This window comes from Peromyscus maniculatus, chromosome 2, assembly GCF_049852395.1.
Source record: "Peromyscus maniculatus bairdii isolate BWxNUB_F1_BW_parent chromosome 2, HU_Pman_BW_mat_3.1, whole genome shotgun sequence".
In the NCBI taxonomy this organism is placed as follows: Eukaryota; Metazoa; Chordata; class Mammalia; order Rodentia; family Cricetidae; genus Peromyscus; species Peromyscus maniculatus.
The window spans coordinates 136585161-136870824 of NC_134853.1; the positions used below are offsets into that span (position 1 = coordinate 136585161).

The 285664-nt window shown below is 47.3% G+C and overlaps 4 protein-coding genes, 1 non-coding gene and 1 pseudogene across 11 annotated transcripts; 2 read left to right on the forward strand and 4 right to left on the reverse strand.

Moving 5' to 3' along the window:
* Positions 1 to 17174: 17174 nt before the first annotated feature.
* Eri3 (ERI1 exoribonuclease family member 3) lies at positions 17175 to 151524 on the forward strand. Of its 5 annotated transcripts, none has more exons than XM_042271702.2 (9): positions 17175 to 17213; positions 19944 to 20019; positions 32694 to 32971; positions 51272 to 51388; positions 57423 to 57482; positions 61677 to 61768; positions 86122 to 86194; positions 123905 to 124004; positions 150996 to 151524. In XM_042271702.2, exons 3-9 carry the CDS (start codon positions 32717 to 32719, stop codon positions 151076 to 151078), a joined length of 780 nt encoding a protein of 259 aa, XP_042127636.1. In that variant the 5' UTR covers positions 17175 to 17213; positions 19944 to 20019; positions 32694 to 32716; the 3' UTR covers positions 151079 to 151524. The 5 variants fall into 5 exon arrangements, with proteins under 5 accessions (XP_042127636.1, XP_076421008.1, XP_042127633.1 ...); XM_042271699.2 differs by having other exon boundaries at positions 17210 to 17581; XM_042271700.2 differs by having other exon boundaries at positions 17212 to 17581; positions 32700 to 32971.
* A 326-nt stretch (positions 151525 to 151850) lies between these two features.
* Dmap1 (DNA methyltransferase 1 associated protein 1) lies at positions 151851 to 161197 on the reverse strand. Of its 2 annotated transcripts, none has more exons than XM_006997618.4 (11): positions 160930 to 161197; positions 160573 to 160722; positions 160020 to 160111; positions 159578 to 159773; positions 153815 to 153973; positions 153568 to 153735; positions 153162 to 153347; positions 152947 to 153018; positions 152598 to 152670; positions 152190 to 152485; positions 151851 to 151964 (listed from the first exon to the last, which is right to left on the reverse strand). In XM_006997618.4, exons 2-11 carry the CDS (start codon positions 160675 to 160677, stop codon positions 151905 to 151907), a joined length of 1407 nt encoding a protein of 468 aa, XP_006997680.1. In that variant the 5' UTR covers positions 160678 to 160722; positions 160930 to 161197; the 3' UTR covers positions 151851 to 151904. The 2 variants fall into 2 exon arrangements, with proteins under 2 accessions (XP_006997680.1, XP_076421007.1); XM_076564892.1 differs by having other exon boundaries at positions 160573 to 160682; positions 160930 to 161011.
* A 22995-nt stretch (positions 161198 to 184192) lies between these two features.
* Positions 184193 to 184304, reverse strand: LOC121827691 (U6 spliceosomal RNA). The gene has a single exon (XR_006070009.2). It is a non-coding gene; the product is annotated as a U6 spliceosomal RNA (small nuclear RNA).
* A 6887-nt stretch (positions 184305 to 191191) lies between these two features.
* Positions 191192 to 192275, reverse strand: LOC102917631 (serine hydrolase RBBP9 pseudogene; annotated as a pseudogene).
* Positions 192276 to 195809: 3534 nt separating this feature from the next.
* Positions 195810 to 198943, forward strand: Klf18 (KLF transcription factor 18). Its single transcript, XM_042272599.2, has 2 exons — positions 195810 to 197976; positions 198629 to 198943. The coding sequence occupies exons 1-2, from the start codon at positions 195900 to 195902 to the stop codon at positions 198871 to 198873; spliced, it is 2322 nt and encodes a 773-aa protein (XP_042128533.2). The 5' UTR covers positions 195810 to 195899; the 3' UTR covers positions 198874 to 198943.
* Positions 198944 to 213989: 15046 nt separating this feature from the next.
* On the reverse strand, positions 213990 to 225746 carry Klf17 (KLF transcription factor 17). 2 transcript variants are annotated; one of them, XM_042271706.2, is made up of 4 exons: positions 225613 to 225746; positions 218439 to 218629; positions 217804 to 217967; positions 213990 to 217272 (listed from the first exon to the last, which is right to left on the reverse strand). In XM_042271706.2, exons 1-4 carry the CDS (start codon positions 225655 to 225657, stop codon positions 216992 to 216994), a joined length of 681 nt encoding a protein of 226 aa, XP_042127640.2. In that variant the 5' UTR covers positions 225658 to 225746; the 3' UTR covers positions 213990 to 216991. The 2 variants fall into 2 exon arrangements, with proteins under 2 accessions (XP_042127640.2, XP_042127639.2); XM_042271705.2 differs by having other exon boundaries at positions 217804 to 218629.
* Between the last annotated feature and the right edge of the window lie 59918 nt (positions 225747 to 285664).

Here is a 285664-nt window from a genome sequence, read left to right on the forward strand (position 1 = left end):
TCCGCTCACACACTGGGGTTTTTGTACTCCTCTCCCTCACCTTCATACTCAACCTTCATCAGAGACAGTGTTGGTGTCAGAACCCTGCCTGGTTCACAGAAGGCTTTGAAAAGCATCAGCCATGGGCCAGCAAGATGGCTCAGCAGGTAGAGCGCTTGCTGCCAAGCCAGATGACCCGAATTTAATCCTTACCATCCACGTGGTGGATGGAGAGAAGCAGGCTGTCCTCGCGCGCTCCCCCCCTCCCCCGCAAATGTAAAACATCAGTTAGGCACCATTAGGAATGTCCCTATGCTTATTTTGTCCCTATCCATTCCCAGGACCAGGATGACCCTCCGCTCACCGGGGTTGGGAGGCTCCTTCCTTTGGCACCCTTCTTCTGCCTCAAGGAGGTCAAGGCCATGGGCGGCTCATTCAGCTACTCACCCCACCGTGCACTTCTGTCAGGTATTACTTCTACAGTGTCTTCATTACCTCCTAATTGGCCAGATCTCTTCTCTTTATTTCTCTTGTTAAAGACAAATTTAAAGAAACAAGTTCAGTAGCTCAGCCGTTTTCAGACCATCATTAATTTTCTGCCTTCTTATTTATTAATGGGGCAACTTCCTTGCTGGTGTCTTTTTGTTCCCTGGATATCTGTGTAAAACCCTGTCTTGCTCATGCAGCCCCTGGGACCAGTGCTAACTCACTCTGACTTTATGCTGCCCTCAGCGGCTCTGGACTCCTCCCAGCCCCGTCCTCCTGTCCCATGGCCCCCTGCTCTTAAAGCTCTTCTTGGTCAGGCTCTTCCATTCACAGCCTACAAAGGGAGTAGTAGAGAGCTCCTCATACACTCTTGGCCTAGCGACTTCCTTCTCCAGTACTCTCTCCTCCTTCTGGTGTCTTTAGTCTTAACATTTAGCTGACACGTGTAGTTTTATTCATTCCTTTAGACCTCAGGGAAACAGAGGCTCAGGATACAGCAATGATCCGCCTGAGGTCACTTTGACTAGAAGAGGGATATCCAGGATGTGAACCCCATTTTCCCTGGCCACAGCTTAGGCATTCCTCCATGCCAGCCCACCCCAGGTATTAGGATGGGGATACAGTTTTGAGATTTGCTATGTGGTCCTGCTAGCCTGGCACTCATTACCCTTCAGCCTTAACTTCTTGCCAAGTGCTAGGAACTTCTGGCATGGACCGCCTTGCCTGGCCACTAGGATGACTCTTGAGATGGAGGGGAACCAGGACCCATAAGAATGCCGAAGCACAGTGGGAATAGAAGTGACCTGGGGATTAGCAAGAGTGAGCAGCTAACTGTTGAGTGACCTTCAATGTCTGTACCCTGTGTCCCACACCCTTATCCTCCCAAGCCATTACTTAAAGGTCCATTTAATGGTGACATTACAGACATGTAAGGGCAGTTATCTTGGCACCCTTTCCAGGCCTCTGAAGGACCAGCCTGTGTACATGACTCCCTTTGATGCCTTCCTAATGCATTCTCAGTTGTTGCCTTTTGAGAATGGTTTCCCAGAAACCTCAGCCCTTTTCTCCAGGGGAGGGGGCTTGCCCTGCTACCACCCAGAGACCTCGTCACATAGGGATACAGGCATCAGTCGACACAGGCCTCTGAACCAACGGCTACTGACCGAGAGGCCGGTCTGGTCTGGTTATGCATGGACTACACTAAGCTTAGGGGGTGGGGCTTACCAGAGATACGCTTCTTACCCCTCAGTTCTGAGGAGACTCTTCAGAGATGAGAACGCAAACTTGTAGCTGCCTACACATTGCTGGGTGTAATGAGCCCAGTGATGTCCAGTCTGGGTACCAGTCTAACGCGGGGAAGCCTCAAGGACTCCACAGCTGTTCCTAGATGCCAAGCCTCTGCTCTTCTCACTGGAAATAAAAGCCGACATGCCTTATAAGGCTTGGAGAAAGAGAGAAGAGAGGGAGTCAGGGCAGAGTCATCCTGCCCAATATGGTCCCCGAGCCCCCTCCCGCAAGCAGTAGCCCTGATGTAAGTGGAAAGCTAAGGAGGAGTCCCTTGGGGCCAAGCCCTAGGAGCCGTGTTTTTACACTAAAAGACCTTGTTTCTTGTCTCGTCCTGGTCATAACCCTGCTTAATAGAGACATTAAGATGAATGATTGAAGCTGCCTCTCACTGCAGCCGGAAGGAGGGGCAGCCTGGGTGACCCTGGGCCGAGGGGGCACAGTGTGTGTGTGGGGGGGGATTAAGGTAGGAGGGGAAGCACCCCCCTCCCACACTGAGTCTCAGCCCTGGAAGGCTGAAACCTGCTCCCTAAGTGCTCCTACTGCTGCCTCTTCCAGAAGGTTCCTCTACCGAGCATCTCAGCCTCATGCCGCCTCCCAAGCATCAGGGGAGGGACCGTCAAGCAGGATATATGGTGGGTTATATAAGGGACAACATATATTTGACTTGAACAAGGTTTCCAAGGGCTTTGCTGTGCACAGATTTTCCTATTCATAAAACCAGTGTACAGCCAGCCGGTCATGGTGGCGCACACCTTTAATCCCGGTACTCAGGAGGCAGAGCCAGGCGGATGTCTGTAAATTGGAGGTCCACCTGGTCTACATGGGCATATTTCAGGCCATCTAGGGCTACATGGTGAGACCCTGTCACAAACAAACAACAACAGATAATCATAATTCAGTGTTCAGTTGTCTCAGAGTGTTCAGTACTACCTGTAAGTTGGGTGTGGTGGCCCATACTTGTGAGGAGGCCAAGGAGCAGGAAGGTCACGGGTTTAAGAACCATCTCAAAAAAAATTAAATTAAATCAAATTAAAATAAAACAAAAGTACTGTATGCCTGGTCGTATTTGATCCTCAAAACAGGCCCAAGTTACTGGCCCCGTTCCAGATGAGAAAACTGCAGGTTGGGGAAGTGAAGGCACTTGCCCAGGGCGGCCCCACTAGGAAGTCATGGAGTTGGGCTATGAACCCAGGCGGTCTGGTCTCAGAACCTGGGCTCATCGCGCGGTCACAGCTCACTGCCTCCAGGGTTACAGATTGACCTAGCCTGGAATTGGGAGGAGGGTAGGGGCAGACCGAGGTTCTGAGTCAGGGGATTGATTTAGAGGTCAGAGACAAGAGTTAGGGATAAACAGGCTCATCTCTGGATAGGGCTGCAGAGGCCACTGGACCCCAGGGAGCCTGGATGAGACAGGCCTCATTTAGCGTGTTTATGGCAGGCCTGGCGGAGGGCAGCCCAGGAAGAAGCCGCTCCTCGCGAGATGACACCAACGCTCTTGGGCAGGAAAATGTAGTTTCGTATCCCTCCCAGCCCTTACCTGGCACTTCACTGGCGGTGAAGTGTATTTAGTAAATGGCTTATGAGATAGAGATGCTAAATCAAACCAAAGCTCCACAGCAGCACTGGACCAGACTAAACAGAAAGGAAAAGGTCCCGTGCCCTTTGATGGGAGTGGACCTGAGCCACAGCACCATCTAAAGCAGCGGTTCTCAATCTGTGGGTCACCACCCCCTTGGGGTCGAATGACCCTTTAGCAGGTGCTCCTACCAGATATCCTGCATATCAGATACTTACATTAGGATTCAGAACAGTAGCAAAATTACAGTCATGGAGCAGCAATGAAATACTTTGATGGTGGGTGGTCGCCACAACACAAGGAATTGTATTCAAGGGTCACAGCATCAGGAAGGTTGAGAGCCACTGCCTGCTCCTCCAGGTGTGGGCGGAGGGGCACCCACACTGGCTTCACCAGGGAACTTGTTAGAAGCGCAGACTCACCGATCACAATTGGCATTTTAACAAAGTGATTGGAATGAATGCCCAGTCAAGTCTACCATAGGACTGACTTTTGGCTCTCCGGGGCTGTCACTCTCAAGACCAAATCCAAAAACTTTAAGGACGTTTTATGTGTCCAGGCAACGGGGGAGGTTGGAGGTAGGAGAATCACTTGTGCCCAGGAGTCGGGAACTGAAGACCAGCTTGGATCATAGAGCAAAACCCTAACTCAAAATTTTAGAAACTATAAAGAAGGCTTTATAAGACTCTAACTCTTGCCAACAGTTCGAATCCTGTCATCTCGTGCTCTGTCACACTCTCTGCTCCAGGTGTACTGCTCTTGTCAACCCCACGTTAGCCATATTTTTGCCTAATGCCTTTGCTTACATTATTTTATTTGTTTGTTAGTTTTCTGGCCCCACGCTTAGCCCACATTGGCCAGACCTCACTATGTATGTAGCTTCATACATAGATAGCTTCGGCGGGCCTCAGCTCATGGCCATCTTCCCGCGTTAGCCTCCTAAGTGCTGGGATGACCAGTGTGTACCACCAAACCTGGCTTTTACCTTCTCATGTTTTGCAGCACTGGGCATTGAACCCAAAGGCTTGAATGTGCTGATCGAGTGCTCTGGCTGTTATCCAGATCAACTGATGGGCACCCCCAGTTCCTTTAAATTTTTGTTTCCAGTCAGGGTCTCCCTAAGTTGAATAGACTGTGTTGAACTTGCTGTGTTGGCGAGGCTGGATTTGAACTTGTGATCCTCCTGCCTCAATCTCCCAAGTGCTGGGATTACAGGTATCCTCTGCTGCACTTAGCTCACGTTATTCTCCTTGCTTAGAATGCCCCAGCCTCTTCCCCCCTGTCTTCTCCCCTCACTGCTCTGGGAAATTCTGTTTCAACCCTTCAGAGAAGCTGGGTGGTGGCACACATCTGCACATGCCTTTAATCTCAGCACTTGAGAGGCTGAGGTGGGCAGAGCTCTGTGAGTTAGAGTTCGAGGCCAGCCTGGTCTACAGAGCATGTACCAGGAAAGCTAGGGTTACACAAAGAAACCCTGTCTTGAAAAACAAAACAAAACAAAAAAATGGACTTAGATACCATCTGCCCTGGAAAACCTTTCCAGGCTTCACTAGGTGCCTCAACTTAAAACCCTCAATATAACAGTTTTCCTTGTTACATTTAAACCTTGTGAAGGCAGGAACTGTGTCTGTTGTTCATGTCTTTGTCCTGTGCTTTCAAATAGCATAACATAAAGCAGATTAAAAAAAAAAAACATGCTTGTTGAATCTTGAAAAATTGCTTGGAATATCCACTTAGCTGGAGTTCCTGGAGGAGACATTTTAGGATGTCCTCCTAAAATCCTTCCTCTGGTCTCGCTGCTCAGAGGTAAGACCGCTGAGCAAGCTCCTGCCCTGTGGAATAGTGAACGCTGCTTGGGGTGGGACCGGCAGGTAGGCTTCCTGCAAGGGAAAGCACTCTCAGTGGAGAGACCACAGCCACTAAGGGCTCAGAGGCACAGCATGTGAAGTACCTTCGTGAACAATACCTAGTCCTTCAGCTAAAAGAGAAGTTAAAAGAAGCAAGGAGGAGCCTGCATGGTAACACAGTACTATAATCCCCTACTCAAGAGGCTGAGGCAGGAGGATCACAAGTTCAATGCCTGTCTAGGTTATGGAGAGTTCAAGGCTAGTTTAGGTAACTTAGTTAGACCCTATCTCAAAATGCCAAAACAAAACAAAAAAAAAAAAACAAACAAACAAAAAAAACAAAACAAAAGAAAAGTGAAAAGAGGAAAGAGGGTCAGAGTTCAGTGGTCCAGTGCTTGACTAGCATGAGTGACAGCCTGGATTTGATTCTTAGCACTGAAGAAAGAAATGAAAAGAAAATCGTCTGGAAGCACAGGTAAACTTGAATAGAGAGGACCTAACAGAAGGCGCTTGGAAATTGCCAAGGGTCCAGAGTATGGGTGAAGCCCCTCTACTCTGGGAGGCCAGGGGAAGGCACTACCAGCAAGAGGACCCATTCACTGCATCCTGAGGGACTGTGTGATGCCGTGAGGGTCTCAGTGAGTCTGGAGCTCATACTTGCCTAGCCGCATCCAGCGTGGAGACCTGGGCAGCAGCTCCTGACCCAAATGTCTATGTGAATCTATTTACGTGGGGCTACAATCCGCTCTGTATCTCAAGGCTGTTTTGTGAAGATCAGATGTGACAGTGTGTAACAAAGCTGTAACTGGCGGGTGTAGTCTAGCATGGCTGGAATGGGGTGAGTGACAACCCAATGGACACTGTGTTACAGAAGGCCAGCATAGCTTGAGAATCTGACATCTGATTGAAGACAGAGGAAGGGGGAGTTTGGCAGAGTGAGCCGCTTCTGGGATGGAGAGGGTTGGCTGAAGGAGGATCATATCTCTGGTTCAGTAGATGACTTTTTTTTCCCCCAGAGCTGAGGATCGAACCCAGGGCCTTGCGCTTGCTAGGCAAGCACTCTATCACTGAGCTAAATCCCCAACTCCCAGTAGATGACTCTTGAGTAAACATCCTATTCTGGCTATTCTGCTGGTAGTGGATGGGCACAATGAAGAGAAAAAGCATTGTTTGAGTAAGTAGAAAAAGCTCAAATAACATTGCTGTGGGTGCCATGTCGCCCTACTGAGTGGGAAGTGGAGGGAGTCATTCTCTCACTTCCCAGGAGGATGCCGTGCCCTCGTGGCAGTGTAAAGACTGAGCACACCAAGCACAAGTATTCAAGGTCAATTCTGCGATAGCCTAGGTGATAGACATCAGTGGCACACAGTAGCTTGGGCTGATGGACACAACTGAGGTTTGGAGGTGGGAGGACCTCACTAGGGATTGGTATTTCTCCAGGAGCAGGTGGGGGCCTAGAATTAGAAAGACTGTGAACATAAACTTACTAGTATTGTGAGCTAGCACAGCCTGGAAACATTTGCCCTGAAGATGAACTACAAGGGAGCCAGGGAATTGGACTTGGACATGAAACAGAGCGGTAGGAGGCTGCCATTCACGAATGGGTTTGGAAAGACAAGGGAGGTTGGCCTGGAGGAAGCATGAAGTTAGCATCTCTCTAAAGAGGCCAGGATGAACGCTGGAGTGTGACCAGTAAGGGGAAATCCCCGGTAGGTAGCTGGAGACAGCTGAACTTGAAGCCGAGACAGGAGGAAGTGAAAGTGGAAGCATGGTGACTGGTGACCACAGTCAAAGGAAAGCAATGATGGCTGCTCCATTCATTAAGTCCCTGCACCACGTTGACCGGCACTGTGGGAGATATTCCATTCACTAAGTCCCTGCACCACATTGACCGGCACTGTGGGAGATATTCCATTCACTAAGTCCCTACACCACGTTGATTGGTACTGTGAGAAGTACTTCCTTCACTCTATTGGTGATGCAGGCATTATCTCCATCTTCGAGCTGAGGAAGCAGGCTCAGGGGGGCTGTCCTTGTCTAGCTAGTCACCAACTATATACACACAGAGAATATGAAGAGGATGAAGACACAGGCCTTTTCCTTGAGGATCTCAGAATACTTGCCATTTATTTCAGAGAGAAACTTACACAAGAGGACATATAAACACAAGGTACCATGAGACCACAAAGAGGTTCTCAAAAGACACAGGATCGATAAGCATTGGAGCCAGGATTCAAGCCCGCATCGCTGTAGTGGCCAGGAGCCTTAGTCATAGTCATAGTTCTCAGGAAGGGCATGCTGGCAGGTGCTGTTCCAGAACAAGGAAAGAACACTGAGAACTGGGATGTGGCGTGGCAACTTAGCAGGGCCACAAACCTATAGGTGATGAATGCTGGTACTCTCAAGCTGATTGGGCCATGAAGACCCAGCCCTGGGACACAACTGATTCCACAGCCTAGAGACCAGTAAGTGGTTTGCGCTATGGTGTGGGTCACCAAGCCATGGGAGGTAGGAAAATCCAGGTTGCTCTTTAGGGATGGATTGAGAACAGAGAACAAAAATCAAATTGGGACTGAGAGACGAGGTCATGTCGAAAATGGCAGTGAGTTCATTTGAATGAAATCACAGGATCCATTGCTGATATCAGAACTTGCCTGTAGCAGGTTTTCTCTTGGGCCACCAACCAGCTCCCAAATCAGGACACGGAGACTTCTTATTAGTTATGAATGCTCGGCCTTATCTTATGCTGCTCCACTAGCTCTTATAACTTAAAGTAACCTGTTTCTCTTCATGTACATCTTGCCTCTGGGCTTTTTACCTTTCTTTCTCTCCGTATGTCCGGCTTTGTGTTTGGCTGACTGGAAACTGCCTGGCTGGCTGGCCCCAGGCGTCTCCCTCTCTTTCTCCCTCATTCTCGCCTCTCGTTCTGGAGCCTAGATTCCTTCTCCTTATTCTTTCTGCCCACGAGCCCCATCTATCCTCTCTACTGCCTAACTATTGGACATTCAGCTTTTCATTCGACCAATCAGGTACCTAGGCAGGCAAAGCAACACACCTTTACATTGTTAAACAAATACAGCATAAACAAATGTAACACACCTTTGTCTAGTTAAAGTAACATTCCAACATTTGCCTACTTTCTAGAATCTATGGTCTCCTGTGTGTGCATGTCTGGGGTTGTGTGTGTGTTTGTGCAGGTATGTGTGTGTGTTTGTGCAGGTATGTGCGTGTGTGTATGAAGGCCAGAGGTCAACACTGGGTGTCGTCTTCAATAGCATCTCCACATTACTTGTTGAGACAGGGTCTCTGACCAAACCTGGAGCCCATCAGTTTGATTGGATTAACTGACCAGCGAGTCCCAGCAACCTCCTGTCTCTGCCTCCTCAGCTCTAGGATAACAGTTGTGTACCACCAACCCCAGCTTTTTAGGTGGTTGCTGGCGACTGGAATGCGGGTCCTCAAATTGACACAGCGAGCATTTATTGAGCAAGCCATTTCTCCGGCTCCGTCATCTCCCTTTGTTTCAGTTTAGTCCAGGAGACGCTGGCAGGGCAGGATTCCTGTTTGGAAGTATCTCCTTTGCTTCCAAAACTTTGCTCTTTCCCTCCCTTGAATGCCAGATCTGAAAGGAGCTTGGGACCCCAATCTTTTCTAGGGGTCCTCTGCTTCCGACCGGTGACTTGGTAGCCCAGACATAGGATAGGTGGGGCATGGCTGTGAAAAGCATGACATTGGGGAGCCACATCTGTGGAGCATGCGCATCATGACTTCCTAGGTCAGTAGGGAAGGAGGGGGAGACCAGGGGAGCCACAACAAGGAGGCTAGGGCAGAGAGTGCATGGAGAATGGGCAGCTCAGGAAACAGAGTCTCCCTAGGCTGGTGGCTCCATTTGGCTTCCCATTTAAAGGGGGAGGCTTAGATAGCCAAGAAGAAAAGGACTAATAAGAAAAATATTAAACTGCAGTGTGTGTGTCCCCGGGGGCTTCCTGTTGCCATGACTGACCTCCTGGAGAGCGCCATTCGTTCCCAAGCATGGCAGCTTTATAGGCACTTGTAGGCCTGCAAAGAACACCAATTTGCTGCTGCAGTTTGTTTTGATAACTGAAACTTTCAATAAATCTATATTAAAATCAAAGAGAAAATTAACTGGGCCCCAGCGAGGGGCACAAAGATAAGGGAGCACATTACCACCCTGGCCTCCGCCACCCCACATCCATCTCTTAGTTCACATTCAGGTCACCAGGGAGATGAATGACTCAGGCTCGTGGGGAACAAGCCTGGGGAGAGCGGGGAGAAGAGGGGATGGCCAGGTTCAGGCCCCACTGACGATCCTGTCCAAGACCGCTGTCAGGGAAGAGGCAGTGGCAAGGGGGCGTGGTCAGAGCAGGACAAGGAGTTGGAGAAAGGGTGGGAGAGGCAAGAACAGTACTGACAGCCTGGACTGTCCATTTCCTGGACTTTTCAATGCCGCGAACTGTGCATCCTGGATTTAATTCTCACAACAGACATTAGTGCTAGCTCCACTCTGGAGATGAATATACGGAAACTTGGAGAGGTATTTGATTTGTCCAAGGTCAAAGCCACAGTCAGGACTCAGACCCTGGCTCTCTAGGAACCCATAGTCCTTATAAATGTACCGTGCTGTCCTGTGCAGATTATAGGGACTAGAGCAGTGGTTCTCAACCTTCCTAAGGCTGCGACCCTTTAATACCGTCCCTCGTGTTGTGGTGACCTCCAGCCATAAAATTATTTCGTTGCTCCTTCATAACTGTAATTTTGCTACTGCTATGAATCATAATGTAAATATCTGATGTGCAGGATATCTGATATGCAACCCCCAAAGGGGTCATGACCCACAGGTTGAGAACCACTTGGACTAGATGGCAGCAGATTTTACAGCCTCTGGATAAAAGTTCAGATCTGGCCTGGGTTCTCTTAGCTGTACCAAGTTGGGGGCTGCCATGCACTGCGCTTGGGGTCAGCATTTCCTACCCTTTCAATGGTTGGTTGAAGTCTATCGTGTGACTTTTCCTGAAGAGTCTATCTCTGTTCACCCCGGATATGGAGGGCAAGGACACCCCAAAGAAGCAATTCTATCCAAGTCCCGCTTGGTGCACCAATGAGCTTATCGGGTTACACACAAGAGCATGGATGCACGGTTAGCCTGGAGTAACACAGACGACTTGGACCGCTGCCTCACCAAATACCCTGCCTCAGCTTGGGTAACGACTTAGGAAAGCAATGTCACTCTAGTGCCCCTCGGGCAACTTAGGGGCAGCTACACAGCCAGGCTGGACTCTTCTCAACAATGGCTCCCCCCTCTTATAGCCCCGGGAAGGGGCAGACCCAGGCGAGACCTCCCCCATCTCTCCAGTGGGAATGTTAACAAGCCGGATCCTGTGAGTGCCTTGGGCAGGTGATCCCAGCAGCCGTGATTCAAGAAGCGAATAATCACAGGCAATCTGGAGGCAACGGCCACACAAAGTCTCAGCCTTGGTGGCCGCTTTGCTGCTGCCTTGTCCTGTCTTGGGGTCTTGTTTTCATTGGTCACTTTAGACTGCCTAGGATGTACCCAACTTTGTTCATCTGCCACCCCAGCTAAACCTCGACTCCAGGGCCTTGGCCACTTGTTAGTAGAGAGCCCATATGCCGTTCTTACCATGGCATCTGGCTATTTGACCTTCCTTTGGGAGTTAGGTTTGACACAGCTTTCCACTGTGCCCGCTGTGCCCACTGTGTTGGGGTTGCAGTGGCTTTAACCAGAGGCTTTAACACAGTTTTTAGTCTCAGAGGAGCCGCTGCTCTCCATGGTGTGAGATCTGCCATTCCATGTAGCTACTGGAACAGTGGAGACTACAACCTTTTTCTTTTTCCCTGTTTCTTTCTTTTTTTGGTTTTTAGAGACAGGGTTTCTCTGTATAGCCCTGGCTGTCCTGGAACTCACTCTGTAGACCAGGCTGGCCTCAAACTCAGAGATCTGCCTGCCTCTGCCTCTCAAGTGCTGGGATTAAGGGTATGTGCCATGACCACCCAGCTTTTTTTTCTCTGCTTCTAATGTGATCATTCTATATTATCCATTTTGGATACAATCTACTAAGAGAAACTGTTTTCTTTGCTACCCTGGCAAACTTGGTAATACACTACCTGGTGGTTTCATCCCTCCCTTCCATTACTTCTTTCTTCCTTACTCTCTCTTCCCTGGGCTAAGACTTCCCAGTTAAATCTAAGTATATAAGCTTCGTCACCTGCTCGACTCTATTTTCTAGGGCCTGGCTTGTGCTTCCTCCTCCTCTTCCTCCTCCTCCCTCCTCCCCCTTGTTCTTCTAAATGTGTATGGGTGTTTTGCCTGCATGCATGTTTGTACACCACAGATTGCTGGGAGCTGGGGATACATACACAAAATGGCAACAGTAAAAAAGTTTCTGAATGTGAAATGGCCAAAAAAAGTAATTCAAAATCCACTATGTGAAGAGTCCGAGGTGTTTCTGGACATGCCCATTCACGTTGTGTCGTAGGTCCCCACTGCAGCTGTGGCCTTAAACACACACTGTACAGCTTTGCACTGTGGGGGCTGTCACCCCACTCGACAGCAACCAACGCTGTGTGAACACCTTCAAGCTTCAAGCCTACTGTCTGTTGTGAACCGCAGTGTTCTTACGGCATGTGTAAAGTATGCTGCTCTTAAAGAAACAGGACGCTTTAATTATGGAAAAAAATCTTTTACTGTTTTCCTATCATCATTCCCTAGTCCATGGAAGTGTCAAAATAGTCTATCTTTGGATTGGATTGTGTTAGAATGTTTGAGTTTTCAAAATTGCTGTTTGAGTTGCTGACTTGAATTTTATGTGTATATAGAAAAAAAAATCACTAAAGTGAATTTTCAACGATCTCTGAAATGGTGCTAAGCATTATGTCCTGGTTGGCTTTTCTGTCAACCTGATACAAGCCAGATCATCTGGGAAAGGAACCTCAGTAGAGAAGATGCCTCCATCAGATGGCCTGTGGGAAAATCTTTGGGGGCATTTTCTTGGTTGATGGTTGATGTGGGAAGGCCCAGCCCACTGGGAATAGTGCCACTCTGGATTGGTGGTCCTGGGCTAATTAGGATTTCTATTGCTGTGAAAAGACACCATGACCACAGCAACTCTTATAAAGGAAAACATTTATTTAATTGGCTGGCTGACAAGTTTCAGAGGGTCAGTCTATTATCATCATGGTGAGACATGGTGGCATGCAGGCAGACACGGTACTGAAGAAGGAGCAGAGAGGCCTACATCTTGATCCGAAGGCAACAGTAGCAACTTGGTCACTGGGCATGACTTGAGCATATATGAGACCTCAAAGTCTGCCTCCACAGTGACATACTTCCTCCAACAAGACCACACCTACTCCAACAAAGGCCACATCTCCCAATAGTGTCCTATGGCTAAGCATCCAAATACATGAGATACAAGAGGTTTTTTTGTTGTTGTTGTTGTTTGTTTGTTTGTTTTTGTTTTTTAAGATAGGGTTTCTCTGTATAGCTTCGAGCCTGTCCTGGAACTCACTTTGTAGACCAGGCTGGCCTTGAACTCACAGAGATTTGCCTGGCTCTGCCTCCTGAGTGCTGGGATTAAAGCATACAGCACCACTGCCCAGCTTCAAATACATGGGTTTATGGGGGCTGTATCTATTCAAACCTCCACAGTAGTTGAGCAGGCCATGGTAAGCAGGTCAATAAGCAACATTTGTCCATGTTCTCTACTTCAGTTTCTACCTTGAGGTTCCTGTCTTGAGTTCCTTCCCTGAATTCCCTTCAGGATGGACTGTGATTAGGATATGTAAACCAAACAAATCATTTCCTCCCCAAGTTGCTTTTGGTCACAGTGTTTCATCACAGCAAGAGAAAGCAACTAGAACAACATATTTCTGCCATTTGTGCTGCATATTTATGCAGAAAGGAGTTCATAGCACTGGTGATTATAAAATCAAAATATCCATCAATCAAAAATGGTGAAGATGCTCTGTCCTGTAGTATCACATCTTCAGATTTAATTTAATCCCAGCACTTGGGAGGCAGAGGCAGGTCGATCTCTGTGAGTTTGAGGCCAGCCTGGTTTACAGAGCAACTTCTAAGACATCCAGAGATCTACAGAGAAACCATGTCTCAAAAAACTAAAAAACAAAACAAAAAAAAAATAAAAAAAATTCTTTGGGTAAAAATAAAAACAGCACCTATCTAATTAGTAGTATGCAAACTAGGTTTGTGGGGTTTTTTTTTTTTCTTTTTTGAGTTTTTTTTCAGACAGGTTCTCTCTAAAACGCCCTGACTGTCCTGGAACTGTGTAGACCAAGCCTAGAATTCATAGAGATTCTCCTGTCTCTGCCTCTCAAGTGCTGGGATTAAAGTCATGCACCATCAAGTCTGGCCTAGAAACTGTTTTTTGTTCTTAATAAAAGGTAAAATTATATATATAAAATTTTATTTATATAATAAAAATTTATTTTAAAATAAATTTTTGTATGGCTTATTTATCAGCAAATGTTGACTTGTATACCTATTTTCATTTTAGTTTTTCATTATTGGAGGTTGAATCTTGGACCTCACACATGTTAGGGAAATGATTTACCATTGAAGCCTCTTACTACTTTGTTATTTTGAGACAAAGTCCAGTCTGGCCTTGAACTAGCTCTGTAGCCTAGACAGGCCTTGAACTTTCAATTCTCCTGACTTCCACAGAGCTGGAATTACAGATTTCACCACCAGACATGGCTGTATACCTAGATACCCATGGTCATATAAAAATCCCTCCAGTGATGGGTGGTGGTGGCATATACCTTTAATCCCAGCACTTGGGAGCTCTGTGAGTTTGAGGCCAGCCTGGTCTACAGAGTGAGATCCAGGGCACCCAGGACTACACTGAAAAACAAAACAAAACAAAATCCCTCCAGGGAAAAGGGGTCATGAGTGGAAAAAGTTTAAGAAGCCCTGTTCTAGAGCTGTACTGAAGAACCAAGACTTGAGAGAGCCAAAGGCTGCACTGGGTAGCTTTGTAAAAACGCTAAATATAATACCAAGTCCTTACAGTGCTCTGTTATTTGAATATAGTTTCATGGTCTTTGTTCAAGGACAGTTCATGGCCTGGAGCTGCCCCGGAAGCTGTACATTTGAGTCCTAGAAGACCACAAAGAGTGGGTGGCAGTCAGAGGACATAGGGAAGGCTGTATGGAGGGTGCTGTTCAGGCTAAATCCTAAAACAAGGCCTCTGATCGATCAATCTCTCTCTCTCTCTCTCTCTCTCTCTCTCTCTCTCTCTCTCTCTCGATATTTTCTGTATCCTTTTTTAATTTCAGGGACTTGGTTTCCCCATCCTGCATTCTTGTCTGCTAAATTGGTGAATGGCCTTCCTTCCTTCCTTCCTTCCTTCCTTCCTTTCTTAAGACAGGGTCTCACTATGTAGCTCAGACTGTCTGGAACTTGCTATTTAGACCAGGCTGGCCTCAAACTCACAGAAATCCACCTGCTTCTGCCTCCCAAGTGCTAAGATTAAAGGTGTGTGTCCCCACTCCTGAAGAAACTCTTACCTTTCTCTTTCTGTGCCCTAGCTGGCTTGGAACTTACTATGAGGCCCAGGCTGCCCGTGAATTCAGGCACCTCGGGCCTCAGCCTATGTGCTGAGAGTGTACTACCACAGCTGGCTTTGCTTACTTTGTTCTTTTTGGGAAAAAAAAAAATGTGTGTGTGTGTGTGTGTGTGTGTGTGTGTGTGTGTGTGTGTGTGTGTGTTCTCTCCTTCAGTCATGCAAATCTTGGTGAATTGAACTCAAGTTGTCAGGTTTGGTGGTGGCAAGTGCCACAAGATACCCAAAACCCACTGAGCCCTCCCCCTGGCGCTACTTTATTCTTATAGCCAAGAAAAGTTTCTCTGCTTTGTTTTCAGGACAGGCCAGAGACAGGAAAGGCCATCTGTTCTGGATAGTTTTATTGCAACTTGTCACAAGCCAGAGTCATTTGGGAAGAGGGAAACTCAGCTGAGAAAACGCCCCCACCAGATTGGCCTGTGGTACATTTTCTTCATTGATTATTGGTAGAGGAGTGCCCAGCTCACCACGAGTGGTGCCGCCTCTAGGCTGGTGACCCTGGGAGCTGTTAGGAAGCAGGCTGAGCTTGGTGGTGGTGGCAATGGCACACACCTTTAATCCCAACACTTGGGAGGCAGAAGCAGGTGGATTTCTGTGAGTTTGAGGCCAGCCTGGTCTACAGAGCAAGGTCCAGGATTGTTAGGATTGTAGTCAGAATTGTTACACAGAGAAACTGTCTCGGAGAAAAAAAAAGAAAAGAAAAGAAAGAAAAGAAAGCAGGCTGAGCTCAAGCGACAAAGAGATGCCAGTAAGCAGTGCTCCTCTGTGACCTCTGCTTCAGCTCTCTCCAGGTTCTTTCCTTGAGTTCCTGCCCTGACTTCCTTCAATGATAAACTGTGGTGAATAAGTACAAGTGAAATCCACTCTTTCCTCCCCAAGTTGTGCTTTGGTCATGGTGTTTTGAAACCCAAAAGAAGACACCATCTAATGGCCTTGTATTTGTCTTACTTAATTTTTATGTTTGTTTGTATATATTTATTTGTTCATTATTGTCCATCCCTCCCTGTTCCCTCTCCAACAGAAAATCACCTTGAGGATACAGGTTTTGTATGTCTTATTGTTTAATCATCAGCAACAGACAGTGCCTCGTACTGAATTATGAACCATGTTGACCACTGGGCTAACCTAGGTTAATGTTTATGTAACAACAGAAGGAAGAAGCCCCGGTTTCAGTTCCAAGAATTGGGGGATAGGCAAGCATGCCTCCACTTTCCTGACTGGGATGAGTGATATCTGTCTCTGCTTCTGTTTGTTCCCTCATTTGTCACAAACATTTTATTACACAGCCGCTCTGTGCCTGACACCATACTGGGGCTATCTGATGCAGTATGAACAATATGGAAATAATACCTCTCTTAAATGAGTTTAAATTCCCGGGAGACAGAAGGCAAGGAGACGGCAATTGTAAAGCACTGTGATCAGTTCTGTAGGTTCACAAGAGAACCACCTAACCCATTATGTGAATGAGATTAAAGAAGGCATTCCTTGATACGGGGATTACAGGCATTTCCAGCTCAGGCAGGGACCATTATGTTAAGATCTCAGAGGTGGCAGGGTGCAGGACTGATACCAACGGTGGCAGACAGAGGAGCTTGGTAACTCAAGATGGCTCACAAGATGGATCTGACTGACTGAGAGGATGTCAAAATCATCAGTGGCTCGGTTCAGACCGAAGAAGCTGCTTTCCATTTCATAACGTGGTATAATGACTTCCCAGTGAAGCGTAGCTAAGATGGAGACACTCACCCATCGCTTTAGGCGTAAATTCTTCCCAGCTGCCTGGAGAGACCGGGGAAGTCCCCCTACAGTTGTGATCAGAATCCTTTTAACCCCGACATTTCCTCTGAGGGGGCCTGAACAAGCCAGTGGCTTCTTCCTTAGAGAGGCCCTTCAGAAATCTAAGCATTTTTTTTTCCCTTAGCCGAATTCACCTCTCTTCTTTCCAGATCTCCCTCAGGCCCCTATCAGAAAGTAATGATTACTTGTTGACGAATGAATCACAGAAGGTGTCGCCTGAAGAGAACATCCCCTAAGCCCATACTCACCGTGTGCTTACAGTGAACGTGGGGGAAAGAAGTAGAGAATCTGAGTTATTCTAAGCCTGACGAAGTTTTCGGTTTATTTTATTATTAGTATCATTTATTTATTTTTAAGAAAACCCCTTTCACTGTTCAGAAGTGACCCTCCCCTTCTCTTCTGAATACGTGTCTCCTCCAAACTACAAGTCCCACAAGGCCCAGCGCCAACGGTCACCATCTTGACACACCTTAGCGCGCATGTCGGCGGGAGAGAGAGCGTGTGGGGAGAAGAAGCCCCGCCTCACTGTAGTTCATTGGCTAAAGGCGCCAGCGGCGGGCTCAGCGGTTGGCTACTGCGCCCGCCCGTCCACCGCGTCGGTCGGGGTCAGAGTGCGCGGAGGTGAGTCGGTGTGTTGTGGACTCGTGGTGCTGGCTGCCGCTGTTGAGGCGGCCTGGAACGGGCTGTGGGGAGCGGGCGGAGCTGGCCCTGCTTCTGCCTGGTCAGCGCCGCAGGCGGCGCGGGCCGTGCCCGCTGCCGTCAACTGCCCCAAGCGCCTGCTGAGGCCGAGGGAGACGTCGGGGCCTGCACCTGGAGAGAGCCTGCCGCGCTGGCCCGGAGGAGGGGGCGTTGCCATGGCGACAGCCTCTCCGGCAGCTGACGGGGGGCGGGGGCGGCCCTGGGAAGGAGGGCTGGTCTCCTGGCCCCCTGCCCCTCCCCTTACGCTCCCTTGGACCTGGATGGGCCCGAGCTGGGGGCAACACCCTGGGGTGGGTGAGATTGAGAGGGGCCCCCCAGCTTGGGCCCTGGTTAAATGCATGCGGGGTGTGGGTCGTGGCGCGCACACTTAATGCAGCCGGGGATACTGGCCCGTGTGCTCACCCTGTGGATGCATGTTCCAACTCTTGGCGAAGGGGGGAGCTGGGGGTGGGGGAGGGGGTGGAGCTGGGCTTTGCAAGATAGAGCGGGTGAGTTGATGAAAGGCCCTGATTTGAGATGACTGAAGAAGAGAGATATATGACCAGAGAAAATAGAAACAGATTAAGGAATTAGTAGATATATAGAGTACCCCCTCTGCATCCCGGCACACGCACACAGCACACACGTTAGCACTTTACTTCCCTGTGAGTTACAAGCCGTGGGTAATAATGATGGCGGACAGAGTGAAGAAAGGGCCTTAACCCGGGTAGCTTTTTATATGCCTTTATTGCAAATGGCCCAGCAACAGGTGTTTTCTTAAAACAAAGAAACCATGACTTGGGTTGAGTTCTTGCAAAATGTCAACTGCTGGATGTTGACCTGGAAGATGCTGGGTATGGGGCCCCTCATCTGGAGATGAGGATTTTGCAATTGTCTCTGGCCATTTTTATGGCATTCATTTGCTAGTGCTTTTCATTGGTTTCCCAGTATAAGGGCAGCAAAACGTGAATCCCTTTGACTAAAGACCATACTCTATTTGACTAGAGTAGGTTGTGATTGGCTGAATGATTTTTGTCTGTAGAGTTTGTACCAGAAACTGGCTTCATCAAATTCAGCTTTATTGTGACTTTATCATGCACCGTAGACCTTGTTTTAGTGGGTTCGTTCTTGGACCTTAAGTATATTATACTTGAATCCCCTACCATTTAAAGGCCAATTTATAAACAGTGACTTGGAGTGTGACTCCACTAATGTGTGCCTGTGATCTTGGTTAGAAACCCACTTGGCTGACTGTCTGCAGGTGCTGAATGGGGGAAGGGAACTGCCGGGAAGTGATTGATAAGGTTTCCTTTATGGATTCTGTGGTGCTTCACTGGAGCTCAGAGCACTTTGGCAACTTAAGCACTCCAAATTAAAAGCTCATTAACAATTCCTGCCCAAAGATCCTGTAAATAATCAGCTAGCTAGGTCTTGGAGCTTGGCTAAGAGCTCTCCCTCCTACTTGAAATTTCCAAAAAGAAGTGCTTTCATTCCATTTCATTTTGGAAAGTTTACTCAGTGGTGGGATAAGTTGGGAATCAGGATAGAATAAAGTCTTATGTGTGGAATGGCAGACAGGAATAGATTGGTTCCAGTTGTAGATGTTTGTGCACAGGGCTTCACTATCCTAAAAGATCATGTCTGTGATTTCTGCTCCTTTAGAATATCTGAAGTAGGTGATAAATATGATAGATATTTCTTGATGCTTTTTTTTTTTTTTTTCTCGAGATAGGGTTTCTCTGTGTAGCTTTGCGCCTTTCCTGGAACTCACTTGGTAGTCCAGGCTGGACTCGAACAGAGATCCGCCTGGCTCTGCCTCCTGAGTGCTGGGATTAAAGGTGTGTGCCACCACTGCCCGGCACAGGGTTTTATGACTTTTGTAACTATTTGGTTTTTTTTTTTCGGAGCTGAGGACCAAACCCAGGGCCTTGCGCTTGCTAGGCAAGCACTCTACCACTGAGCTGAATCCCCAACCCCTCCTTGATGCTTTTAAAATATTGTTATTTTTTAGATGGTCTTGATGTGTAGCCCTGGCTGGCCTTTCTTGCATGTGCCATCCATGCTTGGCTCCCTTGATGTGTTGATTTGGGATTTGGTTGGCTTGACTTTCCTAGAATTTGAGGCAGACTTGGAAGTATTTTGAAAGTGTTTCCTGATCTGTATTTCCATTCCAGTTACCACCTATAAGTTTGTGGCAATGAACCCTTCTCTTCAGTCCTGGCTCATCCCCAGTTCTTGAATTCTGAATATTGCTAGCCTTGTGTCCTTGTCTGATAGGATTCTGAAGTTATCCAGTGAGCCACCAACCACTTCATGACCATCTTTCTTAGTTGAGGCTCAGATATTATGAGTATTTGGTATTTCTAGAAGATAAACTTCATTAGGGAGAACAATATATCAGAGAACATGAAATCCGTAATTCATATATATACAACACACTTATATATATATATATGTATATGTATATATATGTGTGTATATATATATATATATATGTATGTATGTATCTATCAGTTAATAGCATCTGAAAGGTCTTTAGGGTCATTGTCTTCTACAGAGATAGCCATATCCCAAAGTTTGAATTTATGAGTTTGAGCTAAGAGTGACCCTTAATGAGGATTTAAACCTTTGAATTGAAATATACCTGTTGCAGAGATGTGTGTTTGTCCACAGCATTGGGGCTTTCCAGCTCTCACAGACCCTTCAGCGACTCCAGCTGCCAGTCTTGGCATCTTCGAAGTAAGGAGAGGTGAGAATCCTGTTGCATGATCTCGTTTGGTGTCTGACTGTTTGGGTTGGGTGGGTATGTGAGATGGGGGCCGGTGCAGATTGCATTTTTCTGTAGCTTTTTCCAGTTCTGTCATGATTTGCTTTTTTTAAAATCTCCTTAATACTGGGGAATGAACCCAGGACCTTGCAACATGCTAGGCAAGCATGCCACCATTGAACAAAATTCCTAGTCTTCCCCCCCCCCCCTTTTTCTCTTTTTAAACTTATATTTGATCTTAACTAATTGACCAGACTGGCCTCGGACTTGTAATGCTCCTGCTTCAGACTCTACCTAGTAGCTGGGATTATAAGCATGGACTACCATGCCCAACCATGATTTCTTCAATAGACACCTCATGAGTACCTTGCCTTTAGGGTAATTGAGTAGAGCTAGAATAGCCCTATATTCTGAGAAATACTCATCTTAATTCAACAGTAAGACCACCTCACATATGGCTTTTGTGATATATTTTGGTTTGATATATTTGTGTCACCTTTGAGTGAATGGTCGCTAGTCTCCAAGGTGAACTTTTGATGATTGCTACCCAGGGGTTTGGGAGTCATTTGTTCAATAACTAAGGCCCAAACATTTTGCTAGATGCTGGGATACAGTAGTCAACAAGACTGTCCATGATATCCAAAAGCTTTCAGTTCCATAGGAGAGACCACTAGGAATGCAGCAATTATGATATACCCAATAAGTAAAGTAAGGGACCTAAGTTCTCTGGGACTACAGGAGTGACCTTACCCTGGATTTCTAGACTCTGGGGTGGCTTCCCAGAGGAATCAACCTCCTTCCCTAGAATTAAAGAAACACAGAGGGACCGAGTATCAGACCTTTGTTGAGTTTGAGGAAGTTCAGTGTAATTAAAAGGCTGGTGGGAAATGAAGCAGCAAAGGTGAGCAGAGGCTAGGGCCTTAGAAACTCTAGTTAGATGGTGTGAGGGGGAGCAGAAGGGGGGACATAAAAAAGACTAAAGGTTAGCAAGCTTTTCTAGAAAGGACAGGAGTAGATACTTAGGCTTTGTGACTCTTTTACAACTATACAGCTTGTAGTGAGCAGTTCAGCAGCCATGGATGGTGTGAAAGTGAACATGACTGTGTTCTAGTAAAACTTTATTTATAAAGGTGGCAGCTGGATTTGGCCCATGGACCATAGTTTGCTGATCTCTAGATCAGAACATTAAGAAGCCACTGAAAGATTGTAAAAAGCTCAGGGTGGTGGTATACTCCTGTAATCAGGAGGCTAAGTCAGGAGGATCACTGATTCAAGCCCAGCCTGTGCTACATATCAAAACAGAAAGAAAAAGGAAAAATATGAAGATTATAATTGTGAGGTTTATGTTGTAGAAAGCTTGTTTTGATATTAGTGTGAAGAATGGATTGAAGGGGCAGATAAAACTGGAAGCAGAGAGAACAGTAGAGAGTCTGGGGTAGCATATTCCCCTTATGTGGCAGTTTTGTGGTCCTTAAGGATCAAACTAAATATAATTGAAGTGTGTGTGTGTGTGTGTGTGTGTGTGTGTGTGTGTGTTAGTATTAATTCTCTTTACTAATTTTATGTCTGTCTAATGGCACTTAAAAGGTGTCTATCAGAGAATTTCTTGGAAATGCCAGCCAGCTAGTGTTTCACAGTTTGGGAAAGATAAAGGAAGAGAGTCAGCATACAGTGAATTAAAATGTTTTGAAAACTATCTTCTGTTGAAGGAAGTATGGCCTGAATGGAGCCCTTAAAGGGAATCTTCATTTTAGAGTTCCCAGCTTAATAGCTAGGAACTGTTTGAGTTGTATATATAGAAACTGACATGTGTTCCTAGACTTTCTAGGCAGTTGTCCTTATTCTGTATGTCCTACTTGGTCTCTTCTTTCCTTGCCTGTAGCAGACTGATAACCCATGCCTGATTTTGGAAATGTCTGTCAGATCAGGTGTGATGGTATGTCTCAGGCAGGTGGCCAATAAATTTGTTTGTTGAGTGTGAGAAGTTGACAGCCAGAATTCCACTCTGCTCCTTCCCTCTTTCTTCCTCTTCCTCTCTGAGCCCCAGTGTACTTCCAGCAATGGAGGGAAGCACAAATTTCTGAGAGTGGTGTTTCTGGGACCTTGGACAAGTCGACTTACCTCTTTTGAGTTTCACTTTGCTGTCTAAAATGGAGATTTGGGATTTAATAGCATTGTTTAAAGGCTTTGATGATGTAGAGGAAGCTCTTAGTAGTGTATTGATACTGGTTTGTTTCTTTTAATTTTTAGACAGGCTCCCAATGTGGCTGGTCTGAAACTCTCTACGTAGACCAGGCTAGCCTTGATCTCATAGAGATCTGTTTGCCTTCGCCTCCCAAGTGTCAGGACTAAAGGCGGGAGCTACTACTAATATTCTGCACAGAATCAGGAAATAGTTGGGTGATATGAGTTTTGGCTTCTTAAGCTTTGTGTCCACACAGTTTTCATTGTGTCCATATGGTAAAAGCTTAGTTAGCCTACAGGAGTCAGTTATAACTAAAGCAAGGCATGATTTTACACGGTGGAAAATTTGCACAGAGTAGGAGTTCTATAGTCCACACCATCAGTAGAGTGAATGGATTAAGCAGCTTCCCAAGATTTACCCATGTTACTAGCCTTCCTCCCTGTTTGGGGTCATTTATTAGTGTTGTCACATTACTGGCCCTGCATCTTTGTAAAGTGCCTCTTGAATGTTTTTGTTACTTTCCCCTCCCACTCAGGGAAATGAGTCATGAGTGGTCTGTTTTGGTTTTCTTGCTACCATGTGAGGAAACCCAGGCAAAAGAAGGTTGTATTGAGTTGCCTAAGATCACAGTGTAAGGTACTGTTGAAGCTAGTGCAGACTTGCCTCCAGATGAAATTGTGCTAGTTGACTGTTTTGATTTCTCTTCCCTTGAGTGAGAGATGCATAGTCGTTGTACAGTTGATGATGCCCCATCCATTCTGCTAGACTTTGTTTGAATCCTGCTTTATTTATTTGGTTCTGTTGGGTTTTAATTGATGATTTTGAGGACTAGATGTGTTGGGAAGCAGATTCCCTTTGGGTTGTTGTTTTTAGCTTCTTCCTCCTTTGGGGGACATTCCTTGGGGAACCTTGGGTTAGGAGGGATTGCTTTGATATGTTCAAAATTGTGCCTTGTGCCCCACAGCTACAGGTAAAATCAAAAGGCAGATAATTTATGGGAGTGTCAGAGCTGGCCGCTGGCACCTCAGAAGGCCATTAGTATGCCTGTTCAGACCCTCTGTGTCCTTGCGATTGATTCCTTTTTGCATGAGTCTGATTTGGGAAGCTGTAGATTTGTGGGCAGTGATTGGATGTGACAGTCCAAACACCGGACCCTAAATTAATCCTTTTAATAGTATTCCTACACCAAGGCAATATTCTCTCTCTCTCTCTCTCTCTCTCTCTCTCTCTCTCTCTCTCTCTCTCTCTCTCTCTCTTTCTCTTTGAGAAATGGCAGAAAGGGAAAGAAGGGATGGAAGGAAGCTGACTAGCTTTGTTTGGTGTGCTTTGGCTGTGCTATGTCTAGCATGTTCTACTTCTAGAGTAGTTGGCATCGTGGCTTTGGCATATTAATTCATTTAGCAAGTCTTTATTTTCTTAATTGTGCCTGATTATGTGCTGGGAGCAAAGAAATGAATAAAATGTAGTTGCTGCTTTTAAGAAACTCTGTTTTCAGATTTCTAAAACTCATGTGCCATTTAGATTAAAACTCGGTGCTCCTCTTTCAAGCTGTGTGAAAATTTGAAATGCATGAAAATGCCTAACAAGAAAACAGTTACAAAATGTGCTTTTTATGCACACACAATGCTTGTTCTTACATCCACATGTATGCAGAGCTCTGCTGCTGCCCTCCATCCTTCCTCATGGAGTCTTTGAAAATTGTTAGTAGCAGAAGAGACAGGTACTTAGTGTGTCACCATAGCATGAGAAGACACTGTCCTACTGGGCTACATGGAAGCCATTAACTTTATCATGGGGTATCAGAGAAATCTACAAAAAGGGCAGGATTTATCTGGGTTTCAAAGAAAGTGTTAATTTGCTGGTGAAAAATAGCTGTGCTTTCCAAAACAGAAGGAGCAGCATTTTTCAAGGCCCAGATTTGTAGAAGGAAATGCCACATTTGGGGACTTGAGCAAGAGCTAACTGGGCCTGTGCCTCTGCTTCCTTTGAGTTTCTCACTCTAAGATGAGAAGAACCACACCTCTGGAATTGTGTGTGTGTGTATGGAAGAGGCTTGGAGATCCTTGTACTGCACTGCAGTTATTTTAATCCAATATGCCCCTAACTATTGCTGCTGCATTGTGCTCAAGCTAAAGTGTATTTTATTTGTTACTTGTTTAGTTTTTTGAGACAGAGTTTCTCTGTGTAGCTCTGGCTGTCCTGGAGCTCACTCTGTAGACCAGGCTGGCCTTTAGAGATCCACCTGCCTCTGCCTACTGAGGGCTGGGATTAAAGGTGTGCACCACTACCACCCGACTAAAATGTATTTCTTAAAAATAAAATAGACACCTCTCTTTCTCTCTCTCTCCCTCTCTCTCTCTCTCTCTCCCTCTCTCCACACACGCACACACGCACAATTTAGATTTCATTATTGCTTAAGGTTAAGTTATTTTTACTTAAAAATCACACCTTACCTCAAAAGAAGAATTGAAGTTGGTATGAATTATTAGTCCTGTGAAATGGTGAAATCAGTCAAGTAGGGAAATGAGAGCCATTGAACATGGAAGAGGAAAGTAGAGCCCACAAGGAATTGGGTGCCCCGAGCCTCAGTTTCCTCATGTGTAAGAAAGGAATACAGTTACTGTTTTGCATGATTATTAGAGGATTAAGTGAGACAAAAAATGTAGCTTACTAGCACAGTGCCTGGCTTACAATAGGTTTTCAGAAATGGGCATTTTCCTTTCCTCATTCTCATGTGTTGACAATAGTAACTCCCTTTTTTTGAACATGTACTAGTATGGTTGACTTGAACCCAAAGATAGAAGTATCATTACCAAGAGTGGGTAGTAGAATTAGGACTTGAATAAAGGTTTGTCTAATACCAATATTTTAATAACTGTGCTGTCCTGACTCTGCTTCAGCATTAGCTTACCATCTAGAATGGAAGAGACTGGAAGGCTTTGAACAGCCTTGGATACTACTGTTGTAGATAGATATGCGCTTTGCAAGGGTGGGGCATGCTTAGAGGATGGCCATACTGTGGCTTCCTCATCTCTGGCTTTATCTTTGTTGTTTTAGGAAAGAAGGTTTGTCATTGAGAGGCATCTGATTTGTAGGACTTAGTAAAGAGACATTGTTCAGCTTTGGCCTCCAGAAAGAGTTTGCAAGTGGGCATGGCTGGTGGGTTAGCAAACAGCAGGCAGAGCTTAAAGAATTGCCTCTTGGGTTGCCTTGAGCTGCTGAGATGGCCTGATTGATGTCATCAGAATTTGTGTTCCTGACAGCGTTTGATGAGGACTTCAGCGTTGCTGGTGGCTTGGGGTTAGCATCTGTTTCTGATGTCAGAGAGCTCTGCTAGCCCTGTCTGGAAGCAACAGTGACTGTGGCTATAGGCCAAGGCAGAGAAGGGGGTGGAGAGGAGAGTGTTCCATTGAGTTCCATTGGAGTTCCTGCTCTTTCCTTCCCACTCTGGAGCTATCAGAAAGTTGAAATTGCAAGGAGTTTGAGGCTTGTTGTGTGTAGCCGTTAGCAAACTAGCCAGAATCCTGGGGCTCTTGCTTCTTCTGTGAGAGTGCAGACAAGCTTGAGTTTGAGGCCTGCTTCTTGCATTGGAGTGAGTAGTAGTCTGAAAGCCTGATGTTGGAGTCTTGGGTTTTGTTATTGCTCTTCTCTCCCCTTTTCCCTCCCTTCCTCCCTCCATTCTTTCCTTTGTTTGAGACAGGGTCTCACCGCATAGCTCTTTTGCTGACCTCCAGCTCACAGAGATATGCCTTCCTCTACCTCCTGCATGCTGAGATTAAAGGTCTGCACCACCATGCCGGGCTATTTCTCTTTCTCTTTTCTTTTCTTTTTTTTTCTTTTCTTTCCGAGACAGGGTTTCTCTGTGTAGCCCTGGCTGTCCTGGAACTCACTCTGTAGACCAGGCTGTCATTGAACTCACAGAGATCCATCTGCCTCTGCCTCCCAAATTCTGGGATTAAATGTGTGCTCCACCACCACCCGGCTCCATTTCTTTCTTGTCTAGTGAGTCTTGGGATACATTTCCTCTTTCTGGCTTCTCCCTGGCTGGCCGGCTTGTGTTTGTCTCTAAAGTTTTCTTCCTTTTTGACTGTGATTTTCGCAGGGTGCTCAGGCAGTAAAGGTGCATTCGATTGAATAGTATGACTTTTGTTTTGTTTTGTTTTTTTGAGACAGGGTTTCTCTGTGTAGCCCTGGTTGTCCTGGAACTCACTCTGTAGACCAGGCTGGCCTCAAACTCAGAGATCTGTCTGCCTTTGCCTCCTGAGTGCTGAGATTAAAGGTGTGCACCACCACCCTGAATAGTATGACTTTTGAAGGCATGAAGTTTATTTACATATTTCTTGGACTGTTTTTAGCTGCCTAAGTTAAAACCTGGAACCGAATAGGTTCCAGACAGGTATCTTTGTTGTTTCTATGACTGGGGTACTTGAGTATAATTGCTGAGTCATCCTAGGACAGGGTCTTTCTCCAAGGCTGGGAAGCTAAAGCATGGAGGTCCAGGCTTTTGAGTCAGGTGGACTTAACCCTGTGGAGTTTCTTTGGAATGTAGTTCTGTCTCTGGTTTTTAATGGTGTGCATTGGATCCAGGGATGGCATAGACCTGTGTTGTGTGCTCCTAGAGATTTCAAGTGTGTGTGGCTGAGGAGGTGGTGTGTCAGGAGACCACATGTTTCCTGATGGACTCCTCAGCTTGTCCTATCTGAAGCTCCCCCAGCCAGCGTGTGTGTGGATGTTGAAGGATGACCCCCTCCCTCCCTCCCTTCCCCTTTCCAGTAATGGAGGCTATAAAATGTCTATTTACCCAAGACACCAGAACGACTCCTCTGTGGTTCCACTAATCTGGTGATTTGGTGCTCCTTTGGTCTCTCAGGTAAATACAGATTGAGTCTTTTTATAAAGGCATATTATTTCCCTCATTAAATGTGTGTCTTGGCACATGTGTTATTTACCTGATAGACAGTAATGGCTGCAGAGGAACCATTGGGTCTGTTGTGTAAATACTCTGCACAGAGACCATCCTCCAGGGGCTGTGGCACAGGCCTGTCTCTCCAAATCGGGCTGGCCACAGGGCGGTCCCTATTTACCCCTCCCTGTCCCCACTGGGGAGCTGATCCCTTCATTTTGAGATGAAAGTCATTCGTTTTTTCTTTTGCTGTAGCCTGCTTACTACTTTATTTGCTATAAGGAAAGGATGTTTGAGAATAAATGTGAATAAATCTTGTTCTCTGATAAAAAATATGTTATGCAGAATACAGAGAATCATAAATTGTTTGAGTTCTCCTCAAACAGATAGCAAAGTCCCAGTTGATATTGGAGCTGTAGAGTTAAATTCTGTACACTTGTAACTAAAGTATAAAGACATCAATGGAAAAGAAATTCCCAAGCTGTTAGCACATGCAAGAGCAGGTGGGTTGCCATTGCAGGAATTATGGGGGTGTTTCTGAGAGTGCTGTGTAAGGCCAGAGTGACAGTTAAAAGGACACTGAGTGGTGTAGCTTTACCAGTGGCGTTGAGGGCCGAAATGTGATGCTGTGAGAGTTGTCTCCCCCCACCCCACTCTCTGGTCTCGCTGCTAGAGGAGGCTGTGTAGCCTCCTTCTGTAGGCACTGTGAGAAGATCTCTCCCTCGTATGCTTTTGTTTGGTTTTTCGAGAGGGTTTCTCTCTGTCGTTTTGGTGCCTGTCCTGGATCTTGCTCTGTAGACCAGGCTGGCCTCGAACTCACAGAGATCTGCCTGGCTCTGCCTCCCGAGTGCTAGTATTAAAGTCCTGTGCCCTGGCTCTATTTTTTTTTTTTTAAAAAAAATTACATTGCATGTGGATTTTATTTATTTAACTTACTGTGGGGATTGAACCCAGGGCCTCATGCATGGGTGGCAAATACTGTACCACAGAGCTACACTCTCAGCCTTATACCTGGCTTTTTTATTATTGATTTATTTGGTTTTTCAAGACAAGGTTTCTCTGTGTAGCCCTGACTGTCCTGGGATTCACTTTGTAGGCTAGGCTGGCCTGAACCGGCCTATACCTGGATTTTTAAAGTATTTAAAAAACAAAAGTTTGAAACAACCCAAATTTACATAAACATTGGAAGTGCAATATAAGATTTCTTTTCGGAACCCTTTGAGAATTAAGGTCCTGAACTGATGTCCTATTGTTAAGGATACTTGAGGTGTATTTTCTACAAGCAAGCCCTTTTCTTACCCAACTACAATCCAACTATCAAGGTCAGATATGTTATGTTAACCTCTGTCTAGTCCAGAATTCCATTCAAGTTTTGTTCTTTGTAGCAAAAGGGTGTGGTTGATAACTGGTTTGCATTTAGTTATCAAGTCTGTAGTCTCCTTTAGATTTTCCTCAGTACATTTTCCTTGACGATCATGACTTTGATACTTTTGAAGATTATGGGCTGGTTATTGTTTGGATTGTTCCTCTCTTATGGTTTGTCTGATACTTTCTTACAGTTAGGCTCATATTGTGCCTTTTCAGCAGGATATCAGAAATGATCCTTTGTTCTCTTTACATCTTGTCAAGTGGCATGTGATTTTGATTTATCCCATTATCGATGCCTTGTGTGTGTGTGTGTGTGTGTGTGTGTATGTGTGTGTGTGTGTGTGTGTGTGTGTGTGTGTGTGTGGTGACTAACCCTGGCTGACCTGGATCTGACTGTGTACAAAGTTGGTCTTGTATTCCTGTCTCGGCCTCCCAAGTGCTGGGATTAAAGGTTTGTGCCACCACATCTAGCAATGATGCTTATTTTTGACTGGTTGTGTAAGATGTTGTCTGCTCATCTTTTTCCATTATAAAATTACTTCTTATTGTAACTAATAAGGGTTCTGTGGAGAAATGCATTGATACCATGTTTATATTCCTCCATAGATTTTACTTGTGTTTATTAAATCTTTATGGACTCATGGTTTCTTGGCTTATTCATTGCATTATAATACATTTCCATCCCTCCTATTTGACCAGCAGGATCCCCTCAAGGCGGTTTTTGAGTCCCTTTGATATGTTTCTGTTATTCTTTGAGCATTCCCTTCCTTTCTTGTAGGATAGCTTAGGCTCATCTTGTAGTTTTCTTGCCGTTTCTCCAAGGAGCTCTGGTTCATTTAGTGGACGGTGATATTTGGAAGGCACCAGTGTGCTAGGTGTGCTTATTGCTGTTAACCCATCCTTAGTCAGTGCTAGAGTGTGAATTTCTATCTTTTTGTGTATGTATAATTATACTTTTGGTTTTTTGTTTGTTTTAAGATTTATTTATGTATTATGTATACAGAAGAGGGCGCCAGATCTCATTTCAGATGGTTGTGAGCCACCATGTGGTTGCTGGGAATTGAACTCAGGACCTCTGGAAGAGCAGTCAGTGCTCTTAACCTCTGAGCCATCTCTCCAGCCCACTTTTGTTTTGTTTTGTTGAGACAGGGTTTCTCTGTATAGTCCTGGCTGTCCTCAAACTCACAGAGATTCACCTGCCTCTGCTTCCCAAGTACTGGGATTAAAGGCATGTGCCACTGTCACTTGACTGTTATCTTACTTTTATACTTTTACTTATATCTACATTTATATATCCTTACACCACATCTATACCACCACTGCCTGGCTGTTATCATACTTTTATTTATATATCCATGTCCACCACATCTATACCAGAAATCATGAATTCAAATTCTTACTGTCAATTCCAAAACAATACCACAGGTTTTGTTTGTTTTTATAGTAGTGAGAAACCTGATTTCCATTATCCTTAATATATGCACTCTGCTTATCCATTTTGTGTGTAATTGTAATTTGTATATATTCTGTTGTTACTGGCCCTTTACCCCTCCCTTGGGAATGACTTTTTTTTTTCTTGTCTATGAATCTCATTAAGTTCCTTTTGGCATGAATGCCCTTGGCTCTGACATGATACAGTACACCTTGCCACCTCTGCATGGATGCCTGTCTCACCTGCCTTGGCCCTTATCTTTCATTTAGACCTCTCTGGTTCTCCCAACTCCAACTGATATTTCTTTATTGCATTTAACAGTTTTAAATTGAAATTGTTACAAAGGAAGAGGAAGAATTACCCTCTGTTCTTTGACTTCATCTGAATTTGGTTGTTAGGAGGGCAGTTTGGAACCCTGTTAGTGTTGACATGTGGAAGCCTGACCTCCTAAGATCTATTATTTTTACATATATGGGTGTTTTGCCTGCCTACATGTGTATCTGTGCCCCATGTGCATGCAGTGTCTGCGGAGACCAGAAGAGGGCATCCAATGCCCTGGGACTGGAGCAACAGATGATTGTGAGCCACCATGTGGATGCTGGGAATCAAACTCTGGAAGAGTAGCCTGTACTCAAGTGCTGAGCCATCTCTCCAGTCTTTTCTTAAGACTTCTTTCAAGTGGTCCTTCTTGATGTGGATGGAATCAAATGAGAAAACAAAGCCTGTAAGAAAGGAGGCCCTCTAGCTGTCAGTGTGTTGCCCAAGCAGGGGTGGGTAGGGCATGTATACTGTGCCCTTTGGGAGGCCTAGAGAATTATACGGATGTAGGAGATAACTGAGGGAAGAGCTGTAGTAATGATAGCAAACTACCACTTTCTGAGCCATAATGAGCTAGACACTGCTCTTGATGTTGTACCTCTGTCCTCATCCCATTCTCACTCTAGAAGTAGAAGCTGTTACTGTCATTTTACAGGCAGGGAATTGAAGAACAGAGTGCCTGCCCATGGTGCCATGGCTAGTACGTGCTAAAGTCAGAAGACATAAACAGGAAATCCTTGTTAGTCGAGACTGTTGCCTGTGGTATTGGCAGGCAGAGTCTGGTTGATTTCTATACTGTGTATACTATAGACACATTAAGAGTTTCGCAAGTCTTTCCACATGGCTCAGGTGGTTAGAAGAGGTCTAAGGTCCTGCAGGACTTGGCATCTAAACTAGAATGGGCAGTGGAGCCGTTATCACCCTGTCGCTTGTTTTCTCAGTACTGGTGAGTGAGTGAGAGAGTGGGGTTGTTTGGATTCTGGCTTTCAAAGGGACGCTGGTGCTTGTGCCTCTCCTAGAGATTCCATAGTGAAACTCAAGCTTGCCTTTGTCTCCCTGGACTAGGAGTTCTGAGGGAGGCTGTAAAGCAATAAAAACAAGCACCATGCTTGTGTAGGATCCAGGAAGACTCTTTTTTTAGTCTTCACGCAGTCCTCATGATAGCTCATGTTTAGATACAGAAACCGAGACCCCACACTAGCGTGCATCCTAATAGATATACAGGCAAGTGACTGTAGCTTTTCAGTGAGAGTCAGAAGAGAGCTAGGAAGAGAAGTCGTACTTGGCATTGTACTTTCTTGTTCAGTGGTAGTAACCTCATGGTACCCGAGTGTGCTCCACACTTACCAGGGGAGACAGTGGCTCCTTACAGCTAGTCAGAGGCAAGCCTTTGCTTCTCTTGGGATTTGGCGTCAGGAAGCATAAACCGATGGCAATTTGTGTATTAAATGGTAAGATTTCTTGTTTGAGAATTAAAGTGGAGGGGCTGTAATGTGGGGAAGGACGCGTTCCTATATTTCTGCCTTGTTTCCCTCTCTCAGATCAGGTTATTTGTGAGTAAAACTTAGGCTTTGATTTTTATATTTAGTTAGCCCTTAGAGGAGAGCAGCTATTGTGTGAATTTAAAGGGAAAATGTAAAGGAAAAATGATTCAGACTTTTTTTCCCTTGTACATGTTCCCTCAGAAAGTTTTACTAGACTTTTAGAAATGCTCCCATTACTGCCACATCTGGGTTTTCTCTTCCCCTTTCCTATTTAAAAGGCCTCACAGTCATCGTGGGCCTCTAGGAGAGAGTGAGGCCCAGGGCAGCAAATGAGGAGGCCTGAGACTGTTGCCAGCTGTGCTCTCCAGTTCTCCCGGGGTACTACTTACCAGTGTGGAGGTTGGGAATCATCAGAATGCGATGAGCAAAGCCCCCTGGGATTGGCTGTGTTGGCTTTCATACTTTGTTGCTGGGAGAAGGCAGAGGGTATGTGGAGCTGTCCAGTTACAGGTAGATGAGCCAGGGGCAAATGGTGCGTAAGAGAGCTGAGGAGCGTGTCCAGGAAAGTGAGTCCACTTCTAGGACTCACTGTGCACTTGCTCACCTCAGAGTGCTTTGGAATCCTTTAAAGTTAACTATTGCCACCTGAGAGGTGCCTGCAGAAGTCCTCTGTCTGCCTTCTTTTGAACTAGTGCTCCATTTACAACTGAAGCCATTTTTGTGTGTTGCTGAGAAAGGTCTGGGAGACAGAATTGTAGTAATAACACTGCAGGTGCCGGTATTAGGGTCTCAAACTGTAGTAACAAAAACACAGTTCAGAAAATGGGCCTGGAAACCGTGGGTGTGGCTCAGCTTGCATGGATATTCCTGATGACCCGGCCACAGTGGGAGGGGAGTAACCCAGGCTCTCTGTTTTTGTTTTGTTTGTTTTTTGTTTTCTTTTTCTTTTAACTTTCCTCCCCTAAGTTTTAGATGCCTCTGGATGCTCAATGCTAGCACCTTTACAGACTGGAGCAGCTCGATTTTCTTCGTATTTACTTTCAAGAGCAAGAAAAGTGCTGGGCTCCCACTTATTTTCTCCCTGTGGTGTTCCGGAGTTCTGTTCCATATCCACCAGAAAGCTGGCGGCCCACGGCTTTGGCGCATCAATGGCGGCAATGGTGCCCTTCCCTCCCCAGAGGTATCACTACTTTTTAGTGCTGGACTTTGAGGCCACGTGCGACAAGCCACAGATTCATCCTCAGGTAACTGTTGTTGTATCATTGCTTCAGAAAAGGTTGGGTGGGCAAAAGGGAGGGAGGAGAGTCTTGCTTCCTGGAACCCAGAGTTTTCTCCTGTCTACTGGCTTTTAGTTACTCTTTGAAATACTTGCCTTCCAAGGCAGGTTGGTTACAAGTGTGCAAGACTAAACTGTGAATGGAGAACTGGATACATTTTTTTCTCCGTAGTCTCAGCTTTTGGGAATCAAAATCTTTCCTAGCCTTCCTCTTCTCTTTGGGTTCTGTGGCCCCGTCTCCTGCCACTGATGTGTGGTCTTTTGAAAGAGTGCTGTGGTAGTCACTCCTGAGGTGACCTCCTGGTGTTAACACTTGTACACGGAGTCATAGATAACCCTGTCTATGTAGTATGGAATGAAAGACAGTGTGTAATTAAGGTCACAGGCTAGGTTAGAAGACACACTACAGTCTGTTTTGTTCCTTTGGATCTTTTGCTCTGGCAGAAGCCAGCTACCACACTATGAGGACACTCAAACAATTGCAGAGACGCACATGGATAGAAACTGAGGCTGGAATCCAACAGCCATCACTAGCTTGCCAGTAGTGAGCTATCCTGGAAGTGAATTTGCCAGTCCAGCACCCACCACATTCCTGACTCAATAGCTGTGACAGAGAACAATTGATTCTTGTCTGTTTGTCTTCCTCCCTTCCTTCCTTCCTTCCTTCCTTCCTTCCTTCCTTCCTTCCTTCCTTCCTTCCTTCCTTCCTCCCTCCCTCCCTCCCTCCCTCCCTCCCTCCCTCCCTCCCTCTCTCTCTCTCTCTCTCTCTCTCTCTCTCTCTCTGTCTCTTTCTTTCTCTCTTTCTTGTTTTTCAAAACAGGGTTTCTCTGTGTAGCTCTGGCTATCCTGGAACTTACTGTATAGACCAGGCCTCAAACTTGGAGATCCACCTGCCTCTGTCTCCTGAGTGCTGAGACTAAAGGTGTGTGCCACTACTACTGCCTGGCTTGATCAATTGATTCTTAATGCTTTAGGCCACACATTTTTTGTTTGCTTTTCCATTGTAAAGTATCTCACTGTGTTGTCTAGGGTGTCCTTGAACTTATTTTGTAGCCCAGGCTGGCTTTGAACTTGGTATCTTTTTGTCTCAGCCCACCAAGTGGTGGGATTACAGGTGTGTACTCCCATACCTGCTTTAGTATAATTTGTTATATAGCATTAGATAACCTGGACAGGTACCATTGCTAGTCTGTTGTAAAGGGAAATTTCTTTGCTTTTCTTTCTTAGTTACCAGCTGTACACAAAGACCTTTTATCTTTTAAGGCAGTGTTACCAGGAAGCTTAGATTAGCAGTAGAGAGGTACCTGTGCTGGGTGTGTGATGGAATGGTTGGATGCCAGTGTGATGATAGTTCATTGTAGTGTGGAGGCTCGGGTGTGGGGTGGAGGCTTGAGTGGGTGGCTCTTGGATGGCAGCTCCTCCTGCAGTGCTTAGGCTACAGTGTGTAATTTTGTGATATACAGCCCTGTTGCTTTGGTTAGAGTAGCTTTCATTAGGAGGCCAGAGGGGAGGAGACCTCACCATTGGGACTTGGGAGGCGGGACCACTGGGAACCACAGAAAGATAAACTTGCTTCATTTCTTATGGTCAGCTTTTTCTAGAGGGTTTTGTCTGTAGAATGGTAGGTGGTTTTGCCTATCGAAGACACTACACCCCTTTCCTTTCCTCTCCCCTCTGGATCATTGGAATCAGGCCAGCTTAGATTAGACAAGGACTGTGTCCTAAGGGAAGAAACTGTAGATGAAAGGGAATGTTGCTTAGGAGCTGCCCAACCTACACTTTATTTCTTTCTGCCTCCTGGTCCTACCAGTGAGCATAGGTGGTGGGCTGGGAATTCTGGTTGTGGAGTCTTCTGAGTTGAGACTCCAGGATCCACATTCTAATGCTTCATATTATTTCTCTTACAAATTTTCAGTCCCTGAGTAAGCCCTAGTGGAGCATGACTCTAACCCAGCACACCTCTACTGCATGTGATCCATCTCTCTCTTCGGACTCTGTAATTGCTTGGCACTTCCATCCTTGCATTTGCTGCTGCTTCCTAGGACATACATGCTTCTGGGTGTGGACTTCCCAGCCTTCCACTTGGATTATAAGCTCAGATAGTTACATAGTGCTGTTCACTTGTCCTGCAGAAGATCTTGCCAGCATTCTTCCAGGTGGAACCTGATTTATGTCTCAGCTGGCTTAGTCAGTGTCATCTTTTACCTCTCTTTCAAAGGGCATGTTCATCTGTCTGTCTGCCTACCTGTCTGTCTATCATCAAGCTGAAGATACTATAGTAGGGATTTAAATTACCTGTGCTACCAACTTGCTTCCCAGACTTAGGCTCGAAGGTTTTCTTTCCCTTTTTTTTTTCTTCCAGAAAGGGTTTCTCTGTGTAGCTCTGGCAGTCCTGGGACTCGATTTTTATAGACCAGGCTGGCCTCAAACTCAGAGATTTGCTTGCCTCTGCCTCCTGAATGCTGGGATTAAAGGTACACACCACAGCTGGTCTTGCATGGTTTTCATGACCCATACTGAGTTAGAGCTTGATGCTGTTTTCCAGGATCTGCATCTGAAAAGAAAAACTATCTCCAGAATCAATGAGCCCTAGTGCTGTGATTCCGGGGCACTTAAGGTGCATTATTAGCTGAGCATTAGCTGTTGCTTTAGAGGTCTTGGAGAGAGGCGGTATTGCTGTCTGGCTTATCTTTCAGAGGGGAATACGAATAATCTTGGAAATGATAGACCTGTTGGTTTACTGTGATTCCAGAGAAGATACTTGACCTGATCGTCAGATAATCAATCAGCAAACAGCTGGAAGAATGTGGGATTCTCAGTAATAACTTACATGGGTTTGTGAAGAAGAGCAAATCCTGTCAGATCAATCTAACTTCTTGCTGTGACATAGTGATGGATTTGAGTGGATCTAGGGAAAGTGATAAATGTAATGCAACTCAACCTCATTAGGCTTCTGCAAGGCTGCCATCAACAGGTGAGAAGGCACATTTAAGGCCACACATCCGTGTCCTCTGGACCAGTCCTTAGCTGACCCTCAAGAAAAAGGTGGGGAGCACAAGACCTGCTATTAATTACAACTTAAAGCTCCTTTTGGGAGGGAGGAGAGTCTTAAAGGTTTTTAGGTACCAATATCCTAATGGAATTCAGAGGAAACTTAGAAGATGACTGAAAGACAATTTCAATCCCAGATAGGATAGTACTTGTAGTGAGATTCTGTGGGTCAGGTTCTCATCAGAGGCCCTGCGGTCTCCGTATTCCAGTCAGTAAGGGAAGGGAGGAAACCGAAACAAAATGACCACAGGCAAAAAGCAAGCCTAGTAAGAAAGAAAATGAATGGAAGATAGTTCGGGCCACTGAATTCTTGTTCTTATTAAATGCAATAATATCTTACTTTACATTTTAAAAAGGACCCCCCCTCAAAAAAAAAAAAAAAAAGCCAAGTAAACCCACACAGATTGAAGTGGAAGGAAGAAAGCTTGAGATTTTAGTAGGAAGGACCTTCCAGAAGAAAGAGGGAAAGCATTCGAATACAATGTGCCTTCTTTCAGAGTGGTAGATATCTGTTCTGTGACAAGCTTTTTATGGGGAAACCCTGTGCGTTGCCTGGGCCCCACCTGAGCTACAAGGAGGGAGAACTGCCCCAGCTCCTCTCCAGTCTCCTGATTGGCTCTTTTGCTTGCAGTCTCTGCCCAACTGACTTCTAGATCTTTTAGACTTTAAATTTAGAGCATGCCATACCTTCCAGGTGTGTGAGACAGAGACAAGTTTTGGCCGAGGAAAGCCTTGTTGTTTGGAGGCTTGCTATGGAGCTCATTTCTCTCACTGGTCTCATTTCAAAAGTCTTGGAGTCAGCTTCCTGAGACTATCCTAAAGGAATGTCTCCGTGAGAAACTAACAGGTATAGGCTCTGTTGTACTTGGGTGCGTAACAATATTGGTTATAAATACAGTAAAACATCAGCTATTTTTCATCTGTTGTCATCCTTTTGCTGTTTATTTTTGCACTTTGTTCAGCTATGTGAAACTGGAGTGGTTGGCTTGCTAGCAGAAGGCTTGCATGTTCTGATTTTTGTGCTCATTTTATTTGTTTTACTTGTTTCTATTCAGATTAACATGATAGGTATTCATTTAACTTGAGATTTTTTTCATTGAGAAACATTTTTTTTCACTTAAATGTTAATTTAGATGATTTAAAGTATTTTAGAAGCTCTAAATTTCAGCAGTGTGGTTCCTTTCTGTCTTAGGGATTGTTTTCTGATACAGAAGTAGATTTTTATCTGTTTAAGGGCATGGTAGCTCCTTTGTCCTCACTAGCAGGAGTTTGCTTTGCTCATTTTGGTGTGGCTGTGCATGATGTGATAGTTGTTGTGACCCTGGGGCCCAGAGAGCAGCCTGAAAGCTTTGGTGGCTCTTTAATTGTACATCTTTAACCTCAGGGCAAGTTCTCTCACCACCTCAGTGTTCAGAGGAGACCAAAGCAAATGTAAGTGAGGAAAATGAGGTGTAGGCCACAGCTTGTAGGGAGGATGAAGTAACCTCAGCTGTCTGCATGGCTTGGGAGGGAGGGGTGGTCCAGCTCTCTGTGTGTGGGGAGTTGAAGTCCTGGCTGCCGCCTCCATCCTTCCCTTGGTCTTCTGGGTAGTCTTTCTCACTGCTCCAAACAGTCCTGCCTACTGTTTCCTTCTTATCTGTATTCAGGTGCCCATAATGTTAGGGGTTGAGGTTTTCTACGCTTTGGTCTTTGCCCGTTGCTGCTCCCCCCGCTGCCCCCCTTTCAGAAACCTTGGAGAGATTCCATCGGCATTGTGAGTTAGAATTATAACTAAAGGAGTTCTCTTCTATAGAAAATTGTGCAGATGCTGGGTTAATTTTGGAGGGCAGGGTGGGGGACAGGGTTGATAGTGACAGAAGACTAGACTAGGACTAATTAATACAGGAACAGCATTTGGAGGACTTCAGTGTGACCTAGAACTGGCACCATTACTGGGTTGTTTTTTTTTTGTTTTTGTTTTTTGTTTGTTTGTTTTGGTGAAAGATGTTTTGGAAAAGTTTACAAGAATTTGGTTATGATCATTTTGATTCCCTTTCTCCTCCCTTCAAGACTGAACGATGCCCCCCTCCCCCCAAGTATTGCTCTTTGCTCCATAACTGCCTTCTTGTTTTCTGTTTTTGGTTCCTGCAGTCTCTAAGTGGTTAGAAAGAAAGTACCCTATAGATAAAGACCCTCTCTCTTCCCCATTTCCTAGCAGGGCTCAGTTGTTAGATGTTGTTCCCTCTGTCTTCTGCTTCAGTCAGCCTCCTTTTTTTTTTTTCTGTACAAACAGGCGAAGACGCTGATGCTATTCTAAACTGGGAAATGAAATGCAAAACCGACGTTAATGTAACATTATGGTTGAGATTAAATGCACCAAAATCAGGAAATTCAAAGTTATGCTTCCCCCAGCAACTATAACTCAGCCTCATCTGGCGTGTGTAGTATTTTGTGTGAGTGTGGATGGTGTTATATGTTAAGACATTAAAGTTAACACCATAAGCAGAGCACAAAATGCTTGAGGGGGCTGAGTTATGACGACCATGTGAGCTGTAAGTGTTCTTGTGCAGGCTCCTGACTCCTAGAATAATTTTTTTCCCTGCCCATCAGACCAGTTATTGCCTTTCTTTTCAGTTATATCTCTGCTTTAACACATCTCCTTTTCCAGGGTCACTATGAGTGAATTCCACTATTGGTGGCCAGTAATTGTAGGGAGAATGGGGTGGTCCACTAGACCCTTTTGTCCTTTTGTCCCTGCTTCCATAAAAGTGGCACACACCCCACCCCCCTTACAGGGATGGGCCTCATCCTGACTCCCTGTGGCTCCTTACTAGTGCTCCCTGAATAGGAACAAGCTTCACTGTGTCTGTAACTCCATGTGAGAGCCAAGGGGCCCCTTTTTATTTAAAGCAGACCTAGCAATGCAGAAGTAAAATATACATTTCAGGAATGAAGCACTGGTGGATGGTGCTGCTGCTGCCTTGTGTGTTTGGCATAGCAGAGACAAGATCGAAGTGGGTTTATTTGCTCTATTCAGATTGCTTCTCTACCTTCCCCAGGGTTTATACCTTTAAGCTGCCATGATGTGTAGTTAGGCTGTGGAGTTGCCTGGGGGTGGAGCCAGGAATTTTCCTTGGGGAGCACTGGGTCATTGGTAACAAAATCACCACATAATTTAGTGCAAATCAGGAAACATCCCCCCTAGCCTCTTATTATCCTGGTGGTCTCCCCAGGGCTGAGACAGCTGTTGGAATGCAGGTTTGTTAGGCACTGGGCTAAGTTTGGTGGTAGGGAAGAGCTCCAAAGAATAGGAGCATTGATACATGCTGAATGAAATCAGGGTCTGTAAATAACAGTGACACTGAACTGCCTTTTAGAGTTTTTGTTGGATGTGACAAATCCAACTAAGTCAGAGAAGGAATGGGGAGGAGCTCATTTAACCACCTTGGAGGCAATGAAAAAGCTGCTCTTTGGATAGCAACTGCTGGAATAAGAACTAGTCCCTACCCTCAAGGAGCTCAGAGTCAAGGGGAGTGGGTGTATGGGTGACCGTACATACAGGCAGACAGTGTACTCACTGTCATTACAGAAAGCATGGTGTAGTGGGAACAAGGAACGGCTGGGAGCCATCTGCACACTCACAATGTGCAGGAGGGGCAAACAGGCTTCCTGTTAGGAGAAATTTAGGAGACCCGCAGCCGTGTAGGCCTGCGGCCTCACAACTGTTACAGCAGGGATTTAAAACAAAACAAGACAATCAGAGGGCTTTAACAGAGGAAAGTTGGGTGACTTGGCTTAGTTCTGGGGGTGGGGGGTGTCTGGTGTTTGGGCTAATTTGTCAGAATGTTAAAAATGAGTGAGAACAGGTGATAACTTTAAGTCCAATGAATAGTTCACTTTTGAGTTAGTTGGATTATTTGTATCAGTTACATATTATTTCTCACATTCAAGTTAGAAGATCCTATTGGGATGCTTGTAAGAGAGAATATGAAGTGTAGAAGAGGTCTAGGAATATGAACCAGTAAGGTCTGGACACAAAGGGTGAGGGTCGAAGTGTGGGAAAAGGATAAGAGTTTTTGTTGGATGTGACAATCAACTCAGTCAGCAAAGGAATGGTATGAGGTGGTAGGAGCTCCGGCTGAGGCTCGGAGGCATTGTTGGGGAGGCCAAGCTGTTAGCAAACGAAGGTAGCATTTGGGTGGGATGCCAGGTCTCAAGGGAAAGGCAGTCTCTGGAGACTGACAGGGCATCTTCTACTTAAAATTCTGGGAATTTGGATCTGGATCTGCTAGGACACACCTTAAACAGACCCGGGAGGTTTTGACACTTCAAACAGAAAAATGGCTGCTTGGTTAACATTGAGAGGAATGTAAAAGAAGGATTAATGAAGAGGCAGGGGAGCCAGGGTGACTAGAAGACCGGCAAGCACACGGAGAAAGGGTAGGGACGAGAATGTCAGCCAGGGGAATGTTGAGAATGAGCATGCATTTTCATCCCCTTGCTCTAACCTGTCATGTTTTTCTTCTCCCCTGTATTGATTACATTGCTTCTACAGACTCATCTCAGTGGTTTGACATGAGGAAACTGATACTAGGAGATGCTTTCTCCATCACTGTGTCTTGTTGGGAAAAGGATTCTGCATCATTTTGATTAAGATGCCATTGGGATGATTATTTTTTATCCTCTTATCCTGGGTGTTCACAATACTAAAAAGCCCCCACAGCATTACATTTACGTGATGAGTTCTGAGCTTCAGCTGTAAAAATTGAGTCATAGCCTAAAAGCTATGACAAGAGTGTTCCTAGATTGACATTAGGGCTTCCCTTCCCCCAAGGCTGGCAGCCTACAGCAAAATGACGACCAGGCCCTGAGAGACAAACACCAGGGACTCTGATAGTGAAGAAGAGTTACCCTGGAATAGTCTGCTGCTTGTGTCTGTCCCCAGATGATGGAGTCAGTCAGTGGAAGGTGTGCAGATTTCTGCTTAGCAGAACAGCAGCACCATCACATGGGTGGCTCTGCTTTTCTTCTGGGGCTGTGGTTCGTGTCTGGTCCTGGGGAACCATGCCAGCCAAGCGCTCATCTGAAGGCTAAATTGGGCCAGGGACTTTTATTTGGAAATACCCAGTTTGCTACAAGTAAAGAGTCTACAGTGTAAGATGAGCATAATAGCATAAAACTTTAATCCCAGCACTCAGGAGGCAGAGGCAGGAAGATCTCTCTGAGTTCAAGGCCAGCCAGGACAACTAGAGCGACATAGTGAGACCCCATCTCAAAGGAGTGAAATAAAAACAAAACAAAAAGCTCATAGTGCAGTGTGCATGGGGAGGTTGAAGCAGTTAGTTAGTAAATGAACAGAATGAGCAACTGCAGTCCGTGGGAACAAAAGAAAGGTGTTCCAAGGGTCCAAAAGTAGATGTAGAGAAAGTAGATGCGGTACATTACTTAAGAGGGGTGTTAGTGTCCGGGGTTAAGGTAGTAGTGTTAGAAATGAAGAGAGGTTACGTGTTACAGCCCTTAGGTGTGCTGACTAAGACACAAGCCTGAGAACCATGCTCTTTCATAGCTCCCAGCTCCATTGGATTCTAGTTCCCTCCGAGTCATAGTGCTAAGTGATTTGGTAAGGAACAGAGTATTCAATCTTAGGTGTCATAAATGGGGTTAACTGTGAGTTAAAGATCCACACCAAGGAGAACATACAAGGACAACAGCTGTAGACAAGCTGTCCGTCTGAGATGTATTTGAGGTGCTGTTTGTCATTGAACTAGAAGAGATAGCTAGTGATGATAACCGGCAAGAGAGCTGGGAATCCTGCTCCTCAAGAATCACTATAACACTTAGCACCCTGACTTGAGCTCATCCCTCCTTAGTCCAGGGACAAGTTTTGTTTATTCTCAGGTACTTCTCTGAGCACCAGTGGCATTGATAGGGCAACTGGTCAACTGAAAGGGATTGATGATGTAGATAGAGGCAGGCAAGGGTCTCATGAAATCACATGTGCCATTTGGGCAAGGTCTTTCACTGAGAAAGTAGTATAACTAGTGGTCTGAGAACCAGCAGCACCCCCATCACCCATGGGCTTGTTAGAAATAGTGTGTCAGGCCACACCAGAGCTAAGTAGATTCTGCAGTTTGACAGATCTTCAGACAATTCTGTCTGAGAAGTACCACTGTAGTCTGGACTAAAGGTTTTCAGACTTTAGTGAGGGTTGGAATCAGTTCAGTGGCTGCTGAAAGCCAGGATTGCTGGCCTCAACACCAGGGCTTTGGGCTCACAAATTTGTTTTGTTCTTCTAAATCGGTGGTTCTGAACCTGTGGGTTGCAACCCTTTGTGGTGGGCGTGTCAAATAACCCTTTTACAGGGGTCACCTAAGACCAATCAGAAACACAGATATTTCTGTTACGATTCATAACGGTAGCAAAATACATATATGAAGCAGCAATGAAATAATTTTATGGTTGGGGTCCCCACAACATGAGGAACTGTATTACAGGGTCCCAGCATTAGGAAGGTTGAGAACCCCTGCTCTGAATCATTTTGTTTCCCTTGAAGAAATAACAGAAAAACCCCACAACTCTAATGAAGCAAGGTGGAGAACAAAGCAAGGCTGAGAAGAGCACCCTGCTCTTGGGTACGAGACTGACTCTACCAGGCCCAGTGAAGTGCTCTTGATGATTTCTGTTTGTTTGTAGTGCTGGGACGTGAGTGCAGGGTCTCAGCCAGATGAGTGCTCTAGCACCAAGCTACATTGCTAACCCAGAAATGTGCATTTTCAACAAGTTCTCAAGGGATGGGAACTGTCTGAGGTACTAGGGAGGAATTCCTCCCAGCTTAGGGAGATGTAGCATCATCAGCTATCCAGGGAGAAAGGCTTCAGGGCATGATGGTGGGATGGATAGCAGGCTACATATTGTCTGCTAGTTGTCTCAGGTTTTAGGTCAGTTGTGCTAGCACAACTGCCACCCTGTCGTGTGTGGACAGAGGGCAAGGAACCCATGAGCACTCCTTAGGGATGAAGTCTCCTAGTAGACTTCAGTGGTGCCTGGGGCTGTAGATGGCATTTCTGAGCCACGCTGCCTGAGTGGGCCTGATTCTGTCTCAATTACCTATTGCCCTTCGTTTCTTCATCCCCAGCTATGGAGTCTTTAGGGCAGTTTATGATTGATTGGAAAAAGTGAGTCTTTGTGTAACCAAACTCTAATATATCTTGTAATTCTGAACAAGTTACGTGACTTTCCCCCAGTTTATCAGACTAACTGAACAGGATTTGGCTGCATGTGTCCAAGTCCCCAAGTGAGGACTCTGGGCCTCTAGAATGAAAAGAGCTGAGGTAGAGGCTGTTCTGAGCAAGGACACAGTAGCATGGTGGCTGAGAATGTAGGCTTCAGAACTGAACTGTCTGGATTTGAGTTTTGTTTCCACCACCTGTGAACAGTATGACCTGGGCTAAGTGACTCACACCCCTTCTCCTTCAGTTTTCAGTTGCCTTATTGGCAAAGTGCAGTTAGTCATAGTTCCGATTTTATAGGACCTGTGGGAGGTACGATGAACTAAAAATACACTAAGTGCTCCAGACAGGGCTTTAGCATGCAATGGCTGTACATGTCAGCACTTAGGAGAATGAATTCTAGTGTTCCTCCGACCCATGGCTGTATAGGAAGCTGTTGGAGTATAACAGGTGACTGGGAGGCCAGCCTTACTTCTCTGGTTCTGTGGAGAGTCTTCAGGCCTTCTGTCCAAGGAGTGGGTAGTGGCAGGGCTCTACCTAGAGAGATTTGCTATTCCCCTTACTGGAGTGTAAGTGGGAATTGGCACCCTGTTCCACTGCCGTGACAGACTTAAAACTACTTCAAGGGATTCCTTTACATAACCGAGATCTGTTTTTATGAATTACACGACAGATACATGTATGTATGTGTGTATGCAGATTCAAAGAAGTGTTGGGTAGTTTGCTGCCCTAACGGTCAGCTTCACAAGGTCCTGATACTTGACGTTACTGAGAGTATGTAAAAATATTCCAACTGAGGCTGTTTCCGAGTTGTGTGCATATGTAGAGAGACACAGGTGTGCGTACTCCAGGGTGAAGATATGGTTTTTAACACCTTTGATCTCCTTTACTTACTGATACTGTGGGTTCAATTTTGTTTTTTGATTTCAGATTTTAGTAAAGGCAAATTATAACTCAGTCTGTTCTCCCACTCCTTAAAGAATAGCAGTTTCTACTTTCTGCCTTGTTTCTACATTTGAATGGCTTTGGGGGGTCTGTGGAGATCGGTGGAGGGGGACATGTAGGTGAAAAATCAGCCTTTGAAAGCTCGGGGGTTTTTCCCCCTTCGTTGTCCTGAAACTTCGAGCATCAGCTCTCATCTGTCAAAGTGTAAATCAGCAATTAAAACCCAAACAGCCAAATGCCAAAGATGACCCGAAGCACAAAGCAACTGACAAACAAGTCCGGACAAATCGACGGGTAATTTATAAGCTTTGCCCTAAAATCTAATTATTTGGCAATTCGAATTTGCAGCCAGCCAGGGCTCGGCAATAAATTTAACCCGCCATAAATTATTTAGGAGCCGGCTGTGGTGTAAATCAAAACCACGAGTGTTTGTTTAAGAAATAAGCTCCTTGTGCATAAATGCCCCCCCCCCCAACTGTTAAGCAAATCATACCCAATGCAACCCTTGCTCCTCCCAGCCCTCTTCCCCTCTTCCCAGTGACCAGGAGGAGGCTTTTTTCCTCTTGAGAAAGGGTTGGTTACCTTTATTTTTTTTTTTTTTTTTTTTTTTTATTTTTTTTTTTTTGGTTTTTCGAGACAGGGTTTCTCTGTGTAGCTTTGCGCCTTTCCTGGAGCTCACTTGGTAGCCCAGGCTGGCCTCGAACTCACAGAGATCCGCCTGGCTCTGCCTCCCGAGTGCTGGGATTAAAGGCGTGCGCCACCACCGCCCGGCAGGGTTGGTTACCTTTATATCAGTTCAGATCCAAGCATTTGGCTAAGCCTCATGCTTGCTGTTCGTGGTTAGATGGCCTTTGGGTTTTTATCAGACCCTTCGGTACAGGGGATAGAAGGAAGGGATGTTAGTTTTCCTACAACAAACAACTACAACAGGGATAGATTCCGTTTCCTGTCTCTAAATTGAGGAAATGCCTGTTTGTTCTCAGATTAATTCCGGCAAGACATGAAAATGATCTTCTCAGTCCTTGATTTCAGATGGGACCGCAGAAGCATCAGCTGAGGCAGAGAAGAATCTGTGCTTTGGGGAAATGGGCTAGACTACTACTGTATTAACCCTTGCCATCAATTCCAGCAGTCAGCTGAGCCCTTTCCGCTTAATGTCTTTTGTTGTTGCCTTACTCTCTTCCGGTATAACCTAATCTCTACAGATAATTTAGTTGAAGGTAGTTTTCATACCCTAAAAACAAAACCTACAAATTTATTTCCTGTAATCTTCAAAAGTGGGCATGAACTTTCACTTGAAATGCATTCCAGTTTTGTCCTCAGTTTATTAAGGGAAACACTGGGGTTCTTAGTTGATCAGTTTTAAATCAAATGGTCTTAAAACCTGCGTTCCAGCTCGCTTACGTAGGTAAAAGCAAATGAATGTTTACTTGGTGCTTCCTTTTTGTTTTCTCTCCCTTCAGGGGAGAAATTGCAGCTAGTGTTTTACTGTGAGAGATAGTAAATAAATGCAGCAGCTGTAGAAACTTGGGGACTTTGGGAAATCCAAATTTGGAGGTGTTTGTCCGTAGTTGCCAGTTATGGCCAGTTTCCCACCACCATCAGCAGACCAGCTGAATTACTTTACTCTGCCCTCAGACAGCCGAATAGTGTAGGCACTTTGTGCATGGTGTAGGATAACTACCTGTTCGGTTTTGGCACTAGCAGTCCTGTGTTCTAGAAACCACTGGTCCCAGGCTAACTAGACGGTTTGGGTAAATCGGGGTTAAGGGATTGGTACCATTTGAGGAAGGAAACCATTTAGAGATGGAAGGATGGATGAATCCAGTAGACATTGCTTTGGAGTGCTCTGTGTCTGGCCTTGATCCTGGCTCCACCACCTACATTGTCACCTTAGGCAGATCACCTCCCAGATCCTGTGGAAAATCCCAGAAAGCAGAGTGTTTTCTGTTGAACAGACACCGGCTCTGTCTCCTCCTTGTTAGCCCCTTCCTGTCTGCACGAAACTGAAGTTAGGAAAGGGAGGACCAAGTGCCAGGGCCAGGGCCAGGTGCCAGAGATGCTGACTGAAGGCTCAGGCTCCGTCCCTTTCTGAGCTCAGCCTGGTGCCATCTCTCTGGCTACAGTGGAGGAGGCTCCTTAGGAACATTTCTCTAGGACTTCTGCCTGGGATGCTGCTGTTGGGATGTGGAGGAGAGTACTGAGTTCCCTACAGAGCAGCCAGTCATACTAGTCGCTTTCCCCCCTCCCTTTTGGAAGTCCCAGCTCCATCCCTTTCTAGCAGCATAGTTGCTAGTGACCATCATATCTCTGGGCCTTAATTTATTGTGAAGCAGCAATAGTAATGATCTCTTCTTAATAAGTTGTTTAAGCCGGGCGGTGGTGGCACACGCCTGTAATCCCTGCACTTGGGAGGCAGAGGCAGGCGGATCTCTTTGAGTTCGAGGCCAGCCTGGGCTACAGAGCGAGTCCAGGACAGGCACCAAAGCTACAGAGAAACCCTGTCTTGAAAAAAAACAAAAAAGTTGTTTAGAGGCTTGAGATCACTTCTGTTAGCACATAGCCGAGTATCTACCGTAGAGGAAACAAGAAGTAGAGGGAACAGGATGATTCCATTCTCCACATGGCAGAGAGTGTTGGAGACCATCTCCTTTGTTCCTTTCCCCAGAGTCTTGAGCATGCTAGAGAGAGGTCCACACTTCACTGATGTGCCTGTGCTTGGGCTCTGTCTGCTAAGTAATAGGTGCTTTAACAGTATTGGCTTGTGATCTGCTGATGGTGCTGATGACATGACCTTATCTCCTGGGATTAGTAAGCATAAAATAAGAAAATGAATGAAGAGGACAAAAGCCTAACACTTGGTATGTCCCTCCACTGTCCATTGTTTGCTCAGGTGTCGTTTGTTTCTACTTACTAACTAGTTCAAGTACTTCTCCAAGGCACAAATTACTTATCTCTTAAGTCCCACTCTGTCTAACACAGTAGCCCCCTAGTAGATTAACTGAATGTGAGTGGCATAGGAAAACAAAGGAATTATGGAGCTATTCTTAGGAGCCAGAAAGAGGGCTTATAAATACAGACTGGGGCTTCTTCCTCTAGGACAGAAGCACTCATCTGTCCCTGAAAGAAAAACAAAACAACTCTCTTCTTTCTGGGGGAATAATGAAGTTGGGCAGAGGCAAAGAAAGAGGGGCAGGGATAGTGTTGTATTATCTAAGAGCAGCTAGAGCTAGAAGCTGGCACTCAGGCACATCTTCACCAATCCTTGGGTTGGAATTGATACCATCTACTTGTAGTATTAGAGTAGTGTCTTTGACCATCATCAGTCAAGGAACTGTTTGGCCCAGCTTAGGCACATCTGCTGCATAGCTGGACCAGCTTGGTGCAGCCTAGGGCTCCTCTCCATGACTGGGCTGTTTGGGCTGGCTCTGGTGGGTGGACTTCCTGGACAGTATGGGAAGGAAAGAAGTATCTAAGTGTGGTCTGTTCTGATTCCCTCAGAGGGTCTTCTAAATTTTACTGTAATTATGTGCAAGTGTGTCTGGGTGTATACAGGTAAGTACAGGTGCCCTGATGGGTCAGAGGCTGTGGCTCCCCTGGAGTTAGTTATAGGTGGCTGTGAGCCACTTGACATGAGTGCTGGGAACTGAACTCGGGTTTTCTGCAGGAGTAGTATAAAACATTTTTTCTTTTTGTTCTTTAAGATTCTTGAGTCTTCTGTCACAAACTCCTCTGCATTTCGGTGGTTCAAAAGAATAGGTCATGTGCAGTCACGTTGTCACAGCTCTTGATGCTGTTGAGGAAAGACTCCAGAGTAGCCATGTTGTATATCTGGCTCTTAGGAATCCTCCTTGATTTTTGAGGAATAAGCCTGGCTGATGGGCCGATCTCATGTGTCCTGAGCATCTGAGGCATTTGCTTTCTTTCTTTCTTTTCCCCCATGGAGCTGAGACAGGTCTCAGGAGGGTGTCACTGAACTTGGTCACTAGCTCCATGTCCCTCTGCGTGAAGGAACCAGCAACAAGAGAGTTGGAATGCCGAGCTTCAGGGAGACTCGGCTGAGTTTTCAGAGCCTGCTGAGAAAGCTGATTCAGTTCTGGTCAGAGCAAGAGCTCCGCACATTGTGTTTTATAATACTAATGAAATTCCAGATCTGTAATAGCATTTCAGATATCTAAAACAAACCGGGTGCTTGTAAAAAAAAGTGGAAGGAGATCAACTTTAAGCCATACATTCTTGGTAATAGAGGCTTTCCCCCTATTTATGTTTGATAGATATTTTTGTTTCCAGAGGAATGTCAACTCCTAATTTCATAATGTATCACAGGCTTAAGAAAATTGAATTTAATAAAAGCCAAAGATGAATGGCATCCTTAAAGGTCCCAACACTTGTCTTTATTAGCAGGACAAACTGCAGGTCTCCAAACACTGTTTCTTTCCAAATGAAAGTTTAAATGAAAAGTACAGTTGTGTCGCAGGTTAAATCTCATTGCGGGCCTAGCTAACATTGTTAGTGAGGAGCTGGCTCGCTCTGTTTCCTTAGACACCAGGGCAGCCAAACTCACCAGGCTGTGGAGTTCTTTCCATTGGGGGAGTATTTCTCCTACTCAGTAGGAGAAGAAGAATATACTACGAATCCAGGGGTCACGAGGGGGCCTGACTCATGAGCCACAGCTCAGAGCTGACTTGGGAATCGTGGATATGAGAATTTTTAGGAACAGCAGTGTGTACAGTGTATGTGCATGTGCTCAACTTAGTTTCTGGGGCAAAACTCTCATCTGCTTGGCCTCCTGTGTAGTCCTTTGTGGGAACCAGGCCTCGCCAGTTGGAGAATGAGTCTCTCCTCCACTGGGAGGGGAAGTGCCTGTCCCCTGGCCTAAGCATCAGCTCAGCCCCTTGCCCTGCCCTGCAGCCATGAGCCTTTCCTGTGTCTGCTAGAAAGTTCGGTTTCGTCATCTCTGGGGTCAGCCCCGGAGGACCAGGCAAGCTTCCATCAGCTTCCCCATCTTTGGGCACTGCCCCAGCCTAGGGCAGTGAGTCACAGCCTGTGGGTGGTGACCCCTCAGGGGGTCAGATAACCATTTCGTAGGGGTCACCTAACACCATTGGAAAACACAACTATTTACATTACAGTTCATAACAGGAGCAAAATTACAGTTATGAAGTAGCATTGAAAATAATTTTATGGTTGGGGTCACCACAACATGAGGAACTGTATTGAAGGGTCACAGCCTTAGGAGGTTGAGAACCACTGGCCTAGGGGCTCCAGGCAGTCAGAGCCTTTAAATTTCTCTGATCTGAAATTTAACTGCCTTGATTTGTTTTTCAGCCTTACTGTTATGCTTTGGATTGAAACAAATACTTAAAAATAAAATAAGTCTAGCCGGGCGGAGGTGGCGCGCACCTTTAATCCCAGCACTTGGGAGGCAGAGCCAGGCGGATTTCTGTGAGTTCGAGGCCAGCCTGGACTACCAAGTGAGTTCCAGGAAAAAGGCGCAAAGCTACACAGAGAAACCCTGTCTCGAAACCCCCGCCCCCCAAAATAAAATAAAATAAAATAAGTCTAGCCCCAGGTGTGGTGGCCCATGCCTTTAATCCCAGCACTCAGGAGGGAGAGGCAGGTGAATCTGAGTTCAAGGCTAGCCTGGTCTACAGAGTGAGTTCCAAGACAGTCCAGGCTACACAGAAGCCCATAATATTAGTGGATATATTTCTCAAGGATGGCAGTTGTATCCCTTGGGGCGTGAAAGCAATCGACAACTTTCTGTCTTCCACCCACTGATTCCCTGAGTGGGATCAGTAGTCAGCAGTGGTGAGTTCTATATTGCTTCTCCAGGATCTCTCTGCAGAGAACGAGTTTGCCTTGGTTTTGATGATGCCAGAAGGATCTTCTCTGGAATGAGGGTTCTGGGGTAGGTATGCCCCTGGAGCTGATTGTTGGGGCCCTTGTGTGGGCAAAACTCCTTTTTGTCTCTGCAGTGGAGGCTGTTTTCACATGCTAATTTTACTTGGAAGATTTTGCTTTTATTTATTTTTTTTATTATTTCCTATTTGTCTTTTCCAGATGTTTTCAGGGCAGTTTTTTTTGTGTGTGTGTGGGTGGGTGTTGTAAACTAATTCCATTCATGTTTTAAAAATTTATGAAAGCGCTAATAAAAATGTCAAAGTGGTAAAAATGTTAGCTTTTCCTCTGCTTTGATTAAATTTTGCAAACTGTTTTTGAATATTAAAAAGCAATATATTTTTTTATTTTCTCCCCTTGGTTTCCCTCTTCTTTCTGGTACGCGTGCTCTCTCCTGCCCTCTCCCCCCTCTGGTGCATCCCTCCCTTTCCAGGAACGATGTATGAGGCGTGCTGCACAGCCAGCGTTCTGCAAGCCTGTTTGCACACCAGGACCTTGGTGCTGTGCATCTCTATTAAATAACGGAGACAAATTAATCTTAGAGACACCAAACAAATTGTCACTCCTCCTCCTTCTCTTCCATTACCTTCCGGCGCACTGGGAAGGGCTTGCTAAGCGGTTGGGCGGATAGGGCAGGCAAAGGGGAATGTGTGGAGCTGGAAGGAAAGGTGGGAGGCACTGGCCTCTATTAACTGGTGTTCTGTTTCCTCCTTCTCTCTGATATCCCCTATGGCTTTATTTGGGGGGGGCGTTGTTTGTTATCTTTTTTTTCCTTTCAAAAACTAGTGAAGACCCCACCCCCACCCCGCCCACACTGGCAGTGTTTAAGCTTCATACAAGGAAATCTGTGCCTGTGCTGGTGGCTGCTTGCTTACCTAGAGATCCAGACCTTTCAGGACAGCAGCCTGGGCAAGAGAGGGAAGGCCTTTCTTTCTCTTAGAGGTTCAACTGATGGGCTCCTGTCAGGGAAACTGGCAGGCAGAGTGCAGGCGCTACTGTCTTCCTTCCTAAAAACCATGGGGAGACTTGTTGACATCCCCTCTTCTAGTCTTGGGTTTGGGCTGCAGGAGGAATGAGCCATTTTTTCTCAGCCTGGCATAGTTATTTGAAATGGTTGATCATAAGAATGACTTACCTTCTCTTCTGTCTCTTTGGCATTCTAGGAAATCATTGAATTTCCCATCCTGAAGTTAAATGGCCGGACTATGGAAATCGAGTCTACCTTTCACATGTATGTCCAGCCTGTAGTCCACCCACAGCTTACCCCCTTCTGTACAGAGGTAAGAGCTGCTGGAAGAGGAGCTTTGGGATTGTTGGTTCATGCAGGCCACTTAGAGAAAACTAGATCTGATCAGTGGTTAAAGCAAGAGCGTAGCAATGGCTTCTTTAGTCTGTGACTGCTTGAGTACCTGTCCCCAGGAACAGCAGCAACACTGTTTGCCCTAGATTTTCCAACATTTCCCTTTCCTTCTTGCCCTCCATATTCCTAACAACTGTACACTTGGAGTCAGGTTCTGAGTAGCATGGGACTCAGGCTCGGTCCTGTTCCATTTTCAATAGTATAGTGCCGGCTGGGAAGAGGTGAAGATTTTGGCCATTTGGAGAGAATTGTTATGTTCAGGCTTTCATAGCTTCCTAAGATGCTGATGTTGCTCTGTCCTTCTACAAAGTAAAGCAGGACTCTCCCACCAAGGACAGAGAAGAAAGGCTGGCAAGGCTCAAGTGTTTTCATCTAGGCTCACACTGTACTTGGCTACCTTGTCTGCAGATTAGCAGACTCTGTTTTACAGACTGCAAAAATGGAGCTGAGGTTTTGATGGTTGCCTGAGGTTTAGAAGAGCTCTCAGCAGAGGCGAGGAGCTCCGGGAGGGCTGACTCCCAGAGGGTGTGGAGGGGCTTTCTGTGGCTATTCTCACTGTAGTGTGCCCTGCATGCCATGCGTGCTGTGCTGGGATCACTGGTCAGGCATGCATGGGAGCAAGGTGAGCCTTTGTGCCTTCATGCAAAGACCTACTTTCTACACATAAGTGAAATAGGAGAAAGAAGTCCTTGAAGGATTCCCAAACAATTTTTTATTGTTGTGGAAGAGACTGGGGGACGGCCTGCTAGATGCAGTGGGTGGTTTGGTGGGCCCTGAAGCTAACTAGCCCAGATATGGGGTCTCCAGAGCTGCTCCTGAACTCATAGTCAGTGTTTGCCATTTGGCCCAAGTAAGCCTTTTATGGCATGCACCCATCCATCCAGGTCTCCAGTCTCCCAAGCCTTTCATTCCAGCTCATGATGTTGAAGCTGTCCCTCATTTTCCCCCTTCCCCTGGAAATTGCCTCTCCCACTAGGGTGAGTGGCTAATTTGCCCTTTGCTCCCTTTTAGAAAGCCATCATTCAACAGTGGAAGGTTACACTAGCTACCACCTAAGACACCCAGTGGCCTGGAAGCCATGCCATGCCCTCTTCCCATCCAGGTACTAACCAGGCCAGCCTGGTTAGCTTAGCTTTGGGGAACAAATGGAATGGGGGCATTTAAACTAGTGTGGTCGTGTGGTCACACTGCCTGGTGTGGACCAGAGGCCCAGATCTTGGAGTGGTTGCTGCCTGCTCAGGAATGGCAGAATGCTTCTGGGGCTGGCCTTTGGCAAGGGTAGGTGCTCCAGAAAGTGGGGATGGGAGGCACCCAGGGAGCATCCTCCAGCACAGAGTTTCTGGTACAGCTTTGTGAGACTACAAGGAAAGCATGTTTCTTCTTCTTGACAGTTTTACCCAGGAACATCCACAGTTGGAGGGTGGTGGGAGTGGTGTTGGGATCTGGGCGGCACAGCTGTTCTGAAGACAAAGGTCTGGTTGTGAGGCATTGGGTTGAGAACTCGTGCTCTCCAAACTCCTAGCTCCTGCTCTGTCCCCACCTGCTGCGGTGTGCCCTATGCTTTCTTGTGCTCCAGGCCTGCTTAGGGTTGCGTCCTTCCTTGGTGCACAGCCTGGATTGTGCTTACCCCCAAATCACATTGATCAGATAGCTTATATTTTGATTATTTATCTGTTTTGCTACTCAGTGATGCGTTCCCAGAGTACAGATCCATTTCTGTCCCATTATGAGAGTTAGTACCATGTGTGCTCCATAAACAAGGGACTGTTGCCAAGGAGGTGTCTCTGTCTCCTCCAAAGCTACTATATTGTTGACTTGGTCTTTAAAAGAAAAAAATCTGTGTTTGGGAGGGAGTGCACACATGCTATGATGCACGTTGGGCAGAGGACAGCTTGTGGGAGTCAGTTCTCCTTTCACTGTGCCGCCTAGGAATTGAATTCAGGTCCTCAGGCTTGGTGGCAAATGCTCTTATTGGATGAGCCATCTTGGTGACCTCTGACTTATCCTTTTGAGTGAGTAAAGTCTCTGGAAAACCTCACATTACCTCAGTGTTGCCCTGAGCCCATATCAGCTGTAATTAGGTCTTGAAGAGAATTCTGGGTACAGGGTGAGGCCTCACCTGCCCTGGCAGTAAGCCACTGTTGAGATAGCAGTGGGTGGGTGGAGTTAACCTACCCGGAGACTCTCATTAATAAATGTGTGAGCAGTGCTCTCACACCTCTAGACTGGACCCAAGCAGCTCTTCTAGCATAGCTTCTTTCTCCAGTGCACAAGAAGTTCTTAAGAACCCTAGTGTGGTAAGGTGCATAGGCGTGTGCCTATCATCTCAGCACTCTGCAGTCAGAAGCAGGAGGATGAGGAGTTCACTGCTAGTCTGGACGACATGAGACTGTCTCAGATAAACCAATAGGGATGTATGATGACTCATGCCTGTAATCTTTGTACCTAGAGGCTAAGACAGGAGGCTGGGAGTTGGAGGGCAGTCTGGATTAACCTATTGAGTTCAAGGCTGAAATACCAAGGCCCAGGGCTAGGTAATGAGACCTGGTCTCAAAAAACACCCAAACAAAACTTCCAACCTGTATATGTGCATGTATGTGTGAGCACATGCTTGTATAGTGCTGGGCCACAGAGAAAAGGCTTTGGCCAGAACAGGTTTGTAGTTTCACAAATGCTTATGCTGCTTTGTGAAGAAAGTCTCAGCCTCCTGAGGTACCGCTTCATTTCATTGACAGCCATCCTGAGCATGGCTCTGGTGGAGATGGGGTGGCTGCTCCTCTCCTGTGGCCTCTGGAATCTGACCCAGCTTGTGAGCTCGCGCCCAGCAGCCGGGCTGCTGCAGTCCCTGGCCATGTACAGTCTTTTGTTGTTGTTGTCATGAAAAAAAAAAAAACCAACAGAGAAATGCCCATTTTGCTAAATGCCAGTAAAGGGCTTTGTCTTGCACCTGTACTTGGAAAGAGTGAGATTTATTGGTCTCTTTGTGTGAGGAGAAAGAGTGGGTCTGGTTATCAGATTGCACACCAGAGACAAGTGCTTATGTAATCAGCACACTGTCATGGTGTCGGAATACGATGGTGTCGGAGATAAACTGTGAAAGGGGAGCGCCTGGCCGCTGACATGCTGCTGGCACTGAGTTTCCTGGGCTGCTTCCTGGAGTTGCTACTGTTTCCGATGACGCCAGCTCATCCCTGGACAAAGCCCTCATGTAGGTACGGTCCTTGGGAACCAGCAGTGTGACCGACCAGTCATGTCCAGAGTCCCTGCCTGTGCTTTCCATCTGGAGAAGTGGGAGTTAATCTGTTAATTCCTTGGTGAAAGGAGCCAGAGAACACACATTAATGCTTCCTCTCACCTCTCCTACCTTAAGTGGTTAAGGCCTCTGAGCCCGTTTAGCCTGTGAGCCCTGGTTTTCAGCTTAACAAATACTTGGCTTTGCTCTAGTACCGTTCATTGTAAGGATAAGAAAGCCTTTTGCAAACATATGCTAATCTAAGCAGGGATGAGCTTAAAACTACAGTATGAAGGATTTAAGTTAGGCCTAAGATAGAACTTCCCAGGTGATTTTATGCAGTTGTCTCTCCCCCTCACCATTCACAGATTGGTAGTATATAAAGTTCGGGGACTAGCTGCCCCAGTTTTAGCCCTCTTCATCGAGTGTGCACTGGCAGCTGCTAAGAGGTGGTTCCTTTGGGTGATGAATCTAACCCTTCAAGAACTTTCTCAGTCCCTCAAGGGCTTGGAGACTTCCCTTAGGAGACTGTGTCTAGTTGAACTACTGTTCAAGCCTTTGTCTCTGAGACTGACTTCAATCCCAAATGAACTCACTGGTGAGCCACACTGGCTGGCCACCAGTGGAAACGCTTGCCCTCTAGAAAGCATGGCATCACAGTTGACCGACATGTGGGGAGAGGTGGGCCTGGCCTACAGTGAGGAGTCCTACAGCTTTCCAGCAGGACGCCTCTGTGGCCCCTAGTTTTCTTTTCGGTGACTTTTTTATTGTGTGTGTGTGGTGCTAAAGTTAAAAGCCAGGATTTGGAGTGTGCTCGGCAAGTACAGGTGTAGTGTGTTTCTTACCTACATCTGCTTTCCCCAGGGCCTAGGTTCTTGTCTGGGCCTTTGTCTGCACATGTAAGACTTTCTGAAGCCCTTCAGTGTTGAGCTGCTCTGAACTCCCCTGGGTGGAGCCAGAGAAGGGGGCCTGGCCATCCCTAGGGCTCATACTAGAAGGGAGAGTGAATGTGAGCCTTTCCCACCACAGCCCTGACCCTAACCCATCCCTCCAACCTGGAAGAATTTAGTGGGAACGAGCAAGGCTGGGGTGAGTAGCTGTAGTCCGTGGCTGTCAGTCTGTCTTCTGGAAGGTGGACCTGGAGTTGAGAGTCTCTCCTTGAGTCTTGGTCCCTCTGTGCCTGACAGAAAATGTAGGACAACTTCTTGTCTGCTCGGGGTGTGGTTCTGAGCTTGGGTAGGCTCTGGGTGCTAACCGGACTAGACACAGGAGGGCACTGTGGTGAAGAGGCCAATTCCAAGAGGGCAGAGCTTCCGTGTTCCTGTGCGGCCCCGCTTCTCTGGCACATAGTAGGTGCCAGAGAATGAAGAAGAGGAGTGCTCTGGTCTCAGATGTAAACCTCCCTCCCGTGCAGGGTCCCCCCCCCCCCCCAGGCTGTAGCAGGAGAGCAGTCTTTTCTTCTTTTGACTCAGGCCCTCCCTCTGCTGGGCAGTTCTTTGGTCTCCCAAGCAAGGAAAGGGTGTGGAGGTGCCAGCCGGGTGGGCATGCTGTGGGTTAAAGCCTTGCGAAACAACAGTGTAGTTAATCTTTCTAATTTATTTTCCTTTTAGACCATGGGAAGTCTGTAGGCAGCAGCTGTTACCCAATTAAAATACAGATTAATATAAAAACAGTTTCTGGAATATAAAATAGAGTGGCTGTGTCCTTACACTTCCTTAAAATACCACCTAATAATGACTTGATGAACTACAGAAACCCACCTAGAGGAACTCAGCATTCTTAAAATGAAAATTTCTTCCCTAAAAGGTGTGTATTACCATTCCATGTAAGTCACTGTGAGAAAATAACCTTCCCTCTTAGAGCCAGCACTTTCTGTGAGTTGGGTGTTTGGTAGTCATTAAATGTAATTATAGTTTAATTGGAGTTTTAAACCCCTTCCCCCACTTCAACAATAAAGTTGTTTCCAAGCAGCTCGACATAGTACTCTTTGTGAGAATAGCCAGGGACATGATAGCATTGTGAGTTCTAGCTAGTGTCTGGGACAGGGCCTCAGGCTTCAGATACCGATAGGAAGTCTGTGCTTGAGTGATATTTTACTCTAGAAATAGCAAAGCAAAACAAACTTGCTTAAAGCTAGGCCTGACCTGGGCATGGCCTATGCCTGGGAGTCAGTCCCTAGGCCAGAGTCTATCTGTCCTTCAGACTTTCTCGTCTGTCTCCCCGTTGCTCGTAGGTGGCCTTCCAGCTTGCCTAGGCGGTGTTGAGGACTGAGGTGTGCAGATTTCTGAGGAGGTTCACCAGGTTTGGGGAAGTGCTGGATTGACAGAAAGGGAAGGCTCAAACCCAAGTGTGCCAGACTCCACGGGAACTTCTGTGAAGCCGGAGTCTAATGTGCCTTAAGACTAATTTGTGGGAGCTTATTGAACGTGTTGAATACAAAAGACATGTAAAATTAAAAGAAAAAAATCCCCCAAAGAACAAACATGGAGCCTGCCCTGTTGTTAGCATGGGTGTGCAGGCCTGTCTCAGGCTACCTGCTGTTGAGGATGTTCATACCTCATCCTAGGATGTGATTCCCAAGCGCCTGGCCTGGCTCTGAGCTTGAAGCAGTGAGGCCCTAGCCCTCGCATTGGGAGGAGGAAGAGGGAACAGAATGGACTGTCCAGCATGAGTCCCTTGAAACTTGGTTTTCCACCCAAAGGCTGTTTTTCTTTTCTTACAGCTCACCGGGATTATTCAAGCCATGGTGGATGGCCAGCCAAGGCTGCAGCAAGTGCTGGAGGTAGGCTGAATGACCTTTAATTCCTGACCTCTGACCTCTTCCTGCTGCCTTTTCCCCCCTCCCCTCCAGAGAATGTAGCCGTATAATTTGACTATGATTATGGCTTGATTAGAATAACATTTGCTGTCACATCAGTGACATGCTGTTGAGAGTATTGAACCATTGATCTGTCATCTCCAGCTGTTCCCGTCAGGGTTACTGACAGGATGTCCAAGTGCTGCCAGGAGTCAGGCAGAGCCCCCTCCTTGCCTGGCCTGGGGACGGCCCTGTGCTGTCTGTCCGCCTGCGCTGGGTGGGCTGGGGCAGGGGAGCTGCTTTGCAGCCTTGCGGATTAGCCCCAGGGACTGGAGGTGTTTTTGTTTAGCTTTGGTGTTGGCTTCTTGTGGCATGTGAGCACTTCATTAACTCACCCAGAACTCCCATCGATGCCTTTTGTTTGCTGTCAGCTCCTCCAGGAGCTGCAGCCGGCTGCCAGGCCCACCGCAGCTTGCGGCAGGATGCTGCCGTGTGCCTGTCGGGTGCAGAGGCTGCACTGGGTAATGATTCCTAATCAGAATAATTACAACAATTGCCTATGTGAGGGAAATCAAATTAAAGACTTTAGAACTCTTGGCAGAGACCACACTTCTTAGATATTCTCCTCAGGGAACTGGGAAAGGTTAAGGCGCTGCTCCCTGTGCTCTGGCTTGCGGGAGTAAGGAAGAGGCTGTGCTTGGTCTCAGCCTCCCTCTCCTCTACCCCTCCAGCCTCAGGGTTTTCTAAGAAAAAAGGTTCCTTCCCAGCCCTGCTCTGGAGAGGAGGCAGACAAGAGCAAGCCTGTGGATTTCATTGGGTGCTTTGTTTGTAAGACTCATAAATCCAAAGCTTAGACCTTATCAGTGTGTAGGAGGAATAGCAAGGCATGTTGGCATGGGAAGTGGACAGCGAAGAAGTGGAATTGTGGGATCAAAAGGGAGGCATCCTGTCCTCTGGGGGAGCATTGTGGCCTGAACATCCTAGAACCATCGGGATAGAGCAGGTCTGAAAGGCAGACTCAGCTGACCTCAGTGGCAATGAGTGCTCTGTATCCCTGGAGTCTAGAGGTCCAGGCATGTCAGCCCAGTTTTGGCCATGGTGAGGGCATTTGCAATAGATGGCAGAAGGCAAGGAAGGGAACTTCTATTTGCCTCCCTTCCCTACTGTCCTGTAGAGAGGTGGTCCATGCTGGGACTGAGGGGTCCCCTCAGTATGCTTGCTCCTTGCCAACAGTATCCCCAACCAGCCTTGCTCTAAGAAGGGAGAATGGAGGACTGACCGCGTTCCCCAGGAATGTCTGTTGCTGGAGTCCTGGTAGAATGTTCTGGGTCAGCTCCAAACCAGGGTCATTCAAGTAATGGTTGAATTGAGGGGAGATGTGGTGTTCAAAAGACACCTTCCTGGAGTAGGGTGCTTAGGATGTTCTGAATGTCATCCACTCCTAGGACTTTGTAGGTGAGGAGGGAAGATGTCCAGCATCAATCTGAGTAGTTTCTGGAGAACAAGGACACCATATCAGTCCTGTTAGTCCTGAGTCAGTTACAGAACTAAAATGTCAATTTCTTGTCCCAATCAAAGCAGCCAGCAAGATGCTTACCCGACTCATTTATTCGGAGAAGAGCTCAGGCTGGCCTCACTCCCCTGCCGGGGATGGAGGGACTACTCAACACACAGTTGCCTTGTACCTCCTGTTGCTTTTCTTCATTTAGGCAGAACAAGGGAGGTCAGGCCTGAGTGTCTGGGCAGACTTACACTGAAAGATGCTCACTAAGTTTCTGCCACATGGTGGAGTGTAAATGCCTCTTATAAATGCCTCTTGGGACAAAGATGGTCATGCTGGCTGAGTCCTTCTGTCGGCCCTGTCCTGTCCTCCTCTCCTTTCCCACCGTGAATTGGGAGGTTAGCATCCTATCATGTGGGACACTTACTTGAGTGTATAGAGTCAGCCAGCTAACACAAGGTTTTAGGGATTTAGGATTCTCTGGGTTAATCTTATCTCTTCTCTTGAATGAAGTCTGTCTTTTCTTTAGATGACCTTGGGTAAAGATGTGATGGTGTGTGTCTGCACATGTGTGTACATGTGTATAAGGGATTAAGCCAGAGAGCTGAGAAGACAATCAGCAGTGGAATACCCAGCCTCACTGCTTAGGAGGTTCCTGGGCTGGGATTCGTAGGCATTGAAACAGACTATGAAGAGAGTTTAGAGACTGGGCTCTACACAGTTGAACCAGGGAGCAGTTCTGACACTCTGGGTACTAGCCTTCCGTGGAACTTGAGTGGATTCTTGGTCTTCTTTTTTTTTTTTGGTTTTTCGAGACAGGGTTTCTCTGTGTAGCTTTGCGCCTTTCCTGGAACTCACTTGGTAGCCCAGGCTGGCCTCGAACTCACAGAGATCCACCTGGCTCTGCCTCCCGAGTGCTGGGATTAAAGGCGTGCGCCACCACCGCCCGGCTGATTCTTGGTCTTCTTATGGGTGCCTCTAGCATCTCAGAAGTGCCAGGGGAGCTAGCTACACCTGCTAGATGGAGGAGTCTCCATCGCAGCCCACATGTGCTCTCCATGACTGCTGAGAACACAGCCCCTCTGCAGGCTGGTCTAACTGCATTTCCAGCCTTGTCTGTACTGTAGGCTTGGCTCACTAAACTCCTGTCTGTTAATATTCTAGTCATCAAGTATCTGTAGCTTAGGCTGGTTTTGAACTGTCTCTGTAGCTTAGACTGCCTCACACTTGTGATCCTCAACACCACAGCTTCCAAACTGCTGAGATTACAGATGTGTGCCATCATGCCTGGCAACACATTTGTTTGGAATTAAATCCAGGTCTGGGTTTGGGATTAGGACAGTGAATGAAGCAGATGAAGCAGCGCGTGCGCGCGCATGTGCGCGCGCGCGCGCGCGCGCGCGCACACACACACACACACACACACACACACATTCCCCTTGCATTCTTACAGTCTGCTAGGGAAGACAGACTTGAAGTCACTTCTTATACAGTCGTTCCACCATGCCTGTACTGTTGCCAGGAGTATTCTTCCTCTTGGTCCTGCAGCGGTCCAGTCACTTTTCCAACTCCCTTCCTCTTCTCTCAGCCTCCTGTCTATTGTAGGGGAGGCATTGACACATTATCACAGTTAATTCTCAGAACAACTCAGGAAGGATTGTCATCTTACCCCGTTTTATAGATGAAGGAAACTGAGGTACAGTGGTATTAAATGACTTTTAGATGACTTCCAGTCAACAACATAACCAGGATAAGGAAGAGCCAAGGATTGGAACCTAGATATGTGTTGCTTTCAATTCTGTGTTTCTAACTACTGTATGATAGAGACTTAAAAAATAATCCTCCCATGCAAGTAGAAGCCATGGTCTTATTGGCTGCACTCCCTCCCTGTGCCTGGGATCTTCTGAAAAATAGGCAATGCTTCATGAATTCTTTATGATAATTCTCTTGTTATATACCGATGCTTGTGTTTGTACTCCAGTGTGAGTGCAAACAGTAAAACCAGCTGAAGGCATGAAGAGAAGGACTTAGGAATGCTTTCTTTGCCTGTGCAGCATTTGAGCTCAATCTTCAAAATACTCTGCTGAATTTGAACCCTTGGCTAAGAAAAGGAGAAATGCAAAATAGAGCCTGTTTTCCAGCCCATCAGTGGGACCTCCTCTGAAGGGAAAGGGACTCCATCTTTGCTTGATGAATAGCTAGGTTCATAAACACAGTTAGTAAGCACTTACTGTAAGTGTGAACTAGCATGAGGGTGAACAAGACTATAGGTAAGGTACTGCTTGTGGCTTCTTACTGCCCTGTTCTTATGGCCCAGGATAGCCTGTGTTTGTGCTGGGCTGTGCCTTAGTATAACAGTCAAGGAAAGAGACAGTCAAGTCAGAGAAGGGTGTTTGGACTGTCAGTTGGGATCATGGGTAGGCTGTCATACATTGAAGGGTAGAGGGGCTCCCTCTTCCACCACACACAGACTGGTGATGTCTTCTCAAAGGGATCATCCTTTAAGAACGTCTGTGGTCCAGAGCCAGGCCAGGGCTCAGAGCACACAGCTCAGCGCAGCTGGGTGAGATTACCATTCCTTCTGCTCTGGTTACAAATGGCTTATCTGCATGTCACTGTTGGGGCCATTCATAGGCTCAGAAAAAGGACGATCTCATCTGTTCTTGTGTGCTTTCCAGAGGGTCGATGAGTGGATGGCGAAGGAAGGCCTCTTAGATCCCAACGTCAAGTCGATTTTTGTCACCTGCGGAGACTGGGACTTGAAAGTCATGTGAGTATGTAGAGGGCCTCTTTGCTGCAGGGCTTGGCATCTAAGGGACCAGGCATTGTCTTTTAGGGCTTAAATGTTCAAGCTTGCTGGGCAGCAGGGGTCCCTGGGTCTTTGAGAAAGGCTGGGAGCTGTGACTGCTAGGCGTCTCTAGAACAGGGCGGGGACCAGCTAGGGCTTTGACAAGTCTTGCTGCTCATGACAGCCCTTCTAATTGCTGGCCTGCATGTTACTGACCCAGGAAGAGCATTAAAAGAGGATTTGGGAGGGGGGGGGCATATATTTGGTTTTTCGAGATAGGGTTTCTGTGTGTAACAGGCCCAGGTGTCCTAGAACTCATTTTGTAGACCAGACTAACCTCGAACTCACAGAGATCCACCTGCCTCTGCCTTCCGAGTAGTGCGATTAAAGGTGTGTGAGGCTACCACCCAGCTGTTCTTCATTTTATTTAAAAAAAAAAAAATCTTTTAAACAGAATACATAGTATTTACTATTTGGAGTGCTATGAAATAAGAACTTATTCATCAGTACTGTGAAGTAGGTACTGTTCTTACTTCTGTTTTATAGTTAAAGAAATTAAGGCACAGAGAAGTTAAGTAACTTTTCCAGAACCACACAGCCAGCATTCAGAGGCAGCAGTTGGCTCCAGGGTCCTTTCCCTTAACTGTTACTGTGCTGCCCTATTATTTGCATTGTGAGACCTGGTTATCTAGCTGAGAGCCTGGTGGTCTGATTCGAGAGGGCTGCTTCTGGGAAGCTGCCCAAGTCACCCTCCTCTCTCTTCCTTTGTCCCCACTGCTTCTCCTTTGTCTTCTGATCCTGTTCTATCTGGTTGTGGAAGACAGGACAGGCTCCTCTGCTGGGCTGACACTTGTGCTTCTTGTCTGTCCTCATGGACACCTGGCTTCAGACAGCCCCTGGGGGACCAAAGGGGTGGGGGCACTGTTTGCTGAGGGTGGAGAGAATCAATATCACTGTGTTCTTTGTGACTAAAGCAGCAGCAGGCAGAGTCCTTTCTCTCTCTCTCCCCCCCCCCTTTTGTGTGTGTGTGTGGGGGGGGGGTTGTGGATGGGAGGGGGTTGGTAGGAGTGAGGTATAGTGACTGCAGTGGCTATTCCTGCCAAATCAGGTAATACATTCTCACCAGGGTCCCTTGTGTGTGTTTTAGACCCTGGTCATTGAGGTGAGCTTAGGCCCCCAGGTGGGTGTCACATCTGCTTTTGAACCTTAGCTGGATTTGTGGGGGAGTCAGGAAGAATGATCTGAAGAGCACACGGGCACACGGCACTCAAGTGAGTGTACATACAGTAGCTGCAGAGCACACGGGCACACGGCACTCAAGTGAGTGTACATACACTAGCTGCAGAGCACACGGCACACGGCACTCAAGTGAGTGTACATACACTAGCTGCACACCTCTAGGTCTGCGCCAGAATCTCTGTCCTCCCACATGACAGACGAATGGTGCGGACTGCATCTGGAAGTCTGGAAGCAGATCTGAATCAGAGGCATTGATGGAGATTTAAGAGGGCAAGGGTGTTCCCTTTTTGTTTTTTGTTTTTTGAGACAGGATCTTGTATATAATTAACCCAGGCTGGCCTTGAACTCACTGCATATGATGACTGCCGATCGTCTTGCCTCCACTTTTCAAGTACTGGGATTGTAGGTGTGTTCCACCACACCTGGTATTTGGGTGCTGGCTACTGAACCCAGCCAGGGCTTTGTGCGTGCAAACACCATACCAACTGAGCTATACCCCAGCCTAGGAAAGCTCTTCTCATTTGTGTATCTTATGTAGCTTTGAAGCCTAGAGAGTCTTATGTGGAGGCTCTGACCCAGGAGAAACCATTCAGATGGGGCAGGCTCAGGCTGATACCCCCAGATTCTGGGGGTCACATGGCCCAAATGGAAGATGCTTTGACCTGGTCCAGGGCCCCAGTTCCTCCAGGTAGCCTCTCCAGGCAGGGCTTCTCCTCTTGCTGTGTTTTCCTCCTGGTATCTTCATTGTCTCAGTGCTGGTGCTTCTGAATCTGCTGCTGTCATTTGTGAGGAGTATGTGCAAGCATGTGTGCAGACAACTTGATGTACATGGGACTCGAGACCTTGCTGCTGGGCCTCCTCAGTTTGGAGTTGTCCTGTGAGATGGAGAGGCAGGGTTCAGAGGGCGCTGTCCTTGGTCTAGCCTCTTCTGGCCTGCAGCACCAGTCCAGCCTTTGGGCCCTGTGCCGCCTGCCGTTCTGTGATGCCTGGATTGGGTTGCAGAATCCAAGTGTGTATGTCATTTGGTCCTAACCACTGTCTCTGATAGGAGGCGATGTCTCCCTTTTATAAACACAGCAAACAAATAAAGCAAAGCAGAGCACTTTGGGGCTCACAGAGGTAAAGACTCAACCAAATCGAAAGGAATTCTAAGACTTCACAGTTTGCACTTACTTGAGTTTGATGCTGGAGAAGGGTATGCCAGAGGCAGCAGCTGCTGGGTGGCAGGGTGGGGGAGGAGGGCCTTGTGACTGCCTTTTAGAAGCAGGACTCGGCGTAACTGCTGGGAAAGCTCTTAATTAAATGTGTAACAAAATAAAAGCAGCCAGAGAGAAAAGGTAAGCAGTGCAGCGTGACTGTGCACTGCTTATTTGTGTTCTGGAGCCTTGGTCGGGGCTGTCAGTGGCTCTCAGCAGAGCTGCCCTGTACTATGCGCCTGGCAAAGGCTGCTGCTGAGCCTGACAAGGCTGTGTGAAATTGACACTCATAACTTGTTAGTATGGGGCTGACTTCGTATTTTGACATCCATTTCCAGATTTAACTAAGTCGAAGGAATTCAGCCAATGTTTTCATTTCCCACTCTGGTTTCCGGAAGCCACGGCTCCTTCTCCTTGCTGTTGTTCCTCCAGCCCCCAAGGCTGCTTCACATCAATGTTGTTGGGAAAGGCCTGATTAGTGCAGCACTGAGAAATGCGAGCTGAAGTGGCGGTAAAAATCCCACCGGAGCAAAGAAATCTGCTCTTGTCCTGACAAAATCGTTTGTGTCCGCCTTTCTTCAGAGCTGGATGAGGTGTTGCTCTGGGTTTGTAGGGCTTGAGGCTGTAGCCACAGGTACTGTTATGGTGAGTTTTAGTTAGTGGGGGTGGATTTAATTTTCTTTTATACTTTCTTTGTTTTGTTTTGTTTTTGAGACAGGGTTTCTCTGGCTGTCCTAGAACTCACTCTGTAGACCAGGCTGGCCTCAAACTCAGAGATCCACCTGCCTCTACCTCCCGAGTGCTGGGATTAAAGGTGTGCGCCACCACCGCCTGGCTTCCATACTTCTTATAGAAAAGATATTTATTAGGGTTTAGTTTAACTCCCTGCCCTCCCCTGACTGACCTCTCCTCATTTTACCTGTTGTTCCTTGAAGCTCCCCCAAGGGGTTTCTTGTTCCTTTGCTTAGCCAGTTGGAGAATGTCCAACCTTGGGGTGGTGGAGAGGTAGCGTTTGTGGATGGTGAGGAGTGAGACCTGCACGGGCAGCCATTTGAAATAACTTGAGTTCTAGCCTCTGGCCTGTATCTCCAGGCTTACCAGCTGAACAGCATATGTTTGAGACGTAGACCAGAGGCTTCCTATGGAGGGCTTTTGATCTAAGAAAAGGGGCAAACGAGGTAGGGCAAGACTGGAGGCAGAGCTGGCTGGAGGGAGGCACAGGCCTCCGTGCCATTTGCAGAAAGGTCCATTTTGGATAATCAAGCACTATCCTGAGTTCAGGAGGGGCTGAGGTCTGTTTGGAGTTGGTTCAGGGGACCTTCCTGGAGACTCAGCTCACCTTTAGTACAGGAAGCTCTCCCGCTACATGTAAGTGCAGGGCTGGCATTGATTGGTCTTAGTTTCTCTCCGTGACTTCTAGGATGTCCATGCTATGCCCTGTGCCTGTACTCTATAGAGATGGACCTAGAGAACCGGAGGTTTTCAGAAAGTCTGCAGAGTGAGGGGCTTTGCTGACTGTGTGCTGCCCACTGCTGGTGTGGAGAGTGTGCACTGAGTGGCTGCAGTCAAGTTGAAGAGCAAGACTGCTGGTACCTGGAGTGAAGGGACCCAGTGATAGACCCATACAGTTAGAGAGCACTGTGGGCTAGGAGTTCTCTTGAGGGTGCTGGCGGTGGGTCAGGCTGGGTCCTCTAGGCTCATTCAGTAGAGCTAATCATGTCATCTTGACATGATAGTCTTTAACTGTGTCTTCTGAGTCTTTGGCTCCTCCTTACACACTTTTGCAGTTCACTCTTTCTTAGTTTTTTTCCCTAAGTTTGGTGTTTTTGTCCTTGAGACAGGATCTCTCTGTGTAGCCCAGGCTGTCCTGGAACTTACTATGTAGACCAGGCTGGTCTTGAACTCACAGTGATCTGCCTGTTTCTGCCCTCCCTCTATCCACCCAGTGCTGGGATTAAAGGTGTGCTCCACACGTGTTGGTGTTCCTAAAGTGTTAGTGTTGCTTTGATCCTGTCCTAGCTTTCATTTACCTTCGTTCTTGCTCTCATCAGAGTGGTCTGGGCTTTTGCTGGAGCTTCACCTGTCTGTGCACTGAGGTCTCCAGTCTTTTTTCCAAGAGAAATTAGAACCAATTATGATCCTGCTGGAGACAAGAGATCTGCTCCATCAGCTCCTTGAGTGCCAAGCCTTGTACACAGATGCCTCCTATCCCTCCACAGGCCAGAACTGTCTGTGTTCCCCCCAGCCCTCGCATGGTGCCATCACTCAGCTACCTTGTCAGAAACCTGAGAACCACCCTTGCCTTGCCACAGCCAGTGAGTCTGCAAATCCTGTTGCCCACACCTCCCAGAGGTTCCTCCGGGGGATCTGTTGTAGGCTCTGGCTCTGGTCAGGTCACACCTCTGCTTCACTGTACCCTCCAGGTCCAGTCCATACTGCTGGTACCTTCAAGGATCTTGCTTCCTTCCCTTAGTGCTCTACCTCCTCTCACTTTCATGTTTACTTATTTGTTTTACTGTTTACTGATGCCTTTACGACATTTTATTACAGCCACCTCTACTTGTCTGTTTCTTTCACTAGATTGTAAACACTTACAATGATCAGACAAAGCTTGATGTATAACAGTAGTTTGGTAAATAGTTGGGATTTTTTGTGTGTGTGTGTGGGGGGTGCTGGGGACTGTACCCAAGAACTCACACAGTTGGTCACTGAACTATGGCACCTAGCCCATTAGTTTGTTGAACAAAGGACAACTAAGTGGTCCTGTAGAATATCTGCCCTGGAAGGGTGCTGAGTGTTGGGTTGGGGAGAAGGAGCTTGTTCCTGGGCACAGTATGAAGTACTCTAAGAGGTCTGTGCCCCTGGGACTGCAGGCTGGGGCTCCTCAAAGAGTTAAAAGCAAAGAGTAAACACAGCCTTTGTTTATGAGCACGGCCTGTCTATCAGTGATCTTTTGTGCTGCTTACACATTTAACTCTGACCACAGTCCTATCAATTAAGTTATTTTGTGTGTACATGTGCCTGCAAGTGCACATGTGGGGGGTGTGCACTGCCATGGAGCCAGGAGTCGGAGGAGGACACTCAGGGGAATGAGTTCTCTCCTTCATGTGGATTCTGGCAGTCAAACTCAGTAAGGCATGGCAGCGAGAGCTGTTCTTGACTTGCTCAGCTATCTTACAATCCTGAAATACTTCTTTTTGTAACACTTTTTTTTTTTTTTTTTTTTTTTAATTTTAAAAATAAGTTGAGACACCGAGGCTCAGAGGGATAATTGTTCTGTCAAGGACACATAACCTGTGTGTTGGCAGAGCAGGGATTTGAGCCTAAGCTTCTGGCTCTAGAACCATGTGTTGAATCATGGTCATTGACCATCTGTTGCAGTCTTCATTTTTATGATCCACACTGTGTGATCTGGTAGGACATCCATCTTCCTTGTCCCTTGTTTGCCCTGAGGGTCAGAGCCTGGGCTGTGATCTTGCCTGGTGTTGGAGCTGTAGACTTTTATGTTCATTTTGGTGTGGGGGCGTAGCTGGCCAGCAGACGTGGAAAGGGGATGATTTGGGGATGCCAGAGAGCTTTCTTGCAAGGCCACAAATAAATGAATCCTTAGAACTGTGTTTTGTTTGTTTTGTTGTGTTGCTTTTAGTTTGAGACAGAGTCTCACTGTTGTAGGCCAAGATGGTCTTGAACTCACTGTCCTCCTGACTCAGCCTCTCAAATATTAGAATTGCAGGTGTGTGCCACTATACCTGAGTCCTCTGGTCTATTAGAAGGAGCCTGCTGTAGGCAATACCGTTTTTGGACACCTCATTCTGATGTTTATGTTTAGAAGCACTCATGGCATCTCATCATGCCACTGAGCTTATAAGCCTTGCCCCTTACCCATGAGAGTGCCAGTTAGTCCCCAGAACTGAGCTGTATCACCTTTGATTAGCAGCCTGCTGGGGAAATGGGCCTGAGTAACAACTCCCTGCCAGTCCTGACTTGTCTCTTTCCCTGTTACTTTTATCTGTCACTGCAAGCACTTGGGCTCCCCTCCTGAACTAATTAAGTTTGCATGTGTTTAGACACATTGCCAAATAGGGCTTAGCAAAGCGGAACTGAGTTACATCTCTTTCTGAGTAGGGAAGCAAGGGTATATGAACACTTGCTTCATGGACCAGCAAGAAGCATCATGGCTGACAGTCACCAAGTGTGTGTGCAGATGATGGACACCTGCCCTGGCTCTCCTAAGGTTACAGCAGGCCTTCAAAGCAGTCTTTGGATTAGCTCACAGGTGCATGTGAAGGCACACCTTCTAGAACTCTTAGTGAATTGCTATTCTAAGGGGATATAGTGGAAAGCACATGAATTCTGAAGCATGCTGTTTCTCCATGCACAAGCAAAATTGAAAGTCAAGTTTAGTGGGATCTTTATAAACAGTGGACAGGGCTGTGTGTTGTATAGCCTTAATCTACCTTGCTTCTAGATCCTACCAGTCAAGTACAAGCAGAGTACAGCATGGCCTTCTTTTAAAATGTGTGACAATCTTGTAAACAGTAACATCTCAAAGCCCAAATTTTTTGTCTTTTGCCTGGGAGGTCAGTTCTTCTGTGATCCTGTAAGATAGTACCAGGGAGAGGTGGGAGGAAGGAAAATAGAGTTACTGGGCCAGTAAGGTGACTCAACAGGTAAAGATAGATGTTTGCAGAGAACAGAGTTGCCCAGAATCTTCCCACACTGGAAATGGGATTCAGCCCAGTGGATCACCATAGTGAAATGATAGCTGTTGGCATGTTTTTATGACAAATTCATGCCTGCCTTTTTCTAGTATCAACTGGTCTGATGTCTGAGACGCCGTGTGGTACAATATACCTGAGTCCTATCCAGACAACAGTTAAGGGGCAAGCCATGTTGTAGACCCCTTTTGTGAAGTAAGGGATCTGTGTATTGCTTACTACAGAAGTCAGAAGAGCCAGCTGAAAGCCATAGGGTAGAGCCTCCATCCTTTTCATAGGGGGTAGTGGGTCAGCCTCCCAGCCATGACAAGGCTCTTGATAGGAAAGATTGTTCCGAGTCAGCACAGGCTTCCGAGCACATGAGACGTGTGGGGGCAGGGGAGAGGATGTCTCAGAGGTTGTAGAGGAATTCTGGACCTTGGAGTTGGAGTCGAAGCTCGGAGAGAATGGCATCCAGACCTTGTGCCCTCCTTTCAGTTTCCCTAGAGCACTCTCGTCAGCAGAGGTGCATTGGGTTAGCCTCAAGAAGGCAGCTTGAGTTGATGGGGTCATGTTTCAGCTGCAGCTAATCCAAGTCACTCGATATAAATCTCCCTGCTGCCTCTTCCTCCCTCCCATCCCCAACCCACAGACAGGGAAATGAATCCTGGCCCTCACCCTGAATACATCATGGCAGGCTTGCCTCTAATGAGAGAGGGCCATTCATTGTGGGGTGAAGCTCCCTGCAGAGCCCGGGATGCCATTAATTAAAGAAGAGCCACCTGAAGCCAGTCGTGCGGTGCAGCCTGCCACGCTCAGATGGAGTGGTGGTGGGGTAGCCTCGTTAGCCTGACAGCTCCTTGGGCTGAGAGTTCTTGGGCTTGGAGGAGTGAAGGGTGCTCCCCCCTCCCCCGGCCTGTGAGCACAGACACCCCTGGAGCTGGCCTACTCAGAAACATCTGAAGGTCCCTCCTGTGCGTCTGGGCCTAGAACCAGCGTTAAGGGGATTATCCATCTCTGAAATGTAGCCAGGGCAAGTCCTGGTTCCCAGTCTTTGCTCCTTCTGCACTCTTCATGATGTCCTAGAACTGCAGGTTCACTGGCCTCTTACCATGCCACCTTCCCTTGGAGCTTTCACTGGGGTCGTCAGTCTGCGTTGGAAGGAGTTCATGGGTGGAGGGGCTCTGGAGGAGAAGATCTGCTGTCTGGTCGGTCGACAGAGCCTCTGCTCTTCCTTGCTGGGTACTCTGGCTAGCGTGACAGTAAAACTCCTTTGGCAGCCTCATCTTCTCACCCCTGGGAAGGTGCAAGAGGCTTTAAATCACTGTAGGAATTATAGGAACCCCTGAATGGAAGTTTTGCCCAGTTAAAACTGGTAAAAGATAAAGATGTTTGCTTAATGACTGATCAGGCCGTGAGACGTTGAAAGCAATAGTGTCCTCATTGGCCTGCTGCAGAATGGGTGACTGAACGGTTTTTACTATTTAAAAGTGGTCCAGAAGCAAGTGTTGCTGCCCAAATTCTAGCCCTAGGATTTGACCCGTAGAGCTCCCAGGGACCATCTGTGAGAGCATCTTAGCACCTCCTTTGCTGGCAGCAGGATTGGACCCTCTGAGACCTCCCTCTTAGCCCAGAGTTGGACTAGCCCAGCAAGTCTATGCCTTGGAAAACAAATTGGGTCCTATGTCTGTGGCTCCAGATCAGACTCTTGAAGTCTGGCTTTATTCTCAGTGGCAAAGTCTGACAGATAGGGTGCTTTAGAGGCCTCGAAGCCATCTTGGACATGTCGGGGGCATGTGGTTCTCTCTGCCTGTCATCCTGAGCTCACCTGACATGGATTGCGACCTCCCTCCCAGCTACCACCCCTAGACCAAGCCTTGGGCCCTGCTCCTCTTTGTGTGGAACATTTTTAGTCTTCTTGAGTCTTGACATTTCACAGGCATGTGTGTTCTCTGTCAGAATGAAGGCTGGAGGGCTTGTCTCCTAAGAAGGAACAACTGCTGCTCCCAGAAAACATTAGTATTTTCTTTTGTGGGAAATATTAAAACCAGTGTCTTTTCTAAGGCTTCACCTATTATTTTTGTGACTCTTGAATATCAATTTTTGTTTTTGTTTTTGGTCTTAAACAAACAAACAAACATGATATGAGCCTACAGGCCCTTATGGTCCAGGCCTATAATCCCAGCCACTTAGGAGGTTAAGGTAAGGAAATCACAAGGTCAAGGCTTACCTGGGTGGACTACACAGCAGTTCAAGACCAACCTGGGCAACTTTGTGAAACCTCACGTCAAAATAAAGAGTAGCGTGCCTGAAAACCTAGGTTCAGTCCCTGGTATTCCACCCTCAAATCAAGGCATAAAATAGGTATAATATAGTATGTAAATATAAGCACGTGTCATTTATAACATGATAAGTTTGTATACAAGTATACACTTGTGTCACCATCATCCCAATTAAGACTCTTTTCCATCATCTCAGAAGGGCCCTGTGTGTCCCTCCCAGTCAGTCACGCCTACCCCTGCCACTAACCGTTGTTGTGACTTATATTACTCATGGTTAGTGTCACCTATTCTTGACGAGACCTCATAGAAATTAAGTCATACACATTTGTACACTTCTGTGTTTGACTTATTTTGTACAATGTAATGACAGTTTAATTCATGTGGTTGTATAGATCAGCTTGGCCTTTTTGTTGTTTAATATTTTATTGTTTTTGTAATACTGCACTTTTATTTTCTTTTTGTTGGAATATCTACCTTCTTTGGATATTTAGCATATGTTTGCTGAATGAGTACATGAATGTTCATTTTGGTATAGAAATATCTCTGCCTATCAGCTTGTTTCAATTCCCCACGTCCTTTAAAACCCATTTCCAGTCCTTTGGCCTTGTGACCTTCCTTCTCTATTCTGGAGCTCATTCTGGCTCATTTATTTCTGCTTACAGCAGATGAGTGTTAGGTGCCCACAGTGTGCCCTGCACTGTTTCAGGAATTAAGGGCACAGCGGTAAATAAGACATGAGAACTTCTCAAGTAGCCCGCCTTCATCGAGTTGCATTCTCCTGTATGTAACTGGCCTGCCCTCTGCCATTTAGACTGTCATGCCAAAACACTTTTGGTCCTGTCCAGGTTCTTCTGTCTAGTGGGGTTCTGCAGGACCTTGGTGGCAGCGGCTTTAACAGAGCTCTGGCTCTTGTGACCCTCTTCCTTGTCTGTTCATGATGCTAGAGGTGGCATTAGCTGCTGCCACCACCTCTGCTACCATTGCATGACATGAGTTGCTCAGGAGTGGCGCTTCCCTCCACCCTCCTGAAGCTTGATTCCCTCTCTGAGAGGAGGGAATTCATCTCCAACTGTCAGTGCCTAGAAAGGCTAGTGACCTCTGTTTTGTTAGTGCTTGCCAATCTGTCCTCTAATTCCCAGCCAGGGTAATGGAGACATTACCAGTTCTCCCTCGCAATCCTGAGCTGATCCAGGCCTGGGAAAGGCAGGTCAGCTTGCAGTTGCTCCTCAGAGGCTCTGGCTTAAGGAAGCTAGAAGGGCGTGGTACCTGAGCAGCTTTGCTCTTGAATGCAGTTGGTGGATTTGTAAAGGGAAGATTCTCAGCTGTCCTGTCTTTTCCTACCCCACCCATGCTGAAAGCGTAGCTGTATCAGTCTGGTCAGAATGAGTTTCTTTAGTAAGGCTTCTAAGAGCACCTGCAAAGGACAGACACAGCCGTGAGGCAGAAAAGTCAAGGAGCATGGAGTTCGGGAGCTGAAGGCCAGGGAGCCTTGTGTTTCAATGGGCATGGTGGCCTGTGTTTTGTAAAGGGGCTTAGCTTTGTAGAGAGTTGGGAAGGGCAGCTGTGAGTAGGTTGGATAAATTCTCAGTGTCCCTGGCTAAAGGGTGACACAGCTCAGACTTGATAGTTCTGTAAAACTGATTCTTCCAAAGCCTGCGAAGATGTTGGTTTGGGGAAGAAAGCCAACCCAGAGAATCCCGGGAGTCTGACAGGCCTTTTTCTCTGCGATTCTTTCTTGCAGGCAGCCTGAGGCAGCCTGTCTCTTTGTTAACAGAGTGACAGCAATGTGACACCATGGAAATAATTACTAACAAATCACGGTGCTGACTGCAAACAGCTCTCTGTCTTCAGAGGCGTGTCAGGGTGCATTAGAGCAGGACTGCAGGAGTGAGTGCCTCTCGGGCTCCCCGTCCTCCCCCACCCTGGCCTCGGGCTGCTCTGTCTCACTTCCATGTTCTTGGCCTCTGCCTCTCAGGCCAGCTAAGGGCCAGCTGGCTCTGCAGGTGGCTTGGGGCCGGTCTGGATTCCTTTGGGCAGGTAGCCAGGGCTCCATCTTTGCCAAGAGCACCGGGGAGTGATGAGAGGTGGAAGGATGTCCCATTTCTCTGATTTGCTCCGCTAGTCAAGACCTGCTTCCCCTGCGACTCATGAGGGTTTGAGGGTGGCGGTGCCTGCTCCAGCAGGACCCAGGGGCCAAGGGAAGCCTTGTGTCTGTGTTACTTCAGCACCCTTCCCCCACCTACCTGCTTTCTTCCTCAATTGCCATAGTCAATTTTGGGTAAGTCGACTTTGTCCATTCCCTCTTGGTTAGCAGAGTGATTGCTCTGACTGTCAGGGCTGTAAATAATGTTCCTGTTGTGTGTGGCTGGAGGCAGCGCAGCGCATCGCCTGGGAAAGGAGGGGAAGGAGGAGCTGCGATGCCTCGGCTCCCTTGCTCGCCCCCTCCTCTCTCATACAATATTTATCTAGGGATGGGAGTCAGATGCAGTGACCTCAGGGGTCACCCAGTTAAATAGCTTCTGAACCTCCCTGCATTCTAATTGCTGCAGTTGTCCTTTGCTCCGGAGACTTCTCCTCCCCATTGTCTGCTGAGGTGCACACTAATGGCTGTCCTCCCTGGCCCTGCTGGGAGGCACGGGAGGGGGCAGTGCTCAGTGCTACCTTCCTTTCCCTGGAGATAAAGGAATCCAGGGCCTGGTAACAAGTGGCTTTAGCCAGAAGGACACCATCTCTTGCTTCCTCTCTACCCCTTGCAAACCTGGCTGGAGGAGTTTCAGGTGGTGTACTTGGTGGTTGGAGCCAAGAACCTTCTTTCATTTCCAGTCCTGTAACCAGAACTGTGGGGCTCATGACTCCTTTCTAGGCTGACTGGCTAGGGGATAGACTCTTGACAGGGATGAGATTATTCTGTGCCTCCATGTTCCCACATACAGAATTTGAAAACATCTAGGAAGTGGTATTTCCTGTTGTAATATGCTGCATTTGGCTCAAAGATTGGTCAAATGCAGTCTGTTTGGTTCTTTGGATATCAATTTTAGATGATTGATCATAGGAGCAGGTGTGCCCCAATTGTTGATTTAAGAGTGGCATGTGTCAGCCGTATCCGTGTTCCTGTAAATGGCAATTCCTTCCACTGTAGTGCTTCTCTCCTAAGAAGACTGTAGGAGACTGCCATGGAAGGCCTGAAATTAGCCCATTGAAACCTATTCTAGGCCAAGGAAGTAGTTAGTGTGCTGAGGACTGTGGGGAGCACAGTCCGAACTAATGACGGGCGAAGTAGACTGAAAATACAGTAAAGAAGACGACAGACACAGTGAGAAGCACTGGAGGGGAGAATAGGCCCGAGTCTTCCCTAGTCCATAAGGTAGCCTGAGCTCTCTCTTGAAACCCCTGGGCCTAGAACTTCCTAGAGCGTGGTTTTAGACTCCCTAAGCTTGTTCCAGTGCTGTTGTGCCAGGAGCAGTACTCTGTACAGACTGAGTGCTTGCACATTTTGAAAGGATCGGGAGAGCTGGAATCAGGGCAGGGGACCAGCCAGAGGTTAAAAGCAACAGCTGTGTCCTTGTACACTTACATGAAGCAGAGGCTGGACTATTATTCCAGACCCTGAGTACCAGGAGGATGTCTCTCTTCAGAGCCTCCAGGGGGCATTGTAGGCCATACAACCATAGTCCAGGCATAGGGTCAAGATAGCCACAGGCCAGGTAGAAACTACACTAGGATGTGTGGGGTATCTTGGAGACAGCTTGAACTGCTAGGGAGCTCGTTGTTTACCTAGCCAAAAAGAAATCAGGCCATTAGCAAAGATACTGGCCAAAGTATCCTGGAAGCCTCCTGTCTGGTGCTCAGCCTCCTTCCCTACCCTACTCCCTGATACTCTGTATGGTAAGGATCTCGGTCCAGGTCTTGGTAGCAGCTCTAGCGCTTCCCACACAAGTGAGCACTGTGCCATGGGATGGACACTGGAGAGGTACTTACCTTATTGTTTGCCTAGACAGGCACTGGGAGGTCCAGGTGACAGGATTCCAGGGCATTTCCAGCTCCGGAGAGGTGTGTGTTACACTTTCCACAAGGTGTTTGCGGCAGTTACGTGCTTCCTGTGGGTTTGGAGGGAGAACTGGCAGTAGAGCCAGTCAGTCGGTGGGCTGTAAAAGCTGGCGCTAAAGGGCTGGAGAGATGGCGGCTCAGCACTGAAGAGCACTGCTGCTCTTCCAGAAGATTCGGTTTTGGTTCCCAGCACCCACTTGGTAGCTCACAGTCTCCTGTAACTAACTCTGTTCCTGGGTATCTGACATACATGCAAGCAAAAACACCCATACCCATAAAAAATATAAATTACTGGGCCTGAAGAAATGTCTTATTAGTTAAGAGTACTGACTGCTGGAGAGATGGCTCAGTGGTTGAGAGCACTGTTCTTCCAGAGGACCTGGGTTTAGTACCTCGCAACCACATGGTGGCTCACAACCTTCTATAACTCCAGTCCCAGGGCATCCTATGCTCCCTTCTGGCCTCCTCAGGCATTACATGCATGTGGTGCATATACATATATGCAGGCCAGACACTCAGACACATAAAATAATACATTCATCTTTTTAATAAAAAGAATGGGAATGGGAAATACTCTGCGTGTAGTTCCTTTAGAGTCTTCAAGCAATGGTTTGGCTCTAGGGATTTGAGGTTTGCTTTCCATGGGAGGACTAGCAGCCTGGCCTGAGGGGTATCCCAGTGCACCCGCCTGCATTCTGGTTCTGTTTGGGAACTCTCCCTAGCAGCATGTCTGGGAACAGTTCCAGCTCTGCTGCCAGACCCAGACGCAGGTGACGGCCTTTCGTCTGTACTGTAGGGAAACCAAGAGGAAATTAAATGTCATCTGCCCCCTGCACAGCAGGTTGTTGCCAGATCAGACACTGTTGATCAGAGTTGTGCAGAGGGCACCCGAGGGAAGGCTTCTGCTGCATCCACGTCCTCTGAGCTGTGGCGACTCCCAGGTGATGACCTGGCTCAGTCCCACAGCTTTCTCTTCCTGGCTGGGTTCACCCTGGCCTGGAGCCCAGCCTAGTGCTATATGGCAGCTGTGGACTATGCCGTGCCAGAGGGCCATGTACACCCGTGGGAAGGAGTGAGAAGGGCAGGGTCTGGCAGAAGACGAGGATACACAGGAGGCAGCAAATATACCTGAAGTCAAGTCATGGATCTCTTGTTTAGGATCTTGGGAAAGCCTCTGGAAGGTAAGCATCTCTCCGTCTCCTGGACAGAGAGAATTAGCTGCCTATGGAACAGGTGGAGTCTTCTCATCCCATCTTCCTCAGGTCCAGAAGGATGGTGTGTAACATGTTCCTCGGGGCCTCCTTGTGGAGTTAGCTACAGTTGCTGTGAAGTGGGACGGGCAGGAAGTTGGCCAGCCTGCCTCTTGCTGTCTGGGGCCCTTCCTTTCCTTGTCCTTCCAGTGGAGCAGCCCAAGGTCTCTGAGATAAGCCCGGGTGATGGTGGGAAGGCAAGGGTGAGACATGCCAGAGGCCACCCATCTAATGGGGCTTAGCTGGCTCCCTCCAGCCTCCCACTTGTATGTCCCTTCCTATTTTAGAGGACATCAGGATTTGCCCCAGGCTCTCCTCCTCTTGGAGTCCTGGGTGGTCCGTAGTTCTCAGTTCCTCAATAACATATATTAGCAAGGCCTTGGGAAAAGATGGTTTAGTCCTGACAGAGTTCTCCCAAGGAAACTCCCCACCCGTTGTCACCTCACCCCCACCCCCCAGCTGAATTCAGCATGGCTGCTGGTGGTGAAATTCATTAGTGTTCCCTGACAGCAGTGGCGACAGAGGCGCTCACTCTCTGCTCCCCACTCCCTCGCTCTCTCGCTGCTGCTGCTGCTTCACGCACACTGATATTTAAATCTGATGGGCTGCTTATAGACTTCTTGTACCATGACAAGTTTGGGGAGGGGGTTGGGGAGCAGGAGACAGACAAGGAGCCAGCTGTCATGCTGGTATTTCAAACAGTACTCTCTCCTGACCCTTTGCAGGCTCTAGCAAGTGTATCGTCTTTCTGAAGCCTGTGGTTGGAATTGTAACCTGCAGATATCCCAGAGGATGGGAGCAAGTGTGCAGGCGAAGTGGGCCAGTAAGTCAGCAGTGCGTTCTCCCAGGGCTGTGGGCTGGCAGAGGCCAGTGGAGGGGCAGTGCGCATGCTTGTTGAACAGGGACTTGAAGCTGATTCTCGGTCAAGTGCTGCAGGGTATTGCCCTCCATCACCAGGAACAAGGAGGTCCTTCCTCTATTGTGTTTCTGCTGTACTTGTCTTCCAGTTGGACCTGGAAGCCTCTGAATATAGGAACCTGGTTTGAGTAGCTGCTGAGTTGAGCATCCTGGGTCTCATCAGTGCTCATAAAACTGTGGTGGTTTTTGTGTCTGGAGTGGGCCCTTGGCTTTTCTACCTGGTATTTGTGTGCTTTGCTTTTAAACTTGAAAGAGGAGTCCTTGGCTTCCTCCTTTATCCATAACTCCTCCCTTCAGTCCATTTTTTGAAGCTATGGAGTGATTCTGAAACTTTCCCTTTGCCATTTACCCCCAGATCACTTTTCTAGTATCTTTCCTTACCTCGCCTCATCTGGCCCAGAAGCATCTCTAAATTGCAAGTTTGATGTCTGCTGACCTTCTATCCAAAACTCTCCTCTGAGCCCCTGGTTTCAAAGTCTGTCTCCCTTGACTGGCTCCTTTAATTCTCATAGAGTAGGAGGTAATGGAGGTGATGTCCTTGCTCAAGGACAATGGCCACTTGATCAAGTTGCCAATTAGTGCAACAGAACCCTAGAGCAGGATTGGGGTGGGGTATGGTGGTATGGTACACTGCCTGCCCATCGAGGGCCTCTCCAGCTCCAGGTCCCTCCATGGTGGAGGTCACTGAAGAGCAGGCCAGGCTCCTCTCTTGCCTCCTCAAGTCTAGTCAGTGTCAGCAGTGCAGCCATTCCCGACACAATAGACTGGGCTCTCTGTCAGAGAGGGGTTACTCTAAGACGTACTACACAGCTTCCATTGGAGGCTGGACCAAGAAGGTTTGCGGGGGTGGGGGTGGGGGTGGGAATGGATTCTTTTGTTGTTGTTTGGTTTGTTTGTTTTTCAAGACAGGATTTCTCTGTGTAGCCCTGGCTGTCCTGGAACTTGCTCTGTAGATCAGGTTGACCTTGAACTCAGAGATCTACCTGCCTCTGCCTCCCAAGTGCTGAGATAAAAGGTGTGCTCATAAGTCTGTTGTTGAGCTGTCAAGGACCACTTCTGATGTGATCAGCACCTGTAATCCTACAGTTCCCACTCTTTGCACATCCAGCACTCTCCTGCAACCTGTCCGATAGGCATCTAGCCCTCAGTTTTTGGCTAGCATGCCTTTCCCTTATTCCCTGTTCTTGCTGATTCCTGGCCCTGAGTGCTAGACCTGGTTGGGGCAGGCCCGTGTTGTCTTTTGACATAGCATGTCACGCAAGTGAGATGGAGAATAACTAGCTTTGGTAAGTAGGAGGCTTGAGCATTAATTTTTTATACATCAACAGTGGCCAAGTGAGTGAATTCAATTATGAGTCTGCTTTTTCTCCACTCTCCTCCCTATGATGTGGTGGTTCAGAGTTGAGACAAGGAACCTGTTGAAATGAGAAACCCCTATTTCCTAGCTTGACCCCCTTACTAATTCGGGTTAAATTGCTGTGCTATTGCAGTGGTGACACATTGTGTCTGCCTCTGTTTGTATAAGAGGATGCAGTGGGGGAGGAAGGACCAATTTGTGCAGAGATAAAAGGTGTCACAGGCAGATAACTAACGTCCCAGCCTCATGCCTGCTCTCATTGTTGCTCAATTTGCTCCGTCTGGAAGCCCAGCCTTCCCTCTTTCTTCCTTCCCTCCCCTTGGTCATATTTTACCTCTATGCCACAGTGTAATGATGCCCTGCGTAGTGGGGGAGGAGATAGGCACCTCTGGCTGACAGCCCTTCCTGATAACCAAATTCTAGCCCATCCATCACTAGCCACTCTCCTCAACTTGAGGAAAAGTGATCGTGAAAGGCGGGGCTGTTCATCACTTGAGCTCTGTTTATCTCCTATGCGTGGGGAATGGAAGCAGGAGAGACAAAGAGCCACGTCCCCAGCTAAGTGCTGCTCGGGTTGGTGTGGCTGGCATATGCTGGATGCAGACTTAGGTCGTGTAGACTGTGGCACCCTGACTAGGTGGTACACTAGACAGGGCTCCAGGGGTGTGGTGTCCTTCCTGGAGCTCAGCCTCTTCACTAACAGTAGCGTAGAGAATTGTGGCAGTTCTGAAATGTGGGACAGCTGGTGACAACACTCTGAGTGTTTGTATTGGAATGGGCAAATGAGGAAGCTGCGTGTACCTCAGAGGTGCCCCTTTGCAGGGTCTTTGCTCTGGCTTCTCTTGACCCCCTCCTTTCCAAAGCCGGGCCTCTGTGTCTTCATGGTCCACTGATGACTTCGAGACATTCCTTGTCTACATGTCACAGGAACACAGTGGTTTCTACAGATGAGTGATGTGTACACATGTCAGTGCTGTTGGCCATCAGGACTGACAATCCAAATCATTCTGAGATCCATGTGCCATGGCCTTTCCCATGAAACAGAACGGAGTAGATGATGACTCCAGCCTGCTGGTCCCTCTTCTATAAGGTCTTGAGTCTGCTCCCAAGGTGGGTTTATTGGTTAAAATTGGAAAAGAGCAAAACCTTTAAGGAATAATGTCCACAACCTCTTCCAGCACAGGTGCCTGCTCTCTGGCTGGACCTGCCTTTTGGTATCTGCCTGCCAGTCTGTCTGTCAAACCTCAGTGGTCTCCTCAACTCAGACCTAGAGGCACTCCCCCAAGCTCCGTTCACCAAATCTTCAAAGCTGAGTTCCTGCTTACAATGGTTCTACCTTGGTCATACCCATTAGCAAAGGGTGGGGTGTGGGGGCTCCCTTAATGAGCTACTCCCCTGCTTTGGCTGGCGCCAAGCTAGCCACACCTGTTTGCTATCAAGGCTGTCTGGGCCAAGCCGAACAGCTCAGTTGCAGGTGGTAGGCCTGAATGAGGGCTGGGGTGGGGAAGGTGGGGCTCCCTTTGCTTTGTTGTCTGTTTGTGGGGAGAGACATTTTCTTATGGTCCTACCCTCCCGTATTACCATCTTTCTAAGCAAAAGCTCTCGTTTTGTTATTTAAAAGTACCAGTAGGAAACTTAAGAAGTACCCCATCTTCTCTAATTTCCCCAGTTAGAGAACTTCTGGGGAAGTTAGGGAAGAGAAGAGCCTGGTGAGCATCTGATGATAGGGAGGGTTTGAAGTTCCGTTCTGGTGACTTGAAGGGCCAGTGTGATAAGAGTAAGACCACATGGTAAATGCCAAGGTAGAGGCCCTTTCTGGCTCTAGGCCCACAGCATTTGAAGAGTGATCATGTACCTTGCTTTAGAGCCCACAGGCAGGACTGGTGTGCACATGTGGGGGGTGGAGGGTGTCCTTAAAAGGGGCCCCTTGTATTCATGAAACTGAAGGAAGTTTTGATTTGGTGGGGGGAAAAATCCCATTCCTTTTTATGGCCTGGACATAATTGGGTCTTTTCTATTGGCCATCAGTGATGTCATTCCGACCCCTCATAAAGAAGGGGAAATCACACCTGTGGACTCGGTGCATAAAATTTCATTGGGCAACAGTAATAAGCATGACCAGATGATGTTTGGGCAGTTGGGGAGCTTTGTGCCCAGTGAATCCAGCTGCATGGGGACCTGGGCACCATAAACTTGCCTGCACGTTTATGCCCGCAGGCTAGTTCAGGGCCCACTGCCAGTGGCTCTTTTCCTTGGGATCTGTATCTGGTAGAAACTCGGTATTTGGACCCTTTGTGCCAGGAGCCTTTGCCCTTTTCTTTGCCAGACTAGTGGATCCATGTATCTACTGATAGCCACTAACCTTGGGCTCCTAAGACTGTTGAATAAACACGTGGCCTTGAGCAGTAACTACCATCCTACCCACCTCTACAAGGTTCCAAGCTTTGCCTTCTCAGGAATGAGTCAAGGTCTCCAGGAAAATATGTGCAGTTGGCACCCATGTATTTAGAAGCCTCAGAGTCCATTTCTAGTTCTGTTCTTGGCTTGTTGCATGATTGAGCAAATCCTTTTTCTTCGATGAATCTGTTTCCTCGTTTGTGTAGGGGATGGTGACCACTCTAACTGCCTTGTGTTCTCTATGCTGGGGTAGGATTGAATGATAAAGATGTTTAGCTGTCTTCCCATGAGACACCTGGAAGTTCAAGTTCCAGCTCTTGGTTCTGTCTTTCATGAAGTTGAGTCTGAGCCCTGCTATATTTGTACTGCTTATGCTGGGAGTCAGAGGAGCACTAGCAACCCTATTCCTCTCCTTGGATCTGCAAATTTCATGCATGGAGCTCCTGAATAAGATTGATGTTCCCCCTTCATACCTCAAACAGATATAGAGTACAGAGAGGCACTCAGGATTACTGTTGGGCTGTGGTGCTTTGAATGTAATTGGCCTCCATAATCTCATAAGGGGTGGTGCTGTTAGGAGGTGTGGCTTTGTTGGAGTGGGTATGGCCTTGTTGGAGGAAGTGTGTCACTGTGGGGTCAGACTTTGAGGTTTCCTATGCTCAGAATACCACCCAGTGTTTCAGTCGACTTCCTATTGCCTGAAAGATGTAGGACTCTTCAGCTACTCATGTAGCACCATGTCTGCCTGGACACCACCATGCGCCCCGCCTTGATGATAATAGACTGAACAAACCTCTGAAACTGCAAGTGAGCCCCCACAATTAAATGCTTTCCTTTATAAGAGTTGTCGGGCTGGAGTGATGGCTCAGAGGTTAAGAGCACTGACTGCTCTTCCAGAGGTCCTGAGTTCACTTCCCAGCAACCACATGGTGGCTCACAACCACCTGTAATGAGATCTGGTGCCCTCTTCTGGCCGGCAGTCATATATGCTGTATACATAATAAATAAATAAATCAAAAAAACAAAAACAAAAAACACTGTTTAAAAAAAAAAAGAGTTGTCATGGTCATGGTGTTTCTTCACAGCAATAAAAACCCTAATGAAGACGTGCGCTGTGTTCAGCTATGAATGACTGTTGAGACGATCTTTCTTTCCGGTCTGTTCTCACTGTGGCTCCTATGGAGAGGAGCAGGCGGGATTCCACTGGTCTAGACCCCTCCTAACTGGAGGTGATGTCTATAACTGTCATGTACCATTGAAATCCCACAGAAAAGGGACTCCCTGTTCTCCAGAGCTAGCCAGAACCAACAGGGCTCATGACATACCACCTAAAGTCATTAGAAGGTGGCTGGGGTTGGCTACAGGAAAATAAGACAGGGGCTGCTTCCCTTTTTTGATTAGGCCCCTGTGTTCCTCCTGCTTCAGGTGGCCTCTTTACAACCAGACCTCAGTGTGATTTCTCTGAAACAGTGAGCTTAGCAATCACTATGCAAAGGGTAAGGAACATCAAAGAAAAAGAAGGAAATGATATGGTTCAAATGGTCCAATTACAGTTTGCTTCTCAGGAGACTCCATTCCAGCTGCTCAAGCTACCTCTTACCCTTAGAAACCTTGTTTGATGGCATCGTGTCCTTGGTCCTTGGCACACCACTATTTGGGCACACCACCTCTGGGTGCCCCTTCACCAGCCAGAAATTCTCCTCCAGAAAGCTAGTTATAGGTAACGTTGCTGTGCCACCTGTGTTTGAAAGGAACCTGCTTCTCAGGAAAGACAGCCAGGTGTGGTGGCGCAGCCTTTAATCTCAGCACTCAGGAAGCAGAAGTATGCAGATCTCTGAGAGTTTGAGGCCAGCCTGGTCTACAGAGAGAATTCCAGGACAACCAGAGCTATGTAGAGAGACCCTGTCACAAAAGAAAAGAAAAACATAATGCATTTTGTAAAAGTGAATCCTTAGTTTAATTCCTGAAACTCAGAGGTCAAATTGCTGTTAGTATCTGTCAAATATTTGAAGGGTGATGAAGGAACAGCTGGATTTCCCTTCAGCTTTCTGAGGTGAACCTGTCATTTCAACTGGATTCTCACAGCCCAAGTTCCTAAGAACAGGACTCTGTGCTTGGTCCTCCGTTCCCTTGTCTCTAAGAACAGGACTCTGTGCTTGGTCCTCCGTTCCCTTGTCCCTAAGAACAGGACTCTGTGCTTGGTCCTCCGTTCCCTTGTCCCTAAGAACAGGAGTCTGTACTTGGTCCTCCGTTCCCTTGTCTCTAAGCACAGGACTCTGTACTTGGTCCTCCGTTCCCTTGTCTCTAAGAACAGGACTCTGTAGTTGGTCCTCCGTTCCCTTGTCTCTAAGAACAGGAGTCTGTACTTGGTCCTCCGTTCCCTTGTCTCTAAGAACAGGACTCTGTGCTTGGTCCTCCGTTCCCTTGTCTCTAAGAACAGGACTCTGTGCTTGGTCCTCCGTTCCCTTGTCTCTAAGAACAGGACTCTGTGCTTGGTCCTCCGTTCCCTTGTCTCTAAGAACAGGAGTCTGTACTTGGTCCTCCGTTCCCTTGTCTCTAAGAACAGGAGTCTGTGCTGGGTCCTCCGTTCCCTTGTCTCTAAGAACAGGACTCTGTGCTTGGTCCTCCGTTCCCTTGTCTCTAAGAACAGGACTCTGTACTTGGTCCTCCGTTCCCTTGTCTCTAAGAACAGGACTCTGTGCTGGGTCCTCCGTTCCCTTGTCCCTAAGCACAGGACTCTGTACTTGGTCCTCCGTTCCCTTGTCTCTAAGAACAGGAGTCTGTACTTGGTCCTCCGTTCCCTTGTCTCTAAGAACAGGACTCTGTGCTTGATCCTCCGTTCCCTTGTCTCTAAGTGGCTCGCTCTCTGCCATTCCTTACCTGGCCTGCTAATGTTAACACGCCACTCAGCAAGATCACTTGGGAACCTCCATATTATGAAGTCCCTTGAGTTTTCTCACCTCTCATCTTGTTTGGCCACTCTAACATTTGACACTAATAACTTGATTTTAAGCTTAAAAATCAGCTCTAGGCCAGACATGGTGGTGCACACCTTTAGTCCCAGCACTTGGGAGACAGAGGCAGGTGGATCTCTGTGAGTTTGAAGCCAGCCTGGTCTACAGAGTGAGTTCCAGGGCAGCCTGAGCTGTCACACAGAGAAACCCTATCTCAAAAGAACAAAACAAACAAAAATATCAGCTCTATGTATTACAGAAAAGGGATGCATGCTTCTAGAATTTAGCCTTACTGCAAGTAATAGGAAGTAGGGTCAGAAGGGCATATGTGACCTCAATTCCTGATGTCATGAAAAGGGGCGATGAGTTGAGGTAGTGTTGACTCATGAAGCATTGTCTTCTTAGGAACAATGCAGTGATTCAAGGCCTGTGGTCTGGAGAAGGGTAGTAGGTGGGAAGCTCTCTAAGCCCTCCGATCTTAGGAAGGTTCTGGGAAGAAGATGTGAAAGTTTTGTTCTCTGTACTTCCTTTCCTTTCCTTTCCTTTCCTTTCCTTTCCTTTCCTTTCCTTTCCTTTCCTTTCCTTTCCTTTCCTTTCCTTTCCTTTCCTTTCCTTTCCTTTCCTTTCCTTTCCTTTCCTTTTTCCTTTCCTTTTTCCTTTCCTTTTTCCTTTCCTTTTTCCTTTCCTTTTTCCTTTCCTTTTTCCTTTCCTTTTTCCTTTCCTTTTTCCTTTCCTTTTTCCTTTCCTTTTTCCTTTCCTTTTTCCTTTCCTTTCCTTGTCTTGTCTTTTTTTTTCTTTTGAAACAGGGTTTCTCCATTATATAACCTTGGCTGTTCTAGAACTCACTGTGTAGGTCAGGCTGGCATTGAACTCAGAGACCCACTTGCCTCTCTGCCTGCCAAGTGCTGGGATTAAAGGTGTGTCCCACCATGTCAGACTTAATGATTTCTATAATTTCTGAAGGCTCATTTTCCCTTCTTGGGCCCTGTGTTAGTCAGTTTTCTGTTACTGACACATACCTGAGATACCAGTTTTTAAAAAGTCTTTACGTGCTGCTCCTCTGGAGGACTGGGAATGTAGTTCAGTTGGTAGAATACTTGCCTAGCATGCCTGACACCCTGGGTTTGACCTCAACACTGCCAAAAAGTGTAGTGGCACAGGTTTCTAGTTCCAGTGTTTGGAAATTAGAGTCAAGGGGGCTGCATGAGACCCTGTTTCAAAAAACAAAACAAACACATACCAGGAGCTGAGTGTGGTGGCATGTGCTGTTAATTCCAGCACTGAGCAGAAGCAGGGGATCTGTGAGTTTGAAGTCAGCCTGGTCTACATAGTGAGTTCCAGGACAGCCAGGGCTATAGAGTGAGATCCTGTCTCAAACAATCCATCAAACAGGGGCTAGAGATATGTCTCAGCAGTTAAGAGCACTTGTTGCTCTTGCAGAGGACCCAGGTTCAGTTCCCGGCATCCATATAACAGCTCGCAATCATCTGTAGCTCTAGTTCCAGGGGATCTTCTGACCTCTGAGGGCGCCAGGCACATGATGCACAGATATCTATCCGAGCAAGACACTCATGAATATAAAATAAAAAATAAATCTAAAGCAAACACCCCTAGGGCAGCTAGGAGACCACAACAGACAATAGTACTTACCTCACGGGATCACTTTGAGAGAAAATGCAAGTAAGGACCTTAACGTGTTAAAAATAGAATTGAACAAATTAGGAAGTAGTAGCAGCTGATGTTATTCTATGTAATATCTTTTGAAACTCACATTTGGTTCTGAGGAATGGCTCTGAGCCCAGTATCTGTGGTGCTGGAGGTGGGATATCTTCCTCAGCTGGGGACCTGCTGATGTTTTAACTCTGTGCTCTCTGTTCTATAAACGTGGTCTTTTTTTTTGTTGTTGTTTTTGTTTTTGTTTTGTTTGTTTTTACTTTGTAGCTTAAGATTCCAAACTTGGGATGTGTGTTTCCAACTTGTTCTCTCTCTTTTTTGTAGGCTTCCAGGCCAGTGCCATTATTTAGGCTTGCCAGTGGCGGATTACTTCAAGCAGTGGATTAATCTGAAAAAGGTACCACCTGAGCTTCACTTAGGGCCTTTGGTTCTCCTGTACTTCAGATATGCCCCACCACCACCACACCCCAGCTCTTGTCTTTCCTTTTGTTTTATTTTCTCAGTATCCCTTCTTTTTCTTCCCCGGGTAATATGCACTGAAATGTTGATATTTCTGGGAATGGGGAGCTGCTTGAAGCTCAGACCACTGGGTGGAGTCCGATTGGCGTCTTCCAAACATACATAGAAGTCCCAGTTAAAGGGATTTTTTCCCCTGAATCTCTGGGCTGAGCTGTGCTGTCACTAGGAGAAACATGGTCCTCGTTGATCTTTTTTCTATGCTCATGAGTGTGGTCCCTGTGCCTCTAGTTTGAAGAGGGGTTTGCTCAAACTGGCTTTGCTCTCACCTGACCCTAGCAGAGCCTTGTTCATGGAGGAGAGGACAGTGCAAGCCAGGCCCCTTGGCACATGAAGGAGGATCTTGGCACTAATAGAGCATGGAGACCTAGGAGAGTTTGTGTGGGGGTGTGGGCTTCAGAAGTACCCTGTATAGCTAGGCTGCTTCCCTGATAGAGAATGCGTCACCCGGAAAACTAGCCTTCCCTAGCACATGCTGTGCTTCTTAGGTTAACAGAAGAAATGATGTAGGAATGGGCTTTTGGTGCCTTGCTCTAGAGAAATTATTGCTCTAAAGGCCCAGGCCACTAGAAGAATGATGCCCACATGTCATGCTACTAGAGAAAAATAGCCCTGGAGCAGGCTCAGGATCTACTTGATGCAACTAGTTAGCTTAGTGATTCTCAGGAATCTTGAAGAAGGGAAGACACCAGGGTCAAGATGGAAGCTCCCTATAGGCTTAGGGAAAAGACTATTGCAAGGTTGCATTAGATACAGTGAAGATGAGGATCTTAGACTGAGTAACCAAGCAAAAGGGGTTTGCCAAGAAGAGTCTGCCTTGGAGGCAGAAAGAGCAGCCTTCTTTTGGTGTATGTGGCCAGGGTTAAACATGGACATGGAAGAACAGTAGGGGAACTAGTTCTGTGAGTATTTGCTCTACACCAGGATGGCTGTGGACTTGGTCCCATGCTTTGTGTTCCTTTTCCCTCGTGTGCCTCCTTTGCACTCTTTTTTGTTCTCTGCTCCCCACCCCACCCCTACCTCCTGATGATCACTCATATAGCTGAGTCTCCTCTGATACTACTCATCTTTGACTGAGGAGGCTAGGCTGTCCTACCGTTGAGCCTTGGTCTGTCTCCCTTCATGAAACACACATGAAACACTGATATATCATCAGGCATATTCCCTTTCCTTGAAGATGCGGTTCAGACATCACTTCTGCTAAGCTTTTCTTCCTGTGAGGCTCCCTGGACTTGGGATATCAGTGAACTCAGTTAGAAATAAGTCCATGCTTGTTTACTTCCAGGTGTGTCCATCTGGAGCATAGAGACAGAATCTGGTTCTTTCCTGTGTCCTCACTGGCTGGACTGGGGTCAGCTAGACTCAGAGTGTATATGCTTGCTGGCCACATCTTTAAGAACTAGCTTCATAAAGACAGACCCTCTTGGGTGGAGCTAGACATGCTGTCCAGGAAACAGTGTGCCAGCTGTCAAAGCTCATCTGAGGCTGCTTGCCAGCCTCAGCAAATGCAATGTGAAGGCCCGGCCAGGCGAGGCAGGCACTGACCATGAACAATTACTCTGTGAAGTTCACTAGACTTTTTGGTGTGGGATAGCTCTCTGCCTTTAGGTTCCTAGGCAGAAGGGCAGGAGAGTAGCTGACCCATATGGTAATTAACACCAGGGTCACCTTGGTGCTTCAGGCTATCTTGAGCCTCCTCAGTCAGTTCTCCACTGGACTGCCAAGATGTGGAAGAAAAGAATGGCTATAAAGGGAAACTGAGGACTCTATTCCCAGTTGACCTTCGTTTTCTTCCTGTGAGGTAATTCAAGCAGGCTTGGGAAAAACAAGGGGTCTGATCCCTTCCTCTCCAGCTCCCAGCTGTTTTGTGTTTCAGGTGTGTGAGTATGTGAGTCACTAGACATGAACTCAGCGTCCAGATTTCCTAAGGCCTCTACCCTGAGAAGAAATGAAATACTGTCTTTTCAGCTCTCCTCTCCTTCAGAAACTGAGGGCTGCCTCAGAAAAGAGTAACTTTTCAACAGCCATGTCTGGACATCTCCTGCCTCCACCTACTTCCCCGTAGCAGAGCGACAAAAGCCACTGTTGGCTGACATTTGGGATGGTGTTGAATGATCTTAGATTTTTATTGAGCTGTCAACTTAAAGAAGACTTGAAGCTCTGCTCCCAGCTCTTTCCAGATTAGAGATGTTACTAAGGGATAGGAGAATGTGTGTGTGTGTGTGTGTGTGTGTGTGTGTGTGTGTGTGTGTGTGTGTTCACATAAACATAGTCTTCTGTAGAAATACTTGGAAGTCTGTATAGACATAGATCCATAAAGCACAAAGACAGACAGCTCATCTATAAGCACATGTGGACCGCCTTCCTGTGTCAGGTACTGTGTTAAGTTCTGGGACCATAACAGAAAAAGGTGAGAGTTGAACAAATCACTTCTCTTCTTCTGTTCAGTAACATGTTTAGAACAATTGAGAGTTGTGGATCACAAAATAAAGAACTAGATTTATTGAGGTAGAGTCTGAGAATAGTTTCCTGAAGAAGGATATCTAAATTACAGTCTGAAGGAGGAATTGGCCAATCTTAGGAAACAGCGTATGGTAAAGCCCCGAGGTGAGGAGAAGCCTGGCATCGTTATAAAAGCTAAGAAGACAGAATTTTTGTCGTTTGTTTGTTTGTTTGTTTGTTTGTTTGTTTGTTTTTCAAGACAGGGTTTCTCTGTGTAGTTTTGGTGCCTGTCCTGGATCTCACTCTGTAGATAGGGCTGGCCTCAAACTCACAGAGATCCGCCTGGCTCTGCCTCCTGAGTGCTGGGATTAAAGGCAGGCGCCACCACCGCCCGGCGAATTTCTGCCTCTTGTTCATTGTTCTACCCCATCACAGTACAGAGAAACTTAATTCCATTTACTGAATGAGTGAGTGCCAAGCATAGGAGATGTGAGAAGAGAAAGGGGTGTGAGGTGAAGTTGGAAGGCGAGGCCAGGGCTTAAGGACCATGTTGTGACTTTGGCCCTTATCTTTAGGATGAAGAGGAGCTACTAAAAGGGTGTTAAAAGAAAAAATCCACTCATTTGCTTTTTTGTTTTGTGTTGAGACAGAGTCTCATGCTGTAGCCTAAGTGGCCTTGAACTTTGGACAGTCCTCCTGCCTTAGTAGTCCCAGTGTTGGAATTATAGGCATGAGCCACCATGTTCTTCTCATTTGAGTTTTAAAAAAGATTCTGTGGCCACTGTATAGAGAACTGCAAGAAATCAGCTACCGGTTTTTCTAAACAGGGTTGGATTTGGTGGTTGTAGGTGGGACATTTAAATCATTGTTTAGGTAACATTGCTGAACTTGTGGTATCTCAGGCCTCTGTTTATTGAATATCAGTTTTGACCCTCTTCTGATGATTGTACAACCAAGTATGTGCATGCACAGACACACAGCTCTTTAGTAGCCTATGGAGGGTGCCTGGGGAAGCACTGTCGGTGCCTGAGAGCTGTAAAATAAGACCATCACCATAGTCCAGGTGGAACATGTGGTTACCTGGTTTTTATGGCTAGCTGTGGAAGATAGAGAACTGGGATGGGCTGGAAAATGTTGAATGGTGTAGTCAATTCTGTTATGATACAAACATACAGGTTCTTAAAAATCCCTGTACTGGGTGGATGTGGCCATCCAGGCCTGTAATCCCAGCACTTGGAAGGCTGAGACAAGAGAATTGCCTTTAATGTAAGGTCAGCCTGAGCTGCAGAGTTAAAGACTAATCTTGCAGAGGATTAGTCTCAGAAACCAAACAACAGAATCTCTTACACGAAGGAAGGGGAGTCATGCAGTAGAGATGACCTAGGGAGTGCAGTACACAGGAACTCCATCGTAGCATAGCAAAGGAAGATAGACATCTACTGGAACTGATAGTCTCCAAGTTAAATGATGAAGAAATATATAAATACCGTAATAAGTAGAGCACTTTACTTTAGATAAAAACAGTCTAAAGTTTGCGTGTAGAAATGGATATAAGAAGGGCCGTAGTTGGTGTGTTATTGTGATGGGGAAAGGGGGCTGTCTGAAATCAAATAGGAAATTATAAGCAGAAAGATGTGGCTGTAACGTACATGATGAGCTTAGTGGCTGTTAGGTGTTGTAGATGTGTATGCATGCATTTTATATGATCTGACAGAGTTCTCTGTTCAACCAAGTTCAGCCTCTTTTATCTCCTCTGTCTTTGTAAGTCAGAATCCCACTATTTAGCCCAGGCTGGCATAGCACTTGGAATGAATTCCCTTGTTTCCACCTCCCAAGGACTGGGATTAGAGGTATACACTGCCATATCTGGCACATCTAGTATATCATCTGGAAAAAATGACAGAACCATGCAAAATGGGCAGTATGCTAAATTATCCTTTAATACATCAGTTATATTGGGACAGATTTGTTCTTTGAAAGTGTTATGGCAGTACCAACTGTGTACCAGACAGGAAGTGGTGATTTGTTGTTAGAGTTAGGGGTGAAAGAAGCGGTCATTATGGCCCTAGAGTTTGTGAGTGAGCACCTAGGTAACAGAATGAATTTTCTCTGCTAGTAGAAGGAGAAGCTTAAGATTTCAAAAAACAAAAAACAAACCAAAAAAACCCTTGGTGTATGGCTATTAAATTTAGATGTCTTTGAGCAATTCTGTGACTCTGTTGAAGAGGTAGTTGAATGTAAGTCTAGGGCTAAATAAAGGATGATCTCTGAATAGGAGGTCCCGATTCAGACAAGTTATTGACGTACTAATGACAAGTGAAATCATGCAAGTACGTGATTGCCAAAGAAGAGTATATAGGGTGAGAAACAGAAAGCCCAGAGCAGAACACTGAGATACCACATTAGATAGATAGAAAATGAAGAGTCAGAAGGAAGGAATGGTCCCTAATAGAGATAGTTGCTGTTTAGTGGTTTTCTATTATATTCTAGACCCATTGTTTGCTGTTTTCTGCTGCTTTGACAGAATACTACAGACTTGGTAAGTTATAAACAGTAGAAGTTTATTTGGCTCACAGTTCTGGTGGAGGCTGGGATAGGTGATCTCCAGAGGCATCATCTGGTAAGAACATTCTTGCTGCATCATGGGACAATGTCACATGACAGGAGAGTACAGGAGACAGAGAGGACAGGGTAGTCCAGCTCCACTCTTCACCCAGTGTCCTCTTGCAGGAACAGCACTGATCCATTCATGTGGGCGGTTCCCATGCCCTAATGGTCTCTTAAAGGTCCCGCCTCTTGGTACTGTTTGAGTAGCAATTGAATTTTAACATGAAGTTTGGGGAGGACAGACATTCAGTCATTAGCATCTGTGCTGACCATTAAAGTTTCCACTGGCACATATGGCAGTAGATCACTTGGAATAGATCAGGTATGATTGATAGATAGTTCTTTTTGGTTTTTCAGGACAGGGTTTCTCTGTGTAGCTTTAGAGCCTGTCCTGGAACTCACTCTATAGACCAGGCTGGCCTTGAACTCAAAGAGATCCTCCTGGCCCTGCCTCCCGAGTGCTTGGATTAAAGATGTGTACCACCACTGCCCAGCAATTGAGAGATAATTCTTAATTTGTATTAAGCTTGAATCAATTTGAATTAAAAATTTCCTTGAGAAACTTCTGAGTATGTTTAAACCACTTGAGTTAGAGATGCTACATTTTAAACTGTTAATTGTACAAAATCTAAAACATTGTTTCTGATAAAGCTTTTGCTTCCTAGCTGAGATGTGATATAACTATTAATTTACCCATCAGACTTGGTCTGAAAAAAAGCCAAATTATCTCATAATTTTTATACTGCTATCATGTTTAAAAATGATATTTGGATCTATTAATTAGATAATTTCATGTTTTATTTGAAACAATTTTAAACCTTTATCATCATCATTTTTTATATGTTTGGGTGTTTTGCCTTCATGTATGTGTGTCTACCATGGTGTGTGCAGTATCCACAAAGGCCAGAAGAAGGCCTCAGATCCCCTGGAACTGGAGTTACAAATGGTTGTGAGCCACCATGGGGCTGCTGAGAATCAAACCTGGGTCCTCTGGAAGAGCAGCCAGTGTTCTTGACCACTGAGCTGCAACATCTCTAGCTCCAACATGTTTTACCTTTTAATGTGACCACTCTAAAACTTCAACTCTTGTATATTTGCATTGTGTTTGTACTGAACAGCCCTGGGCCAGATACTTGGCTGCTCTGCTACATTGTCTAATCCTCACAACCCTCCTGAGCATAGAGTGATAATGCTTTCACATTATGTATGCGGCAGAACTAGTGGTGAAGTTCGTTCTACCCAAATCTTCATGGCCCAGAGACAGAGGGGCCTTGAGGGTGGTGTTCCAGAGGCTGAGATAGCTGTTTACAGCCCAGAGAGAGAGAGTCATAATACCAGGGTGATCAGGTGGACCCTACTGACCTTGGTGAGAGCTTGTGAGTACAAAATAAGGATAGGGATAAACCAAGTGATTTGGGCATGAGTAAGAAAACAAGGAGGTAAGAGAAAATTTCATGTTTTCAGAGCTGGATTCTGAAGCAAAGAACAGGCAAGAGATGTGATACGGCCATTATAGGGCTGAGGTGGGTTTGAGGTGGGCGTTATTTGAAGAAAGCCAGCCAGGCTAAAGGTGCAGGGAGAAGAGGGAATCATCAGGGATACCTCTGAGAAGGGGAGAGAATATGGAATCCTCCCTACTTGGTCGTGACAGGAGAAACGAAAAGATGGGTGCAGATCCATGTCAACAGGCTTGCTGATTTGTTATGACTCAGTTCGCTTTCTATTGCTGATGAAGACCATAGCTGTGGTGGTTTGAATAAGAATGACCCCCCAAAGGCTCATGTATTTGAATACATCAGGAAGTGGCACTATTTGAGAAGCATTAGGAGGTGTGGCCTTATTGGAGGAAGTATGTCACTAGGGTGGTCTTTGAGGTTTCAAAAACCCAAGACAGGCTTGGTGTCAGTCTCTCTCTCTCTCAGCCTACAGATCAGGATGTAGCTTTTAGCTACTTATCTAGTACCACACTTGCCTGCCACCATGCTCCCTCCCATGATGATGATGCACTAAACCTCTGAAATATAAACAAGCTCCAATTAAGAACTTTCTTTTAGCTGGGCAGTGGTGGTGCATGCCTTGAATCCCAGCACTAGGGAAGCAGAGCCAGGCTCTGTGAGTTCAAGGCCAGTCTGGTCTACAGAACGAGTTCCAGAAAAGGCTCCAAAACTACACAGAGAAACCTTGTCTTGAAAAACCAAAAAAGAAAAAAACAAACAAACTTTCTTTTAAAAGAGTTGCTTTGGTTGTAGTGTCTCTTCCCAGCAATAGAACAGTGACTAAGACAATGACCAAAAGCAACCTGGGGGAGGAAAGAGTTTATTTGGCTCCCATATCCTGAGTGACAACGGTCCAGTGAGGGAAACCAAGGCAGGAGTCTACAGGCAGGAACTGAAGCAGGGGCCTTGGAGGAACATGGCTTACAGACATGTTCCCCCTGGCTTGTTCCATCAGCTTTCTTATACACTTCAGGACCACCTTCCCAGGGATGGTACTGCCGCTAGTGGTCTGGGCCCTCCCATATAAATCTTTAATCAAGAAAATGCTCCAGAGACTTGCCTACAGGCTAACCATATGGAGACATTTTCTCAATTCAGATTCCTTTTTCCTAGATAACGTCAGAGTTTGTGTCAAGTTGAGAAAAACCAACCAGTACAACTTGTCAACTTGATACACAAACACACTACTTATTAAACCATGATCTTTCCTTTCTTGTTCACCCCCTCATATTAATATCAATATCATAATAGAAAGTCTTTTAAAAGTTCCACTCTAAAATTTTAAACACTTTAAAAGTTCAGTCACTTCAAAAAATATTTACAGTTTCTTTAAAAGTCTAAAGTCTCTTTTAACTGTGGGATCCTATAAAATATAAAGTTAGTTACACCTTTCTTATCCCAAGAAGGAAAAACCAGGGCACAGTCACAATAAAAGCAAAACCAAACTCCAGTAGTGTTATAACTCTGTATCCAGGACTCATGATCTTCTGGGCTCTGGGGGCCTTGGCAGTGCCACACCTCTGTCTGTCTCTGTCATCCAGCCAGCCAGCCTGGTAGCCTCAGGCTGGCTCAGCTGCACACCTGTCCTTGTTCATCCCACAGCTCTGGCATCTCAAATGTGCTAGGCTCTCTAGTGCAGGTGAGGCTGTCCCTTCACCAGTGACCTCTCTTCAGGGACTCCAACCTTGCCATGCAGTGCCAGGTCTCAGCTGTTTTTCATGACCCCTTCAGTTCTTCAGCTCCCATGCCAACAAAACATGTAGGAGACTCTTATTAAACATTACCAAGTTTGCCTGCCAGCTTTGGCCCCTCCGGCCACAGTTTCTGTGTACTAACCCTGGGGAAATACTCCCAGAAGATTTCACCTCAGTGATGCTTATCTCTTCTTAACTACAGCTGGCTCTTTAGCCCCTGATGATCAGAACTACATATTCTCAATTCAAAATATCACGTGAACAGGGCTGGTGAGATGGCCCAGTGGGTTAAGGCACTTCTGGCCAAGCCTGACTACCCGAGTTTGATCCCCAAGACCCACATGATTAAGAAAAGAACTAATGCTATGTGTTGTCCTCTGGCTGCCCCAAGTGCACACATGTGCACAACACAAATAAGTGAATAAATATAATTTAATAAAATAACTTTTGAAGTATCACATAAACAGCCCCAATAAAGTTTTTTGAACTCTTAGATTCTGTCTGAAACAAGCTAAGCCTCTGTGTCAGTGCTATTGTCAACATCTTCCAGGCTCTCACAGAACATGTCAGTGAGCTCTGAATACTCAATGGCTTTTTCAGCCCAAAGTTCCAAAAATCCTTCTACAGTCCTCCCCCAAACAGCCTGGTCTGGTCTATCACAGCAGTATCCCATGTTCCTGGTGCCAGTTTCTGCCCTAGTTTGCTTTCTCTGGCTTTGATGATGACTGTGACCAAAAGCAACTTGGGAGAGGAAGGTGTTTATTTGGCTGACACATCCAAGTCCCACAATCCATTGAGTGAAGCCAAGGCAGGAACTGAAGCAGAGATCGTGGAGGAACAATGTTGGTTCGTTTGTTTGCATGCCTTGCTCAGTCTGGTTCTCAGACACTTCAGAACCACCTGCCCAGGGATAGCACTTCCCACAGTGGGCCGAGCCCTCCCATGTCAGTCTTTAATCAAGAAAATATCTTATGGAAACATTTTCTCAATTACGATTCCTACTTCTCCATAATGTCTAGGTTTGTGTCAAGCTGACAAAAAAAAAAAAAAAAAGCACACTGTCTAATAGCTTGATGGCTTTGCTTTTCCCTGTGTGACAAGTAGGTAAACCATTTGCTGGCCACTCTAGGGAGCTCTAGGAAGACTCCCAGAAAGTAGGAGAGGATTACTGTCCCTGTGGGAGACGTTAGGAGCGACTTGAGGACAGTAGGAGTTCTAGACAGGACATCACATAGCAGAGCCGCTCTGTTCAGAGGGCTGACCCTTAGCAGCACTCAGCAGCTGGCTGTGGGTGTGGAGAAAGGAGCCTTAGGTTTGTCTGGGGTGGAGATGTGACAAAAAGATACTGTCGAGACAGCAGTTGACAGTATAGACTGGGATCTCGGATAGATATTGAAAAGAGGAAGGATCTGATGGCTAGGGACAAAACAGGAAGGTAAGTCCTGCTGAAATGAGGAGCAGTGGGCACAGCTGAGTGTGCCAGATGGCAGGGGAAGAGATTATAGTTGAACAGTGCCATGTCTAACCATGTAGAGTGGCTGGTGCTGGTAATCTTATCACTCCGGATGCTGAGGCAGGAGGATTGCTGTGAGTTCCAGGCTATCCTGGGCTATAGAGTGAGACTCTATCTCAGAAAAAATAAAAAAAGGACTAGGGAGGTGGCTCAGTCGATGAAGTGCTTGCCACACAGTGTGAAGATCCCTAGCACCAAGGTGAAAAGCCAAGTGTGGCACTGGGTCTCTGTAATTCCAGTGCTAGGGAGGTCAAGGCAAGGAGGATCAGGAGTTGAAGATCAATCTTAACCCCTTGAATCCATAGCAAGTTTGAGGCTGGCCTAGGCCAAATTAGACTGACTTTTTTTAAAACGTAGGATGTTTGAATTAATGATTTAAGAAATGGGATATTGGCAATTTCTAAAGTACAGCCACAGAAGTGTTGACTAAGACTAGATAGGAAAAATATTGTCCTAAATAAGGAATTATGAAACAGAAAGATTGGTTGAAACACATCAGAAAAGGTGTGTGTGGAAGAATACAGAAAATGGGTTTTATTCAGTGCATGGGACATAGGTACAAATGAATGTATAAACGCATGCTACACATATATAAACCTTCATGTATATGCAGACCAAGCTGTGCGACTGTGTGTACACATACCTGTCAGGAGTTCCCTCTCATGCCACAGTCTGCCTGGGTGGGCTTTGTGGGAAAATAAGCAGGCAGCCTTAGGAGGATTCTGAGTTGGGTAAGCAGGCTGGCTCTCCAGTCCTGCCGGCATTTGGGGGGTCGGGGCACCTAGAACTGAGCAGTCAGATAAAAGGAGGGTGTAAAGACTGTAGCTCTGCTTTCCCATTGCCACCTGTACTCCATGCCCTGCTATGCTTTCTGTGTGCTCTGAAAGGGGGAGCCTGGGGCCAGATAGCCGAGGGAGAGGAGAGAGGAAGAGGAGAGAGCTTTTGGGGATCTCTCCAAGAAACATTCTCTCTCCCCTAATCTCTGGGAGGGAATAGCAGGAGAAACTGCAGAAGGGAGCATTGGAGTCTACGATTGAGTGTGACTTCCTGACCTTGGAGCATTCAGAGTCCCAATCAGTGCAGTAATAAATTAAGGGCTTATGGAGGAATAAATTCTTGGTCTTAATGAAGTTCTTTGCTGGGGGCCATCGTCAGGTCAGCAGGTCTTGGTGATGCAGATCTGAGACTTCAGTGAGTGGCTGAGTCAGCTGGGAAGCCAGCAGGCAGGAGTGATCTAGAAGTCTGCTCATCAGGTTGCTGTTTTGGACCATTCGTAGAAGAGTGGCCGAGTGGCACTAGCCACGTAGCCCTTTTACTAGGACTGATGAGAAGCTGATTTGGACAAACAAGAGCAGACCTCAAGTGAAAATGAAGAACTGTGACTATCTGGAAGGCCTGCAGTGCTCTGAGAAGGCAGCTTGCACTGCTGGAGACTCTTGAGCTCTGTGGTCAAAACCAGGCGGGGATTGTGCACCATCCAGGTCTTCAGCACCATCCAGAAGCAGTTCACTGTCCACAGGCAGTGTGCAGTCTGGGTTGGATGCCCAAGACCTCTCACCGTTTTTGAGGATTAGGCTCACTAAGCACAGGGTGCAGGACACATAGCCCCAGGTAGGAATAAGGGCATGATATGCCCAGGTGTCTATCAGGCCAGAAGCTGGCCTGTGAAGAGTTGCTAGGGCCTGCTGTGGATCCCCTGGGCTGGTTCAAGCAGGGGGTTGCCTTCCTGCAGGTACAAACTAGAACCCAGGCCTCGGGACTCGAGTTTGTGAGTTCTTTCCTCTCAGTCCACTTTGCACTGTGTGTGCCTCGGGCTAAGCTCTTGAAGTCTAGTCCGGAAGTAGAGGAGGGACAGCAGTGTGTTTAATGTCAGCTGCCAGAGCCATAGGGAATGTCTCCTTTCTTCTTGCCTCCCTGCCCCCATGCTGTAGGGCTCAGCCTGGGCTTTTCCTTTAAATATGTCTTACAGCTGTCTGAACTCTGAAATTTCTTTCACTCCTTCCCTCGCCTTGTTAACATGTGTTGCCTTTGGGGTAATCAGGGAAAAAATATTATGTCCTTTTACAATTACCGGGTTTTGGAATATTAAAATGTCTCGCTGCATCGGCACTGTTATTTTGATTGGTATTCTAACCTTTGACTAGCCCATAAAGCGCGCCGCTCCTGAAGCCAATATTGCAGGACTGAAATTTAATTCCGAAATGATTCCAGATAATAGGGAGACAGATAATATATGCATGAAGGATATTATGTTTGGACTAACTGCAGCAGGGCCAGGGCTGGGGAGCTGAATAATAGCCCAGAGTGAGTTATAATCTGTGGGACAGAAATGCCTTACTGTCAGGGCCAGGAGAGGAACTCTTAAATCAAAGGCATAGGAAACTGTGATCGCAAGGTGCTTGTTCTGACAGGAAGAGCACTGGAGCCAAGAGGGTAGGTACTGAGGCTTTGCCCAGTCTTTCTCTTGAGCTCTATAGCAAGGTCCTGGATGATATAGCTCATTGCAGTATCCTGATGTTCATACTTCTTTCCTTCCCATAACATAGCAAACTTCTTGCTGCTTTTTAAATATACCTAATTGTTCCACCTCTCTGTTTCTTATGCTACTCCCTTATGTTTTATTTTCTCCTTTTAGTGTTTTTAGAAAACTCCTGTTCATCCTTCAAAACCCTTTTATGTAAGTCCCTGTATCACACACACCCTCTAATAGAAAAGAATCTGTCACCTCTTCCCCTTAGAACTTTGTACTAAGTGTATCATATGCTTGCACGTTTTCCTACTAGCCTATGAGGTCCTTAAGGTCTATATGTAGACCATCTCTTTTCAATACTCAGCCCTTGACCCTAACAGTAGGCACTGGTGAGTATTAAGTGAATCCACACTGAGTCGGGCTGCTATAGACAGATATCTGTCAGATTTTGCCAAGCAAATGGGCTTAGAGAAATTAAACATCTTCCTCCAGGCAAACAGCCAGGAAGAGGCAATCCTGAGTCAAGTGTGTTTCTTAGACAAGTGGTCAGGGAGAGCTTAGCGGGAAAGTAGAAAGGCGTTCCTTCACCCCCATCCTCTCTGAGCCCCATACTGGGGTCCTTTTTGCTTGCCTTAGGCTCAGGTTTTGAGCATTTGTGGAACTTGAGGCATGGAGGGAACTGTGCCTTCTGTTGCTATAGTTGACCTTTGGACGGTTACTCCAAGCAAAAGACACTTCTCTCCTATGAGTTCGTAGCAGGGGTCAGGACAGTGGCTGGGGAAGGACACTTCAGTGTGCTGTGGAGAACTGTGAGGCAGGCAGAATAGCCAGGATCTCAGTGATGTCTGAAAACATTGCAAATTTTGGTTCGCCTGCAGGCCTTGGGCCACAGCGTTTATGGAATGTGTGGTAGAGATGTCCACCATGCAGACAAAACCAAGAGGACTTGGGCTGTCTCTGTGAGACTTGTCCTTCATTTAGTGCATGTGCTGCATCTTAGGGGTGTAGGTGTGTAGCTCATAAGCCAGAGACCATTATGCTGGAAAGAGCTTTGGAGCCCGATGTGTCCGGCTGCGCTCTGTGATGTCATTGCCAACGAGCCTTGTGTGCTGGAGCTGGTCCCTCCCTGAACCAATAGAAAACGGCTGGCTTAGAATCCTGCTTCCCTACTTGGTAGTTGTGGGGTTTTAGGAAAATCACTTAACTTGGTTGTGCCTCAGTATCCTCTCTAAAATAAGAAACGTAGTATCCTAGTCTTAGAGTTGACCAAGGGTGAGACAGGAACACACTTGCGTTGCCTCCATACTTGGCACACTCAGAAGAGAGGAGCAGACTCCAAGGAGGGGAGAGGTCAAGGAGATAAGAACCTAGGTATGCAGTGGGAGTCTGCCTGCAGGCACTGTGGAGAAGAGCTCTCTAGCAGGATCCTGCTGGGGAAGGTGGGCTCAGCACCGCCCTTGCACTGTCTCACCCTCAGAGTGCATGGAGGAGCAGTCTGCTGTCCCAGGCCTGGCTGTCACTCGAGTCACAGTGGACTAGAGTCACATTCAGCTTAGGTACTTGCTAACTCTGTCACCTTCCTATAGACAGGAACCTTCCCTGAACCTTGGTTTTCTTATTCACAGAGTGGAGATAATGAATAATTAACAAAGCCAGATGTGGCTCTAAATGCTTAGTTTGAGCCCCTTGGGTCCCCAGCTGCCCTACAGAGGAAGGAGGAAGTAGAAGCACCAGCGCTCATATGCCTTCCCCAGGCCAGCAGCAGGGAGTGATGGAGTGGGCACTGGAACGTAGGCCATGTGCTCAGAGTCCTTGCTCTTATACAGCTTTGCTGCCTCCAGAGCAAAGGCAGGAGGAAGAGATTTTATTGGTGATTAGGTAGTGGGATGGTAGGATGTGAGGATGACCTGGCTGTGACATGCGTCACCCCATTGATGGCCAGGGTTGATTCGGCTGATCTGGCTGCCTAGGTGCGTGCCCCTTCCTCCCTTACTACTCCACGTGTGTCCCTCCTGAAGCTGCCCTCTCTTTCAAAGAGGACGACCTTCCCCAAGTGGAGGAGGGCAAGGATGTAGGAGGAGACTCCCCTGCTAGAACCTCCAAACAAGCTCTCTAGGTAGTGGGAGGGTAAGTCCAGAAAGGTTTAGCAAGGAGGCTCCTGGGGTGAGTTCTGAAGATGAGGAAGTTTTCATGGGGCAGTAGGAGGGGCTTCCAGGAAGGATCCTGTGGGCTGTGAAATCGCTGGCTGCATCAAGGAAGTACAACAGTGATTTTCAGGGTTAAAGCTACTGATGTGGACTCATCCTGTGTACTTTTTACCAAAGAAAATCAGAGCGCATATGAGCAAGGGCAGTAGCTCTTGGAAATCACCATGTTCACATCCATACAAGGGGAGAGCAAGCCTGTGGGCCAGGGATAGCAGTGTGTGGAGGAAGCCACCTGCTTTGAGACATGGCAGCGGTGGACAGCTTGAGATTGCTAGGGAAAAAAGACTGCATCCCTCCAGCATGGGGGTTATAGTTGGAGGAGTCCATTTGAGCATGTCTGTAAAGCTCTTAGAAGAGTGCCATGCCCTGAGTGGAGTGGGCAGCTTGTCAGACCACTGCATCTTTGGAGGGTATGCTTGCAAGAAGGGGGTGGGGAAGGGGATTCGCTTAGGGCAGCAGGAGTCTGTCTTCTGCCAAGGTCCCTGCATCCTCTGCAGTGGACCTCACCCCAGAATTCTTGCAGTGTCCCCTGGCAGGTCACACCAGGCCTGCCTCTGGGCCTGGCTGCCTCTATCTGCTGCTCAGTCTGTGTCCTGTCCACTGGCAGAGTCTCCTAGCCTTGATCCCTCAGTAGACCTCTTCCTTGTTTCCTTCAGTACATTTTGGGCCTGTTTTGAAGCACAGAGTGGGGAGTTCTGCTTAGTCATTTGGGGACCATTCTGACACAGACTTTGATATCCTAACCCTCAGGGCCAGCTACCAGAGCATAGCATAACTCTGAATTCATTGTCTTGGTTATTTCATGTGCCCTAGTCCATCTCTGTGAGAGACTGTGAGCCACATGAAGAAAGGGACCAGACCGAATATGCTCCACCTTTCACAGAGCTGGTGGCAATGGGGAATCTCAGAAGCCACTCGGGCGTCCATACTGTGGCAGAGGGAAGGACTTTTGGGAGAGGTGGGGCATGATTCCAGGAGAGCACCCGGGTGAGATCAGTGCTCTTCCACCTAGTCAGTGCCCTCAGTGCCCTCTCCTTGGGTTTGGCTTTTGTTTTTCCTTCATTTGCTTTGTTGCTACCCCAAACCCTGAAAAGTGGGAGGAGTTGTAGAAAAGTCAAGGCTGGAACTTGAGGAGGCACAATCCAGGCTCCTGTCCGTCACACTGTCCTGCAGGTCACCCTGCTAAAACAGACTTGAGCATGTCTGTCAGTGTCAGTAGTAACAGAGCACTAACGCACTGGGCCCCACTTGGTGCCAGCCTCGGTGCTGCATGTTCAACATACAGCATACAGGATCCTCATGGCTACTCAGCAAGGCAGGGCTTGTCCCTAGTTTATGGTGCTGAAGTAGAGACTTAGATTAAGAAGCCTGCCCAAGGCCACATGACCAGGAAGATGGAAATCCAGGCTCTTTCCTTCCGTAGTTTCCCTCTTGTCCCTTGCCTAGTAGCAGATACCACCTGAAGGCAGCTCTGCTGTCTAGCCTGGTTTAAGCTGGAGACAGACAGACACACAGCAGCCACTAGTTAGACAGTCAATAAAAATCAGTGCTTAGGGAAGGGTAGGGATTGGCCTCACAGTCCAGTCCCTGCAGAGTGATACCTGTTTAAGGGGGATCTTTGTGTATGAGAGGTATGCCCATGTATACATGTGTGTCTGTGTTTAGAGAAGTATGTCTCACCATGTCTACATCTGTGTGTATTCTGATGTGTGCACATGCCCACACAAGGGTTTGTGGTCTGGCTCCAGGTACTGGCAATGGGCAGATGAGGCCCTTGTCTCTAGAGGGCAGCATGGTGCAGCACAAAGAAGCCTGGGTGAAACCTGCAAGTAGAAAAATAAAGACATTGTCTCTGGTGTTGGGTCCCTTGCTCTTGGCGCTTTGGTTCCCTTAGCTAATGAATAAAGGTGTTGAAGTGTCTCTTTTCATAGTGTCTTCTGCCCTTGCCAGTGTGAGTATATTCATGGCAGCATGAGTTCCTCCTTTTGCTCTAGCAAAGAGACAGTGTCTTAGTTCCGGTTACTATTGCTGAGATAGAACACCATGACCAAAAGCAAGTTGGGGTGCAAAGGGCTTATTTTGCTTACACTTTCATATCACTGTTCATCATTGAAGGAAGTCAGGACAGGAACTCAAATAGGACAAGAACCTGGAAGCAGGAGCTGAAGCAGAGGCCATGGAGGAGTGCTGCTTACTGGCTTGCTCCTTAGGGCTTGTTCGGCCTACTTGCTTATAGAACCCAGGACCTCCAACCCTGGGATATACACCCATGATGGGCTGGGCTCTCCCTCATTAATTATGAATTAGGAAGATGCCCTACAAGCTTGCCTACAGCCTGATCTTATAGAGACATTTGCTCAGTTAAGGATCCCTCCTCTCCAGTGCATTGACATAGAACCAGCCAGCACAAGGCAGATCAGAGAAGGCCTTCTATCTCCCCTTTCCTACTTTACTCTGTAACCTTGGAACTGCTTCAGGGGAGGCGGGATATAGCCAGATATCTGTCAAGAGCTGGGGCCAAAGGTGGTATAGAAGTTTGGCTAGATGGCACCTATGTCTACATCTGTGTGTATTTGAGGTGGCTGTCAGTGGAGCAGAGAGCCATTAGTTTGGACTTTGCCAGGAACATGTGGGCTAGAAGAAGCTTGTTGTCACCTGTATTCTTTGAGGGGTGGAAGGGATGGAGACAAGGCACTCGGTGCTGTAAATGCAGAGAGCAGATCAGGCCCTCCTCTGGCCTTGGATTCCTTCTGTTGACTGACTTGTTAGATGCTAAGTGGTGGCCAGGTAGAGACTTAGGAAAGTTGGTAGCTATGTGATCACACTCATGGCCTTCTGGCAAGTGTCTTATGGGGGTGGGGGTAGTTTTTAGCTTAACTGATCCAGATGACTCCTCGAGGTGGGACTTTGGCTTTTTCTGTCTTCAACTGGGATTTTAGCAGTGTTTTGTCTCATTAGCCAGCCTCCAGTTCCCTGACAGTCTGGACTGACAGGCTAGGTCTCTACAGTAGGAATAGGCAGTATGTGTGTGCATTGGTCACCTTGATGTTCTCAGCTCTGTGAGGACTTCTGTCTTGGTTGGACCTAAACCTTGAGTAGCAGGTGGCCTATGCACTGCCTGTTCAGGGACATCTATATTTGTAGTCATCCCCTAGCCACTGGGGACTCTGAAGTGTGTCAGGACATCTGGACTGTCTCCACCTGTACAGAGTTCCTGGTCCAGATGGAAAGATGAGTGGGGCTGTAGGCAAATGGGAGGTGGTGCAGGCAGTGGAAGTGGTGGGTACAGTGGGAAGAGGGGTGTGTGTGTGTGTGTGTGTGTGTGTGTGTGTGTGTGTGTGTGTGTGTGTACACCTGTGTCGTCCCTCTCTTGGTTTTCAAGACAGGGTTCTCTGTCCTGGAACTCACTTGTAGACCAGGCTGGCCTCGAACTCAGAGATCTACCTGCTTCTGCTTCCCAAGTGCTGGGATTAAAGGTGTGTGTCACCACTGCCCATGCCTGTGTTTTTAACAACTAATTTATTTGGTTTTTTTTCTTTTTACGACTGAGTTGTGTTAACGAAGTTCCTCACTGAGTCAGAGTTTACAGAAGACAGAGGGTCCATGAGCTGTCGTGCCCACACATCCTCAGAGCCATCCTGCTGTGCTAGTCCCTGCTGTTGCCTGCTGTGACTTCTTCAAAGGCCTTAGAGTCTTGAGACCCTAGGTTGCCCTATTTGGAAAACAGGAGTGGCACTCCTGGGTATGAGCAGGCATGCTTGTGAGTGTGCACAGGCATATGTGAGTGTGCAGAGGCATGTGCCCTGGTGTACAGACAGGAGCTGTTAGTGCTCTGTCTCTAGCACCGTGACCACCTCTCTTTTGGTGTAAGCCTGGCCTTGGCACTTACTGGCTTGTAAGCAGGCAGGCAGGCTGCAGGCAGATCCCAGAGCAGGCCTGAGGCCTCCCCAGTGGTGTGTTTGCTGTGCCTAATTACCCGGCAGTTGTTTAACTATGCAAGCTGCATGCCTGCCTTTATTGCACTGTGATTGCCGAGCTGCCTATGGGGAGTGTCATAAAAAGATATAAAATGCCCATTATCTGTCTGACGCCCTCCTCCTGGACTGTGGGTGTTTGTGTTTTATTTTATTTTTATGGCTCCAGGGAAGCTCTGCAGGAAGAAAGGGAAGGGATGAGGAAGGGGGGGTATAGGAATTGGGGGTTGGGAGACTGAGGAGCCCCTTCCTACCATGCTCTGAAGACTACTGACCAGAGAAGAGAGAAAAGGCAGGTCTCAAGACTGGTCTCCCCCCCTCCCCATCCACCTGCAAATCTTGCAGTTGAGTTTCTCCCTCACCTCTGCTGGCCTCCTCCCTGCATGTAAGCCTGCTGCCTGTGGTGCAGAGCATTCCACAGAGAGTTCTGAAAGGCTGGGGATGGTCTCTCATTCTCTAGCTTTATGACTCATGATGTGCTTGCTTCCTAGAGCATCATGGCTGCTTTAAGGTAAAGATCATGGGCACTGCCACCTCCTCTTCTACTCTACTGAAGCCTTTTGTCCCTACAGCTTCACCTGCCCTCCTCCTACTAGCCACAGTGATGTCCTCTTTGAGCCTTAAGGAGACCCCCCCTAGAGCAGAAGGATGTAACTAGATAGAGCATCAGCCCTGTGTGAGATCAGAGGCCATAGGTTAGAACTCAAACAGGAACCTTACATTGAAGAGCTCATGCTGTATAACTAGAGAGCCAGGGTTCGTGGAAGGTGTCTAGTATGTCTACCAAATGAGATTTAGTTTACTGTAGTCAGTTGGTCATTCATTCATTCACTCATTCATTCTATCAAGCAGCTACTGGGTTAGGCACTCCACCAAGCACTGAGAAAGATGCGCTGAAGAGACAAAATCCTAGCTCTCACTAGTTATTAAGAATTTATTCTGGGAGCTGGAGAGATGGCCCAATAGTTAAGAGCACTGGCTGTTCTCCCAGAGGACCCAGGTTCAATTCCCAGCACCCACATGACAGCTCACAGCTATCTCTGACTCCCAAAATCTGACACCCTCACACAGATACACATGCAAGCAAAACCCCAATGCACATAAAGTAAAAATAAATAAATTATGAGAAAATAGAATTTATTCTGGGGAACTAGAGAGATGGTTTAGTGGTTAAAGTGCTTTCTGCACAAGTATGAAGACCTATGTAAATGCTGTGTGGGCCTGGTTGTTCACTTGTCATTTCCAGTCCTTGGACAATATGGACAGGGAATTTCCAGAGAAAGCTTGCCAGAGACACTCTCCATGTCAGTTACTCTTCATATGACTGAGAGACTCTGCCTCAAAGAATAAGATATCTCAGCATCAACCTTGGGCCACTTCTACATGCATGTAAACATGTGATGTGCATCCACATACATGTTCCCACACAGACGCAAATATGTATATACACACATGCGTAACACATACACTGAAAAAGGGAAAATGTGTTTATTCTAAGAAAAATAAACCTAAGCATTTAAACTCTGGATAGTGTGACCCCCAAACCATGCCCTCCCAACTATGACATGTTGTTTCTCATGTGAGCCATCCAAACCCCAGACTGTTGTATACTACCTTTTTTACTTCAGATATCTTGATGTCTGCTGAATGAAGTATAAATTCTCTAGCCTGACTTTGAAGACCCTCCAGTGTAACTTCCAACCACACCAGTGTTGCCTGTGTGGTGTGTGTTCAGGCCTTAAGTTTACATCTGTTCCATTTGCCTGAAGAAGCCTTTGCTGCATTCCTGCCCAGTGAATTCTTGTTTATCCTCCAAGACCCTGGGTTCTCTGGAAGAGCAGCCAATGCTCTTAACCACCGCTCTAGCACCCCTACTGTACCTTTTTAAAAGTAGCTATATTTGAGATATAAGTTATATACTATATAATTCACCCATTTAAGACATAGAATTTGTATTTTACTGTCTTTGCACGGTTGTATAGCCAATCATTACACTTAATTTGAGAATATTTTTGTCTTCAAAAGAAATTCCACTAGCAGACACTTCCTATCTCCTTCCCCAAACATCCTGTCCTTGAGCAAACCAAAAATTCTACAAGATTCATACATGTGGCCTTATGAGCTTTTTTCACTTAGCATAATTTTCAAGGTTCATCCATATTTTACAATGCATCAGTCAGTCCTCTATTTCTTTTTACTGCAAATAATTATTCCATTGTATAGACATGCTGCATTTCCTTCCCTCCCTTCCTTATTATTATTATTATTATTATTATTATTATTATTATTATTATTATTTTGCTTTATGTGTATGTGTGCTTGCTTGTCTGTATATGCATCATGTGTGTTAGTGCCCATAGTGGCCAGAAGAAGGTGTCAGATCCCCTGTAACTAGAGTTACAAGTGGTTGTAAGTTACCTAGTTTGGGTGCTGGAAACCCAATTTTGGTCTTCTGCAAGAGCAGCAAGTTCTCTTAACTGCTGAGCTAACTCTCCAGCCCTATTTATTTATTCTGAAGTAAGTTCCTGGAAACCACTATATAAACCATATTTGTAGTTATCCTCCTGCCTCAGCCTTCTGAGTGTGTGAATTACAGTCCCATGCCATTATAATTAGCCTAAATATTATTCATTCATTCATTTATTATTAGACGTTTGGGTCTTTGCTACCTTTTGGCTGCTGTAAATAATTTTGCCTTGAATATTCATGTACAAGTTAACTTTGTTGCTCTCTCCATCTCTCTTTCTGTCCATCTGTCTCTCTGTCTCTCATGCTTTCTCTCTCTCTCTCTCTCTCTCTCTCTCTCTCTCTCTCTCTCTCTCTCTCGATTGTGAGGTCCATGAGAGTAGAAATCACTTCTGTATTGTCACTACTGTACCCTCTTCACTTATCTCATGGGTAGAACTTAGTAAATGCCAATGAATAAAAACATGCATACCAGAGCATGGTGGCATATTCTGTAATCTCTTGGGAAAAAGGAAAACATGCTTTTTAATTATCTTCTCCCTTCAGGGTACAATAGCAAATTATATATTGGCACATGGACCCATGCCAGAGCTCAGAGCAGCTTGTTAGGGTCCTAGATCAAGTAATTTCTGTTGTACTGTTGGCCTCTTGCTCAACAATGGGTGGTGTGATACCATCCTCTGAGTTGTCCCCAGTGTGGCAGATAGGGCTTCTGTGTAGCCAGCTGGACAGTGGATTTCCCTGTCCCCTCTCCTCCCCTCTTCTGGGGGGCTCTGGATTATTTTCTGCACAGAGGGTTGGTCTGTGGGATAACCCAGGAAGGGCAGTGCTGAGTTGGGTAGCCTTCTGGCTCAAGGCCAGGCTTACCTTATGATAGCTCCAGATGTCCGGGTTTCCAAGGAGAAGAGGCTGCCCTGGCCATCCCAGACAGTAAGTAGCCAGTGCAAACCAGATCCATGGAGCATCTGAGAGATTAGTAAAGCCAATATTTCTCTTTTCTTTGTACTTACTCACCCTAATAGTTTGAGCCTATAATTAGAATAGGGCTTTATTAGGCTAATTAGGAGGTATGAATGATGGCAGGAGGGCATGTGGAGATGGATCTGGGCGGTGGGCAGTAAATCTAGGGTTTTAATAGGTTTATTCCATGATCAGATGGTTTAGAAAGCTGGCTGAGTGGCTGGGCCCCCTCCCTTTTCTTCTACTCCCACCACTCCTTGAAGTGGCCTTCACACTTTGCCGTCCTTGTCCTCGATGCTGGCAGTGATGCTGGGATATAGGGGCTCACGGAGGGAGGAGACCCCACCCGGAGCTTCATTGCCTATGCACGCGCCGTCCAGCCTGGCGGCGTGATTACCTTGCTGAGAAATCCGTCCAGGCGCAGGGCTGCTGATAGCAATCATTGATTAAGAGGGTAATTGTCCTGAAAATTCAGATTGATCAGAAGGCAGAAATGATAACTTGTGTAACTGTGTTTAAAGCCACGTCCTGTCAATAGAAGAGACTGAGATGTATCGCGCCAAGAGGGGGGCAGAACAGATGGGTGTATGCAGCAGGCGGGTGCTGCCATCCTTCTCTCAGGGCTGAGCAGGATGTTTCTTGTCAGTAACCTGGACTATTGGAGATTCAATCACTTTTATCTCCCCCTCTCTCTCAATCCAAATGCCTTTTCATATTAGGAAATTAGAATTGGCCCTGCTCATGCAAGATTTATTAGCTCTGCTGAGCAGTCGCACCAAAGAGTAAATGATTTTGCTTTGCTGGAGCTTTTCACACATTAGGACCCAACTTCTCCTTCCCTGCTCTGTGTCACTGGCTGCCCGGAGGAGTCAGCTCTAGAACAAGAGAGTAAGGAGAAAATACTGTTCGGGCTTGCTTTCTCACCTCCCAGACCCCTCTGTAGACTGACAGCCGTTGGTCCCCAGCAGATCATTTCCTGACATCTTGGGCCATTTCTCTATGGAAGAGCAAAGACCCTTAGGAGATGGGTTTCATCCTTCAGACTTAGGTGACTTACCTTGGAAGGAGGGCTCAAAGAAGCCTAGAGGACTTGGAGAAAGCAGGGTGGGGCACACATGGGCATTAGAGGCAGAGGATAAAGTGACTGTGTGATTTTTCTTTCTCAGAGCCTTGGCCTGTCCACCTGTCAGGGATGGGGCTCCAGGATGGAGGACCTTTCCAAGCTCAGAGAAGCCACTCAGTTACTTAGTGGATGAGAGCTTAACTACAGGCAGATGACAGTGTAGTCACTCAAGGAAGGAAGGGCCTACGGCCATGTTTCTGGAACTGTGCCATGACCTTGGATTTGAAGGAACTCTGTGTGGCCAGTTGGAAGCCAGGGCACCAGTAGGCTAAGTTAGTTATAGATGATTCATCCCAGCCGGGTGGGCGGCGGTGGCGCCCGCGTTTAATCCCATCATTCAGGAGGCAGAGCCAGGCTGATCTCTGAATCCGAGGCCTGCCTGAGCTACAGAGCAAGATCCAGGACAGGTACCAAAACTACACAGAGAAACCCTGTCTCAAAAAACCAAAAAAAAAAAAAGGACAAGAGGACCATCGCCATCACCAGGACTATAGTCCTTCCCCTTGCTGTTTCTCCTCAGACCCTTCTTCCCGTAGGGGAACACCAGTCCCATCATCCTGATACACTTCCTGTTGCAGGTGTCTGATCCAGGGCTCTGGAAGAAAAGTGTGGGGAGTCCTCTGAGGCTGTAGGAAGGCATTAGGGACGTCTAGAGTTTTGTGGAGGGATCACCAACCTCCCTCTGCCCATTTCTGCATTCCTCCCTTAGGGTTTCTTTCTGAGGGCCTGCGAAGCTGGGGTTGGTTTCCTTCTTTTGTTTTCTCCCCTGAATTTTCAAGTTATTTCAAGTGACAGTTTAACTGGAAAAACTGGAGAATTGGGGCTAGAAGTGATGGGGTCCCCAGAAATGAATGGTGCATATGAACAGCAGCCATTTGAGTCCTAAAGGACAGTTGTGTTTGAGTAGCAGCATCAGGAGAAGGGAGAGAGAGCTTGCTGAAGGAAAGACTTGGAGAAACATCTGTAAGAAATCCCTATAAAAGACTGCGGACCAGTTCCCTAAGTATACCAACCACCAGCTCCTACCAACAGTCTGCCTTAGTTATTCCTGGCTACTGCCAGATTCTCTGTGTGGAGAAGCCTTTGAGTGTTGTAAAAGGCCTCTTCTACAAGGTTGGGTTGGGCAGGGCAGGGGCAGGACTCCGTTCTGCGTGCACCACCCCATGCTCTTCTCCTTAATTGCCGGGAGTGTTCTGAGAGCTGCAGCAGTCTAAAGAGCTGGCTGCAGCCCTCCTCCGATTCTGAGGGATTGTGAAAGCGATGGATGTAGGGTGCTCCTGGAGCTTCCTGTCTGGTGTGGTGTGCTTCTGCTCCTGCCTCTCTAAGCCAGGCCAGCCAGCAATCTAGGAATACCGTGTAGCCCAGAGGGCAGGTCAAGACATAGGAGACTAGGGCTAGTTTGGGCAAAGCGAAGAAAGAATTGAAGTGCTTAGGGCAACTTAGACCTGGAAATAGAGGAATTGAGACAATACCCCCAGCCCCCCCCCACCCCACCCCTGAATTAGGGAAGTACTGTCACTAGAGGGTGATGAAATGGTGTTGCCCTACAGAGCCCATAAGAGGGAGGGATTGGATTCCCCTTGTAGAACTTGAATGCTATCTAGGAGAGGACCCTTCAGTGGGGTCTGTGCAGAGAAAAGGGAGTATCCTGTAGAGATCTGCATGGATAAGCTTCCAGGTAGAGATGAAGGGACAGATAAATTATAGTATAGGACTGGGGCCCAATGAGTTTTCCCTGACACATTTCTCCATAATTTGGAGGTGTGGCCATACTTGTAGTTTAACAAGTCTGAGGGCCATCTACATTTACCATCTGACTGGGCTGCTGGGGGCTAGTGGCCCTGCATTTGGGCCTTATGGTGGCAAGATGCATAGGACAGTGCCTTAAGGATTAGATCCCAGGCCTGCCTTGCTCTTGACCCGTTCTCTGTATGCCTAGATAGCAGGAAAGGGCTCAGGTTCGGATTAAGGGAACAGCCTTGGTGAAACTTGGGGCAAACTTGCTTTCCCCTTATCAGAGCCTTTCCTGGCCCATCGTGCACCCAGACTCAGCCTTCCGGAAGGCCAGGCTGGTTCTCTAGGCCTCGTTGGGGAGGCTAGGAGGAGATCAGGAAGCCAGGAGACTCATTTTCACTAGAATTTGACCTAAAGCAGGATTGGAAGGGAAGGAAAGAATTTGAACAAAAGTGCAGGCAGGAAGGAGCTGTTAACGAGCCTTTCTTTCTCTTTGGGGATAGAGCAGAGCATAGCGGGGCGCAGCCGCCAGCCCTCCTCAGAGCGGCTCTCTGAGGTAGCAGCAGTCTCCAGCCGCTGCCTGCTCACGCTCTCTCTCCTTTTTTCCCTCTCCTCTTTCTCGGCTCTCTCTATTATGGGGACTTGCTCCAGCTCTTTCTCTCTCTTCTGTCTCTCCTTTTGTTCTCTCTTTGTCTATTTATCACACTGTGAAGGTTGAAAGAGATGTTATTAATCTGGGAGAATGAAGGCAGGATTAGTGGTATGAATCGGATTTTGAGAGGTGTAATGATAGAAAGACTCGCTCGGCTGGCGGCCTGCGTGAGCTTGATAAATGGGGAGCACTCCAGACTGACTCGCGCCTTCCTCCGCGCTGTGCGCCCTGCCCGCTGGGGCGTGCCGCGCTCTCAGATCTGCCAGCCAGCCCACCCCGCTCCTACCTGAACCGGAGCAAAAAGCCAAGGGTAAAGCAGACACAAATATCTCCCATCGCACTTGGAGACATCATTGCTTTTAGCACCCTTTTCAAGTGGAGGCCTGTGCAGTCCTCAGACTGTGGGCAGAGGGAAGGGGACCTAGACTTCCCACTGGAATAGTACCCGCCTGTCTCTGGAACCTGTGGGTAGAGCTTAGGTCCTGCCCCTAAAATAGCAGTCAGAGATCAAGGGGTAACAAGACAGACTCTAGCAACCAAATCAGAGTATCAGATGTATATGGATGTGCTGAGCAAAGTGCTGTTGGGAAGGTTGGCTTGGGCAGTCCAGAAGGGACAGGGGGGAGTGGGGCAAACGATTAGGAAGCGAGGGAATTAGTAATTACTGAAGGGATCAGTAATTAAGGCCCTTGTTTCCAGGAAGGAACTAAAGGTCCTGAGACTGGAGTTGCCATTTCCTGAAGTGATTTTTCTACTCATGTCCAGCAGGGTGTTTTGTTTTTGTTTTTCCAAAACAATGCTAAGGATCAAACCCAGGACTTTGTGCATGCTAGGCAAGTAAGTATTGAGTGGCTGAGCTATACCTCCCCACACTACTCCGTGCCCTCTTGCTTGTTCTTAGTTTCTATTTTTAAGCTAGTCTTGCTGTCTTGCCTAGACTGGCCTCAGACTCTAGCCTTCTGTGTCCAGCATCCTGAGTGGCTAGAGTTACAAGAGATTCTCTCTTCTCTCCTCTCCACTGTGGCATTGTTCCCATCCTTTCAGTCTTTATCTTTAGAAAAATTGTGGTGGGATGGGCACACGTCGTGGCACACTCGTAGAGACAGAGGACAACTTTTGGGACTCTTCTCTCTCTTTCCACCTCTGGGTCCTGGGGATTACATTCGTGCCATCAGGCTTGGCAACAAGCCCCTTAGCCAGTGACTCGTCTCCATGCATGTCCTGCCCTACACCCAGCTGGACACAAGGTCTCATGTAGTGTGGAACAGATGATGCGCTTGACCTTCTCATCCTCCTTAGATACATTTGTACACCACTATGCCCAGTTGAGGCAGTGCTGGAGTTTGAACCCAGGGCCTCATACATGCTGGGCTAGTACTCTAACCACTGAGCTACATCCTCAGTTCAGTCTTTTTAGCTTTGTGACCATAAAAGCCCAACTTGGATTTTGTGCTACTTGGTCTCTAGCCTCTCCCCAGGGTCTTTGGCTCAGTGTTCCCTTAACCGTCTCCCACTATTGAGTCTCCAGTCTGTGTGGGGCATGCTGTTCCTGCCCTCCTCCGTCGCAACAGCTTGTATTTCATCTTGGCGCCCGTACGTACTACAGCTGCAAATTAATGATCAGTCGAGTAGCTTTGTGGTCAGTATCTTCCTTGTCCCGTAGACTTGAATCTCTCTGAGCTTGGAGCTGTCTTTGTTGCTGTGTGCATGCATATAACTTGGCAGATGGACACTCTCAGTAGACGTTGACACCTGGGTAGAGGACAGACTGATTTGACAAGAGAGATCCGGTGGCTCGGCTGGTAGATATGTTTCAGAGAGGAGGTTCTTTGGGCCGCACCTCTGGAGGCCTCATCTGACTCCACAGGCTTCCCTTCTTGAGCAGTCTATCCAACCCCACTTGTGTCTGTAATCAGCTGCTCTCTTAGGACTTTCTTGTCTCACCTAGACAAATCAGCTCTTTGCCTGGATGGTACCCCGCCTGGTAGTCCTAGTGAAGGCCATCTGGGTTCTTCTCTGTGATGTCTTTCCAGGTTTCATCTCTTCACTAAAGCTCTTGGAGGATGTTGGCCATCACTGTTGTTTTGCAAATATGTTTAAGTGTCTTTTCTTTTGGCTCATGGCTCTTTGAGGGCACTGGCCTAGTCCACTGGACTTAGATATTTCCAGTACCAGGCTTAGCACAAAGCATTTGCTAAAACCAAACAAACAAAATAACAACAACAACAACAACAAAGCACTATATGAGTAGTCCAGCCAAGAGAGGGAGGGGCTATGGGATGGATGTTGTGCACCCTTTTCTGTTGTCCTGGGGAGGAAGAAAGTGAAGGTGTGTATGCTGTGTGTGAAGGGTGGGCAGAGAGTGGTGGCACCCGCTCAATAAAGGATTATATTTTAATTTGGAAAGCACTTTAGAAAGTTAAAGTGCCTTGCCTAAGTGCTGACTGCTATTAGTGTCTCCTTTTTATTAGGAAAAAGGACATGATTTTTCTCTTTTATCTTCAGGCTTGTCCAACTTCTGAGAGTCAAACTTAGCAAAATGCCTGCCCCTCACTGAGGACTAGTTACATGCCAGGTTCAAAGCTTTGGACTTGAAACACAGAATTCTGCTTTGCAGACTGGTTCTGACACCCCTGAGGGGATTAGCCCTGACAGCTCAGGATCAGGACGGGGGTGGGCAAAGCAGGCTCGGTCATTTGACATGGTTCAAGCTCAGTCCCCAGCCCTTCCTTTCTCCATCTAGGCTTGGGTGGGGAAGAATAAGAACTTACACTGTTCAGGGGATGGGAGAACAATCCAGTGGTTATCAGAGACCCACTTGTCACGCAATGTGAAGGGCAAGTCTTCAGAGAAAGAGAGAGCTGAGAAGGAATGGCCCCAGGGAGGGTTGGGTTTGTTCTGTGGTCATCAGGGCTGATGAGAGCAAGAGGCAAAGACTCCCAGGTGCTGGCCCCAGTGGTGTTGGAGCTGTCAGAGGCCAGGTCAGGGGAGTTGTGCAACAGTAGCAGGGGGCATGGGGGGGGGGGAGACAGAGACTTGCCCGGGGCCTTACAAGCACCTTCGAGGGCCTTGCTGGTTTGAAGGCAAGGTACCCCCCTCGGTCTGCTGGGGACTTGGCGCCACAGGTTCAGGTAGGAGGTCTAGAAGGCTCAGCTGAGCCGGGTGGCTCTGCCTCTCTGTGTGGGCTCTTTTCTGAGCGCCTACAAGCTGGACATCCTGATCTCAGTCTGGATTATCTCTGTCAGCCCTGGATGCTGAAGGTTCTGCCTATGGCAGTGGCCCTGGGAAGTAAAACTGGCTCAGCTTGTTAATGCCCTGCAGTCCCCATCTCCTAATCTGGCCCTAATCTGGAGGTAACTAAGATGGGGGTGGGGAGAACTACATTGAGCCTACTGCCTTAACTGGATTTCCATACCTCCTGTTGTTAATTATAGAGATGTAATAATGTGATTAGTGCACGATTAAAAAAAATCCCTGATATGATTACCATGGATTTAATATCACATGATATATCATTATATCGTTATACAGTGACAGATGTAATTGAAATACACTTATTGGAGCCGGGGGTGGTGTTTCATTCAATCCCCAGCACCCCAGGGAGGAAAGGGCTGGCTAAAAAGCAGCAGCGAGAAAGGAAATTGTAATGAAAACAAAGAAAACTCGCAGTGTGGCTCTCACTCCAGGCAGGTGGCTCCTACTGACCTATCTGCCTTAGACAATGGCAGTGCACAGGCAGCTCTGGACAGGCTGGCCTCCTCTGCAGGGGCCCAGGCAGCCTAGCCCAGCAGCCTCTTCCCCTGTTTCCTTCCCATAAACCTGGTGTCCCCAAGTCCCCTCTGACTCAGCAAGTTACTCCACCTGAAAGTACTCAGGACCTAATGGTATCAGACTGAGCTGGCAGCTGTCTTTCCATCCTTGGACCTCTAGTACCAAAAGCTGTGGAATATAGACCTTTGGTACAACTCCTGCTTTTGCTGTGGTGGTGGCGGCGGCCTGGCACAGTGTAAGGTCAAGCACATGGAGAAGCTAATTATTCTACTTAAGTTCTGTTGATGGGCAGAGGTGGAGGCAGCTGCAAGGCCCCTGACGTGTGCTGTAGTCAGAGAGCACGGTGCACCACCAGAGCTTTCAGCTAGGCTTGGGGAGGTTGGAGTTCCTGTTGCCTGACTCAGGAGCCCATCATCCTATTGCCGCTGTAGGCATGCTCGCCAAGCTTCTACTGGGCCCAGTGAATGGAATGGAGCTCCCCATAGCTGAGGAGCTCCGGAAAGGAGAAGGGAGGCAGGCGTTGTTGTTCACACAGTCAGTTCTAAGAACGGCTGGAGGGTTGCTGTTCTGCTGGGTAAGAAGAGAGACGGTTCTTGAAGGGCACTGGGTAGGTGCGAGTTGCAGCCTCCTGCACACACAGAGACTGTATCCTTCTCCTCCTCTCCCTCCCCTTCTCTTGGTGGAGTGTCACGAGATAACAGTCTGGCCATTGCTCATAGCAGTCTCCAGTGAAATGCAGCAGATTGGTAAAGACCTCTACTGTCACAGGTACTATTCAGACTGTAGGTGGATTTTGAGTCAGATGAGTCAGGAAAGACCAAAGAGGGGCACTTTTGAGTTGAGTAAGTTGAAATAGAAAAGAAAAAAAAAAAAAAAGAGGCAAAAGCAGAGGGCATCTTAGACTATCTTAGGTGAGTGCTTACCCTTGCCTGAGTAAGCATGAGACACAAGCCAACAATCACAGGACTTGGTGGCGGTAAAGAAGAAAATGGGATCCAGGCTGACTCTTCATTTCTGGCTTAGCAGACCAGTTTGGTGATAGAGGTGCCTACACTGTGTTCCAAGAACCCAGGAGAAGGAGCAGCTTAGATAGATGTTGAGCTGTATTCTAAACATACAAGTGCATGTGTGAAGTCCACATGGAAAGGCTAACTAAGTAGTGTGTGTTTGGCATTTAGGTAGCAATAAGAAATAGAAATGTGGAAGGTAGACAGGTTGAAGACAAAGGAGTTGAAATCCCCAAAGGAGGGTGATAGCAACTAGGAAAAGCTAGGAAAGGAGAACAGAATCTGTCATGTATTAGATGACCAGATGCAGAGGACACTGCGGGAGTGTGAGGATCATGGCAGAGCTAGGGAAACTGAGAGACTCAGTGTCGAGGAAAGCCACAGGGAAAGGCTCCAAAGATGGAGTAGTAGGCTGTGGAGTGCTGAAGCCAGCGAGGAACCCGCAGCTATCCAGACAAGGGCAGCAAGGTGAGGGTTGTTGACCTTAGCAGGCGCTAAGTGACGCGACTGCAGGGGCTTGGGAGGGAGGGGACAGTTCTGATGGATAGGGATGGGGAATAAATGGGAGCTTTAAAAAAGTGTAGTTTTTGAGGAGCTTGGTATCATTTCAACACCTTATATGCTAGCTCAGTCCTCACAGAGCTCTATGGAATTAAAGCTGTTATCCTTCAGAGGAAAGTGGGACTCAGAGAGGTTCTGTGAATATGGTAGAGGTTTAAGCAAATGCTTCATTGCAAAGGGGGAGAAGCTAATTAACGATTAAGTTAAGAATTTTCTTTCTTTCTTTTTCTTTTCTTTTTTCTTTTTTCTTTTTTTTTTTGAAAAAGTCGTTGGCAGTTTTGTACATGTATATATGTATGTTGGCCATATTCCCCTGTTACGTCTCTCATCCCCATCCCACTCCCTCTGGACCCCTTCTTCTTTCCAGTAGCCCCCCTCCTACTCTCCTGTTATTTGAAGCTGCAGATTTAGAAAGAACGGAGCAAGAACCTGAGGGGGTGGGGTGGGAAAGGTTGACAAGTAAAGACCAAGCATGGGACTGGCTGTGGGCAAGAAGTGCTGTGTCTCTATTAGATCTGGAGGCGAAGGGGCAGGTGGGCAAGAGCCTGCCTCTTTAAATGCGGAGCATATAATCCTGCCAGTGACTTCATTATTTTTGTGAAAATAGGAAAGAGGGTTTGGGGTGCTATGGAGTGTGTGCTAAGATGGCGATCTCGGATCCATGGTGACCACTTCCTACATAGAAGTGTGATTTTGTAAATACTTAGCTCAAGAGCAATGTGGCAAAACACTGTTGTTGGGCATTTTCGGGAGAGGTGTGTAAGACAAGTGGTTAGAGTTGGAGATTGGAGATGGGTAGTTGAAATACTAGAGTCAAGGTTCCAGGCCTACTAGAAAAGGGGTGAGGCCAGAAGGGATGGACAGGCTGTGGGTGGAGTGGAGGCAAAAGCGGAGCGGGAGAGAGGAAGGACAGAAGCTGTCTGAGGTCCGGAGTCTGTCAGGATGAGGGTTCAGAAGGGAAGCGATTCTGGGGATGGCGAGGCCCCGGATGTGGCTGTGGGGAAAGATAGAAGGAGGCAGAAGTAGCTCATTACAGAAGGTCATTAATGAGAACCAGGAGTCAATAAATTGAGAGGCAAATTTTCTATACTGTGTTATTCTATAGATATTGAAATTAACCAAAGTGGTGATCATTTGGAATAAAGCCTCACAGGGAAAGAAATAGTCTAGAAGCTACAGGAAAGAAGAATTTGAAGATACCTGCAGAGTATATCCAGAAAAGAGTAGGTACTGGATTTCCAATTATTACCCCACTTCTAATCATCCCAAAATTTAATAATCCTAACAACAAATTCTGGAAAGTTCAGTTATGAAAGCACAGGCTCGCATGTGGCTGTGATCTAGCTCTGATCTGGCACACTGTGTGTCTGGAGCAGCTGGGGGCTGGCTGGCACCTCCTTTTTAATCCAGTCTCATGGCTTCTCTGTATGGCATCTGAGAGTTGTTTTGAACTTCCTCACTGTTTGGCTGTCCTAGGACAGTCTCAGTACTTGATGTGGCTGTCCTGGAATGGTCTCAGTACTTGACAGCAGTTCAGGGCCTGGACAAGTATTCCAGCAACGGGGGTGGGGTCTGCCTACGCATTTCTGTAGTAGCCTTGCAGTAACAGCATTTCAGCACTCCAGTGGAAACAGTCACAAAAACCCATCCTGTTTCCAAGGAATGGGAGGAGACATAAACTTTTGATGATGGAATGGGAGACAATATGACTGTCTTTGGAAAACGTAATTTTCCACAGTTGGTATTAGGCTGAACCTGTAAAAGGTGAGAGTAGTATTCCTCAAGGGGTGCACGTTTGGGTGATGACACCACAAGTGCCTGGAGGTGGCCACAGGGACACCCAGAGAGAGTGTTATCGTCTCTCCTTGTAGTACAGATAACCATGGCTCAGAAAAATGGAGTAAGTCACTCAAGGTTATAGTGCTAACTTGCAGACCCAGGAGTTGAGTGCAGATTTGAGCTCAGAATGCACTGCCTTTCTGCAAGCATGGGCTGCTGAATTTGGCTAAGCACACATGGCACTTACCCAGTCTGTGTTTGTGTGTGGCCTGGATACTCAGCTCACTGGCTGAGTGCTGGTTAAGGCCAGCAATGTATCACAGTGGTAGAATACCTGACTAGCATGCATGTTTTCTGTTTCTGTTGCTCCGGTTTCAATCTCTTATGCCTCAAATAAAGAAGACATGTTGATATTTAGGTAGTGTTTGCATCTGTCCAACTCCCATACTAAAGAATGGCACCTTCACCTTCCTCTCTGGTAGGCATTAAGACAGTGACAGGCTAGATTTGGTCTCTAGTCTTGGGAAAGGGCTCACCAGTCTTGGCTCTGCAGGGTGACAAGTCATCCAGAAGGATCAAAGGCCTGCTCCTCTCCTTGTCAACAGAGAGCCGATATGTTGGTCTATGGTGTTCTGGAAGTTACTGAGTAGTCTACTTTTGTCTGCAGTCTGAGCTAGGTTCCAGCCTTTTACCCAACCCCCTTCCTGCCCTGTCCACCCGCCGTCAGGTAGTGTATGGGTGGGCAGGGACACCAGAGCAGCTGTTGATGCCTCTTCTCTCCTCTTTGAAGGATCTGATGCTGCTGTCGTTGAGGGCTACTTCATCTATTAAACCCAATACACTTGTCGCAGCTGCTAAGCCCCCGTAAGCCGCCGGGCGCCGTGTTTGTGATGGGACTGACAGTGCATGGAGGAGGCTGATTATACACGATTCCATTTCGCGGGCCCAGCAATGTAATTTCACAGGGCGATCAGCGTTTGCATGTAATAGCAGGCTGTGCTGAGGTGTCAGAATATTAAAGGCGCTAATGGCAAAGCTCCCTGTTACACAGGGGGCCACCCGCCGCGCCTACAGCAGGGCTGTGCAGCAGGCCCGTCGCAGATGGCTGGCCACTAAGCTAATGGGGCAGCAGCCAAGGCGGGCAGAGCCACAAGAGGGGAAAGCCAGCCGGGAGCAGCTCGGCACCTGCTTCCCTGCGCATGGAAATTACAGCGGCCCAGGGGAAGGGAAGTGTGCGTGCCTGCCTGACAGGGTAGGGTGGGTTGGTTCAGTGGGTACAGCATCTTTCAATCCAACTCCACCTGTCCTCCTGGCTCAGCACTAAGTGACTGTCATGGACAGAACTTAGAAGTCATCTTCCTCTCCTTAGTAGTTCCTCCCACCTCCTCCACCCTCTGGCTGGAAACCCCAAGAGTTAGGTGCTAACTGCACATCTGGGCAGGTGGGCCTTGATGGCAGAGAGGTGCCATGGGAAAGCATCGACCGTTGGTAAACGGCTCATGTACAAGGGCTTGAAGAGAGCTCTTAAAACAGATTCCTATCCCACACTGATCAAGATTAGGAAGCCTCTAGGCCCTTGCCCCTTCCCCACAGGTTGAGGGAAGGGAGCAAGAAGAGGAAGCCTCTCCCCACTCCTTCCCTTCTCTTTTGTCTTGGCTGCATCTTCTGTGTGGACTTAAGTACTCCCTATTGGCTATACTCAGGCCTTCCAGTAACACTCCTCCAGGAGGCTTTCCTAGCCTCCTCCAGCCTCACACAGGGCTCAGCCTCCTGGTCTGACTGATTGCCAGGTGGCAGCCTTGACCTTCCAACCAGAATCCTTGCAATATAACTTGTATACCTTGGCCTGAGTGAGACTCCTGGAAGAGCTCTGCTAGGTTGTTTACAGATGCAGTCTCTTTAGGAGAATAGCAGGATGGGCAGTCACTGGAGGGAGGGGCTGAGGCATGTGAGCACCTACACCAAGGTATGCAGATGTGACGTCCAGAGTACCCGGTGATGGGAACACAAGTTGCATTGCTCTAAGAGCCTCTTGTGTCTCTGTGTTGCCTGTGACTGCTAGCTGTGCCTGAGAAATTCCAAAATGACGGAGGTTGGTTTGGTTTTTGGTTTTTGGTTTTTTTTTTTTTTTTTTTTTGGTTTGGCTTTGGGGTGTGTGTGTGTGTATTTTGCGGGGGGGGGGGGGCGGGGGGTGCGGGGGGAAGTGTTGAAGTGCTGTGCCTAGACTGCTTCTGTGAGACTGGTAGCCATGTCAGAAGGTTAAGCTCTGGGGGAGATGTGCCAGTGTTCTCAGCAGGGGCAGCAGGAGGAATCCCAGGCTGAAGGAGAGCAGTTTTAATTAACCGTTTTTAATATCATTTTGGACTTTGGCTGGTATGTGAAGGCCCCGCTGGAAGCAGCATTTGTAAAAATTAAATCCCTCTTATTAGGAGCTTGGCAGACCCATGTGCACATGCAACCCCCTCCTCCTGGCCCATACCCCCTGAGGAAGTGCTGGATGAGGCCGTGTCTCAGCAACATTGGTTAGCATGCCTTATCTAGGACTGTGAGACTGTGCGGCATGACACCACAGCCACAGTGGAGACGCCAATCCATCTCACCCTTGCTCTGACAAGCTACACTGCCCTTCCTGAAAGGCATCCGTCAGGCGGGACCAGGCTGCAGCTTGCCTGCTACTTCTCTCCCGCCTGGGGCTCCAGCTTGCCCTGGTCCAGCCTGGCCCTCCATTCCCCCTTCTACACATCCTAGCCTGGGAAGATCTTGGGGAGTCATAATTACAGTAATAATCTAATCATGGTGACGTATGGGGCAAGCATCTAATGTTATCTGAAGTGGTCTTCCCGCTTAGCTGAGATAAGGCTCGGGATGACGTGCAGATAACGTTAAGATGCCCTGTCCCCGAGCCACAAGCAGAGTGGAGGGGCTGCCACAGCCCTGCCGCCCGCCGCTTTAAGCCGGGAAGCGGCAGCACCTGCTAATGCAAGTGTTTAATATTTGATGGGCTGGGATAAAGCAGGATCACCTTCGAATTGAATTGAGTGTCAGCCGAGAATCTATTACTGAAATTCGGGTGTGATTTGACAGCAAAGTAGACGATGTTATTCTTCACTAGTTACTGCAATCTTCTCCCCGACATCACTTAAATATTTTTTTCTTTGCTTGAGTAAACACACATTATCCTTCTTTTTTCCCCCTTCCTTCCCTTTTTCCTTTTTCAAGGGGGGAAAAAAAACCCATCCAGCTCGCCTTCTCCAGGCTGATAGAGTAGATTGTTATTTCTTTATTTGTCCTATTAAATGGAATTTCTGATCGTTTAATCCGGCCTTTGTAAGTGATTTTAAAGTACTTGAAAGGCAGCCGCCACTGCTCTCTGGCCCACTGCGCTCCAGCCTCAGCTGGCCATGCTCAGCAGTTCCCCCAGCTGTGCCCACCTACTGACTCTGTCCCCTATCTGCCTGCATCTTTTTGCTGCTGCGTGCATCCCTTGTTGCCCATCGTGGCTCTGCCAGCATGCTCTCTCCAAACCCATCCTTGAGTCCCACACTCAACCTCCGTTTGTGGCTGTAACTGTGACCTGGGAGAAGAAGGTAGAGAGACGTTGGCTGGCGTTGAGCTTTGGCTGCCCCTCTGTGGTCAAGGAAAATGGCTTTGGGAAGTGCTGAGCTTTAAATTGCATTGGCTCCTAGTCTTCTAGTGCCTGTGGGCTGGGTTCCTGAAGCTGAAAAGGAGAGAAACTGGCCCTCTGCCTGCCTAGCCCCTGGGCCCTGGCACAGATACATACTGACAGATCCCACACACACACACACACACACACACAGACACACACAGACATCTTGTTTCTGGCCCTGGGCTGGGTCTTCTCCTCTGTGGGAGCTGCTGGGCACAGAAGTAGGTGGGCACTGCAATGCGTATTAAGCATGGCTAGCACGTTTGGGTTCTCTCACCCGATCCACCTCACCCAGGTTTCAGCCCTGTTGCCACTGTCCCACATGCTGTCGCCTTCCTGCCATTAGAAGAAGGCCAGCTTAGTGCTTAGTGACTTCTGAAGTGAAGGGATGGATAGTTAAATGTTTAGTTTAGTTTTGATTTCAGGCCTGCTGGCAGAAGCCCAGGACGTTTTTTGGCAAACTAAGAAGAAAGAAATCCCCCTCAGCCACATTGTAGAGGTCTACCCCACATAGCTCAAAGTCACTCTCTTCTGGGCCTCAGTTTCCTCATCAGTGACATTAGGCCTGTCATGCCAGTGAGGAAAGATGCTGCTGGTCCTGTCCCCAGTGAGGGAAGGCAGATCCTGTCCTGCCATGTGTTCCCCACACATGGAAGTTGCTAGAGGCCAGATGGTGCGATAGAGGCTGGAGGGAGCCGTGGAGCTGCGGGGCCCCTGAACAGATCGATGCCCCCAGCACTTCCTTTCCCAACCCCAGGAAAACAATTAAGTACAGATCAATGGGTGGCCGCTTTGAATATGCATAAGTGAGCACTTGACCTTCAACAGAACACACACACACACACACACACACACACACACACACACACACACACACACCACCCTGTACTTCCCTCACTGATGCTTGAGTTGACCTGGTGACCTTACTTCCCTTTCATTGAGCTCTAACACAGCACTCACGACCTTCCACAGCCTTGTCTGTGCAGAATCAAAAGCAACTTGACTATAAGCATGTTACTGGCCAGTTCCTGTTTCATTTTTCCTGTTTGTGGAATGAAATTTGGAAATACTAATTTCCTGCATCCTATCAGAGAACAGTCTTTGTGACCAGTCATATCAAGGGAGGGAGCTCAGCACAGCTGTGGTGTTCCAGGATGGGAATCTGTGGAGGGGTGCATGGTGAAGGGATGCTCTGATGAGGGGAGGACCTTAACAAGCCAGACTTCTAGAGAAGAGCCCTGCAAGGGGCTCCCAGGAAGGATGGCAGATGCTGACTGGGAAGGCCCAGGAGAAGGAAGGGATTTTTATGGTGGGGAGAGCCTTGGTGGAAGGGGATGTGGTGAGGGACTCTAATGAGCTGGTATTACAAGTAGCTGAAGGGAAGAAGTGGGGACTGGGGAGACTTGGTGAGTGGGGTTTGCTCAGTGGCCAGGACCTCTGTTAACAACTCTTGCCTCCTGTCTTCCAGGCTTACAGCTTCGCCATGGGCTGCTGGCCCAAGAATGGACTACTAGACATGAACAAGGGTCTCAGCCTGCAACACATAGGCCGGCCCCACAGCGGCATTGGTCAGTCCCTCCACAAATCCCCCTGGCAGCTCTGTCAGTCCCCTGCCCGCATGCCTCAGTCCCCTGGCAAACAGAGGGTTTCCATGTCTCATTCAGTATCCAACCCTACGGAAGGTTCTCACCATTGGCTGGAGGGAGGAGGGTAGGGAGGGCAGATTGAGGATATTGTGGATTGGGGCAATTGGAAAGCACCTCTCAAAACGTTTGAGAGGAGACTGGAATATAGGCTTTGGGTAAGTCACAGGTGGCCTTAGATTCAAAGTACTGTCCCTTGTCCCCATTGCCTGCACCCCTAGTGAGCAGTGTCTTCAGGGATATGGGCATATGTCAGCTTACCCCCCCCATGGCACACACCCCCCCCCCCCCCCGTGGAGCTGGAGGAGGCTGTTTAATATTGTTTCAAGTCTGTGGCCACTAAACTGGACGATCAATGGGAGTTAAGGAGATGAATTATTTAAACCTCACCAGCTTTTAATTAGTCTAGGTCCTTCTGACCGATGACTTCGTCCACAGGGTATTGACTCCCCTGCAGGAGCAGCAGCCTCCACTGAGGAGAGCCTGGGTTGGGAGGGGCCACTTGGGGTAACAGGTGGGGTAACACTCGGGGATTTCTGCTTGAGAGAAACTGGAGTGGCTGCAATTCCACATAGTTGGTGGCTCTGTGAGCTTTGCTACATCAGTGTGAATATGTGTCTGTGTATGACATCTTGCCTGTATATCTGTGTGTCTGAGTATAAAGTGTCCATTCCTTGAACATGTCTGTTAGAAGAAGGTGTCTGCCTAACAATACATCCATGTTTATTTGAGGGCATGTGACTGATTATGGAAACAGCTACCCGTCTGTGTGTGTGTGTGTATCTGTAGAAGAAAGTCTCTTCCTGTGTCTCTTGTGTGTGTGTGTGTGTGTGTGTGTGTGTGAAGATGCTTCCAAGGAACACAGATGACCAGCTGTAGGCATTGTTCTAGGGGATGGAGCCAGATTGATGCTGGGTGGCATTATGACCTTATTAGAACTTGATTACTTTTGACAAGGTGTCATTTGTAGGGGCTAGAGACATCAGAATGGTAGAAGGTCCCAGCCACTCGCTACAAATTAGCCCCTCTACCCATTTCACATCTATCAGTGCCCAGTGGGTGCTGAGCATGCTGAGAAGGGTCAGAGCCTGGAATGCGTACTTGCTTGTTGTGCCACCAGGGAAGTTTCCCTGTTCTCAGTTGCCAAGGTAGCTTCTACTTCATCTACAGTGTAGTGATTCCTGGGATGCCCTTTATCAGTCCTAGGGACCAGGGGGAGAAGGAAGCCTGGGGCTCTGGGACACCCTGCCGTAACTGCTGTTCTTTCCTGGGATAAATCTTGAGGGATCAGCAGGAAATTTACTAGATAAAAACACTTGAGTTGGGATCCTTGAAGGATAAATACATTTTCTAGGTAGAAAAACAAAGAAGTAGTATTTAGGTAGGGAAACTGTGTGTACAAAGAAAGCCTAAAGATCTGAAAGCATATTAAGAAGATAGGTTTAGACATCTGCAAGTAGTTTCCTAAGACTGGAATAGAAAGTTTAGTTAAGTAAACAGCTAGAAGCAGAGCCTTGAGTGCTTGGTTAAAAGGTGATTCTTCCCTCTCTGAAAATAAGGTCTAGAGGGGATGTTGGAAGATAAAAGAATGCTGTGACCAGAACTCTGATTCAGGATTAGTGTAGCAGTTGGTGTTGTACTCTTAGTAGCCGCTCAATAAAATCTTGCGGATGGTGGATGAAAAGCTGGCAAGTAAATGAATCAGTGGAAGACTGATGGGAAAGGGAGAGGCCAAGTTTGGGAAAGGACCATTGAGAAGGCTTGCATTCGTTCAAGAGGGCTAGCAGCAGTGGAGTCTGGTGGGTGGGTGGGTGGAACAACAGAACTATGGGAAGGCATCCTCCACAGCCTTGAGCTAACTGTCCTGCTTCTGTCTGTCTGAACGAGGGTGTATCTGTGAGGAGAACAACACTCCCTCTCGCCACTCTTTGTTGCCTCCTGAGGCTCAGTGGTCCCTCCCTTGTCTCTTCTCCTGGGTTAGGACTCCTGAGGTGGCCTTTCCTTTAAAGAAGAACATTTTTTCTTCTCTCTGGCCCAGGGGGCAGCTCATGGCTCTGAGTAACAATGAAGCCAGAAATAGTTCTAGCTTTACTGTGCAGAACCCTGAGACCTCAGCTGAGGGGCAGTGCTGCCAGCCTCCTGGGGCAGTGGGAGGGGCCGATGAGCAGCCCAGGGAAAGGCCTGTCTAAGGCCCATCTCAAGGTAGATGCTCAGGAAGCTCCCTCTCCATGGCTTTGCCAATGTCAGAGGCTGCCAGGGCACGGGCCCTTCTTGGCACTTGGTCTCAGCAGTCTGAATGAGGAGGGCAGCCCTGCCAGCTCCTGGCTAGCTCTGAGGTGTGGGTGAGGGTGTTTGGAAGGGAGGGTGGATAGAGGGCATTAATTGGGCTGGGAGAGGCAGGGAGGGGAGGTGTGGGTTTTGAGCAGTGAGGTTAATGGCCCTCGCACCAAAGAGACAGCTTTAATGAGCTTCAGCTGGCGGTGCCCCGAGTTACTGTGCGTGCTAAAAGGGTCGCGCTGTAAGAGTTTGATGTGGACTGCTTCCCAGCCCTGGGGTCAGGGGTCAGCTCCTGTCACTGGCCACTCAGGCTGGTCCTCAGTGACATGGTGCTAATTAACTGTGTGAGGAGCTGCCAGGCTGGAGTAGGGAATGGTATGTATATTGTTGGGTGGGGGTGCGGCAGCATTGGGTGATGCTGGACAAGAATTGTGCAGATCCCACCACTTAGCCATCTCCAGGCTCTGATTGGTTCTCCCACAGTGCCATGATGATGTGACATTGATGATGGGGAGTTGCTCAGAGTGCAAGGAGGCAGGCTTGCTAGAGGGGTGGTGGTGTAGGAAGAGGACGGGGAGAGAGGGTGGGTGGGAGGAAGGCCAGTGAAGTTGTGTATCCTGAGGTGTTGAGGGGAAGGATGTGGTCTGACTTGAGCTTTGAGAGTGGTCTGCTGGTTTGTGTGGGAAGGACTGATGGAGAGTCTGCGGGGCAGGGAGGCCAAAAGAAAGGCCATCACAGAAAGGTCGTTGAGAGCCAGGGCAGCGCTGAGAATGGGGCAGGCACCGGGGGAAACTTCGGTTTAGCCATTAACTGCTTACCTTGTATCTGCTTGTGACGAGAATTGTGACAGGGCCACAGGTGAGTTGGTATAAATTCAGGCTTGGTTCCTGGTACCCACAGAAATTTCAGGTAGACTTTTGGGCTTGGCTGGAGACTGAAGGAGGTGACAGTTAAGGGGTGGCTGAGGGAGGGTCCAGAGATGCCAGGGCATTGGGCAGAAGGGCTCTGGAGGTTTGTGAGCAAGACATCTTAGCAGAGTAGAGGTGGGTTTGGCCTTGGAAGCCTGGTGTATAAGGTAGGCTACACGGCAGAGCTGCTAATGTAGATCTGCCAGCTTCCAAGGCTCTGTGGCTCTGTCAGGAACTCCAGTTAGCTTGTCTCCAAGACAGGACGGCCTCACAGCTACTTTCACTTCATCCGAGGGCCAGCAAAGTGTTCCTACTGTTTTACATAAACTAATTTCATTGTCATAACAGTCACATGAAGGGAGGCATCACTTTCCCTTCTTAGAGAAGAGACGCTCAGTGGAATGACTTGCTTAAGGTCCCACAGCAGTTGAACTAAGGAGCTAGGATTAAATAAATACCAAAGACACAGCCTAGCTTCTCAATCCCTGCGCCCTGCCACTGCTGTGCTTTTTAATGTTGAACTTCGTTACTGCTTTAACTTAAAAAAACAAAACAAAATCTGGGTTCTGGAACTCAAACTCAGATCCTCATGCTTGAGAGAAAGCACCTCAGCCACTGAAATAATCTCTTCCGCCCTTTCCCTAGTTTCCTTAAGGTCACGTGACCTTTAGAGGCTTTTACAAAGCTTGGGCAGCAACAGCTGAAGGAAGGAAGGCAGGTACCGCGGTCTGTCAGTCCTGTTGAAACCACTTTGCCCTGAAGCTAGGGCACTGCACCTGCTGACCTCTGGCCTCCTCTGGCCCTGGAAGTTCTTACTCTAATTGCAGTTTGCTCTCTACCTCCTGGCCCAGGGAATCCCACCCATCTTCCAGGCCCTCACATTAGGAATATACAGAAGATTTTCCTGGTAAGATTTGTAGTAGGCAGTAACTGGGTCCTTTAGGCTAAGGATGCAACTCAGTGGTAGAGCACTTGCCTAGCATGAGCAAGGCCCTGGGTTCAATCTGTAGCAACACACACAGCAGCACACACACACACACACACACACAAAGCCTGAGTCCTCCATACTGGGCTCTGCAGCAAACCTGGGTTCCTTCCCTTCTTTTCTTTCTGAAATCTGCACAGCAAATATCAGTCAAAACCGCTATTGCGACAGTCCACAGACTGCTGGTTGCCGCTGACTGGGAGAATAACTGCAACAGTCCCTGATAGCCAGCTGGGTGGTCCTGCCCTGTGATCTTAGCCCCTCCGCTCCGAGACCGACCGGGGAGGGTCCTGCTGAGGCCCGTGGCACAGGTAGCATGGCCAGAGACCAAATGGACTCTCAGGAGCTTGCTGCCCAGCAGTTTGGCAAGAGCTGAGTTGGCAGGTGGTAGCAAGGGGGAGGGGGTGCCCCTCTGTGGGGGGAAGTACTAGCCTGTGGTCTCCCCCACATGAGTGGGGTGTCTATCAGAGTCCAGTCAGAATGCATTAGCTCTGTGGCATGGATCTCATTAGTGCCCGTGAGAGGTGTCACTGCAGGAGAATCGTAGGCTCAGGGAGACGCTTGTACCAAAAGGAAGAAAGGACAGTGACAGCCTTTTCTCTGCCGCCAAGCTCACTGGGCCTCCCGCCCTCCTCCTCGTGGGGAGGGGGGTGCTGGCTAATGAGCTCAGCTGCAGTACAGCTTTGGCTTCCCCTCCTTGAAGTTTCCCAGGTCTCTCTGAAGACCTCAGGCCCGGGATTAGCACACAGGGACACCAGCCCCTCCTCTTGCCCAGCAGGGAGTTCCTTCTGATCACCTAGCTCTACCATAGGAAGGGAAAGGGGGAGAGGCTAAGGTGGGGGAGGGGTGTTGCACCCCTGAGAATGCTCACATCCCTCTGCATCTCTTAGCAGTGACCATGTTCCCTCTCCAGAGGACTCTTGCTTCCAAGAGCTGCAGTCTTTGCCTCCCTTTCTACCATATCTGCCCTGGCAGTGTTCTTCTCGCTATCCTGAGCCCTCATGAGACGGGAAAATTTAAGGACTGTGACACGGGAGTCACAGTGCATGTTCGGGCCCAACATGCACACAGCTTTCTGGCCGAGCTAGAGGGCAAAAGCCCAGTATCTAGGCTCCAGATGACCTAAGGCCCCTGTAGATTCTGATGTCCCTCTTCTCATCTGTCCTCAAACATGCCTCACTGCTGCCACCATTGCTGTTTTGGTTCTGGCCACCTTTACTGCTGGGAGGGCCAGCTTTGTGTTCAGACTAAAACAGAACCAGAGTGTCTTTCTCTTGCCCCTCTCCTTTCTGGTGTGGCCTTGAGAAAGTGAAGATCCAGAAAGTGGGTGGCTATGAGGGATCGTAATCCAGGTGCCAACAGGGTCTACACTTCCTACTGGATGGTCTCTGGGAGTGAGGGGTACTGGCAATTTCCTCCTTGAACAAGACCCTCTCAGGGGAGCCCCTAGGGATGTATGCATGTTGGAACTGGTTCTTGCTACTGGGTCAGGCTGTAGTCTTCAATGACAGTCCCAGACAGAAAAATAGATAGAGGGCTGAGTTGATGGATGGAAGGAGGTTCTAGTCTGTGCACATATGTGTTCCGTGTGGGTGATGCAGTGAAAGTACAATCTTTGTTCCCTACCTTCTTAGCCCCAGGCTAGCGTGGCCTCCCCTTGTCTCTCTCTGTATCTCCTGTCAGACCATCGCAGAGGTAAATGACAAAGAAATCAGAAAGACAGATCAATGCTGGCCAAATTAGCACTTGCAGATAGACTGTGTGGGGATGTCAGCGCCCTGACCCCTGGTGATCTTGCAGCCTTCACTGCTGATATTATGCAAATTGCATCCATCTGGCAGGACCTGTGCGTGCTTGCTGCTCCTACTCAGAAGAGTAATGGGCTGGGGGTGGGCGGGAATGTTGGAGCAAGAGTCAGTGGAGTGCCTGTGTTTGTGAGAGCATGTGTGTGTGAGTGTGGTGCCCACCAAGCACTGGGCGGTGATTGAGTGATTGACAGGGCAGATAAGGGGCTGCATTGGATTCCTTTGGGCTAGGGGATTAGGAACAGCTACAGATGGGAGATAACTGGACTTCATTGCAGTTTATTCTCCTCCTTATCCCCTCTCCCCACCTTCACTCCCTGAAAAACACAATCTCTGGAGTTTGTGTTTTTCATCAATATTTGCAAGTCATTACCACTGGTTTAAGGTGAGAGACAATGTCAGGGCCCCAGAGCAGACAATCCCCTCTCCAAGTCCTGAATGGGTCCTGCACCCTGAGAATTAATCTTAAGAGCATCTTACACACCGCCCCTCCAACCCTTAGTACTCAGGTGACAACCCCATTCCTCATGACTTGCCTCATCTGACCCAGGACCATAAGGCATTCCTTAAGCTGAGACCCTGCCCCTCACCTTGGAGTTACTGTGTGACATCCCTGCTCCCACATTTAGGCTACATCCTAGGTGCCTCTGGGTGCCTTGGCATTAGCTAGGTACCCTCAGACAGCTTTCACCTTGCTGCAGAAATATTTGTGAGGAAACTGAGTCTCAAAAAGGTTGTCTCTCGCCTCAGGCTGCCTAACAAGAAAACAGGAAAGCTAGAATTTAAACCCAGACCTCACCTCCAGACGCTGGCACCACCCCTCATCAACACTGCGTGTATTGCCACAGCTGGAGTCACTGAACTAACCATCATGGGGAGTGGGCAGAGGAGTTCCTTCAGCTCCCACATAGACTCAGGCCTGGTCTCTGACCCTCTGCCAACCTCCTCTTTCCCATTGCAGGCTAAGAGGATAAAGGCCAAATGGGTCCTGTCCATGGGGACTGTGCTGAGACAGTGGGCTAGTGCAAGAAGGACACACGGGAAGAATGTCCCCAGCAAGCGAGCCAGTCCAGGAGCCCACGGATGGGGGCTGATGCATCTTGGGCCCGCTAGGGTATAGCTCTTACAGAGGCCCCTCCAAAATTGGATCCCTGCTGTACCCTCCCACCAGGCAGGGTTGGGAGCTAGGAGTGCTGGGGACATGTCCGAGGACATGTGTGCAAGGGGAACTTGTCCTAATGAGGAGAACATGGCTGCTAGTTAGGCAAGGGGCGGGCAGGAGCTGCAGAGCTGATTGAAGGCAGGGGCAGGGGTCAGACAATTAGGCCCAGATCCGGCTGTTTGATGTGAGTTCTGAGGCCTCAAAGCCTCCCTTCAGCCGGCTCCCTCCTCTCCCTCCTCTCCCTCCTCTTTCCTTTCTTCTTCTGCCCAAAGGCAGGCAGGATGGAAACGCTTACACTCACTGTTACTATATTAAACCCTGTGTCAGGCCAGCAGGGCCCCAGGACTCCTGCCCACAGGGGGCACTCTAAGCCCCCAGGAGGCTCCCTGAACCTTAGAGGGAGCATGTGGCCAGAGGCCAAGCCTAGGCCAATGGAGCCCTGGAGTAGAAAAGCCTCTCTCCCGGTCAGGAGAGTAAATGGGGCTGCCCAGTGGGAAATGGGCTCTCGTCTGTTAAGGCCATGTCCTGTGCCAGCTTTTGCCCATCGTCATCTACAGCCACTTAAGTTACTTCTGTCCTGTTCTGGGGCTGGGGGTGAGAACATGGTTCACCTATACACAAATGTGGTCACACACATCTAAGCAGTCACTCCAGAACCTTCATGGGTAAGATAAAGACACATAGAGTCTAACAGTACTGTCATCCTGACAACCCAAAAGCAGAGCCTCCTCTACCTCAGTTGTCATGGCCACACATGCCACCACAAGGCTCCATGCTTTAGTCATGCCCACAGGGTCTCTTGCACAGAGCCCTAGGAGCCAAGTCTCACCCCCAGGATAATTGGAAACAGCAGTTGGATGGGGAGGGGGGGCGGATAACCAGGCTTTTCCAGTTCCCCACTCCTAGGAAATAAAGAGACCAGGTACTGACCACAGAGAAGAAGCCAGATTGTGGGGGCCAGTGGAGAAAGGGAGGGTGGGAGCAGAGATAAATGTTAGCTCATTTCGTCCGTAATTAGTTACTCCCTCATCCCCGCGTTGTAATTGTGAACAAGCTGTAATGTTTAATTAGTCTGTAAATGAAACCCCAATTTCATAATGGTCTGGCTGACAGGGCTAAGTGAGCAGAGGAGTAGCGGAGGAGAGCCAAGAGAGGGCCTAGAGTTGGGGGTGGGTGCAGTGGGATCACCTCTTTTCTGCCCCAGTCTGTCCTGTGGGAGGAGGCTGTGGGAGTGAGGACTGCCCCGTGCACACACATGGTCTTCAGTCTCTCCCTGTCCGTCTTATTCTTACCAAGGAATGGGACAGAGGAAGGCTCCCTCATAACCTTCTGTTTGCCTCCCTTCCGGTCTCTACTGCAGTGGCTCTCAACCTGTAGGTTGTGACCCCTCATGGGGTTGCATATCAGATATTTACATTATGATTTATAACAGTAGCAAAACTACAATTATGAAGTAGCATTGAAGATAATTTTATGGTTTCGGGTCACCACAGCATGAGGAATTGAATTAAAGGGTCAGAGCATTAGGAAGGTAGAGAACCACTGCTTTGGTGGGCTACACAATCCCAGCCCAACCTGGGGACTTAGTTGGGGAAGCTGACTCAGGGTGACCCCAATCTTGTGACCCTAGCAAGGATCATGCTCACCACTAGATTAGACCTCCCTGTCCTCCCCAATCTTGCTAAGGAACCTGTGCTTAGCACCTAGAACCTCAAGATCTAGTCTTGCACACCCAAGAAAACCAGTATTGGTTTGGGCTTCTCCCCTTCCAGTTCACTGCCAGGCAGAATCCAGCATCCATACTGTGCTGACCCCTGGCCAGACCTGTTTTGGAGGTGTCCTCACTGCAGCCTGTGGTGAGCTGGAGCTGCCGCAGGGGGGAGCCCCAGGCCCCACTGCTGCCTCATTGGTCTCTCTCCCCATCTCCCCCACAACATCCTTACCACTGCATATGCCCCCGCCCGCCTGCCACAGCCATAAATCTCAATTTACGAGGGCAGCCCTGGTGGGGGAGGGAGGCAGCTCTGCTAATGACGGTTCCTCAGTCGGATTTTTCATGTTGCACAGTCATAAATTTTTAAGAACAGCATGGGCAGCACGTTAGCAAGTTATCGAAGCTGCCTCCAAGCTGGCTGCCTAGCTCTGAGAGCAGAGATAGGCAACGCAGAGCAAAGGAGGCATTTGCAGCTGGGGTGACCATAGCCATGGACTGAGTCTGAAGGTGGCAAAGGAGGCTAGCCAAGCACCAGGCTAGGGCTAGTATGGGCCCTCCAACAGATCAGGGTAAGCCAGCACAGTGAGATCCAAGGAGCTCAGGGTGGGGTCCGGAGTGTGCCGACACAGACCATGCATGGCATTCGGAGCTGCTGATGGATGCCTCTGCTCCAGGACTTGACACCATGATGTACGGGGAGCCCGGAGACATATGGATTTTCCAAGTGGCCACTTTGAATAGAATTAGAAACCCTGAGCATGTGCACAGTGAGGCCCATGCATTCACACAGCTGTGTTTGCTTCATAAGCCAGGGGCTTTTAGCATTGTTCTCGGGGAGCTAGGGCCCTTGATCATCCAGAGAGATCCCTAGAGAAATGTCCACAGAGACGGTGTATCTCATATGTTGAAGAATGGGCCAACCCCATTCTGGTTGAGGCTTGTTTTTTTTCCAGGTTGAGTGGTCCTGGGCAAGTCATTCTTGCCATCAGAACTTGTGTTTGTTCCTCCTTGGGGTTGATAATGACACCCTGTTCTCAGGCTTACTGAGACTAAGTACTGTGAATCCATGAGGTGTCTGCCCCTTCCCTAGTTAGATTTATACAAAGGTTTCTGAGGGAAGTGTCTGGGGAAAGGTCCTTGCAGGAGATGGCTGGCTTTCACTTTGTTCCGTTCATTCAGAAAACATTTACCAGTGCTTTCTGAACACTGGGTCCACACCAAACTGAGCCTCAGAGACAAGAGTAGTTCTCTCTGAGAGGTAAGGTAAGCATTTTGGGCTGAGTCTCTGGTGTTCTTTTCCGTGCCTGGGACCTCCCCAGGGTTAAAGGACCACATTCAGTCCATCAGTGGGGACTCCCAGCCATCAAGGAGCTGACAGGTGTACATAAGCTACTTCACAAGGAGCAGGCCGTGCTCACCTGTGTTCCCGATGTGTGTACAGTTGAAGTTTAGTGATCCCGACAGCTTCCAGGGTGCACAAGCAGCCGCCAGTAGAACATCAAAGCCTTGGGAGCAGTGGGCCTCATACCACAGACGGCGTTAAGAGACCACAAGCACGAAGTCAGGAATCAAGCTGTTGAAATCAGCCCAGGTGTTGTGAATGGGTGTTGATATCAGGGTGTTAGTAGTGAGCATCCTGTTTGGGATTACTCTGGTGATCCAGCAGGATCCAGGCTGACCGTGTGCATGGAAGGACCTCCACATACTCTGCTGACTCTTAGCTGTGTACCTGCTGACCTTTCTTACTGCTACACTCCAGACCTTCCCCTACACCTGTCTACTTCACCTGAGTGGTTTTTCTAACCTATGCTTTATTTCCCTGAGCTCTACACTGCACCCTCTTGGCCTAATTGACTGCTGGCCATCCTTCAGAGCTCGGTTTGGAGTTTCTTCCTCGAGGGAAGCCTTCCTTAACTCCAAGACTTGGCCAGGTCCCCTTCTCCCCCATACACTTTTCCACAGCACCCTGCGCTCGCTCTTTCCAGCATTTAATCACCATTATAATTAAGAGTCACTGGCTCAGAAGTTGTTGGATGCCTCTTTCCCACTAGACCAGAAGTTCCCTGAGGGCAAGAGCTAGTGTTTTCATCTTGTATCCCCAAAGCATAGCACGGAGCACCTGACAAGGGTATGCAGATAATAAATAAAATGTGCTGTTTTGAATTGAGTTAAATGGAGTTGAGATGGCCCTGGCCCACCCCTGGGTGCTAGCATAAGCAGAGGTGGCTAGGGAAGTGCCTGGAGCTGAGGTGATTCCCATTAGTCCTCATGATTAATTCACAGCCACACTGTGATGGAGTGGGCTTGTCCCCAGTCAGCGCCTCCACTGGGGCCCACCTGTTAGCGACAAACAAACAAAGGGGATAAATAATGCATTGGGAGCCGAGCCAGGCGAGGCATCGTATTGAAATTAATAAGGATTAGCTGAGCAGCTTGAGGATAAAATATTTAGCAGGTGGGACTGGGCTTAGGGAGGCCAGCCCTTCTCCCCAGTGTCCCTAGGCACAGCTAAGCTGTTCTCTAGGGCATCATTGCCTAGGATTGGGGACCCCCAGCACCACCACTCCCACTCTGCTGATGAGGTCCTTCTAGATAAGTCTCCTGGCATAGTCTTGGGGAAACCAGGCTGCTAGGAAGGAACAGAGGCAGACAAGAGGCAGCACCTCCAGCACATTAGAAGCTAGAAACAAGGACTATGGCTGACACTCAGCCTTGGCATGTAGAGGCTTTGGATGGTAGATGTGAGGCAGAGAAGTTCATCTGCGATCATGGGCACATGCCTTCCCTGCTTCCTTTTCCAGCCCTTCCTAACCATCTTTCCAGTCAACTCTACCCATCTTCTTTTTTTTTTTTTTTTTTTTTTTTTTTAAAGATTTATTTATTTATTATGTATACAGCATGTATGCATGCCTGCAGGCCAGAAGAGGGCATTAGATCTTGTTACAGATGGTTGTGAGCCACCATGTGGTTGCTGGGAATTGAACTCAGGACCTCTGGAAGAACAGTCAGTGCTCTTAACCATTGAGCCATCTCTCCAGCCTCTACCCATCTTCTTGAGGGGCCTCTATGAAAATAACCCCTTAAGTGGTATATTATCTAGCAGGAGGTGACAGAAGCAATCATGATAAGGGGACTCATCTAGGTATTGTGAGAACATACAGAAAAGGTCCTTACACAGATGTGAGGATAACCCATCGGGAAATGATCAGACCTGAGTCCCAGCAATGAGCAGCATGCCGGATGAGAAGTTGGTTTCTAGACAGAGAAGAAGATGTAAAAGGGGCTGTACCACACAAGAAAGAAGAGATGAAGTAAACAGGGCTAGACCCCCAAAACTGTAAAGGAATTTTGATGCTCTCCTAGGAATAACAACGGGGGGGGGGGGGGGACGACACAACAGCCATCTGAGGAACTGGTAGTTGCTTTCAAGGTTTCATATAGGCCAGCCCTTGAATTTATGACTTCCTTCCACTTCCCAAATGCTGGGGTTACATCTGGGCACCACCATGCCTGACCTTCATTCTTGTTTTGTTTTGTTTTGTTTGGGGTGAGTGGATTGAGACAGGGTCTTCATAGAGAACTCTGGCTGTCGTAGAACTTGCTCTGTAAGACAAGGCTGGCCTTGAACTCACAGAGATCCACCTGCCTCTGCCTCCCGAGTGCTGGGATTAAAGGTGTGTGCCACCATACCAGGCTATGACCTTCATTCTTAATTGTTTTCGGTTGGGTAGTTGTTTTTTGGAGATAGGATCTCATTCTGTAGCCCTGGCTGGCCTGGAACTCCCTATGCAGCCACCTTTAATTCTGATCTTTCCGCCTCCACCTCATGTGTTTGGGGACTTGAGATGTGAGCCACCACCTGGTTCACTCCATGCCCAGATGCTCCTGTGTGCTAGGCAAACACTCCACTGCACTGCATCCAGGCTCCTTGTAGGCAGCATGTTTCCCTTCCCTAGCTTTCTTCCTGGTGACCTCTGGAAACACAGTGCAGATGTCAGCAGTAGCAGTAGCGTTGGCCCTGTGCTCTTAACAAAGGCCCTGTTTGACCGTGGTTCCCATTATCTCCTTTTCTACTCCAGGATCATTGAAGGGGTTCAAGATGGAGTGGAATTACCAGAGTCGTGGTTTAAAAATACACCGTTGTAGAAAGAATGGCAGCAGTGTGGCTTTTACCTTGGTGAGGGATGGTAGTAAGAATGTAGGCCTAGAGATTATTGGAAAATGGACAACTCGGGCTCCTAGGGTGGATGAGGTAGATAATTCTGCTTAAGGAGAGAAAAGGAGAGAGGGTCAGTGACAGCTCTGAGCAGCACACCTGAGAAGTGTTGAGAAGATGGGGTGCTCACAGGAGCCAGTAGGATGGCATAGAAAGAAGTGGTGACGTCACCAAAGCCACAGCCAGAGAGTGAGTGTGAGTCAAACAGGAAGGCTGGAGAGAGAAGGTAGCTCGGCAGTTAAAGCACGGTCTGCCCTTTTAGAAGACCTCGGTTCAGTTCCTAGAACCCATATGACAGTACATACCCACCTGTAAGTGCAGCTCCAGGGCATCCAATGCCCTCTTCTGGCTTCCATGGGCACCAGGTACACAAGTGATGCACAGAGATATAGACAAAAACACATAAAAAATAAAATTTTAACTCAAACTTAAGAAGCCCCACCCCTGCTGGGCAACCCTGACCATTAGAGAAGACAGCTTTGGTAAAAATAGGTTGTAAGGTGGGAGATAGGAAAAGGAGACCTCAAGCATCAGGCAGGAGTCTGTGGTCTACCTCTTTTTTTTTTTTTTTAAGATTTATTTATTTATTATGTATACAGAAGAGGGCACCAGATCTCATTACAGATGGTTGTGAGCCACCATGTAGTTGCTGGGAATTGAACTCAGGACCTCTGGAAGAGTAGTCGGTGCTCTTAACCTCTGTGCCATCTCTCCAGCCCCTGTGGTCTGCCTCTTAAAGGGGCCAGAGTGTGGGTACCAGCCAACTGAGAGAGGCCATTGAATGGAGGCTGGCTCCCAGCTGGGAGCTTGGATGAAAGAGTCAGGACTGGAGAACACTAGGGCTGTATCCAAGGGTAAGGGCACTCAAGTCCAGGCCTCTGGGAAGTGTATATGCTGGATTAGACCCCAGATCCCAGGTGAGGTGGACAAATCAGCTTCAGGAGGGATTAGCGGGTTTAGTGCCCTCTTGTGACAGACACAAATAGATCAAGTATCTGCCCATTTGGGCATGAAAGCTGGGGTACTAGACTGGTAGATTGAGATTTGTGAGGAGGGTGGGAGCTTGTTGACCTGAGGGCTAAAGAGAAGGCTCACACTGGACAGTAGTCTTGGGATTGCCTGGGTAGTTCATATATACCTCAGGGACTGGTGAGGATCTCATGGTGACACTTGTCTGTAAGGTTGTGCTTTTCTCCGTTTGCACACAGCCAAGAAGTAGCCTAGAGAAGCAGCTAGGCTTCTTCCAGGCCAGGATAGCCAAAAGAAAGGGCGTCAGAGTTGAGGATATTGACAAGAAGTCTTGGACCATGTCCAAGTTGTAAAGGTAGATGCCCATTATGTTGCTGGGACAGAAAGTACCTGGTACACATGTGGAATCAATCCCCCCTTCATCTTCAGACTAGCTGGAACCTTCTGAAACTAGGACATCAACATGTACTGTTTGGTTGTCTGTCAGATTGTCTGTCTGTTTTGAAATGGGATCCTACTTTGTAGACTCAGTCTCCCAAGAGCTGTGCTACCATGCCTGGCTGAAGTCTACTTTTTTAGTTTCTGATTCAGCTAGGCATGGTCATGTCTCTGAGCTCTGCCAGTGTAATAAAAATATAGTTTGTGGGGGCTCTAGGATGATACTTAAAGGGAAGCCGTCTAGGGAAGGATGCTGTTGTTGTCTTTCTGGAGTCTTCCTCCTCTTGTCTTGAACATGGCATGGTAGAACTCTAGTCTGGGGAGAGTAGAGCAGAAAAGAGGAGGAAGCCTGAGTCTCGGTAGACTGGAGCCAGGGGGTTTCTGGTCAGCTGACACGGTAAAACCACAGAGGCAATTCTTCTCTCGGTTGGATTTTTACTTTCTTACCTTCTGTTTCCACAAGGGTTTCAGTCAAAGCTAGAGTCCCCTGGCCTTTTTAGTAGCATGTCCTGTGTCCTAAGATCAGGAAGAAACAATCCCATTAGGTGTTTCAAGAGCACATAGGGGTTCCAGCCTAAAGTAGCAGTGTCTTTGCTGTCACCTCCATGCATAGTGCGTTCCTCTGCCATTGTTTTCCTGCCTTTCTACTTCATATCAGTTAGTGTCGTAATTATTTTTCTCATTGCTCTGAAAAAAGAGCTGCCAAGATCAAGTTGGCATTTGTTTCCTTTAGTGCTTTGAAAGACATCATTCTGTCGCTCAGGCTGGCCTTGAGACCACAGCAGTCCTCCTGTCTCAGCCTCTCAAGTGCTACCATACGTGGCAAGAAAGAACCGTTGGTTTGGGCCCATACTTTGAGGATACCCTACACCATCGCTGGGAAGGCGTGGTAGCAAGAGCACGGGACAGCTGGTCACACCACACCTCTGGTTGGGAAGCAGGCATGGATGCTAGTGCTCAGGTGGCTTGCTTTCCTCCCTTTTTACTCTGTAGGGGACCCCAGCTCATGGGATGGTGCTGCCCACATTCAGGGTGGGTCTTCCCTTCTCAGTTAAACTTTTTTGGAAACATTGTATGCCCAGAGGTATATCGTCTAGATGATTCCAAATCCAGTCAAGTTGACAATGAAGAGTAATTATGTCTGTATGCTTTCAGCTGCAAGGAAAAGATAGGTCATGGGTTATCTGTTTTAAAACATATTTAGGGGGGGCTAGAAAGTACTGGCTGCTCTTCCAGAGGTCCTGAGTTCATTTCCCAGCAACCACATGGTGGCTCACAACCAGCTCTAATGGAACCTGATGCCCTCTTCTGTCATGCAGGCATTCATGCAAATAGAACACTCATGTATACATAAAATGCATAAGTAAGTCCATTTTTAAAAAGATTTAGTAATAAGGGGGATTTATCATGTAACAAAAGGAATCTAGAGGTAACCGTCAGGCTGACTGATCCAGCCTCCCAGGATTGTCCTCAGAGATCCAAAAATGTTTCCATTTTTTGTTCTACATTCAGCATAGTCTTTCCCGCTAACTCCCCTCTATGCTGAGTGGTGGCGTCTGCAATCCAGACAGTGTATGCCAAGATCTTCCTTCATGCTTCTCGTCATCAGTGTGAAATTTTCATTGAAGGCCTTCCAGTAAACTTACCTCTGTGTCTAACCTAGTGGCTGGCAAGGATCATAAGATCACCAAATTAGCTCTAGTCATGTGTTATTGGTTCTGCCAGCATTAGGGAGCGGTATGGCACAGTGATGCATAGATCGGAGGCCCAGGAGAGATGATGCACACAGAAATGGTAGAGATGTAAATGGTTCCAGGTTCCAGGTCAGTGAAAGAAAATGGGTATACGGTGGTTAGTCTAGGGACATCTGAATTGTGTCAAAGGTAAGAACAGTGGGATATTTCCAAGGTTAAGTTTGTCACTATAGAAATGGGTAGTAAAAAGGCACAACAGAGAAATGTACTGAGGCCAATGAATGGAGAGTCTGACATCACAATTTCTCAGGTCAAGATGGAGGCTGGGCAGCAGACCTCTAAGGAAGGAGGTGGCCAGAGATGGAGCGACAGTACTCACTCACAGGAAGGCTCCAGCTAGGCCGTTATACGTGTCCGGACCTGGGACTCTAGGCTGATGTCTAGGGTAGTGTAAGTCACCTAACTATTCAGTATATCAGTGCCTCCATTTCGGAAAGAACATGTTCTGGGTCTTCAAGGCTCCTCTTGAAGTGATGAAATGCTGACCTTTTTCTATTAGAGCTGTTGAAGGTTCCAAAGACTGATCCATGTGCAGTCCTTAGGAATAGGACCTTTGTTGTGAAGGTTGGGTCTGCTCAGCTCTTCTGGACTGCCAACTCTTTCCCTCAGACCTCAGCTTGGCCATGGGAACTAGGACACTCTTGCCACTTTAGCTAGAGCAGTCCCAGCCACCCAGCCTCTCCACCCGGGCTGGGAATGGGTCGGGGAGGCCCATCTGTTGTAATGGCCAGAGCAGCACCCTGTTACTACAGCGTATTTCACTTTTAATTCTGACATATAATGTAATGATCTTTTTTAAGGCCCGATGATATTATCTGCCTGACTAGATTATTGAGTCTTCATCATCTCCAGATAAATTTACGGCCAGGACGAGGCTCAGGATTTATCATCAGTCAATAGAGCTCGATACTCTAACAAGGCGTGTAATAAGATATACATATTTAATGATCCAAGGGGAGGAGCACTAATGGGAGCCCAGACTGAGTGATCCGGGGGCTGGACTGGGGCTCTGCCTTAGGGCTGCTATGACTGGGGACACGGATGTATTCTTTGGCCCTGTGGTTCCCAACTTTAGTCTTTCCTAGGACTGCGTGCCTCGTTTCTGAGCCCCTGAGAGTAGGCAAGCAGAGACGGGAACAGCACCTGAGCCAGGGCCTGGACTTCTCCAACACTTAGTATCCCCCACACACACACCACCACCACCCCACACACTTATCCCCCAGGGGATTCTCAGCTAGGGTGTTCTCAGACCCGCCGGCTCAGGTCCCTGAACGACAGGGAGGGCCCACAAGGGAGGGAGTGCCGGGGCTCCATGCCCAGGCCATGCTGATGGTGACGGATGGTTTTTCATTATAGCCTCTCAGGTCCTGCCCGCGCCCTGTGTGGAAATTCTATTTATTCCCTAATTTGTAAAAATTCCCTCTTTATCTGATCCCAATCAGGGCGGGGTAATTGGCTCTCTGGGGCAGCGGCTGGGGTCCTTGATGAAGAGCTATGTGGATGTACCCAGCCAGGCCCCCACCCGGCCTGCCACCAGGGCCCACAATTAATAATGATTTGCAAATGGCAGACAAGCAATAACACAGAAAGATGTGGCGTCCGTGCTGCCTCTTCATTTCCTCCCCTCACAGATATAAATGGCCACCGAACAAAAACCCAGCACTATAAATTCTGGAATTAGTTATTCACCGGGACAAATGGGGGCTGAAGCCTACAGCCCACTCTCCACCCTTGCACTTGCTTCCCCTAACGCCGGCTCTGTTTTCAGGTCTTCCTCCTTAGCCGCAAACACAGTTATCGGCTTCCTCTCACCTCTCTGGTGACCCCTTCTTGTGTGGCCTAGACTTGGAAGTAATCATTTGATCTAGACCTGCCACCTCCTCACAGAGACCACAGCCAGCAAGTGGGGTCCAGCTTCCCCTCCTCTCACTGACCTCTCTGGCTGCTTGACCTGGCTTCTGTCCCCAATCTGCATTGGGTTTGAATGAGCTGATATGTCTTGCCAGGCCTGGGAGTCTGGATCAGAGTTGGTCAGATCATACTTGTCTTCTTTGGCATTTGGGATCAATCCAGTCATTTGCTTGGCCAAGTCTGAGTTGGGCTCGTGACAGCCAAACTCAGTGTAAGTGACTGCGGATGATCTGTGCTTACTGGTCAGGCATCTCTGGGAGGTTGGCAGAGGTATTTCCGGGCACCATGCCCTCTCGGCCAGGCACATCCTCCCCCCGCCCCCTGAGTGGCTGTGAGCTGGCGGGTAATGGGCGTGTAATGGCCTCATTTCCATGCCCGGCCTCCAGGAGCGGCGGTAAGTGTTTGATTGCCTTAATTTCCAAACACATCATTATCCTAGCTTTACCAGCGCTTAATAAACACTTTATGAGGATTTTTTTAAAAACATCTTCGGTCCGCATACTTCTCTGAAGTGATAAACTCTAATTAAGTCTAATATTTAAAAATATGGTAATGGTGAGTTGTTTGAATAAGTGGACTGCATTTCTGTAATTTCATTATTACGTAAAACACGCTAATTATTTGGAGCACGCTTATTACAGAGAGAGAAATCGCCTGCTAATCAAGATGAAATTGCCTTTTCCCTTATTGTAGAGCCACCGTCATCCTTCACCATCAGCCCTGTGGCACCTCCAGGCACCTCTGTGGGTGGAGGGGGAGACGGGGAGGGGCTGAAAGAAGGGGTCACTTTAGAGTCGGGCCATAAGGACCCTACCTAGGGGAGGGTTGGAAGCTGTCAGAGTGCTGAGTGGAAGGAGAAGGAGTAGATGTCTGGAAAGAGTGTCATGCCGGCCAAGGTGGCCGTGAATAGGGGCGGGGCACAGGAGCCTGTGTAGGCCAAGGCTGGTCCTAGGGATGTAGAATGAGTATCAGGATATCCATTTAAGAATAACAATATTATAGGAGTTAGAATAACTGATAACTAACACAGACACTATTGTTAAACACTTCACAGGTAGTTCATTGCATCTTTTAAATAACCCTTTGAGAGAAGAAGTTGCTATAATTATTCTTCCCATTTTAGACAGGAAACCAAAAATAGAAAAGGTAAAGTTTGGGAACTTGGCTTAAGTTCAGTCATTAAGTAGCTGGGTTTGGATCATAGTCAGACTCTGAGGATAGATAGGCCTCTCTACTGTTTGAATTCTGAATTCCCTGCCCCCCCCCCAGCTACCCTATGGTGCTGGATGCTGGGCTGGCCCCATCGTAGAGTTGCCAAACCCAGTGAATACAAATTAGAGAGCCAGGCATGGAGTGCATGCTTTAATCCCAGCACTCAGGAGGCAGAGGCAGGTGGATTCTCTGAGTTCAAGGCCAGCCTGGGCTACAGAGTGAGTTCCAGGACAGCTAAAACTGTCTCAACATGTAGAGGAGCTGTCAGATTTGAACTTGAGCTGACAAGTAGATTTCAGTGCATGTGCCATGTTGGGCTGGAACAACATCAGTCTGGCTGGCCTTTCATACTGGCCTAGGGTTAACCCACAGCACTTTTGCTCAGGACATTATTGCTGCTGGATGTCCGGACAGATGTGGGCACAAGGCCAGTGAGATTCTAGAATGTCAGTGCTCAGAGTTCTTCTTGCGGTCTCCTCTTTCTCATGCACAGGTCCTGCTCCTTGCAGTTTGCCCCCTGCCCATCCCTGCGCCTCAGTTTTGCTGGCCTCTGCTCCATGGGCTCAGGCCCCATCCTTCACCAGTCTCTGGAGATTACCAGACAGGGTGAAGACAGGCCACTGATGCTACACTGGTGGCCTTGGCATCTGTCTGCATGCCCCTTTGACCACACTGCCTCTTAGCCTCATTAATAACATCAGCAGTTTCCCACACTGATTCCCCAACTTCATTTACCCATTGGTCATTTTATGATTATTCTCTTTACTGGTTCCCACATTATACAGATATGATAGAGTTATTTCAGAAGGCACAGAAAGAGAAGACAGTTTAGTCCACGTTGATAGGGCAATGGGTTCTGCATCAGAAAAATAATAAAACTAGAGCTATTTCTTACCACACACAAAGCGTAATTCCAGAGAGATTAAACAGCTAAGTAGGAAATATAGCTAATCAGGGGTGATGGTGTACGCCTTTAGTCCTAGCACTCAGGAAGTAGAGGTAGGCAGATCTCTGTAAGTACAAGGCCAGCCTGGTCTACATATTGAAACCCTGCTTCAAAAAACCCAAGTAATAGACTAGAGAGATGGCTCAGCTGTTAAAAGTCCTGACTGCTCCTCCAAAGGACCTGGGTTCAGTTCCCAGCACACACAACTGTCTGTAACTTCAGACCCAGGGGAGTCCTCTGGCCTTCACAAGCACTGCATGCATGTGGTACGTAGACATACATGAAGGCAAAATACCCATATACATAAAATAAAAATAAATCTTAAAAAAACAAGTAATAATAATAAAATATAGCTGAAAATATCAGGTAACTTTGTATTGTAGGTTCTGTAGGGGAGGTATACATGTATGAGCTTGATATTGAGTGTATCAGTCATTCTCCACCTTATTATTTGAAACGGGGTCTCACCAAACCCTGAACTCTCCCAGTTCAGCTAGACTGGCTGGCCAGCAAGCCCCAAGGATCCTCTCATCTCTGCCTCTCTCTTGCTGGAATCGCAGGCATGGACTAGCATGCCTGGCTTTTATATAGGTACCCAGGATTATCAACTGAGCCATCTCTTCAGCCCTTTGTTTTTTACCGATAGGATAGAGAAGTGTTTCTCAAACCAGACAGTAAGCCTTGAAATCCTAATAAAATGCCTTATAATTTTAAATGACCCACAAGACTCCTACTTACTTCATCCAAACCTAAATTCATCACTGCCCCCAAATCCACCTTCTCTGAGATTACTTACCTCAGTGAGTGGCACTGACTCCTGTATTCACTTCTCTCCCAGTCTTCTGGAGGCTTACCTCTTTTCAACAGACGTTTTATTTGTGTATGCCCACATTTGCACACTCATGAAAGCTTACCTCTTTTCTTTTCTTTCTTTTTTTTTTTTTTTTTTTGGTTTTTTTCGAGACAGGGTTTCTCTGTGTAGCTTTGCGCCTGTCCTGGAACTCGCTTTGGAGACCAGGCTGGCCTCGAACTCACAGAGATCCGCCTGCCTCTGCCTCCCGAGTGCTGGGATTAAAGGCGTGCGCCACCACTGCCCGGCCGCTTACCTCTTTTCAACAGACATTTTATTTGTGTATGCCCACATTTGCACACGCATGAAACATTTGCACACAGGGAGATGGAAGGGACAGGACAACTTGTGTAGTCGGTTTTCTCTTTCCATCATGAGTTCCAGGGCTCACACTTAGGTAGTCAGGCTGGCACAGTTACCCTCGAGTCATCTCACTGGCCCCAAATTTTATTTATTAAAAACTCCCTTGCCTCCAGTCTGTTCTTCACAGTCAGCATCCCCCACCACTACAAGCCTAGTTCTGGGCTAGCCTCTCAGGCATGAGCTGTATTTTAGTCTGCGCACTGATGATTCTGCCCTTAGTCCTGTCCTCACATCTTAGAATGACAACTCTGAAACCCAGGTCTGGTCTGGTCATTCTACTCCGTAAACATAGTAGTGTCTCCACAGTGCCACCAGAATCAAATTCTTGAACTCAGATTGGCATATGGGTTCCTCAGGGTTTCCTCTAGTCAGTCACTGCAGACTTGACCAGCTCCAGTCATACCTTGTCACCATCTCAGGGTGTCAGCCACCCCCACTCACTTGGTGAGACTAACGTTGACACTCCACAGATCATTTCCAGTCGTGCCTGTATGGCCTCTTCACCTTAATCCTCACGTTCTAGGCCAGCTCCCTCCAACCTTTGCAGAGCTTTGTTCTTCCAGGAGTCCATTCCTGAGCTTCAGAAAGCAGCAGGTAGCTTTTCCATGCCGCCTCTTCTCATAGCGCTGCACCGCTTACGGAGCTGTCTTGGAGCTCTGTGAGTGTGGGTTGCTAATCTTGGGTTGATGTCCTCGGACCCAGTATGGCCCATATACAGCCAGCACACAGAATGGATTGGCACGCGCTGAAGGAAGTGAGTACCTAAGTGGAAACTCTTGGTGTACTTTCCTAGGGTTTCTTGGACCCTTTCTCCATGAAGGTTTCCCCTGGCCTATTCCAGTTTCCTGTCCTAGGGCTCACTTCCTGTCCTCTACTCTTTAGTTCCCAGACCAGTATAACTAACAAGCGTGCCGTGCCATCTCAGGTGGGTTCCTTTATGTGGACTCTTACTGTGTGTCCTGAGGGACCTCAGCCACCGTCTCAGTAGCAGCTGATTCCCAAGCAGCTCTGATGACTCTGGGGACACCTAACAGCCTTAGCCTTCTTTGCTCGGTGCTTTCCCTACCCCCCCCACCCCCCCACCCCACCCCCACCCCGCTCTGAGGGTTTGTGGAGCTCTTACCCTTCCATTCTAGTCTGGTCAGTATAAAAATATTCCTAACATTAAGACTAGGAAGGTCCTAAAAAAAGTTCTCAATCTGATGTGGCTAGCCTTCTAGAACTAGAAAGTAAACACCTATGCTTAAAGGCCTCCCTTATGGACACAACACAGTCCCCTACCATCCCATGTCATAGCACTCTTAGGCTGGCCTGATTAGCTCTGCAAGAGGTGCTAAAAAGGCAAGGCTGCCAGCTAACCCAAATGGTCTCGGAGCCTCAAGTCTACCTCTCCCTTCCCTAGTCCCAGGAACCCATATGGTGGAAGGAGAGAATGACCCCACAAGGTGTCCTCTGAATACACCCCTATACACAAGGAAATAAATGTCATTAAAACAACAACAGAGAAGTCTCCAAGAACCCTGGCCGTGCAGCCTGTAGCTGCCAACTTGGACAGTGACCTGAGGCAGATTTTTCCTCATCTCTTGTAGCCCTCCAGCTACAATCTCTTTGGGTCTCCATAATAGGAAACCAGTCACCACAGTTAGACCTCAGGATCTGCCATAAATAGGATCATAAGTGAGCCTATGTAGTGAAGACAGTTAGTTTCATCATGTGTGCCAGCCAGTCTGTCATCTAAGCCATACACAATCTGTCTCCACACTCACCTTTGGATAATCAGATCTCCAGCCTACTGGCCACATAAAGAAGCTCTGCAGAGATGCAGGAGGGAGCATTTGCTCAGTGTGCACTGTGCTGCTGTGGCTGTTTTCACCCCTAGTGGGGGAGGGGCGACTGAGGCTAGAGAAACTGCACTTCCAGACATCACCTGACATCGCACTTGCAGTTCAGACTGACTCCATAGCATGCTTTGACATTTTCAGAAAACAGTAGATGCTCTTGGAAATTGTAGTGTAGAAGTTTGGGGCAGTTTTTAGGGGTGAGGCCAGGAGCAACAGGGATCGATTTTTGCCAGGACTGAGTTGGATTAAAGATTTGCCAGGCTTGACCACACTGGCCTGTCATCCCAGCTATAGCAAGGCTGAAGCAGGAAGATTGTGGTTCAAGAACTGCCAGGCCACTGAGTGAGTCCAAGCCTCCCTTGGTGACTTACTGAGACCTGTGTCAAAAGTAAAAAGGGCTAAGAGCTAGGCAGGTGGCACATACCTGTAACTGTAGCACTCAAGAATAGAAGCAGGACCAAGAGTTCAAGGTCAGCGTTATCCTCGTCTGTAGTAAGTTAGAGACCCTGCCTGGACTAGGAGGCTAAGGCTCTAGCACAGTGGAGAGTGTGTGCCTTGCATGTCCACAGCCCTAGGTTAAGCCCCCAGAAGCATTCAAGGAAAAGGGGAGTGCAGGATGAGTGAGATGGCTCATGGGTAAAGGTGCTTGCCACCATGACCTGAGTTTGGTCTCAGAGCCACTCAGAAGGAGAGAACCAACTTCCATAAGTTGTCCTATGTCTTACACACACACAGTTAAAATACGTGTTTGTGTGTGTGTAGACTTTAATCAAGCACGCTAAGTGCACACTTTTAGTCCCAAGCACTGAGAGGCAGAAACAGATCTCTTGAGTTCCAGGCCACCCAGGAACATTGTGAGACCCTATCTCAAAAACAAAAGTGCAGAAGGCAGAAGGATTGAAGGAATTTAAAGAGGGAAGGACATAAGGTTTGTGAAAAAAAAGACCATGTTGGCTACAAGAGGGTGGATCTGAGGGCTAGGCTAGAGTGGTTAAGCAGAATTACAGGTGACCTGCTGCTAGAGAGGGGAAGCATCTGATTAGCAGTGGTCCTCAACCTTCCGAACCCTTTAGTACAGTTCCTCATGGTGTGGTGACCCCCAACCATACAGTTATTTTCATTGCTACTTGATAACTGTCATTTTGCTACTGGACAGTGTCTGGTTCCTAAGACCATCAGAAATATGTGTTTTCTATTGGTCAAGACCCCAGGTTGAGAACCACTGGATTATAGCATAGGGAAACAAATCTGCAGCTTTCATACCTGCTTAGATCTGGCTGGTGGGTGAGGTGTCAACCTTGGGAGTTCTGAGTAGACTATATATGGTGCCATTTGCTGATTTGAGGATGCACGAGGAGAAAGAGGAAACTTGGGGAGAATATTCAGTATTTGGGGGTGTTTTATCTGTTTATCTGGAGAGAACTGTTTGAACATTTGAGTTTGTGGAGAAACTGGAGGGAAGTCCCGGTTGGGGAGGTGGCCTTCAGGAGCAGCCAGAGCTCATGACTTGGATGAAGTGCCATGTGTGGCATGGGAAGAGGTCAAGACTGATGGAGGGAGGTGTGAAGGCACCTCCCAGCACAGGTAAATGAGCGCTTGCTCACTGGTGGCCTGGGGGTCTAGGCTAGGACATTTACTTGGACCAGGGGAGGCAGATTGAGTGATTTGTCCAGCAATGAGGAGGAGCCAGATGAAGTCAATAGAAAACTAATTTTCTTTTCTGCTAGAAGAAATGAGGTGTGTGGCCGCTGGGTAATTGCAGATAACGAGGGGACTTATTCTTAATATGCACAGCAGCCATGGTCTCCAGAGTCCTGGAGACAGGAAGGATTTGAGGTGCCCTGACAGGGCTAGGTTTATTTGGGAAGACTGTCTTTTTATTCCAGGTTCCCCCAACTCTCAACAATGCCATCACGGCATCTGGCCCCACCATACCTCCCAGGCCTATTCCTGTTCTCTTCCTGTCAACGGCCTAGCTCCTCCTGTCATGGCCCTCCCTCTACCCTCTACCCCCACAGGACTGGCGTACTCACTAAGGGAGACAAATGACTGGGCCTCAGCTGAGCGGGGCGCGTGTCCGGCCCATAAACCACGGGGATGGGTCATGTCTGGAGTTGCCATGGCCGCCACTACCCACCCATCTGTCTTCTCCCCATTCTGCCTCAGAGCAGATCAGCCCTCTCGGCTTTCTGAACCCCTGGAGAGACAAGGTGTCACCTCCCACCTCTGTCCACTGCAGGTGCATGCACATTGAACTCTTCTAAGACAGGATTTCATTTGATTGGCCTGCCCTAGGCCCTTGGCTAATGAAACTTTCTTAGCTCAGGGGGTACAGGGGTCCCCTTTCCCTTAGTGAGGGCAAACAGAGGCTCCACGGGAGGAAAAGAATCAGAGTTCTCCTGAGCTCACCACAACCCCTCACTTGAGTGTATGGTGCCTCTGCATCACAGCTTCGGCCATCTAACGAGGGTAAGGTCGTGGTTGAGGCCATGGCTATGGCCCGTGGACAACGAAGGGAGGTGGGAGAGGAATAAAAGGAGACAGTTGGGGACTGCTCTGGGACGCTGAACAACAACAAAACAGGTAGATGGTTTCTGTACCAGACTTCCTCTAGAGCAGTGGTTCTCAGCCCTCCTAATGTTGCGACCCTTTAATACAGTTCCTCACCTATGGAGACCCCCCAGCCATAAAATTATTTCGTTGCTATTCATACCTGTAATTTTGCTACTGTTCTGAAGGGGTCACAAAACACAGGTTGAGAACCCCTGCTCTGGTAAGCCAAGCTCCAGGTTACTGCCCTTCCTGTATCTTATAGTGGAGCAAGTTCTGTTCTGGCCAAGTCCCCAGAGTCCCTGCAGCCTCCAGTCTACCACAGTAGCTTACAGCATGGAGTAAGCTCCCATGACAACCTCTCCAAAGGTGGCCAGCAGCCAGCCTACTTGGACAGAGGCGGCAGGATGTAGTTTACCTAGTGACACGTGTGTCTGGAGGTCTGCTTGCACATGAGCCAGGGCCTTCCCCAGCCTGTCGGGAGCTACATGGAGAGAGAGCCAGAACAAGTGTTTCCCAGGATTCTGGCACACTCGTGCCAAGTCTTGTGCCTGGTCACCAGTTGAGTATGGCCTGGACCACAGTTCCCCACACACAAGTGCCGACAAAGTCACCCTGGCCGTGGGTGTGATGAATGGCCGCACAGTAATGAAATGGAGACATCAAGGCGGGTGGCGGGAAGACGGAGTGTGGCGGACAGGCCGTCCCCACGCGGCAGCAACAAGAAGGATCGCCCAGCGGCCAGGGGCCGTCAAGGGAGAAATTACACATTTACTCTGCCTTTTTCTTACTGCGACGGCGCCCATACATCACCGCTGGGGCTGGGATGGGACACAGCGGCCAATTTCCAGCATGAATTATGGGACTGAGAAGCACCGAGTCCAGGCTTCCTGCAGTTCAGTGTCACCCGGCCCAACCCAGGGCTGGAGATGTTGCCACCAGAGCCAGGGATGTCCTCCTCAGGCCTATGGCTCCTGAATCTGGCCCCTGTCTAAATGTCTTCTCTTCTCTCTAGATGACTGCAAGAACATTGCCAACATCATGAAGACATTGGCATACCGAGGCTTCATCTTCAAGCAGACATCAAAGCCCTTCTGATTGGCAGAGGACGGGATGGGGCATGACAGGGTAGCTGCTTGGCCCAAACCAGAATCCTCTCCCTCACCAGAGGGGAAAGGGAGAGTGGCACAGCTCTGCGCCCAGAGTGTCCCCCAGCTGCCCTGTGGGCTTGCGCCCTGGGGGAGGGCTTGGCCACTTGGCCCCTCTGGAGCAGACACTTTGTGCCCCACCCCCTCCCACTCCTCAGTCTCAGCCCAGTATTAGCCCCTGCCATTATGGGCCTGGGCTAGGGGGAACCCAGGTACTCACTGCCTTCTCCCTTGTACACAGGCTTCTGCTGGGACCACCAAGTCCCCCCTGTGCCCCCTCTCATCCATAGTGCATGGTGTGTGGTGCCCCCGGGCTCCAGGACAGAACAGGCCCCACCTTGTGTCCACCCCCATCCCTGCTGTGAACGTGCCACTGAATAAAGTCGGGGAAACGAGGTCCCTGTGTGTGAGGCTGTTGCTGTGCTAATGCTCCAGGCTCCCTCTGCACACAAAGCCATCAGCATGTCAGCAGCTGGCACTCTAGTACCTTCCATGCCTTCACTAGACCCGGAGCACAAGGACCTGCCAAAAGCTGCGGCTATCTGAGTCCCCTGCCTGCTGTGTGCAAGGCCATCTTAAACACAAAAGCACAGGTGTTGGAGGTGCGGGCCTGACTGGGCATTGCAAGCAAGCCTTCAGGGACTCGCTGTAGTGATCAGTCTCTCAGCCTGTCACCCCAGCAAGGGTGTGAGGAAGTAAGGAAACAGAACCAGCCCAATCAGCCCAGTCCAGTGGAACAGCTCTATTTACACCGTACCACCAACCCTAGTGGCCCCTCATGGTTTCTTGGCTTTCTTCACAGAAGATGAGCTGGAGGCAGATTCCCGTCGTTTCCGCTGAAGAGACAGAAAGTGTTGAGGTTAGTGGCCTGAGGTGCGGCTCGGGGCTCAGTGCCTGTCATTCTCAGAGAAGAGGCCCATAGTCAACCCGCTCCTGTCCTCACCCTCCTCCCTCACAGTGGGAACATTCCCTTGAAGGGCCTGGAGGGAGTGGGGACTGTACACACATGCCTTCTCGCCCAGAGCCAGGGCATGCTCCCCAAAGCCTGCCCAGGCTCTTACCGAATTGGGAGTGAGGGGTGCCCCCACGACATCAATGATGGTGTCCTTGGTGGGGTCAAGGCCAAGTCCAGATTCAGACACGGCTGGCTCCGCAGAGGCCGGGGCGGGTCCCACTGCTGGTGTGGCAGGGCCCCCCAGCACCCCTGCCCGGGCCAGGGCCTCGTGCCGGTGCCGCAGCATCTGCAGCTCATACTCGCAGTTGGCGCAGGCCTGCTTGAGCTCGTAGAGCAGCACCAGGTCACTCCGCAGCTCGTTGAACATGTGCACCAGCTCCTCTGTGGGGGTGGGGCTCAGTTCTGCAGGCCAGACAGAGCCAGAGCAGGGCTGAAGGCCTGCAGGATCAACTACCCTCCCTTGCACAGCCCAGGGAGAGGGGCTATCGAGCCCGGGAGGCTCGGCGTCACTCACCCACACCCAGCTCCAGCAGCATCTGTTCCAGAGCCTTGATCTTCTTCTGACCCACAGAGCTGGGCAGCTTCATCTGCAATGACAGTCAGCTAAGTCCTGCGCCCCTGACGACACTTACGGTGAAGAGGGTTGAACAGGGGCTCACGGGGAACCTCTGCCAGGTAGCTATGGCTGAAATGGAACAAGCTGAGAAGTGGGGAAGTGGAAAGGCAACCTCAAGCCGGCCGTGTCGTGAGATCCTGGCGAGGCCACCTCTTTCCAGTCCCCTCGCCCACTGCACTCGCCTCAGCAGCTGCAGCACTGAAGCCATTTGGAGCCCGGGGCTTAAACACTGAGGGCGGTAACTCACCCTCTGGCTCCTCAGTGTGACACCTGCTGACTTGAAATCTGGAAACTTGATGCCTGCAGTCTCAGGAACGGCCTGCAGGAAGAATTAGCCTAAGATTTCATGGGGAGAGTAGCCCAGGGACCCACTGACTCCGGGCACTGTCAGAATGCCCCCTGCAGCTGGGACCCTGTCCAGATGACCCTTCCACCCTGAGCTTGTCGGGTCAGCCTCCACACCGGCTTCTCAGCCTCCTTCTTCTGGGGTAGTTTTTTCTTGGGGGCCTTGCGTTCTGTGCGCCGCTGCTCTGCGGTGGTGTCTGCTGCTGTAATCAGCTTCTGCAGGTCTTGGCTGCGTTTTTCCCGCTCTTTTTTCCGGGCCTCGATCTTACGAAGCTCCTGTAGCAAGTACTCCTCCTCTGCCACCTGCAAAAGCAAGAAATGCTTTGGCATGTGTGAGGGCTGTGTGGGAGCAGGCGGCCAGGGAGCTCAAGGATACCAGGGTATCTATGAGGGAAGGAACCAGAGGGAAGGAACCTGCAGGGAGGGGAAGAACGGGCTGAAGGGGGAGGGGCTTCGGGGAGAGAGTTGAGGCCGTGGAGGGTGGGGAGGCAAAGGGTTTCAGGTATGGAGAAGAGGTCATGACCTGCTCTGGGGTCCGGTTGTAAAGCCGCTCCAACTGTTCCTTCCGCCGTCTCTCATGCCCAGCATCAAATACTGGGATTTTGAGATCTGTGCCTGGCACAGCCCTCACATTGGCAAGCTTGGCACAAATGTGGTAGTACCTCTCTTTCAAATCCTCTACAGAACGCTTCTGAGAATCAAGACACATGGGGATGAACATTGAGAAGCATCCAGAAGGGACGGCAGGAAGGTTGGGCACTCCAGCTCACCTTGAACTGCTGGTGGTCATACCGATCATGAATAACTACAAATCGCAGATCAAATCGGCGGCTGAGGTCAAAGAGGTGGTCAGTCTCTGCCTTGGTCCACGCATCATCATGAAGGTAGAGTTGGTACTCCTGCTCTGAGTACACGGGTACCTGCACCGTCTACTGACACAAAGACATGGGTGTGGAGCGCATTCCTTTGTCACATGGCCAAGCAGGCTGGCCATGTGGCCACACCCCTTCCTGTTTATTACCAACCCCTGTGTAGGGGCAGCCTGTGGAAGGAAAGACTCAGTCTGACTGGCCAGAGGCCCCTCCCTGTAAGACTCTAGGTCAGTGGCCTGTCTGGTTCACTTCAGGACAACTTACCATCTTTGGGAATGGGCCACATGCTCCTACCTGACCTGTAAGCACTTCTATGGCACGCAAGGGTCAATTGTGGAGTCAAAAACCCATCAGACAGAGAAAGGCCCAGTGCCCCTAGGCCAGCGCCACTTGTCTTAGGCACTACTGCCACCCAGTGGTCACGGTGGGATTTGCCGATCTCAGAGCACTTCAAAGTTGGGCATCTCCAGGGAATCCTGCCAATGCCCCTTCCTCTCCTGGCCCACACTCCTCCTCCTGCCCCAGGTCTCTCTCAGAGTTATCAGCATCACAATAAGCTGCGTGTGTAGGTCAGAGACAAGGAAGGAGTCCGTGCTGGGCTGGAACAGGAAGTTTCTTAAGAATTCAAAAATACAGCAGGCTCTTTCCTGCTGCTCTTGGACACTTCCTGCTAGAGGTCACCACACTTGTCCAACCTTCACATACTCAGGATTGCACTCATCCCTCTTCTTCAAACATCTCCGATCCAGATCTCAACCACTGTCACCAACAGCCAGCACCAAAACCCTGGGTGTGTTGTTTGGTGATGGTCTGTGTTTCTGTTTTGTTGTTGACACAGGCTTAGGAAGTGGCCTTGGCTGGCCACTACTCTCTGTGGAGGCCAGACTGGCTCTAACTCACAGCAGTCCTCCTGCCTCAGTCTGCCCAGTACTGGATTACAGGCATGCACCACCTCAACTGGCATTGGAAAGTATCTTTTAATTCCTACTTCTTAATCTGTCGCTTCACCTCCATGGCCACACTTGGTCCACTCACTTAGATTAGCACAGCACCATCACTGGCCTGCATTAGAGAAACAAAACCACCTTCCCTGACCTGGGCTTCCCTCAGTCCTTGTCCAGTCAATTGTCCGTCTGCAAACAAGATGTGACCTACACCATGCTACTTAACAGGGCTGAGCAGCGGGGCTTGTCCCAGCTGGTCTACACTAAGAGTGGGAACAAGGAAGCACTTTTATATGTCAACTGTGTGCCCATAAACATAATATAAATATGAACTTGTGTTGCCTTAGAATCCTAGTATCGGTTCCTGGGAAGGGTACTGCTCTCGATCACATGTCATGACTCCATTAACCTCTAAGATAAAGTGCCTTCTGGTTTGGCCAGTTCATTTCTCAGTTAGGGCTCAGCACACCACAGGACCAGTGAAGAGCACTGCACACTAAAGAGTAGGTGCCCTGACCTGCAGCCACTAGTCCTTGAGGACCAAATCTCCAGCCTGAAAGTCTGGAACACACCAGGCTCTTTCCCTTTATTCTAAATTCTGTACTCCTTCTACCAACAGAATGTTCTCATCCTTCTGACCTCTCGGGCATCATCTCTGAAGGATTTATCTGGTTTCCCAGGCTTGGCTATATATCCCACTTAGTACTTTAATTTGTCTGTGTATGTATGACAGGGTCTCACTGTGTAGCCCAGGCTGGCCTCAAACTCAGATCTGCCTGCTCTGCCTCTGGAGTGCTGGGATTAAAGGCATGTGCTACTACAAGGAGATAATTTCATTTGGTTTTAAAATGCCCTGAACTTCTGGCCAATCTCCAATCAGTTCAAAAAGACAATCAACTCATTCAACAAATACTCATCATGAGCCTGCTAAGCCTATGCTAGGGACACAGTGCTCACCGGGGTCACCTCTCAAAGCCAGCAATCCAACTGGGGGGGCGCGGGGGACGGAAAAACAATTTTGATACTCTGTGGTAAGTCTGATGATAAAAATAAACAAGTGACACTGGGTACAGCTGGGCACAGAGCTGGGCAGAGCAAAGGTAAATCAAGCCTAGTCCTTTGCTTTGTGTTTGTTTTGTTTTCGAGATAGGGTTTCTCTATGTATCTAGCTGTCCTGGAACTCAGACAAGGCTGGCCTCGAACTCACAGAGATCCGTCTGGCTCTGCCTCCCTAGTGCTAGGATTAAAGGTGTGCAACACCACTGCCTGGCCAGGCATAGTCTTTTTATTTCTTATTTATTTTACTATTGTTTTTAATATGTCTGTGGAGGGGGGGGGCCTGCCTGTGGAAACCAGAACAAGGCATTGGATGTTCAGAAGAAGCTGCAGTTTGAGGTGGCCCATGAGCTGCCCACTCCAGGTCCTGGGAACCAAACTTGAGTCCCCTGGAAATACTCTTAATCACTAAGTCATCTCTCCAGCCCTGTGCGGGGTTTTGTTTGTTTGTCTGTAGCCCAGGCTAGCCCTGAATTCAGTATGTTCCTGAGGATGATATTGAACTCCTGATCCTCCTGCCTCTGCCTCCTAAGTGCTGGGATTACAAGTGTGCACCACCACACCAGGCTAAATCTTAAGGTTAAGGAGAAGTGAACTAGTGAGGGAGAACAGAGAGGACAACACAGGTACAACATGAGATTAAAAACAAACACACACACAAACACCCTAATGTGTGGGCCTGCCTTCTGGAACCAGGCTGGGAAGCAGAGTGAGCTGAGAGGAGCCTAAAAGGAGTCTTACACGGCCCAGAACCAGCTGCACAGGGAGTGAGTGCACCCTTCTGGGAGCCTAGAGTCCACCTGGGGTGTGACAAGATCCAATATAGCTAGTTTTTTGGTTTTTTAGAGACAGGGTTTCTCTGTGTAGTTTTGGTGCCTGTCCTGGATCTCACTCTGTAGACCAGGCTGGCCTCGAACTCACAGAGATCTGCCTGCCTCTGCCTCCACTGGGATTAAAGGCGTGCACCACCACCGCCAGGCCTAGCTAGTTTTAAAAGAGATTCAAAGTTCTCACTTTCTAGACTTGGGTTCCATCCCCAGCACCCACAGGGCAGCTATAACTATTTACAATTCCAGTTCCAGTGAATCTGACTCCCTCTTCTGGCCTCCATGGGCACTGCACCCATGTGGTGAGATACATGCAGGCAGAACACTGATACACATACAATCATTTTTACAAAATCCTGTTTCTTGTATCTAAGACCATCTGGCAACAGAGAAGACTCTGGGGTGGAAGATAAGTAGGAGACTGGAGAGCCACCTCAGCAGACACAGAGGCGAGAAGCCATAAGCCCACACTAGAGCGGCAGAGAAGGCACAGGCCTAGAGGCTGAAGTAACAAGAAAGTAAGAACTGGACTCCTGGACTAATGGCCTGAGCAAGAGCAGAGGGCGAGTAACTGAGAGTACGGCCCCTCAAGAGGAGCAGCTGGAGAGGAAGAGCGTGAACTCATTCTCTACCTTGTTGTAGTCACCCAGACCTCTCCAAAACTCAGCCAGCCCTGACATGACTCTACTTTCAAATCTGTGGGTGGCCCAAAGGCATGAGGGCAAAGCCCAAGTTCTTAAGCCTGGTTACCAAGGGTCACCGCATGGTTGCTGTTGACCAGTTGAGGCACAGCTCCACCACATCACCCTACGTGGACCTTCAAGCTTTATCAGTATGGGAATGCACATAGCATCCAACATACATGAACCCTTAAAAATTTTATCTTTTTGGTTATTTTTTTATTTATTGGGGTTTTTTTGTTTTGTTTGGTTTTTTTGAGACAGGGTTTCTCTGTGTAGCCCTGGCTGTCCTGGATCTCACTCTGTAGACCAGGCTGGGCTGGAACTCACAGAGATCCACCTGCCTCTGTCTCCACAGTGCTGGGATTAAAGGCGTGCACCACCACCACCCTGCTTTTTCATTTTTACATTACATTTTTGTTTTCAAGTGTGTGTGTGGGGATGGGTATATTTGGAGGTCAGAGGACAACATTTGGGAGTCTGTTCTCTCCTTCCACCATTTGGGTTCCAGGGGTCAAACTCAGCCACAGGCCTAGATTCAGGAACCTCTGGGCCCTTACATTCCTTTGTATTTTTTTTTCCTCACCATGTTCCATGTGTATGAAGGGGGAAAAAAAAATCACTGCACGACCTAGTGACATCATCAAGAAAACTCCCAGAACCTTCCAGCCTTCCCAATAGCTCATCCCTACCAGACTGTAATTGTCCCCATCTTCCTTCCCCTCTCAACAATGAAGTTTTTTAAGGACAGACACTTTGTCTGACTTACTTTTATTCTCAAGGTCTAGGCTTCAACAGGCTAGAGGCAGTAAAAACTGAGTGTTCTTTACCTTAACATCAGGCTATCTCATCTACCCTTCCTCAAATACCTTACCTTTTCACTGAGCTTTACCAACTTGTATCTCCAGCTCCTCTAGCCTGGGCCTAAGGTCCTAAGAAGGATGGTGGGATGGAGGAAACTCTGGTTTGGGGTGGGGGTAATAGAGTCACATTTGGTTGTGCTCAGTGTGAGAAAGCCTGTAAGCCACCCAGGAGAGGGCACTCAGGTACAGAGAGACACTGGGCTGAGAGGATTCTGAGTTTGAGCCCCTTGTTTTAAGCTCTAATTCTAGACTGTTCTGAGCCACACTGTACAGTGCATTAGCCATGGGCTATCCAAGCCTAGACTACTCTAGCCCTTCCTTTCAGTGGCTGGGTGAGACTGGAAAAGGCCCCGCTTTCTATAAGGCTCAATAATCTAAACCAAAAAAAATAACTGATCTTGGTTTAGGGTGCTAGCACAAAGGATGCACAGCACAGGTGATTACCAGGTGTCACTGGTAATCGTAACACAACTAGCAGAACTCGATGATAAGACATCACTGGGGCTCGGGGCTGGCAAGGTGGCTCAGGAGGTCAGACCACCTGAGTTTGACCCCTTATGCCCATGTGGTTAAAGCAGAGAAGAAGCTCCCACAGGCTGGCATGTGCATGTACACACAAAAATAAATAAATAAAAAGTAGGCCTCTCCTCCACCCATAAGTGCACCGTTGATATCATTTCATGTTCATTCAAATTCTAATTCTAGCATATTGGAGGCACTCAGCTGAAAGAAGTCACTTATTTCTTTACACGTGTGCCACCCTCTTCCCTCCTCCTTCCTCTGTTGTTTACAGCCAAGAGGAAAGGCGGAAGTCAAGGGTGAGTCCCAAATCTGTAACACAGACAACTGGAAAAATGGTGCCTCTCACTGAGTAGGAATAGAGGAAGGATCTCATTCTGTTCTGTTCGAGGGTACCACTGATGGGAGCTACCTGTCCGACACTCAGGGATGCTAGCAAATCAGAACTTGTGGGCTGGGGTCATGAGCCTGTGAAGAGTAACTGAAGCAGCGGCATTAAATGAGAACAATAGAAACATACAGAGGAGAAAAGCACCTGGACACAGCTCTGAGGAGCAGCAATGTGAAGAGCCAGGGGAAGCCACTAAAACCCACAGAAGATCCAGGGAAGGAAAGAATCCAGTGGGCAGAAGAGTCAGTCCATAGCACTTGACCTAGGACTGAGTGGGTAACCATAGCTGGGACTGAGCACATTCTAGAGTCAACCCTGGGAGACTAGAAAATTCATTCAGGTGGCTCAGATGGGCTTGGCTTGTGTCTGTCAGCAGCTCACCTTATTGAACCTGGCAAAAGGGTAGTCTTTGCCCTCCTCTGCTGCTCGTCGCCAGTGGAAAAACATAGCACCATCCTTTCGAGCTGGGTTGGTAAATGGCATCCACTTCCAAGGCCGAACCTTCTTGGACCCCAATTTAGCCTTCACAGTGCGATACCCCTGACCAGTGTCGCTGGGCAGTAGTGGAGGTGCATCCCTGGCAGTGAAGGTTAGGGAGGTGAAAGGTTAGAATCAGGTGAATGAAGAACAGCGAAGCCCAAGAAGTTCCGTCCACCCCTAAATAAGGAAGTCATGTCCTGGAGCAAGACACTGAGCTGCCCTGCAGGAGGAGCCCTGGATGGGGATAAGAGCTGGGGAAAGAAGTGGAAGAGAAAACAGGGAAGTAAGGATATGCCGTGTGAGCTAGGGTAATGCACGGGGGACTTGGAATTCCAATACTTGCTTCTTGTCTGAGTAAAGCAAAGCATAGACCTCCCGATGCATGCCCTCAGGCCTCTTGAAGGTCAGTGTCTCCGAGGATTTCTTGGACTTTTTCTGGAAATAAAACCACAGGGAAGAAACGATAGCCTAGGCCTACCCTTACCTGAAAATTTTTGACCCAGCACAATCTCTGAACAAACAAATGCTGAACTAAAGTCACAGTAGCCTACTCACACGAATAGCACACCCTGTGCTAGCAAAGCATCCCTCTCCCGCCTCATTTCACCTGTCAGGGAAGAAGATCCTTCCCTCACCTGCAGACTGTCGCAATGTCTTTGTCTCTCTTCCCAACAACTTAGAAGTGTCACACTCTCTTGGCCCCCACCACCTCCCAGTGTCCTATCTCCTGCATCACATTCACAATGGCATACTTTTCATTTCACGGGAGCACTTCTTTTATCACGAATTTTATGATGGTGGGATTACCACTTCCACCATCTCTCCTGGTGTCACCCCTTCCCATTCCTTCGCCAACACCTTCACCCCCTCTCAATGCTCTCAAGTGCCCCAGCTACCTTGTCCGGGTTGATAATATCCTTCTTGCTGATGGTCCCAGAAGCTGCATCTCCCTCTGGACCACCAAGTTCTAGAATGTCCCGTACATCCGCGCCCGTAGCCATCACGCCTGAGAGATGGGGAAGCACCCCGAGATCAAGGGTCAACACCTGCGGAGAGACCTTGCTACCGTCAGGGGGGCGGGGCCCTGTCACTCCAGCTCCAAATGGGGGCAGGGTAAAGAGGCAGACCGCGAGGAGAACGGTCCAAACCAGGTCTGGGTTCTTTCTGCCTGTGTTCTCCGCCTCCCCGCGCGGCTGTCCCTTACGGTCGCACCGTCCTCCCTACCTTCACCATCCCCCGGCTCCCACACACACCTGAAAACTCCAGCGGCAACCCACTCCTCGGTTTATCAAGCTCTGCAAACCCACGGATAGAAACTTCCGGCTGTGCGTTGTAGAAACGCGACCGTCAGAAACACTTCCGGTCTGTGCGCGGGCAAAAAGGAGCCGGCTGGCAACCCAGTGTGAAAGCGACTTGGCACACTGAGTCGTTCGCGTGCTGTGCTCGCACGAGTCGGCGAGAGGTGGTGCGCTGCTTGCCTCTGAAAGATTTGCTTTCTATCTTGCTGCGTTGTATCCTGAGCTGAAGAGAAAAGCTCTGTGACATTGGAAAATCAATTTCTCAAAACGTATTTCAAAAAAATATTCATTTACGAAATGAAATTGTAACAGTACCTGCTTAAATGAAATACCAATAACCCATGTAAAACATTAGCACAGTGTCTGGGACATTAATTTTTTTTAATTAACTGGATTAATAATGGTAATTGCTTCTGCTCATTAAGTGCCTCTGTATACCTAGCATTGCCGTTGTGCTAAGCTTTCAGGGCAGAGTTAAACTTGCTTCTCAGGTGCCAAGAGAGTGATAGTACATCTGTCTCTTTCTCTCTGTCTCTCCATCTGTCTGGCTCTCCCGCTCCCTGTCCCGCTTCTTTCCCCACAGCCCACACATACATGTGCATAGTCTGTTGATATTTAGGAGTGACCCGAGACCCTTGTTTTATTTTGACAAGGGAGTCTAAGTAATGCTTCAACTTCCTTAACAATTATCAGCCTATTTACTCTTTTTGGGTTTTATTAAGACAGGGTTTCTCTGTGTAGCCCTGGCGGTCCTGGAACTCGCTCTGTAGACCACGCTGGCCTCGAACTTACAGAAATCTGCTGCCTCTGTCTCCCGAATGCTGGGATTAAAGGCATGAGCCACCACTGCCTGGTATAAATTAACTTTTAGAACACATAAGATGTTGAAATTTTAAACTGGGTGGTGGTGGCACACACTTTTAATCCCAGCATTCAGGAGGCAGAGGCAGACAGATCTCTGTGAGTTCGAGGCCAGCCTGGTCTACAGAGCAAGTTCCAGGACAGCCAAGGTTACACAGAGAAACCCTGACTTGGGGAGGTGGGGAGATACTGAAAATTTTCCCAGTTCACAACTGAATATAATGATGCATGACTGTAACTTCATCAGGAGGCAGGAGGATCACCATAAAGTTGAGGCCAGCCTGGACTACCCAGTGAGTTCCAGGTGAGCCTGGTCTACAAAATTTAATTCCATCTCAAGAAATGAAACAGAAAGACAGACAGAAGACAGAAAGATCAACAGAAAGTGGGGAGGGAGAAATGATGGATGGATAGATGGACGGACAGACAGACTGACTGACTGACCGATAGACAAATGGGGCTGGCTCATTAGTTAAGAGCACTTACTGCTATTGCAGAGGACTGGAGTTTGGTTCCCAGCATCTACTTAAAGTTGCTCAAGACAGCCTGTAACTTCAGTTCCATGGGATCTGATGCCCTCTTCTGGTCTCTGAGGTCACTACACACACGTACATACATTCAAATAATAGAATAAATAAATCAGAAAGTGCCCTCATTTCAACCTAGAAAAGCAGCACACACAATGTCAATATCAGACGTTAGAAAAGAGAAGAATGCCTTGGAAGAACATAGGACTTTCATGTTGTGTTAACTGGTGTAAGAATCTGAGGAGAGCTAGAAAGTCACCCAGAACATTCTCCTTACATATCTTAAAACCAAAGCCAGACAATAATAGGAAGAGGAAAAGAGTTCATAAATCAATTCAAACCATGAAGCAAAAAGCCTAAATAAAATGTGAACAAATCAAACTAAGCAATGTATTAAAAGAACAACCCAATAAATCTAAAGAGAACGTATTCACTAGTGCTAGGGTGGTTCATCACTAAGACACAAATTGGAGCCCGATACAGTGGCCCACAGCTGTAATCCTAGCACTCTGGAGGAGGCTGAGTTCCAGGCAAGCTTGGACTACATAGTGAAATGCACACAGGCACACACACACACACACACACACACACACACACACACCAGGCCTGTAATCCGAGTTACTAGGGAGCCTGAGGCAGGAGGATGGTGAGTTCCAGGCCTATCTGTGATACCATGCTCAAGACCAGCCTAAGCAGCATAGTGAGACCCTGTCTCAAAATTTACAAGAAAAGAGGACTAGGGATAGAATGTCAACAGTATATGTTACCCAATGTTTGCAAGGCCCTTGGTTCAATCCTCAGTAAACCAAAAATATTTCAGTGATGGAGGAGATGTCTTAGAAGTTAAATGTGCTTGCTGTACAAACATTAGAACCTGAGATTAGGATTCCAGCACCCACATAACAAATACATGTGTGCTCAATCCCTAGTAACACACACACACACACACACACACACACACACACACACACACACACCACGGATCAACTTATTTATTGCATAAATTCAACATAAAATATGACTGACTTGATAAATTTGACTCCCGGTGGTGACATAATGGAAAAGAAATGTCCCAACAAGCTAGAAAAGGAATCGCTGTCGTCTGACAGTGAGACAGGCAGGCGGTAACAAGTGCTGGTAAAAGAGCACAAGCGGGCTGGGTAGTGGCGGCGCACGCCTTTAGTCCCAGCCCTTGGAAGGCAGAGGCAGGCGGATCTCTGTGAGTTCGAGGCCAGCCTGGGCTACAGAGCGAGATCCAGGACAAGCTCCAAAACTACACAAAGAAACCCTGTCTTGAAGGAAACAAACCAAACAAACAAACAAAAACCAGCACAAGCGCTCCAGCTGGAGTCAGGAACCAGGCAGGACTGGCCTCAACCACCCCTGCTGCTCCAAGTGGCCCCAGGTGTTCTGATAATGCCATCAGAGAAGAGGACTGGTCGGAGGCGCGGGCAGCGCAGAAGAGAGAAGCTGTGGTTTGCAGACCTCGCTTTCCCCGGTATAAAGAGCCTAAGAAAATCAATCGACAAACTATTACCACTAATAAGAGAATTCACCAAGGTGACTACATACAAGATCAATGTACAAAAATCAATAGCTTTCCTATATACCAGCCATAGCCAATTAGAAGATGTAATGGGAAATAAGGTTCTATTCACAATAGCAACAAAAACTATTAAGGGCCTAAGAACAAACCTAAAAAGAGAATTTATGTCAGATCCTTAAGGATAGTTCAGTATTAGGAAACCCATCAATCTAATTAATCACACTGGTAAAATAAAATTGAAAGCTACATAATCGTATTATGTAGCGGCAGAGAAAACACAAAAGAACCATTTCTGGTTTAAAAAAGAAAGAAAGAAAAACTACTGAGTAAAATGAGACCATGGGCTGGAGGGATCTTTTTCTTTCAGAATTTAAAAGGTGGCATCATATTAAATGGCTAAACATTAAAGCCGCTACTATTAAATATTTGTAAATGAAGCACAGTTATTATTCTTTGAAACTTATTTATGTAAAAAAATGCAGTGGAGAATTTGACAGTGGACCTGTCCTCTGGAAGGGCCCTAGTCCAGGGTCTGCCAAAACCAGGAGCCCATCCCCCCCCACCAAGACTGCTGGATTTCATACCACAAAACAGGATGGAAATTAAAACCCCACCAAAGACAGAGAGGAATTTTGAGGTCTTTCATTTCTCTTCTCAGAGTCCTGAGTAGCTGAAGCTGGCCTCCAACTCACTCTGTTACTCAAATCTTAAATTGGTCTTTTAATAAAAATCCCGGAGCCAGACATTGAGGTAAATGCTGAAAGATCAGAGACAAAGGAACAAACCACAGCCACCTCTTACCTCTAGGACTCCTCAGCCTGAAAAGGTCTCAGGCAAAAAGCCTTTAGTTTCTGTCTCCTCACGCTTTGTATACCTTTCTCCACCCAGACATCACTTCCTTCCTAGTGCTAGGATTAATGGCGTGTGTGCTTCCCAAATATTGGGATTAAAGGTGTGAGGTCTCAAGTACTGGGATTAAAGGTGTGAGATCTCAAGTGCTGGGATTAAAGGTGTGAGATCTCAAGTGTTGGGATTAAAGGTGTGAGATCTCAAGTGCTGGGATTCTGGGATTAAAGGTGTGAGATCTCAAGTGCTGGGATTAAAGGTGTGAGATCTCAAGTGCTGGGATTAAAGGTGTGAGATCTCAAGTGCTGGGATTAAAGGTGTGTGCCACCACTGCCTGGCTGTTTCTCTTAGACTGACTCAATCTCATGTAATCCAGGGTGGCTTTAAATTCACAGAGATGCAGACGGATCTCTGCCTCCCGAGTGTTAGGATTTTTGCATGCACGCCTTTAATCCCAGCACTCGGGAGGCAGAGCCAGACGGATCTCTGTGAGTTTGAGGCCAGCCTGGTCTACAGAGCTAGATCCAGGAAAGGCACCAAAACTACACAAAGAAACCCTGTCTCAAAAAAAAAACAAAAACAAACAAAAAAAAACCACAAATACAACACTCGCATACTCCATAAATAGGCACAATTTTTCCGTATGGGGGCACACACCTTTAATCCCAGATGCAGAGGCAGGTGGATCTCTATGAATTCAAGACCAGCCTGGTCTACACAGCAAATCCAGCACAGCCAGGGATACATAGTGAGACCCTGTCTCAAAAACAAAACAAAAACCTCCAGCAAAACTTGTCAGAGTGGTGGTGGAAAGCTAGCACGTGACTTAAAGCAATCGACTGTTGGTGGCTGTTGAGGCTGTGAGAGGGTCAGGAGACTTATTATACCATTCCCTCCAGGTCTGATATGTTTGCAATTTTCCATAATAAAATTGTATGACTTCCCTTATATGTCTTCCCATTTGAAGCCATTGAACTTTAAAGATCAAGTGTCAGATCAAATAAAATTTTATATAAATTACTTTCCTGGAGTTGCTTTCTTTGGTCTTGGAAGCCTTTTAACAGATAAAAGTTAAAATATTGTGGAAAAATAAAAGCCGGTTGTCACAGTCTGTTAATCCCATATGCTTCCCAGGAGAAGGGTAAATTGTTACGTGGCAGTTTTATGGGATCTGAGCCCCAACACAGGACAGTTCCCAAAGGGCTCTCTGAACTGTTTTTACTCACAACACTTCAGACACTGGCGTGTAGACTTTTTACACAGACAGCCAGTTCTCCATCCCTCCAAACACCGACCCTGCACCTCAGTCCTCACGAACTACCTGGAGTTAGCTCACACTCAACAAGTGCTCGGGCCCACCAGACTGACCCCGCTGCAGGCCACCCTCTGACCTTGCCATCAACCAAATCTAATCAAGGGTCCTCACAGATCCCTCCTCAGGTTTAATAACTTGTTTAAATGGCTCATAAAACTCAGGGAAACACTTTACTTCTGCTTATTGGCTGGTTAAAAAGGATACAGAGGGCAGGAGAGGCAGGCCTGTGTTCCTAGCACTCAGGAGGAAGAGGCAGGAGGATCAGGAATTCAAAAATATCTTTAGCATCAGAGGGAGTTCAAGGCCAGCCTGGGCTATATGGGACCTTGTGTGGAAGGAAGGAAGGGAGGGAGGGAGGGACGGACAGACAGATGGACGGACTGACGGAGAGGCAGGCAGCTCTATGAGTTTGAAGCCAGCCTGGTCTACAGAGCAAGTTCTAGAACAAACCAGGGCTACACAGAGAAACCCTGTCTTGAAAAACCAAATACTGTTTCTTTGGTTTGCTGAAGTGCATTGCTTCTCCATATATGTGGGACTACCACACTCACATACGTGAGCACAGGTAAGTTGTCTGAGGTGTCTGCTTACATTCCCATCATAATGTCTATCATCATGTGCCAGCCATCCTCAGCCCATACCTATCAACCACTAAGAATTCCATGTGTGCCTGATGCCTGAGGAGGCCAGAAGGGGGCGGTAGATCACCCTGTGAGCATGCGAGGTAGAAGCAGGAGGGTCAGGCGTTCCAGACCATCCTTTACTACAAATTGAGTTCCAGGCCAACCTGGGTTACATGAAACCCTGAGGGGAAGAAAAACAACAACCCTGTAATGTAACTTTTGTGCATTAAAAATAAATTACTTTAAAAAAGAAAGGAAATCTAAGCTAGGAGTTGCCCTGGAAACAAACAGCTGTGTCCTAGCCAGTCATAGCAGCAAGCTTCAGCCAATCAGAGCCAGGCAGGGAACAATGCAAAGTGTGTTCAAATAAGGCCCGCGCCACCCTGGAGCCAGGCCAGCTTTCTCTGTGCTTCACGTCCCTTTGATACCCACCGCTTCCCTTTCTCCATCTGCAAATGCTTTGCAGACATTGTTACAAGTCTCTGCATCTGCCCACTTCCACTGCCCAATCCCATAATCTTTCTGTTAAATGTAACTTGTCTACGTTGTTCTTTCTCAGACTTGTACCCACAGTCGGACCAAAGCCGTTAGATCTTTGGTCTTCCTACACTACAGGCAAGCAAGTCACCCACTAGAGATCTGTTCTCTGTCACTCTCTTGAAATAACTAGAGCCCTAGATGAGTTTGGCTCTGAGTCCAAGCCCACAGACTTGTGTTCTGAGCTCTGGAGGTTTACTTGAACTATGTTTTAGACCCGGCTGGGTTCCAGAGTAGACTGGCCCCAATAACGGACCCAAGTGGTTGGCTGATGCTGCTCTCACCTTAGCTACGGAGTGTGCAACGCCCGAGACTTGGTGTTTTTAATGCATTTCTATGTGTTTTGATTAAACACCGACCAAAAACAACTCGGGGAGAAAGGGTTTCTTTGACTTGTACATCCCAGTCACGGCTGATCACTGTGAGGAATAAGGTCAGAAACTCAAGCAGGAACCTAGTGGCATGTACTGAAGCAGAGCCTCGGAGGGTTGCTGCTGACTGGCTGCTCCCCGTGGTTTGCTCAGCCTGCTTCCTTGTAAAATCCAGGAGCACGTGGGGAGTGGTGTGGCGCTGCCCAGAGTGGGCTGGGCCCTCCCTCCCACATAAATCAAGAAAACACCCCACAAGCTTGCCTATAGACTCATCTCATGAAAGCAATTCCTCAATTGACATTCCCTCTTTCCCGATGACCCCAGCTTACGTTATATTGACAATAAAATAATAATAATAATCACACTTGGAAAAAGAAAAGTCATATCTAAAAGATATCTACTTCCAGAGGGTCTAGATGGGTACCAGGTCCTTCCTGGGTCCTCAAACCTTTCACTGTTAAAAGCTCTGTACCCCAACACTCCAGGTAAAACAAACCAAATGGTCAAATTTTGAAAAATATTAGTGGGATGACTGCTCTAAAAATTGTTAAAATTATTATAACCCATAATTCTGGGAAGACAATAAACACTTCAGGTAGGGGCCGGCCAGATGGCTTGGGGGATTAGAAGCATTTCTCTGCCAACCGTGAAGGCCAGGGAAGAGTTTATTTGGGCTTATGGCATCACAGGGAAAAGAGCGCATCATGTCGGGGCAGTATGGCAGCAGACGGGCACAGGGGCCTGAGAGGGAAGCAGAGGTCACATCTTCAACCGGAAGCGTGAGGTAGAGAGAGTGAACTGGAAGTCGGCGAGGCCATACTCCCTCAAGACCCGGAGTGGCACACTTCCCCAGCAAGACTGTGCCTCCGAGACAGCTCCAAACAGCACCATCCGCTGGGACCCAAGTGTTCAATGGCCTGAGCCTACAGAGGACATTGCTCAGTCAAACCACACAACCACTCATCACAGAACTTTCTCTGCTCCCTTGAAATCTTATGACTAGACACAACAAAGCTTGATGCCTGTTGCTAAAATTTATTTCCTCCAAGTAAAGAAAGCTGTTTTTCCTTTGTGAGACCAAGTTTCACATAGCCCAGCTGGCTTTGAACTATGTTTCCAAGGATGATCTTAAACTTCTAATTCTCCCCCTTCCCCTCCTAAGTTTAGGGTGGGGGGCTGGGGGTGACAAGCCTTTGGCCACGCCCAGTTTATGCAATGCTGGGGGTGGGACTCAGGGTCTCCTGCGTGCTAGCCAAGCACTCTCCTAACTGAGCTACATCCCCAAAGAAGGCTTTTTCTGATCCACTGATGGAGGGCAATTGAACACATCACGGCATACAACTCAAAGACTGAGTCCTCTGAAAATGACCTCCTTCAGTGCTAGCAAAAGGTACTGAGTCCTACCCACCCCCACTGCAGCAAAACTTCAAAGTCTTAAGCCTTAAGCCCACATCTTACAACTCAAAAGGGCCCTCTAAACTCCTGGAACTGCTGGAGACTTTCAGATAGATTTGGCCAGAAAGTTTTCTGTAGCCGAGGCATCCTAGCTGTGGGTGTTTCCCCAAAGATGGTGGACCAAGACTTCTGTTACTTTGAAAGCTGCCTTCTTTTTTTTTTTTTAAATCATCTCCTGATTTGTTAATCTTTCCTCTTTCTTCTTTTTAAAAAGGCTTGTTTTTATTTTATGTGCATGTATGTGTGTATGAGGATGCCCTGGAACAGGAGTTAACAGACAGCTGTGAGCTGTCATGTGGGTGCTAGGAATTGAACCCAGATCCTCTGGAAGAGCAGCCAGTGCTCTTAACCACTGGGCTATCTCTCCAGCCCCCATCTTTCCCTTTTCATACAGGAAAATCATGGGTTCAGTGGCTGGCTTTAGCTAAAGGTCATGCCTTAAAAATGAAAACAGGGCAACTGGCGGTTTTCCAGCTGATTCCAAACAATCGGAAAAACACTTCCGGTGGTGCTGGAGCTTCAGTGTGAGGGGGAAGAGGGAAAGTGGTCCTTGACAGGCTTGACATCAGCGCGACTTGCTTCCCTACACCAGCTTTGAAAAGCTATCCAAGACCTGCCAGTTGATCTGCAACCACTACCAAATAGAGAAAATGTAGTGACGCCTTCAACCTACCTGTATACTGTGTTTCCAGACATCATATCAAGACCTGGGGCCTGTGTGGATGAAAATAATTGCGACTATAATGGCGTTATATTAAACCCAGCCGGCTCTTTCACTTAATACGGCCCCCTGATACATTCCGTAGGGACCACAAAGAAGAAATCCCGCTAGGTTTTGTTGATACTGTTTCAGCCGGAGAAATTTCATGTAGCCCGGTTTTTCACCACCAGGTGGCGCTCGTTCCCAACGCCCACTTCTAGGGCCTTTGTTGGGTCTATGGCGAATTGGCTCTTTCCTATTTGAATAGCTTCCCAGGGGTTCAGATAGGAAGGATCCACTCTCAGAAAGAAGGGTAAAATGCGCGTTCAACAGAAACACTCAATGGGACAGCATGCCGCCTCGGATCTTCCCGCTCAAAATGAGGATTTGTGTTTGGTACTAAACTCATCTTTCCCTAATTGTTCACAGAAAGTGGAAGTTAAAGGTGCTTGTATTGCCATTTCTTTAGGCTCCGCCACCAAACACATTAAGGAAATGTCTCAAGAGAAAAAAGAATGGGACAGGCTTACAAGCGTAACTAAAGGTTCCAAGAAGGCCCTCAGCAGTCCTGGCAGGACCGGCAAGGCTGAATTTTCTTATGTGTTCATTTGTTTATCTATTTCGTATTTGTTGTTTTTGGAGACAGGGTCTGTGTAGCTCTAGCTGTCCTGGAACTCGTTATGGAGACCTGGCTGGTCTCGAACTCACAGAAATCCACCTGCCTTTGCCTTTTTCTTCTTTCTTTCTTTTTTCTTTTTCTTTTCTTTTTTTTTTTTTTTTTTTTTTTTTTTTTGAGACAGGGCTTCATGTAGCCCAGGTTGACCTCTAACTTAATTAGCCAAGGATGACTTTCTGATCTTTCTGCCTCCACCTCCATAGTGCTGGGATTATAAGCATTTGGTATCACACACCCCCAGCTGTGTGGTAAGTGCTGGGTGAGCCGTCTGTCTCCTGAGCTACATACAGTACCTCAACCTCACTTGAGTCTTCTGATACACACCATCACGATCCCTTGTGGGGCATACATAACTTTTAGCGTTAGGGAGGGTAGCCCCCTCGGAATTGTGCAGGACACACCCAGACACCAAATTTTCAGCACAAAAGGAGACTTGTTACTGGGGGGAGGGGGGGTACCACAAAGTCAGACAGCAAGCAGTAAGCAGGCAGGTGTTTTGGGCAGCAGCGGGGATTTAAGGAGAAAAGGGGAGTCTGCGCTAGGGTGAGCTGGTAAATTCTGATTGAACATGTTAGCCAAATAATGAATTTTTAAAATTTCTTTATTTTCATTTTATGTGCACTGGTGTTTTGCCTGCATGTATGTCTGTGAGGGTGTCGCATCCCCTGGACCTGAAGTCACAGACAGTTGTGAGCTGCCATGTGGGTGTGGGGAAATTGATCCCAGGTCCTCTGGAAGGGCAGCCGGGGCTCTTAACTGCTGAGCCATCTCTCCAGCCCCCGGATCATGATTTGTGATTGTTGGACCTTGGGGTTCTGTCTCAGGAATGAGTCAGTGGCTAAATAAGACAATAAACCTTGGTGGCGGCTCGCTTACCGAATATAATCCGACAGTTTTTAGCAAGGGGGGAGGGCACCTGTGGGTGCCATGTTTACCCTTCTAGGGCCTGTGTTTGCCGTACTCAGGCCTGTTAGAGATCTTCACTTAGGTCACCAATAAGCCTCCCACCAAGCCCTGAATGGTCTCCCTTTGGTTAGATTAACAGTTATTCACCCGACCTGGCACCAAGGTCTGTGAATTCTACACTGAGAAAAATACTTGTGAATCACAAATTGAAACCAAATAAATTCACTGTAGCGAATGAGAGAGGAAATGTTGATACCCAAAGGTGTGGGTCAGTCTCTCCAAATAAACAGGCAGAGCAGAAATCAAAAAGTGTTCCACTAAGCTAAATTTGGCCTAAGCAAGCCTGTGTGCTGCTGTATACTTGAGTCTTGATGAGAGGAAAGACAAGAGGAGCCATCTAGCTTTGTACTCAGGAAGGCCCCACGGACAGCAGTGTGTAGCCACCGGTAAGTTACCCGTGTTCTAGTAAATAACCCCGTCCTGATGCTCGGGCCTCCCAAGATCAAACTCGGTGGGTTCAGAAAACTGGCATGGAAGGAGGAGGGGCTTGTTGAGACAAAGCAGCACTCCAGGGGGGTCTAACTGGGGGTGGTGTGGGGTGCAAAACCCAGGATAGAGATGTATGAAGTTGCCGCCGATTTTTTTTAAAACCCAACCAGGAATTTGCCCTTGCAACACATAGCCAGGCCCCAGGCTTCCACAGGACACATGCTACTCAAGTCACATTCTGCAAGGCAAATGCCAGACAGAGACACACGGGCTTGTCTCTAGGCTAGCAGTTCTTAACCTAAGGGACTTGACCCCTATGGGGATATCAAAAGACCCTTTCAAAGGGGTCATATATCAGATATCCTGAATATCAGATATTTGCATTACGATGATTCATAACAGTAGCACAATTACAGTTACGAAGTAGCAACAAAATACTTTTATGGCTGGGGGTCACCACAACATGAGGAACTGGATTAAAGGGTCGCAGCCTTGGGAAGGTGGAGAACCATTAATACAGGCGTTCTCTGCTTTCTGCATGTCACTTTTACTGTCTACAAATGGCTTTAGGCCACATTGCAGGTGACCCTTGTGCAGATTGCTGCCCCACTGGCTGATCTGCCCTTGCTCCAACAGTCCGTTTTGTTGGGGTTTGAGGCAGGCATGAGCCTCGGGCTCCTGAGGGCTGGTATCGCAGGCAGGCAGGCAGGCAGGCGGGCGGGCGGGCCTCTCCGGAGACACCAACTCGCTGCCCAAACCTTCCCGTTGTCTACTGCTGTTACTTTAAGGAATCCTCTTCTGCAGGGGCGGCTTCTTCTCACCTCCCCCCAGGGTTCGCTGGTTTGTGTATTCACAAAGTTGGGGGCCAAGACTTGGCCTTCTCACTCCACGTTGCCACACAGTTGTAACAATGTTATAAATTAGTCAACTGTGACATAATAAACGCCTGCAAGCAAGAATTTTTTTTGTGGGGGGGATGGTTTCCAGAAAGAATTTAAAACTGATAGGTCTACTGATATGGCCTATAATCCCGGCTCCTGCAGGAAGGTTGAAAGCCATTGCTTCAGGCACTCTTTGCTTTAGACAGATGACTCACCGGCCGGCTCAAAACTCCCAGGTTGCTGTGCCCTACAGAGTGCATTCAAGGCCAATCTTGGGGGGGGGGGCGGGGAGGAAAGGTATTTGTTTTGTTTTGTTGGAGGGGTTTTTTTGTTGTTGTTTTGTTTTGTTTTGCCTCATGATTTAAATTCATAGCATTCTGGTTCCATTTCCTCTGGGCCTGTGGTGGAGTAAGCGTGGAGAAAGAGCAGAAAGGGACAGCGTGAGAGGAGAGGGAGCGAGAAACAGGACAGAGACAGACACCAGGGACAAACTGTACCCCTCAAATGCCCTCCCCCCAGTGACCCTCTTTCTTCAACAAGGCCCTTTCAGCTTCAAGTTTATGAGGATGACATCCTAAATCCTCATACTCTCTTAATTGTGCCACCATTTGGAGACCTAGCCTTCCCCCTACACCACCCCACCCCACCCCACCCCACCCCACTCCACCCCACCCCACCCCACCCCACCCCACCCCACCCCACCCCCTGAGCCCTTGGCAACTTGTTAGCCATGTGTGGGGATTGGCATGACACCCGAGGGCAGGCCATTCCATCAAGAACTTGACCCCCCCACACCCCCCAACACACTACAGTAAACATGCATTCTGATTAAATGCATTTCCAGTTCATCCCATCTTCACCTCCCGCAGCTCTCCCGACCAAGGCTTGCAAAGTGCTTTTTACAGTTAGGCTTATGAATAATGTTTATTGAAATGCAAAAAAAAAAATCCACCCCAAAACAGTATTTTATAAACAAGGAATCCTGTTAGTCACAGGTTTATTTTATTATCACACATAAACGGGCAAGGGGAAATTGCCGATTGTTCTCCGTAAACAGTGCACCTGCGAAAGTGTAGTAAGTCTTTAGTCCTCGGCTAGGCCCAGGGAGGGCTGCTCCCTGTAGAGCGGCGTTCTGGGCAGAGGACAGAAAACTGAAGGGTTTTTTTTTTCCCCTCACGGAAGCATTGCTGCTCGTGTGGGCTCCCGGGGAGAAGGGGTTGTTTTGTTTGCAGAGATTCTCCTGCAGGAACGAATAACAGCTAAGATGGAACGGGATGAACAAGATGAACTAGCCAGGGAACACACCAAACCCTTCCCCACGAGTGAGAGGAAGCTGGCAGGTTCTGTGGCAGGGGCGGTCGCCCCCGAGTCTCCGGGAAATGTTAGGTTCCAGGTAGTGTGTCAGGTTCTGTGGGGGCTGCACTGGGGGCCACGCTGCTTTACTTCTGTAATACCACCACCACACACACACACACACACACACACACACACACCCACACACCGCTCGGGAGGCAGAGGCCAGAGGCTCGGCACAAGAAGGAAGCCAGTCCGAGTCCCAGGCCAGCAGAGCTACACAGTGAGACGCTGTCTCCAAAAACCAGGAAAAAAGTGACAATTCATTTTAGAGATGAGTTGATTATACAAAACAGACCATCCTCTGCCTCTAGATGAAAAAAACAAAGAACTCATTTATCCTCCCAGATGTCTTGACAGAATAAGATGGGTGAGTGGCTTGAACATGTGAATTTTGATTTCTCAGAGTTCTGCAGGCAAGATGGCCAGTCAAGGTGCTGAGAACAGCGTTGGCCTCTCCCAGGGCACTGGGTGCAGATGGCAACCTACTCCCTGGGTGTTCACAGCCTCCCTGTCTTACCCACCTGTCCTACCCACCTACACAGGCATTTCGTGTTCCTACAATGCCAGTCATATTTCTTTTCTTTCCTTTTTTCTTTCTTTCTTTCTTTCTTTTTTTTTTTTTGTTTGTTTGTTTGTTTTTTTGTTTTTTGTTTTTTCGAGACAGGGTTTCTCTGTGTAGCTTTGCGCCTTTCCTGGAACTCACTTGGTAGCCCAGGCTGGCCTCGAACTCAGAGATCCACCTGCTTCTGCCTCCCAAGTGCTGGGATTAAAAGTATGCGCCACCACCGCCTGCCTCTTTCTTTCTTTCTTTCTTTCTTTCTTTCTTTCTTTCTTTCTTTCTTTCTTTCTCTTTTTCTTTTTTTTTTTTTTTTGTTTGTTGGTTTGTTTTGTTTTGCTTTGCTTTGTTGTTGGTTTTTTTGGTTTTTTCTTTTTTTAATTTTTGTTTTGTTTTGTTTTTTCATGACAGGGGTCTCACTATATTGCTCTGACTGTCCTGGATCTCACTCTGTAGACCAGTCTGATTTCAAACTCACAGAGATCCACCTACCTCTGCCTCTTGAGTGCTGGGAATAAAGGTGTGCACCACCATACCTGGCTCAGTCATGCCCCAGCCAGCGGGGTCTTCAATGGGGACCTAAAGGGAGGGCCGGCAAATGAGAGGGACAAGAGACACAAGAATGAGAGCAAGACAGGACGTCTGAGCAAGCTCCAAAGTTTTATTTTACTCTCAAGGCATATATAGATAGGCAAAGGGGGTTGCAAGCAGGAAGGGACTTAATTATGGGGGTTGCAAGCAGGAAGGGACTTAGTAATGGGCTGTTCGGCCAGCAGGGAATGTGGCTCTGCAGGTTATCTATCCACCTTGTCTAACTGCCTAATTGCTTAACTGCAGCTCCTTCACCTGATATCTGAGAAGAGGTTCTGGTATCTGTGGGAAGAGGTTCTGGTATCTGTGGGAAGAGGTTCTGGTATCTGTGGGAAGAGGTTCTGGTATCTGTGGGAAGAGGTTCTGGTATCTGTGGGAAGAGGTTCTGGTGCTATGGAGACTTAAGCAAGGCCTAGATCTAAGAAAAGAGGAGAGAAGCCCAAATATGGCAGCATGTGTGTCAAGGGTCGCTTAGGCTTATGGCTCCTGTCATCTCCTCTCTTTTAATTATTTATGAAGGTCCAAGGTGGCGGTACAAATTTGCCTGGCGGAAATGGGCGTTAACCAAGGAGGAGAAACATTGCCCTGATCCTCCCGGTTTATTATAGGTGTCTTTTGCTGGAGGAGGGGCCCTGGATGTATTTTCATCCTTAGACACCAACCCCTATGCAATTAGGGATATTCCTCGGGGGACCCAGAGGCAGAAAGCTTGGTCCTCCCCCTGCAGTGCCATTGACCTCACACCTTCCTTGGTACCCAAGCTTTTTCCAAGTGGGGCAAGCTTGCATGTTTCTGGGTTTTCATGCAGTTCCCAAAGGACCGTCATCGCCCAAAGGCTCTGTGTGGCCTTGATCGGCAAGATCAAGCTGATGATAATGGACCTGTATAGGTTTAGATGCCAGGGAGTCTGTTTTTTGATGAATCGGGTTAGCCTACCAATTACAAAAGGACCCAAAGTTACGAATAACAAGATGCTGACTAGCCGGGCGGTGGTGGCGCACGCCTTTAATCCCAGCACTCGGGAGGCAGAGCCAGGCGGATCTCTGTGAGTTCGAGGCCAACCTGGGCTATCAAGTGAGTTCCAGGAAAGGCGCAAAGCTACACAGAGAAACCCTGTCTCGAAAAACCAAAAACAAAACAAACAAACAAGATGCTGACTAATGGTCCTACGAGAGGAATCAAAGGGAGAAAGAACATGGATGATCTCCACCAGTCATCTGCCGCGGCAGAGAATAGCTGCTTATGTAGCTCTAGGCTAAGTTTATGTAGCTTATTTATCTGGGTTTCTACCATTCCAGACTCATTAATATAACAACACTCTTCCCTCAGAGAAAGGCATGTCCCACCCTTTTCTGCTGTCAGCAGGTTCAAGGCCCGTCGGTTTTATAGGGCAACCTGTGCAAGAGAGGTTAGCTATCTCTGAAGGGAGGACAAGGATGCTGCAGAAGCCGAAGTTGTTGAGATAGGTGAGCCCTTGTTATGAGGGAGTGGCCCAGGGCTCCTCCCGCCAGGCCTGCAGAGACGGAGGTGGCCAGGGAAATTCCGGCCACAAGTGGCCAGAAGACAGCTCTTTTTTGCTTGGGCTGTTCTGTTCTCTCCCAATTACCTGTTCCTTAGCAGGAGAAATGGCATCATGAATTTTGCAGTAAGAATAGGGGCATCCTACGCTTTCCTCCCTCTAATAAATTCTGCAATTGTGGGCAGTCTGACCCCACCCCCAGAGAAGAAAAAGAAAATTTGTAAGTGGGAGATATAAACTGCAGTCAGGTTGTATTCCTCCCAGTCCTTCTTGGCTTGTGGGCGTTGGCAAATGTTGATCTCGTGCTGCCATCACCACCACCACCACCACCACCACCACCACCACCACCACCGGCGTGATCTCCTGAAGCTTATAAGAACCTTTTTAATAGACAAAATCTTAGACATGTTAGCAATATAACAGTGGTGAACTTTATCAGAGCAAAATTATGAATCCTTGGAGCCTCAACAAAACATCAGGATAGCCAGAATGAAATCTGAAATGTGTCATTTATATATTTCTCAAGTCTTTTGACAAAAATTGATAAATACATTTAGAACAGAATTATTAGTTTTAATCATATTTCTATAAGTTCTGATATCATTGATGAACAGTTCTTCAAAAGGGTCTGGAATTGTATCAATTTATTTATAAATTCAAAGCTCAATATTAAGAATCTAGAAGTAAATAACAGCCTGTATTTAGACTGGCAGCTTTAGAGCGCCTTGTCCTGCAGCTGCCAATATATGGTGTGGCCAGGCAATCCAGGATTCATAAAGGCGGGTCAATATCCTATAAAGACATGTGTCCTCCTCCTGACGTTATGAAAACATCAGGACCTTTTTAAATACCAGTGAGGGGATCATAGAGGCTTAGGTGTAACTTTGTGGCTTGGCCTGGTGGTGATGAGGAATACCTGTCGTGGGGGATACGAAAAATTAAGCACCAATTCTTAAGAGCTCTTGAAGTATATGTAAGGCTGTTGTTTATATATGAGCTCAAGGCATTCCTAAAATTAAAAAGCTGTGAAAGATATGGTGTATTACTTTTTATTTCATAACCATAAATCATAAGGATGTAAGCCTCGTGGGTAAGCTTCCATAGGGAGAGAATTTGTAATTGTTGGACAGACATAAGAAAAGGTGCCAATATATCCTGCAGAGCTATTTGCTACTCTATAGACTCCTGTTTCATAGTTTGATATAAATATAATATCATCTGTACAATAAATGTATTGTAAGATACATGTATACACATATACATGTATACATACATATAGGTTGGGGGACTGTGAGGAAGCTATAATTGACAGATCTGATAGTTAATCTCTATCTATAATGAGGAACTTTGCTCAATGAATGAGTCCTGGATAAACAGAACTCGCATTTCCTGTTCTGTATGTCAGCTTTGGCCTCCATCGCGGCAGGGTGAGCAGGCAAGCTAAAAGTGAAATGCTGACAATCTTTAGGTTGAGAAAGTATGGCAAAGAAGCAATCTTATACATCAATGACGATTATTTTTTTGATTTCTGAGGATGACTTGAGATGGCAAGCCAGGCTGTGAGATTTCCCTTGGCTTTAATAAATTGTATTTAATTTCTTAAGGACTTGTAACAGTCTATGAGCCTGATTTTCCTAAATAAAAAGATATTGGGGTGATTTAAGGGCTGGTGGGAGGCTTTATATGCCCTATTTTTAAGTTTCTCCTCCACCAGACAGGTTACAGTTACAATTCTCTCAGTATTTAAAAGCCATTGTTTGATCCAGATAGGAGCATTAGATTTTTCTGACCTTTTGACTACATTTTTTTTTTTTTTTTTTTTGGTTTTTCGAGACAGGGTTTCTCTGTGTAGCTTTGTGCCTTTCCTGAAACTCACTTTGGAGACCAGGCTGGCCTCGAACTCACAGAGATCCGCCTGCCTCTGCCTCCCGAGTGCTGGGATTAAAGGCGTGCGCCACCACTGCCCGGCTTGACTACATTTTTAGATTGACCTAGGCCTGTAAGAGACGAAGGAGTAATAGTCGTCTTAAGTACTTGGCCAATCTTTTTCTGAAATATAAGAAACATCCATGCTTATGTCTAGCAAGCCAATTATCTTTTTTTCCCTGTATTTTAAGTGTTTAGTTGGTTTGGAATATTTAATTTCCTGAACCCATAAACCCTAGAATCCAAACTAGTAGCTCCTGTAGGTGTTGCCCTGCATGAATCTGAATTGTTTTTGTAGGTGGTTGTACAATGATCTTAATCTCTTCAGTAAAGTTAGGATCAACCTTTGCTGGGACAGCAGAGGAGCTATGGCCTATAATTAGCCCCAGTGTCCCTTCTGGGGAGGTCCATAGACTCTTGTATTAAGGCATGCATAAGTTCATTCTTAAAGCCTATATATCTATCTCAGACCTCAATAAAAACTTTATCCATAGATCTAACTTATGTATACAGCCTCAGTATCTCTAGGTTATTTAGTGAGATTTATGTATCATTTATAACATATCTAGATGTTTATATGTATATTTTTCTATTTCAATGACTTGCATTACACATATAATAAACTATTTCTTAACATTCTTAAACATTTTTTATATCTAATCATTCATATCCTTATAAAAACTTTACATCTAGAAGCATTTTTGTATTTAATTTATCAGGAGATATAGGTGATTGATTACTGAGAGCAGCCAATATGGTGAATTTTTTTAAACAAAGGAACAGTCAAAGATTATTTTGAAATCTGTTTAGCAAGGTATCTTTTCTATGAATTTGGATAGCAAGGCAAATTATCTTTTAGGCCTGGTAAATAGGGATATAATGTAAATGATCTCAAAGCGTAGTTTGGACAAAACCCTGGCAATAAGGGGTATGGCAGTTTTGTTCAAAGCTTAAACTTTTAAAATGGTAGGAGGCTAAGTAATGAATTGATTATGTGAAATTTAGCATACTCAGCATGTATATAAATATGATTTTGCATACATTAGAAAATTTGATCATAAAATGATCAAGCTTTAATTTGTATCCTAATAATTATCTCTAATTACTTATAGTTTAAGTACAACTTATCCTTAACAATTTACAGTTTACGTTGGCCAATCAATCAATAAGTCTTATTTTTTAATTATCTTTAACTAAAGTAAACTTATTTAACAATTTATAAGTTAGTTGTCTCTATAAACTTAGAACTTAGGTTTTATATTAAAACAGAGGAGGATTTTTTTTTTTTTTTGTAGCAGCTGCAGCCGGTTTGTCCAGTCTGTATCAAGCCAGACAGCCACCGGGAATGGCAAGGTGAGGAGAAGGGAAGTGAGGAAGTGAGCTGAGATGCAGATAGCAGATAGTTAGGTTCAGAGGGAAGAAGGCAGATGTTTAGGATTCCAATCCCCAAACATCTTCGGTGTCTGATGAATCCATACAGGTCGTAGTAGGGCGTCCCTTAACTAGGACCTGTTTTTTTGAAATGGGTTAACTGAAGTTCTTGTACTTGGCCAAGATTTTTGTAAATTATCCAGAACTTAAAAGTCAACCCAGAAAGAGGAAAGAGAGAAAGGGACACTTTTTTAGGAGAGTTAGAAGTTGCCATTAGTTTTTAAACGGGCTCTGGCTGTGAGGCTTGCATAGTTATTTAAATAAAGGCTGCTGGACCGAGCTTCTAGTTAGCAATTAGAAGTTTACAACTCAAGTTAGCCTTTGGATTTCAATTAATTTTAGCGAGAAAGGCTGTTTGTAGCAGGACGCTGCTGCTGGTATGGAGAACATAGTGAACTTCATTAGTTCTGGTTTACACTCTCAGGAGGTCTGGTAGTGTGATAATATTGTGTTACCTCCTTGTAAGATCCTGAATGAAGTAACGGCAGGTTTCTCCCTAAAAGGAGGGGTTAGAATCTCTGCCGCTTAACATAGTCGGACACTAAATCAATTTCATAAGGTTGGCTGCTTTTAGGGGTCTCCTAAATCTTTCCTTACTTTTTTTTTCTTTCTTTCTTTCTTTTAAAAAAAAAAAGAAAAAACTTTAGAATATCGTTTATCAAGTTCCAATAAGAAAAGGCCTGAACAGGCACCTTCTCAGGGCTAAAAGTTTGATAATAATCTCTTAAACAATCTCCTATTTGTTTCCATCTTTTTTCATCTATAGTTCCCTCTTGAGGAAACCAAGGACAAATGTCCCCAATATAGTAAAAAAAAAAATTTTAAGATCCTTTTTCTTTACCCTAGTTCCTTGTGTCTTGAGAGATTCTTTCAAACCTGAAATAAACAGGTCCTATTTACTAAATGCTTGTCCCATGGTGACTCACTCACCTTGCGTCGACACCAAATGTCTCTCCTCGGATCTGTCTCGTGGGGCGGGTGGTCCCACGGCGATCTCCTCTCCGGACCTTCACTCACGACCAGACTAGGCCGTGGTGGTCCGGTGTCACAGATCTGTCTCGTGGGGCGGGTGATCCCACGGCGATCTCTTCTCCCGACCTTCACTCATGACCGTGTGCCGCGGCGGTCCATTGTCACAGATCTGTCTCGTGGGGCGGGTGATCCCACGGCGATCTCTTCTCCAGACCTTCACTCACGACCGTGTGCCGCGGCGGTCCGGTGTCATCCCGCTTGCCTGGGTGTTCTTGGTCCAAGCCCTTCCGCAGCCTCAGCCCCAGCGTTGGGCGCCAGGTGCCCCGGCCAGCGGGGGTCCTCAACGGGGACCTAAAGGGAGGGCCGGCGAATGAGAGGGACAAGAGACACAAAGAAAGAGAGCAAGACAGGAGGTCTGATCAAGCTCCAAAATTTTATTTTACTCTCAAGGCATATATAGATAGGCAAAGGGGGTTGAGAGCAGGAAGGGACTTAATTATGGGGGTTGCAAGCAGGAAGGGACTTAATTATGGGCTGTTCGGCCAGCAGGGAATGTGGCTCTGCAGGTTATCTATCCACCTTGTCTAACTGCCTAATTGCTTAACTGCAGCTCCTTCACCTGATGTCTGTGAAGAGGTTCTGGTATCTGTGGGAAGAGGTTCTGGTATCTGTGGGAAGAGGTTCTGGTATCTGTGGGAAGAGGTTCTGGTATCTGTGGGAAGAGGTTCTGGTATCTGTGGGAAGAGGTTCTGGTATCTGTGGGAAGAGGTTCTGGTGCTATGGAGACTTAAGCAAGGCCTAGATCTAAGAAAAGAGGAGAGAAACCCAAATATGGCAGCATGTGTGTCAAGGGTCGCTTAGGCTTATGGCTCCCGTCACAGTCATATTTTCCCAGTGATAACTTCATTGAAGATCTCTCTAAATACAGTTGTGTGCTTAACTCCTGGGGACCGGGCTCGGAAGAGGACTTGGGCACAGAAAGACATTCTTCCGAAGAGATTTCGTTACAGTGAAGTGGTCATACCCAAACACCTTCGGTTCTTCTTGGCCTCTCCCTCTCCTGGGAAAGGCAAAAAGGTGTGAGTTGGAAGAGCTCACACCTGCCGCCCATCCTCAGGAGGACCCTGGAAATCCTGAACTTCTCCTGTTCTCACACCCGGGTCGGACTTCTGCATTCTGTTCCCTTACTGGTTCCCCTGGGAGCCTTTCCTTAACGAAATACTTCCACGCTGTTAAAGGAAATGGAAATGGAGGCCGGGGCTGAGGAATCTGAGAGCTGGCAGACCTAGCTACCTCAGGCTTGCTGGACAGGCAAGCTAGGCGACGCTTTGCTTGGGTCATTTTGTACAAAAGCTCGTCTGAGGGCTGGAGCAATCCATGCTCAGCGATTAAGTGGGCTGGCTGCTCCTGCAGAGGACCCGAGTTCCATTCCCAGCACCCACAATCAACAGTTTACAACCACCTGTGTGTAACTCCAGTTCCAAGGAGTCAGTGCCCTCTTCTGACTTCTGAGGGCGCCTCCACGTACATATCATATGCACACATACACATACACACGCACGCACATCAATGAATGAAAAAAATCTTAAGAGCCAGGTGAAGCTGGAGGCCGAGGTACCGTCAAGTTTAAGGCCAGCCTGAGCTACATAATGAGACACTGTCTTGAGAAACCAAAACCACCGGAGTGAGCCTTGGCTATGCTGGCACATCATGTAAACTCTACACTCAGGAGGTTGGAGGAATAGAGCCATGAATTGAGGGGAACCTGGGCAGAGTCTTAAGACCGCGGCAGAACGAAACAGACCGAGGACCCAGGTCCCACAGGAGTGTGGAGTTGGAGACCCAGTTTAACTTCAGGCCCATGGATGAGAGAAGCCAAGCTACTTTGGCTTTTTTTTCCCTTCCAAATACTTCTTTGCCTGCAGCAAGGCAGTTTTCCCTGGGTGGGTGTGTGTGGGGGGAGGGGGGTCTGTGTTGAAAGCATTAACTTCCCTCTTCAGATTTCTCTGTTCTCTGCTTCACTATTTGTGTGGCAGATGACCTCAGGCCAGAGGCTTTGGATTCTCAGAGCCAGCCTGCTGCTCCAGCCCCAACTAGGCCACCTCCCTCAGCTGCCCTGCATCCTGGACCAGGCGTCTGTTCAGTCCGCCCCATGGTGAAGAAGAAGCCTGCTCACGCTAGGGTTGCCTGTAGCTTTAAGGTTTGAGGCAGTGAAAGCTAGACACGTGTCCTTGTAGTTTGCTCTCAAAAGCTCCCAGGTATGTGTGCCCACCCTTCTTCCGCTCCTTCCTGGGAGAACAGTTTACTAAACACTGGCACACCAAGAAGGCCCCAGGCGAGGCCCAGCGCTATCTGCTTCTCCCATCTTCTATCTTCTCAGTGCCTCTCAGCTGTTTCCGGGCCGCCGAGGGACAGAGGCAGCAGTCCTGAGCTGCCAGGCCTATATATAATAAGTCTGCTATTTTCAGGTTAAAATTATATGAGAGCAAACAAATCAATCATATTTATAAATGCAAATGGAGTAATTTACCTATCAAAGAAAGTAAAAACAAAGTCTGGAAAGTGAATTGATCAAACACACAACTCCAAAACTTAAAAAAAGAAACACCAAAGGAAACTGAAAGACTACAGAAGAGTACATTAATAAATATAAAAACAGTAAACACTGTGCACTCACCTTTGATCTCAGCCCTCAGGAGGCAGAGGCAGGCAGATCTCTTGAGTTCAAGGCCAGCTGAGTTCCAGAACAGCAAGGCCTTCACAGTGAAACCCTGTCATGGAAAAACCAAAACCAACCGAACAAACAAACAAATGCAAATCAGCTAAGCAACCCAGACCCTGCCTTACACGGTACCCCTGAAGAGACCTGACGTGTTCTCAGTGTTTCGACCAGAAATTATTTGATGCAATCTTCATGTTCCAGCGGCTGATACTTTTTTTTTTTCAGCACAGTAAAAGCAAAAGTTCATAGTCCTTCCTTTATTTTCATTTGGTCATACACACTTTAAAAAAAAACATACACATGCATGCACTCACAAAAGAACCAAATATTAGGAATTAGAAAGTTTAAAACAGGACTTAAGGTGGAAAAAAATACCTCAGGCATCAGAACAAATCAAATCAACTACTGAAAAAAAAGTATGGAACGCTTCACGAATTTGCCGAGTCATCCCTTGCGAAGAGGCCATGCTGATCTTCTCTGTATCGTTCCAATTTTACTTTATTTTATTTATTTATTTACACAAGGTTTATTACATTTTATTATTTATTTACAGGTTTATTAACAATATATTCTAATGCTTAGAAAAGTTTTAAACAAGTCATTCTAGGGCTCAAACGAGAATTCACAGCGTTCAGTTTTAACTTAGAAGAAAATGGTGACTGGGGACCCTGCATGGATGTCTTCAGAGTGAAGAATGCCTGGTTAGCGTTATAATACACCACGAGGTATCTGTTACACACGTTGAATCTGGATAGATGGTCGCATGCATTCTTAGCATCAAAGATGTCTTCATAGACCGCATCGACTCTTCCTCCGGTCTCAGGTGTATTCCCTACTCTGATTTGACGAATAGACCCATATTTCCCGAATATATCATACATTTCTTCCACTGTGATTTTGTATGGCAAATTCCTTATATACAAAATCCGATTTACTTTAGGTGGGAGGCGAATATTCGCCCTCTTGGCCGCCTGCATCTCCATCTTAGCGGGCTGCTGGAGGCTACCATGGGATCCTCCGAATATCTCTAAAGCTGGGTGACCTTGGAGGGCGACACAGCGTCAGATACAGGGTGTCAACAGCCAGGCAGAACCAAACGCCATTAGAGCACTGCCTGAAAGCTCGCGTCTCAAACTAGGATGTGTTGACGTCCTCAAAAAGATGCTCCAGACCCAACTACCAGGAGAGCGAGCGTTCTCAGACCCAGCAGCAGCGGCTGATTCTTTACTTAAGGTTTATACCATGAGAGCAAAATCATTCTGGTTCCAATCTAGAAGCTGTAGGGAATTCTTTTTATTTTTTTGGTTTTTCGAGACAGGGTTTTTCTGTGTAGCCCTGGCTGTCCTAGATCTCGCTCTGTAGCCCGGGCTGGCCTTGAACTCACAGAGATCTGCCTGCCTCTGCCTCCCGAGTGCTGGGATTGCTATAGGGAATTCTTTAGGACCCTCATTCTCAACTTTCACATCACAAGATGACCACCGTAAACCCACACGGTAGGCCAACGCACATAGTTGCATCCAGTAAATTGGAGGGAAGAGTGCCTAAGGCAGTGATCCTTATCTTTCCTAAAGCTGACACCTATTCTTTTCCTTCTTTGCTGACACCCTTTTAATACAATTATTTATGTCCTGGCGACTTCCAACCATAAAATTACTGTCGTTACTACTTCATAACTGTAATTTTGCTTCTGTTATGAATTGTAATGTAAATATCTGATATATGTCCCTTGTGAAAAAGTCATTCAACCCTGGAGGGGGTCGAGACCCCAAGATTGAGAATCATCACTTAGGCTTCTTGCTAGACATTTGCCGAGCCAGGCTCCTCCCTTCAAAGGGTGTGGCCCAAAACTAGGGTATATATAAAGGTCAAGGTCCAGTACTATGGGTCTTTCCACCAGTTTGGTCGGGAGTTGACATCCTGAATAGGTAAGTCTGCGGCTCTAATCTGGTCGGGAAAAGTTGCCAGCCTGGGTTGGAAGTTCTAAGGTTGGGGAGGTCAGAAATGCTAGAAAGTAGGGGTGGGGTGGAGGGTGGAGGGTGGGGTGGGGGGTGGAGGTGGGGTGGGGGTTGTGTCTCGGCTAATGGGGAATAGTAAGGCAGAAGTATTTGAAGAGGTTCTATTATTTTAGGGGCTCATTTTCTGAGCAGCGGGGCCTGCCCTCTACTAGACAAACGCAGCCTGTACAGGAGACAGGGGTGTGCCTCCTCCGACGGCCTGAGATGTGGTTAGCGTCCAACCCTTAAACAGGCTTCAGGGGTGTATAGAATGCCAGGGCAGATGGATTTCAGGATTAGAGTGTGTTCTGTGTTCGCACACGCCTCAAATCCCGGAACTTAGAGATCCACTACCTCTGGCTCCTATTTCAAAGCCAGCCTGATCTAATAATAATTTAAAAGTAATAAAACAAGCCAGGCGGCAGTGGTGCACGCCTTTAATCCCAGCACTCGGGAGGCAGAGGCAGGCGGATCTCTTGAGTTCTAGGCCAGCCTGGGCTACAGAGCCAGATCCAGGACAGCCAGGACTGTTACTTAGAGAAACCCTGTCTCGAAAAACCAAAATAAAATAATTGTTTTTATTTTGTTTCATTTTTTGTGGCAAGGTGTCTCTACATAGCCCTAGCTGTCCTGAAACTCTGACTATGTAGACCAGACTGGCCTGGAACTCACAGAAACCCACCTGCCTCTGCCTCCCCTGTGCTGAGGTGTAAGACGTAAGTCATCACACCCCGGCCTGTGAAATGATTGTTTCAGTGGTCCTGTCTAGGGGGACAGATCTGTTTGCATTCTCGGGACCTGAAAGTTAAGAGACCAAGGCCTGTACTGCTGCACCAAAAATCCCTCTTTACGTTTTTTCAGGTACTCAACAGTTATTGACCTCGAGGAGCTTCCAGCCTAGCTGTCTGGTAAGGTAAGTGTGGACTCATGAGATAGGAAGTACATTAAGATGCTCTTCCGGGTCTATATTTAAAATTTTTTTTTAAATTTATTGTGTATACAGTGTTCTGTCTGCAGGCCAGAAGAGGGCACCAGATCTCATTTCAGATGGTTGTGAGCCACCATGTGGTTGCTGGGAATTAAACTCAGGACCTCAGAAAGAACAGGCAGTACTCTTAACCGCTGAGCCATCTCTCCAGCCCTTAAATTTTTTAAAAATCTGTCTAGGTGTGTTCGTAGTCCTGGCTGTCCTGGAACTCAACTGCTATAAACTAGGCTGCCCTCGACTCAGACATCTGCTAGCTTCTGCCTCCCAAGTGCTGGGATTAAAGACACACACCACCATGCCCAGCTATTTATTTCTTAGACAATCCTCTTTATATTTATTTGTTTGTTTCTCTGTAGCCCTGGCTGTCCTGGCATTTGAAATGACACTTTCCATTGGTTTCGTTGTAGCTGGGCATTCCTTGAGGTGTCGTATGAGATGAGGTTTCTCTATGCAGTCCTTGACTGCTCTGAAACTCTTCTCTGTAGACCAGCCTGGCCTCCAACTCACAGAGATCCACCTGCCTCTGCCTTCCACATGCTGGGTATCAAAGGCCTGTGCCACCACTGCCAGCTTGCTATTGGTTTTTGAGACATCTCCCTGTATAGCTCTGCTTGGCCTCGTCCTAGATAAAAACTCTTCACTCCCCTCCTCCGGCCTCTCGGGCAATAGATAGTCGTCTCCTGTGTGGCTCTGTGGAGGACCTTAAGTAAGCCAGACCTCACTGTTGTCTTTGTGACTGCTGTCTTTGCCTGCGCGTAATGTCCTAGAAGTCTACCCATGCTACAGCATTGCCTGAGTGTGTCCTTCCATTGTTCACAATCCTGCCTTTCAATTACCCATCCATCTGATGATGGACAGACTCCTAGATACGTTTCATGTTTGGGTTACCATAATATGTACAAGTATGAACATAAAGGTACAAATATATTTCCAATTCTCTTGGGGTATAGACCCCAAGGGAAGTGGATTGCTGGTGTTGTACACTCAATCGATGTCTGTGTTTTGTCCCGGTTTCTACAGCAGTTGTGTCGTTTTGCGTTTCTAGCAGTATACAAGAATTCCGACCCTCTGTAGCTCAGCAACACCACTGATTGGCTGGCTGGTGGGGCTTGTTTGTTTTCAAATCCCAACGGTTGCATGGTCTCTCATTTTGTTTCCCTGAGTTGACATTGGGTACCCTTTTGCTTGCTATCCATTTGTGTGTCTTCAGTGGAATGGTTTGGGGTCCTTGGCCTCTTTTTGTGTATGGTGCTGAAGATGAAATCAGGGCTTCATGCTAGATAAGGGCTCTCCCAATGGGGGCTCTGTTCCATCCCCAGCCCCCCACCCTTTTTTTAGTGTTAAGGCTTGAACACAGGGATCCACTCATGATAGAGACAGTGTTGTCCTACCACTGATCTACATTCTCCAACCTTTTTATTATTTTTATTTACTATTTTGGGTTTTTTTTGGTTTTTTTTTTCTTTCCAGACCTGAGGACTGAACCCAGGGCCTTGTGCTTGCTAGGCAAGCGCTCTACCGCTGAGCTAAATCCCCAACCCCATTGTTTGTTTTTCAACACAGGGTTTCTCCTGTGTGTGGTCCTGGCTGTCTTGGAACTTACTCTGGTTGACCAGGGTGGCCTCAAACTCAGATTTGTCTGCTTCTGCCTCCTAAGTGCTGGGACTAAAGGCATGGGCCACCACTGCCTGGCTATTTATTTATTTTTTTAGACACAATCTTTTTCATTTTATTTTATTTTTTAAGATTTATTTATTTAGCCAGGCGGTGGTGGCGCATGCCTCTAATCCCAGCACTCGGGAGGCAGAGCCAGGCAGATCTCTGTGAGTTCGAGGCCAGCCTGGGCTACCAAGTGAGTCCCAGGAAAAGTGCAAAGCTACACAGAGAAACCCTGTCTCGAAAAATCAAAAAAAAAAAAGATTTATTTATTTCTTGTGTATGCAGTGTTCTGCCTACATATATGCTTGCAAGTCAGAAGAGGGCATCAGATTTCATTATGGATGGTTGTGAGCCACCATGTGGTTGCTGGGAATTGAACTCAGGACCTCTGGAAGAGCAGTCTGAGTTCTTAACCTCTGAGCCATCTCTCCAGCCCTTCTTTTTCTTTTTTTTTAAAGATTTATTTATTTATTATGTATACCATGTTCTGCCTACATGTGTGCCTGCAGGCCAGAAGAGGGCACCAGATCTCACTTTTCTTTTACATTTGACCAAAGTACATTATAAACATGAGTGCAAATGTCATATTGAAAACCATACATTGAATATATGCTAATATTGAAAGTACATTTTTCTTTTTGGTTTTTCGAGACAGGGTTTCTCTGTGTAGTTTTGTGCCTTTCCTGGAACTCGCCTTGGAGACCAGGCTGGCCTCGGAACTCAGAGAGATCCACCTGCCTCTGCCTCCTGAGTGTTGGGATTAAAGGCGTGCCCACCACCACCCAGCCTACAACATGTGTCTTTTGGCCGCCCGACTGAAAGTACATTTTATCCAATTTGCAGTAAGGCTATTAAGAAAGGAAATGGCTCAATTGCCTTTAGCCTACTGGCTATGGGTGGGATAGGACCTATGTCGGTCTTTTCTGTGTCGAACACACAGATTGCAAGCCCAGTGCCACTTTGAGATCTTTGGCAGCAGTTAACTCTGCAGCTCACACACGATTGAGCCTGTATGATAATGAATATTCAGAAACAGGTAATACAAGGGGGTGCTTACCAACCTAAGACAGCACCTGTATGGCCTGGGCAGGCGTCTACATGACAGGTAAGGTGACCTGCTGATGTCCCACGCAACCTAAGTCAGAAACTCATTTATTAGTAAAAGGGGAACCTGTAGGGCCCTGGCTCCCGTTTTGGGTAACTGTTGCCTTGCTTGCTTACCTTGACCTTGATATCCTCCCTATGCTAATTCCCTGCCAGGTTCCACCCTCCTGAATGCTTAAGGGAAGATCCTTGTCTGTGTATCCTGCATAATGGGCGTAAACAGCTTAAGATGCAAGATTGTAAAATATCGTAGTGAACTTCTGCCCTCCGGGGTTCTCCCATTGTGCTGTATTTAAAGCCTGTATAAGCCTGTATTTAAAACCTCCCTCCTTCAATAAACAGCATTCGGCATTTTAAATAAATAAATAAATAAATAAATAAATAAATAAATAAATAAAAAATAAAAAAATAAATTATAAATAAATAAATAAATAAACAGCATTCGGCATTTTAAATAAATAAATAAGAGAGAGAGAACCAAAAAGAAAGAAAGAAAGAAAAGAAAGTACATTTTAAAAAGAGGTTGCTTCTTTCTGACTGAGAGTATAAGAACAATCTTGGGATGATGCTTGAATGATCTCTAGAAATTAAGAGGTTGAACTCTGCCAGGCGTGGTGGGCAGAAGCAGGCAGATCTCTGTGAGTTCGAGGCCAGCCTGGCCTACAGAATCAATTCCAGGACAGCTCGGGCTGCTACACAGAGAAGTCCTGTCTCAAAAAACAAAAACAAAAAAACAAACAAAAATGCTTGCCACATTTCTGTATGGCAGCACTCCCAAATGACCTAGTCTTGCTGAAGTTGGTATACAGGTGGATATCCTGTCCCCTGTAGCTCCTGAGTCAGCATCATGCTGGTCTCTCTCAACCTATCAGAAGGACCTGGAGTCTGGGGTGGGGTTAAGGATTTCAGTAATGAAGACCCAAATTTGAGTTCACTGTCTGGAGCCAAATTGAAACAGCAGTTAGAGTTTTGAGTTCTAAGACAACATTCTGGGTCTTTAATCACGTTTTCTTTCCCCAGCAAGACAGAAACATCTTATTTCAAAAAGAAAAAGGTGTCACTTGTATAATTTTCATGTAAACCTGTTTAGTTTTTGTTTCTTTGGGTTTGTTTGTTTGTTTTTGAGATGGGTTTTGCTAATTATTTAGCCTAGGCAGGTCTCAAACTATCCACCTTGTTCAGCTTTCCAAGTATTGGGGGTCTCAAGAGTGGGTCACACCTTCCTAAAGCTATTGAGTTATGATGGACTCTGGAGACCTGAGTCTATCTATCTCTACTTCATGCTCTTTCTTTCCTGAGATATGGTCACCTCCTGGTTCCTGTCCACCCAATCCCCATCTCTCCTCTGAAGTGCCGGGATTCTAGGAACACACCACCATGTCTGATTCTGGTTCTACTTCTAACTTACTCTCTGGATCAACAGGATGGTTGAACAAACTCCTCGGTGTTCCTCATCGAACAGAAAAATACTGCTATAGTTAACAGCTTTTCAGGAAGATGTAAGTCCTCTGGAAACTGAAAACGCTAGTAACTTAGTGTGAGTGTTCAAACAATCTGTTTTTCAGTCACTTTAGTAGCTTAACTGGACCTTTCACGTGTGGTAACTGTGTGGTAATAGATGCTCTTCTACCCATCCTGACACGTTACAGGGCAGGCATCATCCTGCCTATTCTGGTTCCTTCAGCGTAGACTTTACCACACTAGTCAGTTCAAGGAACTCTGTTCTGAAAGTGACCACGTCAGTGAATTTTTACAATCTGGCGTCCAGCCTAGCTGCCACTTCTCGTTGTTCCGTCTAGGAAGGAAGGGGTTATCGGTGGAGCTGAACTGTAGAATGTGAGGGCAGTTGGCCTTGAGCTCTCACTGACGGGGGGCAGTTGAGTACCCGCTCACTCTACCTTTCTCGTCTTCCAAATCTATGCAGACACCAGTACAAGAGCGTATACCTGGTTTTTCTCTGCATACCTCATGGCTGCCATGGCCCCCAGCTGTGGCCTGTGATGATGGTCTTCTCATCATAATGTAGTTCTGTCTCCATGAAGGGCAACCAGATGCTTTCTGGAGCTGTAATTGGGTTGGGTATGTTTTTAGCCAAACACTAAAAACCAGGAATCTGCTCCAGCCCCTTCCTCACCCAGCCATATGGTGGGTGGCCACATCCCTGTCTCCATTCCAGGGAACAATCACTGCCTTGCTAGGGAACACTGTAAATGCAGACACCAGAGACTGCTGTCCAGCTCAGAACCTATTGGTTTGTTTTGGTTTTTCCAGGCAGGGTTTCTCTGTGTAACGCTATCCTGGAACTCTTTGTAGACCAGGCTGGCCTCAAACTCACAGAGATCTGCCTGCCTCTGCCTCCCGAGTGCTGGGATTAAAGGCATGCGCCACCACTTTTTTTTTAAAATAATTTATTTAACTTTATTTTATGTTTGTTGGTATGCAGGTGTCAGATCCCCTGGAACTGGAGTTAGAGACAGTTGTGAGCTACCATGTGGGTGCTGGGAATTGAACCTGGGTCCTCTGGAAAAGCAGCCAGAAACACAATCTTTTTGTTTGTTTGTTTGTTTTTACTTTTAAACAGTTTTATTGAGGTAGAATGACAAAAAAATGAGAATATCTTTAAAACAACTTGGCAAATTTTGATACTAGATACATTTGTGAGACATCATCTTAGCCAATATAGTAGACATTGTTGTCACTCACCAAAGTAACCTTGTATCCTTCTCTAGTCCTTCCTCACCCCACTCCATCTTCTTCTGGCCCCCACACTCCACTATTGAATTTTGAGGGACTTCTGGATAGAAGTCTTTTTTTTGTTTGTTTGTTTGTTTGTTTGTTTAAATGCCAAATGCTGTTTATTGGAGGGAAGAGGTCTTAAATACAGGCTTACAGCACAATGGGAGAACCCCAGAGGGCAGAAGTTTGCTACAATGTTTTACAATCTTGCATCTAAGCTGTTAACGGCCATTATGCAGGATACACAGACAAGGATCTTCCCTTAAGCATTCAGGAGGGTGGAATCCGGCAGGGAATTAGCATAGGGAGGATATCAAGGTCAAGGTAAGCAAGCAAGGCAACAGTTACCCAAAACGGGAGCCAGGGCCCTACAGGTTCCCCTTTTACTAATAAATGAGTTTCTGACTTAGGTTGCATGGGACATCAGCAGGTCACCTTACCTGTCATGTAGACGCCTGCCCAGGCCATACAGGTGCTGTCTTAGGTTGGTGAGTGCCCCCCAGGCATTACCTGTCTGAATATTCATTATCATACAGGTGTGTGAGCTGCAGAGTTAACTGCTGCCAAAGATCTCAAAGTGGCACTGGGCTTGCAATCTGTGTGTTCGACACAGAAAAGACCGACATAGGTCCTATCCCACCCATAGCCAATAAGCTAAAGACAACTGAGCCATTCCCTTCCTTAATGAGCCTTACTGCAAATTGGAGTCCTTGTAAGATGGTATCCCAAAAGCAAGTGGAACTTGAGTTTATAAATTTATAATTTTCAAAGCCAATCGAAATGTATATAACTATTGAATTAAATTTATCATGCCCTATAGAATGAAAGATTAACTAACTGTGGTAGCTACTTTTGCTGCCAGGGTCTCCACTGTGCTAGCTGTAGTAAGCAATTATGAAATGGTAGCAGTGGTGGCCGCCATTGCTATAACAGCAACAGTGGCAGCAGCAATGTCAAATTCTCTTCTGGAGTGTGTGGACATCCACTGGCATGGATACAACTCCAGGAACACAAACCGTCAAGGCCCATTTTTCTTGATCCCAGCACGACTTAAACTGGCAGCTCTTCTGGAGAATCCAACATCATGGCTACAGTTCCTAGGCTTACAATAATGCTTGCCAAAGCTGGCCATATTGGGCTCTCAATCCCCATTGGCATCAGAAGGGTAGAGTTTTTCATGAAGACCCAATAGGTCTCTGTCATGTTGGGCTTCAGCAGCAGCCACAGAGTACACACAGCGCTCAGGAATCCAAAGAGGAACCTCATTGTCCTGAGGAAAGACATAAACAGAACCCTGCACCCACACCAACACTAGATCAGGTTTCCTCCAAGTGCTAGTAGAAAGATCCTTTCATCGCTCCAGAGGGTGATTTGCAACAGGAGCCCTCCAGTGCTTATCTGCAGGGGATACTCTAGCAGAATCCACTGATAAAAAATTTAAAATATATAAAACAAGGGAAAGAATAGAATGTGGAGAGGAATGATGAGTCCCTAGTTCCCCCTTTTTTTACTTTGGTAAAATGTGTTTGTTTGTTTGTTTTTTAATATTTCAAATTTTTCTTTTCTTTTTCTTTTTTTTTGTTTTAAAATTAATTTATTTATTTTTCTATTATCAGCTTGATACAGTATATTCTTATCTTTTTTTGGTTTTTCGAGACAGGGTTTCTCTGTGTAGCTTTGCGCCTTTCCTGGGACTCACTTGGTAGTCCAGGCTGGCCTCGAACTCACAGAGATCCACCTGGCTCTGCCTCCCGAGTGCTGGGATTAAAGGCGTGCGCCACCACCGCCCGGCGTATATTCTTATCTTAATAGTGAAATGTTTCATTGAGGCTTGCTCAGTAATTGAGTAAAACCAAAATTTATTATAAGCCACAGTTGTCCTAGGGTCCTCCATGCTATATATATAGCCTCCATGGTTCTGTGGGTTGTAGTCTGATTGTATTTTATTTTATATCTAGAATCTACTTATGATTGAGTACATACCATGTTTGTCTTTCTGGGTTTGGGTTACCTCACTCAGGATGATTTTTTTTCTAGTTCCATCCATTTGCTTGCAAATTTCATGCTTTCATTGTTTTTCTCTGCTGAGTAGTACTCCATTGTGTATATGTACCACATTTTTTAATTCATTCTTCAGTTGATGGGCATCTAGGTTGTTTCCAGGTTCTGGCTATTACAAATAGTGCTGCTATGAACATAGTTGAGCATGTATCTTTGTGGTACAGAAACACAATCTTTTTAAAAGAATATTCCATTTCATTTCTTATTTATTTATTTATTTATTTAGGTTTTTCGAGACAGGGTTTCTCTGTGTAGCTTTGTGCCTTTCCTGGAACTCACTCTGTAGTCCAGGCTGGCCTCGGAACTCAGAGAGATCCATCCGCCTCTGCCTCCTGAGTGCTGGGATTAAAGGCGTGCACCACCACCGCCCGGCTCATTTCTATTTTATTTGCATGAGTATTTTGCCTGCCATATGCAACACCTGGGAAGGCCGGAATGGGGCATCAGATCCTCTGGGACTGGAGTTACACAGACAGCTGTTAGCAGCCACAGGGGTGCTGGGAACTGAGTTTCCTCTATCACCCACCGTGTGGGTTTGGCTGAGAGGACCTTTACCCGCTGATCCATCTTTCCCCCTCCCTCCCACTCCCTTTTCCTTTACCTATAGGTTTGCCAATGTTGTTCTTTTCAAAGAATCGGTTTTCATTTTAGCTGACTAGATTATTTCTGCTCGGATCTTAATTCCTTCTTTGCCATCTTTGAGTTTATTTTATTTTGATAATTGCCAAGTTGTAAAGTTAGCTTGTTGGTTGTCATGTCTCCAGTCTTTTTTTTTTTTTTTTTTTTTTTTTTTTTTTTTTTTTTTTGGTTTTTTCGAGACAGGGTTTCTCTGTGTAGCTTTGCGCCTTTCCTGGGACTCACTTGGTAGCCCAGGCTGGCCTCGAACTCACCGAGATCCGCCTACCTCTGCCTCCCGAGTGCTGGGATTAAAGGCGTGCGCCACCACCGCCCGGCAATGTCTCCAGTCTTTTAATACTTTTGTAGCTATACTTAGGGGTGCGCCACTACGTGGAGCTCTTTTCTCTTTGAAAGCATTAATAGCTGTGACTCCTAGCTCCTGGGGTCACTGGTAGAAATGTTTGAATTCCCTCAAAAGTTGATTTATTCATTTAACTAGATCTCTACTAAAATGTCTGGAGAAACAGGGCATTTGCAAGTTTCTGCTTAGATCTGTAGGGATTTGGAGGCTGTTCTTGCTTCCTTTAGATTCCGTCATTGTCTGGTAGATGGGAACAACACAGGTTCATCCTTTAGAGATATCACTCTGTGTGTGTGTGTGTGTGTGTGTGTGTGTGTGTGTGTGTGTGTGTGTGAAGGAATGCAGTGAGCAGTCAACTCGAGTCAGGCAGGCCATTTGAGAGGCAGTAACACTCTTCTAAGTAAGAAATGATGGTGGGATGGAGTAACATGGCATTGGTGAGGACGAAGAGTGAGGTAAACACTGGGATTTGAGCGAGGACTGCTTGACCTTCTGTTTTTCTTTCTAGGTCCTCACAACTGAAAATGTAGTTCCTCAAAAAGCCTAACTCCATCCCCCAAGCATCTGAAGAACTTGAGTTTCCCTAAATCTTCCTGCCATGTCAGAACCAGGCCAAAGCTCCAGCTCTCAACCTCAGCTCTGCACGCCACTCACTGCCCCCAGCATAAGCCAGCCCAGAGCCATGGCTTCCTGTGGTTCCACCGCAGTGACCTCTGAATCTCCGAGTAACCCCCAGATGGGGCTTACTCACAACTCAACCCACCCTGGAAGAGTCCTTGCTGTGCCTCCTGCAGGGCCAAATAAGGCTGTTCCTATATCATGCCAACAAGCTGTGCCTGCTGATGAGATGGCGCCCACAGCAGGCTCTCAGCAAACAGATGCCAGTGATAGCGCCAAGCCACTCCTCGATGATTGGCAGACTGCAACAGCCACAGAAAGCAAGGTGACAGTCTCCAATGAAGGCAGCCAGAGAAACACAATCGGTCATCATCAAACTCCTCAAAACGGAAGCCAGATGGCACCTCTTGAAGAGGGTCACGTGATGAACTTCAGTGGCAACCAAACCCAATTGGAAGACTGTCCAGTCGCTTCCTGGGGTGACCAAGCCTTCACCTGGGGTCAGATGATGACCCCCACTGGTGACCAGACCTGCTTTGGGGGTCAGACAATGCCCTTCAATAGTAACCAGGCTCCCTACAGAAGTCAGGGAACAACTTTCTCTGACCAGACCGCCTATGGAAGCCAGATGACACCCTCCAGTGCTGATGGAACTCTTTTGGGGGGTCAAATGCCAACCCCCACTGGTGACCAGACCTGCTTTGGGGGTCAGACAATGCCCTTCAATAGTAACCAGGCTCCCTACAGAAGTCAGGGAACAACTTTCTCTGACCAGACCGCCTATGGAAGCCAGATGACACCCTCCAGTGCTGATGGAACTCTTTTGGGGGGTCAAATGCCAACCCCCACTGGTCACCAGACCTTTGGGGGTCAGACAATGCCCTTCAATAGTAACCAGGCTCCCTACAGAAATCAGGGAACAACTTTCTCTGACCAGACCGCTTATGAAAGTCAGATGACACCCTCCAGTGCTGATGGAACTCTTTTGGGGGGTCAAATGACAACCCCCACTGGTCACCAGACCTTTGGGGGTCAGACAATGCCCTTCAATGGTAACCAGACCTTTGGGGGTCAGACAATGCCCTTCAATGGTAACCAGACCTTTGGGGGTCAGACAATGCCCTTCAATGGTAACCAGACCTTTGGGGATCAGACAATGCCCTTCAATGGTCACCAGACCTTTGGGGGTCAGACAATGCCCTTCAATGGTAACCAGACCTTTGGGGGTCAGACAATGCCCTTCAATGGTCACCAGACCTTTGGGGGTCAGACAATGCCCTTCAATGGTAACCAGGCCTTTGGGGGTCAGACAATGCCCTTCAATGGTCACCAGACCTTTGGGGGTCAGACAATGCCCTTCAATGGTAACCAGACCTTTGGGGGTCAGACAATGCCCTTCAATGGTAACCAGACCTTTGGGGGTCAGACAATGCCCTTCAATGGTAACCAGACCTTTGGGGGTCAGACAATGCCCTTCAATGGTAACCAGACCTTTGGGGGTCAGACAATGCCCTTCAATGGTAACCAGACCTTTGGGGGTCAGACAATGCCCTTCAATGGTAACCAGGCTCCCTACAGAAGTCAGGGAACAACTTTCTCTGACCAGACCACCTATGGAAGCCAGATGACACCCTCCAGTGCTGACGGAACTCTTTGGTGGGGTCAGATGACAACCTTCACTGGTCACCAGAGTTTCTGTGGCTCGCATACAGCAAACACCAGTGGTGGCCTGACCTGTTATTTGGGACAGATGACAACTCCCAGCGGTGGCCTGACCTGCTGTGCAGGGCAGATGTCCCTTCTCTGTAGCCAGATGCCTGATGAGGACGGATTCCACTGCATTCCAAATTTCCACTCGGCCCAGGGACAACCTCTGGAAGGCTTTTCAAGCTCTCCTTTGGTTCCGAGAAATCTACCAGAGGTGAAGGAGGATCTCAGGACTCCGGGCCCTCAGTCGAAGAGAAGCAGTCAGAAGATGTATGTGTGCAGTCACATAAACTGTGGACAGGCGTATTCAAAGTCCTCTCACCTCCGAGCCCATGTCCGAAAACACACTGGTGAGTGAGGGCCTGGGGGGAGGGGTCAGCGGCTACAGGTCTGCGCCTTTGTAGGGCTTCCACATTATCTGAGATTGTTGCCACTTCCTGGAAGTCTGGGACCCCAGGAGAAAGTGGATAAAGAGGTTTTATTGACAGCTCAGGTCTCAGGCCAGTGTCAGACTAGGCCACAGCCTTCTGTGACGTCCCTGGCACTGCATGATGGGATAAGTGAGGTATTCATTTGGTCCCTTGTGGAGGTTCATGAGCTTTTATTTGTTTTTATCCCCTGGGGAAATGAGGTCTCAGCATGTCGTCCACACTGGTATTCAACACGCTGGTTCAGGAAATTCTTCCACCTGAGCCCGCAGGTACCTAGGGCTATCGGCATGTGCCCAACTCCGAGACTTCACTCTACCTCTGTGGGGACCGTCTCCTTCCTTCTCTCTTATTCCGTCATTGGCTTTCTTGCTCATCCCTTCCTTACCTCCTTTTGCTGTTTTTCTTCCTATCCTTCAAAGGTTTCTTGTATTTCCAACTCCTCTTTCCCTCCAGCTGTTCCTTTTCATACTTCAGTCTCCTCTCCATCTTGTCTAACCTTGTCCTTGGTTACTGTCAGGACCCCGGCCCCCTTCCCTGACTGTAACAAAGCCTCTCCTTTTCTCTGGTTCAGGGGAGAAGCCCTACGTGTGCACCATGCCTGGATGCCAGTGGAAGTTCTCGCGATCGGATGAGCTCAACCGGCACAAGAAGAAGCACACTGGAGCGCGGCCCTACAAATGCTTGAAGTGCGACAAGAACTTTGCACGGTCGGATCACCTAAAGCATCATGAGAAAAGTCACAAAGAGGGCCGGGCGGTGGTGGCACACGCCTTTAGTCCCAGCACTCGGGAGGCAGAGCCAGGTGGATCCCTGTGAGTTCAAGGCCAGCCTGGGCTACAGAGTGAGATCCAGGACAGGCTCCAAAACTACACAGAGAAACTGTCTCAAAACAAACAAACAAACAAAAAAAACAAAAACAAAAAAAAAAACAAAAAAAACCCACAAAAAAACAAAACAAAAAAAAACAAAAACAAAACAAAAAAACCCAAAAACAAAAACAAAAAAAAAACAAAACAAAAACAAAACAAAACAAAAAACAAAAACAAACAAACAAAAAAAAAACCTGCAGGGAACCATGACTACACCTAAAAGCAACTTTGAAATCTACAAAAGGATGATGGGACCTCACAACAATTGACAATTCCACATGGACTACAATAATACCATTAAGCTGATTAACACCACCCAAAGATTGGCTTTGAATTCAGGACAAACTACTCAGGACAATTTCAAGATGGCTAGCTGAGACGATTCAACTTCACAGACTACTGGAGCAAGGACTTGAAACAATCCCAAAATTTTCTTTTCAGGATCCTCAATATTTTAAGACGCTGTCTCAAAAATAAAACAAAACCAAGAACCCGGAAACAAATTTTTTTTTATTATTACTATACATGTATTATTTATATTCTTATACAACTATAGTAATTAGTAGTATTATTACTACTACTACTAACTAATTTCTGGGTATTTGAAGCATCAGAAGAGTCTTGTCAGGTAAACAATGCCTTTTCAGGAGCTTATTGGATTTGAAAGCCAATGTCATCTTTAATCTGGGACCTGCTATGAGCTCAGGTTGGAGGACTGAGGGCTTGGATCCGTAAGCACCAGGAGAAGTGACCCATTGGTGAGCTCTGGGCACTGTGTGAATAAATCCCATTCAAAGGTACATGGCACAGCCATAACTGAATGGAATGACAGAAGTCATAGAGGCAGCAGCTGCTTGACACAGATCCAGCAGAGCTGAGCCCCATGATGGCTGCCATGCCATATTTGGTTCTCACCTCCACCTCTTACATACTTGGGGCACTTTTAATATTTGTACAATTTGAGGACATTGGGTTGATAGAAAATTCCTTATGAATCATTTACACCTTCTCCCAGGAATGCTGCTTCTAAGCTCACCCAGGAAAGTCCTGAACATACTATTCCTCCACACACACACTTTTAGGGAGACATCCTTATCACCCTGAAGGTCTTTCTTACGCCTTGGAGGCTGTGACACATAAAGAAGCCACAGGTCTCTTCATGAGGCTGTGAGACATTCTTGAAACATCTGTCCCTGACTTACACTGAAACAAGATATTCAAAACAAAGTAAAATTAAAAAGGTCAACAAGATTCAGTGGGCTAGAGGAATTGTCCAGTTGAGATTGCAAGGCTCTTCCCACTGTACAGTCAGACAATTACGTGGTATACAACTGCCCTACACAAAGACATATTGGCGAGCAAAGTGTGGAGTGGAAAGATAATAAAAGTATGAGGTGTCAGGACCTCCCTCTCTTAGAAGTTAGCTCATGCAGAGCCACTATAATGTCATATGACCAAGGAACAACAGAATGCCAGGATTAGACATATAAATAAATTCTATAAAGATATAAATGTGAACAGTGTATTATGCCAGAATTTGAATAACTACTGCAGCAGCTTTGGCCTGAGTATTTTTCCTGGGCACTCTGACCACTAAGAGTTAATAATACACTGCTTGAGACATGGCAAAATGCTCAGGGCAGTTGCTGCAAGATTCTCCCAACCACCATGGCCTGGCTCACTTCTTTCCCCACCGCCGCCGACTCCTTACACCCTCTGCCAGACCCATCCACCACCTCCACCACCGGGGAAGGCTCCCAGCAGGTACACTCCTGGTTAACCTTAGTCACTGTGACAGACAATGCTTGACTGTTGTTCTTCCTGAATTTGCTGAGTAGCAAAAAGTCCACCAAACACCTCAGTAGGAAATATTGTTACTAAAATGCAAATTTTCTGGTTCTTATAAGCCAATAAACGAGGAGAGACTATACAAAGCTGCACTTTCACTTGTAAGATTCTCATAGAATTTCCCCCCTTTTTCTAAAGGAAGTTTCTTTGTGATGCATTGAACCACTCTGGTTCTGAGACTGAATATTGACATATTGTTTCAAGTTGTGAGGTTTCTTGTTTGTTTTGTTTTTAAACACCGGTGCTCTCTATTAGTCCTGGCTATCCTGGAACTCCCTATGTAGACCAGGCTAGTCTCAAATTAAAGGTGATTGATTGGCCTGTCACTCTAGTGCTGGAAGTTAGGCTGTGCGCCCCCAAGCCTTGCTTCACTAATATTTTTGTATCGATCTGTGCACTGCCCCTCCACCTGACATCCAGAATTAATACTACCCACAACTTTACTATATAAATTGTATGAGTTTTCCTTTTCTTTTCTTTTTTTCTTTTCTTTTCTTTTTTGTGTGGTTTTTTTTTTTTCAAGACAAGGTTTGTCTGTGTAGCTTTGGAACCTGTCCTGTAACTTGCTCTGTAGACCAGGCTGGCCTTGAACTCACAGAGATCTGCCTGGCACTGCCTCCCCAGTGCTGGGATTAAAGGTGTGTGCCACTGCTGCCAGGCTTAATTATGTATTTAAAAACAACCTGGGGGCTGGAGAGATGAATCAGACTTTACAGGCTAGGTTCACAACCAAAATAAATAAATAAATAAATAAATAAATAACTTGGGACTGGGAATGCAGCTCAGTGGCAGAGCACTTGGTTAGCATGTGCAAGGCACTAGGTTCAATTCCCAGCATGACAAAAGTAAACTTAAAAATGAAAATAATTTCCAAGCAGGGTGGCGATGGCGCACACCTTTAATCCCAGCACTTGGGAGGGAGAACGAGGTGGATCTCTGTGAGTTTGAGGCCAGCCTGGTCTACAGAGCAAGTTCCAGGACAGCCAGGACTGTTACACATAGAAACCCTGTCTTGAAAAACCTAAAACTAACAAAGAAATAGCAATTTCCAATTTGAGCTTTATAAATATTATGCTAAATTATATGTGGGCTTCTGGAACTTTCTTACATTCCACTCACCATTCTATCTCTAACACTCATTCATGGTGTTGATAAGATCAAATGTGTTCGCTTCATTCACTTTGGCAAAAGTCCTAGGTAACTTAAAATGAAGAAATAGTGCTGGACTTGGGGATACATGCCTATATCCCGTACTTGGAAGGCAGAGGCAGTGGGACCAGGAGTTCAAAGTTCAAGGCCATGTTTGAGGCCAGCCTGGTCTACAGGAGATCATGTCAAAAAGGAAAAAAGGAAAGGGGGCATTTGTTGCTTATGTTGGTTTACAGTCTCTCGGTGTCAGCCCATGGTGAGTTGGCCCCACTGTCTTTGAGCTTGTGGTTGTCACCGTAGCACTCGGCAGAGGAACCCCAAGATGGAAATGAGAGGAGACCCTGGGGCATGCTGGCAGAGGTCTAACTTCCTCTACTGGGCCCATGGTTCCTTCACCCGCAGCGTCACCTCAGGTTGGAGACAAAGTTTTCAACACAGGGCCATCACAGCTGTACATTCTAAAAACACAAGTGGAACAAACACACAAGCCAACAAGCAATCACAAGACACTCTAAGGGAGGGGTGAGACCAGGGGAGTGTTGCACTTGGGTCTTACATTAAATGCAACAACTATAAAAAGAAAAGATAATAGTTATCCCTCATTATCCACAGCTAATCTGTCGGATCATGAATTTTTGGACAAAAGGAGACTATATTCCATTAACTTAAATGGTAACATATTCCAAACTCATCCTAAAACCCCAACCATTTCCCTCAAGTTTCACTAAAACTCATAACAACCCATGAAGTATTTCACATTAAAGCCCCTAATTACATTTTATTTAGAACTTAATGGACTCGTTAACAGACATGGCAGTTTGAAGTCCTGGATGACTTCAAACTGTGTGCCCCGAAACTGCCTCAGTCTGAATCCAGTTAAGAGAGATACAAGAGCAGAAAAGAGACAACCTGTTGTGATTTAAACAGACCAAGTGTTTGGTTCTGTTTTTAATATCCATACACATACGCACATGAGAATGATTTGCCTGAATATCTGTGTGCCTGGTCCCCAAAGAGGACGGAAGAGGGCATCGGATCCCCTGGAACTGGAGCAGTAGGAGGTTGTGAGCTGTCCTGTGGGTGCTGGGAATGGAACCTGGGTCCTCTGCAAGAGCAGAGGTGCTCTTAACCACTCAGCCATTTCTCAAGCCCCATAAACAGGCAAAGTTTGACACACAGAAAATTTAAAATACAGGAGACTGGGTATAGTGACTCACATCTGTAACCCCAGTACTCAGGAAAGGCAGGAGGATCACTGCAAGTTCAAAGCCAGGCTGGTCCACATATCGAATCCTAGGCCAGCCAGGGCTAACGTTATTTAGTGGTTGGAGGTAGTATCTGACACCTTGTAGGGGCCAGAGGCCAATCATGAGAGTCTGCTCTCTTTCCACCATGTAGTTCCTGGGGACCAAACTCAGGTCATCAGGCTTGGTGACAGGCACCTTTACCCACTGGGTCATCTTGCAGGCTCAGGCAGGGCTACACAGCAAAAGCCTATCTTCATACAAATTTAAAATACTCTAAAAGACCAACACTAGGAAATAAGAGAGTGTGGGCTGAGGATGTGGTTTAGCTGACAGTGTTTGCCTAGCATGCAGGAGTTCCAGAGCTCCACCCCAGCACTGTATAAACCAGGCTTTGGGGTCCATGCCTGTAACCTAGCGCTCAAGAAGTAAAGGCAAGAGATAAGGAGAGCTCAGGTTGTACTTGGTTGTGGAGTGAACTCCAAGGCAGCCTGGGCTACAGGAGGGCCCTTATCTCAAAGAAAGAAAGAAAAAGGGGGGTGGGGTGCAAGGGGGCGGGAGAGGACAGAGAACCTTTACGTAGTACCCTAGAACTGAAAGAGTACACAGACAGACACTTGGAAAATGACCCCCTCTAAGGAGTTCCCCTCTCACTGGAGAGTACATGGCTGCAGATCGCAGAGAACTTAGTTGTTTTGTAGCCACTGGGTCAGCGGGGCTGGACAGACAGGAAACAAAACTCCAGGTACAAGGAAGACTGGGGTCGGTGGGAACAAGGAGGGTCAGGAACCAGACGCATGGAACACTGTCTCCAAGACTCCAGAGGAGGGCCGGGTGCTGAGAGTCCGGGGAGACCAGCCTGGGAGAGAGCTGAGGGTCTGCAGAGGCCGCTGTGGGGAGAGCGGGACATGCGCAGTGCCTGATGGAGAGCGCTGCAGAAACGTGGCTGCCAGGCAGCACCTGTAGCTTCCAAGTCAGTGGATAAGGTGGGAAGGGTGGATGTCCAGACACGCAGAGACGCGGACCAAGACGACCTGTAGGCAGATTCAAGTGGTAATCACGTAACACACAATGAGAGCTGAGCATGGTGTGGCAGGCCTTTAATCAGAGCACGCTGGAGGCAGAGACAGGGGGATCTCTGTGAGTTCTGAGATCTATACCGTGAGACCCTGTCTGGAAAAAATAAAGGTGCGTGTGGGGTGGGGGTGGGGGACTGGCTGAAGAGATGGCTCAGCAGTGAAGACCACGTGTTTCTCTTTCAAAGAACTGGGTTCCATTCCCAGCACCCACACGGCCACTCACAACTGTCTGTAGCTCTGGTTCCAGAGAACCTGACACCCTCATCTGACCTGCACAAAAGGAGGTGGACATACATACATGCAGGCAAAACACTCATACACATAAAGATAAAATATTAAAAAAAAAAAAAAAAAAGACAAAGCACTGGAGCTTAGAGACAACTGGTTGATCAACTAGCTGAAGCTAGAATCTGCCAACTCCAAAAAAAGTACGGAGCTACAGGCAAGATGTGTCGCTGGATGAGCCTCAGGCCGATCCGCCTGCCACGGAGTCCACAGGTGGGCTCCATCTATGGGTCCTGAGGAATCAGGAAGCAAGCGTCACTGCATGGGTCCGTGAAGGGGCAGAATCCTGACGAAGGAGGATTCAGAAGCCATGCCATGAATATCTGCCTGTATATTAAAAACCCTGTCTGCAGAGTGGAGAGGGCTGAGCAAAAACACGCAGCAAAGAGCATCCGGCCAGGACATCTGGGGCACCAGGTTCTGTATAACCTGTAAAGAACTGCATGCCGCCGTCAAAGAGATGGCCAGCCTGTGTTCCATCCTGGAGCCTTTGCCTGCCAGCTAGTTCTCACTTGTAAGCTGAGGTGGCCAGTTTGGAGCCTTCTAGAACTAGACAAGAGACACTATGGGGATCCATGAACTTCCCATAGTTATGGAGTACCCAGGGGGTCAGGGGGCTCATCCCGATGTGGGATCTGAGGGGGAATATCTACATACACTATGTTCTTATGTCTGTTAACTTTATTCCTCTAAAACAAAATTACATCAATTCAGCTATAGCTCCACCAGGCATTCAAGGCAGGAACAACTCTAGACATAGCAAGCTCTTCATCCGTCTGCTTTATTTCTCTGGGATGAAATCTTGTCTCCATAACTACAGTTCTTTCTAGTTCCCTAGCTCATAGTCCAGCTAACGACTAACTCCTGTGCTTTCAGCCTCATCTTCGTCCTCTGTCTCCTCTTTCTCCATCTCTGCTGCTCTCTACTCCTGGCTCTCAGAAAACTCTACCGAGATCTGCTTACCCTCTGTGGAACCTCTGTCATCCTCTCTTCTCTCTCGCCACGCTGTTCTGTCTTTGTCTACAGAAAATGCCTGCCTTTTCTTTCCCTGGGCCCCTTGTTCCCTGCCTCCTCAGGAATGCTGCTTTACCCCTCACCTTGATATGTAAAAACCTCTTTTGTTCTCACTCAAAATGCTCTAGAGAACCACTAGGCCTCCTCAAGGCCAGGGGATGCTCCGAGTTTCATTAGCACAAGAAACAAAGCTATGGGTCTCCCGCCAGCTTGTCTTCTAAGCTCAGCAGGGGAGTTAATAATTAGTAGGTTCAGCAGGTCTTTACCAATTGGTCTGGGCATGCAAGGATTTCATAGCAGAAGACAGATGGAATATTAAAGGCTGGGTAACACCAAATATTCATAATAAATGGCTTTGCCTTTTGACCGACCCTTGGCGGGTCAAAGTTCAGCTTTAATACACAGCTGAATCTCTATGATATATTCTTGCGGCCCGCAAGACATAGTTAACTTCCCCGATTTCTCCAGTAAGAATCGGCCCAGTGTTATCTTAGCAAAGTTTTCCTCTTAGAAGATTTCAGATCATTTTTGTTTGTTTGAAACAAAGTCAGACTCTGCAGCCCAATCTAACCTTGAACTCTGTAATCCTGCCAGTGATGGGATTAAAGATGTGTGCTCTACTCCAGGCCTCCTAGTGCTAAAACGTGAAACAAGAAGTCTGGGGGAGGGGGAGGAGAGATCAGTGTTTCTTGTGAAACTGTATCTTCTCCAAAAAAATATTTATAATTTTAAAAAGGTTAAAAAATAATAAAGGTAAAATACGCAGATGTACAAGTCCTAGCGGGGAGAAGCAAATCCTCTAAGAATTTAGAAAAAGGTCTCTAACCATGACTCAAATTCAGAAGCCATCAAAAAAGAAGGTGGTTGCCGGGCGGTTGTGGCGCCGCCTTTAATCCCAGCACTCGGGAGGCAGAGCCAGGCGGATCTCTGTGAGTTCGAGACCAGCCTGGACTACCAAGTGAGTTCCAGGAAAGGCGCAAAGCTACACAGAGAAACCCTGTCTCGAAAAATCAAAAAAGAAAAAAAGAAAAGAAGGTGGTGAAGCCTGATGTGGTAAGGGACAGCTGTAATTCCAGCACTCAGGAGGCTGAGGTGGAAGCGTTCCAAGTGTGAGGCTCACCTGTCTCCAACCCCCAAGCGATAGGTATGTGTGATGCAGAGTGCGGAATCCAGGCTTTCTGCGTGGTGGGAAAGTGCCTGCCCCAGGCAAAGCACTTAGATATCTCAACTGAGATAAACACATCTGCCGAAACAAAGCTTCAATATCACGGCATTGTTTGACGCAAATGAGCTAAGAGCCTTCCAGAGAAAACCGACTTAATAAGAAGGGTGCATCCATAACGGGGAATCAGAGAAGATTCCGGTAGCTCTAGCTCGACTGACATAAAACAAGTCTCCAAGAAGTGCCAGTGAGTGAAAACAGCAGGAGACTGTCATGGTGGGGATAATGTGCTATTTAGGTACTGTAGGGGGAGGTTTGGCTGCTCAGCACAGCGTTGGGGGATAGGGAGGGGATAACAGATGGATGGACCCAAAGACCACTCAGCACGATCAAAGTCCAAAGTGAGAGTCTGAACTCAGAGACTGCCCAGAGAGAAACACTTCTCACAGAGCAGCCTCCAGTGCATTTTACAATGGGGCTTTTAAAGGCAAAGAACACATTTAAAAAAAAAAAAAATCCTGGTTCACAGTTGCAGGGGGAAGTCAAGCAAGCCAGCAGTTTAACAGAAGCCAACAGCGTGCAGTCAGCTGGGGCAGTCCAACCCAGCGTTTCTAGAACAAGTTGGTACTTTCTCACCACGTGGGTGGGGTGGGAGGATAAAAGGGGAGGGGGATCAGTTTTAGGTTAAACCAAAGATGGCTTCATGAGACATGATGGAGGAACCTTTGCCCTGTCACACATACACCTTTGGGAGAGGTTCTGGGGTGCAAGAGGACATGGAGTTGTCTACTATATGATTACCTTGTAGTAGCTACTCAACCCTATTTCCAAGGAGGGAGGAAAAAGAGCCGGGAGAAGAGAAATTGGGGCTGGAGAGATGGCTCACAGGCTGCTCTTCTAAAGGACTTGGATTCAATTCCCAGTACCCACAGGGTGGCTCACTGTATGTAGTAACTTTAGCTCCAAGAGATCCAAATCCTCTTCTGGCCTCCCCAGGTACCCAGGTGCTCATGAGGTATGCAGACATACATTAATTACATGCAGGCAAAAACAAACAAACAAAAAACAAAGAAAATAACTTTTTAGAGTGGAGCATGGTGGCACAGGCCTTTAATCCCAGCACTCAGAAGGCAGAGGCAGGCAGATCTTTTCGAGGCTAGCCTGGTCTACAAAGCGGGCTCCAAAACCTACACAAAGAAACCCTGTCTCGGGGCTGGAGAGATGGCTCAGAGGTTAAGAGCACCAACTGCTCTTCCAGAGGTCCTGAGTTCAATTCCCAGAAACCACATGGTGGCTCACAACCATCTGTAATGGGATCTGGCACCCTCTCCTGTATACATAATAAATAAATAAATAAATCTTAAAAAAAAAAAAGAAAGAAACCCTGTCTCGAAAAACTAAAAACATATATGTATATATATATATATATATATATATATATATATATATATATATATATATATATATAATGTATGAGTGTTTTACCTTCATGTATGTATGTATGTGTACTGCACTGTGTTTACCTGGTGGTTTCAGGGATGAGAAGAGGGTGTAAGAGCCCCTGGAAATGGAGTTATGGATAGTTATGAGCTGCTGTATGGGTGCTGGTAACCAAACTGGGCTGCTCTGTACTCTTGGGGTTGGGGCTTTAGCTCAGTGGTAGAATGCTTGCCTAGCAAGTGCAAAGCCCTGGGTTCAGTCATCAGCTCCGAGGTTAAAAAAAAAAAAAGTACTCTTAACTGATGAACCCTCTCTCCAGGCCCTGGAAGAGAAGGGTAGTTATGGCTAGGTATGGTGGTCTGTAAATCCCAGCCCCTAGGAGTCAGAAGCAGGTTATGACTAACATAAGAAAAACTATTGTAAAAAGTACAATAACTATATACAATATATACAAGTAATGAATACATAAACAATGTCTAGTCCATTTGTATTTGACAAATTCAGAGAAAATAATTCCATTATCTATCCTATTTTGGTAAGTCCAAAACTGTATCTAATTCACTTTCTATCCTAGTTAATCTTCAACTATAACTAACTAATCTTCAACTATAACTAACTAATCTTCAACTCCCTCAGAGATCCAAGAAGGAAATAATATTACCTATCAAAAATAAAAACAGGAAGTGCACGCAAGCAGCTTCCAAAAAAATTGTGAGTTGACAGAAACAGCCAGCTGCCTGGACAGTCACCTGAGGTTTCTCCACAGTGTTGGGGCATCATCTTCAGCCTATAGGCTTATCGTATCTGACAGACTCATTTGTGAAGTAGGATGTACACAAGGTCAATAGTTCGACCTCACATTGGGTGAGACCAGTCCATGTACCAGAAACACCTGAATTCCACTAGTGTCTTGTCATGATTCAGGATTTTAAATTCTGGAAATTGTTGATGTTTTTTTAATTCAGCTGTCCATTGTTCTTGGCTGTGTATATGTGGCTTCATCTCAGCATCCCCTTCTTCTTCACATCCCTCTATTAAAAACCAGTCTACTATTGAGAGGCATGAGCTTAGTTACTCTTCAAGAATAACTGTTTCAGCTGCTGTTCCATTGCACATCAGAAGCCATCGGCCCACTGCCTGTTCAGCTGCCTTCGGAAGAAAAGGGCACTGTACCTTTTCCGGATTGTGAAGGCCACTTCAGGAATGGTGCCATATTGTCCTTGCCTCAGAAGATGCCTTTTGATAAAATCATAACCACACTTGTTTTGGCGAGAATCAGTAGTCCTTTGTTTCGTGTCCTGTCTGTCCTGTTTGTCAGCAGTTGATTCGAGGATACTTTGTTGTCCAGTGGCTAACTTTTGCCACAATGAAAGTTAACTCCAATTACAGTTTTTTCAATGCCCATATTTTCTCTGAAGTAGAGTGGTACTGCCAGGAGCCGACATGTCTCATAGTCATAACAAAAAGAAAAATTTTCTAAGTTATTAAAACATTTTAAATACCATATTCTGTAGATCCCTGAAGGGTTTGAAGATGACCTGTCTATCTAAAATATATCTGCTCAATCTTGAAAAGGATCAAGAGTTCAAGGTCATCCTCAGTTACATAGCAAGCCTGAGGTTAGCCTGGGACACAGAAGACAAGTCTCAGAGCACAGGCAAACAAAACCAGGAGCTCTGCTTCCTTACTGTATGTGAGGGAGCCTGGTTCTCAAAAACCACTTACACGCCATCCTCCCATTGCCCAGCACACACCTTTCCTGCACCCACTCAGGCGTCAGTTTCACAGATGACATCCATCCCCGTCTCCTCAGCCTCCTCAGTCTGTGGAGGATGGCTGCATTCTATATCAGCCTGACAGAGGAACTCCAGACCCCAGTGGGACCAGGGAAGTTGCCTTAGGAGGGTCCTGTTGCAGCCCTGAGCAGTCAGGACAAATTTACCATGCAAGTTGTCCATCATTGACAACACTGTTCACAATCTGAGTGGCTGCACATCACCTGCCTCTTCTCTGCCCAGCCTCCCATCCACCATCCTCCACACACGGCGATGCCGCACAAAGCAACCTGAGTGGGGCTGAAATTGTGACCACCCCTATCTCAGGCTTAGGCCTTCTAGCATTAGCTCAGGAGCTGCTGAGATCCACTTGACCTGGTGGTCCCCACGCCAGAATCCCTGAGCACCCGGACACACACAGGAGTTTGAGGAATTAATAAGAATGAATAAAACTGGGGGTCCTGACAACCTTTCCCTCAAAGGACCCGACTCTCCTCTCTAGAACTCCTGACTCACAATCTGAGAATTTCCCTATATCCTCAGTGATTTCCAGGCTCCTCCTTCAGTCCGTCAGTGTCTGCCTTGTGGGGACTCTGAGTTCTCTCCTGTCGGCCTCTGGATCTCTCACAGATGTTGAAAATAAACTCATGACTCCACCAGCCGCCTTGTGCACACATTGCTGCACTAGGAACCAGTACCCTCTCCACTCACATCCCCGCTCACTTGAATTTACTTATTAAAGTGTGCTGTCATCTCCTCATGTACCCTTTTTTTCAGACAGTGTCTCACTAGCTGGCCTAGAGCAGACTGCTCTCAACCTCAGAGATCACATGCCTCTGCTGGAATGAAAGATATGTATATCCACACCTGACTTCTAAGACAGGGTCTCATGTAGCCCAGGCTAACCTTGAACTCTCCATGGAGCAAATGATCTTGGACCACTTTTCTCCGGGAGTCCAGGCTTTTATCACTATGCTCAGCTTCTCCTGTACTCTTTTATCCACTCAACAATTAGCCGTGGTTCTGTGTACCACTCAAGGATAGCCCAGATAACACCTTAAACCCTGCATTCCCAAAAACCTTTACCGCTGGCTGGCTCCAGGCCCCTCATCCTATGGCTACACCCCATATTTTGTCACTGAAACTCCCACACATAACATTTATCTTCTCAGCCGGGGGTGGAGGGGTTGGGGGGTGGCGCACACCTTTAATCCCAGCACTTGGGAGGCAGAGCCAGGCGGATCTCTGTGAGTTCGAGGCCAGCCTGGTCTACAGAGTGAGTTCCAGGACAGCCAGGAATATTTCATAAAGTAACTCTGTCTCGAAAAACCAAAAAGAAAAGAGGCTAAAAAAGTACCTTCTCAGCATCCTGGTCCACATCACCTTCCTCTCCTGCTCTGCCATATTGGCACTTCCAAACTATTGATAGCTCCTGGCTCCGTCCCTCAGCTCCTCTAGACTTCACATGTCCCTCCTCTAGATTCCATGGTCAACAGCTCCTCCTGCTTGTCCAAATATACCTCGTGGGTCACTTGCTCCTGCTCACAATTCACCTGACAGACTTCATCCCGAGCTGACTAACCTCTGCCTTCTCCAACCCACACAAGTAACTGACACCACAGGAAAACGTGCTACAGGGTAGACCCAGTGCTACAAAAGATTCTGTGTTCAGCATCAACTTGAGGCCTATTAGTGAATCCAGCAGACACCTCTGGAAACTGCCTTATGGTGACTTAGCATGCATGCAGTTGGAGGTTGAGGTAAAGATACTCGGTATTCCAGGTAGCTCAGTTCTTTTTTTTTTTTTTTTTTTTTTTTTTTTGGTGTTTTCGAGACAGGGTTTCTCTGTGTAGCTTTGCGCCTTTCCTGGAACTCACTTGGTAGCCCAGGCTGGCCTCGAACTCACAGAGATCCGCCTGGCTCTGCCTCCCGAGTGCTGGGATTAAAGGCGTGCGCCACCAACGCCCGGCTCTTTTTTTTTTTTTTTTTTTTTTTTTTTTTTTAATTCCTATTTTATATGCATCCGTGTTTTGCCATGAATGACAGTTGCAAGTTGCCATGTGGGTGCTGGGAATTAAAGCCTCTGGAAGAGCAGTCAGTGCTCTTAACTGCTAAGCCATCTCTCCCACCCCAGTAGCTCAGTTTTTAACAGAAAACAAGCGCATTAGATCTTTTAGAGTTGACCTACTGGCCTTGGTAGTGCATGCCTGTATCCCAGTACTGAAGATGCTGAGGCAGGAGGATTGTGAATTTGAGGCCAGCCTAGGTTACATAGTGAAACCCTGTCTCAAAAAGTAATAATAAAGTTGGGAGATGGGGGTGTTAGCAGAGTACTTGAACCAAATAAACAAGATGCATGATACAAGCTCATGGTCCCAGTAGCTAGCTGGTACAGACAGGAGGATCAAAAGTTCAAGGCCATCCTCTATCAATATAAGTTAGAGGCCAGCTTGAGATACATGAGACTTTTGTCTCAAAAAAATTTTTTTAAGTAGGTAGAATTCCTGTTCATACAGGGCTGGGAATAGTTTTATTTCCATTTGCCAGAAAACATCATATACAAAGCATTAGGCAGAAAACAGGATAACTGTGTAAAAAAAAAATGTACGAAAAGCTTACTCTGGGTCTATCCATAAAAGATCAAAGTAAGCTGGGCGGTGGTGGCACATGCCTTTAATCCCAGAACTCCGGAGGCAGAGGCAGACTGATCTCCGAGTTCTAGGACAGCCAGAGCTACAGAGAAACCGTCTTTTTCTTTCTAGACTAATTTATTTTTTTTATGTGAACTGGTGTTTTGCCTGCATGTACATCTCTATGAGGTTGTCGGATCCCCTGGTACTGGAGTTACAGTTGTGAGCTGCCATGTGGGTGCTGGAGATTGAACCCTGGTCCTCTGGAAAAGCAGTCAGTGCTCGTAATCACTTAGCCATCTCTCCAACCCCCAAGAAACCCTGTGTTTAAGAAAAAAAAAAAAGATTAAAATAAGCTAGGTGTGGTGGCACACAGCTTTAATCCCAGGACTCTGGAGGCAGAGGCAGGCGGGTCTCTGAGAGTCGGCTGTCAGCCAGGCGTACACAGTGAGTTCCATCTGATACTACATTGTGAGACCCTGACTCAAAAAATGAACCAACAAAGAAAGATTAAAGCAATCTGGGCCTGGCAGCACAGACGTGCTTCTTGGAAGACTGAGGCGGGAATATAGAAAGTGCAAGATGTGATTGAATCCATTTCTCAAACGGCCAGCCTGAGCAACTTAATGAGGCCCTGTTTCAAATTTAAAAAGTAAAAACCCAGGATATGGATCAATGGTAGAATTCTTGCTTTGCATGGGCAATGCCCTCAGCTCAATGCCAGCATTGAAATAAAAAAAAACAAAAACAAACAAACAAAAAACCCCAAAACCTTAGAAGCACATCTCCAAATTCTAACAAAGTAAATTCCATGCCAGTCAGATGTGGCGGTGCATGCCTGGAATCCCAACACTGAGACTGAGGCAGGAGAAATACCTCAAGTTCAAAGCCAGCATGGTCTACATAAGTTCTAGACCAGGCTGGACTACATAGTAAGACCATACTCCCTCCCAGAAAAATCGGCCTGCATCTCCTCCTGCCCAAGTCAGGCTGGCTTCAAGTATGTAACCAAGGGATGACCTTGGATACCTGATCTTCCTGCCTTCATTTCAAGGGCTGGGGTTACAGGTATGTGCCACTATACCCTGCTCCAAATGTGATATTATTCGACTATTGCTGCGATAAAACACCATGACCAAGGCAATTTATAAAAGCATTTAATTTGGGGTTCACAGTTTCAGAGGGGCCATGTCCGCAGGTGGCAGGAGGCACAGTGGGAATGTGTGGACTTTTGACACCTCAGAGCCCACCTGAGTGACAGACACACCTCCTCCAACAAGGCTACACCTCCTAATCATTCCCAAAGAGTTCCACAAGCTGGGTGCCAATACTCAAACACATGAGCCTGTGTGAGCCATCCTCATTCAGACCATGGGAGGGTGGGGGGAGACATAAAACAATCCAGCCAAAAAATTTCCAGACTCTAAGACAGAAATCTTCATATTAAAATTTATTGGACCTCAGACAGAGTAAAAATATAAAACCATACAAAACCAATTACTGTATTGCTTAGAGATGGATTCATATAAGATAAAAACAGTAACAGCACCAGGTTTACCAAGATCCAAGAGTGGTTACATCTCTGGAGGATAAAAAAAGACTCAAATGTATAAACGAATTCTTTGACTCAAGTGACTTAAAAAGGCAAATTGTTCTTTAAACTTATTCTTTAAATTGCATCATAGATACAAACTTTCAGCTGAGGGTGTAGCTTGGTGCTAGCATGTTTGGCCAGCATTCCTAAAGCCCTGGCTTTCGTTCCCAGCACCACCCCGTGTAGCTGGCACACACCTGCAATCATGGCATTTGGGAGATAGAATAAACCAAACATCATCCTTGGTGACACACTGAGTTCAGAGCCAGCTTAGGCTACTAAGGCCTTGCTCATACAATTTTTTTTTTTTCATATATGGGCCTGCGACGTGGCTCAGTGGGTCATAAAGTTGCTTGCCACCAAGCCTGAAGACCTGAGTTTGATCCCTGGTACCTACGTTACAGGAGGAAAACTCCTGCAAGCTCACATCTGACCTCCATGCATGCACTCTGGTACACATACAGGCAAAATGTCAAAATAACTTAAGACAGTTTTCATATACGGCAGACAACTGCTCATCTGTCATCTGTCACTTTCGGCCATTTCTCATCATCTGCTTCCGCCTCCTGAGTGCTGGGTTTCCAGGCATGTATGTGCCGGCACACCAGGCTAACACTTCTTTTTTTTTTTTGTTTTTCGAGACAGGGTTTCTCTGTGTAGCTTTGCGCCTTTCCTGGAGCTCACTTGGTAGCCCAGGTTGGCCTTGAACTCACAGAGATCCACCTGGCTCTGCCTCCCAAGTGCAGGCTAACACTTCTAACGGTAGCTAGCTTCCAACATCTGCAGGCAGAGGTCAGTTCTGGCTGTCACGGCTCTCTGGTTCATCCTTGGCACATTTTAGCTGAGAGAGGTCTTGTCTTGTATCCTAGCAATCTAATCTGCTAGTCTCGCACATGGTTGTATGGAAGATGGGAGACCAGTTCTGGCCCACTGTTCCCCAAATGTTCCCTAGAAGAGGTTGGTGCTTACTCAGGAACGAGACTCTCCCTAACTCAGTTGTCTAGAACTAGTCAGGGGAGCCCCTCTGAATTTTTAAAATAATGTCCACTCAGAATGCTGGCCCACATGCTTTGGTTATTAGTGGCCCAGTCGGTGGCCATGCACGACAGGGCCACACACAGTCAAGGCTGCTGGCCTTCCCCAGAGGCCCAGGAAAAGTCTGGGTCTGCACAGTACGGGCACCTCCTGGCTGCACTGAGCATGTTCACAAGCTTTGCCCATGGTCTTTTCTGCTCACTAACAGTCATGGCGACTGCCAACTCCTCCATGGCTAAGCCAAGCCTCAGTGGATGAGGTCTAGCTGGCACACTGAGGTTTGTTCTTCCTGGTACATCCTTTAGCTGCCCCTACACCACTCATGTCCTGTGGAGGCTTGTGAGTTGACGCCTGAGCACCTAGGTAGGCCCACCATGGTCCCCTAAGTGTAAGATGGAGTCCCCTTCTGTAGTCAACACTTGGCATAGGACTGAGCCCAGGACTATGGAACATCTATGGGAGTTGCCAGCTCTTAGGGGAGACACCCACTTAGGGGGCAGGCAGATATTTGGGGTTTTGGCTCTCCCACTGGGTGGCTTTGTCAAGCTCCTTTCTACTAGCTACATGATCAGTAAAATGGCCAGCTGAATCCAGAAGTTCTAGACAGCCAGGATGAGTTACCAGGAGAGTTACTGTCCCTCAAAACCAGAGGGCAGGATAAGGGAGGCAACCTGAAGCCGGGTGGGTGCTCACAACTCCAGAAGACAGCTGCTAGCCAGCCTGAGCTACATAGTGAACCCCTTTCTCAAAAGCAAAGCCAAATGAAGGCCATCAAGATGGGTCATGAGAGAAAGGTGCTTGCTGCCAAGCCTGACAGCCCGAGTTCAATCCCAGGCACCCACATGCTGGACGATCAGTGACTCCCCCAGTTGTCACTGACCCCCACACATGTGCACATAATAAATGTAACACTTGTTGAATGCACCAATGACAATCTGCAACCTGGTACCTGGGCCAGGTAAGGAAGAAGTTACAATGAGAGTTGTCCTGAGCCTCCCATTGCCCAATCCATCTGATGAACAGCCTACACACTGCTTTTATTGGGGACATTCAAAGCCAAGGAATAGGCGGGAGAACATCAACGGGAACGGAAGGAATGAAGTGGTCTAAGGCCACACATTTCCATGATGGGCTCTGCTTCATGACCAACGTTGAAGGGGGTGTCTGCGGGCTGCTTGGGGGGTCTCCCACAGACTGCGCTATCAGGGAGCAAAAATGCCTTGCAAAAATTTGTGGGGACAGGAGAGGAGAATTGCTACCTGCCTCTCCCCTATCTCGCCTCCATTGAAGTTTCCCCCCATGAGTATTAGTCTCCTCCTCACAAGGCTTGATTTTGGTGGCCCCATGGAATGCCAGATGTCATGTCCTATGTGGGGTATTCTGTCGAAGACTTGGGAAGAGAAACTCTGGGTGGATGAGTGGTGAAGGCCAGAGAGAGTCTGATGTAGAGCATGATGTGTCTAGTACCTTCTAGCACTATGATATCTTTCCCATGGTCTGGCCCTGGAAACTGTGGAAGACCCTGGGAGAGAACATGGGTTTCATGGAGCAGGCATGAGAGTGTTTCCTGCTAGGGATTGACAGGAGAAAAGAGCTTTCTAATTAAGTCTAATCTATGACTCATCTTCCATCTGGCTAAGTTGCAGAAGTCAGTAATCCCGGAGAGGCGGGCACCAGATTTTGAGGACTCCATGATGGTGTCAAAAGCTTCCTGTGGGCTTCCCCACCACTTCCTGTCCATCTGAACTTTCACCTACCCCAGAGATGACCCGGGCAACAGGGTCTTGGGTTGAGAATCCAGGAAAGGGAGCTAAAGCCCCTGACCAGGAGCAAGAGGACCACCTATCTGTCCATCTGTCTGTCCACTGTTGGCCTGAGGCGTCTGGAAATCTGGCAGGCGCTGATGAGTTTGATGAGTTTGATGAGTTTTTTGGTGTTGCTTGAGATGGTCGGATCTCATGAACTGTCGGCCACAGTCCTCGCATTTATGTGGTCGATCCCTGGTGTGGATCCGTCTATGTCGTCCAAGCTCATCAGAGCGAAAGAAAGACCAAGTACAGCCCTCCCAGTCACATACGTAGGGCTTCTCACCTAGGGAGTGACAAGGGAGAGTTAAATTGAGTAGAAAAAGCCCCAGTGGGAAGGAAGAGATCTAGTTCTGAGGCAAGAGCATTCAAGGTTGAGAAATCAAAAGAAGAGAAGGAACCAGTGGGAGGCAGGACCACCAGAGAAGATGGCAAGCTAGTGAGAGCAGGACCACTTGGTTCCAAGCTTGGAAGAGAAAGGGCCAATCCCAAAGAAATCACAAATCAGTGGTCCTGCATAAATTAAAAAAAAAAAAAAAAAAGATGGGCCGGACGGACAATTGGCTCAGTGTGAAGAGTACTTGTTCCTCTTGGAGAGGGCTGGGGTTCAATTCCCAGCATTCATGTGGTGGCTCACAACCATCTGTTTAACTCTAGTTCCAGGGCACCCAAGCCTCCTTCTGGCCTCCATGGGCACCAGACATGCATGTAGTATACAGACATTCATGGAGACAAAAACATTCATTCACATAATAAATCCAAAATTTTAGAGAGCAAAGATCCCGACTTCCCTTTCTCCACCCAACACCTTACTTACCTGTGTGTTTGCGTTGGTGACTGACCAGGTGAGAACGCTTGGTATAAGCTTTTCCACAGTTGTCGTACGTGCAGACGTAAGGCCTTGACACTGGGGGTGGCCTCCTGGGTGCCCCTCCTGGAGCAGTGGGGTTCTCTGTTCCCTGTGGAGCAGTTGTGGGCTGCCTGTGTACGAAAGGTTCTTCCAGGCGATTTGACTGGGCCACACGTGAGTCCTGGGATTCTAATGTTAGCAATGGCTGGAGCCTAGGTGTGGCTAGCCCAGGGTTGTAGGGACTTAAGTGCAACATCTGATCCATAGAGGGGGATATGGCATGGGTCACAGTGGAAGGCATGCCGGGAACCAAAAATATTCCGTGATTTAAAGAGCCTGTGGTAGCAGGTACTGCTGAGGAGACAGAATAAGGCATTGTTGGGGTACTGCTGTGGGCCATTACTGGGACTCCACCGGAAGCTGAGCCTGGCAGGCCACTGTGAGGAATCAGATTCTCTCTAAAGGCTATGGTCACTCCCAGAGTACCGGGATTCCCTAAGGGCATCATGTGGGATGCCGCGTCAATCATTCTCCCTGGTTGGTGGTTCGATGGCGTCTGATGATACATCTGGGAAGGTGGAGGAGTCAGTTGGGAGGAGTACCTGGCACTATGCTCGGGTAGTGACATAATGAACTGGGACTCCCCTTCACCCGTATTCTGCCTGGACTCCTCAGCAGATAACATAAAAGGCCTCGACATCCCCGATAAATGTTGAGTGGCCGGTGGCTGATGAACTCCACTGTTTCCAGGAGACACAGATACATGCAACGCTGGTGTCGACTGCTCATTATCCTACAAGAAAAGAGTCATCTGAAAGGAGAAGTCCCCTTCACTCTACTTCTAAGCTGCACACATCTCTCCTTCCCAATCCTAGGAAGCAGGCCATGTACGAACTGACCATAGTTTACCACAAGGAGCTTGACATGGGTTCTCCACATCAGGCTCACTGGAATTCACTGTGTTGCCTACTTCCAGCAAGCAATCCCCCTGCCTTGTTCTATTGCTAAGTGCTAAGGTTCAGACATGAGTTATTCCACCTGGCTTACGAAAGGTACACTCAAAGGACCTAAGTTGGTTTTGATGACATGGCCATTGTGCTATTTAGATCTTTGGAGGTGCAGCTCCATCTGTGAGAGCTCATCATTTTATTGGAATTTTGTCTGGTTATGGAGCTTACCATATCACCAATGACAGCATGGATGTCCAACTGTCAGTTCTCAGCTCTCCTGAACTCCAGAATGGGTACAAGCTTAAGACCAGAACTGGGGAAGGTGTTCCAGTGAATAAATAAAGCACTTGCCACACAAACTGAATTCCAATCCACAGATCCCACATAAAGTCAGGCTTGATAACAAATGCATCTGTAATCCCAAGGATACACATACAAAATTTCAAGAACTCCCTGGGTGGCCTGGCGCACACCTTTAATCCTAGCACTCTGGAGGCAGAGCCAGGCAAATCTCTGTGAGTTGGGCCAGCCTGGGCTACAGAGTGAGATCCAGGACAGGCACCAAAACTACACAGAGAAACCCTGCCTCAGAAAAACAAAAAACAAAAAACAAAAAATGAAACAAAACAAAAAAAAAAATTAAGAACTCTATATAGAAAACCTCTCTTCCTGCATGTGGATTCCAGGGATTGAACTCTGGTTGTTAGGCTTGGCAGCACGCACCCTTACCTGCTGAGGCACCCCAGACTTCCTTTGTATCTGAGCAAATACCAGCTTTGTCTAATTGTTAAGCACTGTCTCATTAACGGTGCATGGAATGAGTCATTTTTATGCATGTGAAGTTTTTGTTTTTGATGATTCAAAATACTAATGACTCGATACATTTAAATTAAACTGCAAGTTGTTAGATTAGGGACTTCAGTGGATGTCAGAGAATACTAATGTGGCTATTAGTCACTTGGGTTACATTAGAAATTTTAGGAGAATTAATTCCACTGTTGGCACACTCCATAACCCAACAGAATTCTAATAAGGTATTCAAATAAAATAAACGAAAGGTGTTTGGGCCACTGCGCTCAAGAGGTCCACATCCACACTTGGGTGCTTCCTTCCCTTGGAGCGCTGCTCCATCTACTGCTCCTGGGGCCTAAATCTGTTAAAAATCTCCTGTTAAGGTAGGCACAGGGAGCCAAGTGTAGTTAGTGGCACACGCCTTTGATCGCAGTGGTTGGGAGGCAGAAGCAGGCTGACCTCTAAATCCAATAGACCAGCCTGGTCTCCATAGTGAGTTCCAGGATAAGGCAGGTATACCATCATTTCAGGTGAAGAAATAAAATCAGGGGTGAAAACTGTCCTGGGCTAAGAGACCATCAGAAACAAAACAAACCCAAACAAAAATCAAAGTTCCAGGACCTGTTTGATAAGAACTTTAAGTCTCTAAAGAAAGAAATTGAAGAAGATATCAGAAAATGGATCTCCCATGCTCATGGATAGGTAGGATTAACATAGTAAAAATGGCAATCGGCAATCTTACCAAAAGCAATCTACAGACTCAATGCAATCCCCATCAAAATCCCAACACAATTCTTCACAGACTTGGAAAAAAAAACCTCAACTTCATATGGAAAAAAAAAAGGCCCAGAATAGCTAATAGAATCCTGTATAATAAAGCAACCTCTGGAGGCATGACCATCCATGACCTCAAGCTCTACTATAGAGCTATAGTAATAAAAACAGCTTGATACTGGCATAAAAATTGACATACGGACCAATGGAATCGAATTGAAGACCCTGACACTAATCCACGCACATATGAACACCTGATTTTTGACAAAGAAGCCAAAACTATACAATGGATAAAAGAAAGTATCTTCAACAAATGGTGCTGGCATAACTGGATCTCAATATGTAAAAGATTACAAATAGATCCATATCTGTCACCATGCACAAAACTCAAGTCCAAGTGGATCAAAGACCTCAACATAAATCCAGCTACACTAAACTTAATAGAAGAGAAAGTAGGAAGTACTCTTGAATGCACTGGCACAGGAGATCACTTCCTAAATATGACACCAGCAGCACAGGCACTGAGCACAACAATTAATAAATGGGACCTCTTGAAACTGAGAAGCTAATTTCACTATTAGGATAAGAATTTATACTGTATCAAGCTGATAATAGAAAAATAAATAAATAAATAAAAATGAGAAAAGAAAAAAATTTAAATTGGCCCGTTGGTGGTAGCACATGCCTTTACACTTGAGAGGCAGAGGCAGGCAGATCTCTGTGAGTTCAAGGCCAATCTGGTCTACAGATTGAGTGCTGGGGCTTCAAAAACCCAGCAAAACAAATAGCCAATACAAGGGCCAAGAGGATGGCTCAGCCTGTAAAGTGCTTACAGTTCAAGACTAACAGCCTGAGTTTGGTCACCATAAACATGGTGGAAAGAATCGAATCAACTCCCCAAGCATTGGTTGTCCTCTGACCTCTACACTCATGCTGTGGCACACATGGTCCTGCACATGTGTGTGCAAATAAATTTTAAAAAAGAAAGTAGGAAGTACTCTTGAACGCATTGGCACAGGAGATCACTTCCTAAATATATAACTAACACCAGCAGCACAGGCACTGAGAACAATTAATAAAAGGGACCTACTGAAACTGAGAAGCTTTTGTAGAGCAAAAGACTAGGTCAATAAGACCAAAAGACAGCCTACAGAATAGGAAAAGACCTTTACCAACTCCCACATCTGACAGAGGACTGATCTCCAAAGTATATAAAGAACTCAAGAAACTAGACATCAAAATATTGAACAATCCAATTAAAAAATGGGCTAAAGAGCTAAACAGAGAATTCTCAAAAGAAGAATCTCAAATGACTGAAAGACATTTAAAGAAATGCTCAACATCTTTAATCATCAGAGAAATGCAAATCAAAACAGACTCTGAGATACCACCTTACACTCGTCAGAATGGCTATGATCAAAAACACGAATGACAGTCTATGTTGGAGAGGATGCGGAGCAAAGGAAACACTCCTCCACTGTTGGTGGGAGTGCAAACTTGTACAACCACTGTGGAAATCAGTATGGTGGTTTCTCAGAAAATTGGGAATCGATCTACCTCAAGACCCAGCCATACCACTCTTGCGCATATACCCAAGGAATGCTCAATCATACTATAAAGATACATGCTCAAAAACCAAAGTTCCTTTCAATAAACCCAAAACAAAACAAACAAAAACCCACTTTAGGTGCTGGGGGCAAAGCTCAGTGGTAGAATGCTTGCCTACCACCACATGAAAGCATTCAAGACCCTGGATTCAAATCCCAATATTGCAAGAGGTTTGTTGTTTTTGTTGTTGTTTTGGTTTGGTTTTTGGTTTTTCGTTTTTTTTTCGAGACAGGGTTTCTCTGTGTAGCTTTGCGCCTTTCCTGAACTCGCTCTGTAGCCCAGGCTGGCCTCGAACTCACAGAGATCCGCCTGGCTCTGCCTCCCGAGTGCTGGGATTAAAGGCGTGCGCCACCACCGCCCGGCTAACAGGTTTATTAAGACTTCTTTTTTTTTTTTTTTTGGTTTTTCGAGACAGGGTTTCTCTGTGTAGCTTTGTGCCTTTCCTGGGACTCACTTGGTAGCCCAGGCTGGCCTCGAACTCACAGAAATGCACCTGGCTCTGCCTCCCGAGTGCTGGGACTAAAGGCGTGCGCCACCAACGCCCGGCTTATTAAGACTTCTTTGTCTTCCTAAGTCTGAGCTGGGCAGTGGTGACACACACCCTTAATCCCAGCACAGCACTAGCGAGGCAGAAGCAGGAGGATCACTGTGAGTTCAAGGCCAGCTTGATCTACCGAGTGGGTTCCAGAACAGCAAAAGAAACCATGTCTTAAAAAACCCACCAAAAAAAAAAAAAAAAAAAAAAAAAAAAAAAAAAAAAAAAGCTATGTCTGATGGAGGTGAGGTGCACATGCCTGTAATTAGAGTTTCCTCCTAGCCTGGGCTACATGGTGAGTGCACCAGTGCTGCAGAGTGAGAGGCTATTTCAAACAAGGAACAAAGCAAAAATTCTGTACCCAGCAAAACCAGCTGCAAACCAGAAACAGGCCGGGCGGTGGTGGCGCACGCCTTTAGTCCCAGCACTCGGGAGGCAGAGCCAGGCGGATCTCTGTGAGTTCGAGGCCAGCCTGGTCTCCAAAGCAAGTTCCAGGAAAGGCACAAAGCTACACAGAGAAACCCTGTCTCGAAAAACAAAAACAAAACAACAACAACAAAAAAATACAAACCAGAAACAGGAACACACACCCGATAAACAGAAGTGGAGAAGTTAACTGACTGCCCTGCAAAACGTTCTAATGGGGGCTCCGGAGGCTGAAACGAAAAAGTACAACTAGAAGTATATTACTAGGCACACGCCTCTAATCCCAGCACTTGGGAGGCAGAGGCAGGGGGATCTCTGTGAGTTTGAGGCCAGCCTGGTCTAAACAGGACAGGCTCCAAAGCTACAGAGAAACTGTCTCAAGAAGAAAAAAATAAAACAAAACAAAACAAACAAAAAAAAAAAAAACAAAGAATGAGATTTAGAGTAGAAATATTAGAAATAAGAAGATCATAAACTTGAATTTAGGATAAATATATAATACTATATACATATAAAGTATAATACTACAACATGGAAGCTGGGTTGACACCAATTTCCATGAGACCCACAAAGAAAATAGTTACAGAATAAACACAAAAGAAATTGTCGCTGGGTAGTGGTGGCGCAGGCCTTTGTTTCCCGCACTCGGGAGGCAGAGGCAGGCAGAGCTCTGTGAGTTCGAGGCCAGCCTGGTCTACAGAGCAGTTTGAGGACAGGCACCAAAGCTACACAGAGAAACCCTGTCTCGAAAATCCAAAAAAAAAAAAAAAAAAAAAAAAAAAGAAAGAAAGAAAGGAAGAAGGAAGAAAGAAACTGTCATTAATTTTAATGTATCTAATAGTATCTCAGCGAGCTGGATGTGGTGACATATAGGTGGCAGAGGCAGGGGGATCTCTAAGATGAAGGCCAGCCTGGCCTACACAGTGAGTTCCAGGACAGCCAGACTATGTCAAGACTCTGTCTCAGCAGGGTGTGTGTGTGCATGACTTCAGTCCTAGCACTTGGGAGGCAGGAACAGGCAGATCTCAGTGAGTTTGAGGCCAGCCTGGGCTACAGAGCTGTTACACAGAGAAACCATCTCAAAAAACAAACAAGAGTCTGTCTCAAAAAAACAAAAACAAAACCCAACAACAAAAAGCATGTGGGGGATTATTTCTGGGGTACCTAGCCTCTTGACAGGGTTTCTCTGCGTAGTTTTGGTGCCTGTCCTGGATCTCACTCTGCAGACCAGGCTGGCTTAGAACTCACAGAGATCCGCCTGGCTCTGCCTCTGGGTGCTGGGATTAAAGATGTGTGTTGCCACCGCCGCCCGGCTAGGGTACCTGGCCTCTTTTTCTTTTAACAGGGTTTCTCTGTGTATCCCTGGCTATCTTGCAACTCTGGCCTCTCAAACTCAGAGATCTTGCCTCCCACGTGTTCAACACTTCTCAGCACATGAACACACGTGCACGCACTTTCCTGGCCTTTTTCCTAGTCTCTGGTCAAGTTACCCCAGCCACAATCCCAGTCTGTCTCAGCAAATGTCATTCTTCACACCCAGTCCTGTAAGGGAGAAGTCTGCTGGGCTATCCTAGGCTACTTTCACCGCCTAGATCTGAGAACAGCTGTCCTTCTGTGTCCATGATTTCACCCACTGATGTTCAGATCCCTTGGATAAATTGGTGCTTGTTTTCAGTTTGGAGAAATCCCCTTTACATCTTAAATCACCTCTTGGCTACTTAGTACTTATATGGCATCAGGAGAGCTCTGTGCTTTTGGAACCCTCATCCAATCACCAGTTGTGATTGTCTCCTCTCCAACAACTCCCTATGTTCACTTTCTCCTTTCTGCTTAAGGCCTGGCATTTTAACTCACACCTGGTTCCTCACAATGGCTTTCTAATTATTGCCTTGAAATGAGCATCCCTATTCTCCAAGAGCACTTTTGGAGGGAGTGTTTGAGTTAAAGGCTTTAATTTTTTTTAGGTTATTATGGACATGTGTGGCTGCACACAACTTAAATCCTAGCAAAAATAAACCGGGCACATTGGTCCACGCCCTTAATCCCAGCACTGGGGAGGCAAAGGCAGGCCAGTCTCGAGTTTGAGGCTAGTCTCGTCTACATAGCCCAGTACAGCATAGACACCTTGTCCCAACATAAATAAAAATAAGATTATTAATGTTTTTAAAAGCAGGACATGGAGCTGGGCGGTGGTGGTACACACTTTTAATCCCAGCACTCTGGAGGCAGAGACAGACAGATCTCTGAGTTCAAGACCAACCTGGTCTACAGAGTGAGTTTCAGAACAGTCAAGGATACACAGAGAACCCATCATTGAACTGCGCCACCCCCCAAAAAAATTAAGTCATGCCATAATCAGTCGAATCTGGCAAATGGCTCCAATAAATACATTTTTCCTCCCCACCCTTTCTATGGTACACAAATCCCTCTCTACAATCCTTCTCAAATCCCTGGTCTACAGAATGAGTTCCGGGGCAGCCAGGGCTACACAGAGAAACCATCTTTGAACAAAAATCAACTCACGCTGTAATTGGTGGAGTTTACCAAAGGGCTCCAATAAATACGTTTTCCTCCCCACCCTTCCCTCGGTACACAAATCCCTCCCTTCACCACCCAACACAGGCTCTAATGCTTGGTTAAAAACATATTATCGACTAAACAAGCCTCCTTGGGCTTGGAGCACAAACTCACCGTGGGAGTCTGATGCACAGCCGGCCACCTATTTTCCTGCTCCATGTCGGCTCAGACCTCACTTCAGACCAGAGGGGAAGCTGACCCGGCTGGTGCCGTCACAGGCGAGTGTGCCACCACCACCACTACGCCACAATTCCAGCTGCGTGGAACTTCTAATAGCCTCGGAGCCTGGGCGGAGTCAAGGCCACACCCACCCAACACCCTCCCACTCGGCGCTCATCCAACCCCACAGCTCCTTAGCAGGCCTGCTGGGTCCCTGATAGGGTAACCTCTGGACTCGACCACTCCCCCCCCCCCCCCCCCCCCCCCCCGGCCCCCGAGACAGGGTTTCTCTATGTAGCTTTGCGCCTTTCCTGGAACTCACTCGGTAGCCCAGGCTGGCCTCGAACTCACAGAGATCCACCTGCCTCTGCCTCCCAAGTGCTGGGATTAAAGGCGTGCGCCACCACCGCCCGGCTCTACCACTTTTTAATGACACTGTGTCCGCCCTTCTCTACATACGTCTTCCAACCTACAGTCGGAGCAACTGTTTGACCCACGGGGCTGTTGGGGAAACCACGATCCGAGCATCCAAACAAGTCTCTTTGACCTCAGAGAAATAGAAGAAAGACTTGGTGACCGAGGCAGGGCCAGCGCACAGCCTCTGTTGACAGGAGGGATACCACCATCCCTCCAGTAGGCTTTTATAGGGCAGGATCCTGCTAAGGCTTAAACCCAAATAAATGGGTTTAATCCTTAACTCTGTGAAGAAAAAGATGCTAATAAACACATGAGCTCAAAAAACAGAAGCTGCCAAGGAGTTCAGGCCATGTGATGCCATTTATGAAAAGTCATTTATTTACTATTGTCATCTTTTTTAATATTTTTATTTGATAATAATTTAATTTTACATATCAGCCACGGATTCCCCTCTCCTCCCTCCTCCCACCCCTCAGCCTCCCCCCCAATCCATCCCCCATTCCCATCTCCTCCAAGGCAAGGTCTCCCCTGGGGAGTCAGCCCAGCCTGGTAGATTCAGTTGAGGCAGGTCCAGTCCCCTCCGCCCTACACCAAGGGTGAACAAAGTGTCTCAGCATAGGCCCTAGGTTCCAAAACTGTCGTCATCTTTTGAGACAAGGTCTTTATTATGTAGTCCTGGCTGTCCTGGAACTCACTCTGTAGACTGACCTCAAAATCACAGAGCTCCACCTGCCTCTGCCTCCCGAGTGCTGGGACTAAAGGCCTGCACCTCCACCATGGCCTGTGAAAAGTTTTAAAACATGCAAAGGAATACTAAGTATTTCTGGATATACACAGCAGATTTACAAAAGATACAAATTCACTCATGGGAGTGACAAGTGTACCGTTTAAGATGATTAAGACTGAGCCGGAGCCTGCAACTTGGTTGGAATCGGGGGCCTCGCCATTGCAGGGGCCATAATAGATAAGGATGGACTCTCCTGCCACCAAGACCGCTGTGCCATCTGGGCCCCGGGTGCTGCCCAGGGCCATGTCTGGGTCCGTGGTCCTATAGCAGCCAGGGTCCAGATTGACGTATGTGGCTCCTGTTGCCACCAAGTGCCATGAGGATGCCCGGAGTCAGGTCAGCCACCTGAGTCCAGGTTGGTGTCCGAGGGCCAGGATGCATCCAGATCTGAGTGGCCTGCGCTGCTATTCAATGTCTTGGTGACATCTGGGCCAGAGCTGCAGCTGAGGGCCATGTCAGGGTCTGTGGGCCTACTGCAGCCAGGGTCTATGCTGATGTCTGATTCACCTGTTACCATCAGACAACATGAAGACACTCGAGATCGAGGGTCATGTTGGTGTCCCAGGGCCATACTGCCTCTGGGGCAGTAGTGATATCCAGATCCAGCCACTGTTGAGGATCGTGTTGGGGTTTATGGTTCTACCGTGGCTGGGTTCTGTGCTGAAGTCCAGGTCCTACATTGCCACCAAAGGTCACATAGAGGCCAAAGGTTAGGGCTAGAACCATTCCCACCTGAATGGCCAGTCCCTCCACCCAAAGCCAGAATATGGACCTGGCCCAAGCTACTGCCAAGGGCCATGTCTGGGTCTGTGGTCAAGTTACAGCTGGAGTCTGTGTGGATGTCCGTGGCTTGTGTTGCCTCAGGAGGCCATAGATGTGAGATGAAATCAGAGGGCCATACTGAGCTGCCCATGCCCTTCCCTGGCCCTGGGAAAGCTGGCCTTGCCTCTCACTGGACACTACAACAAGAGAGCTGGCCCCTGCATGCTGGAGAGATAGTCCCCACCCCTCACCACAGGCCAGGGTGAACTGACCCTGAGGGCATGCATGTAGAGGAGCTGAATCCACCCCCTTGCCTGAGGTAGGTGGGCCCAGGGACCCAGGACTGACCAACTCGGCTACCATCCAGGCCCACAGCTGGGCCTTGGGTTGATCCGCCCTAGCATCTACCCCATCTCGGACCTGCTGGAGCTCAAGAGGGGACAGGTCCTGTGGAACGATACCCACAGCATCTCCATGACTCGTGGCAGCCACTGGATATCCCAGAGGAGTTCCGGTGAGGATCCAGTGATGATGGTGTACCAGAAACCAGAGGCCTTGAACCAGACCAGTGACTGATTGTGATAAACATTTGCAAGTAAAACTGCCGGGGCAATGAGGTACACTGAGGCAGACTGAAGCCTCCAGTGCCCCCAGGACGAGTGAAGAGATGTCGGAGAAGCAGGAAAGAAGGAGACGCAAAGAGATTTTTTTCACCGGGCGGTGGTGGCGCACGCCTTTAATCCCAGCACTCGGGAGGCAGAGGCAGGCGGATCTCTGTGAGTTCGAGGCCAGCCTGGTCTACAGAGCGAGATCCAGGAAAGGCACCAAAACTATACAGAGAAACCCTGTCTCAAAAAACCAAAAAAAAAAAAGAGAGAGAGAGAGGTTTTTCTGTTGAAGTGGTTTTTGTTTTGTTTTGTTTTTGCTTTTGATGGCTTGTTTTCATACTTTGATTTGTTTCCTTATGGGGGGCATGGCAGGGATGAGGGGAGGATATGGGGGCACCGGGAGGTGAACAGAATTGGGGTGCATCATGTGAAACCCCCAAAGAGTCAATAAAGAAGTTCTATTTATTTATTTATTTATTTTATTTATTTATTTATTTATTTTTTTGGTTTTTCGAGACAGGGTTTCTCTGTGTAGCTTTGCGCCTTTCCTGGAGCTCACTTGGTAGCCCAGGCTGGCCTCGAACTCACAGAGATCCACCTGGCTCTGCCTCCCGAGTGCTGGGATTAAAGGCGTGCGCCACCAACGCCCGGCTTATTTATTTATTTTTTATAAAGGATGGTAATAAGAAAATACTGAAATTATGTTCAATTAAATAACATGATTTTAAAACTTTTGTTTTATTTTCGAGACAGGGTTTCTCTGTGTAGCCCTGGCTGTCCTGGAACTCAACTCTGTAGGCCAGGCTGGCCTCAGAGAGCCCCCTGCCTCTTCCTCCTGAGGGCTGAGATCAAAGGCGTATACCGCCACCAGGCTCTAACAGTTTTTTTCCCCCCAAGACAGAGTCTCACATTGTAACGAAAGCTGACCTCAAACCTCACAGAGATTTTCCTGAGGCATGTCCCACCACAGGTGGCTTGAGTTATTTGTCAAATTACTTAAACCTTGTTTTTGTCTTTGTCGTTGCTGTTGTTGTTTTAAAGGCTTTAGGCTCTCTGTTTATGCCCCCTGGGAAGAAGGAAAGCCTTTGTGAGCCAGGAGGTCTGTGGCTCTGGCTCACTCGTTAGGGAGGGAACTGGGAAACTGCATCCTGGGGAGAAATAAGCCTTAAATCTTATTGTGGACACCTGGGATATTCTGTCTTATTGGAGTATTAAATCAAGGCCCTTTGTAGACATTGGTTTATGGAGACTAATGAGAGATTACATAAATCCAATTTTGCCCTAAACAAAACAAAGAAACTAAATTTCTAATACTTTAAATGGGATAAACAAAACAGAAGCATTTCTTGTAGAAACTGCTAGTAAGAAGTGACTTATTGAGCTGGGCATGCAGAGGCAGGAGAATATCTGAGTTCGAGGCCAGCCTGGTCTACAGAGTGAATTCTAGGACAGCCAGAACTGTTACACGGAAAAACAACAACAATAAAAAAAAAAAGTGGTTTGTGCTGGGTGGTAATGCAGGCCTTTAATCCCAGCACTTGGAGGGCAGAGGCAGGCAGATCTCTGTGAGTTCGAGGCCAGCCTGGTCTACAGAGAGTTCCAGGACAGGCTCCAAAGCTACACAGAGAAACCCTGTCTGGAAAAAAAGAGAAAAAACGTGGTTTGTTTGTTTGTTGTTGTTGTTTTGATTTGTTGCATTAGACAGAGTCTCACCATGTAGTTCTGGCTGTCCTGGAACTCACTATGTAGACAGCCTCGAACTCACAGAGATCTGCCTGCCTCTGCCCCGCAAGTGCTGGGATCAAAGGCGTGGGCCACTTCTGTTGACTCAGAGTATGTAACTTTTAAAACATTTTGTGTCAGGTGTGGAGGTAGAAGCAAGTGGATCTCTGTGAGTTCGAGGCCCAGCCTGGTCTACAGAGCAAGTTCTAGGACAGCCAGGGCTACACAGTTTTGAAACCCTGTCTCAAAAAACAACAACAACAAAATTTACTAATTGTACCCCGTGGCCCGAGTGCCGGACGCCCACCATTCCTGCACCACTAACCAATCAATTCATTATTTTCCAAAAGAGAAAAAGCAGCGTGCGGAGAGCTTGCACAGGGTGTTGGCTTTTATATGAGGACAGGAAGTAGGGGGCTGCACCTGCCCCATGTGGGGAGAAGGGATCGGAGGCAGCGCCCCTGTGGTGGGAGGGGGTGGGGGAAGGGAGGAGAAGGGGGAGCTTCGAGGGGCAGATTTTCTGTATATTTCTGAATAGTTCAGAAGCCCCCACTTCTGTCTTTCAGGGCAAATCTTTCAGCTGCACCCCCTCATTTCTGTGGATGAACTAACATGAATCAACCATTTTCCCCCCTCCCAGTATTCTACAATTGCTTACAGTGATGCAGTGAATAACCTTACACATAGTGTGTCTTCTAGACAAGCGATAGTAACCTTGCACATAGTGTGTCTTCCATGTGTCCTCCAAGGGCACTAGACATGCACATAGTATACATGTATTCATGCTGGTGAAACACTTACACACATTAAATAACAAATAAATAAATAAACTGGCTCTTGACCTGCTCGACTTTTCATCTTGTTGGTGAGTAAGGAGGCTGCAACTCGGAGTAATTCTAACTTAATTTTTCTAGTTACCACTGAGTTCACTTAATCTATAAGATCAGACCTCTAAGGCTGGGCGGTGGTGGCCCACGCCTTTAATCCCATCTCTCAGGAGGCAGAGCCAGGCGGATCTTTGCGAGTTCAAGGCCAGCCTGGTCTACAGAGTGAGATCCAGGAAAGGCACAAAGCTACACAGAGAAACCCTGTCTCAGAAAACAAACAAACAAAAGGACCAGACCTCTAATTTCCAGCTATCAATCTTTCCTTTCCCCCCTGTGGTGGTTTGAAGCATACTGGCCCCCATAGGCTCATTTGTTAGAATGCTTGGTCCCCAGTTGTGGAACTGTTTGGGAAGGATTAGGAGGGTTGGCCTTGTTGGAGGAGGTATGCACCAAGGATGGGCTTTGAGATTCAAAGGCAGACTCCAAGCCCAGGGTTTCTCTCCCTCTGTCTGCCTACAGCTTTCAAATGATAAATAAGCTCTCAACTGCTTCTCCAGTACCATGTCTGCCCACCTCCATGTGGGCCTGGAATTCATATCACCCTGCACTAGAGTCTCAAGAGCCAGAGTCCAGGTTTGAGCCATGACACCAGGGGCAAACCTTAGTCATTTCTAATGTTTTTTTCCTCTACTGTGTTCAATGGTCCCTTCCTGTGAAGGTACTTGTTTGTGCTTTTAATTTTTGTTTTGTATTGTTTCGAGCCAGGGTTTCTCTGTGTAGTTTTGGAGCCTGTCCTGGATCTCACTCTGTAGACCAGACTGGTCTCGAACTCACAGAGATCCGCCTGCTCTGCCTCCTGAGTACTGGGATTAAAGGCATTCACCACTGCCACACGGCTTGTGCTTTTAATTTTTGAGTTTCTATTTCAAGAGGGTTTGTGTGTGTGTGTTTGTTTTGAGGTAGGATCTCTCTGCATAACCCTAACTGTCCTGGAACTCAGGCTGGCTTCAAACTCACATCTGCCTTGGCCTCCCCAGTGCTGGGATTAATGGAATGTGCCACCAGCCTGGCTCTCTAGAGGTTTTGTTTTTTTTTTTTTAATTCCTTTTAGATTTATTTATTTTACTTTATGTGTATGAATGCTTTGCCTGCATGTGTGTGTCTGGTGCTGGCAGAGGTCAGAAGAGGGTAATGATGTGGGTGCTGGGAATAAAACCCAGGTCCTCTGAAAGAGGAACAAGTGCTTTTAACCCCCTAAGTCCTCTCCAGTGGTCTCCTGAAGGAGTCTCCAACCATACTGCAGGAGTTTTTGTTTGGTTTTGCAGCAGGGTCTCATGTAGCCCAGGCTGGCCTCAAGGATCTGTGTACAGCTGAAGATGACCTTGAACTCTTGATTTTCCTGCTTCTGTCTTCCAAGCTCTGGTAGTTCACAGTGCCCACCATACCCAGCTTCTCCTTCACACCCTCAGATGTTTGCAGACAATCCAGTGTGGTGGTTATGCTATCTCTTGCCAGTATGGCTCTGGAAATGTTCACCACCTTCAATATTTTGAGTCTCACTTTGTTTTCTTGCAGGAAATTTGTTTTCATTTCATTGGATTTCACCACTTTTTGACCTTTTTTGATAGATTTTTTTCATGTAATCAGTCCCTCTCTCCCAACTTCCCCCAGTTCCTCCCTGCTACCCCACCCACCCACGTCCACACCCTTTCTTGCTCATTAGAAAATAAACAGGCATCTCAGAAGAAAAAAGAGTAAGACAAATTAAAAACAAATTTGGATAAGACAAAACAAATAAACAGAAGAAAAGTAAATAAAAAGAACCAAAAAAACACATATAGACACAGAGACATACAGAGAGAAATCTCACAAAAACACAAAACTTTTGGAACTACAATATAAAAGCAAAGTTTAAAAAAAAAACACCAAAAAACCCGGACAAAGCATTAGACAAAAAAAAAAAAAAAAAAAATCTCCCAAAATACCAAGTTCGTTTGGCATTGGTCACCTACTGCTGGGCAGAACACAGTTTTGCTTTGTGAACAGTTGTCAATTGGAGACGATAGCTTCTGGGGTGGGAGTGGGGGGCTTGTTCCCACTTCCCCCTCCCATCAGCCACGGGTTCCATCTGGCTTAGACCTTGGTTTCGTCAGTTTTTGGAAGGAAGGTAGTTTCCAAGATTCTTAGTTCAATGGTGCCCCCTTCTGTCCATATTGTGAAGTACAGCTCTTGAATGTCTCAAAGACTTGAGTGCTGCCTTCAATTTAGAATGCGTCAATGATCTAACACTACACAGGTGCTGTGTGCCATCCTCCTCCTCTCCTCTCTCACCTTTATTCTGCCTTTCTTCTCTCACTACCTTCTCTTCTTTGTTCTTTTGAGGCAGCATCTTTTTTAAAGATTTATTATTTTTTATGTGTATGTCTCTGTGTGTGGTGTGTACACCACATGTGTGTGTGTGTGGTTGCCTGCGGAGGCCAGAAGAGAGCCTCAGAACCAGTTATCGGCAGTTGTGAGCCACAGAAGTGGGTGCTGGGACCAACTCCAGTCCTCAGCAAGAGCAGGAAGTACTCTGTACCTCTGAGCCATCTCTCCAGCCTCTTCAGGGTCCTTTTCAATCTCTCCCTGCACTGCTCTGACTTACCAGGATTCCTCTCATCAGACTTGGCTTCCTCTTTTAAGCTAGTTCAAGACTAGGGTTTCTCTGTGTAGCTTTGGCTGTCCTGGAACTCACTCTGTAAACCAAGATCCGCCTGCCTCGGCCTCCAGAGTTCTGGGACTAAAGGCGTGCGCCGCCACACCCAGCTAGATATTTTTTGGTTTGTTAACTATGGCTTCTCATTAGGTAGCCTAGTTTGGCCCAACAAGGGTGGCTGAGGCAGGAGGCCAGTCTGGGCTATATAGTAATTTTCTGGCCGACCTGGGCTACAGCATGAGACCTTGTCCCCCAGCCCTCGAAGGACGGACTGTGGGCTCATGTGCCTGCAAACCAGTCTATACGTGTTGGTTTTTGTCCTCCACTGTAACGTGGAAGCAACCATGAGAGCCCTCCGAAGAAAAGTGCCCTGGATGACGTTCCGACAAATCTTCTGCGTGTGTTTTTGCCGTGCTGGGCATCGATCCGGGGTCATTGCACAGTCTAGGCAAACTCTCTACCACTGAGCCACCCCTCAGGCCTTTCACCACATCTTTAAAACATGTGCTTGGCCCACGGGGCATGAGTTGTTGACCTTGTTCTACACTGATATTTGGAATGTGAAAGGTTCAGATTCAGGCAGTCATTACTATTCTCAGTAACATAGAAGTTCATATTGATTTCTTGGAGATCTTTATATATGCAAAGTAAATACCCATCTCTGTGGCAGCCTGGGAGGGGTGGGCCGGATCCTCTTCTGACGGGAAGAACAGTGGCCCTGCTGCCGGGGATGCATGAAGCAGATGGTGTTGAGCTCCGGAAATTTTAGGATCTCTCATCTGCAGACAGCTGTATCTGGGTCACAGCTTCCAACAGTCCAGTATCTGGTACAGGGTGCTGTGGGGAGATAGGCCTCCCTGTCCGCCTGATTTAACACCCTCTGATGTCTGGCATTTGTTCCAGAGTACCCTGCTGGTGACTGAGGACTCCTGGGCCTTTCCAGTCTGTCACCAGCCCGGTTCCGCCCCCCCCCCCCCCCACACACACTTTCTTCGTAGATGTTTACCCCAGCTAAACTTCCAGCAGGTCCAGTTCCCAATTCTGTCTTAGCTCCAGCTTCTGGAAGATCCAGACTGTGACACTCTTACTGTTGCTGTGGATGGCAGACACCTCCTTCTGTGACTTGAACTTGATTACAATGCAATTTTTTTCTCAGTAGAGACCTGTCTTCGCCCTCATCTATTTCTCCTCTCTCTCTCTCTCTGAGTCAGAGTCTCATGTAGTCTCAAACTTACCTTGTAGCCAAAGATAACACTGAATTTTTTTTTTTAAGATTTATTTATTTTGTGTGTGGATGTTTTGCCTGCATGTATGTATGTGCATGCCTGGTGCCTGTGGAGGTCAGAAGAGGGTGTCTGAAGCCCTGGATACGGTTGTGAGCACCATCTGTGTGCTGGGAACAGAACCTGTGGTCTCTGCAAGAACAAGTGCTTGTAACCATTGAACATCTCTGCAGGTTCCTGTTTTCATTTTTATTCCAATACAAGCCATGTATGTGCAGGCTCCTTCCGAAGCCAAAGAGTATGTCAGATTCCTTAGAGCTGGAGTTACAGACAGTTAGGAGTCTTGTAACATCAGTGCTGGGAACTAAACTTGGGTCCGCTGGTGGAGCAGTACTCTTTCTAAAATTTCTTTCTTTTTTGAGACAGGATCTTTCTACATAGTTCTGGTGGTCCTAGAACTTGCTCTGTAGACAAGGCTGGCTTTTAACTAACAGAGATCTGCCTGCCTCTGCCTCCTGAGTGCTGGTATAAAGGGTGATGCCACCATGGCCAGCTCTCTTCCTTGATTAAAAAAAAAAATTCACTTTTGTTTTTAATCTTACAATATGGGTGTTTTGTCTGTGCACCACATGCATGCAGTACCTGCAGCAGCTGGAAGAAGGCGTAAGATTCTCCCTGGGGACTGGAATTGCAGCCAATGGTTAGGTGCCATGTGGGTGCTGGGAATGGACCCTGGGTCCCTCTGGAAGAGCATCCAGTGCTCTTAACTGAGCCATCTCTCTACCCTCTCGGCAAGCTCTCTTAATGGCTGCTCCATCTCAGTAGACCTGACCTTGAACTTCCGATGCTCTTGCCTTCACCTTCAGAATTCTGGCAACACGGGTATGGGTCACCGTGACTGGCTTTCTGTGGTGCTGAGGATCGAATCCAGGGCATTGTGCACTCTAGGCAAGTTCTCCACCAGCAGGATCTTATTGCCAGCCACCATCACCCCTTTAAACCCAGCTAACCTGATACTGGGGGTGTCAATCCTGTGTCTCAGCTTCCAAGTGCCGAGAGTAATAGGGGTACACGACCAAAATCAACCCATCCCCCTCTGGGCCCCACTTCTAAATAAATAAATAATGCATTGATTTTGTGAGTGTGGAGGTCAAGGACAACTTTGCGGGAGTTGCTTTTCTATTCCCACTGTGTGGGTCCCAGGGGTTGAACTTAGGTCTTCAGGCTTGGCAGCAGGCATCTTTGCCCCGGGACCTCTCTCTGGCCTTTAATATCATCTTTATATAACTTAAACAGGAAGTTTTAGAGAGGAGGTAATACGTGAGAGCAGGGACATGGGCTTGTCTAAAAGAGAACACACACACACACACACACACACACACACACACACACACACACACACCACCTTCTTCTCCAACTTCTTTGGCTAGCTCTCACTGAGTTACCACTCTGGCCTTGAACTCATTATGTAGCTCAGACAGGCCTTGAGTTCTCTTTTCTCAAGCTTCAGTCTGCTTTGTGTACATGTAGGTTTTTGTGGATGGGGCAGCACATACAGTACATATGTGTGTGCATGTATGTGGAGGCTGAAGAGCAACCTCACATGTCATTGCCCAGGAACTATCTACTTTGCTGGGGCGTTTTGTTTTGTTTTCTTATTTTTTTGGGGGGGGCACAAGGTTTCTCTGTGTAGCCCTAGCTGTCCTGGAACTCACTCTGTAGCCCAGGCTGGCCTCAAACTCACAGAGCTCCGCCTGCCTCTGCCTCCACAGTGCTGGGATTAAAGGTGTGCACCACCACTGCCGGGTCCTACTTTGCTGTTTTGAGATAGGGTCTCAAACTAGGGCTTAGGGCTTGCCAGTTAAGCTAGGCTGGCTGGCCAGTGAACCCCAGGAATCCTCAGACTCAGCCTCCCAGGTGCTGGGGGCCACCACTGGGCATGCCATCACATCCAGCTTTTCACATGCCTGCTGGGGGCAGACTCAGGTTTGCGCTTCACCGCCTGAACTATCCGACCCCCTACCCCACACCTGCGACTAGATCTTGATGTCCAGTTTCCACAACCATGGCGGAATGGGTATGTGGCACGGAAGCCACCCATTCTCAGTCCTCAGCCTGGCGGCCTTAACTGACCGACAGTACCCTCCACAGCTCAGCCTCTGTCAACCATGGCAGATGCTTTCGCTCCCTTGACTGGGGCTCAGTGTGTAATGCTTGCTTGGTAAAACTGAAACCCAGTTCTTTCTGTCTCTCTAGCTGTGGGGGTCTCTGTGGACCCCCACACCCAGGAGAGTCATGGTCCCAGGGAAGGCAAAAGGCGGTTTGGTTGAACATAGTTCAGTAGCCGGTGTTGATTCAAACTTTGGGAGTCTGACCCCGAGTCGTTGATTTTAGGAATATTTCAGAACAGCACAATGTGGTGGAAACTTTTCTGGTGATAAGTACCTCAACCCCGTGTGCACAATGAAGCATGCCTAAATCTCCTTGAGGAGCAAAGGAAGCTGCGTAAAGATTGGACGTGACTGCAGGGAAACTCCTTGTAGGACGGGTGGCACTGTCCATCAGAATGGGTTCCGGGGTTGACTGAGAAAAGCAAATGTATGCTACGAGTCTGGTGTGGCCTCCAGCCACACAGATAGCGCAAAAGTCACCAGGTTAGAAGACATGTCCACTCCCAGCCTTCTGGGTGGACAACAGTACCGCATTCCTTCCCTTTTAAGAAATGTCCCTGTGTGCTAACATTCCAGGTTCCCTCGAGTCCTTATCTGCGAGCACAGCGACCTCCTCCTGCCTCCTACTTCTGTCTATGTATCTGTCTATCTAGAGCTGTCTATCAGCTATCTGGCTGTATTCTGAGGCAGAGTCTCATGTACCCTAGGTTAGCCTCAAGCTCACTCTGCAGCAAAGAATGACCTTGACATTTTTATTACATTTTTGATTAATTATTTTATGTGCATATGTGTATGTGTGTGGGTACATACACGGCACAGCACGTGTAGAGGTCAGAGGTCAGTTTTCGGGAGTCAGTGCTCTCCTACCCTGTGTGCCCTGGGACTGGATTCAGGTTGTCAGATCCGGCAGGAAAACACCTTACCTGCCAAGCCATCTCACAGGCTGATCCTCCTGCCTCTGTCTCCCGAATGCCAGGGTACAGGTTTGCACCCCATGTCCATCTCAGAAACTCCGTTCTGTCCCATCCACATCAGTGCTACAAACCAAGGCTGAAGAAAGCTGCCTCATTGGCTTCAAACCTTTAAATTCATGCCGCTCTCCTCAGTGGGCACTTAACTTCCTAGCAATGACTCTACATTTTTTCTAGTCCATTTCCTCTCCTCTCAGAGTTAATTATTTCATCTTTCCCTCCCCCTGGCTCTCCGATGGTCGGCTTCTTCCTTCACTAACAGGCCGCTGGAGAGCACTTCCTCCCAAAGCATCCCCTTCCCATGTGCCCATCGGCAGGCAGCACCAGCACACAGCCCTCAGTCATGGGCTCCCCTCCGGGTATGGGCCTCACCCCTCCTTTGCACTTTCCCCAAACCCCTACGCCACTGAGATTCACTGTCTAGGGCAGAAAGATGCTGTTCCGGGCTGAGGTGTGGCTCAGTGCAGAGTGCTTGCCTGGTGCATGGAAGGCCCTGGGTTTAATCCTCAGCCCACACATACAGTATGTAAAGTATAGCTTTCTTTTTTTTTTTTTGGTTTTTCGAGACAGGGTTTCTCTGTGTAGCTTTGCGCCTTTCCTGGAGCTCACTTGGTAGCCCAGGCTGGCCTCGAACTCACAGAGATCCACCTGGCTCTGCCTCCCGAGTGCTGGGATTAAAGGCGTGCGCCACCACCGCCCGGCGATAGCTTTCTTTTAATGCACGTATGTGGGCGTGTGTGTGTGTGTGTGTGTGTGTGTGTACTGGTGTGTGTGTACTGGTGTGTGTGTGTGTGTGTTCGTGTAGAGGCCAGAGGACAACCTTGGATATCATCCTCAATAATGCCATCCACCTCCCTTCTCATGGACCAGTAGCTCAACAATTAGGTTAGACTAGCTAGCCAGCAAGCCCCGGGATCCTCCCATCTCTGCTTCCTAGGAATTATAAGTGTGCTCCTCCATGCCTGGTTTTTACATGAGTACTAGGAATTGAAGTCTAGTAGCTGAGACAGGAGGATGGCAAATTCCAGACCAGGGCTACCATAGCCAAACCTTCTCTTATTATTTTTTTTCTTTTAACAGATAAGTACCCTTACTTGAATATCACACAATGATACAAGGATCAGAATCTGGGTGTGATGGCATCAGCCTGGAATCCCAGCACTTGCTAAGGGGTGCTAAGGCTGGAAGATCACAGGTCTGAGGTTATGCTGGCTACACGTAAGTCCCAGGCCAGCCTGGGCTGAATAATGAAACCTTATGTTAAAACAAAAATAGCGTTGGTCAGCATGGGTTACAAAATGAGTTCCAGGACAGCCAGGGCTACACAGTGAAACCCTGTCTTGGAAGAAGAAGAAGAGGAAGAAGGAGGAGGAGGAGAAGGAGAAGGAGAATGTGAGCTCCATGAGGGAAGGAACTTCTGCTTTTTTAGTTAATATTTAACTCTGGTACCTGGAGTATTGCCTGCTACATAGTAAACATTCAATAACCATTTATTAAATGAACAAATGGTAATGTCTACTTGCCTATAAATATAAATAGCTTAGCTTCTACCACAAAAGATATTTGTAAACATTTAGATAATTTCTTTGCAAGAAAAGAAATGCTCAATTGATTATGTGCTCATAATTAATGTGTGTGTTCACAACAGAAAACTTTATCAGGCCATCATTAGTCAAAAACTTTGCTCTCTAGTTTTGGCAACCTTATTTCATTTATTTGTTTATTTGGGCTTGCTTTGGGTTTAAACAGGGTCTCAGGTAGCCAAGGATAACCTTGAACTCTTAATTACTTTGTGTAGGCAGATCTGACTTCAAGGCCAGTCTGGTCTACAGAGCAAGTTCCAGGACAGCCAGGGCTACACAGAGAAACTCTGTCTCAAAAAACAAAGACAAACAAAAATAATAATTACTTTGCTTTGACTTGTAACTTATGTATATGTGTGTGAGAGAGAACACATGGGTACAGGTGCCTGCAGAGGTTGGCTTGGGGGGTGGGGTGGGGATTGGGGAGAGGGGTCAGATTCTCTGGAGCTGGAGTTTCAGGAGGTTTTGAGCATTGGTGCTGGGAACTGAAATAGGGTCCTTTGCCAAAGCAGTATTTTTCAACCACTGATTCATTTCTCCAGTCCCTACCTTGAATTTTTGATCCTCCTGCCTCTACCTCCCAAGGGCCGGGATTACAAGCACGCACCACACATCCATCCAGGTCAAATGTTTAAAGACCTAGCAAGTGTGTGGGTCCCTCTGTGCATCCAGACTAAACGGTGGGTTCAGTTCTTCCGCTGGTAGCACTGTAGATGTGCCTGTCTGGCTTGAGATCTCATTTCCAAGGTACAGCAAACACGGCATTCCAAACTGAAAAGGCTCCTCCAGAGAGAAAAGGCTAGCTAAAAGATTTAGATCGAGTCCCCTAAGAGCAGGGTCTCTCCTCTGGGAAGATTTTTTTAATTTGGGTCACGAATACATTGTTTCTGATTGCTACTGATATAGGGCCATAAACCCTCTGCTGCCCCTTCCCCCACCCCTGCCCACCCCTGCCTCCCCCTGCCGATGCCTGCTACTGTCCTCAGTGGCATTTCCAATACCTCCACTCTTTCCACAAATAGCCACCACCATTAAAAGGCTTTAATGTTTCATTCCAAATGGATTAGTTCCTGTGACCAATAGCCAATGTAATTATAATGAATGTCGTGTTAATCCTAGCGCTATTTCCCTGAGTTCAATACATCACTGTATCTCAATCTTTCGCTCTTCGGCTGCTCAATTACCCTATTAGGCTGTTGGTGATCTTTTATTGGGACTTATTTCATCTGTGGTACATGAGCTTACTTTGGGCTCCAAGGAATCGGCCTGGCGGGTGTGATGATGGGGCTATTACCCTGGTTGTGCACCACCTCCAGTCTGTCCCCTAAGCCACATTACAGAATCCCAGAGAATCAGCTGGAACGGGGAAGCTTTGGACATTAACTTTCCCAATAGATGATGCTGCCAGGTCCATTAAGAAAATGTATCTAATGTTTTAGAACAAGGTGGTGATGTCACATAGAATAATATTCTAGAAGACACTGAAATTTAAAAAAAAAAACAAAACCTGCCACTAACAGTGTGGTTCACTAGATATTTCAAACAGCCCTCCTGCTTACTTTGGAAGCTGATGCTAACACACTGATGCTAAGTTTAAACACATAAATATTCACATACTTTATTAGGGCCATGAGAAACTAAGAAAATGTCTAAGAGCCTAAAACAGAACACAAAAAGCTGAGATCAGTGTGTTCTCATGTAGAGGGCAGGTGGCCATGGAGGAATTGTTAGTTAGTATGGGTCCTAGTGTGTGAGAACTGCCCTCCGTGGGCTGTGAGACCAGGGGAAGAGGCAGACAGATCTGGGATCACACAGTGCAGTTCATTGGGGAGGTGAGGGTGGGAGTTACCAGCTGGATCCCTGTCACCTGAGCCTGAAGGAAGAGCATAACACTGGTTAGGAGGAAAGTGAACTTAACCTAAATTGGAAGGTATCTGGTTTATCTTAAACTGAGTCCAGCATGTTCCTGCAGCCAAGGTCTGGGCACGGCTCCATCTACCACTCTAATGGTTTTGTCTAGTTATAATCTGCAGGGAAACTATTGGGGATAAACACCCAGAATTACTGTGGGGTGATCATGACAATCACGACCCAAGAGTGCTGTAGTCATGTCAAGCTGAATCCATATAGGCCCAAAGAAGGCAGAAGGAGCGGCTGGAGAGACTGCCCAGTCAATGAGAGCCCGCTGCGCAAGTATGCCGAACAGACAGCAGGTCCTCATCAGCCATGTGAAAAGCTGGGTGGAGTGGCAGGGGGCAGTGTGGGGTGATGGGCATCCTGGGGCTCATTGACCCACCAGTCTTGAACCAAATTGATGAGTTCCATTTCACTGTGAGATTCTGCTTCAAAACTAAGGTGGAGAGGGATCCAGCGAGACACCCGATGTGCCTTGACCTCCACACAGGGACACAGGCTCACATCATGGGACAAGGTACAAAGGAGAGTGTGGATTGGAGACTCACGACTTCGTCCAGGGCACACAGCGTTGTGTGATTCCCCGGTGTACTTATAAAATATAAACCATTGAGAAGTATTTGATGCAGTGCCAGTGAGGAGGGTCAGTAGGTAAAGGCGCTCGACACAAAAGCCTGCTGCCCTAAGTTCAATGCCCAGACCCAGGTACAAGCAGAAGAGGTGAATGACCTCGACGAAACTGTCCTCTGACCTGTACTTGACCTGTACACATGCACTGTGGCAATACACACACACACACACACACACACACACACACACACACACACACATTACCGAAGACAGGCAGACAGAGAGAAAGAAAGGCAGGAAGGAAGGAAATAGAAGGGGGTCTGTCACACCAGGAATAACTCATCATGATACAATCAGCAGAACCACTCACAAGAAAATAGACTAGGAGTTTTAATATGAATCTAATTCACCATAAACCAAAGAAAGCCTACAGTTACTACATTAAAAGCAGCTAGAAACGCTGAAAAGTCCAACACCTTTGGACTGTAGCTCAGTGGTAGAGTTATTACCCCATGTCTGTGAGGCCACGGGTTCAATCCTCAGCACCACAAAATTTAGCCAAAGGGAAGAAAAAAATCTCATACACATTTTGCTTTGGTTTTTGTCTCATTTTGCTTTCTCTTCCTTTCTCTCACTGTGTAGCCCAAGCTAACCTAGAACTCAGGGCCCTCTTTGTCTCAGCTTCCTAAGTACTAGGAATTACAGGTGTGTGCCACCATGCCCAGCGGCCAACATAGTTTGAAAAAACTAAAAAACGGTGGAAGGCTAGACCTCAGCAGACAGCAGGCTTTGGCATAAAATGAGACAATTCAGCCATGGATGCGTGGACCGCAGAGATGGCTCACCAGTGAGGAGCGCTTGTTGCAGCCTGTGGTGGGGTGCGCACCTTTCACCCCAGCACTCTGGAGGCAAAGGCAGGAAGAGCCTGTGAGTTCCAGGTCAGCCAGGGCTACATGGAGAAACCCTGTCTCCTAAAACAAACATGAAAAACAAAACAAAAGAGCACTGCCGTTTTTCCAGAGGGCCAGGGTTCAATTCTTAGCACCCACATGGCAGCTCACAACTGTCTATGACTCCAGTTCCAGGGGACCCAACACCCTCATCCAGCCTCCTCAGGCACTAAGCATGCACAGACATACATGCAGACGAAATGCCTGCACTCATAAAATAAAAATGAATACACCCTAAACAGTTTTTTAAAAATACACGGAGGTCTTCAAACAACTTTAGACAAACAGAAAAGTGGGCCAGCACACGGGGACAACCTGGACAACAGCATAGCTCACCGGTGCTCACCTGTAGCTAGAGTTTTCCTGCTTTGCCCACAGTCAGGACAAATCTTTGTCACCCGCCAGTCCCACAGCCACTCAGACCCAACCAAGTAAACACAGAGACTTATATTGCTTACAAACTGTATGGCGGTGGCAGGCTTCTTGCTAACTGTTCTTATAGCTTAAATTAATCCATTTCCATAAATCTATACCTTGCCACGTGGCTGGTGGCTTACCGGCATCTTCACATGCTACTGGTCATGGTGGCAGCTGGCAGTGTCTCTCTGCCTCAGCCTTCCGCTTCCCAGAATTCTCCTCTCTCCTTGTCCTACCTACTTCCTGCCTGGCCACTGGCCAATCAGTGTTTTATTTGTTGACCAATCAGAGCAATTTGCCATACAGACCATCCCACAGCACTTCCCCTTTTCTTTTTTTAAAAAGGAAGGTTTTAACTTTTACACATCTTTAAATTAGCCAGCTTGGTATATTTGGGAATTTGGGCGTAGCTTCTCTTACTACTTCCTGCTGGAGGGGGGCCCTGTATCTTATGGGGACACAAAGAAAATTTTAGGATCATGGAGTAGTCCTTGAGGCTGTATTGTGTGAGCCAGTTGCCTTGAAACGATTCTGGATGTTGGGTCATCTGGGCCATGTTGTCATCAGAGACCTTTCAGGTGGTCTTGGCTGGTCAAACCTGATGTATCTTAATCTGGAACAAATCCATAGCCTCTGGCTTTCTGTGGAAACAAAAACAGAGCCTCTTTTCCAAAGCAACATATCCTTAAATCCAAATTTTGAAGTCAAAGTACCTTTAAAATATACATTTTGGTATAACTCAACAGCTTTTGCAATCAAATGTTTTTCTTCAGTTACGAATAACAAAGAGAACATAATCCAGATTCTCTGTGTGGTAGCCATCTTTACGTTGAGCCTATTGCTTTAAAATGCACCATTCTAAGACCAAAAAGGCGCTGTGGCTGCTGGCTCCGCCCACTTTAGCTTCCCAACATGGCAGTGGTAGTTTTCTGCCAGCTCTGGGAGTCATCAAGTCTCAGAAATAGTGGGTCTAAGCTTTTATCAAAGCAGCGTGTAGCCCAGAAACCTCTTTTTTTTTTTTTTTTTTTTTTTAATACTAGTAAAGACTAAATCTACCACACAGCGTAATGTGCTGCTGGCAGACGCCTCATTCCCGCCATACTGCCGGTCAAGAGCACACTCCAGGAAGCCGCCAGTGTTCAAACCTGCGTTTTGCGGCCTCCAGCTGCCCGTATGAGACAAGAAGCAGGAACCTGGTTTTGGCTCTGTTTAGAATTGGTTATTAAATATTCTCAGGTTTAAGGTGGAAACTCGAGCCGTTGGGCGCCATTTGTTGCTGGAGGGCTTCTCTCCAGGTTCCCCAAGCCCTGCAGTCCCACAATCCACTTATAAAATAATCACTCAGATGCTTATGTCATTTATAACAGGAAAACTCTAGCTACACTCACCTATTGGGTGAGAGCAGAGGAATGGGCTGATGAGCTTTCCAATAAATACTTCTGGGTCAAGTGGCTGTCTGTATGGACTCCTGTTTCACACCATGTCGAAAATCTTTTTCAACTCTTCTGTCAGTCTCCCTCCAGCAAGGAAGAAGGAAGCACCCCCAGAATTTGAGTGTGGACAATTTAAAATAAAGAATGACCATCAGGCCCAATGGCACAGGCCCCTAATCCCAGCCACACAGCAGGCTGAAGGAGGGGGATTGTGAGATCAAGTTCTCTAGTGTGAGTTCAAGACCATCTTGGGGAGTTTAGCAATGGTCTGTCTTTTAAAACAAACAAACCAACTGGCAGGAAGCCGGTGAGGGGCAGGGACCTAAGGCTGTGGAGCGGTTTGCCTAGCATGTGAGAGGCCCTGGGTTCAATCCCCAACGCCAGACACAAGAATTACTAACTACAGGGGTAACAGGGCCCCAGACCTTAGTAGCCCCAAGACCTTAGCACAACTGGTGGAAGTCCCATTCAATGTCCGTGTGCTGTGAAACTCCGCACACAGACGCAACACCTGCTGAAACCAAAACAAAGACCTAATCCATCAAAGAAAGAAAGAGAGAAAAGAAAAGAAAAAGGACTGAAAAAAAAGGAACAGACACCAGCTGAAGCAGGAGAGAACAAAAGAGCAGAGGTTGGCAAGGCAGTTGCCATCTTTGAGGTTGGAATGTGGTGCCTTGACCCAGGTCATGAGGTGTCTGCCCACTCAAGCAGCCAGGAGGAATAAGACTCAGCATCTTCTGAGGGGAGGCGGAAGGAGGGATCTCACTGAACCTCCTCTCCCCGGGGTCTCCCCTCCCCGGGGTCTCCCCTCCCCGGGGTCTCCTCTCCCCAGGGTCTCCCCTCCCCGGGGTCTCCCCTCCCCAGGGTCTCCCCTCCCCAGGGTCTCCCCTCCCCGGGGTCTCCTCTCCCCTCCCCAGGGTCTCCCCTCCCCAGGGTCTCCCCTCCCCAGGGTCTCCTCTCTCCGGGGTCTCCCCTCCCCGGGGTCTCCTCTCCCCTCTCCGGGGTCTCCCCTCCCCGGGGTCTCCCCTCCCCGGGGTCTCCTCTCCCCAGGGTCTCCCCTCCCCGGGGTCTCCTCTCCCCAGGGTCTCCCCTCCCCTCCCCAGGGTCTCCCCTCCCCAGGGTCTCCCTTCCCCAGGGTCTCCTCTCCCCTCCCCGGGGTCTCCCCTCCCCAGGGTCTCCTCTCCCCTCCCCGGGTTCTCCCCTCCCCTCCCTGGGGTCTCCCCTCCCCAGGGTCTCCCCTCCCCAGGGTCTCCCCTCCCCGGGGTCTCCTCTCCCCAGGGTCTCCCCTCCCCTCCCCAGGGTCTCCCCTCCCCAGGGTCTCCCCTCCCCGGGGTCTCCCCTCCCCGGGGTCTCCCCTCCCCTCCCCAGGGTCTCCTCTCCCCAGGGTCTCCCCTCCCCGGGGTCTCCCCTCCCCAGGGTCTCCTCTCCCCTCCCCGGGGTCTCCCCTCCCCTCCCCAGGGTCTCCTCTCCCCAGGGTCTCCTCTCCCCTCCCCGGGGTCTCCCCTCCCCAGGGTCTCCTCTCCCCAGGGTCTCCTCTCCCCTCCCCGGGGTCTCCCCTCCCCAGGGTCTCCCCTCCCCGGGGTCTCCCCTCCCCGGGGTCTCCCCTCCCCGGGGTCTCCTCTCCCCAGGGTCTCCTCTCCCCAGGGTCTCCCCTCCCCAGGGTCTCCCCTCCCCAGGGTCTCCCCTCCCCGGGGTCTCCTCTCCCCAGGGTCTCCCCTCCCCGGGGTCTCCCCTCCCCAGGGTCTCCCCTCCCCGGGGTCTCCTCTCCCCAGGGTCTCCCCTCCCCAGGGTCTCCCCTCCCCAGGGTCTCCCCTCCCCAGGGTCTCCTCTCCCCAGGGTCTCCCCTCCCCGGGGTCTCCTCTCCCCAGGGTCTCCCCTCCCCGGGGTCTCCCCTCCCCAGGGTCTCCCCTCCCCAGGGTCTCCCCTCCCCAGGGTCTCCCCTCCCCGGGGTCTCCTCTCCCCAGGGTCTCCCCTCCCCAGGGTCTCCCCTCCCCAGGGTCTCCCCTCCCCAGGGTCTCCTCTCCCCAGGGTCTCCCCTCCCCGGGGTCTCCCCTCCCCAGGGTCTCCCCTCCCCGGGGTCTCCTCTCCCCAGGGTCTCCCCTCCCCAGGGTCTCCCCTCCCAAGGGTCTCCCCTCCCCGGGGTCTCCCCTCCCCAGGGTCTCCTCTCCCCAGGGTCTCCCCTCCCCAGGGTCTCCCCTCCCCTCCCCAGGGTCTCCCCTCCCCAGGGTCTCCCCTCCCCTCCCCAGGGTCTCCCCTCCCCAGGGTCTCCTCTCCCCAGGGTCTCCCCTCCCCAGGGTCTCCCCTCCCCAGGGTCTCCCCTCCCCAGGGTCTCCTCTCCCCTCCCCGGGGTCTCCCCTCCCCGCGGTCTCCCCTCCCCAGGGTCTCCCCTCCCCAGGGTCTCCTCTCCCCAGGGTCTCCCCTCCCCAGGGTCTCCCCTCCCCAGGGTCTCCCCTCCCCGGGGTCTCCTCTCCCCTCCCCGGGGTCTCCCCTCCCCGGGGTCTCCCCTCCCCGGGGTCTCCCCTCCCCTCCCCGGGGTCTCCCCTCCCCTCCCCGGGGTCTCCCCTCCCCTCCCCAGGGTCTCCTCTCCCCAGGGTCTCCTCTCCCCTCCCCAGGGTCTCCTCTCCCCAGGGTCTCCTCTCCCCTCCCCAGGGTCTCCTCTCTGGGAAAGCTCTTGTCCTTGCTCCGTCTCTTCACGCTCACCCAACCAAATGTCCCCTACTTACTGCTTGTAGGCTATGAGATCTGATGACTCTTGTCCCAAAATGTCTCCTACCCAGGCCTGCTTCACTCTATGAGTTTCTGACTGGAGTTGACTGGCTTTGGTTTTGGAAGGAATTATCGCTGAGATAAAAGTTCCTGGAGGAGTGGACTCTGGCTCCTCAGAGGAGGTCTACACCTGAGGAGGAGGAAATGGCTGAAGAAAACACAGGTGAGGGCAGAGGGGAGCACTGTGGATTGCCCCACCCTCCTGAATGGGTCCAGGCTTATGAGCACCTTACATGTAGTTAGGTACCACAGAAAGAAAGAGGCTCCTGGTTAAAAAAGGGTGGGCATGGTTGCCTCCCTCCATGGCTCACATGCCTGGGCTCCCTCACTGTGTGAAATCTTCATGTGACCCAGAAAGAAGACCTCACCAGAGTCTGCCCCTTCATCTTATCCTTCATAGCCCCCACAACAGGGAGCCTAAGACATTTTCATCCTTTGCAAATGACCAGTTTGGGGTATTTGGCTGTGGGCAGAAAGAATAGAAGCTTCTCTCTCAGTCTCAGTTTTAAGGTGGATTTGAACCATTCAGTTAATGAGGTCTCACCAGAGGTGACCCCAGAAGGCCTAGATAGAAGAGTCGGAGCGGCAATTGTGTTGCGGAGAGAGATGGGCAAGGGAACACACTATTTTTGCTCAGATTGTGTCTTTGTATTTGTGAGTGTGTGTGTGTGTGAGTGTGTGTGTGAGAGTGTGTGTGTGTGAGTGTGTGAGTGTGAGTGTGAGTGTGTGTGTGTGGAGATCAGAGAACAACTTGCAGGAGGAGTCAGTTCTCTCCTTCCACACTGTGGTTCCCAGGGACAGGACTTAGGTCTGCAGGTGTAGGGACAGGCGTCTTTATCCACTGAGCCATTCCCATGGATTGTTTCTCAGAAGCTTGAGTGGAAAGTCTGTGACCTCATTTTGGTGCCCCTCTGAAGTAAACAATTGTCAAAGCCTGGATTCTGACCTTGGCCAACTTTGCCAGCAGAACAGAGATTAAAACTTCCTGGTGTGTCCTCCTGTGAGGACGGAATGTTCCACTCCAGAGTGAGGCGGTTTAGGGAAATCCACCCATCATCCAGTGAACCACATACCCCCAGAGCATGAGACCAGGGCCAAGGGGGAGGGGCGGGAGGAGGAGGCTGCCGAGAGGGAAGCCTCCATCCTTCTACTTAAGTAACAGAGGATAGTCCAGGGTCCTGGTCAGTAGGCTGGAGTCCCCCGGCTCACACAGCTAATCGAGGGCTGTGCCCAGAACCGCCATCCACACCGCAGTGAGACAAGAGGCCTCCAGATGACATAGCCAGACAGTGGAGCACATCCCAACACTCAAGAAGGAGAAGCAGGAAACAAGAGCTCGGGCCAACCTCGAGGCAAACTTGGAGGACAGCCAGGGCTATAGGAGACCTTATCTCGAGCTAAATTAAATGAACTGTAAGCCTGATGTGGTGGTTCATGCCTGTAACCCCACCACGTGGAGAGAGGTATGGGGGTGGCTACAATGACATCAGCCAGGTTCACATAATGAGTTCTTGGCTGAGAATCCCAGCTGTAGCCAAGATGAAGAATCAACCAAAATTTCCGTTAATGATGGATGAATACAGCTAGGTGGTGGTGGCACACACCTTTAATCCCAATGCTTGGGAGGTAGAGTTGGATCTCTGTGAGTTCCAGGCCAGCCTGGTCTCCAGGCCAGCCAGCCAGTGCTGTCACAGAGAGAAGCTCTGTCTTGACAAACAAAAAACCAAAAAGGATGAATAAAGAAAATGGGAGGGGGCAGGGTTCAGCCTTTTTGTTTTGTTTTTGTTTTTTTCGAGACAGTCCTGGCTGTCCGGAACTCACTCTGTAGACCAGGCTGTCCCCAAACTCACTGAGATCCACCTGCCTCTGTCTCCCAAGTGCTGGGATTAAAGGTGTGCGCCACCATCATCTACCTAGGATTCAGCTTTGAAAAGAGGAATTTCTGTGATTTGTGATAACACAAATGGAGAACACTGTTAAGTGAAATAAGCCAGGCACTGGAAGACCAGTACTTTGCGGATCCTGCTCACACATGGAGACTAAAAGTCTTGAAGTCACAGGAATAGAGAGAATGACAGTTGCCAAAGGCTGGGGCTGGAGGGAAATAGTTGGTCAAAGATGAGACAGTTTCAGACAGACCGGAGATAGGAATTTTGAGATCAAACGCACAGTGGGGAGGCCACTGTGCACTTCAAAATAACCAAACAAGTACACACCATGTGTCTCACTACAGAAATGATAAGCATGGAGAGAGAGAGCCTTCATCAGTTAAAAGCACATACTGTTCTTGCAGTGGACCTGAAAATGGTTCCTAGCACCCACTTGATCTCCAGCTCCAGGTGAGTCTATGTTCCCTTCTTCAGGCTCCTGCACTCAGCAGCACACACACACACACACACACACACACACACACACACACACACACACGAGTAAAATAAAAAGTTGGTGGGTGGCCTTTAATCCCAGCAGCACTTAGGAGGCAGAGGAAAGCAGATTTCTGAGTTTGAGGACAGCCTGGTCTAAAAAGCGAGTTCCAGGGGCTGGAGAGATGGCTCAGAGGTTAAGAGCACCAACTGCTCTTCCAGAGGTCCTGAGTTCAATTCCCAGCACCCACATGGTGGCTCACAACCATCTGTAATGAGATCTGGCACCCTCTCCTGTATACATAATAAATAAATAAATAAATCTTTAAAAAAAAAAAAAAAAAAAAGCGAGTTCCAGGACAGCTAGAGCTTGTATCCATTGCTTGTAGTGATGAGTTAATAAAGGCATTTTTGTACCTCATGTACTTGAACCATATTTCTCTTCTCCTCCCTCTCCCATTCTTTCCCTAGTCTCAACTCAACCTTTATGTCCTATATACATATATCTTTTTTTTGTTTTTTTGTTTTTTTGTTTTTTTGTTTTTCGAGACAGGGTTTCTCTGTGTAGCTTTGCGCCACTCCTGGGACTCACTTGGTAGCCCAGGCTGGCCTCGAACTCACAGAGATCCACCTGGCTCTGCCTCCCAAGTGCTGGGATTAAAGGCGTGCGCCACCACCGCCCGGCCTCTATATACATATATAATTTTATGTCTCTATAAAATCTGGGACCTGCCGGGTGGTGGTGGTGCATGCCTTTAATCCCAGCACTCAGGAGGAAGAGCCAGGTGGATCTCTGTGAGTTCGAGGCCAGCCTGGGCTACAGAGTGAGTTCCAGGAAAGACGCCAAAGCTACACAGAGAAACCCTGTCTCAAAAAACAAAAACAAAACAACAACAACAAAAAAAATCTGGGACCCACCTTTTTACCTCATCTATTGATTACACCAAAAGGCAATACTGATCAGAGAACTGGATGCTTTTAAACAGAAGTAACTGGACCCCAATTTCTCACAATAAAAAACAGATCAAAGACTTACATGTAAGACCAAAAACCACTGTGAATCTCTCTCTCTCTCTCTCTCTCTATATATATATATATATATATATATATTCAAATGGCCAACAAGTATATGAGGGAAAACGCTCAGTGTCACTAACCAGGGAAGTAAAAATCAAAACCATTATGAGATATGAGTCCATTCTACTCAGAATGACTGTTATCCAAAAGACAAAGACTGGACCAGATGTGGTGGAGAATGCCTTTGACCCCAGCACTCAAGAGGCAGAGGCAGGCCTATCTCTATGAGTTCAAGGCCAGCCTGGTCTATATAGCAAGTTCCAGGACAGCCAGTGATATGTAATTTAACCCTATCCCCCCACCCCCCAAAAATTAAACCAAAACCAAAAGTCAAAAATTAGCAAATACTGGCAAGGACATGGAGAAGGGGAATCTCACTCTGCTGGTGGAAATATAAACCACACAGCCATGATAGAAAACAATATGGAGCTTGTTCACAGAACAGAGCTACCATGTGATCCAGCAACCCCACCAGTGGGTATTTATGCAGAGGAATTGCAATCTGTGCATCGATGACATCTGCACCCCCATGTTTGAGGCAGTAACATAAAGACTCAATCCACGTGCCCCCCAGCTTATGAATGGATGAAGATGCATGTTATATACACAACGGGATACTGTTTGGCTACAGAGGGATGATGTTCTGGTAACTTGAGGTGGGATTCTGGGATATTATTGAGTGAAATAAATCAGTCTAGAAAGAAAAGCACTGTGTATTCTCACATGTGGAAAGTTGATTTCAAAAAGTAGAGTAGTGGTTAGTGGTTACCAGAGCCTCGGAAGGAAGGAGTGGAGAGAGGATGTTCAGTGGATGGAGGAATATGCTTGGACTAGAAGAGTGTGTGTGTGTGTGTGTGTGTGTGTGTGTGTGTGTGTGTGTACAAACTCATGTGTGTGTATGTTTGTGGGGTTCCTATAAGCATCACAGACAGTAGGGAAATGATCTAGGTCATAGAAGAAAGAAAACTCAGCCGGGCGCTGGTGGCGCACGACTTTAATTCCAGCACTTGGGAGGCAGAGTCAGGCGGATCTCTGTGAGTTCGAGGCTAGCCTGGTCTACAAAGCAAGTTCCAGGATAGCCAGGGCTACACAGAGAAACCCTGTCTCAACAAAACAAAACAAAACCAAAAAAGAAAAACTCAGTTCAGCCAGACTTAGTTGGTGCTGGTTCAAACTTCAGGAGTCTGACTCCAGGACAGTTTATTTTAGACATATTTAAGTAAAATTTAATTTTTGAAAAGAGTTTCCTGATAACAATCATCTCAATCCTATGTGCACAATGAAGCTTAAGACATGACTACTTCAAAACTCTCTTGCAGCAGGCATGGTGGCACACGCCTTTAATCCCAGCACTCGGGAGGCAGAGGCAGGCGGATCTCTGTGAGTTTGAGGCCAGCCTGGGCTACAGAGTGAATTCCAGGAAAGGTACAAAAGCTACACAGAGAAACCCTGTCTCGAGAAACAAAACAAACAAACAAAAACTCTTTTGCAAAGTATACGTGACCTCTATCATGAAGATGGGTTCTATAGCTTAAGGGCCCAGATCTGGTGTGGTCTCTGAGATAACTTAGGTATCAGCAGGTCATAACGTATACGTGATAATCTCCCCTAAGGATGGGTTCTGTTGAAACAAAGATAAAGATAAAGATAAAGGTCTAGGGAGGGAGAGTTTGGGATAAACTGCTAAGGGATTTGGGTGACCTGGCTCCACAGATAGCAAAGGTCATCAGGCAATTAATAACGTCCACTCCCGACCTTTTGGGTGGAACTCAGGTATTCCTTCCCTCCATTGAGGAGACACCCATCATGATTAGCATTCCTGGTTTCCTCAGTGTTTAGCTGTGAGCGCTTATGCCTTCTTCTTCTTCTTCTTCTTTTTTTTTTTTTTTGTTTTTCCGAACAGGGTTTCTCTGTGTAGCTTTGTGCCTTTCCTGGAACTTACTTGGTAGCCCAGGCTGGCCTCGAACTCACAGAGATCCACTTGGCTCTGCCTCCTGAGTGCTGGGATTAAAGGCGTGCGCCACCTTCTACATATGTACATGTGTGTGTATGCATGTATGCTCGCACTGGGGTTACAGACACATTCCACTGAAACTTGGCTCGTACATGGATGTTGGGGATCTGAACTCAGCTCCTCATGCATGTGCAGCTAGAGATTTACGCACAGAGCCATCTCCCCAGCCCAGGACCATAGCTTCTAATGCCCTATAGCACAGAAGGGTGACTGTGGCTGGCAACTGTTTATTTCAAACTGGCTAGTAGGGGCTTCAGGGTGTAGCTCGGTGATAAACCATGCACCGAGGCTCTGGGTTCTATCCCCAGCACCCCGTTCCCGAAAGGAAAGAGAAGAAAAAGGAAGAGAAAGTCCCAACGGAAGGAAATGGCATGTGTCTGAGGTGACAGATGTCACCCCAATGTAACCATTGCACATAGAATATATGCATTGAAATGTCACACTGTACCCCAGATAGAAGCATAATTACTATGTGTCAGTTAAAGTTTTTTAAATATAAGCCAGGCAGTGGTGACACGTGCCTTTAATCCCAGCACTTGGGAGGCAGAGGCAGGCAGATCTCTGAGTTTGAGGCCGATCTGGTCCTCAGAGTGAGAGACAGTCAGGGCTGCACAAAGAAATCCTGTCGAAAAACAAAAGCGAACAAATAAAAACAACAACAAAAAACCCAACTTTTAATAGTTTATTGTTTATGTATTATTATTACATGTGTGAGAGATTGTGGGTATATGTGTGAAAACCTTGGACAACTTTCAGGAGTTGGTATTCTCACTCCACTGTGGACTCCCGGGATTGAGCTCAGGCCCTCAGGCGTCCATCGAAAGCGCACTCACTGGGCCAGCTCTCAGGCTCTCGTTTTTGTTTTGTTTTTGAGACAGCGTCTCTCTATAAAGCCCTGACTGTCCTGAACTAGGATTTACCCATATTGAACCTGAGTGTGGTGTCGGACACGTGTACTCTCAGGAGACTGAGGCAGGAAGATCATGATTTTGAGAGCAGCCTAGACCGCATAGTGAGACTTAGCGCAGAAACAAGTGATTATCCACGTTGTGGTGTGTGAGGAATATTATTCATTTTTAAATACAGTCCAGGATTCTATTCCATACTATACCCATTCTGTGTGGTCCTGCTATTTGAATCATTCCTTCTCTCTCTCTCTCTCTCTCTCTCTCTCTCTCTCTCTCTCTCTCTCTCTCTCTCCCTCACACACACACACACACACACACACACACACACACACACACACACATGCACAGTGCTACCATCAACATTCTTTCATATACATGCAAGACTTGGGCACTGCTATGACTTGAATACAAAGCATTCCTTCAAAAGGCTCATCTGTGGAAGGTTTGGCCCCCAGCTGCCGGGGTTGTGGAGTGATTAGGTCACGAGGCTCTGACGTGACCCACAAATTAATCAATCCATGGATTCCTATCTGGATGGCATTATTGGGAAGTGGTGGGAAATGGAGCTGGTGGGAGTAAGTAGGTCACTGAGGGGTGACTTCCTGTCTGGTTGTCTGAGTTTCCTGTCCTCCATGAAGAGAGCAGCTTTGCCCATCCGGCTCCTTCTGTGATGTTCTGCTTCACCAGGCCCTAGAAACAATGTAGTCAAGTGGCCGTGGCCATGAACCAAAATAAATCTTTGGGGCTGGAGAGATGGCTCAGGGGTTAAGATCACTGGCTGTTCTCCCAGAGGACCTGGGTTCAATTCCCAGCACCTACATGGCAGCTTTCAACTGCTTGTAGCTCTACCTCCAGGGGACCTGACACCCTCACACAGACATACATGCAGGCAAAACACCAATGCACATAAAAAATAAAAATAAATAAGGTATCCAAAATACATCTTTCATGTTAGTTGTTTTTCTCAGATATTTTGTCAGAATGGCAGAAAAGCTAGGTATCATAAGTATACACTCGAGTGTATTTGGATATGCCATCCTAATAAGGCAGGATAAAGTTATTCCTTCAAAAGGCTCATCTGTGGAAGGTTTGGCTCCCAGATTAATTTACACGCCCACCATTAGTACAAAAGAGAGCTCACTGACTAGTATTGTCTTCAGAACACAGTGTCAGCTGGGCACCATGGTGCACGCCTTTAATCCCAGCACTTGGGAAGCAGAGGCAGGCAGATCTCTGAGTTCGAGGCCCGCCTTGTCTACAGAGCTAGTTCCAGGACAGTCAGGGCTACAGAGAGACCTTGTCTCAAAACGAAATAAAATGAACCATAAAAAAATAAAGCCAGGTGAATGTGGTGGCATGGGTGTGTAACTCCAGCATTCCTACAGAGGGAAGATAAACCAGAATTGCTGGGAGCTCACAGATGGGCTAGCCTGGAGTATGCACCTCAGGAAGCTCACAGATGGGCTAGCCTGGAGTATGCATCACAGCAGAAGCTACCAGAGACTCGAAAAGAAGGCGGGACCAACTAGATGGCTCAGCTGCTAAGGGACTTGCTGCCAAGGCTGACAAGTTGAATTTTATTCTTGGGGCTCACATGCAAGGAAAGTGTTCTCTGGCCTTCACACGCATGCTGCGGGACATAAGCACCTGCGCGCACACACAAACATGAACATATACACACAGGCACACTAATGAAATAAACACTTAAAAAAGACTTACATTGGTGTGGGAGAGATTGCTCAGTGGCAGTGGAGGACAGGGGCAGGCTCAGTTCTTGGCACAGCAACTACCTGGCAAGTCACAACTGTCTGGAACTCTCATTTCAGGGGATCTGAACACTTCTGACCTGAGGGCACTACATGTACATGGTACATTTAAATACACACAAACAAAACACCCATACACATCAATCTGAAAAAAAAAAAAAAGACTTAGGACGATTTGCTGAAATCTGCACAGCTTTGGGATTGACTTGTCTGGGCATCAGGGAATGAAGGAATAACAGCCACACAGAAAAGCTGGGGTTGGGTGGTCCTGCTGACGCTCTGAGAGCCACCGGCAGGGGAGACTCAGCCCCTTTATTATATACAGCCAAAGGAGGAGGTGAGCTAGCAGATCTCGGTAGGGGGTCTCTGTAGTGGCTGCCATTGTCAGATGGAGCCCTGAGGCTGATACTTTCTGCATGTACTGTTTTTAGCTAAAGGCCAATCATTCATTACCATCCCGACTCCCACCCAACCTGGGGAAAGCCTCGCCATTCCCATGAACCTGAGGCATTGGTATCCTTGACATGGTGGTCCTCATTCATACACAGGGGCATTTGCTCCCCACACTGATTATAGCCGTCAACACAGAAAACAAGATAGTTTAAAACTTGCTCCAGGGGCTGGAGAGATGATTCAGCGGTTAAGAGCACTGCCTGCTCTTCCAGAGGACCCAGGTTCCATTCTCAGCACCCACATGGAACTCACAGGCGGCTCCAAGGGGATCTGAAGCCCTCTTCTGGCCTCCAAGGGTATTGCATCAACATGTTGCACAGACATACATTCAGGCAGACACTGATATGCATAAAATAAAAATAAATAAAATTAAAAAAAAATAACAAAATGATAAAAAATTCCCCCAGGTGTCAACCCCTCAAAGCAATCACTCTCAGCTAGAAATATTATTCTCATTCTAAGTATTTTCTCTACAGATTTATTTTCTGTATAAGGAGAGTTATGGAGTGTTTTATAATGCACCACATGAAGCAGCTTCCTGCAGTCAGTGCATTGCGATTGACTAACAGACTTGATATTTGGTTCACATTTGCTGTTCCATCTGTGACTTTGGCCTGAGCCCTTAGAAGGTTCAGTAGCCAAATGTCTTCAGTCTCGTTTCTGACATCTTAGTCACTCAAGAACATTTTTAATGCTTCAGAGTAAGATGGTATCATACTGCTTATTTTAAACCTGCTAATTGTATGTACAAAGCAATGAGGAAGAATTTTCAAATATGGATTTAATCTTTTTTTTTTTAGATAGTTGTCGTGTGACCTACTTTGTTCTTGAACTCAACATGTGGCCAGGAAGACCCTGAATTCCTCCCCATCCTCCTTCCTCCAAGTTCTGGGATTAGAAACTCGTGCCTCTGTGGCCAGCCTTCCAATACTTAAAAATAAAAAACAGATAAAAATTTACCACATCTTTTCCTTGTGCTGGAGATGAAATCAGGAACTTGAATATGCTTAAGAAGTCCTAAATACCAGCAATTAAAAATGATTAATTATTCCTGTGTGTGTGTAGGTGTAGCACAGTATTGTATGAAGGTCGGAACACAGCTTTCTGGAGCTGGTCCTCTTCTTCTACCTTTGGGCAAGACCTGGGTATTGAATTCAAGTTGCCAGAGAAAGTGTGCTAACGGGTATCTTTTTTTTTTTTTAGACTTATTTATTATGTATACAGTGTTCTGTCTGCATGTATGCCTGCAGGCCAGAAGAGGGCACCAGATCTCATTGCAGATGGTTTCAAGCCACCATGTAGGTGCTGGGAATTGAACTCAGGACCTCAGGAGGAACAGCCAGTGAGTGCTCTTAACCTCTGAGCCATCTCTCCAGCCCCTGTATATGTTTTAAAACCGAGAAGTGTTTGCAAGAAGTTGAATAATGCAAATCAAAACATCAGAGTTATTATATATCATAATCCCATTTGCCAAATAGTTTGACTAATACTATTCAAAAAATTAATGAAATAATCTCAATAGTTATATTGGTCCTGTTTATTATACCTAGAAAAATAAAAACATAGCCTGCACACAAAGGAGAAGGTATTTACACTGTAATCAGTAAAGCCTTAATAATTAGTACATATAGATAATACCCATAAAACAGTAAGAAGGGGCCTGGAGAGATGGCTCAGAGGTTAAGAGCACTAGCTGCTCTTCCAAAGGTCCTGAGTTCAATTCCCAACAACCACATGGTGGCTCACAACCACCTATAATGGAGATCTGGTGCCCTCTTCTGGCCTGCAGTCATACATGCTGTATACATAATAAATAAATAAATCTTTTTTTTTTTTTTCTTCCATTCTTTTTTTTTTTTTTTTTTTTATTGGGATCCTCTTGTTGGGATAATCTTTTTTTTTTGTGATATATATTTTTTATTTTACAATACCATTCAGTTCTACATATCAGCCATGGGTTCCCCTATTCTCCCCCCTCCCACGCCCTCCCCTTACCCCCAGCCCACCCTCCATTCCCACCTCCTCCAGGACAAGTCCTCCCCCGAGGACTGTGATCAACTTGGTAGACTCAGTCCAGGGAGGTCCAGTCCCTTCCTCCCAGACTAAGCCAAGTATCCCTGCATAAGTTCCTGGTTTCAAACAGCCAACTCATGGAATGAGCACAGGACTTGGTCCCACTGCCTAGATGCCTCCCAAACTGATCAAGCCAATCAACTGTCTCACCTATTCAGAGGGCCTGATCCAGCTGGGAGCCCCTCAGCCTTTGGTTCATAGTTCATGTGTTTCCATTCATTTGGCTATTTTTTTTCAATAATTGAGTAAAACTGAAATTTATTATATGCCACAGTCATCCTAGGGACCTCCATGCTATATATATATAGCCTCTATGGTTCTATGGGTTGTGGTCTGATTGTTCATTTTATATCTAGAATCCACCAATGAGTGAGTACATACCATAACTGTCTTTCTGGGTTTGGGTTACCTCACTCAGGATGATTTTTTCTAGTTCCATCCATTTGCCTGCAAATTTCATGCTTTCATTGTTTTTCTCTGCTGAGTAGTACTCCATTGTGTATATGTACCACATTTTTTTCATCCATTCTTCCGTTGATGGGCATCTAGGTTGTTTCCAGGTTCTGGCTATTACAAATAGTGCTGCTATGAACATAGCTGAGCATGTATCTTTATGGTATGTATCAGCATTCTTTGGGTATATGCCCAAGAGTGGGATGGCTGGATCTTGAGGTAGTTCGATTCCTAATTTTCTGAGAAACCGCCATACTGATTTCCACAGTGGTTGTACAAGTTTACATTCCCACCAACAGTGCTGTATACATAATAAATAAATAAATCTTAAAAAAAAAATTAAGGAAAGGTCAGACGGTGGTGGCGCACACCTTTAATCCCAGCACTCAGGAGGCAGAGCCAGGTGGATCTCTGTGAGTTCAAGGCTAGCCTGGTCTACAGAGCAAATTCCTGGACAGGCACCAAACCTACACAGAGAAACCCTGTCTCGAAAAACAAACAAACAAAAACAAAAAAGAACCTTGGGGTTGGGGATTTAGCTCAGTGGTAGAGCGCTCGCCTAGCAAGCACAAGGTCCTGGGTTCGGTCCTCAGCTCTGGAAAAAAAAAAAAGAGAAAATGTTCAATTGAATTCATATCAGAGAAATGTAAATGAAGACTAGAATGAAATACCACATACGTTCACTCAATTATAACTATGATGCGCTATGTATGTATGTATGTATGCATGCATGTATGTATGTATGTATGCATGTATGTATGTATGTATGTATTTTGAGACAGGGTCTCTCTACATAGCTCTGGCTATGCTAAAACTCACTCTGTAGACCAGGCTGGCCTCCGACCATATAGATTCACCTGCCTCTGCTGGGATTAAAGGCTGGTTCTATTTTCTTTAGTTTATTTCTTTATGTTGGTTCTGGGGACAGAGCTTGGTTTATCGGGCTTGCGCAGCAAATGCTTCCCCTACACCCCCCACCGAGCCATCTCGCAGGCCTCAGCATGTCTTTCAATTAAAGTTTAGTTAAGAGTCTCTCTGCACTTGCTATATTGGTAATTGCTTATTTAACAATACATTTGACTGGTTTTGTGGCTCTTTGCTCTTTAGTCTACTATGACTTCCTCGGTTTCCAGCGACTTTTCTCATTCTTTTTTTCGATTTATGTATTCATTTATTTGAGACAGGGTCTCACTATGTAGCCCTGGCTAGTCTGGATCCCTGTCTGTAGACTAGGCTGTCCTTGGGAGCACACAGAGATCCAGGTGCTAAGACTAAAGGTGTGCGCCCCCAGGCCCAACTCTTCATTCTTCTCAGCTGTTCTAGGAAGGACTCATTGGGCAGCTAGGCTGATGGTCTCCATCTGTCCACACTGTCACTTTCCATCTGTCCACACTGTCACTTTCCACCTTCTCCTAGCCTGCTCTGCGCCCCACCCCACCCCCCACCCCACCCCGCCCCCCACACACTATGATCCCATCATGCTTCCTAACAGCAGCCATCCGGGTCTGGCTTCTGCTTCTCTGATCAGTATCATCTAACATCAGTCCAAACCCAGTCCCGCTGACTAAGACGCTGACCAGCCAGCCTCCTCCGAGGTGTGTGCGCGCCCCGCTCCAGCGGCAAGCCACGTGTGTCCAGCTTTCGTTAACTACAGGTCTGCCCCGAATAGCCTTTCGCCTTTTTGCTGATAAACTTTGATCTACTATGCAAACTCATTCCTCCTGAATCAGTGGATGAAGAAAGAAAACCTCAAACAAAAAACTAGAGTGTGCTTGACCCTTGTCTGTTTGTTTTGGGTCACAGCACTGGGGTCAAATCCAGGGCTTGGCACAAGAGAGGCAAGAACTCTACCTCTGAGCCCCAAACCGCGCCCCACAATAGAGGGTAGTAATCTTGCCAGGCAGTGATGGTGCACCCCTTTAATCCCAGCACTCCAGAGGAAGAGGCAAGCGGATTTCTGTGAGTTCAAGGCCAGGCTGGGCTTCAAAGCAAGAATCTGTTTTGTAAAAAGTAAAAAGTGTGTGTGTGTGTGTGTGTGTGTGTGTGTGTGTGTGTGTGTGTGTGTGTGTGTAGGGGCTCAGCAGATAAAGATGCTTGCTGCCAATCCCAATCACTTGAATTTGATCCCTGGAACTCACATGGAGAAAGGAGAGAACTGACTCCCACAGGTATCTTCTGGTCTGCACACACACACACACACACACACACACACACACACACACACACACACGCCCTCCAACCACACACACAAAGTAAACAGATAAACTGGAGTATGGTGTGCGTCTTCAGTTCCAGCACTCAGGAGGCAGAGGCAGGAAGGTCTTTGAGTCTGAGGCTAGCCTGGACTACATAGTATGTTCCAGGACAGCCAAGGCTACAAAGGGACCCTGTCTATAAATAAATAAATAAATTTAATAAATTTTTAAATTAAAAACGAGAGGAAATGAGAGCCAGCAAGACGGCTTAGTGGGCAGAGGCATTTCTGTGGAGCCTGACAACTGAGTTCACTGCAGGATCCCTACGGGGGAGAATTAGCTCCTGCAAGTTGACCTCTGACCTCCATGAGTGCACCCCTACACAAAAATAAAGAAATATCATTTTTAATTAAAAGCATATAATTATTTTATTGTTATACTTGACCTTTGGCTAAACCCTCCCCTTCCCGCCCCCCCCTCCCCCCCCACCCCCCGCAAGCAAAACTCAGACTATGTCCCAATGGTGATTTTTTTTTAAAGATTTATTTTATTTTGTGTGGGCGCCATGGGCCCTGGCCCCCAACTGTGAGTGGCTGCGGCCTTGCTTGCTGACCTCGATCAGATGTCCTCCCTATTCAGATTCCCTGCCGGTATCCACCCTTTTGAATGCTTAAGGGAAGTTCCTTGTTTGTGTATCCTGCATATTGGGCATTAACAATTTAGATGCAAGAATGTAGAACATTGGGTCTGGAATATAGACCATAGGTAGCGAACTTCTGCCCTCCGGGGGTTCCTCCATTTGTGCTGTAAGCCTGTATTTAAGGTTTCTTCCCTCTTTCAATAAACGGCATTCGACATCCAATCGTACGAATGACCCGCTGTCTCTTGTCTCTATTTTTTAATCCGCAGCCCTTCGCTCAGACATGGTGAACGGGTATCGGTAATGCGGGCGTTACCGCTACAATTTTGTGTGTGTGTGTGTGTATGTGTGTGTGTGTGGTGTGTGGTATATGTGTGTGATGTATAGATCAGATAACAACGTGTGGAAGTCAGTTCTCCCATTCTGCCCTGTAAGTTCCTGGGTCAGGTTGATGACAAGTACCCTTACCTGGTGGGCCATCTTCCTGGCACTCATTTGCTTTTTAAATTATATATATATATAAATTAATATTTTTAAAAACAGGTTCTCTCTAGTGCAGACCAGGCCCATAGAGATCTTCCTGTCTCTGCCTCCTGAGTGCTGGGATCAAAGACATGTACCCCTACTCCTAGTTAATCATTTCGTTTTTGAGAGTAAAGTAATAAATGACCAACTGTTAGGTACAGTTGTCTGTTTTCCTCTTCATTGGTTTTTCTTTATAACTTTTGGGGCTATCTAGCCATATCTATTTATTTATAGCTCTATATATAGCATTGTGTCTATTGCCCATGGATTAACACTAATCAGTATATAAGATCTTTGATTTTTCATTTAATTTTTTTATTTTTTGAGGTTTATTTATTTTTATTTTATGTATGCCTATTCACTTACAAAAGCCAGAAGGAGTTAGATACCCTGGAACTGGAGTTACAGACAGTTGCTAGCCACCAGGGGGTGCTGGGAATCAAACCTGATCCTCTGGAAGAGCAGCCAGTGCTCTTTTTTTTTTTTTTTTTTTAACTTTTTTTTTTTTCCCCAAAGATTTATTTATTACATAGATAGTGTTCTGCCTGCAGGCCAGAAGAGGGCACCAGATCTCATTACAGATGGTTGTGAGCAACCGGCTGGGAATTGAACTCAGGACCTCTGGAAGAGCAGTCAGTGCTCTTAACCTCTGAGCCATCCCTCCAACCCCACAGCCAGTGCTCTTAACCACTGAGCCATCTTTCCAGCCCTTGGTTTAAAATTTTTAAAAAGGAAAAATTGCCTAATTGGCTTTAATGGTCAACTGGACACAGCCTAGAGTCATCGAAGAGGAAATTCTAAGGTATTACCTAGATCAGATTGGCTTGTGGGGGCTGTCTTGATTACTAATAGATGCAGTAGGGCCCAGCTCACTGTGAGTGACATCATTCCTAGGAAAGTGGTCCTGGGCTGTATAAGAAAGCTTGTGGGGCTGGAGAGATGGCTCAGAGGTCCTGAGTCCAATTCTCAGCAACAACATGGTGACTCACAACCATCTGTAATGAGATCTGGTGCCCTCTTCTGGCCTGCAGGCTTACTGTATACATAATAAATAATACATCTTTAAAAAAAAGTTTGGGAGTGGTTGAGCTTGCAAACAGCATTCCTCCCTGGTTTCTGATTCAAGTTCCCTTTTGAATTTCTGCCCTGACTTCCTTCAATGATGGACTGTGACCCGGAAATATAAGCCAAATAAACTCTTTCCTCTTCTAAGCTGCTTTCAGTGAGAGTGGTTTTTTTTTCTTTTCTTTTTTTTTTTTTTAATCTCAGCCACAAAAAGGAAACCAGAACAATGGTATTTCCATGCTGACATGGGAATGTCAAGTAAACATCGGAAAAAGACAGGGTTGTACCTGACATAAATAAAGATCGAACATCAGTCTGGGTAATTGGCAGCTGTCACTGATGTAAGCCACTCTGAAGAATTGCCAGCTGTATGATTTTTTACAACATCTTATTAGGGCATAATTTAAATACAATAAAACATACAAATCAGTTGTAGCTTCATTTGTCTTCATGTTTCCATCACCTGGATCCAGACTGGAACAATCCCAGCATTCTAGCAGTCTCTCTCCTTTCCTCTGCTAGTCACGGCCACTTGATAGGTCACCCCACCTGGTGTGCCCCCAGTGGACTAGTGGTGTGAATAAGTCACCCCACCTGGTGTGCCCCCGGTGGACTAGTGGTGTGAATAAGTCACCCCACCTGGTGTGCCCCCGGTGGACTAGTGGTGTGAATAAGTCACCCCACCTGGTGTGCCTCCGGTGGACTAGTGGTGTGAATAAGTCACCCCACCTGGTGTGCCCCCGGTGGACTAGTGGTGTGAATAAGTCACCCCACCTGGTGTGCCCCCGGTGGACTAGTGGTGTGAATAAGTCACCCCACCTGGTGTGCCCCCGGTGGACTAGTGGTGTGAATACGTCACCCCACCTGGTGTGCCCCCGGTGGACTAGTGGTGTGAATAAGTCACCCCACCTGGTGTGCCCCCGGTGGACTAGTGGTGTGAATAAGTCACCCCACCTGGTGTGCCCCCAGTGGACTAGTGGTATGAATACATCACCCCACCTGGTGTGCCCCCAGTGGACTAGTGGTATGAATACATCACCCCACCTGGTGTGCCCCCAGTGGACTAGTGGTATGAATACATCACCCCACCTGGTGTGCCCCCAGTGGACTAGTGGTGTGAATACATCACCCCACCTGGTGTGCCCCCGGTGACTAGTGGTGTGAGATCTCAGACTATTCATGGTAATCAGCTATGTAGTCTTTTGTGTCTTCACTTCTTTCTTTCTTTTCTTTTGTTTTATTTTAGTTTTTTTAAGACAGGGTTTCTCTGTGTAGTCTTGGCTGTCCTGGATCTCACTCTGTAGACCAGGCTGGCCTTGAACTCACAGATTCACCTGCCTCCGCCTCCCAAGTGCTGGGATTAGAGGCAGCATCTTCATTTCTTTCAATCTAAAATATGTGTTAATCCCAATGGAGAGAATAAAACCACTACCACAATTTGAGCCAAATTTGCAGTAAGCTTGATTTTTATTGAGGTTCACCCACGAGCTGGCCAGCAACTGCCTCCTAATTCCTGTTAAAGAGAGAAGGCCTGAATCCATTTCTTGGGATTGGTCAGTTAGATTAGTCCATCCCAAGTATCCTCCATCCATATGGCTAATGACTATTCCCCTTCTTTTGTCCAATCTGTGGATCCTGGTGGATAAAGGCATGCCTTTTTCATGGCAAGACACTATCAGGGTGTTTCCTGTGATAGGGAGCTTTTTATTTCCCGTCAAGACACATTTAGGTTCCGTTTGCATAGGTTTGCATAGGTTGAAAACAATACAACAAGACTGTTAGCCATAGGACAATCATGGTACAAATTCCAACAGCAGGAACACAAAGTTATGTTAGACAGTCAAACCCTAGAAAGTTTGTTCTTTAGCTGTCCTTTTTCAGTGACTGTCCACCTTTGGGGGCTAGGCTCCTCTTTCGTGGGTTTCTCAGGTTCCTTCTTGAGGTGTGAGTGATGAACCCAGGCAGAAATATCAGCAACTTTAACAGCAGTAGGAGTAAGGTCCTTTCCTTCTAGGGTCAAGCTGGTTGGTTTCAATACAGCATCTCTGGCCTAAAATGGGTGATCAGGCGGGTGGTACTCAACAGGCTGAGCAGCCTGGACCTGAGGTAGAATCTCATCTAACGTTAATGTCAATCCTTTTAAGGACTCAGAGATTAGAGTGGGACAATCTGATAATAGTCCAGCATGTACCCAAGGGATCATGGGAGGTGATCACCCATAGACTATCTCATATGGGGTGAACTTTTCTAGGTAGGGGGTACATCAGACTCTAAGAAGGACATAAGGCAAGAGGTCAACCCAGTCACCACCAGTTTCAATAGTGTATTTAGTTAAAAATCTTGACAGTTCTATTCATCCTCTATTTTTTTTGAGCTCTGAGGATGATACATACAACGAATTTTCCAACTTATGTTAAGAGCCTTAGCGAGAAATTAAGATAACTTGCCTGTAAAGACCGGGCCATTGTCGGACCCCAGAGATACGGGGAGGCCAAATCTGGTATAATTTCCATTATTAATTTCTTAGCTACCAGTTGGGCTATTTCCATTTGGGGTGGAAAGGCCTCTACCCAGCCTGTGACAGTATCAACAAAGACCAGCAGATATTTGTAGTCAAACAGTCCTGGCTTGACTTCAGTGAAGTCCATTTCACAAAATTCACCAGGTACTGTACCTTGACTCTGTTGGCCCGGGGGAAGCATGTCCTTCTTTGTATTTACCTGGGCACAGGTCAGACAGCCGTCTGGAATACTCTGAAGTTTCTCTCAGTGTCCCAGGAGCCAGAAGTAAGGGGAGATGAGTTCTGAGATTCTCTTAGGTGGCAATGCATGGCATGATGCAAGACAGCTAGTTTGGACCCAGTACCTTTGTCATGCAGATTCTTCTGTCAGGTGAGATCCACCATCTGATGCAGCTCTTCTGAGCCCCTAAATCAGAATATGACTTGATCTCTTCTGGAACTCTTCTTGATCTCTTCTGTACTCAGGAATATCTTCATCGAGGAAGAATGGGGCTCAGGGACAGCAGATAGTTGCAGGATAGCATGGAGTTTGGGTTCCCCAAGAGCAGCCTCTTTGGCAACTTGATCTGAATGGTTGATACCTTGTGTTTGGGGACTTTTATCTTTTTGGTGTCCTGGCCAGTGAATAATGGCCAGTTCAGTTGGTAGCCAGATGGCCTCTAGCAACTGGACAATTTCATGTTTATTTTTAATAGTCTTTCTCTCTGAGGTGAGTAAGCCCGTTTGTGTGGGCGCCATGGGCCCTGGCCCCCGACTGGGAGTGGCTGCGGCCTTGCTTGCTTGACCTTGATCAGATGTCCTCCCTATTCAGATTCCCTGCCGGTATCCACCCTTCTGAATGCTTAAGGGAAGTTCCTTGTTGTGTATCCTGCATTTTGGGCGTTAACTACTTAGATGCTAGATTGTAGAACATTGAGTCTGGAATGTAGACCATTGACAGCGAACTTCTGCCCTCCGGGGGTTCCTCCATTTGTGCTGTAAGCCTGTACGTATTTAAGGTTTCTTCCCTCTTTCAATAAACGGCATTCGACATCCAATCATGCGGATGACCCGCTGTCTCTTGTCTCTATTTTTTAATCCGCAGCCCTTCGCTCGGACATGGTGAACGGTTATCGGTAACGCGGGCGTTACCGCTACACGTTTGTTTATCTATCTGTCCATGAACATCAGCTGTGGCAAAAGCATGTCCATGTAGATCCTCACCTTTTTTCCCTTCAGTCTATCTTAAAGCCTGTGTCAGAGCAATTATTTCTGGGCAGACATGCCCTTTGACAAGGTTTGTGCCCAAATGACCTCTTCAGGGCCTATGACCACTGGCCCGCCCCCAGAGCATACCTGGTTCCTTCTTGAATGAAGCTGCTGCCATCCATATAGAAATCTGCATCCCTGGTAGTGAGGGGAACATCTGTCAGGTCAAGTCACACACCTTGGATAATGTCCAGCATCTCCAGGCAGTCATGGATGGGCTCCTCAGGGTCGTCATCCAGAGGGAGGGTGGTAAGATTAGTGGCCAGGGATTTATCCAAAGTCAGTCTGTCCTCATCTAAAAGAAGGGCTTGGTACTAGATCAGACGGCATTAGACATTCACCAGCTTCCACTGTGTGTGGAGATATTACCCTTAGAATCTACCCCAACACGAGCTTTGTCAGCTTCTTCTACAAGAATTGTAGTAACTGTGGTGACTCTTAAACAAGGGGCCATCCAGAGGCTACAGGGTCCAGTCTCTTTGAGACGTAAGCTGTGGGCCTTTCCCAGGGACCCAGGGTCTGAGTCAGGATGCCCTTGACAATGCCCTTTCATGAATGTAAAGATGAAAGAGCCTGGAGACATCAGGGAGACTTAGTGTGGGGCCTGTACCGGGGCCTCATTTAAGTTCTTAAGGGCCTGTTCATGTCCTTCAGTCTATTCCAAAGGGATGTTGTCCCAACCATAGCACCGTACACGGGATTGGCAACTTCAGCAAACCCAGGGATCCAAAGAGGGCAATATCCAACAGCTCCCGGAAAGTCCTTAACTTGTTTCCTGGTGCTAGGAGTTGGGATTTGCAGTATGCCTGCTAAGAGGGCTTGGGACACTTTTTTACCTTCTCTCAGCTCGTATCCCAAGTAAGTAACCTGGGGTGAGCAAATTTGGGCTTCCCTTTTTGAAACTCTATAGCCTAACTGGGCTAGAGTTTCCAAAAGGCCTCAGGTGGCTCTTGTGGGGCCCCCAAAACAGCTTGACCACACAGCTGCCATGACAGGCTTGCTGGCAGGCAACACCCAGATCCTGGAAAAGCCATAAACTGACACCACCCAGGGATGGGTCAGAGATGGGGAAGTACCTGACATCACAAACATTCCAATCCTTAGATAAGGTTAGATAAGATGGCCAGATGTCCCTGAGCTTAGCACACACCTATTTCTCTTTGATACCCCTAGACAAATGTCAGTCAGTCTGGGTCTTGAACCCTAGAAATCTGCTCACCCCAACCTCTGCTATGATAAAAACCCTACCCTACCAGGGCTCTGGGCTCTCTGCTCTCAACCCTGTGTCAGACAGACAGAGACACCTAGCTCCGAACTTGAAACAAAGGCTCTTTTCTTTTACATATGAGATTTGGCATCTGTGGTAGTCTTTTGGGGTCCCTGAAGTCTCAAACAGTCCTCCTCATCCTTAGCAGTCAATAATAAATCATCTACATTTAAAGCAAGGTTACCTCAGGGTACTTACTGTGGAAGACACTTACATCCTGGGTGAGTGCTTCATTGAAGATGGTGGGAGTTTTTGATCCCTTGAGGCAGTCTGGTCCAGGTTAGTTGTCCTGGTATCCTCAGTGCAGAGTCAGCTCATCCAAATGTGAAGGTAGCCTGACTTAATTTTGACAGAGGGATGGAGAAGAATGCATCTTTTAAGTCCAATACAGTGTAAACTTTATGCTCTGGTGGAAATAAACTAAGCAAAGTATAGAGATTTGGAACAGTTGGGTCAATGGATTCGACCCTCTTGGTCACTTCCCTCAAGCCTTGCCCTGGTCTATAGTCCCGAGTTCCAGGCTTTTGGACAGGCAACAAGGGAGTGTTCCAGGCTGACTGGCAAGGAATATGTATGCCTGCTTCAAGGAGGCACCCGATATGAATCTTAATCCCTTCCCTGGCTTCTGAACTGATGGAGTACCACTTGACTCAAATGGGCATTGCCCTGGATGTTAGTTGCCCCATGAGAGTGGCACACGATTTTGCCAAGCCAGGAGGATTGTCCTCGGCCCAAACTGTAGGAATTTCCTTAGAGCAGCAACTTTTTTCCATTCTCCTTCCAGGGAATGGGTTGGATTTTGGAGGAGCAGATATTCCTCATTTATTGGGTAGGTTATAGTTAAAGCCTTAGCAGAGTCTCCCAATTGCAACCTAGGAGAGTCTCCTGAAAATGATCTTGTTGCCTGGAGCTTGTTCAAGAGGTCCAGCCCAGTAAAGGGTAGGGACATTCGGGAACAACAATAAAAGAATGAGTCACAGTTCTTGTCCTAGGTTAACAGCCCAGCCAGTGGATCATTTGTATTCTTTGACATCCCCTGTTGCCTCTGTATTTCCATTGTTTGGTTGGTAAGGGATCCCAGGAGGTTCTGTAATACTGAATGAGTAATCCCTGTGTCCACAAGTTGGCCTCCTATGGTGAAGGTTACCATAGTCTCAGGGCCTAGTTCAAAGGAGCCTCACTAATCCTCCACAGCTGGGATTGGCTTGGGTGGGGGTGGGGGGGCTACCTGCATGGACATTCCTTTTTCCAATGGCCCATTTCTTTGCAGTAGGCACATTGGCCCTTTTACAAAGGTCTCTTCTTTTTGTCATGGTGTGCATGGGCAGAGTTGAGAGTGTCTGGGGCTTGTAGTGCAGCACATCCCATCTTCTTTATCAGAAGATCTTCTTGGCTGTCTCTACCGACCGACAAACACCTTCTGGGCTGTAGGGGAGCAAGGACCAAAAGAGGTGCCATGCCAGGACCAGGATCGGAGGAGAAGTTGGGATGGCCATATGGGGTTCCCTGGTGGGTGTGGGGAGGGGAAAAGACTGGGGTTGGGGAGAAGATAGGCAGAGCTAGGGCAAAACTAGATGGTGGGGTAGGGGCAGATGGAGACATGGGGGCAGAGTGAGGGTGAGGCCTTGGTGGCAGGGACTCGGGTGGCCAAGGTGGAGGCTGAGATGAAGAGGGGAGAAGAGGGTAAAGATGATTATATGAGGAAGAAAGTGTTCCTCCTCCTGTGAGCCCTGCATAACTGTCTTCAGAGGGGGCTTGTTGGTCTCTGCTACAGGCCCTCCAAGGGTCTGGCTGCCAACAACCAGGGCTGGGCCACCTGCCTGTTGCAGACCATACAGACCTTCATGGGGCAGGGGCTGGAAGTTGCTTCAGCCCAAAACAAGATTGATACAATCTGATCTGTGTGCCCGGGTTTACTGAGGGTGACATTAACCACTGCCACGGGAGGGCCAGTCTGCTAAGCCCATACTGTAGGGACCCCCAAGACCACCATGGAGACTGAATCCCATATGTAAAAGCAAAGAGCCTTTATTCAAGCTCAAGCTTGGTCTCTCTGTCTGTTTGAGGCAGCAGTGAGAGCAGAGGGCCCTGAGCCCAGGTGGGGTTTCTATTATAGCAGAGGTTGGGGTGAGGGGATTTCTAGGACCCTGATTGACTGACATTTATTTATCTAGGGGTATCTGTAAAGGGAAATCGGAACTAGTCTCAGGGACATTTAGTGATCTTGTCTAATCTTTTTTTGTTTTTTGGTTTTTTGAGACAGGGTTTCTCTGTGTAGCTTTGCACCTTTCCTGGAACTCACTCTGTAGCCCAGGCTGGCCTTGAACTAACAGAGATCTGCCTGCTTCTGCCTCTGAGTGCTGGGATTAAAGGCGTGCACCACCACCACATAGATCTTACCTAATCTTACCTGATGGTTGGAATTTTTGGGATGTCAGGTTCTTCCCCTTTGATGTTGGCCCATCCCTGAGTGGATCTCTGGGTGGTGTCAGTTTATGGCTTTTCCTGGATCTGGGTGTTGCCTGCCAGTAAGCCTGTCATGGCAGCTGTGTCTGGGCTTCTAAGCCTGTCATGGCAGCTGTGTGGTCAAGCTGTTTTGGGCCCCTACAAGTCAACCCCAAATGTGGGCCATTTAGTTTTAAAGAATGTTTGGAGGTGACTCTTGGTGATAGGATAATCATAGTCCTCCTTGCAGTGGAATAAAGTTTATCAAAATTCTTTAGAACACAGGTTAGAGGGGGTTAGGCTTGTTAGTCTAATCACCCATACTGTTCATTAGTTTAGTTGCCCCAAGTCCAAAACAAACCAATCAACACAGAAAGTACAAAAGGCAGAAGAGGACAGTAAAAATGAAGCCAAAGACAAGACAACGGGACATAAAAACAGACCTCAGGTGGGACCGCTTGCTTTTTTACCCTGATGGGAGAATTATTAGGGACCTGTCGAACCCCCTCCACATCCCAGATAGGGATCCTCCAAAACAGAACCAGACTATACCTCACCAGGAGGCCTCTATAGATGCCTGCTGCTTGTCTCAGCATGAAAGTTCACCCTGATAGTCCTCAAACTGAAGGCACCCTCAAGGCACAAGCCTCCTGAGGCAGCCACCCATCACTCCCCCCACTGGAGTTCCAGAACGAAGGTCCAGGTTTAGAATTTGGGTGGGTGGTCTGAATCTCACTGGGGTCTCCAGGAAATGTTACTCCTAATGGCAACAATAAGCACACTACCACAATTTGAGCCAAATTTGAAGCAGACTTGATTTTTTTTTGTTGGGGTGCACCCAAGAGCTGACCAGCAAATTCCTCCTAAGTCAGTTAAAGAGAACAACCCCCAAAACCATCTCTGGGGGCTCTGTTAAGTAGTAATTTTACAGAAGAGACAATGGGGCAATAAGGAAATTAAAAAAAAAAAAAACCTTTAGAAAAAGTCATCTGGTCACCATGTGATTCGGGAGGATTCAAGGAGGGTCAGGGAGGGTCAGGGAGGATCAGGGAGGGTCAGGGAGGGTCAAGGAGGGTCAGAGCATTCTCAAAAGCAAATTAAGGCCATGGGCTGGGGAAGGTCAGGATCCAGGAAAACAGCAACTCAGCTCTCACAGTAAACAGAAACTTACCTTAACAACACAGCGTAATGGCTCCTGCCTTCAAGACGAGGTCAGGCAGCTTCCTTGTGTTTGTTCTTTTTTTCCTCTTATCTTTTTGTTTGTAGTTTTTTTTTTTTTGTTTGTTTGTTTTTTTTAGTTTTTCGAGACAGGGTTTCTCTGTGTAGCTTTGCACCTTTCCTGGGACTCACTTGGTAGCCCAGGCTGGCCTCGAACTCACAGAGATCCGCCTGGCTCTCCCTCCCGAGTGCTGGGATTAAAGGCGTGCACCACCACCGCCCGGCCTTTGTTTGTAGTTTTTGTTGTTGTTTTGAGATAGTTTCCTGTGGCCCAGGCTGGCCTTGACTTCATTATGCAGCTGAGGATGATCTTGAATCTGTGATAGTTCTGCTGCCGCTCCCAGAAGCTGAGATTCCAAGTGCTTCCCACCCTGGCTGGTTTATGATCAGCTGGGTGCGACATCTTGTCTGTCAATTCCACGCATGTGGGAAGAGGGATCCTCACTTGAGGAATTGCTTCTGTCAGATGGTCCTGTGGGCATATTTGTGGGACATCTCTTCATTGCTAATTATGTGAGAGGGCCCAACCCACTGTGAGCCTGGTCTGCACTTTTGAGGCAGAGGCTGGTGGGTCTCTGTGGGCTTGAGGCCAGCCTGGTCTACATATCAAGTTCCAGGACAGCCAGGGCTACATAATGGTACCTCATATCAATCCCCACAACTGCCCCTATGGTGTGTGTGTGTGTGTGTGTGTGTGTGTGTGTGTGTGTGTGTGTGTGTAAACAAGCCAGAGGAAGAAAGCCAGAACGAAGTGTCCTTCATGGTTTTATTCAGTCTCTAGCCTCCAGGTTCCTACTTTGAAACCTTTTCTTTACCCAAGTTGTGTTTGGTCCTGGTGTTTCTCACAGCAACAGAAAACCAAACTGGATAAACATTCTTCCAACAGAGCCTCACCCAGCCCGGCCTGTTCTTTACTAATGCTATGTAACACGCATCAAAATACACTTGACCCGGGGAGACTGCCGTCCTGTGCTAGACTGCTTGCTCACCTAGTACCACAAACATAATTTAATTAAAAATTTTGGAAGAAGACTAGAGAGATGGCTCAGTGGTTACAAGTACTAGCTGCTCTCCCAGAGGATCTGGGTTCCATCCTCAGCACCTACATGGTGCTCACAACCATCTGTAACACCAGTTTCAGGGCATCTGAAGCCCTCTTCTGGCCTCTTGAGGGCACCAGGTATGAAAGTGGTGTACAGACATACATGCAGGCAAAATACCAATACATATAAAATAAGTGTGAAATAAATAGATAAATAAGGGTCACTGAGATGCCTCATCTGGTAAAGGCTCCTGTCTCCAGGCCTGATGACTTGAGTTTGCTCCCAGGGTGGAAAGAGAACTGACTCATGCAGGTTGTCTTCTGACCTACACACACACACACACACACACACATGCACACACACACACACACCAAAGAAAGAAAGGAAGAAAGAAAGAAAGAAAGAAAATGTTTTTAAAAATTGCCATTCTGGGACTGGAGAGATGGCTCAAAGGTTAAGAGCACCGACTGCTCTTCCAGAGGTCCTGAGTTCAATTCCCAGCAACCACATGGTGGCTCACAACCATCTGTAATGAGATCTGGCTCCCTCTTCTGGCCTGCAGGGACACATGCAGACAGAACACTGTTTATATAATAAATAAATAAATCTTTAAAAAAAAATTGCCATTCTGCTCCTGATGGACGTTTGCGTTGTTCCAGGGTGGCCGTCATGGGGAGGGCGGCTTGGAGCCGTCTATGGGCCTTCCGATAAACAGAAGCAGCTGCTGAAGCATACCTATTTCCCCTGGTGGTGACATTTTTGGCTTGGAAGTGACAAGGTGGCAAAGGCCTTGAGTAAATATTTTCGCCATCTCACAAGCAAGGTCTTGCAGCCCCAGCTTGGCTCTTCTCCAGCGTCCCCTCTGGGGTCCCACCTGATTTTATCAGTCTTCTTAGTAATCCTTTGTGGAATGGAACAATTTTGCTTTTGTGTCTTGGCCAGGAATTGCTTGATCCAAAGTTCTTTTTTCTTCTTATTACATTTTTTTTTCTTTCAGTAATAGAGTCTCATGTACCCCAGGCTGGCCTCAACCTTACAACACAGCTCAGGGTGACTCTGAACTCCTGATCCTCTGCCTCCCAGGCGCTGGGATTACAGGCCTTCACTGCCTGCCCAGCTTGACCCTGGGATTCTTGAGAGGAGTCCCAGTTAGGACTAGAGTCAAGTACACACACTGGGATAAAGGAAAAGAGCAGATTTGTAAGGGTCTGAAAACAGAATGTTCTCATTTTTAAATGTGGAGGTTTGTGTATATATAGATAGAAGCATTCTATAAAATAAGAGATGTCTGACTGCCTGACTCGAATAGCTAAGCTTGGCAAAGAAGTTAAAATATTTTCTCCAACTTCTGTTTTACATTAGAATTCTAAAAATATTGAACAAAAAATTTGAGTCAAGGTACTGAACTCGGTGGTTAAAAGCATTTGCTACTCTTGCAGAGAACTTGGGTTTGGTTCCCAGCACACAAATGGTGGCTCACTATCTGTAACTCCAGTTCCAGGGGATCCAGTGCCCTCTTCTGACCTCTGCAGACACCAGGCATGCATGTGGTACACACAGGTACATGCAGGCAAACCACTCACACATGAATAAATAAATAAATAAATAAATAAATAAATAAATAAATAAATAAATAAATAAATAAATAAATAAATAAATATTGAACCAGGTACATGCCTGTAGTCCCAGCACTTAGGAGGATTGTTGCAAGTTTGGAGCTGGCCTGATCTAATAGCAAGTTTCAGGCCACTCAGACCTATGTAGCAAGACCTTGTATAGGGGCTGGGTATGTGATCCATACTCGGTGATCAAGCACCTGCCTAGCACATGTGAAACCCTTGGTTTCCCCATTAATTAATTATTTTTCTTCAGAAAAAAAAAGAACAATACCACCAAATGATGGAAAACTTGGGGAGTTCTGTGTGATAGAGTGTTGGCTAACAACTGGCTTTCACAGGAAAGACACCCTGGTCTGTAGAAACTGCCAATTGCTGTGGTGTAAACACTTTTTACCGTGGCTCACCTGCCACAGATTGCTGGTGAGCCTGTAAACTGGTACAACCACTTTATAAAACCATTTGATGCTGAGTATACCGGTAACATATGGGGAAGGATTGGAAGCAAATTCTACTACTAGGTATATGTGCCAAAAGACACACGTTGGTTACAATAGTTAAAGACTGAAAATCTAAACCTGGCTGTGGTGGTGCAGGCCTTTAATCCCAGCACTCGGGAGGCAGTTCGAGTCCAGCCTGGTCTACGGAGTGAGTTGAAGGATAGCCAGGGCTACACAGAGAAACCCTGTCCTGAAAAACAAAAACAAACAAACAAAAAAGTCCTAAAACAAAACAAAAACCTGAAAAACTAAAATGCACACATGGCAATGTACTCATGCAATAGAATACTATACCTCAGTGAAAATGGACAAGCTACTATACATAACAAGATTAGGCTCATGAAAACATGAGAATGTGGGGGGAGCAAGATTATGTACAACTTGTGGCTGGGGCTGGAATCTCAGGGGAAAGTAACATTTCCCTTTCCCTTCAATGGGGAAATGACAATAGCCCGGATCTCATGACCATGTCCTGTGGCTGATCCCAGCTTCTCTGATGAAAGACAGGGATACCACGTCACACCTAGAGAGCAAGTTCCACCATCCAGTGAGAAGAATTTCTTTCCTTTTGCCTCTTAACCTCTTCATTTCCCCCCTAAAATAATATTTCTTAAGTATCACTACAGAAGTGTAGATATCTACACTAATACACAGTATCTTTTAAAAATATCATAGATATGTATATATAGTTGGTTTTGCCCCCTTTTGTACTTACCATTAGATAAATATTTAAACAAAACACCACCAAATCTGAGTGATGATTCCATATAGATTTATTTTATTTTTTATGTTTATGGTATTAGGGATTGAAACCAGGACCTCCTGCATACAAAGCTTGTACTCTTGGCTACACCTTGACTATTTCATTATAAAAAGTTTGCCTATTTTTTAATATGGCTACTCATACAAAATATTGTGTCAATTTGTCATAATTTCTTGAATGCTCCCTCCACTCTTGCCTACAGTAATTAAATCATTCATTTTTGTTTTTGCAATAAAAAAAAAACACGAGAATGTGCTGTCTAACCACAATTAGATGAGGTTCAAAGCTAAATTAAACTCCCTCAGCTAGTGGTTACCTGGGGAGGACCGAAAGGAGTGTGATCAGAGGGAGACAATTTTCTAGTTGGTCACTGCTAGCGACTGAATGTTGCGCCCTCCTGAAACCTTCAGAGGCCCCCATGTCCATATCCTCAGGGGCTAGAGCCATTAGAGGTTGTGATTTGAGGGCATCGAGAAGGCAGTCATGTGCAAGCTAAGAAAGAAAACCCTTACCAGAAGCCAACCCTTCCATGCCTTGGTCCTGGGAGTCCCAGCCTCACGCTGTGAGAAATGTGTCTGTTGCTGACGTACTGTGTTATAGCCTCCCCAGCAGACTAAGGCAGTTAGGTTTACACAGATGTGTTCAAGTGGTAATTATACATAACTTATGATTAATACACTCTTCTGCATGAATTAATTATTTACTTCAATAAAGTTCATTAAGTTAATGTATTCATGTACTATTTGCATACAAAAGCAAAAAAAGCATCATTATCAGACTCAACTTTTCAACATGTCTAATTAGTAGACAAATCTTAGAGTGATTCATAAATTAAACACATTACACCTTAGCCAAACACACATTTTTTTCCCAGAGAAATTTAGGTTAACAAAAAAAGCTATTCATTTCTGTACTGAGAAGCCATCCAGATGAAGCCAGAATACACAGTATTAACCAAGCAGTTATAAATCTAGTCATATCAAAGAGAGGCTCAGTCTCCAAACACACATTTTAAGACAAATAATTCCCCACCGAGAAAGAACCTTGAAATCATCTTCTCTTAGACCCAGCTGTCAGTGAACAATCTTCCCTTTCACGGCTTCAGCCAGTCCCCAAACCTGTACCTCCTAAATTCTGGACACTTCCATGAGAGGGCACTACAGCCCCACTTCTAACAGGATGCAGAAGGGCTTGTGAATGCCTCTTGTTATCTGACCTATCACCACAATTCTAGAGAATTGTGTCTCATCCAAGGAGGAAGTTGTTGGCATGATAAGAAAGGAAGCAGGACTCAGCTATTCTTCAATTCCATGACACTGGGCTCCACAGCAGGACCCTCACAATCGGATGCAGCCATTGTTTCCCTTAGGATGACTGACCCTTGGCCAATGTGTTGTTAGTGACATTGATTTCACCATGATGGTCCTTTAACAACAATCTGGGAAAAGTCAAAGTGTCGAGTTGGGTCTTGGGTCATCATCCAATGACCCAATTATCATCAAATGATTATCAACTCATCATGTGACCCCAGCACCAGCACCCATCTAGGCTGAGTTGTTTTGGTACCACCGTTACCAACTCTCATCCCCCTTCCTCCTACCACCCTTCTTCCCAGGACCAACCCTGACTGCTCCCCCCACCCCCCAAGGTTGTTTCAAGTCACCACGAATCTCTGGTTTGTCCAGTGAGGAAAGTCTCATGGGTGGCTTAATGATATTAGCACAACTTGATTTTAGGAAAACAAAATCCAGCGACTCTTTGTATTGAAAGCATTTCTATGCATGAACTTTGCTCATGAATTCAACAGTTCCTCTTGTTATGCATGTTAACATCAACCTGGTCTAGCAACCAAGCATAATTCCACTCAGGGAGGTGTGGTGCCTAGTGCTGAGAGCGCAGGCTGCCCCGGGCCTGCCGCTTACTGGCTACATTGACCAGGAAAGCCTGAGAGCTCTTCACATCATTTCCTTATGAATGGGGAGCACAATAGTACAGTTCAAGTATCCCTCCCTGGCTCCCATGCCGAGGCCAGGCCAGGGATGGAGGTGCACACCTGTAACCTTGGTTCTTATGAGGCAGAAGGACCACGAGCTCAAGATCAGCCCGGGCTAGAAAACAAGATTCTGCCAAATATATATGTGGTATATATAAAATCAGCAATATGTATATATGGTATATGTAAAATCAGCAATATGCATATGATATATATATAAAGTCAGCAATATATATGGTATATATAAAATCAGCACATATATATGGTATATATAAAATCAGCACATATATATGATATATATATAAATCAGCAATATATATGGTATATATAAAATCAGCGATATATATGGTATATATAAAATCAGCAATATGTAATATATAAAATCAGCAATATATGTGATATATATAAAATCAGCAATATATATGGTATATATAAAATCAGCAATATGTAATATATAAAATCAGCAATATATGTGATATATATAAAATCAGCACTATATATGGTATATATAAAATCAACAATATGTATATGGTATATAAAATCAGCAATGTGTATATGATATATATAAAATCAGCAATATATATGGTATATATAAAATCAGCATTATATATATGATAGATATAAAATCAGCACTTTAGATTTTCAAATTTGAGAGTATTTGCATATAAATGAGATATTGGTACATAGGATTCAAGTCTGAACTCAAAATTAATTTACATTTGGGCTGGCAAGATACTCCAGCAGGTATTCGTTTTCTGCTTCAAAGTGTCCTGTCACTTCCTGTAACATGTGTACCTTGGTGCATAAATGTAATAAGTTTTGTGTTTCATATATAACTCATACACATAGACTGGGGGGGCATAATTTTATGCAATATTTTTAGTGCCTGTATTTTGGGTTTTTTGTTTGTTTTGTTTTGTTTCCTTAGTTTTTTTTTTTCATGACAGGGTTTCTCTGTGTAGTCCTGGTTGTCCTGGAACTCATTTTATAGACCAGGTTAGCCTTGAACCCAGAGATCTGCCTCCCCAAAGCTGGGATTAAAGGCATGTGCCACCACTGCTGGCTCAGTCTGCCTTTTTTTTTTTTTTTAAGATTTATTTATTTATTATGTATACAGAAAAGGGCACCAGATCTCATTATAGATGGTTGTGAGCCTCCATGTGGGTGCTGGGAATTGAACTCAAGACCTCTGGAAGAGCAGCCAGTGCTCTTAACCTCTGAGCCATCTCTCCAGCCCCCAGTCTGCTTTTTTATACAATGCAGGACCACCTGCCCAGGGGTGGCACTCTTATGGCCGCATCTCAAGACACCCCCCCTCCCCAGCAAGACTACCACAGAGCCGATATCCGAAACACACAGGGGTTTATTAATAACAAGCAAGCCCAGACTTGGTCCGTGTCCAACAGCGGCTGGAAGAGGATGGCCCTGAGCTCCCAGGGTGAGGGTTTTTAAAGGGAAAAACCACAGCATGGTGGTACAAGCCTTGGCATCATATGATTGGGTGAGGGTGTGTAACCTTTGAATTTACTGGTTGGGGTTTACAGTTATCACTTGGGGGTAGGCCTGGACAAGTCCTAGGCTTTGTCCTTGAGCTGCCATGGGAGCTGGCTGGCCTAGCACATACTGACTGTGGGGGCTGACTCAGTGGCCCAGGCTCTGTCCTTGAGTTGCCATGAAGGCTGGCTGGCCTCATATGTTCACATTGACCCATGCACGTAGCTCTAAGTTGGTGAGGGGTCCCAGACAGTAAACAACTGGCTGAGCCTTGAGCAGTCAGTACGTGCAGAAAGGGAGCTACTGCAAGGACTATGTCTTTTGTTCATGGCCCTCCCAGAAACTGCTTGCTCGAGTCTCAGGAAACTGAAATTGAGGGCTGATCTCTGAGAGAAGACTGAGCAGCCTGTTATGGCATCTACTTGGTCCTTTCAGCACAAGCTACAGTGAGCTGGGCCCTCCCACATTAGGCATCAATCAAGAAAATGCTCCACTCCCCAGCCTTGTCTTCAGGCAGATCTGATGGAGGCATTTTCTCAATTAAGTTTCATTTTCCCAGAAAACTAGCTTTTGTTGACAAAAAGCTAAACAGGATGGTGATACATGCCTATAATCTCTCCACTCAGGGGCTGAAGGCAAGAAAATCAGTTCTCAAGGCCAGCTAGCTTGGGCTGTACCAAACCATCTCAAATAAATAAATAATATAACCAGATATCATGGGGGTACTTAGAAGATGGAGCCAGGAAGATCCTGGGTTCAAGGCCAACTTGGACTACATAGTGAGTTCGAGGCCAGTATGATCTATATAGTGAACTCTGATCTTGAAACAAACAAACACAAAACAGCAGGCCTGGAGAATGACTCTGCAGTTAAGAGCAGGTATTACTCCTGCAGAGGACCTTACCTAGAGCTCCAGCTCTATGTTGAGTAGCTCACAGCTGCCTGTAACTTCAGCTCCAAGAAATCTGACGCCCTCTACTGGCCTCTAAGCATCTGCACTCATTTGCATATACCGGCTTCCACTTCCCACCCCCCCATCCCTACACCACACACACAGACCAGACACATGCAGTGCTTAGAACTGATCCCACACTAGTAAGTACCCAACACAAGTTGGTATTATTGTCTTTCATCAAATTTTGTAGAAGACTCAGACTGACATCTGATACCCATTTTATTTTTCTTACATTCTAAGGTAAGATCACCCTAAATAAAATAGGAAATTATGGCAGGGCAATGGTGGTGCATGCCTTTAATTCCAGCATTTGGGAGGCGGAGGCCGGAGGATCTCTGTGAGTTTGAGGCCAGCCTGGTCTACAAATCAAGTTCCAGGACAGCCAGGACTGTTACAAAGAGAAACCCTGTATTGAAAAACAAAACAAAAAACAAACAAAAAGAATAAGAAATTATATCCGTACACCAACATCTGGTAACATGACTTACGTAAGGGACATCTGGATTGTGAAATTTGTGCCACATTAGCTACTGGTGACTTGGGGTTATAAACCACAGTTTTGAGTGATACTGTGTTGTTGATGACAGTCTGGAGGACGCTAGGAGGTAAAGGACTGTGGGAGATACTGTGGGTGAAAAGGGGCTCAAGATTAATTAAACTGGAGTTACAACCATTTGTAATCACAACAGATGAGATGGAAAAGTGTATCGAGAAAGAAAGAGGGAGGGAGGGAGAGAGGGAAGAAGGAAGAAAGGAAGGAGGGAGGGAGGGAAGGGAGGAAGGAGGGGAGGGAGGGAGGGAAGAGAAGGAAGGAGGGGAGGAGGGAGGGAAGAGAAGGAAGGAGGGGAGGAGGGGGAGGGAAGGAGGGAGGGAGGGGCCTGATTTGTGGCATTTCCAAATTTTATAATGTTAGTATTTCTACTGAAACTTCAAGCAGCCAAGAGGAAATCACAGTGAGCCAGGAGGGTCTGGAAGAAGAGGGTCTGGGCCGAGAGACTGAGGGGGGTTATGTTGTTGGTGGTGGTGGTGGTGGGGGGGGGTAGGTTTTTTTGTTTTGTTTTTCTTTTGGAGACAGGGTCTCTACGTGGTTCTGGCTGTCCTAGAACTCTCTATGTAGACCAGGAATCACATGCCTCTACCTCTCAAATTCTGGGATTAAAGGTGTGCACCACCACACTGGTCTAAGGACTGAGTTTTGAACACATCAACATTCCCAGGCTTGGAGGATGAGCAGAAGCCAGAGGAGGAGTGTGAGAAGTCTGTGGGGTGGGGGGTGGGGGCACTCAGAGACCTACTTGTTAAGAACACTAGAAAGGGGAGGGAATGGTCAGCAGGACTTGGGTGTTTCTGAGATCACCCTAGTTTGGAAGATGGTACCCCATAATCCCGATGAATCAGATGCTATGTCCCCACAACCATCAGGTAAGGACAGGTTGTCAGATCAGCTACCTCTATCGGAAAGACCCCCTCCTCCAATCAGGCGGTTCTGACGGAAATCTTGGCACCTGAGAGCTACGGGCTGTCCCCTGATGCAACCTTAACCAACCCAAGCTCTTCTTCGGGTCGCACTACCAGCAGTGAAGCAGGAAAGAGCTCGTCGCTTTTCCCCTGATGCCACCAACAGCCTTTCGTAGTGGAGGAAGCCCTGTCTGAAGCCCGAGCAGCTGGAAGGAGAAAAGGAGAGGATGTGCCGGTCCCTCCATCCACATCCACTCACGTTCGCTCCAGGCGCGAGCCAAAAAACAGCACATGCCATGCAGCAGGCACGCCACAGATCGGCCCAATAACCAGGAAGGTACGACCCAGGCACCCCTGCTAGGGGTGAAGGAACCTGCCTGTGACCACAGGGTAGAAAGCCAGGGCTTCTCTCATTCTGGGGTGGACAAGTCTTTAATGTAGGGGGCCTGTTTTGAGCATTGTAGGATTGTGGGCAGCACCCATGGCACTTCCTGTGAGAGGCACACGCATCTGCCCTCAGGGTTCTACCACTGAAAACGTGTCCAGTGACAGGCAAACATCTGTGGAATGGGGGCTCAAACTGTCCCAGTTAAAACTCTGCTGCTCCCCAAATTCTTTTCCATCTGCTGTCATTGTGTCGGCGTCAGCGTCACCGGGATAATCTTGTGTTAGCTCCAATTCAGGACCACCCAATCTGTGTCAAATACAAATGAACCAGTGTTCTGCAAACCCTGGGTCAGTCACACATACTGCCATTGAAACCCTGTGTTGCCTAATTACCACACTGCCTGCAAGTCTGTGTCCTCATGTCCTATCCACAACCGTGGTCCTGTCATGGAGACTCATGTGACTCATTACCCAACGTCTTCCATCACCACCAACAGTTTCTCAGGCACAGGCCTGTTGGGGTAGACAGAAAGAAGACAGATGTGTATACTCCGAGGCAGGGAGAGACGAGACAGGAAGCTCAGAGACAGAGAAGGTGGACTTCCCAAGGCCCATACTGGTGGTGTGCTGAATGGGTCGCTGCAGACCCAGGAAGCCTGCTAAACCCTGCCAGTGCCTTCAAGTCCCATCCCCCTACCTGTGGATTACGTCTGGGGGTGGGGAGACTGATTGGGAGGGTAAGGAGCTTAGACCCAATGTGACAGCTAATCAGCTACACAAGGCCTCTGCCTAGGTCACCAAGCCCTGAGCATCCCCACCCCCACCCCAGTAAAGCCCGACATCACCAGGCCCACAGCACAGGTGGGCAGACGGAGGAGTCCAGACCCTCCCCAAATTCCTTCTTCTTCCCCATGTAAGATGCCCACCAACATCTAGAGTGTCAGCAGGGACTCTGAGGGTGCAGGGACAGAGAGCTTGAGTACAGGTCATCCTACCACCAGAGACATAGTCTTCCCTAACTTGAGAGATGTCGTGAGGGACAACGGTCTCTCCTCTTCTGGACACTCCGGTTTGCTCAGGCCCTAAGAGTTACCAAGAGAATCAGGCTGTGTTTGGGGGTAGGCAATAAAAGATTTTAAAGAGCCCACCCCAAGCTTGCTTGGCATGGTTGCCATGACGATGCCCCAGATACTCCCGAGGCGGCTGCTGGTCCTTGAAGTGGGGATGGCTGAGGCAGTGAGTGGATCTTCACACTGAGGCGGGTTGGGGTGAGAGGTCAGTGGTGTCTGGGAACATTCCTGCTGGGAAGATGGCTGGGGCTGAGTTCTTCCCCACTCCAGTGCTCCAGTTCAAGCCCCTGTCACTGCCCCTCCCTTCTCCCTCTAGCCCCCTCCTCCCCAGCTGCTCCCCAGAGCGGGCCGGTGTCCAAGTCTGGCTCCTGTGAGACTACAGTGGCTCGGATGGGCAGATGCAGGTAGGGGAAGCAGATGGCCTCACAGGGAGGGATCAGGAAGTCCCGATGCGGAGGATGGTGTGAAGGCTCCAAAGTTCTAGAAGAATAAAAAGCCAGGGAAATACCACCATTAAGAGGTTCAACGTTATTGGCCATAAACCTGACACTTAGCTTCACTGGGGCTGGGGTAAGGACCAGAGGTAGGAGCTCAAATGGAGATTCAGCTATAAAGGTCCTGGTAAAAGTCAGGTAAGGAGCTGAAATGTTATTTTTTTTATTTTATTTTTATTTATTTATTTTTTTTATGTATATAGTGTTCTGTTTGCATGTATCCTTGCAGACCAGAAGAGGGCACAAGATCTCATTACAGATGGTTGTGAGCCACCATGTGGGTGCTGGGAATTGAACTCAGGACCTCTGGAAGAACAGCCAGTGTTCTTAACTTCTGAGCCATCTCTCCAGCCCGATGTTACTTATTTTTATTTTATGTGTATGTGTATGGGTGTTTTGCTTGCGTATGTGTCTGCCTACCATGTGCATGCAGTGCCTGATGCGGCCAGAAGAGGGTGCCAGATCTCCTGCCACTGCAATTACAGACAATTCTTAGTGCCCGTCTGGGGTGCTGGGAACCGAAACAGGGTCCTCTACAAAACAAGTGCTTTTAACTGCTAGCCCCCTCTCCAGACTCAGATGAAGACCCTTTTAGTGTATATATTTATAGAATTTGAAGTCATTCTTCCATTTCATTAGAGAGAATTTGCTGTCCATTCATTCCTACAGACACCCTCTCATTCCCTGGGGCTGCCTTTTCCGGCTGTAAAATGGATAGTAACAGTGTCTAGCTCACAGAGTCTTTCTTAGGAGTAAATGAGAAAATGAATGTGAGGTTCTTAACATGGAAAGTGCTCCATAAATAATGGCTTTTTTAAAAGTGGAGCTTAGAAACAGAAGAGAGAGAACTAAGCAAGATCACTAGGAGCTGTGTAGCTCTTGGCCAGCCTGCAGCCATATCTGTCCTGGAAACAGTAGCTATGGAAAGTGCGATTTTTTTCCCTCCTTAAGGAGGAAAATAACGATGGACCATGTGGGGAGAAGGTGGCAGCACACACATTCTGGAAGGGGGAGGGAACTCCGCCGAGCGCACTGGGAACAAGCTGAAAATTTGGAACTCATCTGCCATGTAATGTAAGCAATAATTCTTGTGTTCTGGAGAGCGGAGCCCAAGGATTGGGCCAACCTGGGCTACAGACCAAAACTCTTTCTCAAAAACTAATTAATTAAATCAATTAAAAGAGAAAACCAAAAATAATTATTTTATGTGTATGGGTCTTTTGCCTGTGTGGATGTCTGTGTGCCACATGGGTGCCGACCTGGTGTAGGAGGCCAGAAGAGGGCGTCAGGTCCCCTTGGAGTAGATGGTTGTGAGCTTCCATGTGGATGTTGGGAATCAAACCTCGGTCCTCTGGAAAAGCAGCAAGTGCTCTTAATGGCTGAGCCCTCTCTCCAGTGCTGACCCTCCCCACAACTCCTTAATATTGTTCTAATAATAACAAAGTCCCAAGGCCAAAAATAAAATAAAATAAGGGCTTTTGTTGTTTAGGGTTTGTTTTATGGTGGTGGGCATCATGTCCCAGACAAGTTGATATACACCTGAGCCCAAGATGGGTTTTTTTGTTTTGTTTTGTTTGTTTGGATTTGGTTTGGTTTTTCAAGACAGGGTTTCTCTGTGTAGCCTTATCTGCCCTGGAACACACTCTGTAGACCAGGCTGACCTTGAACTCTGCCTCCTGAGTGCTGGGACTAAAGGTGTTTTTTTTTTTTTTTTTTTTTTGGTTTTTCCAGACAGGGTTTCTCTGTGTAGCTTTGCGCCTTTCCTGGAACTCGCTTTGTAGACCAGGCTAGCCTCAAACTCACAGAGATCTGCCTGCCTCTGCCTCCCAAGTGCTGGGATTAAAGGCGAGCACCACAACTGCTTGGCTTTGGATTTATTTTTAATCACATGTATGTGTGTGTATGTCTGTGCCAGGCAACGTCCACATGTCAGTGCAGGTGGCCTCAGAGTCCAGAAGAGAGCATCAATTCCCCGGAACTTGAACTTGCATGTGACTGTAAGCTGCCTTTCATGGGTGCTGGGAACCAAACTGGCTTCTCCAGCAGAGCAGTAAGCGCTCTTAGCCACTGACCCATCTCTCCAGCCTTTTCTTTTTGTTTTTGTTTCTTTCCTGTTTTGATGCAGGGTCTCATGCAGCCCATGCTGACCTGGAGTTCACTCTGTAGCTAAGGATGACCTTGAACTCC

What these genes read in the sequence shown, in the direction of transcription:
- Eri3 (XM_042271699.2), top strand. Translation starts at nt 17,447, where the DNA reads ATGGCGACAGCCTCTCCGGCAGCTGACGGGGGGCGGGGGCGGCCCTGG. An exon ending in GCTGGGGGCAACACCCTGGG is followed by an intron (nt 17,582 to 19,943) that starts GTGGGTGAGATT and finishes GTTTGTCCACAG; the next exon opens with CATTGGGGCTTTCCAGCTCT. An exon ending in GACTGGGACTTGAAAGTCAT is followed by an intron (nt 61,769 to 86,121) that starts GTGAGTATGTAG and finishes TCTTTTTTGTAG; the next exon opens with GCTTCCAGGCCAGTGCCATT.
- Dmap1 (XM_006997618.4), bottom strand. Translation starts at nt 160,677, where the DNA reads ATGGCTACGGGCGCGGATGTACGGGACATTCTAGAACTTGGTGGTCCA. An exon ending in ATGACCACCAGCAGTTCAAG is followed by an intron (nt 153,736 to 153,814) that starts GTGAGCTGGAGT and finishes CTTGATTCTCAG; the next exon opens with AAGCGTTCTGTAGAGGATTT. An exon ending in TCACACTGAGGAGCCAGAGG is followed by an intron (nt 152,671 to 152,946) that starts GTGAGTTACCGC and finishes CTGTCATTGCAG; the next exon opens with ATGAAGCTGCCCAGCTCTGT.
- Klf18 (XM_042272599.2), top strand. Translation starts at nt 195,900, where the DNA reads ATGTCAGAACCAGGCCAAAGCTCCAGCTCTCAACCTCAGCTCTGCACG. An exon ending in CCATGTCCGAAAACACACTG is followed by an intron (nt 197,977 to 198,628) that starts GTGAGTGAGGGC and finishes TCTCTGGTTCAG; the next exon opens with GGGAGAAGCCCTACGTGTGC.
- Klf17 (XM_042271705.2), bottom strand. Translation starts at nt 225,657, where the DNA reads ATGGAGCAGGAAAATAGGTGGCCGGCTGTGCATCAGACTCCCACG. An exon ending in CTGTGCATCAGACTCCCACG is followed by an intron (nt 218,630 to 225,612) that starts GTGAGTTTGTGC and finishes CTTTTCTTGTAG; the next exon opens with GATAATGAGCAGTCGACACC. An exon ending in TCACCAACGCAAACACACAG is followed by an intron (nt 217,273 to 217,803) that starts GTAAGTAAGGTG and finishes GTCACTCCCTAG; the next exon opens with GTGAGAAGCCCTACGTATGT.